The sequence below is a fragment of the Dromiciops gliroides genome, chromosome 6 (genome assembly GCF_019393635.1).
Source record: "Dromiciops gliroides isolate mDroGli1 chromosome 6, mDroGli1.pri, whole genome shotgun sequence".
In the NCBI taxonomy this organism is placed as follows: domain Eukaryota; kingdom Metazoa; phylum Chordata; class Mammalia; order Microbiotheria; family Microbiotheriidae; genus Dromiciops; species Dromiciops gliroides.
In genome coordinates, this window is record NC_057866.1 from 99,906,481 (window position 1) to 100,150,273 (window position 243,793).

The following is a 243,793-nucleotide window of genomic DNA, read 5'->3' on the forward strand; positions in this document are numbered from 1 at the left end:
TCCAGCCTCAGACACTTAACACTTAACTAGCTGTGTGACCCTGGGAAAGTCACTTAACCCCAATTGCCTCACTAAAAAAAAAAAAAAGTTTATCAGGGCAGCTAGGTGGGGCAGTGGATAAAACACCAGCCCTGGATTCAGAAGGACCTGAGTTCAAATCCAGCCTCAAACACTTGACACTTACTAGCTGTGTTACCCTGGGCAAGTCACTTAATCCTCATTGTCCTGCCCCCCCCCCCAAAAAAAGTTTATCAGTAAGTATATGTGGGTTATTGGGATTTTTCCCCCTTTCAAAAAGTTGGTTGTTAAATATTTACTAGTACCAACTCTGGGCAAGTCACTTACCTGCTCAAGCAACTCTCTAAAAACTATTAGTTGGCAAGAAGCTGCCCCAGGAGATGGAGCTCCCTATACCTATGACATGCTAGGTCTGTCTAATTAAATAAAAAGTAAAACAAAAAATAAACAACAACAACACAACTCTCTCTGTCAATATCCTCTCTGAGCAGCCAAGTTCTAGACCAGGGGTTCCTTTTTTCTTTCTTTCTTTCTTTTTTTTGCAGGGCAATTAGGGTTAAGTGACTTGCCCAGGGTCACACAGCTAGTAAGTGGCAAGTGTCTGAGGCTGCATTTGAACTCAGATCCTCCTGAATCCAGGGTCAGTGCTTTATCCACTGAGCCACCCCTACACCAGGGGTTCTTAACCTTTTGTGTGTGTGTCCTGGAGCTCTTTGGGAGTCTTGTGAAATCTATAGACCCTCTCTCAGAAAATATCTAAGATTACAAGGAAACCAATTATGCTGAAATAAAGACCCCCCTGAAATCTATCCACAGACTCCTAGGTTAAATCTCCTGGTATAGAGAATAGGAGGTTGAAGAGGAAGAGAAAAGTGAAGGGAGGGGGAAGGAAAGAGAAAATAGAAGAAAATATAGGAGAAGAAAAAGAGAGGAGAAGAAATGCTGAGTTCAACATTTCTCACTGGGTCATCTTTCTTATGTGCTCTTCATCTTCAGAGTGTGGCAGGATGAGCTGCCCCCTGGTGGTCAGACAGGGCACTTGGTCCCTCCGTCCCTGATCGAGAACGGAAACGTCAGAAGGTCCCCTTCAGCGTCTGCATTTTCTGGGGCACTTTACAGTTTGCAAAGCGCCCGTGACCATGGCAACCCTTTGGAACGTTAGCCCTGGGTTTGTTGTTGTTGTTGTTGTTAGAGGAGGAAAGGGGAAGGCATTTATTTGTCCCTGATCACTCAGCAAGCCAGTGGCAGGATGGAGGCTTGAAGGCAGGACTGCTCAACGAAAAACCAGGCTCTTTCCTGTGCACTCCCACTATCTCACGTCCAAATTCATTTGGTGAGACGCTGCTTGGGAAAGTGCTCAGGGAGGGGTGTCATGGTTTAGCGTCCACTGTTCCGTGTGACTCATATGCTACTTCCCCTTGAGTCAGCCCATTAGGTGAAGGGGCAGGGCGGGGGACTCGGAGTCAGGAACATCTGGGTTTAAATCCCATCTCAGATACCAATCAGCTTCGTGAACTTCGACAAATCTCTCGATTTCTCCTTGCCTTAGGTTTCTCATCTGTAAAATCAGGTCATTCCCTTTATCTCCAGGTTTAGGACTTCCTCTGAGATTCGTCCTCAATGCTCTGAGTATCTCCCCCTTCATTTTCTCTGTCAAATAATAGCAGTTCCCATTTCTATAGCACTTTTTCTAGCTATCATAATAATAATAACTAGCATTGGGGCAGCTAGGTGGAGCAGTGGATAAAGCACGGGCCCTGGATTCGGGAGGACCTGAGTTCAAATCTGGCCTCAGACACTTGACACTAGCTGTGTAACCCTGGGCAAGTCACTTAACCCCCATTGCCCTGCAAATAATAATAATAATAATAATAATATATTTTCTCTTTTCCACCCTCCCCATGAAGAGAAAAAAGAAAAAGAAAACCCTTATAGCAAATATAAAGACTCAAGGAAAACTAATTTCCACATTGGCCATGGTGTGTGTGTGTGTGTGTGTGTGTGTGTGTGTGTGTGTGTGTGTGTGTGTGTATACATATATATGGCCATATATATGTGTGTGTGTCATACAGACACATCCAAATCTACATTCTGAGTCTATCACCTTTCTGTCAGGAAATAGAAAGCATGTTTTATGATGGGTCCTCTGGAATCTTTGTGTTGATCTCTTTCAAAGTTATTTGGTTTTGCAATGTTATTATTGTATAAATTAATCTCTAAAATTCTACTCACTTCACTCTGTATCAGTTCATACACATCTTCCCAAATTTTTCTGAAACTACACCCTTTATAATTTATTACAGCACACTAATATATTACATTTATTTACTATAATTTATTTAGCCATTCCCCAATTGATGGCTACCCTTTTAATTTTTAGTTCTTTGATGTCACCAAAAAAAGCTGCTAAAAATGTTTGTAAATACAATACCTTTTCTTCTCTTTTTTCTCTCTTTGGGAATAGGCCTAGTAGCGACAGCAGTGGGTGAAAGGATGTACTGCTTAGTGTGTACAATTACATTTCGGGGCATAATTATAAATTGCTTTCTAGAATAGCTGGACTAATTCATCACTCTGGCAATAGTATATAAGTGTGCCTGTTTTCCCACAGCCCCTCCAACATATATTAGTTTCTTTTTTTTGGTGAATTTTGCCAAAAGGGGGAAACTCAAGAGTTGCTTTAATTTGCATTTCTTTAATTATTAGTGATTTGGAGCATTGCTTCATATGGCTGCTGATAACTTGAATTTCTTCCTTTGAAAACTATCTTTCATATCCTTTGACCAATTGGGGACGACTTGTATTCTTATAAATTTGACTCAGTTCTCTATTTATCTGAAAGATGGGGCCTTTATGAGAAACACTTGCCATAAAAAAAATTGTTTCCCAGCTTTCTGCTTTCCTTTTAATGTTGGTTACATTGGTTTTGTCTGTACAAAAATTTTTTAATTTAATATAATCAAAATGATACATTTTGCATCTCATAATGCTCTTTATCTCCTGTTTGGTCCTAAATTCTTCCCTTCTTCATAGGTCTGACAGGTAAACTATTTCTTGCTCTCCTAAATTGCTTATGGTATCAGCCTTTATGTTTAAATCATGTACTCATTTTAATTGGTTAACATTTAAAATTAATTTAACATCTAATACAATCTAATAAGCACTTATTAAGTATCTACTGTGCATAAGGCAAGGAATAGTTTGATTCAGGTTTAGAGAGCTGGACTCTGAAACATCAGGTCTCTGTTCTGATACATATTAGTTGTATGACCCTGAACAAATCATTTAACCTCTCAGGAGTCTGGACAACTTTCTGAAATTAGACATTGCAAAGTAAGCACTTATCTGGCAAGGTTAAAGGGAGTTCTCTTTAACCAATGAAATCATTGGGTCCAGTCTCTAATCCTATTTCAAGGCCCTGTGCAAGGTGCTGGGGCCACAAAGACTGAACAAAAAACAGTCCTTGCCTTCAAGAAATTTATATTGTACCGGTTAACAATAATCCTTCACATTTCTATCTTTTCATCTGATTTCATTCTCCCAACAAGCCTTGAGAGGTAGGGCAGGTCTTTTAGAAGCCAGATAGGGAATCTGAGGTCTCGAAACAGGAAAAGAACTTGGCCAGGGCCTCACAAAGAATTAGTGTCAGAGGGAGGGCTAGAATCCAGTTTTCTCTTCTCCAGACTGGACAGTCTCAGTTCCTTCACTGAAAATGAAAACTTCAATGACAGACTGGGGATTCTGGGAGTGGGAGGAGAAAGGGGAAGCTGAACACTGAGATCTTTGCCTCTCCAGATTATCCATGCAGCAGGTGGGTTGAGCTTTGTGAATTCTCCTCTTCTTCCTCACTTCTACTGGCCTGGGGTCCTTGGAGAGTCAGTGGTCCTCAGGCTGGTTTCTAGGATGCAATGATAAGCTCCCCCCACCCTGGACATTTGGCCTCCTACACTCCAGTCTCAGACCAAAACTCCCTCCCATCCCCCATCCCCAAATCCAGGCTGAGATTAACCCTGGTCAGTGCATCTATAATCTCATCAGATTAAGGCTGGTCGTGTCAGGTTTTGGCTCAGGCTGATGGGAAGACAGTCTGACAAGTCTGCCCTAGTCCAAGGCTCAGGGAGAGGATATTCAGTGCCTATAGGTCACATTCCTAACTGTGATTGCCAGCTCAGGAGGCCTTGTGAGAGTGCGTGTGTGTGTGTGTGTGTGTGTGTGTGTGTGTGTGGCGGGGGGGGGGGGGGGGGGGGGGGGGGTGTTACCACTCAGCATAATAGCCTGGTGAAGTGAGACATGCAGATATTCTTATCCCTGTTTTGCAGATGAGAGAACTGGGGTTCAAAGAGCCTCAATAAAATTCCTCAGGGTTGGGGACAGCTAGGAGTCACAGTGGATAAAGCACTGGCCCTGAATTCAAATCTGGCCTCAGACACTTGACACTTACTAGCTGTGTGACCCTGGGCAAGTCACTTAACCCTCACTTCCCCTCCAAAAAAATGTCCTCAGAGTTACATAAAGCCCTCTGCATAATGAATAATGCTAACAGCAGCAAGATGTGAGATAAGAGCTAAGTGGTCTGTAGATAGAACACTGGGCCTGGAATCTGGAGGACCAGAGTACAAATCCAGTCTCAAGACACTCATTACTTGTGTGAACCTGGACAGTTTCCCCAGTCCTATCCAACTCTTCATGACCCCACTTGGGTTTTGGATTATTTTAGAAAAGATACTGGAGTGGTTTGTCATTTCCTTCTTCAGCTCATTTTACAAATGAGGAAACTGAGGCAAGCAGGGTTAAGTGACTTGCCCAGGGTCCCACACCTCGTAAGTGTCTGAAGCCAGATTTGAACTCAGGAAGATGAGCACCAAGCCTGGTGTTCTGCCTATCCACTTCAGCACCTGGCTGCCTTCCCCAACTGCAAAAGGGGATTTAATAACTGTACCTACCTCACAGGGCGGTTATAAGGAGCAGCTGTCTAGCACAGTGCCTGGCCCTGAATAGGTGCTATAGGAAGGCCGGTTTATCCCTCTCCCTTATAGGGTCATAGATTTAGATCTGGAGAAGACCTCAGAGGCTATCTAGTTCAACAACCTCCTTTTCCATTCGAGGAAACTGAGGTGCAGAGCAGTTCAGCAACTCATCTAACATCACACAAGCAGTAATTGGCAGAGGTTTGAACCCAAGCTCTTTGAGCCCAAATCCGGCATTCTTTCTGCTTCACCTGATTCCATAGTGTAAAGTGCACTCGATTTCAGGACTGCTCGGGAGCTTGGGCACCCACTACCTGTACAATTTTGGCCAAGTTGTTTAACCTCCCTGGGTCTCAGCTGCTTCATTTGTAAAAATGAAGGCACTGGAGGAGAGGGCCTCTAAGGTCCCTCCCAGCTCTAGAGCCCTCTGATGATGCCCATTAGCACTTAGAGAACTTTCCTAATAAAGTCCCTATGGAGTAGATAGGAGAAGGATTATTGTGCCCACTTTGGAGAGGTGGAAATTGAGGCCCAGAGAGATGAAGTTTTGCTTGGGTGCACACAAAAGCTAGTGAAGCCAGAACTAGTTCCTTGACCCCAGGTGCAGCCTCTTTCCTACACCACCCTGCTTCTCAGTGGGGAGTAGGGAAAACAGTGAAAAAAATAGAAATCTCACAGCCACCTGCAAAGTGAGAATGAGTTTTGTCCTTGGTGCTTATAGAGCCAACAGATAATTCCTAATTTGCTTGGAAATTTCCCAATTTCCCCAAAAAGTCAAAATCTGGGGATTTTGAGTTTGTTCTTTTATTTATTTATTTACTTTTGTTTATCCTCCTGACCTTGTTAAAGAAGTGAAAGGGGTGAGAAAACTAATAAAGTGCCATTAATTGCTTTAACATTAGCAGATAACCATCTGTTTTCAGTTGTGAAGGGAGTGGCATTTATGTCATCTTATTTAACTGATGGCTTTAGGGTTCATTAGCACCTCAAAGCAACTGATGGCAAAGAGATAAATCCTGCTGGTAAGTACTTTGGATTCCCAAGGCTGTTTTTTAAATTAGCTTTTTTAATTAACAAAAATCTATTTTCTCTCCCTTTTACCTCTTCCAGGAAAGGAAAGGAAAGGAAAGGAAAGGAAAGGAAAGGAAAGGAAAGGAAAGGAAAGGAAAGGAAAGGAAAGGAAAGGAAAGGAAAGGAAAGGAAAGGAAAGGAAAGGAAAGGAAAGGAAAGGAAAGGAAAGGAAAGGAAAGGAAAGGAAAGGAAAGGAAAGGAAAGGAAAGGAAAGGAAAGGAAAGGAAAGGAAAGGAAAGGAAAGGAAAGGAAAGGAAAGGAAAGGAAAGGAAAGGAAAGGAAAGGAAAGGAAAGGAAAGGAAAGGAAAGGAAAGGAAAGGAAAGGAAAGGAAAGGAAAGGAAAGGAAAGGAAAGGAAAGGAAAGGAAAGGAAAAAAATTCCTTATTATCCATCCTCTGGAATTATGGTTGGTTTCAGTTCTTAAGTCTTTCCAAGTTGTTTGGCAAAACTGTTTTCACTTCCCCCCCCCCCCCACTTTCTTTAGTGAACATTTTAATTTAAAGTTGTGAGTTCCAAATTTTATCCCTCCTTCCCTCCCTCCCCTCCCCCTCCCTGAGGCAGTAAGCAATCAGATATAGGTTATACATGTATGATTATGTAAAACATGACCACATTAATCATTTTGTACAAGAAAACTCAAATAGAAGAAAAACTGAAGGAAAGAAAGTGAAAATAGCAGCTTCAGTCTGTGTTCAATCAATATCAGTTCTTGGGAGGTGGATAGTATGCTTCATCATTAGTTCTTTGGGATTATCTTGAATCATTGCATTGCTGAGAATAGTTAAGTCATTCAGAATTCTTCATTGAACAATACTGATGTCACTGTGTACAACATTCTCTTGGTTCTTCTCACTTCACTATACATCAATTCATATAAGTCTTTCCAGGCCTTTCTGAAATCATCCTACTCATTTCTTATAATACAACAATATTCCATTATAATCACATACCATGGCTTGTTTAGCCATTCCCCAATGGATAGATAGGCATCCTTTCGATTTTCAATTTTTAGCTACCACAAAAAGTGCTACTATAAATATTTTTGTACAAATAGGTCTTTTTCTCTTTACAAAACTGTTTTCTTAAACTGTGCCTCGACCTGTCCAACCTGTCAATGGTTGGAACAAATTAGCTAAATTTAATGGAATACTTTGTGCTGTAAGGAATAACAAAAGGTTGGTTTTGGAGAATGTTGGGAAGACTCATATGAACCAATGCAGAGTAAAGTAAACAGATCCAGAATAATGATTTATACAGAAACAATGTAGATATAAAAGATTTTGAAAGACTTAAGAACTCTGATCAACACAATCACCAACCATGATTCCAGAGGATCCATGATGAAACATGCACCCACCTCCTGAGAGCTAATGGACTCAGAGGGCAGATTGAGGCTTTTTTTTTTTTTGGTCTGATCAAGGTGGAGGATGATGGGACTGTCCCCTTCTTTGTTCTGGACTTTATGCATCTATTAATCCAACCTAAAATTAGATTACCTTGGATTATCTGACTCAGGCCCAAAGGGGAAAAGAAGGATTAGTGACCGGCTGCCTCATAGTATTTAATGGGGCTGAAAGGTGGGGGAGGGCGAGATGAGCCCAAGAGCTTGAAGCCAGGAGACATTGGCATCAGGTAAGGAGGGCCTTGGCCAGCTGATGACAGGACCACTGAACCTGAGATCTCCTCAAAGATTTGATGTATCTCAGAGCATAGAACCTGTGGTTGGACTAGAAGGGGTGAGAGTTGTAGAAAGGCTGGTTTGGGTTGGATGTAAAGCAAAATGTTTTAATAGTATGAGCTGCTCTGTCATGGATGCCTCTCACCCCTAGGAGATGGTAAACTCCCATCACCAGAAGTGTCGATGCGCTAGCTCGAAGGCTGCCTGTCAGGGAGGCTTTACAGGAGATTACTGCAATTTCAGGGAAGAGGGAGCCCAGATTTGGGTTGCCGGTATCAGAGATAAAAACCCTGCTCCTTCTGATTCCCCAGACATGGAATACCCAAAGGAGAGGGCAATTCTCCCAGGTTAAGGATGAGAAGCTGTGGGGAGTTAGAAGGAAGGAAAGTCACCTTTTGGGGAGGGGAGAATTACTGGTGGGAACTGGGGATTGTCACTTCACTTTTCCAGGGATTAGGAGTGGAGGGAGGTATCATCTGTCTGAATCTAGATGCAAGGAAGGATGTATCTTCCCAAACGAGAGAATACTTGTGAAACACTCAGTGTGTACTTGGCACACAGTAGGCACCTAATAAATGTTTGTTCCCTTTCCCCTGTCCCTTTGCTGATGGGGTGAGGAGGGAAGCGGGGAGAGGGAGGTTGGGGACAGGTGCTTCAGAGCTGACAGGAGATGCAGCCCAGCATCGTGAAAAGGACTGGCTTTGCAGTGAAGACATAGGATTGGGGGATTCGGAACTGGAAAGGAATTTAATGATGAGAAAACAGTCCCAGGAAAAGTGAGGATCCTGCCCCAGTTCCAGTAGACCAGGTCACTCCTGTACTCAATGAACTTTAATAGCTCTCTATTACCTCTAGGCCCAAACACTGATTCCTCTGTTTTGGTCTTTAAAGCTTCATAACCTGGCTCCAACCTACCAGTCCAGGCTTTTTTTTACAACCCTCCAGGCACTCTTTGGTCCAGCTAAATGCTAGACACTCAATTTAATTTTTTTCAATGAACAAAAATCCATTTTCTCTTGATTCTACCTCTCCCCACTGAGGAAAACAACAACAACAACAACAAAACAAGAAAACTCCAAACCCTTGCCAAGGAGCTGTGGAGTGGAAATCTATTTTAAGGCCAGGCACATACTCTGCCCCTGTCCCTCTGTTCCTCTGCTGTCTTAGGGAGATCATTTGCAGCACAGAACACAGTAGGTTTTCACATCCTGACACATTGCCGCACCATTGGCTGGCTGTCATGGCCCAAGCATCCTTCCACAGGCTGAAGTTGGGATCTGCACCACAATGGGAGAGAGAGAGAGGGAGGACTGGAATCCAGGCTTGGATTTGGTGGCAACACCTAGTATAGCCTCTGGGCTGGTAGGGGGGAGGTGGAGGAGGGGGTGCTGAGGGAGCTCAGGGTAGGTGTCCATTCATGGATTTGCTTTTTTTGTTTGTTTTTTATCATTTTGGGATTCTGGATGTCCTAGACCAGAAGTATCAAATCTGTGCTCAAAGCCAGCATTGCTATGGCAACTGGGCTGAATCAGATTAAAATATAATTGGGAAATATTTAACAAAATAAATAAAAATATAATAGAACATAGGTAAGGTTAATAATGTTAGCACCATTATATTAATACAAATGGTTTGTTATTATGGTTTATTTTAATAATTCTACTATTTATTAATAATAATTAATTGTGTTAATAATGTTCTAAGTCAATTTGCTGCCCAAAGAGATCCTTATGAATGATTTAGTGGCCCCCTTCTTACGAGTTTGACACCATTGTCCCAGATCAGGGAGGCAGCTGAAGATAAAGATCTTTGGTGCATAATTTTTGTTTTGGAGAGGTTTAAGAGGCGGGGATCAGAGCAAATGTCTAGCCCTCCATCTTGTTTGTCATGTGCCCCAGAACTCCCAGCCAATGGTATGATATTGACTTAGAGTCAATCGACTGCAGATTCAGATCCTGGCTCTCACATTTACTACTGTCAGGACAGTTGTAAGGAAGTCACTTTCCTTTTTGAGCCTGTGTTTAAAATGGGAGGAATAATACTGGAATAACACTTCACAGGATGAGGAGATACATTTATAAACTTTGAAGCGCTGTCAGTTACTGTTATTATATGATCAGCCGTCTCTGTTTCCCCCAGGCCCCTGTGTTCAGAATGAGGTCCACTTGGCACATCTGTCTGCTGTTAGCATTGCCCAGCTTTGGTCTGGCTCAGACCTGTGTTGTGGACTCCATCCCTGTGAAGGCCGACTTTGACCCCAAGAGGGTAAGTGACACTCCAGCTTCTGGGGTTCCGCAAGAGGTCCATCCCAGCTGCTCCCCTCACTCCTATGCCCAGTGACTGCCTCTGCTTAGCCCATAACAGAACCAGTTGACACTTAGGTGGTGCAAATGAGCCCTAGAACAAGAGTCAGGAAGACCCAGTTCAAATGTAGCTTCAGATACTTCTTAGCTTTGTGACCCTGTGCAAGTCACTTAAACTCCCTCTGCCTCTATTTCCTCATCTAAAAAAATGGGGATAATAATAATACCTACCTCTAAGGATTAAAAATGAAATAACATTTGTAAAGTGCTTAGCCAAGCTCAAAGTGCTCTATAAATGCTGGTTGTCGTCATCGTCACCATCACCATCACCATCTTCTTCTCTAGAAGAAACTGAGGCCTAGAGAGAAATGGGATTTTCTCACATGACACAGATAGTCAGTGATGGAGTTGAGTGAGACCGGACCCCTGCCTCTTAGCCCAGAACTCTTCCCCCCCTTGCCAGACTGCAAGCAATAACTAACAACTGTGCAGTCTGCCCCCAAGGAATGATAAGCCCCCCTCTGTTTTGTTGCATATTGGGTTTTTTTTCAACTTTTATTCTTCCCCCCTGCCCAGGGCAATGAAGGTTAAGTGACTTGCCCAGGGTCACACAGCTAGTAAGTGTGAAGTGTCTGAGGCTGGATTTGAACTCAGGTACTCCTGAATCCAGGACCAGCACTTTATCCACTGCGCCACCTAGCAGCCCTTTTTTTTTTTTCAACTTTTAAAAAGATATCCTGGAATTAACAAACACCAAATAAAATGAACATTTCCCCATACAAAGTCGAACAGAAAAAGAGGATCATACACAAGGCTGCCAATATCTATTGCAAGTAGCTCACTTTTCCTTTTAAGTGTATAATGAATTCAACATGTAACTTTCAAAGCTGTCCCACTTAGCTGGGTTTCCTTCTGGCATTCTGTTCTCTTTTGTTTATTTTTTTTTAAATGCTTCAGTGACCTTCTTGCTTTTCTTTTTCCTTTTTTTTAAACCTCCTCTACCACAACCTCCAAATATAAAAGGGAGAAAGAAAAACAAAGGTCTTGTAACACATACAAATAGCCAAGCAAAACAAAGTCTCCATTGTTTATGTCTGAAAATGTATGTCCCAGGGCAGCTAGGTGGAGTAGTGGATAAAGCACCCACCCTGGATTCAGGGGGACCTGAGTTCAAATCCAGCCTCAGACCCTTGACACTTACTAGCTGTGTGACCCTGGGCAAGTCACTTAACCCCAATTTCTTCACCAAAAAAAAGAAAGAAAGAAAGAAAAAGAAAATGTATATCCCATCACTGCTCTGTCAGGAGAAAGGTAGTGTGCTTTAGTGCCTGTCCTCTGGAGTCTTGGTTGTGTCTCCCCTCTGTTTTGTCCTGTAAGACAGTAAAGGGGCAGCTAGGTGGTGCAGTGAATAAAGCACCAGCCTTGGATTCAGGAGTACCTGAGTTCAAATCCAGCCTCAGACACTTGACACTTGACACTTACTAGCTGTGTGACCCTGGGCAAGTCACTTAACCGCAATTTCTTCACCAGAAAGAAAGAAAGAAAGAAAGAAAGAAAGAAAGAAAGAAAGAAAGAAAGAAAGAAAGAAAGAAAGAAAGAAAGAAAGAAAAAGAAAATATATGTCCCATCACTGCTCTGTCAGGAGAAAGGTAGTATGCTTTAGTGCCTGTCCTCTGGAGTCCTGGTTGTGTCTCCCCTCTGTTTTGTCCTGTAAGACAGTAAAGGGGCAGCTAGGTGGTGCAGTGGATAAAGCACCAGCCTTGGATTCAGGAGTACCTGAGTTCAAATCCAACCTCAGACACTCGACACTTACTAGCTGTGTGACCCTGGGCAAGTCACTTAACCCCCATTGCCCCACCAAAAAAAAAAAAAGAGAGAGAGAGAGAGACAGTAAAACCTCTTCCTCTCTTGAGATTCAGTTCCTTTTTCCTATAAAATGAAAGGGTTGAGCTGGACGATCTCCAAGTTCCCTTCCAGAAGGGAATCTAGGGTCCTGTGATTGCCAGTCACTTAACATTTCTGAGCAGTTTTATCATCTGCAAATTGGAGAGCACATATGAGCTACTTGCCTTATAGCACTGGTAATTATTATTGTTTATAATAATTAGTGAGAGCTGGCTTGGTTTTAGATCAGGGATTGGGGGACAAAAGTTTGGGTTCCAAGTGCCACAATGTAGTGAGTACTCCTGAATAGGAGGCAGGGTGGCCCAGAACCAAACAGGAATGGCTCTGGTCCTTGCTGATGCCTTGCCTCTCTTGCTTTCCAGTATGCGGGCAAGTGGTATGCACTGGCCAAGAAGGATCCAGAAGGCCTCTTCCTTCAGGACAACATCTCTGCAGAATACACCATTGGGATGGATGGCACCATGACAGCCTCCTCCCAGGGGCGTGTGAGGCTATTTGGGTAAGTGAGTGGTGGGGAAGAGAAGGAAAGAGTGGGGGCCAAGGGTTCTAGCTTTGGTACTCAGGCACTAAGATGGCCTAAGCACTTTCCCAACTCCACATGTCCCTAGGAGTTGAGAAGGACCAGAAGCAACTTTCCCAACTAAAACCCTAAAATGAGAGTTTGGAAATCTAGTTCCAGTTCTCTCATGAACTCAGTGTGTGACCCTGGGAAAGTCACTTACAGAATCTTAGGGATCTTGGAGGCCGTCCAGTGTAACCCAGCCCTGGAAAGAATCCCCTCTCCCATACCCAGGGAGGGCTCATCTAGCCTTTGCTTGAAAACTTACAATGAGGGAGGATCCACCTTCCCAGGAGGCAGCCTCTTTCACTTTTGGACAGCTCCAATTGTCAGGAAGTTTTCCCTTCCATCGAACCTAAATCTCCTACTTTCTAACACTCCCCCATTATTCTAGTGTTGACCTGTGAGCCTCAGTTTCCTTATGTGCATAAATTGAGGACACCGGATTAGATGATCTCCAAGGCCCAACAGTTTATGGGATGCTGGGTCAGGGAGAAGGGTCATCTTGTCATTATTTACTTAACTGGGACCCAGCATCTTTCTTATCACTCAGAGGGTCAAGCTGAGAAGGCTCTTAGACTACAGAGCATAGAATGTCAGAGCTAGCAGAGCCCCCAGGTCATAACTTATGGAACGTTAAGTCTAGAAAGGACCTTAGGGATTTGATCCAACCCCCTCATTTTACAGATGGAAAAACTGAGGCTTAGCAGGTAAATTATTGGTGTTGCCAGCACTGGAAATGGAGTTTTCATGACTCTGGGGCCAAGAGCCTTCCTGCTACATCACATTGCACACAGCTGTAACTCTATAAATATCACCGGGGTGGTTTTAATTGAATTAGAGTCAGAGCTGGGACCTGGGCTGTGAAGTTCAAGCACAGAGAGGGATCGTTTGTGGCACAGGAAACGAGATCCCTAGGCATAGAGGTGGGTGACCAGAGCTTTGTAAATCAAGTTGGAGTGGAAAGAATTTTCTACATTAGGTTCAATTGTCATGGAACAGATTCATGTAGAGCAGGCCCTCCCTGCATAAAGGGAAGGGGGCACCCCATGTTCCCTAGCAACAGCCAACAAACGAGCTCCAGCTTGAAGAAAAGAATAGCTAACTTTAAGATATGGCACTTTAAAGGCAGCTAGGCAGCGCAGTGGATAAAGCACCAGCCCTGGATTCAGTAGGACCTGAGTTCAAATCTGACCTCAGACACTTGACACTAACTAGCTGTGTGACCCTGGGCAAGTCACTTAACCCTCATTGCCCCGAAAAAACAAAAACAAACAAACAAAAGACATGGCACTATAAGATTTTCAAAATACTTAACCTTGAGTGGCTCTCAGACAACCTTATAAAGCAGATGTTATTATTATTCTCATTTTACAAACGAGGAAACTGAGGCAAACGGGGCTAAGTGATTTGCCCGGAATTACACAGCTAGTAAGTGTCTAAAGCCAGATTTGAACTCAGAAATAGGAGTCTTCCTGACTCCAGGCCTGGCTTTCTACCCATTGTGCCACCTAGTGGCCGAAAGCGGCTTTGAGGGGGTATATAATATATAATAGAGTTTAGGAAGAGAGAACACCTCTAACATAATAAAGGCTCTATGACCCAAGGCAAATCACTTTATCTCTAAGTGCCACAAGCAACATTCCAGGACCACAAGCTGAAGCTCTGGGTACCCCCTCCTTGGAAGCTCTACATGTCAATGAAATGACAGATCCCAGCCAAACCCTCCCCCACAGCATCTTAAATCCTGCCCCTCCTCCTCAGGAAGCCCCCTCCCCATTCTCCTCTTCCCTATAGTACACACATTAATCCTTAATTACTGGCAGTCCACCTGGTTATCTGCTCCATGGGTGAGTCTTGTCTCCATCCCTCCCGTCCTCCATCACCTCCCAAGACTAGCAGCTCCCTGAGGGTAAGTTCTCACCCAAGACCTCACCCAAGGTCTCCATTCCTTTTCCCAGGTTCTGGGTGATCTGCGCAGACATGGCGGCCCAATATACAGTCCCTGACCCAACCACCCCAGCGAAGATGTTCATGACTTACCAAGGCCTGGCCAGCTACCTATCCAGTGGAGGTAGGTGGAGTTTGAGGGCCTTCCATGGCTCTGCCTTCTCTTCCAGGGACCAGCAAGGCCGCCTCAGAAAAGGATCCATGCCAGTTATAGTGGTGATGAGTTAGGAGGGGATGTGTTTGGAGAGGGGAAAAGAGTGAGATCCTTTATCCCTGTCTATAGCAAGATTAAACAAACCCCAAGATCTCAATCATAGGGGGTCTGGACATTTTAAGGTGGCACCTAGTCTTCTCTGTGATGTTTAAAATCTATATTGGGTGATCGCCTTAAATTAGAAGCTTCAGCACCAGTCTTTGGGCATTAAACATTTATTAAAGCATACAGATATTAACATGGAGTTCAGAAAGTTAAGAAAAGGTCTATCTAGCCTAGAGTTCCAGCCTGGTTGGATTCTTCCTCAGGTCCTCCTCCACGAGCTTGCTTTAATCAGGAACCCTCCAGCAAGCTCATTGTGGAAGCTTTTTATAGGTCTGGAACAGAGGCGGTCCTTACACACTGCTTCAAGCTGATTGGTTGGCGTCATCCAAATCCATTGGTTTTGAAGGTGTTCTCACTAATCAGCAGTCAATCACTCTCACTTGATTCAATCAGTCTAGATTAATCTCCAGGTGGGTCTTTGAGTATCTGCGAAATCCCATTATTTCATCACATCTCCTTCCCAGTCCAATGTTACCAAAGATACAGAAAGGGCCCCTGCCTCTTGCATGGATGTGTTAGCAATGATCGCTGTGGGGAAGAGGAATATCATTTGCTACTTCATTCCATGAGCATTTATTAAGCACTGGTCCTGTGCCATGGCACTTGAGATACAAAGTGGAAAAAGGAAACCAGTGCCTGCCCTCAGGGAGTTTATATTCTCCTGGGATTGGGGAGGGGGGGTGGGGAATGACTTGTATGAGAGAGAAATCCACATACAAAGTAAATACAAAAGTAGTTGGGGAAACGGAGGATAATCCTAACTAGGGGATTGGGAAAAAATTGATGTAGGAAGTAGTCATTAAGTTTAACTTTAACTTTCCTTCAGAAGCCAAGGATTCTAAGAGGTGGAAGGGGTGGGGGGCAGGAGAGAGAGGAAGAGAGGGGAAGGGGATGGAGGGGAGAGTGGGGATAGGGGAAAGAGGAGAGGAGTGTTTCAGACATTCAAGACAGCCTGAGAAAGGGCACTGAATGCCATGTATAAGGACCAACATGTTGGTCAGCTGGGCTAGGATAAGAAGGGAAGCAATTCGACAAGACGGGGTGGAGCCAATTTGTGAAGTGCTTTCCATGCCAAAGAGAGAGGAGTTTTATTTTATTTTTGAGGCAATAAGGAGTCAGTAAAGCTTCTTGAGCAAGGAAGTGTCGTGGTCAGACCGGAGGTTCTGCTCCGCTTCAGGATTCACTCTAAGTGACCTGCCCAAGACAATGAGTCAGTGACACAGCCAGGACCAGGTTTATTTGGGCTACGCCTCACTACTCTGTACCCTTCTCTGTTTCAAATGTGGTTCTGGTTTCTTCCTGCCACCCCTCCTTCCCCCCTTCCATTCCCCCCCCCACCCCTTTCCCTGCTGCAAGCTCCTGGACAACCAGGCCCGCACCTTCTCTGTCTTCTAAGGCACAGGTCTTGGCACACTGGGAAAGAGGGTGGTCACTGGACGTTGTTGATCTGTCACCTGCCTCCCATAAGTAACTGTCCTTTGTTTTTGGATTCAGGGGATGACTACTGGGTGGTTGACACAGACTATAACCACTACGCACTGATCTATGCCTGCCGGGTTTTGAGAGAGGACGGGACTTGCGCTGATGGCTACTCCATTGTCTTCTCCCGAAGTCCTCGGGGCCTCCCCCCGGCTATTCAGCGGATTGTCCGCCAGAAGCAAGAAGAGATCTGCTTGTCTGGACAGTTCAAGCCAGTGCTTCAGACAGGTGTGTATGTCTCTGTCAGTATTGAGGACAGGAACTAATGGGGTGAAATGGAGCCCATAGATGACCAGGGTTAAAATCCATTGGACAGCAAAAATGGAGGAGGAAACCTAAACCCTATACACACTCCCTTTCCCTCATAACCTCGGTTCTAGTCCCAGCCCTGACAATGACTCACTGTATAATCTAGGCGGCTAGGTGGTGCAGTGGATAGAAAACTGCATGGGAGTCAGACCTGAATTCAAATCCTCTCTCAGACACTTACAAGTGTTGTTGTTCAGTCGTTTCAGTCGTGTCTGACTCTTCACAACCCCAGTTTTCTTGGCAGATACTGGAGTGGTTTGCCATTGCCTTCTCCTGCTCATTTTACAGTTAAGGAAACTGAGGCAAACAAGGTTAAGTGACTTGCCCAAGGTCACACAGCTAGTATCTGAGAATGGATTTGACTCTAGGCCTACCACTCTATCCATTGCACAAGAAACTGGACAAATTACTTAACCCTTCTCAGCCTGTCTCATAAGTAAAATGGGTATCATAATAATAGCATCAATTTCACAGGGTTATTCATTAGGATAACATAAGCAAAGTGCTATTATTACTTTGGACAAGAACTTTCCCCTCCCTGGGCCTCAGTTTCCCCATCTGTAGAATAATAATCTTTTACCTCAAAAAATGAGTTGAGACAGCATGTTATAGTAGAAATAAAATGTCCAATTTATGTGGCATTTTTGAATCTTAAAGCATTTTCCTCCTGATAACCCTATGATGTCAGTAATTTAATTCAACAAACATTTATTAAGCACCTACTATATGTAAGGCACTGTGCTGAGCCCTAGGGATAAAAAGACTTCCTTCAAGGAACTTATATCCTCCTGGAGATAAGACATGTAAACAGGTCACTAAATTCAAGATAATTAGAGGAGGAAGAGATCTTGAATGAGCTGGGATTTGGAGAAGGCTTCAAGGAAGAGGTGGTATAACATGGGGATTCTTAAACTTTTTCCACTTGTGACTCCTTTTCACCCAAGAAATTTTTACTCAACCCTGGGTATAGAGGTATATAAAATAAGTATACATAACCTTTTACTGTTGCCAAATTTTTTACAACCCCCACATTCAGTTACATGACCCCATATAGGGTTTTGACACACAGTTTAAGAAATTTTGATCTAGCAGATAGGTCTCAAAGGAAACTAGAGATTCTAAGAGGTAGAGGTAGAAGGGCTGGTTATTAATATTATCATCCCCATCTCACAGATGGGAAAAGTGAGGACAGAGAGAAAAAGTAACTTACCCAAAGTCACACAGGTAGCAGAGCCTGAATCTGAACCCAGGATCTGAATGGCTCTAAATCTAGGGCACTTTGCACTTCCCATGTTTTCTTTAGGACCTAGAGTTGAGGCCTGGGTTCAAAACTTTGCTCCAACAGCAGTGTAAACTTGAACTCTAAACCTGTTTCCTATGGGAACGTTTTGAACCTCTGCCTTCTCCTCATGGTGTGATAAAGAAAACAGTGTCAACCTTAAAGCTCTTAGCTGCAGTTAGGTGGTGCCACAGAGTGCGGGGCCTGGAGTCAGAAAAACCTGAGTTCCAATGTGATTTTAGATACTTGTTTAGCTGTATGATCTAGGCTCCAGTTGGGTGGTCAGGACTTGTTCCTCCCTTGTAGGGATCCCCTCCAGGCCTTCCATTGCTTCCTTTTGGGGTATGTGTGTGTGTGTGTGTTTGGTTTTTTGGGGTTTTTTTTGTGGGGCAATGAGGGTTAAGTGACTTGCCCAAGGTCACACAGCTAGTGTCAAATGTCTGAGGCCAGATTTGAACTCAGGTACTCCTGAATCCAGGGCCGGTGCTTGGTGCTTTATCCACTGCGCCACCCCATCGCCTCCTTTTGGATGCCCTTATCCAGTATCGATGGCTCCCAGCCCTCCCCAATGCTCCTGCTTGTGGTCCTCCCCTGCAGCTCCCCTGAGCTCTGAGCAGATGGCAACCGTCTCCCTAGACCTTGCTTCCTGTTGCTCAGCTCTCACTCTGCTGGTCCTCCTCTGCTCCTGATCCCGGTCACTACCCTCAGGTTTTGGGGACAGTGTTGGTGATGTTACCCTTAGCTCTTGCCTATCTATCCCTCACCGTCTCCAATCTCCTTGTGTGGGACCAGTTCCTTAACCTGACCCATACAGGAACAAGCCTCCAAGAGTGATTTAACACTTACTAGCTGTGTGACCCTGGGCAAGTCACTTAACCCCCATTGCCCACAAAAAAAAGGGGGATTAAAAGCCCCCACACTTAGGTTGAGCGTAAGTCTTATATATATATATATATATATATATATATATATATATATATATATGTATATTTATTTATTTATTTTTAGTGAGGCAATTGGGGTTAGGTGACTTGCCCAGGGTCACACAGCTAGTAAGTGTTAAGTGTCTGAGGCTGGATTTGAACTCAGGTCCTCCTGAATCCAGGCTGGTGCTTTATCCAATGTGCCACCTAGCCACCCCTTAAGTCTTTTATATATGATCCTCAACGAGAAGCTGGGATTTGGGGCAGCGGGAGTGGAAGGCCATAGGAATCCCTTTGTACCATGCAAATATACTGGTTTTGGGTGAGTCACTGCTGCCTCCTTCCTCTCCCCAACCTCCTCCTACCCCTAGCATCTGGGCAGCTGATACCCTGCTGGTGTCAGCAGCTCTCACTCACTGAGTCTTGGGTAGCACCCTTCCCTCCCATCTTCCCCTTGGGCAGCTCGACTGGGTTATTCAAGATACTTGGGACTGTTTGCTGAAAACAGTTGGGAGGGAGAGGATGGAAAGCCAGCTCCTCACAGCACAGGTGCCTGTAAAGGTCAGATCTCTTGCCCCATTACCTCTACTGTGGTATCACTGCAGACATTTTGGCTCAAAACTGATTAGAATAGGGTTCTGCTAGGTGGCGCAGTGGATAGAGCACCGGCCCTGGATTCAGGAGTACCTGAGTTCAAATCCAGCCTCAGACACTTAACACTAGCTGTGTGACCCTGAGCAAGTCATTTAACCCCAATTGCCTCACTTAAAAAAAAACAAAAAACTGATTAAAACAGCTCAGCCAGACCCACACTGTGCAGAGTGAGGAGTCTCAGCTACAAGACCCACGTCACTGTGGCCTGAGCAGTCATTTTTGCCATTTCTCAGCTTGCTCTCTCTCTCTCTCTCTCTCTCTCTCTCTCTCTCCCCCCCCTTCCACAGGAGCTTGCTGAGGACTGTACCGCAGCATGGTCGCCACCAGAGATACGTGGTGCTGGGGTCTCTGAGTACATTAAATTTCCATTTCCCTGTTTACCCTTGGCGTTATTAATGTGTGCAGAAGGAGCACGTTGATTTGTGAAAAGGCAGAAAGGGGGCTGAACACCCACATAAATGCAGGCTGGCACCTGGCTTCCTGGGAGATGAGCAGGGCAAAAGAGGTTTTGTGGAGAGAGTCGGCTTCTTCCTGGCCCCCAGGCCTTTGTCCTTCACTCCTCCCTCTCCAGTTTACCAAGCTGGGGAAGGACAGGCCAGGTCTTCCTGTGTCTATACACACACACACACACACACACACACACACACACACACACACACACACACACCTCTGCCCATGAAGACCTTCTCCCTTCATCTTGGTGTCATGGGCCCTCTCTCTTCCAAGGCTGGGCCTGTCATCCTCATCTCAGCAAGGACATTTCTCCCCTATATCCCACCATTATAGGCCCTCTACTCTCTGAAGTAGGTATTTCTTGTCTCTCTTCCACTCCCTCCATTAAGGTCTTTTGAGCTCTGGCCCAGGAACACCCAAGAGAACAGGAATGGGCCCCCAAGGGGCTGTTAAGGTTCAGCTGTCACTGACCCTGTGCCATAGCCATTGCTGCCCAGGCTTCAAGCATATAAGACCTTGGGCACCTCACAGCGTGTGTGTTATATCAGAGTAACAGACATAAAAAGAAAATCACCCAGGTGACCAGTCTCCAAAACCTTAATGCTCTGCCAAAGGAAGTCTCATCTGGTCCTACTGCTCTCTCTCCTATCAACAGTCAGCCACATAGGAAGGGTAGAAGGCCCAGTTTAGGGAACACTAGCCCAAAGGTTCAGGCCCTCTCTGCTTTTATCTGTCGTCTGCAGGAAGCCTCAGGGTAGGATAGAGGCAGCTGCTGCCTTTTCCCCCCCATAGCTTAGTCACCCTACTATGTTCAAATTCTAGTGTCTTGGTTTTCCCCTATGTACCTATCCTCTACACAGTGAGGGATTCTTCCTGCTGCCCTTCCATCAGACATCCTCCTTTATCCTGTCAGCATGGACACACTCAGGGTCGGAAGTGAGAGACTCTTAGAGTTCATTTAGTCTAACCCCCTTACCCCCATTTCAGAGTTAGTGAAACTGAGGATTAGAGAGAGCAAAGGATTTACCCCTAATTACACAGCAAGTTAGTGTTAGAGCTAGAACTTAACACAGGCCTTCTGAGCCCAGGGCTCTTGCCATTACCTCCTTACATCCCACTATCCCCCCCAATTTTTCCCTTCCAAACTAGTAACAAGGTACACTCCGCTCCATCTCAGTCAGTCTTCTGTACAGTATGAAAACACAGAGAGATTGGGGCATCATCAAATTGGTTCAGATGTTAAAGGAGGAGCTTCTCCAGGGATAGCAAATGACACACTTCCGAATAACAAGGCTCATTGCCCCAGTACCCAAATAATGCATTTGGGCTCCCCACTCGAATAAGATCAGGAAAAGACTAGGAAAGTACTCTGAAGCAGTAAGAGCTGGTGCAGTCAGAAGTGGTCATCTTTATCATCACTGCTTTATTAGCGGAATGGAGTAGAAAAAACCTTGCTTCAGAAGTCAGAAGACATGGCTGTGACCAAGTCACTTAACCTCTGGAGACCTTAGTTTTCTTATCTATAGAATAAGGGTACAATATTTTCCAGTTCTAAACAGGATGACCAACCTACCCACTCTGTGGCTGTGAGCAAGTCAATTTAACAAGAATATAACAATTTAGATGGGATCCAGTCCTTGACCTCATGGAGGTCACAATCTAGTACTGAGATAAGACATAAATACAACCATAATATGCAATCATAGCATCCTTTGCTATTGCCCAGGTTCAGCATGGCTATTTGAGGCAGTCAGTCACACCACTCACAACCTGAGCCCCCATCCAAGCCATTCTCTATTGCTAGACCATACAAGAGACAAATCCAATAGTAAAAGCATTTAATCAAGATGTGAAACAATATAAATAATGGTGATGGGAATCAGTTAGTAAAAGCATTCTCTATTGCTAGACCATACAAGAGACAAATCCAATAGTAAAAGCATTTAATCAAGATGTGAAACAATATAAATAATGGTGATGGGAATCAGTTAGTAAAAGCATTCTCTATACCCACACAAAATAAATGCCATCTCCCCCACCTCCAGAGGACTTATAATCTAATTCCTCTTTAATCCCCTTTGATTCTCAGCATAGTGGGAAAAGTACACGGTCATTTCAAGAACACCATCCTTATGGCAAATGCTTGGGTTATGGTGCTGCCTGCCATCTGCAAGTCTTCCTGGGAGTCTTCTTTGAAGAATACAGAAGTCTCTTTCATAGGCTCTGAAATCATTGAGATCTAGCCATGATTCCTCGGGTTGGGACATCATGGATGACCATATGTTCCGTCGTTTTTATGTCTGACTGCTGCTTCTGTGTCTGCTCAGACAACCCTGCTTTAAAAAAAAAGTTTTAATAATCATATTGTTCCCTTTGATATTTACATGTCATTTCCCCTTAAACTGTCCCCCTTATTGAATCTTCCCTTACAACAAAGAAAACCATTTGAACAAAGCAAACCAACATAGCCTGTGCACAAGATACCCCATGCAGTGTTCCGCCTCTTTACCAAGAAGAGGGAAGAGCATTTCATCATCAATTCTCCAAAACCAACATCAATCATTGCAATTAATCAGAGCTGAACTGCTCTTGAATGCCATTTCCCTTACATTTGTGTAGGCATTGAATATAGTGCTTCCCTGATCCGACTTACTTTGTTTTACATAAGTTCAAATAAGTTGTTTCCTATTTCTCTGAATTCTTCATATCCATCCATTTTGTAGAATATTAATCTTCCTTTACTTTCACGAGCCACAGTTTGTTCTGCCATTCCCCATTTAATGGGAAGTCACCTAATTGTTTTCAAGTTTTTTGCTACCACTAAAAGGGTGGTTATGGGGGCAACTAGGTGGCGCAGTGGATAAAGCACTGGCCCTGGATTCAGGAGGACCTAAGTTCAAATCTAACCTCAGACACTTGACACTTACTAGCTGTGTGACCCTGGGCAAGTCACTTAACCCTCATTGCCCCACAAAATAAATAAATTAATTAATTAATTAATTAAAGGGTGGTTATATGTTGGTATGTAGCAGCCTGGTCTCTCTTGGACCTTCTTGGGTATGTGTGCAAAATTGAGATCATTAAGTAAAAAGAGTGCAGCTTAGTGATTTTTCTCCCAGAATTCCTAATTCTTCTCTGTCAAGGTTAGACCAACTGAAAGATCCATTGATAGTGTATGAGTTTACTTACCCTACTTTTAAAACTTTCTGCCTTATAGGATACTCCCCCATCAGAGTCCTCACCTGGGAGAGGCAGCCCAAGCCTTGTGGCAAACAAAGGCCTTTAGTTCATGTTACATGATGTGTTTGTTGCAGAAATAATAATCAAGTGCCATGGGAGGGCCAAGGGGGATGGCCATTACTGACAAAGCAGAACAAGGAAGGCTTCATAGAGGAGGTGGGCTTTAAAGAATGGGTAGAGTGGATAGAGCACTGGCCCTGGATTCAGGAGGGCCTGAGTTCAAATCCGGCCTCAGACACTTAACAATTACTAGCTGTGTGACCCTGGGCAAGTCACTTAACCCCAGTTGCCTCACCAAAAAACAAGAAAAAGAATGGGTAGAAATTCCAGTAGGAGAAATGGGGAAGGAAAATCATCCTGGGCATGGGGAATGGTCTAAGTAATGTTCAGCACATTCAGAGAACAAACTATGGAGCAGTGTGGCTGGAACAAGAATTTAAAAAGCATGTGTGCTATGCACTATATTAAGTGCTAGGGATATAAATGCAATGAGAGGAGAGAACATATATGGGGGACTGGTGGCCAGGGAGGCATATTTTGGTTTGGAAGATTACAGGAATAATGAATGGAGCCATAAAGGAGACGGCCCCCCCACCCCTGCCAAAGCAATGACAGAATTGATTTAATTAGGGTTCTGGAACTGGAAATGAGGCAGGGAGATGGGGGAAGGGACGACTACGTGCTGATCGGCTAATGAGAAGCAGATGGCCGAGAAGCAAAGTGAATCAAGGTGAGTGACATCAGATGGAAGAGAAAGAGATGATGGCACCAGACTGTGGAGGGCCGAGTGAAAGATTCTGAACTCGACCTGGGAGCCAAGAGGGTTCAGATCCCAGCTCAGACCCTCACTGAGGCCCTTCACCTCGGACAAGTCCCTTCATCTCTTGGCTTCAGTGTGCAAATCAATATAATAATCCTTGTACAATGCACCTCTCATGACTGTTATGGGGAAAGCATTTTACCAGTGTTATAGGGCCACAGAAATAGGAGTTTGGGTGATGGGGACTATGATGATGATTGCTAAGAAGCAAGGTTCTGGAGGTCTTTTCACTGGACCCTCAAGGAAGAAAAATAAAAGGAAGGACAGGTCTGCTGGCCCTGCAGGGGCGGGAGGGAGCACCATCATAGGCCTGGTCCCAAGAGCATTTCTACTTGATGGTTGATAGAATATTAATTGTGAGACTGAAAAAGCCCTTTCCTCAAAATTACTTCATGGGGTCTTGTTAAATGTTATTGTCCCTACTTCACAGATGAGGAAATGGATGCCCAAGGAGATGTGGCCAAGCTCACACAGCTGTAAAGTATCAAAGCGAGGACTCTAGCCTGGGTCCTCTGACTTGAGGTCCACTTCAAGTCCTTAGCACCACAGGTGTCTCCCCTTGATGAGCATCAGTCCCAGGATTCCCAGCCTGTGCAGGTCTCCAGTGGAGAGTTGTCTCACTGGACCATTGCTCACCTCATGTCGCTGCCTCTTTGTAGTAAATGGGGATGGAGAATGGGCCTGGGCGGCCCCAGTAGTCCACAGCGCGGAGCCGGTAGAAGCCAGTGACATTGGCATTGTCTGTACAGGAGTGAAAGGAATTTGGATACTATTGCTGCAGAAATCTCAGGGGAAAAGAAGCGGGGTGGGGGTGGGAAGTTTTGGGAGGGAGGAGGGGAGGTCAAAGGGATAACAAGGTTGGGCTGGGGATGGTGTGAGGGGAATGAAAAGCAGGCACCCCAGGGTTTGGGGGCCTTACCTGGAGCAAAGACAAAAAGGTTGAAAGTTGACTCCTTCCTGTTGATCCCTCTGTAACTATGTCCATGTTGGGAGAATTCAACCTCATATGTCCTCAGACACCTGTGGAGGAACAGAAGGAGAATAGCTATGGGCCTCAAGACCCTCCAGTTTGAGTCAGGCTTAGAGATTCAAAGGTGTAAGACCTCTAAGACCATTTAGTACATCCCATTTGTTCAATCATTTTTCAGTCATGTCTGACTTTTCATGACCCTATTGGGGGTTTTCTTGGCAATGATACCAGAGTGGTTTGCCATTTCCTTCTCCAGCTCATTTTACAGATGAGGAAACTGAGGCAAACAGGCTTAAGTGAGGTGCCCCAGGGTCACACAGCTAATAAGAATCTGCAGCTGGATTTGAACTCAGGAAGATGACTCCAAACGTAGTATTCTATCCATTGCACCATCTAGCTGCCCGAAAAATATATCACGTATCTAACCATAAATCCCTTCTTGGAGCAAAGATATCCACCCTCTTCTTAAACACTTCGAGTGATGGGGACTTCTTACCTCTTCAATCCACTCTATTTTTTGGACAGCTCTAATTGTTAGAAAGTTTTCTCATTCATCAATCTAATTCAATAAACATTTTTAAGTACCTACTATGTGCAAGGCACTATGTTTAGCTCACAAGATACAAGCACAAACCCAAACCAGAATCTGCCCTCAAAGAGTTTACAATAATCTGGGGGGAGATAGCATTTAAAAAGATAAAGAAATACAATATAATTGGGTGAGGGGTGAACATTAACAACTAGGGACATGAAAAAAAGGCTTTCTGTAGCAGGTGGTGGCACCTAAGCTGAGCCTGGGAAAAAAGCTAAGGTTATTCTAAAAGTTAGCAAGGAGAACACGAATCCCAAGCATGGCCAAATACATGAAGGTGAGAGACAGAATTTCATATACAAGAGACAATAATATGTCAGCTAATTTGGTTGGAATGAGATGTGCACAAAAGGGAATAATGTGTAAATAAATCTAGAAAGACAGAACACTGTTGTGCTATACAAAATGATGAGCAAATGCAAATGATGAGCAAAATGCTCTCAGAAAAACCTGGAAAGACTTGCATGAACTGATGAAAAGTGAAATATACTATGTACAAGGTAGCAGCAATATTGTATGATCAGCTGTGAATGACTTAGCTATTCTCAGCAATACAACGCTCTAAGACAATTCTGAAGGACATATGATGAAAAATGTGATCCATCTCCAGAGAAAGGTGGTGTCTGAATACATATTGAAGCTTTTTTTTTAGTTTATTTTTCTTGAGGTTTCTTTTGTCTGTTTTTTTTTCACAACCTGACTAATACAGAAATGTTTTGCATGACCACACACATATAAACTTATACTGAATTGCTTGCGTTCTTAAGTGGGGCTGAGGAGGGAGGGAAGAAGATAATTTGAAGCACAAAGTTTTTAAATAGTTTTTTTAAATGGTTTTTACATGTAATTGGGGAAAAATAACATTCTAAAAAATATGTGAAAAGACAGGCTTGAGTCAGACCATAAAGAAATTTAAATGCCAAGATGAGGACTGTATATTTTCTTCTAGAGGCAACAGGGAATCACGGTAGTTTCTTGAGTGAGGAAGTATCATGGAGCCAAAATTCATCTCTCTACAATTGTTCATCAATCCTACAAGTTTTGCCCTTTGGGGTTTGGGTCAAGATTATTGTCAGGGTTGGATCAAGTGTATCAAGATTAGGACTGGGGTAGCTAGGTGGAGCAGTGGATAAAGCACCAGCCCTGGATTCAGGAGTACCTGAGTGCAAATCCGGCCTCAGACACTTACTAGCTGTGTGACCCTGAGCAAGTCACTTAACCCCCATTGCCCCGCAAAAAACAAAAAACAAAAAAAAAACCGATTAGGACTAAAAGCAGTGTCGGGATGAGGATTCAGTCCATGGTTGCATTGACTTAGGGCCAACTGCCAATTCTGAGTCCCAGCCCATGGTAAGGGGCAAATCAAGGAAAGAAGGAGAGAAAGAAGTATAATTTAATCCCCTAACTCTGAGAATCCAGACCCTAAGGTTGGGCATTTAAAGGCCTTCACAGTCTGGTTCCAACCTTCCCCTTCAGACTATTACTATGCACATTACCTTCCCTCACATACTCTCATTCCAGCCAGACTGGCCTGCCTAAATTCCCCTATACTTGAAGTCCCATTTCCCACCTGAAACACTGAAAAACTCCCCCTTCTCACATCTGATTCCCCTTTGGCAATTTCTAGCTTCCCTCAAGGCTCAGCTCAGTTGTCACCTCTAATATGAATGATCTCCCCAGGTCAGCTTCCCTCCCCTCTCGAAATTACTGGATATTGCTGGGTGACTGACCTTGCAATAGGACAGAAGGGGGCAGTGTCGTATAATGGAAGGAGTTCTAGTTCGGAAAGCCAGGGACTCTTAGTCCCTAAATCCGTATAAAAGGGAGAAAAAAAGCTTACTGGGGTGTACAGAGAAACAGTATATAAGTATGGCTGGAGTATAGCTGAATGATCTTCCACGAGACACTTTTCTTCCCTGGGGCTCTGATTCTCCCTCTTGAGGCTGAAAGGATGATCAGACCAAACCATCTCTAAATTCCCTTTCTGCTCTGCAATCCAAGAGCTTTGCAGCAGTAAGTCTAAAGTCTGAAATATAATTGAACAATCTATTGGACAATTTTATAACTTGGCCCTCTACTGAATGTCAGAACTGGCATTTGAACCCACATCTCTTTGGCTTCAAATCCAAAACTCCTTCCACTGAGGTGTCTAGAAGAAAGAGCCCTAGACCAGATAAGATTTTGGGTCAGGGATTTGATGGTAAATGTTTTAACAACTGGCTCTTGGGTGGGGGGTGGGGGTGGGGTAGAAAGCACCACATATTCTTCTTTTTTTTGTTTGTTTGGGTTTGTTTTTGTTTTTGTTTTTTTGCAGGGCAATGGGGGTTAAGTGACTTGCCCAGGGTCACACAGCTAGTAAGTGTCAAGTGTCTGAGGCCGGATTTGAACTCAGTAACTCCTGAATCCAGGGCCGGTGCTTTATCTACTGCGCCACCTAGCCGCCCCCTGCACCACATATTCTTAAATTTAATCTGCATTATTAATATTTTCTTCATCACTTTCTTAAGACTATATGATCAGCAAAACAGTAAGTCAAGGCCTGTTTGTAAGCATTTGCTGATTTCCAAAGTGTAAATGTTCACACTAAAAATTTAACAATCAGCTCTTAGTATTTGCTTGAGCTGGCTTCAGCACGCTGGTTGGGTCTATTCCAACACTTTTTGGCTATGTGACCCTGAGCTACTTCTTGCTTCTATGCCTCAATTTTCTTATCTATGAAATAGGGATAATGGTATTGGTTGAAACTCTTTGCTTTATAGGACTGTTATGAGGAAATTACTTTGTGAACCATAAATTTGCTACAGAAAGAACAGTGGGGGTAAAACTCTTGACTTTGCCACTAACCAGCTGTGTGACCTTAGCCAAGTCTCTTCCCTTCTCTGTATCTCAGTTTCTTCCTTTGTAAAAAGAGGATTGAAAGATATGATTTTTAAGGTTGTTCCTCACTCTGACATTCTATGAACCCATGATGAAAGATAAAAATAGAAGTCAGTGCATGCATCCTCCCAGAGAATATTCTCTCTGAGCTACTTCCCCATTTAAAGAGTGTGTCAAAAGCATCGTAGTAAGTCAGTGACATTGGGCTTCAATTTCCTCATCAGTAAAATTAAGATGTAGGGACAGCCAGGTGGCACAGTGGATAAAGCATCGGCCCTGGAGTCATGAGGACCTGAGTTCAAATCTGGCCTCAGACACTTGACACTTACTAGCTGTGTGACCCTGGGCATGTCACTTAACCCTCATTGCCCCACATCAAAAAAAAAAAAAAAGTAAAATTAAGATGTTTGTACTCAAAGATTGTAAAGGACCCTCCCAGCCCTGAGATCCCACATTCCTCAGGGGTTCCCACGAGCCATATACATACTTTGAGTTCACACAGCTATCATCCCAGAGCAGAGTGATCTGCCCTCTGGTGAGAGGCAAGATTCGGACGCCATTCACCTATCCAGGGGTAAGGCAAGAGAGAAACCTTGTCAGTGTGAATGGAGCCAGTTCACCACCAAAGAGCCCCAGTCCCCTGGCGAGACCACAGCATTTGAAATCTGGAGGGTCAGGAGACTTTAAATCTCTCTGCCTAGAGGATAGGGACCTTCCCTGTTGCTAACAGAAATGTCCAGATCTCCCCTTTTCTTAAAAACCTTACTTTAGGGGCAGCTAGGTGGCGCAGTGGATAGAGCACTGGCCCTGGAGTCAGGAGGACCTGAGTTCAAATCTGGGCCTCAGACACTTGACACTTACTAGCTGTGTGACCCTGGGCACGTCACTTAACCCTCATTGCCCCACATCAAAAAAATAAATAAATAAAATTAAGATGTTTGTACTCAAAGATTGTAAGGGACTTAACCCCAATTGCCTCACTAAAAAAGCAAACAAACAACAAAAAAAACCTTACTTGAACTTGGCTGCTCTGATCAATACAATGATCCAAGACAATTCCAAAGGACTAGATGGTGAAAACATGCTCCTCCTCCAGAGAGAACTGATGAGCTTTGAGTGCATATTGAAGTATCATTTTCTCACTTTCTTTATTCTTGCTTTGTTCTTTGAAATATGGTTAACATGAAAGTCTGTTTTTCATGATTTCACATGTGTAATTGATATTGTTTACCTTCTCAGGGTGGGGAGGGAGGCAGGGAGAAAATTTGGAACTCAAAATTAAAACAGAAAAGAATACTAAAAACAAATCAATAATAAATTGAAAAAGAGCAGACCTTACTTGATCCTGCCAACCTTTCAAGCCATTACCCTGTACATTTCCCCCTTTCACAGCCAAATTCTTAGTCATTGTGTCTCCTTCCTCATCACTACCCACTCTCCTCAACCCTTTGAGATCTACCTTCTGACCCCACCATTCAACTGTGGAGCTGCTCTTTGCAGGGACATCCATGACCCCAATTGCTGAGCCCATGGGTCTTTTCTCAGTCCTTGTGTTTCTTCACATTTCCTCTGCTTTCAACACTGTCCATCTCCCCCTTCTCTCTTTTTTTTTGGGGGGGGGGTTAAGTGACTTGCCCAGGGTCACACAGCTAGTAAGTGTCAAGTGTCTGAGTCCAGATTTGAACTCAGGTCCTCCTGAATCCAGGGCCGGTGCTCTATCCACTGCGCCACCTAGCTGCCCACCCCTTCTCTCTTAGATAGACTCTCTTTGGCCTCCATGACACTGCTCTCTTCTCATTCTCCTCCTCCCTATGTGATGATGGTTCCTTGCTAGCCCATCCCCCATTTTTTTGCTTTGATAAATGGGTTTCCCAAGGCTCCATCCTGGGTCCTCTTATTAATTCTTTTTTTTTAAACATTCCCTCCCTTCATCAATGATGATGATCAATAATTGTCTCTATTCAGATGATGCCCAAATTTACATACCCAGTTCCAATTTTTTGCTTGAACTCCAGGCCCTTTGCTTCAATTGCTGGACATCTCCATCTGGATGTCCTGTTAGGATCTCAATGTACAGACATCCACAGTGGAAGCTATCCCCTCTCCCCTTAAACCTACACCCTCTTCAAACTTCACTACTAAAAAGGTCCCTCAGCTCCAGAAGAGTCTGTTCCCTCCCATTTTCCTTCCCATATTCTTCCCCACTTGGTTCATTCTAACCTCTGGGCCTTTTTCCACCCTGTTCCCCAGGGAACCCCAAGTTCTTAGGAGCTTAATAGGCTCCCTTTCCTGAGGTGGCTGGCATTTTCAGAGCGTTGCTTCAATTTCTTATACCTGAAGTGGAATTTGAAAACAGGCCCTTGGCCTCTTGTATTTGCCTCATTGCTTCTTATGTTTGTTGTACAGAGTGGGCTGTGATAAGACCCTAGTGGTTCCTTATAAGAGGTCTCAAGTAGGGGTTTGTGCCTTTGTCTTTGGGTGGGGAACCCCAGTGTCGTACCTGGTTTGGGGGAAGGTGTGGCCTTGAACACACATGAAGGAGAAGGACTGAGGGTATCGGAAGCTCCCACTTTAGGGTCAGCTGGCCATCTTCAGGAAATGGGAATGGACCCGTGGTTACTGCATCCTACAGAAATACAACAGGACATCAGGAGCTGGTTATGGGAATTAAACAACCCCCTCACACTGAACTAGATGGCATTTCCAAGTACTTAGAAGCATGGAATAGAATTGTAGACTGTCCAGTGGGAAGGCCCTTAGGAAACATGTGACCCTTTCATTTTACAGAGGGGGAAACTGAGGCTCTGAGAGAAGAGACTGGAATCTACAGCGCCTGGCTCTAATTCTATGGCTCATTTCACTGAGCAAGGACAAATGTAAATCCTTCATCTCTCCAACCATATCCCTCAGACCAGGGATCATTCTGGTCCCACTTCTCTCTTGGGCCTTTAGGACCTTCACTTTATCCCTGAATCCCTCATGTCCCTCCTGCCACCCCTCATCCACGAACCTTCTCCCTGTCTTTCCCAATATTGCTGTGGCCCCCTCTTCTCCCTTTTATGATTCCTTATTTCCATGCTGTTGCCTCATCCCTTCTCAACATCAAGTTCTGTTTCCTCCATGGACCCCCACCCAATCTCTCTGGCTGTACCTCAGTCTCTCTCATTTGCTGAAATTGCTTTCTGGTGGGGAAGACAGGTGAGCCAAGTTTCTTCCACTCCAGGTAAGGACTGGTGAGATTATTGTCCATATAGTAGGTCATGTAGACAAGGTCTGGAGAGAGGCAGAGAAATGGATCCCATGAGATTCAACAAATAAGAAAGGGTGAGTCATGACTGGAGACGGGAAACATGATAGGGTGGCAAGGTAAAAGGATGGGCCAAGGGGGTTGTAAGAATTCTGGAGAAGATGTGGTCCCTGTCTTAGAGTATCTGATGGACTAAATGAGGAAGAGAGCTCAGACTAGCTCTGTTTGTTCCCAGGGGGCACAAACTAGGAACAGAAGATGCAAGGAGGCAGATTTCAGTTTGTGGTAAGAAAAAAACTTCCCAAAAATTAGAACTTCCCATATGTAGAATGAGCTTCCTCCAGAAGGAGCCTCCCATCGGTGTGGTGGTATCAGATGGCTATACGGATGTCTTCTCATTGGGAGTGGTGATGAAAGTCTTGCTTCAAGTTTGGATTGGAGCAGATACCTTCTCAGGGGGCAGTGAATAGAATTCTGGTCCTGGAGTCAGGAAGACTCATCTTTCTGAGTTCAAATCTAGTCTCAGACACTTACTAGCGATGTGACCCTGGGCAAGTCATTTAACTCTGTTTGCCTCAGTTTCCTCACATATAAAATGAGCTGGAGAAGGAAATGGCAAATGACTCTAGAGTCTTTGTCAAGAAAACCTTAAATGAGGTCATAGAGAGCAGATATGACTGAAACAACTGAACAACATGATCCTATACCTCAATTGCTGTAGGCAGTCGGTCCAAGGAGAGAAGGAAGAAAGGAGGACAGAGAGAGGGAGAGGGAGAAGGGGAGAGGAAGAGGGAGGAAAGGGGGAGGGGGAGGGGAAGGGGGAGGGGGAGGGGGAGGGGGAGAGAGAGAGAGAGCTCAATGGGAAGGCTTCCTGACACTGTGAGACTTTGAGAAGGCCCTAAAGGACGGACAGGATTTAGAGAGGAGGATAGGCTTATGTGAGAAGCAGTGATGAGACTAGCCAAGCTGGAGGACAAGGTCCATAGAGGGTAGTTGGGGTGAGGGGAAGTCATCCAGCTCATAAACTAGAACTAGAACTAGAAACTTTGATGAGGGTTCAGGAGTAAGGCTGGGAGGGTCTTAAATAATCTTAATAATTGCCCCCCTATCCACAGGACTTTACAAAGTGCTCTGGTCACCACAAACCTGTAAAGTAGACAGAGAAGGGATTATCCCCGTTTTGAAGAAACTGAGGCCCAAAGATGGCAAATGACTCGCCCAGTATCACATGACTAAGAAATGTCACAGCCAGGGATCTTTCTACTATCCCATGATGCTTCCTTGAGTGTCAGACAATAGTCCCCTAGCTTTATCCCATAGCTGATGGGGACTCACAGGAGTTTCTTGTACAGGAAGAGGGTGAAGGACAAAAGTGGGGTTTGGAGCTCCCCCAACTCCCCTCTGGCCCCAGGCTCTCACCAGAGGCTGGTGGGACATTGTTGAGCCGTATGGTGACTGTGCTGAGGTTGGCAGATGTTCGATTGTCGTCACTGGCATACACCAGCACGGTAGCCTGCCAGCTGTCTGATGAAGATGGCTCCTCGGGCCAGTGGGAGGCGGCTAGTACTCCCAGTGTGTGATTGCTGTCCACCAGAAGCCCATCACACTGAGCCTCTGCCCACAGCTGGTTTTCACCTGTAAGTACAGGAAAACTGCAACACCTGTGCTTAGCCACTGAACTGGATATGCTTTTCTGCCGGGGATGTGGGGTGTGAAGGGAGGGGCCCCAGGATATCCATTCCTCCCATTGTTCACTCCACCTTTAGAATTTCATTCCTTCAGGCTAAGCACGGTCCTTGCAGGATCCTCTTTCACCCCCTGCCGCTAATCCAGGGGGAGTGTGTTCGGTCCCCATCAGAGATGGAATGGGAAAGAAAGGGGCAAGGAAAAAAGAAAGAGATAGGGTGAGGAACAGAGTGTGGGGAAAGAGAAATAAAGAATGTATGTGGGAGACAGAAACAGAGGGAGAAAGAGAGATAAAAGTAGAGAGGAAAAAGGGAGAGAATTGAGAGAGGCAGAGAAGTGAGGAAGGCATACAGAGACAGAGAGGAAAAAGAAAAAAGAGGCAGAAAAAGAGATAAAAGAGGGAGACACAAACAGAAAGAAACAGAGAAAAGAGAGAGAAGGCAAGGAGGAGAGACAAAGGGGAAGAGAACCAGAGTTGAGGAAGAGACAGAAAGGAGAGGGAGGGGATGAGAGAAGGGAGAAAGACCAAGAGAAAGAAGAGCCTGAAGGGGAGACAGACGGATGATGGCAAGAGGGAGAAAGGAGTGAGACTGGCAGAGGGGCAGAGAGGCAATAAAGGGAAACTGGCAGAGGGACAGGAGAGAGGTCACCAGGGCTGGGGAGCCTCCTGCCCAGGATCTGCATGGTTCAGTGGCCCTTACCCAGCAGAGCCAGCAGCCCCATGGCAGTGAGCACCGGCTTTCGGACCAGGTGCACATGGGGTGGCTTGGTGTTGTTCATCTGGAAGCGGGCAGTCAGTGTCCTCTGGGTAAAGTGGTGTGGGTGGTAGCTCAGGAAGGCATTATCATTGCTCAGCAGGGTATAGTTCAGGGTGTTGCTGGCCTGTGACAGCAGCAGGTTCTGATGCTGGGCTATGACCTAGAAGGAGGGGTAGCCTGGAACAGATGGTGCTTCCCACCCACCACTGGGCGCTCCACCAGGTGTTTCTAGCCACCTTCTCAGGCCCCAGGGAGTCACAGGAGCTAGAAAGGACCTTGGGAATCACTTAAGGGGGCAGCCAGGTGGCACAGTGGATAAAGCACTGCCCCTGGATTCAGGAGGACCCGAGTTCAAATCTGACCTCAGACACTTGACACTAACTAGCTGTGTGACCCTGGGCAAGTCACTTAACCCTCATTGCCCCGAAAAAACAAAAACAAACAAACAAAAGACATGGCACTATAAGATTTTCAAAATACTTAACCTTGAGTGGCTCTCAGACAACCTTATAAAGCAGATGTTATTATTATTCTCATTTTACAAACGAGGAAACTGAGGCAAACGGGGCTAAGTGATTTGCCCGGAATTACACAGCTAGTAAGTGTCTAAAGCCAGATTTGAACTCAGAAATAGGAGTCTTCCTGACTCCAGGCCTGGCTTTCTACCCATTGTGCCACCTAGTGGCCGAAAGCGGCTTTGAGGGGGTATATAATATATAATAGAGTTTAGGAAGAGAGAACACCTCTAACATAATAAAGGCTCTATGACCCAAGGCAAATCACTTTATCTCTAAGTGCCACAAGCAACATTCCAGGACCACAAGCTGAAGCTCTGGGTACCCCCTCCTTGGAAGCTCTACATGTCAATGAAATGACAGATCCCAGCCAAACCCTCCCCCACAGCATCTTAAATCCTGCCCCTCCTCCTCAGGAAGCCCCCTCCCCATTCTCCTCTTCCCTATAGTACACACATTAATCCTTAATTACTGGCAGTCCACCTGGTTATCTGCTCCATGGGTGAGTCTTGTCTCCATCCCTCCCGTCCTCCATCACCTCCCAAGACTAGCAGCTCCCTGAGGGTAAGTTCTCACCCAAGACCTCACCCAAGGTCTCCATTCCTTTTCCCAGGTTCTGGGTGATCTGCGCAGACATGGCGGCCCAATATACAGTCCCTGACCCAACCACCCCAGCGAAGATGTTCATGACTTACCAAGGCCTGGCCAGCTACCTATCCAGTGGAGGTAGGTGGAGTTTGAGGGCCTTCCATGGCTCTGCCTTCTCTTCCAGGGACCAGCAAGGCCGCCTCAGAAAAGGATCCATGCCAGTTATAGTGGTGATGAGTTAGGAGGGGATGTGTTTGGAGAGGGGAAAAGAGTGAGATCCTTTATCCCTGTCTATAGCAAGATTAAACAAACCCCAAGATCTCAATCATAGGGGGTCTGGACATTTTAAGGTGGCACCTAGTCTTCTCTGTGATGTTTAAAATCTATATTGGGTGATCGCCTTAAATTAGAAGCTTCAGCACCAGTCTTTGGGCATTAAACATTTATTAAAGCATACAGATATTAACATGGAGTTCAGAAAGTTAAGAAAAGGTCTATCTAGCCTAGAGTTCCAGCCTGGTTGGATTCTTCCTCAGGTCCTCCTCCACGAGCTTGCTTTAATCAGGAACCCTCCAGCAAGCTCATTGTGGAAGCTTTTTATAGGTCTGGAACAGAGGCGGTCCTTACACACTGCTTCAAGCTGATTGGTTGGCGTCATCCAAATCCATTGGTTTTGAAGGTGTTCTCACTAATCAGCAGTCAATCACTCTCACTTGATTCAATCAGTCTAGATTAATCTCCAGGTGGGTCTTTGAGTATCTGCGAAATCCCATTATTTCATCACATCTCCTTCCCAGTCCAATGTTACCAAAGATACAGAAAGGGCCCCTGCCTCTTGCATGGATGTGTTAGCAATGATCGCTGTGGGGAAGAGGAATATCATTTGCTACTTCATTCCATGAGCATTTATTAAGCACTGGTCCTGTGCCATGGCACTTGAGATACAAAGTGGAAAAAGGAAACCAGTGCCTGCCCTCAGGGAGTTTATATTCTCCTGGGATTGGGGAGGGGGGTGGGGAATGACTTGTATGAGAGAGAAATCCACATACAAAGTAAATACAAAAGTAGTTGGGGAAACGGAGGATAATCCTAACTAGGGGATTGGGAAAAAATTGATGTAGGAAGTAGTCATTAAGTTTAACTTTAACTTTCCTTCAGAAGCCAAGGATTCTAAGAGGTGGAAGGGGTGGGGGGCAGGAGAGAGAGGAAGAGAGGGGAAGGGGATGGAGGGGAGAGTGGGGATAGGGGAAAGAGGAGAGGAGTGTTTCAGACATTCAAGACAGCCTGAGAAAGGGCACTGAATGCCATGTATAAGGACCAACATGTTGGTCAGCTGGGCTAGGATAAGAAGGGAAGCAATTCGACAAGACGGGGTGGAGCCAATTTGTGAAGTGCTTTCCATGCCAAAGAGAGAGGAGTTTTATTTTATTTTTGAGGCAATAAGGAGTCAGTAAAGCTTCTTGAGCAAGGAAGTGTCGTGGTCAGACCGGAGGTTCTGCTCCGCTTCAGGATTCACTCTAAGTGACCTGCCCAAGACAATGAGTCAGTGACACAGCCAGGACCAGGTTTATTTGGGCTACGCCTCACTACTCTGTACCCTTCTCTGTTTCAAATGTGGTTCTGGTTTCTTCCTGCCACCCCTCCTTCCCCCCTTCCATTCCCCCCCCCACCCCTTTCCCTGCTGCAAGCTCCTGGACAACCAGGCCCGCACCTTCTCTGTCTTCTAAGGCACAGGTCTTGGCACACTGGGAAAGAGGGTGGTCACTGGACGTTGTTGATCTGTCACCTGCCTCCCATAAGTAACTGTCCTTTGTTTTTGGATTCAGGGGATGACTACTGGGTGGTTGACACAGACTATAACCACTACGCACTGATCTATGCCTGCCGGGTTTTGAGAGAGGACGGGACTTGCGCTGATGGCTACTCCATTGTCTTCTCCCGAAGTCCTCGGGGCCTCCCCCCGGCTATTCAGCGGATTGTCCGCCAGAAGCAAGAAGAGATCTGCTTGTCTGGACAGTTCAAGCCAGTGCTTCAGACAGGTGTGTATGTCTCTGTCAGTATTGAGGACAGGAACTAATGGGGTGAAATGGAGCCCATAGATGACCAGGGTTAAAATCCATTGGACAGCAAAAATGGAGGAGGAAACCTAAACCCTATACACACTCCCTTTCCCTCATAACCTCGGTTCTAGTCCCAGCCCTGACAATGACTCACTGTATAATCTAGGCGGCTAGGTGGTGCAGTGGATAGAAAACTGCATGGGAGTCAGACCTGAATTCAAATCCTCTCTCAGACACTTACAAGTGTTGTTGTTCAGTCGTTTCAGTCGTGTCTGACTCTTCACAACCCCAGTTTTCTTGGCAGATACTGGAGTGGTTTGCCATTGCCTTCTCCTGCTCATTTTACAGTTAAGGAAACTGAGGCAAACAAGGTTAAGTGACTTGCCCAAGGTCACACAGCTAGTATCTGAGAATGGATTTGACTCTAGGCCTACCACTCTATCCATTGCACAAGAAACTGGACAAATTACTTAACCCTTCTCAGCCTGTCTCATAAGTAAAATGGGTATCATAATAATAGCATCAATTTCACAGGGTTATTCATTAGGATAACATAAGCAAAGTGCTATTATTACTTTGGACAAGAACTTTCCCCTCCCTGGGCCTCAGTTTCCCCATCTGTAGAATAATAATCTTTTACCTCAAAAAATGAGTTGAGACAGCATGTTATAGTAGAAATAAAATGTCCAATTTATGTGGCATTTTTGAATCTTAAAGCATTTTCCTCCTGATAACCCTATGATGTCAGTAATTTAATTCAACAAACATTTATTAAGCACCTACTATATGTAAGGCACTGTGCTGAGCCCTAGGGATAAAAAGACTTCCTTCAAGGAACTTATATCCTCCTGGAGATAAGACATGTAAACAGGTCACTAAATTCAAGATAATTAGAGGAGGAAGAGATCTTGAATGAGCTGGGATTTGGAGAAGGCTTCAAGGAAGAGGTGGTATAACATGGGGATTCTTAAACTTTTTCCACTTGTGACTCCTTTTCACCCAAGAAATTTTTACTCAACCCTGGGTATAGAGGTATATAAAATAAGTATACATAACCTTTTACTGTTGCCAAATTTTTTACAACCCCCACATTCAGTTACATGACCCCATATAGGGTTTTGACACACAGTTTAAGAAATTTTGATCTAGCAGATAGGTCTCAAAGGAAACTAGAGATTCTAAGAGGTAGAGGTAGAAGGGCTGGTTATTAATATTATCATCCCCATCTCACAGATGGGAAAAGTGAGGACAGAGAGAAAAAGTAACTTACCCAAAGTCACACAGGTAGCAGAGCCTGAATCTGAACCCAGGATCTGAATGGCTCTAAATCTAGGGCACTTTGCACTTCCCATGTTTTCTTTAGGACCTAGAGTTGAGGCCTGGGTTCAAAACTTTGCTCCAACAGCAGTGTAAACTTGAACTCTAAACCTGTTTCCTATGGGAACGTTTTGAACCTCTGCCTTCTCCTCATGGTGTGATAAAGAAAACAGTGTCAACCTTAAAGCTCTTAGCTGCAGTTAGGTGGTGCCACAGAGTGCGGGGCCTGGAGTCAGAAAAACCTGAGTTCCAATGTGATTTTAGATACTTGTTTAGCTGTATGATCTAGGCTCCAGTTGGGTGGTCAGGACTTGTTCCTCCCTTGTAGGGATCCCCTCCAGGCCTTCCATTGCTTCCTTTTGGGGTATGTGTGTGTGTGTGTGTTTGGTTTTTTGGGGTTTTTTTTGTGGGGCAATGAGGGTTAAGTGACTTGCCCAAGGTCACACAGCTAGTGTCAAATGTCTGAGGCCAGATTTGAACTCAGGTACTCCTGAATCCAGGGCCGGTGCTTGGTGCTTTATCCACTGCGCCACCCCATCGCCTCCTTTTGGATGCCCTTATCCAGTATCGATGGCTCCCAGCCCTCCCCAATGCTCCTGCTTGTGGTCCTCCCCTGCAGCTCCCCTGAGCTCTGAGCAGATGGCAACCGTCTCCCTAGACCTTGCTTCCTGTTGCTCAGCTCTCACTCTGCTGGTCCTCCTCTGCTCCTGATCCCGGTCACTACCCTCAGGTTTTGGGGACAGTGTTGGTGATGTTACCCTTAGCTCTTGCCTATCTATCCCTCACCGTCTCCAATCTCCTTGTGTGGGACCAGTTCCTTAACCTGACCCATACAGGAACAAGCCTCCAAGAGTGATTTAACACTTACTAGCTGTGTGACCCTGGGCAAGTCACTTAACCCCCATTGCCCACAAAAAAAAGGGGGATTAAAAGCCCCCACACTTAGGTTGAGCGTAAGTCTTATATATATATATATATATATATATATATATATATATATATATATATATATATATATATGTATATTTATTTATTTATTTTTAGTGAGGCAATTGGGGTTAGGTGACTTGCCCAGGGTCACACAGCTAGTAAGTGTTAAGTGTCTGAGGCTGGATTTGAACTCAGGTCCTCCTGAATCCAGGCTGGTGCTTTATCCAATGTGCCACCTAGCCACCCCTTAAGTCTTTTATATATGATCCTCAACGAGAAGCTGGGATTTGGGGCAGCGGGAGTGGAAGGCCATAGGAATCCCTTTGTACCATGCAAATATACTGGTTTTGGGTGAGTCACTGCTGCCTCCTTCCTCTCCCCAACCTCCTCCTACCCCTAGCATCTGGGCAGCTGATACCCTGCTGGTGTCAGCAGCTCTCACTCACTGAGTCTTGGGTAGCACCCTTCCCTCCCATCTTCCCCTTGGGCAGCTCGACTGGGTTATTCAAGATACTTGGGACTGTTTGCTGAAAACAGTTGGGAGGGAGAGGATGGAAAGCCAGCTCCTCACAGCACAGGTGCCTGTAAAGGTCAGATCTCTTGCCCCATTACCTCTACTGTGGTATCACTGCAGACATTTTGGCTCAAAACTGATTAGAATAGGGTTCTGCTAGGTGGCGCAGTGGATAGAGCACCGGCCCTGGATTCAGGAGTACCTGAGTTCAAATCCAGCCTCAGACACTTAACACTAGCTGTGTGACCCTGAGCAAGTCATTTAACCCCAATTGCCTCACTTAAAAAAAAACAAAAAACTGATTAAAACAGCTCAGCCAGACCCACACTGTGCAGAGTGAGGAGTCTCAGCTACAAGACCCACGTCACTGTGGCCTGAGCAGTCATTTTTGCCATTTCTCAGCTTGCTCTCTCTCTCTCTCTCTCTCTCTCTCTCTCCCCCCCCCCTTCCACAGGAGCTTGCTGAGGACTGTACCGCAGCATGGTCGCCACCAGAGATACGTGGTGCTGGGGTCTCTGAGTACATTAAATTTCCATTTCCCTGTTTACCCTTGGCGTTATTAATGTGTGCAGAAGGAGCACGTTGATTTGTGAAAAGGCAGAAAGGGGGCTGAACACCCACATAAATGCAGGCTGGCACCTGGCTTCCTGGGAGATGAGCAGGGCAAAAGAGGTTTTGTGGAGAGAGTCGGCTTCTTCCTGGCCCCCAGGCCTTTGTCCTTCACTCCTCCCTCTCCAGTTTACCAAGCTGGGGAAGGACAGGCCAGGTCTTCCTGTGTCTATACACACACACACACACACACACACACACACACACACACACACACACACACACCTCTGCCCATGAAGACCTTCTCCCTTCATCTTGGTGTCATGGGCCCTCTCTCTTCCAAGGCTGGGCCTGTCATCCTCATCTCAGCAAGGACATTTCTCCCCTATATCCCACCATTATAGGCCCTCTACTCTCTGAAGTAGGTATTTCTTGTCTCTCTTCCACTCCCTCCATTAAGGTCTTTTGAGCTCTGGCCCAGGAACACCCAAGAGAACAGGAATGGGCCCCCAAGGGGCTGTTAAGGTTCAGCTGTCACTGACCCTGTGCCATAGCCATTGCTGCCCAGGCTTCAAGCATATAAGACCTTGGGCACCTCACAGCGTGTGTGTTATATCAGAGTAACAGACATAAAAAGAAAATCACCCAGGTGACCAGTCTCCAAAACCTTAATGCTCTGCCAAAGGAAGTCTCATCTGGTCCTACTGCTCTCTCTCCTATCAACAGTCAGCCACATAGGAAGGGTAGAAGGCCCAGTTTAGGGAACACTAGCCCAAAGGTTCAGGCCCTCTCTGCTTTTATCTGTCGTCTGCAGGAAGCCTCAGGGTAGGATAGAGGCAGCTGCTGCCTTTTCCCCCCCATAGCTTAGTCACCCTACTATGTTCAAATTCTAGTGTCTTGGTTTTCCCCTATGTACCTATCCTCTACACAGTGAGGGATTCTTCCTGCTGCCCTTCCATCAGACATCCTCCTTTATCCTGTCAGCATGGACACACTCAGGGTCGGAAGTGAGAGACTCTTAGAGTTCATTTAGTCTAACCCCCTTACCCCATTTCAGAGTTAGTGAAACTGAGGATTAGAGAGAGCAAAGGATTTACCCCTAATTACACAGCAAGTTAGTGTTAGAGCTAGAACTTAACACAGGCCTTCTGAGCCCAGGGCTCTTGCCATTACCTCCTTACATCCCACTATCCCCCCCAATTTTTCCCTTCCAAACTAGTAACAAGGTACACTCCGCTCCATCTCAGTCAGTCTTCTGTACAGTATGAAAACACAGAGAGATTGGGGCATCATCAAATTGGTTCAGATGTTAAAGGAGGAGCTTCTCCAGGGATAGCAAATGACACACTTCCGAATAACAAGGCTCATTGCCCCAGTACCCAAATAATGCATTTGGGCTCCCCACTCGAATAAGATCAGGAAAAGACTAGGAAAGTACTCTGAAGCAGTAAGAGCTGGTGCAGTCAGAAGTGGTCATCTTTATCATCACTGCTTTATTAGCGGAATGGAGTAGAAAAAACCTTGCTTCAGAAGTCAGAAGACATGGCTGTGACCAAGTCACTTAACCTCTGGAGACCTTAGTTTTCTTATCTATAGAATAAGGGTACAATATTTTCCAGTTCTAAACAGGATGACCAACCTACCCACTCTGTGGCTGTGAGCAAGTCAATTTAACAAGAATATAACAATTTAGATGGGATCCAGTCCTTGACCTCATGGAGGTCACAATCTAGTACTGAGATAAGACATAAATACAACCATAATATGCAATCATAGCATCCTTTGCTATTGCCCAGGTTCAGCATGGCTATTTGAGGCAGTCAGTCACACCACTCACAACCTGAGCCCCCATCCAAGCCATTCTCTATTGCTAGACCATACAAGAGACAAATCCAATAGTAAAAGCATTTAATCAAGATGTGAAACAATATAAATAATGGTGATGGGAATCAGTTAGTAAAAGCATTCTCTATTGCTAGACCATACAAGAGACAAATCCAATAGTAAAAGCATTTAATCAAGATGTGAAACAATATAAATAATGGTGATGGGAATCAGTTAGTAAAAGCATTCTCTATTGCTAGACCATACAAGAGACAAATCCAATAGTAAAAGCATTTAATCAAGATGTGAAACAATATAAATAATGGTGATGGGAATCAGTTAGTAAAAGCATTCTCTATACCCACACAAAATAAATGCCATCTCCCCCACCTCCAGAGGACTTATAATCTAATTCCTCTTTAATCCCCTTTGATTCTCAGCATAGTGGGAAAAGTACACGGTCATTTCAAGAACACCATCCTTATGGCAAATGCTTGGGTTATGGTGCTGCCTGCCATCTGCAAGTCTTCCTGGGAGTCTTCTTTGAAGAATACAGAAGTCTCTTTCATAGGCTCTGAAATCATTGAGATCTAGCCATGATTCCTCGGGTTGGGACATCATGGATGACCATATGTTCCGTCGTTTTTATGTCTGACTGCTGCTTCTGTGTCTGCTCAGACAACCCTGCTTTAAAAAAAAGTTTTAATAATCATATTGTTCCCTTTGATATTTACATGTCATTTCCCCTTAAACTGTCCCCCTTATTGAATCTTCCCTTACAACAAAGAAAACCATTTGAACAAAGCAAACCAACATAGCCTGTGCACAAGATACCCCATGCAGTGTTCCGCCTCTTTACCAAGAAGAGGGAAGAGCATTTCATCATCAATTCTCCAAAACCAACATCAATCATTGCAATTAATCAGAGCTGAACTGCTCTTGAATGCCATTTCCCTTACATTTGTGTAGGCATTGAATATAGTGCTTCCCTGATCCGACTTACTTTGTTTTACATAAGTTCAAATAAGTTGTTTCCTATTTCTCTGAATTCTTCATATCCATCCATTTTGTAGAATATTAATCTTCCTTTACTTTCACGAGCCACAGTTTGTTCTGCCATTCCCCATTTAATGGGAAGTCACCTAATTGTTTTCAAGTTTTTTGCTACCACTAAAAGGGTGGTTATGGGGGCAACTAGGTGGCGCAGTGGATAAAGCACTGGCCCTGGATTCAGGAGGACCTAAGTTCAAATCTAACCTCAGACACTTGACACTTACTAGCTGTGTGACCCTGGGCAAGTCACTTAACCCTCATTGCCCCACAAAATAAATAAATTAATTAATTAATTAATTAAAGGGTGGTTATATGTTGGTATGTAGCAGCCTGGTCTCTCTTGGACCTTCTTGGGTATGTGTGCAAAATTGAGATCATTAAGTAAAAAGAGTGCAGCTTAGTGATTTTTCTCCCAGAATTCCTAATTCTTCTCTGTCAAGGTTAGACCAACTGAAAGATCCATTGATAGTGTATGAGTTTACTTACCCTACTTTTAAAACTTTCTGCCTTATAGGATACTCCCCCATCAGAGTCCTCACCTGGGAGAGGCAGCCCAAGCCTTGTGGCAAACAAAGGCCTTTAGTTCATGTTACATGATGTGTTTGTTGCAGAAATAATAATCAAGTGCCATGGGAGGGCCAAGGGGGATGGCCATTACTGACAAAGCAGAACAAGGAAGGCTTCATAGAGGAGGTGGGCTTTAAAGAATGGGTAGAGTGGATAGAGCACTGGCCCTGGATTCAGGAGGGCCTGAGTTCAAATCCGGCCTCAGACACTTAACAATTACTAGCTGTGTGACCCTGGGCAAGTCACTTAACCCCAGTTGCCTCACCAAAAAACAAGAAAAAGAATGGGTAGAAATTCCAGTAGGAGAAATGGGGAAGGAAAATCATCCTGGGCATGGGGAATGGTCTAAGTAATGTTCAGCACATTCAGAGAACAAACTATGGAGCAGTGTGGCTGGAACAAGAATTTAAAAAGCATGTGTGCTATGCACTATATTAAGTGCTAGGGATATAAATGCAATGAGAGGAGAGAACATATATGGGGGACTGGTGGCCAGGGAGGCATATTTTGGTTTGGAAGATTACAGGAATAATGAATGGAGCCATAAAGGAGACGGCCCCCCCCACCCCTGCCAAAGCAATGACAGAATTGATTTAATTAGGGTTCTGGAACTGGAAATGAGGCAGGGAGATGGGGGAAGGGACGACTACGTGCTGATCGGCTAATGAGAAGCAGATGGCCGAGAAGCAAAGTGAATCAAGGTGAGTGACATCAGATGGAAGAGAAAGAGATGATGGCACCAGACTGTGGAGGGCCGAGTGAAAGATTCTGAACTCGACCTGGGAGCCAAGAGGGTTCAGATCCCAGCTCAGACCCTCACTGAGGCCCTTCACCTCGGACAAGTCCCTTCATCTCTTGGCTTCAGTGTGCAAATCAATATAATACTTGTAATCCTTGTACAATGCACCTCTCATGACTGTTATGGGGAAAGCATTTTACCAGTGTTATAGGGCCACAGAAATAGGAGTTTGGGTGATGGGGACTATGATGATGATTGCTAAGAAGCAAGGTTCTGGAGGTCTTTTCACTGGACCCTCAAGGAAGAAAAATAAAAGGAAGGACAGGTCTGCTGGCCCTGCAGGGGCGGGAGGGAGCACCATCATAGGCCTGGTCCCAAGAGCATTTCTACTTGATGGTTGATAGAATATTAATTGTGAGACTGAAAAAGCCCTTTCCTCAAAATTACTTCATGGGGTCTTGTTAAATGTTATTGTCCCTACTTCACAGATGAGGAAATGGATGCCCAAGGAGATGTGGCCAAGCTCACACAGCTGTAAAGTATCAAAGCGAGGACTCTAGCCTGGGTCCTCTGACTTGAGGTCCACTTCAAGTCCTTAGCACCACAGGTGTCTCCCCTTGATGAGCATCAGTCCCAGGATTCCCAGCCTGTGCAGGTCTCCAGTGGAGAGTTGTCTCACTGGACCATTGCTCACCTCATGTCGCTGCCTCTTTGTAGTAAATGGGGATGGAGAATGGGCCTGGGCGGCCCCAGTAGTCCACAGCGCGGAGCCGGTAGAAGCCAGTGACATTGGCATTGTCTGTACAGGAGTGAAAGGAATTTGGATACTATTGCTGCAGAAATCTCAGGGGAAAAGAAGCGGGGTGGGGGTGGGAAGTTTTGGGAGGGAGGAGGGGAGGTCAAAGGGATAACAAGGTTGGGCTGGGGATGGTGTGAGGGGAATGAAAAGCAGGCACCCCAGGGTTTGGGGGCCTTACCTGGAGCAAAGACAAAAAGGTTGAAAGTTGACTCCTTCCTGTTGATCCCTCTGTAACTATGTCCATGTTGGGAGAATTCAACCTCATATGTCCTCAGACACCTGTGGAGGAACAGAAGGAGAATAGCTATGGGCCTCAAGACCCTCCAGTTTGAGTCAGGCTTAGAGATTCAAAGGTGTAAGACCTCTAAGACCATTTAGTACATCCCATTTGTTCAATCATTTTTCAGTCATGTCTGACTTTTCATGACCCTATTGGGGGTTTTCTTGGCAATGATACCAGAGTGGTTTGCCATTTCCTTCTCCAGCTCATTTTACAGATGAGGAAACTGAGGCAAACAGGCTTAAGTGAGGTGCCCCAGGGTCACACAGCTAATAAGAATCTGCAGCTGGATTTGAACTCAGGAAGATGACTCCAAACGTAGTATTCTATCCATTGCACCATCTAGCTGCCCGAAAAATATATCACGTATCTAACCATAAATCCCTTCTTGGAGCAAAGATATCCACCCTCTTCTTAAACACTTCGAGTGATGGGGACTTCTTACCTCTTCAATCCACTCTATTTTTTGGACAGCTCTAATTGTTAGAAAGTTTTCTCATTCATCAATCTAATTCAATAAACATTTTTAAGTACCTACTATGTGCAAGGCACTATGTTTAGCTCACAAGATACAAGCACAAACCCAAACCAGAATCTGCCCTCAAAGAGTTTACAATAATCTGGGGGGAGATAGCATTTAAAAAGATAAAGAAATACAATATAATTGGGTGAGGGGTGAACATTAACAACTAGGGACATGAAAAAAAGGCTTTCTGTAGCAGGTGGTGGCACCTAAGCTGAGCCTGGGAAAAAAGCTAAGGTTATTCTAAAAGTTAGCAAGGAGAACACGAATCCCAAGCATGGCCAAATACATGAAGGTGAGAGACAGAATTTCATATACAAGAGACAATAATATGTCAGCTAATTTGGTTGGAATGAGATGTGCACAAAAGGGAATAATGTGTAAATAAATCTAGAAAGACAGAACACTGTTGTGCTATACAAAATGATGAGCAAATGCAAATGATGAGCAAAATGCTCTCAGAAAAACCTGGAAAGACTTGCATGAACTGATGAAAAGTGAAATATACTATGTACAAGGTAGCAGCAATATTGTATGATCAGCTGTGAATGACTTAGCTATTCTCAGCAATACAACGCTCTAAGACAATTCTGAAGGACATATGATGAAAAATGTGATCCATCTCCAGAGAAAGGTGGTGTCTGAATACATATTGAAGCTTTTTTTTTAGTTTATTTTTCTTGAGGTTTCTTTTGTCTGTTTTTTTTTCACAACCTGACTAATACAGAAATGTTTTGCATGACCACACACATATAAACTTATACTGAATTGCTTGCGTTCTTAAGTGGGGCTGAGGAGGGAGGGAAGAAGATAATTTGAAGCACAAAGTTTTTAAATAGTTTTTTTAAATGGTTTTTACATGTAATTGGGGAAAAATAACATTCTAAAAAATATGTGAAAAGACAGGCTTGAGTCAGACCATAAAGAAATTTAAATGCCAAGATGAGGACTGTATATTTTCTTCTAGAGGCAACAGGGAATCACGGTAGTTTCTTGAGTGAGGAAGTATCATGGAGCCAAAATTCATCTCTCTACAATTGTTCATCAATCCTACAAGTTTTGCCCTTTGGGGTTTGGGTCAAGATTATTGTCAGGGTTGGATCAAGTGTATCAAGATTAGGACTGGGGTAGCTAGGTGGAGCAGTGGATAAAGCACCAGCCCTGGATTCAGGAGTACCTGAGTGCAAATCCGGCCTCAGACACTTACTAGCTGTGTGACCCTGAGCAAGTCACTTAACCCCCATTGCCCCGCAAAAAACAAAAAACAAAAAAAAAACCGATTAGGACTAAAAGCAGTGTCGGGATGAGGATTCAGTCCATGGTTGCATTGACTTAGGGCCAACTGCCAATTCTGAGTCCCAGCCCATGGTAAGGGGCAAATCAAGGAAAGAAGGAGAGAAAGAAGTATAATTTAATCCCCTAACTCTGAGAATCCAGACCCTAAGGTTGGGCATTTAAAGGCCTTCACAGTCTGGTTCCAACCTTCCCCTTCAGACTATTACTATGCACATTACCTTCCCTCACATACTCTCATTCCAGCCAGACTGGCCTGCCTAAATTCCCCTATACTTGAAGTCCCATTTCCCACCTGAAACACTGAAAAACTCCCCCTTCTCACATCTGATTCCCCTTTGGCAATTTCTAGCTTCCCTCAAGGCTCAGCTCAGTTGTCACCTCTAATATGAATGATCTCCCCAGGTCAGCTTCCCTCCCCTCTCGAAATTACTGGATATTGCTGGGTGACTGACCTTGCAATAGGACAGAAGGGGGCAGTGTCGTATAATGGAAGGAGTTCTAGTTCGGAAAGCCAGGGACTCTTAGTCCCTAAATCCGTATAAAAGGGAGAAAAAAAGCTTACTGGGGTGTACAGAGAAACAGTATATAAGTATGGCTGGAGTATAGCTGAATGATCTTCCACGAGACACTTTTCTTCCCTGGGGCTCTGATTCTCCCTCTTGAGGCTGAAAGGATGATCAGACCAAACCATCTCTAAATTCCCTTTCTGCTCTGCAATCCAAGAGCTTTGCAGCAGTAAGTCTAAAGTCTGAAATATAATTGAACAATCTATTGGACAATTTTATAACTTGGCCCTCTACTGAATGTCAGAACTGGCATTTGAACCCACATCTCTTTGGCTTCAAATCCAAAACTCCTTCCACTGAGGTGTCTAGAAGAAAGAGCCCTAGACCAGATAAGATTTTGGGTCAGGGATTTGATGGTAAATGTTTTAACAACTGGCTCTTGGGTGGGGGGTGGGGGTGGGGTAGAAAGCACCACATATTCTTCTTTTTTTTGTTTGTTTGGGTTTGTTTTTGTTTTTGTTTTTTTGCAGGGCAATGGGGGTTAAGTGACTTGCCCAGGGTCACACAGCTAGTAAGTGTCAAGTGTCTGAGGCCGGATTTGAACTCAGTAACTCCTGAATCCAGGGCCGGTGCTTTATCTACTGCGCCACCTAGCCGCCCCCTGCACCACATATTCTTAAATTTAATCTGCATTATTAATATTTTCTTCATCACTTTCTTAAGACTATATGATCAGCAAAACAGTAAGTCAAGGCCTGTTTGTAAGCATTTGCTGATTTCCAAAGTGTAAATGTTCACACTAAAAATTTAACAATCAGCTCTTAGTATTTGCTTGAGCTGGCTTCAGCACGCTGGTTGGGTCTATTCCAACACTTTTTGGCTATGTGACCCTGAGCTACTTCTTGCTTCTATGCCTCAATTTTCTTATCTATGAAATAGGGATAATGGTATTGGTTGAAACTCTTTGCTTTATAGGACTGTTATGAGGAAATTACTTTGTGAACCATAAATTTGCTACAGAAAGAACAGTGGGGGTAAAACTCTTGACTTTGCCACTAACCAGCTGTGTGACCTTAGCCAAGTCTCTTCCCTTCTCTGTATCTCAGTTTCTTCCTTTGTAAAAAGAGGATTGAAAGATATGATTTTTAAGGTTGTTCCTCACTCTGACATTCTATGAACCCATGATGAAAGATAAAAATAGAAGTCAGTGCATGCATCCTCCCAGAGAATATTCTCTCTGAGCTACTTCCCCATTTAAAGAGTGTGTCAAAAGCATCGTAGTAAGTCAGTGACATTGGGCTTCAATTTCCTCATCAGTAAAATTAAGATGTAGGGACAGCCAGGTGGCACAGTGGATAAAGCATCGGCCCTGGAGTCATGAGGACCTGAGTTCAAATCTGGCCTCAGACACTTGACACTTACTAGCTGTGTGACCCTGGGCATGTCACTTAACCCTCATTGCCCCACATCAAAAAAAAAAAAAAAGTAAAATTAAGATGTTTGTACTCAAAGATTGTAAAGGACCCTCCCAGCCCTGAGATCCCACATTCCTCAGGGGTTCCCACGAGCCATATACATACTTTGAGTTCACACAGCTATCATCCCAGAGCAGAGTGATCTGCCCTCTGGTGAGAGGCAAGATTCGGACGCCATTCACCTATCCAGGGGTAAGGCAAGAGAGAAACCTTGTCAGTGTGAATGGAGCCAGTTCACCACCAAAGAGCCCCAGTCCCCTGGCGAGACCACAGCATTTGAAATCTGGAGGGTCAGGAGACTTTAAATCTCTCTGCCTAGAGGATAGGGACCTTCCCTGTTGCTAACAGAAATGTCCAGATCTCCCCTTTTCTTAAAAACCTTACTTTAGGGGCAGCTAGGTGGCGCAGTGGATAGAGCACTGGCCCTGGAGTCAGGAGGACCTGAGTTCAAATCTGGGCCTCAGACACTTGACACTTACTAGCTGTGTGACCCTGGGCACGTCACTTAACCCTCATTGCCCCACATCAAAAAAATAAATAAATAAAATTAAGATGTTTGTACTCAAAGATTGTAAGGGACTTAACCCCAATTGCCTCACTAAAAAAGCAAACAAACAACAAAAAAAACCTTACTTGAACTTGGCTGCTCTGATCAATACAATGATCCAAGACAATTCCAAAGGACTAGATGGTGAAAACATGCTCCTCCTCCAGAGAGAACTGATGAGCTTTGAGTGCATATTGAAGTATCATTTTCTCACTTTCTTTATTCTTGCTTTGTTCTTTGAAATATGGTTAACATGAAAGTCTGTTTTTCATGATTTCACATGTGTAATTGATATTGTTTACCTTCTCAGGGTGGGGAGGGAGGCAGGGAGAAAATTTGGAACTCAAAATTAAAACAGAAAAGAATACTAAAAACAAATCAATAATAAATTGAAAAAGAGCAGACCTTACTTGATCCTGCCAACCTTTCAAGCCATTACCCTGTACATTTCCCCCTTTCACAGCCAAATTCTTAGTCATTGTGTCTCCTTCCTCATCACTACCCACTCTCCTCAACCCTTTGAGATCTACCTTCTGACCCCACCATTCAACTGTGGAGCTGCTCTTTGCAGGGACATCCATGACCCCCAATTGCTGAGCCCATGGGTCTTTTCTCAGTCCTTGTGTTTCTTCACATTTCCTCTGCTTTCAACACTGTCCATCTCCCCCTTCTCTCTTTTTTTTTGGGGGGGGGGTTAAGTGACTTGCCCAGGGTCACACAGCTAGTAAGTGTCAAGTGTCTGAGTCCAGATTTGAACTCAGGTCCTCCTGAATCCAGGGCCGGTGCTCTATCCACTGCGCCACCTAGCTGCCCACCCCTTCTCTCTTAGATAGACTCTCTTTGGCCTCCATGACACTGCTCTCTTCTCATTCTCCTCCTCCCTATGTGATGATGGTTCCTTGCTAGCCCATCCCCCATTTTTTTGCTTTGATAAATGGGTTTCCCAAGGCTCCATCCTGGGTCCTCTTATTAATTCTTTTTTTTTAAACATTCCCTCCCTTCATCAATGATGATGATCAATAATTGTCTCTATTCAGATGATGCCCAAATTTACATACCCAGTTCCAATTTTTTGCTTGAACTCCAGGCCCTTTGCTTCAATTGCTGGACATCTCCATCTGGATGTCCTGTTAGGATCTCAATGTACAGACATCCACAGTGGAAGCTATCCCCTCTCCCCTTAAACCTACACCCTCTTCAAACTTCACTACTAAAAAGGTCCCTCAGCTCCAGAAGAGTCTGTTCCCTCCCATTTTCCTTCCCATATTCTTCCCCACTTGGTTCATTCTAACCTCTGGGCCTTTTTCCACCCTGTTCCCCAGGGAACCCCAAGTTCTTAGGAGCTTAATAGGCTCCCTTTCCTGAGGTGGCTGGCATTTTCAGAGCGTTGCTTCAATTTCTTATACCTGAAGTGGAATTTGAAAACAGGCCCTTGGCCTCTTGTATTTGCCTCATTGCTTCTTATGTTTGTTGTACAGAGTGGGCTGTGATAAGACCCTAGTGGTTCCTTATAAGAGGTCTCAAGTAGGGGTTTGTGCCTTTGTCTTTGGGTGGGGAACCCCAGTGTCGTACCTGGTTTGGGGGAAGGTGTGGCCTTGAACACACATGAAGGAGAAGGACTGAGGGTATCGGAAGCTCCCACTTTAGGGTCAGCTGGCCATCTTCAGGAAATGGGAATGGACCCGTGGTTACTGCATCCTACAGAAATACAACAGGACATCAGGAGCTGGTTATGGGAATTAAACAACCCCCTCACACTGAACTAGATGGCATTTCCAAGTACTTAGAAGCATGGAATAGAATTGTAGACTGTCCAGTGGGAAGGCCCTTAGGAAACATGTGACCCTTTCATTTTACAGAGGGGGAAACTGAGGCTCTGAGAGAAGAGACTGGAATCTACAGCGCCTGGCTCTAATTCTATGGCTCATTTCACTGAGCAAGGACAAATGTAAATCCTTCATCTCTCCAACCATATCCCTCAGACCAGGGATCATTCTGGTCCCACTTCTCTCTTGGGCCTTTAGGACCTTCACTTTATCCCTGAATCCCTCATGTCCCTCCTGCCACCCCTCATCCACGAACCTTCTCCCTGTCTTTCCCAATATTGCTGTGGCCCCCTCTTCTCCCTTTTATGATTCCTTATTTCCATGCTGTTGCCTCATCCCTTCTCAACATCAAGTTCTGTTTCCTCCATGGACCCCCACCCAATCTCTCTGGCTGTACCTCAGTCTCTCTCATTTGCTGAAATTGCTTTCTGGTGGGGAAGACAGGTGAGCCAAGTTTCTTCCACTCCAGGTAAGGACTGGTGAGATTATTGTCCATATAGTAGGTCATGTAGACAAGGTCTGGAGAGAGGCAGAGAAATGGATCCCATGAGATTCAACAAATAAGAAAGGGTGAGTCATGACTGGAGACGGGAAACATGATAGGGTGGCAAGGTAAAAGGATGGGCCAAGGGGGTTGTAAGAATTCTGGAGAAGATGTGGTCCCTGTCTTAGAGTATCTGATGGACTAAATGAGGAAGAGAGCTCAGACTAGCTCTGTTTGTTCCCAGGGGGCACAAACTAGGAACAGAAGATGCAAGGAGGCAGATTTCAGTTTGTGGTAAGAAAAAAACTTCCCAAAAATTAGAACTTCCCATATGTAGAATGAGCTTCCTCCAGAAGGAGCCTCCCATCGGTGTGGTGGTATCAGATGGCTATACGGATGTCTTCTCATTGGGAGTGGTGATGAAAGTCTTGCTTCAAGTTTGGATTGGAGCAGATACCTTCTCAGGGGGCAGTGAATAGAATTCTGGTCCTGGAGTCAGGAAGACTCATCTTTCTGAGTTCAAATCTAGTCTCAGACACTTACTAGCGATGTGACCCTGGGCAAGTCATTTAACTCTGTTTGCCTCAGTTTCCTCACATATAAAATGAGCTGGAGAAGGAAATGGCAAATGACTCTAGAGTCTTTGTCAAGAAAACCTTAAATGAGGTCATAGAGAGCAGATATGACTGAAACAACTGAACAACATGATCCTATACCTCAATTGCTGTAGGCAGTCGGTCCAAGGAGAGAAGGAAGAAAGGAGGACAGAGAGAGGGAGAGGGAGAAGGGGAGAGGAAGAGGGAGGAAAGGGGGAGGGGGAGGGGAAGGGGGAGGGGGAGGGGGAGGGGGAGAGAGAGAGAGAGCTCAATGGGAAGGCTTCCTGACACTGTGAGACTTTGAGAAGGCCCTGAAGGACGGACAGGATTTAGAGAGGAGGATAGGCTTATGTGAGAAGCAGTGATGAGACTAGCCAAGCTGGAGGACAAGGTCCATAGAGGGTAGTTGGGGTGAGGGGAAGTCATCCAGCTCATAAACTAGAACTAGAACTAGAAACTTTGATGAGGGTTCAGGAGTAAGGCTGGGAGGGTCTTAAATAATCTTAATAATTGCCCCCCTATCCACAGGACTTTACAAAGTGCTCTGGTCACCACAAACCTGTAAAGTAGACAGAGAAGGGATTATCCCCGTTTTGAAGAAACTGAGGCCCAAAGATGGCAAATGACTCGCCCAGTATCACATGACTAAGAAATGTCACAGCCAGGGATCTTTCTACTATCCCATGATGCTTCCTTGAGTGTCAGACAATAGTCCCCTAGCTTTATCCCATAGCTGATGGGGACTCACAGGAGTTTCTTGTACAGGAAGAGGGTGAAGGACAAAAGTGGGGTTTGGAGCTCCCCCAACTCCCCTCTGGCCCCAGGCTCTCACCAGAGGCTGGTGGGACATTGTTGAGCCGTATGGTGACTGTGCTGAGGTTGGCAGATGTTCGATTGTCGTCACTGGCATACACCAGCACGGTAGCCTGCCAGCTGTCTGATGAAGATGGCTCCTCGGGCCAGTGGGAGGCGGCTAGTACTCCCAGTGTGTGATTGCTGTCCACCAGAAGCCCATCACACTGAGCCTCTGCCCACAGCTGGTTTTCACCTGTAAGTACAGGAAAACTGCAACACCTGTGCTTAGCCACTGAACTGGATATGCTTTTCTGCCGGGGATGTGGGGTGTGAAGGGAGGGGCCCCAGGATATCCATTCCTCCCATTGTTCACTCCACCTTTAGAATTTCATTCCTTCAGGCTAAGCACGGTCCTTGCAGGATCCTCTTTCACCCCCTGCCGCTAATCCAGGGGGAGTGTGTTCGGTCCCCATCAGAGATGGAATGGGAAAGAAAGGGGCAAGGAAAAAAGAAAGAGATAGGGTGAGGAACAGAGTGTGGGGAAAGAGAAATAAAGAATGTATGTGGGAGACAGAAACAGAGGGAGAAAGAGAGATAAAAGTAGAGAGGAAAAAGGGAGAGAATTGAGAGAGGCAGAGAAGTGAGGAAGGCATACAGAGACAGAGAGGAAAAAGAAAAAAGAGGCAGAAAAAGAGATAAAAGAGGGAGACACAAACAGAAAGAAACAGAGAAAAGAGAGAGAAGGCAAGGAGGAGAGACAAAGGGGAAGAGAACCAGAGTTGAGGAAGAGACAGAAAGGAGAGGGAGGGGATGAGAGAAGGGAGAAAGACCAAGAGAAAGAAGAGCCTGAAGGGGAGACAGACGGATGATGGCAAGAGGGAGAAAGGAGTGAGACTGGCAGAGGGGCAGAGAGGCAATAAAGGGAAACTGGCAGAGGGACAGGAGAGAGGTCACCAGGGCTGGGGAGCCTCCTGCCCAGGATCTGCATGGTTCAGTGGCCCTTACCCAGCAGAGCCAGCAGCCCCATGGCAGTGAGCACCGGCTTTCGGACCAGGTGCACATGGGGTGGCTTGGTGTTGTTCATCTGGAAGCGGGCAGTCAGTGTCCTCTGGGTAAAGTGGTGTGGGTGGTAGCTCAGGAAGGCATTATCATTGCTCAGCAGGGTATAGTTCAGGGTGTTGCTGGCCTGTGACAGCAGCAGGTTCTGATGCTGGGCTATGACCTAGAAGGAGGGGTAGCCTGGAACAGATGGTGCTTCCCACCCACCACTGGGCGCTCCACCAGGTGTTTCTAGCCACCTTCTCAGGCCCCAGGGAGTCACAGGAGCTAGAAAGGACCTTGGGAATCACTTAAGGGGGCAGCCAGGTGGCACAGTGGATAAAGCACTGCCCCTGGATTCAGGAGGACCCGAGTTCAAATCTGACCTCAGACACTCAACACTTATTAGCTGTGTGACCCTGGGCAAGTCACTTAACCCTCATTGCCTCGCAAAACAAAACAAAAAGAAATCACTTAATATAGTCCCCTCATCTTAAAGTGGGGGAAACAGGTTCAGAGAGAGGAAAAAACTTCCCCAAGGTCACATTATTTAGTGTAAGAACCAGGAAAAATCCCAGGTCTCCTGACTCTTAGCCCAGAGCCTTTTCCTGTTTCTTTCTCTATTCCCTTTGCCAGTCTCAATTCTCTGTCTCTTTTGCTATATCTTGCTCCACTCCCTCTCTCTCTTTCTCCCCTAGCTCCCTCTCTCTTTCCCTCTCTCCCTCTCCCTTTCTTCTCCTCTCTTGCTCTCTTCTTCTCTCCTCTGTCTCTGTCTCTTTCTCTATCTCTCTTTCTCCACCCTCTGTCCTTCCTTCTCCTCTCCCTCTTTCTCCCCTGCAACATAGGAGCAGCCAGTTGGCCTCTTGGTTAGAATGCTGGGCCTGGAGTCAAAAGACAGGCTCGAATCTGGCTTAGACACTTCCTAGTTGTGTGATCCACCTCTGCCTGCCTCAGTTTCTTCAACTGTGAAATAAGGATCATAATAGCACTTACCTCCCAAGGCTGTTGTGAGGATCAAATCAGAGATTTGTCAAACATTTAGCACAGTGCCTGGCACATAGTAGGTGCTTAATAAATTCTCAATTCCTTCCCTCCCTCCTCTTCCCTCTCCCCTTCCTCTCTGTGTTTTGTTTCCCCCACTTCTACTTCCCTTCCTGTCCTTTCCACCTTCTTTGTACTTTTCATCTGGATTTCTCAGCACCCAATGTTGACCATGTTGATATAATCATGGATGTACATCCATGAAATGCTTTAGAGAGGCATCTTGGTTGAACAAAGTCAGAAAGGCTGGAAAGCAGAGGGAGGCTTACCTTCACAACCATCGATGCATAGGTCACGTCTGCTCTCCAGATCTGAGGCTGGGACCAGCCCACCAGTGGGTCAGCCTCATCATTATAAATGGGGACATGGGTGAAATTGGGGAAAAGGCTCTGGATCTGCTGGACAACTTCTTTTTCCTGCTCTAGGATGTAGATAGAGCTGCCCCCTCCCTGCAAAAATTCCGGTTTAAGCTTTCAGACCATGGAGGCATTGACCATGGAGTCGGTCACTCCTTACCCCCTTCGTTCTCTTCACCAGACACTATTAAATGCCTCCTCTATTCAAGGGGTTGTACCCAGTGGCCATTTCTGCCCTCAAGTAACTTACAGTCTAAGAGAAGAGAAAGACTTGTGTAGTAGCATGCTTTTGGGTTGCCAAGGAAATATGGATACTGGAGATGGATGCCTGCTAAATCAGAGAGAAATCATCCGGTGATTCCATTCTGATCCCCCCCAGGGAACCTGTTGGCTGAGCTGGCTGATAAGTCAGTCCCTGCCATCCTAAGGGATGGTGGGAGCAGCTAAAGCTGCAGGGAAACATCACCCAGCTAGCACCTCAGCAGGTGTGATGGGGCAGTCAGCTCAACTAGCAGCTGTACTGGGAACCAAGGGAAGTACTCATGGGAACTTCAGAGGAGCATGCCAGTCAGGAAATTCTTAGTGCCAGATTCCAGAATGGGGCTTGGGTTTTGTTTTGGAAGCAATGAGAGTTAAGTGACTTTCCCAGGGTCACACAGCTAGTAAGTATCAAGTATCTGAAGCCAGACTTGAACTCAGGTCCTCCTGAATCCAGGGCTGGTGCTTTATCCACTGTGCCACCTAGATGTCCCTAGAATGGGGCTTGTGTGATCAAACCATGAACAGGAGACGTGGAACAGGCATGGCTGCCCCATTTTGGGGTTGCTGAGATGAGAGCTGGCGAGTCCTCACTTCTCTCCTTCTCTTAAAGGAGATCATACTCAGAAAAGCCTAAGAAAGGGGCATAAGAAAGGCATAGTCCAAGGGGGCAGCTGGGTGGCACAGTGGATAGAGCACTGATCCTGGATTCAGGAGGACCTGGGTTCAAATCCGACCTCAGACACCTGACACTTACTAGCTGTGTGACCCTGGGCAAGTGGCTTAACCCTCATTGCCCCCCCCAAAAAAAAAAGAAAAGAAAAAGAAAGGCTTAGCCCCTTCCCTTTCTTTCCCTGCCTTCCTGCGTGTGCCTGTTTCCTGAAAGTTTCTCTAGCTTTTCTGCTTTCTTTGTTTTTAAGTATGACAAATGTGACTGACCATGGATGGCATTATTAGCCTGTGTGGGTCACTGGCAGAGAGATGAGAGAGAAACCAATTGTACAACTCGGATATGATTACCAGGCCAGTTCTGAGGACTCAGAGTGAACAAATGAGAATGACTGGGTCATGCATGCATGTGTGTTTGTATATGTGTATCTGTATATATTGCATTGTGCATGTGTATATGTGTGTGTGTGTGTGTGTGTGTGTGTGTGTGTGTGTGTGTGTGTGTGTGTGTGTGTAAGCTATGATGAGCTAGGGAGCTAGCTTTGAGAGAGGGTGGGGCTTGGCCACTTTCCTTCCCATTGTTTTCTTCTGGCTAGATTGTAGGGAGTAGCTTGGGGCAGTGAGGTGGCACAGTGGATAGAGCACTGTCCCTGAAGCTGGGAGAACCTGAGTTTAAATCTCGCCTCAGACACTTACTAGCTGTGTGACCCTGGGCAAGTCACCCCAATTGCCTAAAAGAAACATCCGGGGCCATGTCCTGATGTCCTGATCTTACCAGTGGACCCAGATGACTCTAGAAAGTGAGGTTGGTGACCTTGCACAGCCCTCCCTCACTTAAATCCAGTGCAAGTCATGACATCACCCGATGTCATGATCCTTTTCAGAAAGGACAAACGACAAAGAAATTAGTTCAGAAGTAGCCATGAGACTGTAAGCTCCTTGAGGGCAGGAAATTTTTTTAGTCTTCCTTTGAACAACCAGCACTTAGCACAGTGCCTGGTACATGATGGAAGATTTATAAACCCTTCTTGACTTGTTGAAGTGGTAGCCCCACCCACACAAGACTTGGGGTAAGAAGGAGCTCTGCTCACCATCCCACCACCACCCCACCATTATTGCTAGATATGTACACACATAAGTAGGATACAAAAATTAACATAAGTCCAAAGGAGACATTTAGGCAAAGTGTTATGATTAATTTGATAGGAGGGGCAGCTAGGTGGCACAGTAAATAGAGCACCAGCCCTGGAGTCAGGAGGACCTGAGTTCAAATCCGGCCTCAAATACTAAACACTTACTAGCTGTGTGACCCTGGGCAAGTCACTTAACCCCAAGTGCCTCACCAAAAAAAAAAAGAAAGAAAGAAAAAAGAATTTGATAGGAAATCACCTTAAGCTGGGGAAATCTAGAAGGACTTCAATGAGGGGGTATCTTACCTGAGCTGGGCCTTGAAGGACAGGAGTAACTTTAAAACATGAAGATGGCTGGGGGTGGACAGTTTGTTCTGATCATGGAGGATAGTGTTAGCAAAGGCACAGTGGAGGGCAAGGATCTAATTCATAGTAAGGTGTAAAAGGCTGATCGAAATCTCCCAGTTTCTTTAGCTCCCCAGTTCAGTACCTTTAAAGAGCCACCTGAAACCTACTTACCTTCCTGTGTAAGGAGATATAATCCAAGCGCACACCTTTCTCCCCTGTGAAGAAGTTTGTTCCATTGTAGCAGTGACCGAGTAGATTCCAAGAAATGGGGGACTTAGGGAGTGGATGGAAGGAGTCACCAGGACCCCCAAACTTCAGCCGTAAGTTGGCTCTCCTCAAGCCTTCTGAGCAGGCATCATAATAGTTTAGGAAGCCTACATTAAAAAACTACAATCATTCACTCATCTATTCATCCATTTATTGTCGTTCAGTTGTTTTCAGTGGTGTCTGACTCTTCATGACCCCATTGGGGTATGTTTGTTTCTGGGTTTTTTAGTGAAGATACTGGAGTGGCTTGTTATTTCCTTCTCCAGCTCATTTTTCAGATAAGGAAACTGAGGCAAACAAGGTAAAGTGATTTGCCCAGGGTCACACAGTTAGTAAGTGTCTAAGACCAGATTTGAACTCTGGAAGATGAGTCTTCCTGACTTCAAGCCAGCACTCTTTCCATTGAGCCAACTACCTTCCCAGCTTATTGAGTTACTTACTGATCACTTATTCATTCACTCACTAACATTCACTCATTCACCCACCCATTTACTCCTTCATTAACTCATTCATTCATCCATTAATTTATTCACTTATTCATTAATCCATTTACTTACTCAATCATTTAAACACTGTGCTCAGTAAACACTGACTGATTAAATAGTTTGGTCTATACAAGCTGTCCACAAAGCCTTCCCAGGTTTCTCCATTCCACGCTGATCTTTTCCTTCCCTGACTTTCCATAGACCTTATGGTCTGCACCACCCTCTCTAGCTCCCAAAAATCCACTGTTTTGCACTTTTCTCTCATTGTTGTTTCCTGGGTGTGTGTCTTGTATTTTCCTCTACCCTCCAAATATACTGTAAAGTCCTCAAGAGCAGACATAGCACATGGATTGAGAGTCATGAGACTCCCCAGCTGAGCTACTTAAACTATGTGACTCTGAGCAAGTCACTTAACCTCTAAATTTCAACATCTTGTTGTTCAGTAGCGTCCAACTCTTTGTGACTCTGTTTGGGGTTTTCTGGCAAAGATACTGCAATGGTTTGCCATTTCCTTCTTTAGCTCATTTTACAGATGAGGAAACTGAAGCAAACAGAGTTAAGTGACTTGCCCAGGGTCACACAGCTAGCAAGTATCTGAGGCACTTTATTCACTGTGCCACCTAACTGCTTCAACTTGCTCACTTGCAAAACGGGAATAATACCCCTGTAGACTTCCATGGATGAAATAATACAATGCATGTAGAAGGGCTTTGTAAGTCATTGTGCTAGTTTCCTCACAAAGTCTAGCAAAAGACTGAGCATACCACAGAGCCAAAGAACCAGCATTAGAGACCATCCGACCTGTTCTAATATTCTCACTTTATAGAGGAGACTGAAGTTCAGAAGAAGCAAGGGACTCTCTCAAGGCCACATAGCAAATCAGAGACAGAGCTAGGAACAGAACCCCACACTTCTGAGCTGAGAACTTTATAATTAAACTCAAAGCATTTGCACAAGTGGTAGGAATGTCCCCATCTTACGCAGAGCGTGAGCATCCTGCTCCTCCTCTCTCTGTCGCTCCCCTGCCATCTGAGAAAATGCTTGCATACCTTGGATCGTCATGGACACGTTGTCAAAGTCGTGATGATCTGGCTCATTCCAAGTTTCAAAATTCCATCTGGAGACATGACTTAAGCCGTACTTCTCTGCAAATGAGACCACGAGGGATGTCAAGGCTACTGTCAGCTCAGGCTTCACGAAGAGGAACTGATGATGAACATTTCAGCCCACACGTTGCCACCCCCAGTGAGTCTAAGTGATTCTACAACAGCCCCAAATACTGCACTAACTTCACAACTGTTTTCCCTGGAGAGTGAGTGCCTGTGTGTCATTCCCCTGCTTCTGAGAGCAAGCAGATCTAAGTTAATCACCATCTGTTTGAATGTGAAAATTGAATAACTATAAAAATCATTTTTAAATATTTATTAAATATCCCTGGAGATCCTCTATCTTGAAACACTGAAAAACAAAGAACATAGGGTGTCAGAACTAGGAAACTTCTTGGAACATAGAAGATGGAACATCAGAGCTGGGAGGGGCCTTAGAACAGGGGATGTCAGAATGGAGAAGAGAAAGATCTTAAGAGACCATCTAGTCCAACCCCCTCAGTTTCCAGAGGAGGAAACTAAGGCACAGAAAAGAGAATGGAGCTGCCTGAAGTCACTCTGTTAGCAGGAGTTACAGGCGTCCCTGAAAGTACTTCTGTTAACTTCTTTCAAAGAGTCCTAAGTTTTTCTCCTGACCTCACGGGTTCAGATGGGTTTTCCTTGCTGACTTTTTACCTTTTCCTTGTCTGACTTGGAGATTTGGCCCTCTAGATTATTCCCAACCTTCCTTGTCCCCTGGCATTCCTAGGTTAAAATTGACAAGGGAACAAATGCCAGCCTTACTGTGATTACCTCAACCTTCCTATGTCAGGTGATAAAAGGTGGCTTGCTCCCCGCTGGTACAAGAACAGGCAGGCAGCACACGCGGAATGTTTTCAAAGCTGCTCTCAGGGCAGCAAGGGGAGGGGATGGCTGGTTTTGTTTAACTGTTTTTTCCTTGTTACAACAGATGGTTCCCCAGGGAGTTTGGAGTAGGAATAATTGAGTGGAAAGCAAGAAGCATCAATAAAATGTGAAAAATCCATCCTACCTTACTTCATCCTTTTCATAATGCTTTCCCCTCCAAAGCTCACTAAGTCTTTTCATATTATCCCTATCTTTAAGGGTCTGAATGCTTGTAGGAGAAGGGTTTGGTTTGCATCTTCTTAGTGAGAAAAGTACACTGTCTTTGGAGTCTAAGGACCTGAGTTCAAAATCATACCTTTGAAACCTAGTACCTGGGAGCTGGGCAAATCCCTTCAAACCTTGAGCCCCATTCTTTGAGCCCCAATCCAAGGAGGTTGGATTCGATGGTCTTTGGAGTCTGGAGCTAGGATCATATATGTACTTGTGTTGCTGCGGTCCTGAAGGACAGAACTAGGAGAACTGGAGGGGAAGTCACAGAGGCAAATTTAGATTCAATAGGAGAAAAATTGCTTAACAATTAGACCCATCCAAATCTTTTCCACCTCCTGGCTTTTCCGGCTTCCTTCAAGCATCAGATAAAGTTCTGCAAGAAGCCTTTCCTGATTCCCCTCAATGCTAATATCTTCCTTCTCAGATTATCTCCAATTTATCCTGCATGTATTTTGTTTGTATATACTTGTTTCCATGTTGTTTCCCCAAATAGATGGTAAGTTCCTTGAGGGCAGGGACTATCTTTTGCCTTTTTTTTTTTTTTTTTGCATCTCCAGGGTTTAGTGCCTGGAATATGATAGGCGGTTAGTAAATGCTAGTTGACTGAATGACTGACTGGCATGGGCTGCCTTTGGAGATACTGACTTTTTCATTACTCAAGGTCTCCAAGGAAACGCCAGATGACTATCGGGAAGGAAGTTGTTAAAGGGGATTCTGAATAAGTAAGGGATTGGACTAGGAAAGGAAATAATAGTATCGGTGATGGTAGAGAGAGAAAGAGGGAGGCTGATAGGGACAGGTAGAATGGTAAAGGAAAAAGAGAGAGAGAAAAAAGGAGAGGAGAGATATGTGTAGAGAAAAAGGGAAAGAGAGTGAAAGGGACAGAAAGCCAAGGAGAGATGGAAGAAACAAGGAGGGAAGGGAGGAAAGAGAAAAAGTGAAGAAAGGAGGAGAAAATGGCAGGAGAGAGAAAGGGGAAGCAAGAAGGAAGAGGCAGAAAACAGTAAAGATTGCAGGGTAGGGCTTTTTTTGTCTGTGTTTTCTTTCACAACATGACTAATAAGGAAATATGGTTTGCATGACTGCACATGTATAGCTATCAAATTGCTTGCCTTCTCAGCGATGGGGGAGGGTGGAGAGGGTAGGAGAGAATTTGGAACTCAAAATTGTAAAAAAAAAAAAAAAAAAGCTTAAAAACTGTTTTTACATGTAATTGGGAAAAGTGAAATTTTTTTTTTAATTTTAAAAGATTAGGGGGCAGCTAGGTGGCATAGTGGATAAAGCACTGGCCCTGGATTCAGGAGGACCTGAGTTCAAATCCAGCTTCAGACACTTGACACTTACTAGCTGTGTGACCCTGGGCAAGTCACTTAACCCTCATTGCCCCACCAAAAAAAAAATTTTTTTAAAAAGATTATATGGTACCCACACTGAGGCCTTTCAAGACTTACCAATATATCTCTTAGCCAATAGGGTGACCAGGTTCTTCCATTCATACACCTGTTTCTTGTCCTCAAAATCAGTAAAGTATCCAGATGGGCTCCCCATCAACTCAAACCCTTGAATACATGAAAATACCTTTTAGTCTCCTTAAGATAACTTTTCCTAATGGGAACAAGTGGTGTAGCCTACTAAGGGGGGGGGGCAGGACAGACAGACCATTAGGGCCAGTGAAGGCAGGCAGTGCCCAGGAGGGTCGAAGTCTGCACTGGCTGACTTCATTCATTCCTTCATTCATATGAGCATAGAAACTGGAAAGATCAGTAAGGAGAGGGAAGACTCCTAGACTTCCTAGAGTAAAAGATAAGCAAACAGGAGGAAATAGGGCATTACATTCAGGGAGACTGGTGTAAGTAAAAGTCCAGAGACATGAATGAGACTCAATGAGCTGGAACTGAGGGTCTGTGTAGGGGAAGCCAGAGAAAATAAGGCTAGAGAAGTACAAAGGAGCTAGATTGTACAGGGCCTTGAATACCAAAACAAAGAGATTGGATTTAATCTTAAAAGCAAGGAGAAGTCACTGAAAGCATCTGAGAGATGAGTGATACCAATCCACAGAGGAAGGGAGAGAACCAGAACAAGGCTTAGATCTTCCCTTTGGGTCCTAATTATCTATCATGGGACTAAAGAATTCACTGGGATTCTTTAAGTTTAGAATTCTTTTAGAATTTACTAAAATTCTAAAAACGACAATGTTTCCTGATCCATTTACCTGGAATGAGTTGGTTCTCCCAGAGAAGATCCAAAAATCTATCCAGATTGGTGAAGTTGTAGCGAAGGTCCCCATCGGTGACACTGTAGAGACAGTCTCAGGGTTAGAGTTTCTGAGGCTTAGAGAAGGAAAGATTATAGCATTTTCAAACAAATGGGATGGCATTAAATATAAAAAGATCTAGGCTAGGCCAAAGATGCTACCAGACTGGACTTATAGAGATAAGAAACAAATCGAAGTCTTTGACACGTATTTACTGGGATTTTGGATAAGGCACTTTACCTGAGCCCCTGTCTCCTCATCTACAAAAATGAGGGAAATGAACAAGAAAGCATTTATTGACTGATTACTATGTGAAGTATTACCTACCTCATGGTGTGATTACAGAAAAAGCATTTTGTGGGCCATAAAGCTCTACAGAAATGTAAGTAAGAGGCCAGCCTTAGCGCAGTGTCTGACGCACAGTAGAAACTCAGTAAATGCTTGCTTGCTTAACTTGGTTTATAGTCCTGTGCAGGGCTAGATGGAATACTGTATTTGGAGCTGAAGGACTTAGGTTTGAATCCCAGCCCAGTTATATAAGTCAGAGGGAGAAAGTGGTTCACAGTATTTAGAACTAAAAGGGACCCCAGAGAGCAGCTGCTTCAATCTAATTTTGTTTTTAAGTTTTATTGATTTTTTGCTTTCTATATAGTTATTTTCAGATATTATGACTTCCCCATCCATAAATTTTTCCCCTCAAACACTCCCTTCTTCCTAACCTCCCTATTACTATTTTTTGTTTGTTTTGTTTTGTTTGACCTCCCTATTACTTTTTTGGGGGGGGGCAATTGGGATTAAGTGACTTGCCCAGGGTCACACAGCTAGTAAGTGTTAAGTGTCTGAGGTCGGATTTGAACTCAGGTCCTCCTGAATCTAGGGCCAGTGCGCTATCTACTGCACCACCTAGCTTCCCTCCCTATTACTATTGAAGGCATCACCATCCCCCCTGGGCTCATGACCTGGGTGTCATCCTCGCCTCCTCTTCTTCACTCTCTCTCATTCAGTCTGTTGCCAAGAATCGTTCCTAGTCTTATAAATATTTATCAGGCCTTTATATATCTCGGATATGAAACCTTCTGTAGGGAAGTTTGCTGCAAAGACCTTTCCCCCAGTTAACTCTTTCTCTTGTAATTTTAACTTCACTCCTTTTGTTTATGCAGAAACTTAAGAGATGTATTTCCAAAGATCATTTCAGTGGAATTTGAGTTTAAGGTCCAGCTGTTCTCTCCATTTGGGCAGCTCCTGCTGGCCAGTTCACAGGAGAGAAGGGCTTAGTCACTCTTCATATAAAGGTTGATGTACATGCATATTACAGACCACTGGAAGAAAGTGTGGTACAGTGGAGAAAATGGTGGACTTGAGGTCAGGATACACATTTTTGCTGTGTGACCCTAGGCAAGTCACTTCCCCTTCTAGGACCTCATCTCTAAAATGAGGGGATTGGACTCTAAGGTCCCTTACTGCTTTAACATCTCTAGTCTAGGATTCTAAGTCCTCCATAGCTCACTAATTTTTTTATACTAGATAAGAGAGGCCTTTTTTTGCCTCCCTTCTTACCCAGCCTTAAACACTGACTAGGCATTGCCTCAGGCAAACTAAGACCTCTGAAAGGCCTTAGCTTAAAAGTCCAAGGTCTCAGGGGGCAGCTAGGTGGTGCAGTGGATAGAGCACCGGCCCTGGAGTCAGGAGTACCTGAGTTCAAATACAGTCTCAGATACTTAACACTTACTAGCTGTGTGACCTTGAGCAAGTCATTTATCCCCAACTGTCTCACTTAAAAAAAAAAAAAGGCCAAGGTCTCCCTCTGCATCCTGGTCATCTCAAGTTATTCTGAAAATAGATCTCACCACTGGACCCAGATGGCTCTGGAGGAGAGGATGAGGTTGGTGACTTTACACAGCTCTCTCCCTCACTTAAATCCAATTCACTGCAAGTCATGACATTACTCCAATAGCATGGTCCTCTTTGAGAACAAAGGACAAGCAATAACAACAACATTCATTGCTGGTTCCAAACCTTGACACCTACACTCTGTCCAACCTCCTCATCAGAATCAGACTGTGCCCTGGGACCCTGGGCTCTGATAGGTGGACTTTTACTTTGTCCGGCCTGAACCAGGCTACCGTGTCACCTCTCACTCATTTCCAAACCATGCCTTCCCTCCTTCCCAGTTCCTTTTTATGTGTTGTTTTCAGCCACTGGAATATAAGCTCCTGGGGCATCTAGGTGGTGCAGTGGATAGCACACTGGCCCTGGATTCAGGAGGACCTGAGTTCAAATATGGCCTCAGACACTTAACACTTACTAGCTGTGTGACCCTGGGCAAGTCACTTAACCCCAACTGCCTCACCAAAAAAAAAAAAAAAGCAAGTAGTATGAATATAAGCTCCTTAGGGGCAGGGATCATCTTGCTTGCTTGTGTTTGTATCCATAGTGCTTAGCACAGAGCCTGACATATAATAAATGCTTCATTCATTCTTTTTACCAAGGACTACTGGGAGATATGTGAGCAGCTAGGGGGCACAGTAGATAGAGCGCTGACCCTGGAGTCAGGAAGTCTCATTTTCCTAAGTTCAAATCCAGCCTCCAACACTAACTAGCTGTGTAACCCTAGGCAAGTTACTTCATCCTGTTTGCCTCAGTTTCCTCATCTGTAAAATGAGCTGGAAAAGGAAATGGAGAAAGTCAGACATGACTAAAAACAACTGAACAAATGGAGTCAGGAAGACCTGTGTTCAAATCTCTTATGCTTCTCCTAGCTGTGCAAACCTGGGCAAGTGACTTAATTACTCTGAGCCTAGTTTCCTGACCTGTAAAATAGAGATACATTCTAGCTCTGAGATAGTAGCATTGCAAATCTTAAAGAGCTGCAGAATGACAAACTTCATGATTAGTATTAGCAACAGTAACACACAGGAGGTTTTGAGAAAGAATTTAGACCTATGTATTAGGGAAGGATCAGAGCATGCAGGATAGATTGGAGGGGGAGAGATCTGTTGGGTAGGACACGCACAATAGCCCATGTGAGAAGTAGCAGCAGCTAGTGGTAGACAGGAGAATAAAGACAAGGGATCATGTCTGTGGGAGAAGCTCAATAAAAACTTGCTGAGTGATTACTTGAGCACTTTCTACCTATTCCCTGCGATTACCAAAGGTTCTTAAAGACTGCTGAAAATGCAATAAAACTTAACCTGCATTTGGGGTAAAAATTAAATTCTCATTGGTCAAACTCCAAAGGTCAACCCCCACACTGCTCTGTGCTGCCTTCCCATTCACATACCCCCATCCTATCATATGCATTCCGACTGGCCACCCCCCCCAACCTCCCAGAAACACTTATCTCCAGCCAGGATACAGACCCAGAAATGAGTAACTCTGTCCTGTAGAAGGGTCAGGGACCAGAACTGAGAAGAACCTTAACAGGGGGGTAGAACTAGGAATTCTGATACCTGGAGCAAGTTCAGTTTGACGAGGGTAGCTCATGGTTATGTTAGCTGAGGGAATGGCCTGTCCATTATATAGTCCAGCCCTAGACCCTGTGGCATGGCCAGTGACTACAATTCCCTGAGAGCAGAGGGGGGAAAGGTGGGGGGAAATTGGACCTTTCAGGAGTGGTGCCACATGACCTGGGGATCACAGAGGACAAAGAGAAGCTGGGGTGGCAGGACAGAAGACTGACTGTATGGGAGGGAAACATATCCCCTGTATGTTGCAAAGCCCTACTCACCCTACCTTAGTTACAATTCTCCTTAGAGGACATTTAGTCCAACCCTCTCATTTTATGAATAAGAAAAATAAGGTCCAGAAAGAGAAAGAGACTGTGTCCACGTCACACAGCAAATTACTGGAATAGGGAAAAAAAAAAACTCGCATTTCCTGCTTCTGAAATCTTTTTATCCCCTTGGCATTAAAGTGTAAAACTAAGAATAAGTAGCAGGGAAGCCAATTTAAGCTGAATTTAAGGAGGACATCTCTCACAATCAACTGTTCTGGAATGGAATGGATTATCTCATTGAGGTAGTGAGTTTCCCATCCAGCTCTGTGATAACGAGTTATAGTAGCTAACATTTAGATAGTGCTTTAAGATTTGCCAAGCCCCCTCATCTTAGAGAGGAAGAATATGTGTGTGTGCGTGGTATTTATATATACATGCTCACATATATAGTGTGTACATACATGTGTTACATGTGTGTATATGAGTGGGCACATGTGGGTATGTATGTCTCTATACATATGTGCAGATTTGTACGGCTATGTGTGCCTGTGTTTCATCTATGTGTTCCCATGTCTATATATGCATGTCTGTGATTATATGTATGCCTATGCATATGCATAGCTATGTATATGTGTGTATAGAAATATGTAAGTGTATATGTCTAGTGTGTATATGTCACATGTATGATTATTTGCACATGTGTGCTTATATCTGTGCATGTGAGTACATCCATGCACATCCATGTGGGCCTATGTAGATATGTGTATAATTACGTGTATAAGCATACACACATATATGCGTTTATGTGTACAGATGATGTGTGCATGCATATGTGTATAATGTGTATGTAAACCTGTCTGTGTGTATGATGAACAGCTGAGGCAGGATTGAAAATGCCGGGTCCTCTTACTCCAGATGCACACATGCCATGCAGCACCCCACCCCCACCCCTCAGCCGGCTTCACTGGAGAGGGGGAGGAGAGAGGCTTCCTTCATCTCCTCATCCAGAGTTCCAGGGAGCCTGCTGCTTGTGGGGGGCCCTCCTGCATAATAATGAAGAGCCTGTTCTCCCGTCTCATTCTGCGAGTGTCTCTTGGCCCGCCCGTCCCGGCAGCTTGCTAAAGACCGAACGTGGGAGGGTGAAGGAGCAAGCAAGCGTGTGCCTGTGTGCACAGGGCCTGCGCAGGAGGCGTGTGGGTGAGAAAGATGGAGAGGGCGAGCCAGCCCCAGGACCGTTGGCGCCCTGAGCAGAGGTGAGTTCTGTCATCCAGCTGCACAGTCCTTTGTTGGTGGCGGGATTTTAACCAAGGATAGAAGTGGGCTGGGCCATGAAGCTTCTGGGCCCAGCAGCAACCGCCTTCCACCACCAGCACGGGAGAGAGCAATCTCCCTTTTCCATGAGGTTGAGCGGAATGATTCATCTCCGGCTCCTCTCAGCCCCACCTGCTCCTCTTGCTTTCGGGGAGGCAGGTCAAATCCGGGTATTTTAGCACCGTGATGAGGACCTTGAGCAAGGAATGCACACACATGCTCTCTCATCCCTTGTAAACCCCCTCCTGGATCCTGAGCCAAAGATGTTTGGCCAGGATCAGGAACTATTCTTGCTGCACAGCCACCGAGGGGCCCAGAGGAAGGACAGAGCGCAAGGAGCTCTCCACCACCTGGACAGCCAGCCCCATTGTCTCTCCACCGGGCACAACTTTCCAGGCAACGAGCATGAACGTGACTACAGTTCCCAAGCTAGGGGCTGCCCCTGCCAGGCCCTGGGCAAAGGGCCCTGGTTTCCAGGAGATTCCCCCATCGCTGAGCTGCGGAGGATCCTGGGAACTGTTTTCACTTTGTTTTCTGGGCAGAATTCTTCCACTCCTCCATTCTCCTGAATGCTCCCCGGGTGCCCTAACCCCGCCCTCACTATGTTGACCTGGTTTAGTTTTTTTATGAAGAGGAAGAGTAACAGTCCCAATTTTTTATCCTCTTTACTCTGTCACTGAAAAGAAACTGCATCCATTTTCTAGCAAAGGGGGAAGCTGGTACAGAAACACAGGCTTTCAGACACAGGGGAAAAGCACATTTCTAAAGAGAATACAGCAAATCAATCCAAATGGAAGAGGTTTCCTGAGCCCAACTCTCTTGGGCCAGAGGACCATGGGTGGACAGTGGAGCTATCTCTGTCTTCCTGTCAAACAGGTGCTATAAAAGGGAGGGGAGGAGTGAGGTATTCCAGCTTCCAGACACCTTCTCCAAGGCTCCTGGGGCAAAAGGCTGTCAGCCATTGCTTTGACCTGGTAAAGTCTAACTTTCCTTTCATACTCTGATTACTGACTTGTTACACACACACACACACACACACACACACTACCATGACCACCATCTACAGAGAGGGACCGAGGGACTCTTCATACTGAAGAGGAAAGGGGCCTTTCTCTATATCAGCATCTCAGCATTTAGCCATGGAGATACTGGCTAGATTTAGATGAAATAAACATGGCTGCTCATGATGTGGCCTCTGTTGACCCACTACTCTCTACATATCTGAGCTTAGTCAACTACCACCAGTAATAACTGGATCCATCAGAATCATGAAGGTGGTGAGGGTCTTCTGAGCTGGTGAGGTGACTCGCAGCCCACGCAGACAGCCAACAAGCTCCAGCCTTCGGCAAAGTGGTCAATCTGGTGAAACTTGGGTTTTGGTATGTACACTCTACTTCTTCCCTCCTCCCCTCCAAGTTCCATTCTCAGGGGATCATGTTCACAATTGTCTGTCAATGAATCTCCCCCTCCCTCCCCTTAATAACTGATAACAGCTCTAAGTCTTACCCCGTCCAGGACAATCTGCATTTCAGTAAGAGACTAGAAGTCCAAAATATCTTCAAGTTCCAAAGGAATTAATAGGAAGTGGGGCAGGTCAATAGGGGGGAGATTTGGAGAACTGGAGGAACTTCTCAGTATCCCTCAAATCATATTTGGTAGCTGTTGAACCATGACCATCCTCAAGATTAGCAGAGCGTTGGATATACTGAGATAGACTCCAAACTCTCTCTAAGGAGAGGTACAGGAGAAAGCACAGCTGTGACACAACTATTTACAAAATAGTAAGATTATAGAACTTTTTTTTTGGTTTTTGTTTTGTGAGACAATCAGGGTTAAGTGGCTTGCCCAGGGTCACACAGCTGGTAAGTGTCAAGTGTCTGAGGCCCTCCTGACTCCAGGGCCAGTGGTCTAGCCATTGTGCCATTTAGCTGCCCCAAGATTAAAGAATTCAGAGCTAGGAGGAGCTTCTTAGACACCAACCAGTGTTCAGAGGGGAAAGGGCTCGCCAAGGTCACACAGTGAGGTTAGTGGCAGAGTGTTCACCTGGATCCAAGTGAAGGCAGAGGTCAGGTCACAATGCTCCTGCTTTGGGGCAAAGGCTTGTCTATGGAACACCAAGCAGATACATGTAATATGAGATTTAAAAAATGAGTTATCATAAATAAATTATTATCTATAAAGACAACTTCTAAAAACAAGTTTTAAAATAGAGTGATCAATAAGCGTAACCAATTAGATAACATTGTATGTCAAGATCACATTTATAAGAGAACAAAGCTAGAATTCCTGATTGATTGAAAACAGGTAACCTTTCAAAGTCAATATGTGCTCTGGATAAAAAGATGGCAGATGGCCTCCAGACACATCACTCTAATGAAACTGCTTTCTCAAAGCTAGGTCTCCTCCTGACCATTAAGTCCAGCGGCTTCCATTCTCAGCTGACTTCATCGTCCCTTCCTTCAAGATACCCCCTCTTTCCTTGGCTTCTGTAACATGGCTTCCTCCTCCTCCTGTTTTTTCTCCTCCTCCTTTTTTCTTCCTCCTCTACCTCCTCCCACTTCCTCAGACATGGATGTCTCCCAAGCTTGAGTCCTAAGCCTTCCCATCTCTTTATATTCTCTACTTTGGTGACAATATCCACTCCCACAACTAAGGTGGGATTTGAACTCAACTCCCTAACCTCAAATCCAGTGTCCTTTAGATTATTGCCTCAGTATTCATCCAAGAAACACTCAGAGCAGTCAGTCTGTCAATAAGCATTTCTTTTTTTTTTTTTCCCCAGGGCAATGAGGGTTAAGTGACTTGCCAGGGTCACACAGCTAGTTAAGTGTCAAGTGTCTGAGGCTGGATTTGAACTCAGGTCCTCCTGAATCCAGGGCCGGTGCTTTATCCACTGCGCCACCTAGCTGCCCCTCAATAAGCATTTCTTAAGCACCTACTCTGTGTTCTAAGTGCTAGAAAGTAAAAATGGTCCCTGCCCTCAATGACCTTATGGTCTAGGGAGACAACATGCAGACAACTACCTACATACAGAATACAGACAGGATGATGCCAGAAGGAAGGCACTGGCATTAAGGGGGGTTAGGAGAGGTTTCTTGCAGAAGGTAGGAAGGACTTTAGTTGAGGCTTGATGGAAACCAGGAGATGGAGATGAAGAGGCAGAGTATGGCAGGCATTAGGGGCAGCCAGAGAAAATGCCCAGGGTCTGGTGACGGAGTGTCTTGTTCAAGGAACAGGGAGGAGGCCAGTGTCACTGCACCACAGAGAATGTGGAGCTTGATGCAGGTTTGCTGAGTAAGGGGCTCGTCAGTCCCTAGCTCCTATTTAAGTCATGAGCCTGGTTAGGAAATGGATAACCAACAAGGAAAAGGAAGTCAAAGGGACTAGAGAGAAGTCAAAAGTGATTCCTGCGAGGTTGACCTTTGAACGACAAGGTTCCCTTATAGTACAAGGAGACGTCGGTTCATGCAGACTCAACTGATGAAACACAGAAGATAAATTAGAAATCAGATGTGTCCCTAAAATTGAACAGGCTGGCCTTGGGGTGGGAAAGGAGGGATTGGTGGGCTCCCTTGCACCAGAAGCTGGAGGACCGCTAGCCAGGAGACTGTCAAATGGATCCATGACTGGGAGAAGGGTTGGAAGAGGTGCCATTTGAAGTCACTTCCAGCCCTTATATTGCTTCTCTTTGGGTGTTTTCTTTCATCTATAAAACAAGGGACTTGGAATCAATGTCCTCTACCATGACCCCGTATGTCTATGCTATCCGACACATGGCTATAGAATGTAGGTAAGAAGAGACTTTAGGGATTATCCAGCCCAACCCCCTTCTTATTCTTTTTTTTTTTTTTTTGCAGGGTGATGAGGGTTAAGGGACTTGCCCAGGGTCACATAGCTAGTAAGTGTCAAGTGTTTGAGGCTAAATTTGAACTCAGGTCCTCCTGAATCCAGGGCCCGTGCTCTATCCACTGTGCCACCTAGATGCCCCCTCCAACCCCCTTATTATACAGAAGGGAAAACCAAGGTCTAGAGATAGGAAGGCACCTGCCCAAGGCCACAAAGGGAATTAGTGAAAAAGCTGGTCTTTGAATCCTGATTGTCAGGCCCCAAGTGCTCTTTCTCTTTCTCTGCAGATGTCACGGCTTTGCTAAGGACCAGCTGGTTTTATTGGCCTCACCACAGGCCATCCCAGTGGTTTAAGGCATTCTTACCACCAATTAAGCTTTTTTTGTTACTTATATGTTCCACCCTCTACATGGTTGAGAGAAGGAACTAGTGAATGTGCCCACTGGACTTTCCCTAAACTCCACTTCAATCTAGTAGGTGAATGAGATCAGATAAGAATGGTTTTATTGACTCATACAGTAGCTTTGGGCCCGGAGCCAGAGTGTGTTCTCCCAGGCATGTGAGGAAATGTCTATGGTCAATAAGGATGGCTCCACAGAGACAAAAGTGCATTATCTACTACAGCCCAGGGCTGTTGACTGGATGGTGGCTGATTTGGGCTTGACCAAGTCCCCATCTCCTCTTCCAGACAGAATTAGTTCCCCACAATAGAAAACACAACCCCGAAACAACAATTGAAAGCATCTGATTTAATTGACAATCAAGAAGGATTTACTCAGTCCCCTACTTCTCCCATTCTCCCCAGAACTTTGTGTGTCCAACCCTGTGATACAGGATGCTTGTGATAGGAAAAAAGGAAGAGCTGCTGGCTCTATCCTCAGGGAGTTCATAGTCTGGGAGGAGATAGCAGAACAGACCTGTGCCAGGCCTGCGGGGAAGGGGGGGGGGGAGCAATTTAAAAACCAAACGACAGTAAGACTGAGTGGTCTGAGAGAAGCTATAGAAGCAGGGAAGGTTTTCTAGAGGCGTTAGTGGGGCTAGACCACAATAAGTAAATTTTTGGTATGTGGAATTAATTAATTTGGAGTCAAGAAAACCAGGGTTCAGTTCCCAATTCTGCTACTTACTACCCATGGGACCTTGAGCCAGCTCTTCCCCAGCCACAGGCCTTAGCTTCCTTGTCAATAAAATGAGGAGTTTGGTCTAGATGTTTCTGGGGGTCTTTCTAAATATACAGCCTGTGATTTGGATGGGGGGCATTCTGATGATTGCAGCTTAAGCACAACGAGGAATAAGCCATAAGACAAAGTATGTGAGTGAGAGGTATGCCAAGTGAAAAAAGATGACAGGCAAGCTGAGTGAATGAGTGAAATCACATTTATGAAGCACTTACTATGACTAGAATAGGTGTTTAATAAGCATTTGCTGACTCATCCAAACACTGTGCTAAGGGGCTGGGGATACAGTTACAAAAAATGAAGATAAGGGGCAGCTAGGTGGCGCAGTGGATAGAGCACCGGCCCTGGAGTCAGGAGGACCTGAGTTCAAATCCGGCCTCAGACACTTAACACTTACTAGCTGTGTGACCCTGGGCCAGTCACTTAACCCCAATTGCCTCACTAAAAAAAAAAAAAAAAAAGAAGATAGTCCCTGACCTCAAAGAGGTTGTACTCTAAGACAATGCAAGTGGGAAAGGTGAAAGTTACAAGAATAGTAAGCTTGCTATAGGGGAGTAGGTTGCTGCCTGCCCCTGGCCCCCACCCCCAACCTAAGAAAAATGGCAGGGCTGGCTTGAGAATGAGATGAGTGTGAATGAATCAAAGCTGGGGCTCTACCTGAAATAATTGTCCAGGAGAGGCAGTCATCAAGGAGGGCACAGGAGAGAGGGACAAATGAAATGGATGGCACGCCAATGTAAACAAGGTCATGAAATGTAAGAAAGGAGGGTGTGTGGAAGGAGGGGCTGGGCAAAGGTGGATGGGATTATTTAGAGATGCTTCCTTGGAGGAAGCATTTTTTTAAAAATCTGGATCTTGAAAAAAGCGATGGCCAGCTGATTGGCAGAGAGGACAGAGGGCATTCCCAACAGAGGGAATGGCTCGAGCAAAGGTCATGGGTTGTGTTGTGGCTCTAATGGGACCAAAACAGGGTGAGAGTGGGTCTGACACCTGACAATGAACTGGGAGATCATTGGCTCACTATGTATGTAATCTTAAGTCCCTCCCACTTTTTTGGCCTCAGTTTCCCCACTTATAAAATAAGAGGATTGGACTAGCGAGACTCATAGGGCCCTTTCTGTTCTGACATCCAATGACTTTTTTTATAATTCTGAGTAATAAAAGGGAAAACTGGAAATGTGTTGATAGCAGTACCTATGATGGAGAGGGGGCCTTACACACCTGGCTAAGGAGTAGGGGAAGTGATTGGAAGTTCTGAATCACATCTTGAAAAAGGAAGATTAAAAAAATAAATAAATAAAAAATTAACAAAAGGAAAAGGAAGATAACTCTGGTAGTGTGTGAAGGATAGATTGGAGGGTAAAATGCCTGGAAGGATGGAAGACCACTGAAGTTGGGTTGGAAAGGGTTTAACTGTGGGAAGACCAGCTCAATCCTCCTTCCTAGGAGTGGGATGGATCCTGCTCGTATTGCTCTTCGTACTCTTGCTCCCTGGCTGTCCCCCCCTCCTCCCCACAACTATCCAGGCTGAGGTAGATAAAACCTTTTGTCCAACTCTGACTCGGTGGGGACTTTTCCAGAAGGAACTTACTCCAGCTAACTAAAGGGGAACAGATCCCAAATCATTTAAAAATAATGAATAGAGGGGCAGCTAGATGGCGCAGTGGATAGAGCACCGGCCCTGGAGTCAGGAGGACCTGAGTTCAAATCCGGCCTCAGACACTTAACACTTACTAGCTGTGTGACCCTGGGCAAGTCACTTAACCCCAATTGCCTTACTAAAAAAAATAAATAAATAATGAATAGAAGGCACGGAAGTCTAAGTCTGCCTTTGGTATTTATTAGCTGTGTGATCCTGTTTCAATGAATGAGAAGGCAGTAGAGCACAGTGAGTGGAATGACTGCTGGGTTTGGAGTCAGGACAACCTGAGTTCGAATCTTGACTCTGCTATTTGCTATCTGTGTGAGTCTCAGTTTCCTCATCTGTAAAATGAGTGTTTGGACCAGACCTCAGAGGTCCCTTCCAACTTCAAGATCTAAGAGGTCCCAACCTCTCTCAGCCTTCTTTCCTCATCTATAGAATAGGAATAATAAAACCCATATTATCTACTTCATAACAGTTGCTAGGAGAATCCAGGGAGATAACAGGCTTGAAGTGCTTAGCAAACTAATAAAGAAATGTCATTAATTTTAACAGTGCTCTCCTAGGAGGAACATTGAAAAGCTAGAGCTTACCCAGGGGAGAAAGAGCCACAAGACTGGAGGAAAAGCTATAACTTTGGAATCATAAAACCTAAGTTCAAATCCCAACTTTGCCACTTACTAGTGGTGGGACCTTGAGTAATGCCACCACCACCATCGTGATCATCATAGCTATCCCCATTTCTCTAGTGCTACAAGGTTTACAAAACATTTTCTTCCCAACAACCCTGAGGTAGTGAGTATGAGGATCATCATACCCATTTTAACAGATGAGGAAATTGAGGTTAAGTGACTTGCCCAGGATCACAAAGATAGCAAGCCTCAGAATTCATAGGATCATAGATTTAGGGCTAGAAGAGACCTTGGAGATCATCAAACTCAACTAATCCTCCCTTTACAGATGAAGAAAATGTGGCCCAGAGAGAATAAGAGACTCGCCCTTATTAGAGTCAGACTGGCTAAGCAAATGTCTTTCGTGGGACTTGGACCCAGGTCTTCCTGGTTCCAACTCCAGCACTCTATCTACTACACCAAGGCCCAGCTGCATTGCCAGGATATAAACAACAAGATAAAAGAAAAGTGTAGAACCTTTTGCTAATGTATCTCTAGAGGAGGTTTCTGTTTCCGTGATTAGTAGGCAGAGAAACTAGTTTTTTGAAATTCAAGTTTTCAAGGTTGACCTGAGGAAGTTAAGACTCCTGCCCATCTGCCTGAGCTGTGGTCTCTCTCTGTGCTAAGCTGGCCAAGCAGCAGACGAGCAGAGAGCCCAGTATACCTGTAATTCCTCATGAAGGGCTGAAGGCAAAGAGCTGTGGGTTCAGAGACCTTAGCCTTTGTTGAACAAAACTGAACTATAAGGGGCAACTAGGTAGCACAGTGGATAAAGCACCGGCCCTGGATTCAGGAAGACCTGAGTTCAAATCCGGCCTCAGACACTTGACACTTACTAGCTGTGTGACCCTGGGCAAGTCACTTAACCCTCATTGCCCCCCCCACACACACAAAAAAAACCCCACAAACAAACAAACAAAACAAAACCTGAACCATGGGCCTTGAGAGGCCCTGAAAGTTCAGAGATTAGAGGCAGCACTTGGGGGCAGGGGGTGCCCGCAATTTTATAATTTTATAATATGATCCTTCCAAGATGTTTTTCTACCATTTTTCATAGAATTAGAATGATAGGATCACTGATTTTGAGTCATTGAGTCAACAAGCATTTATTAGGTGCTTACTACTGTGCCAAGCACAGGTTGGTCCCCTGGTTAGTTGCTTCTTCTTCTTTTTTGGGGGGGGGGGAGGGGCAGGTAATGAGGGTTAAAAGTGACTTGCCCAGGGTCACACAGCTAGTAAGTGTCAAGCCTCTGAGGCCAGATTTGAACTCAGGTCCTCCTGAATCCAGAGCCAGTGCTTTATCCACTGCTCCACCTAGCTGCCCCCAGGTAGTTGCTTCTGACTGAGGTTACATGTGTCACTGGCATGACTGGAAAGAAACCAGATGTCCTAGCTCCCAGCACTGTTCCTGCATTACCCTCTTGTCTAACTGTGACACTGAGTTTTGGCTTGTGTATCTGGGCAAACTAATGCCAGGACTCCCTAAGTGCCATCTGCTCCTCTTCTGTCTGCAATAGACTGTAAGCTCCACTGGTGGTGGCTGCCGGAGTCGGGCGAGGGGTGGCTGCGGATCTCTCAAGGCATCTCTCTGCTCCTCAGGCCACAAAGGCAGCAGCTACACCTAATCTTATCTCCCCAGGGTTGAAGGAGACTGGAATGAAGGGTGGTGGTCCCGGAGCTAGCTCCATTGTGATCCTGTTCCACTTATCTCTTTAGGTGTGTCTGTCCTTTGGTTTAGTTTCTCAAGGAGAAGGTTCTTTGATGTACCCCAGAGAAGTTCTAGGGTGCTGGCCCTATAACAGCCCTTTAATAAAAAAACGGCACAATTGGCAAACTCTCCTCCAAGTTTCTTATCACGCGAAGTAAGTTCGTTATTCTCCCCAGATGCCAAAGAACCCTAGCTATTTGTGAGGCTCTGATTACAGGACAACCCACCAGATTATCTTTTGAGGTAACACTTGCCTTTGCAAAACATATGACTCAGCAATCTTTGGAGTAAATAATTGAACAGCAAGCCCAGTGCCCATTGGGTGCTGTTAGGAGCAGGGAGGGACTAGGTAGGCCCCCACGTGCTGGCACAGGCTGAAGGGCCGGGACCTCTTTGTGGCCAGTGGAGGACAATGCCCTAATCCTCCTACCCAGAGACTTACTACTCCTGGTGCTGCCATCAATCCTTCCTTCTCTCCATCTCTGAGGTACTAACTCAGGCTAGATCTTTAGCCCTTCATTTCCCAAGGCTCCACAGAGGTAAGAAAAACTCAGTCACTGTTTTTTCTTCTTCATTTTTTAAAGGTGCATAAGTAAAAAGGGCAGAGTAGCAAAAGGGGGAAAGAAACAACTGGATTATGAGTCAGAAGGTCTAGTTCAAATTCCGATTCTATTTACTGTTGGGGGGGGGGGGGCAAGCAACTTAACTTATCCGAGACTGAGTTTTCATCTGTAAAATGGAGGTGGGCAGTTGACTTGAAGGCTTCCTAACATCTCATCCAGATCTAAGTTCCGAGATCCAAGGGGAATGTGTCTGAGCTCTCCATGTCCCACCATCTCCTCTCTTGCCTACAAGAGACAGACATTCCTCCTCCTCTTTCCTTCTTTAGTCTTTGATTCTATCCCACCTTCCTGATCTTGGTATTTTCTATTTACACAAAAATGTGTGTGTGTGTGTGTGTGTGTGTGTGTGTGAAAGTTTGGAATTAATCTTACTAAAGGTTAGATGTTAAAAAATCAGAGTTGGGGAGTATTGATCAGAAAAATGTCTTCCTCTCCCCCAATCCCTTCCTTCTCCTCCTCCAATATAACTATTCTAAATTATAACTGATTAAGAAACTGTGCTAGGGGGGGCAGCTAGGTAGCACAGTGGATAAAGCACCGGCCCTGGATTCAGAAGGACCTGAGTTCAAATCCGGCCTCAGACCCTTGACACTTACTAGCTGTGTGACCTTGGGCAAGTCACTTAACCCTCATCGCCCCGCAAAAAAGAAAAGGAAAAAAACTGTGCTAGATGGTCTCCATGAGGCTTCGGTGTCTCTGGCTTGTCCCATGCCCACAGGCTCACAATGGCTGAGTTGTTACGAACAAACTGGACAAGGTACCTGTGGCATGGGGTGAACCGAAAACACATCCTTAACAATGAAGAATGATGTATTCCTAGAACATGGAATTCAGTATTTTATGTTACTAATGAAGAAAAAATCTGGATCCATTTTTCTCTTGCCTGCATGTAGGACAAGGTTGATTCTGCTTATCTGAGGGAGAGAGGGGCTACTAGGATTTATTATTTTTTTTTACATTCATTTTTTTATTTTGGGTGCTGATTCTCTCCCTCCCTCCACCCCTCCCCCATCCAACTGTAAAGACAAGCAATATGATACACATTATAGTGAAATCATACAAAACATTTCTATCTAAGCCATGTTGCCTGTCGCCTCCCTCCCAAAAAAAAGCAAGAAAAAGAAAGCAAGCTACTATGATTTTTAATTGAACTGAGGTCTGAGCACTAGACATGGAGGCAAGATGACCTAAGTTCAAATCTGGCTTCAGACACTTGCATGTGACCCTGGGCAAGTTACTTAACCTCTGCCTTGGTTTCCCCAACTGTAAACTGGGAACCTACCTCCCAAGGTTGTTGTGAGGATCAAATGAGATATTTATCAAATGCTTGGCACATAATGAGTCCTTAATAAGTGCTTGTTCCCTTCCTAGAATCTTTATGGAAATATCATTTACCATTCTCAGAATCATAAGGAATCCCAGTGATGAGGCGGGAAGAAAAGATGTGGTGCAGACCAATTTGAATTTTTAAAGCATGGAATTTTTTGAAGTGTTGCTTCCATCTCGGATGAGCTTTGCAGAATGCCCTTCCTTCTACGAGCCATATGCTGCAGAGAGAACTTTAACCTGAGAATGCCGTGTTCACCCTAGACAAGTCCCATTTGGGGTGTGCACTGCTTATCACAGGCAAACACACAAAGGAACACAGGCTTGTGTTGTAGCCAGGATACAGTTTTCTCCCACTTGCATGAAGAATAAAAAGATGACTTCCTTCCCATTTGGGGAGGGGTTTTGGAGCATTTCAAAACTGCTTAAAAGGGAATCTAGCCTAAAAATCTGATTTAATCTAAAATCTAGGCAAAAATCATCTAATTAGGTGACACGACAAGTTGGGGCTCTGAGCATCAGACACAATATTCCATGCATCTGCACAATGTATAATGTTGACTTTTGCTCACTGAATCACAGCAGTTCAGAGGTGGAAGAGACCTCGGAAGGCATCGAGGTTGTCAGACCTGTAAACAAGCAGAAATGCTGTCAACCTTTGCTTGAACACTGCCACTGATGGAGAACTCACTATCTTTAAGAAACAGCTAGGTGGCGCAGCAGATAGAGCACCAGCCCTGGAGTCAGTAACACCTGAGTTCAAGTGCGGCCTCAGACACTTAACACTTACTAGCTGTGTGACCCTGGGCAAGTCACTTAACCCCAATTGCCTCACTAAAAAACAAAAACAAACAAACAAAAAAGAAACAGCCCCTCCTTTTTAGAGAGAGTGGCATTTGTTAAGTCAAGCTAAAAGAGAAAAGGTGGAAAAGGGAAGGGAACAAGCCACTTATTAAGCACCTACTATGTGCCAGGCACTATGCTTAGTGCTTTACAAATATCTCATTTGATTCTCACTACAACACTGAGAGGCAGATGCTATTATTATCCCCATTTTACAATTGAGGAAACTGAGGCAAACATTAAGTGGCTTGCCCAGGGTCACATAGCTAGAAAGTATCTCAGACCAGATTTGAATTCAGGTCTTCTTGACTGCCAGTCTAGTGTTCTATTCACTGTGCCACCAAATAGCTACCCATTGCTCCAGCTTCTTCCCTTTGGGGCCAAGCAGAACAAATTTAAACCTTTTCCCAGATGACTTGAAGGCTGTTATTATGTTCCCCTTAAGTTTTCTATGTAAGCAAGGAGGTTCTAACACTTAGAGATGTATGATGTTGGGTAAATCATTTAGAACTACTTTGAGCTTCAGTTTTCTCAATCCATAAAATAAGAAGAATACTCCTACCTTAGACAGCTATAAAAAGGAAAGCAGTTGGATGCCCTTGAGATGACTTTGTTGAGTTTAATATCTTGTCAAGGTTTCTTTAAACTGGTTTTAGCTTCCATTATTTCAGTTTGCTATATGATAGAAACTGATCAGAATTGTCCATCACCATTAGATTTGAGAAACAAATTTCTATTCTAACTCAGTGTTGCTTTTGAGAACCTTCTCTTTCTGTTTGCCATAAGTCCAATATTTGCTGATTAAATTGCTTCCTGGGTTCTTTTGGTCCTTTTGTTATGACAACTAATTTCCATTAGTTTAATTTAACAAGGTAGTAAGTTTGCTTCCCTTTCTATATTTCTTTTTGTTTTTGGCTGTTCGGAAAAACTTCTTATGTGCAGACTTTAATCAAATGTTTTCCATATTCATAATAAAAATCCCTGCCTCAGAAGAAAAAAAAGAAAGAAAGGAAAGCAGCTATTTAAAGAATTATAGAAACATGAACTATTCTCATTATGAGTTTTTCCCCATAATAAATCTTGTCACTGTGGTCCACACAAGGGAAGACACTCTCCCTGACCATCTTTTGAAAAGCTCTGAGAAACCAATTCCCCTTAAGATGTTAATACCCAATTCCGTTAACAGGTTTGGTTTCAAGTCATTTATCTTTGTTCTAATATTTAACAAATGCTTGTTAAAGTGTTTAGAAATACTGTTCTCCCCAGAAAATATCTATTTTAAAATAGGATAAGGCAATGGAATGGCAATGACTTACAAGGATAGGCTCTCAAGAGTCAAAAGGGAGCTAGGAGATCATCCAGTCCAACATTTCATCCAATGTGTCCCCAACAAGCATTCATGTGGCCTCTGCCTAAATAACTCCAATGTTGGGAAGCTGACTGACTACTTTTTTAATTTTAAATTTTTATTTTTTTCCAATTACATGTAAAAACAATTTTAACATTTTTTTTTTGGCAGGGCAATGACTTGCCCAGGATCACACAAGCTAGTAAGTGTCAAGTGTTTGAGGCCAGATTTGAACTCAGGTCCTCCTGAATCCAGGGCCAGTGCCTTATCCACTGTGCCACCTAGCTGCCCCAATTTTAACATTTAAAAAATTTTTTTGAGTTCCAAATTTTCTCCATCCCTCCCTTCCCCCTATATGATATAGATTATACATATTCAGTCAAATAAAACATTTTCATATAAGCCATGTTGTGAAAGAAATCACAGACCAAAAAAAGAAAGTCTAGAAAAATGAAGAAAGCCCAAAAAAATATGCTTTCAGTCTGCATTCAGATTCTGGAGAGCATTTTTCAACATTAGTCCTTTGGAATTGTCTTGAAACATTGTATCAATGAGAAGAGCAAAGTCATTCACAATTGATCATGTACAATGTCACTGTTACTGTGTACTGGTTCTGCTCACTTCACTTTGCATCAGAAACTTAGTACTTCTTGAGGTGGCCCTTTCCATTTTTAGATGGCTTTAATTCTTTTCTCTAATCAGCTGAAATTTATCTCCCTGTAGCCAGAGACATAACTAGGATGCAGCAACTTAAGCTTTACTTGAGAGGAGTATCCTTATGTCTCTTCCCATTCCCACCTTTTTTTTTCCTCCACTCACTTTGAGAGCACATTTTATACTTGCTGTGGCACAAAAATCCTAGCTATGGATCTTTTTTTTTTTTTTTTTGGTGAGGCAATTGGGGTTAAGTGACTTGCCTAGGGTCACACAGCTAGTAAGTGTCTGAGGCTGAATTTTAACTCAGGTACTCCTGAATCCAGGGCTGGTGCTCTATCCACTGTACCACCTAGCTGCCCTGGATCTTTTTTTTTTTTTTAAATCATACCCCTACTTCTATCCACAGTTCTTAATTCTGTCCTCTACTCAGCCCCATCCCTCCCTGTGATAACCCTTTAAGTACTTAAAGAAAGCAAGGTTACCCTGATAACCTCTTTCCCATTCCCTGCTCCTATTCTTGTGTCCTTTCTTCTCCAATCTAAGCACCCCCAGTTTCAGCAATCAGTTACAGGCCATTGGGGTCTCTAGTCCTCTCCCCATAAACCACAGAGCCATAGATTTAGAGCCAAAATCACCCTGGAGGTCATCTCCTCCAAACCCTAAATTTTACAGATGAGGAAACTGACAACCAAAGAGCTTAACTGACTTGACCAAATTCACAGAGATAATACAGGGATTTGAACCTTTAACTCAAAATCCAGCATTTTCCTCATTGTGATTAGTGGAAATTGCAAAGAGGAAAATTTAGGTTCGACATAAGGACAATTGCCCAACAGCTAGAGCTTTATATAAGTCCTCTGGTAAGTACCTGGCCCCAACCTTTTGCCCTTAGTTTCCCTGGATTTCTCTAAGACTCAGCTCAAATCCCACCTTCTGCAAGAGGCCTCTTCTGGTCCCCTACCTCCTAATGTCTTCTTCCCCTTTTAAGATTTTTTTTTGGGGGTGAGGCAGTTGGGGTTAAGTGACTTGCCCAGGGTCACACAGCTAGTAAATGTTAAGTGTCTGAGGTTGGATTTGAACTCAGGTTCTCCTGAATCCAGGGCTGGTGCTCTATCCACTGTGCCACCTAGCTGGCCCCCTTCTTCCCCTTTTAAATGAACCTCTCCCACTCTACATAGATCACAGATGTGTGTATGTTTATTTTATATGTAAGTGTGTATATCTCCCTAGTTATCTGTATATCTAGATGTAGATGTAGAGAACTAGATATTTACATGTTTCCTCCCTCATTAGAGTGTAAGCTCCTTGAGAAAAGGGGGCTGTGTCATGTTTTGCCTTTCTTTGTATCCCCAGCACTTAGCATTATACCTGGCACCTAATTAGAGTGTGGGCCTGGAGTCAGGAAGACTCATCTTCCTGAATTCAAATCCAGCCTCAGACACTTATTAGCTGTGTAACCCTGGACAAGTCACTTAACCCTGTCTACCTCCATTTCTTCATCAGTAAAACCAGCTGGAGAAGGAAATGGCAAACCACTCCAGAATCTTTGCCAAGAAAGCTCTAAATAGGGTCACAAAGAGTCAGACACAGCTGAAAACAACTGAACAATAATAACGAATTTTGGTTAACTGAAAAAAAAAAGGTAATGGGCTGTCTTGGGAGATAGTGGGTTTTTTGTGTTTGTTTGTTTGTTTTTTTGGTGAGGCAATTGGGGTTAAGTGACTTGCCGAGGGTCACACAGCTAGTAAGTGTTAAGTGTCTGAGGCCAGATTTTAACTCAGGTCCTCCTGAATCAAGGGCCGGAGTTCTATCCACTGTGCCACCTAGGGGCCCCTTTGTCATGGTTTTATAAAACATATGCTGATAACTGTATTACAATATAATTGATTTCCTTTGTAATCTGATAAATTTCATTTTATGCATTTAAAAACATGATTCTGAGAAGGCACTGCCAAATGGGTCCAGGACACACAAAAACGATTAAGAAGCCCTGACCCAAGTGGCTTCTAATATCCATTATAACTCCAAGATTCTGGGAAGTCACAGACACCCTGAGCTTCTCTTTGTCAAATGGGGATGATGACGATGATGACTGATGATATTTGCAAAGACTACCTCACAGTGCCACAGTGAAGAAATCACTTTGGTAATCTTAAAGCACTCAAGAAATGGGAATTATTATCACTACATTCTGTCTGTCTTGGTATGTGGGGGCTACCCTGAATTTAAGAAGTGGAGTGTTTATGAGTGTGTGTGTGTGTGTGTGTGTGAGAGAGAGAGAGAGAGAGAGAGAGAGAGAGAGAGAGAGAGAGAGAGAGAGAGAGAGAGAGAGAGAGAAAGAGAGAGAGAGAGAGAGAGAGAGAGAGAGAGAGAGTGAGAGAGAGAGAGAGAGAGAATGAATGAGAATGTACAAGCTGTTTGAAGCCAGAGAAAGGCAATCAATAAAGGCAGTGGAGGTCTGTTCATGGAACAGTAGGAAGAACTCTGGACTATGTCAGGAAACCATGAAAGGACAGCCCAGATCAGACCCATGGACAAGGTGACTCCTCTCCTTTTATCTCCAAAGACCACAACATGCTCTTATGTCCTACACTTAGTCTGGTGTCTGGCTGACAGCATACAAATCCCAACTGACTGGAATGTGGGTGGGTTATGTTTTTTTTGATGGGTCATTATTGAAAGCAGGTTAGGGTGTACTAGAAGAAACAGTAGAAGGTGTGGGCCACTTAATTTCCATTAATTATATTTCACTCTCAGACAGAATTACAAAGTGTGGCAAGCTTTACCTTCCATGCGGTCATACTGCACATGGCAGACATGACCTCACAGATGTCCAAGTTTGTTTCTGTCTGTACTCTATATCATTCATTTAGCACAGCTCACCCCAGGACCTCTACAATCCTGAATCCAGAGGATCAGGGTTTCCAGGAAACAGTGACAGCAGAGATGGGGAAGTAGAACCTGCCCAAACCTCAGCATCTCACAGCTGGAAGGACCTCAGAGGCCATAGAGCCAAACCTGTATCTGAGCAGGAATCCCCATGACAATATCTCTTACAAGGGGTCATTTGGGCTTCCATTGAAGACCCTCAGAAAAGTGGGGGTGGGGAGAAAGAGGAACTGCCTCTTAAGACAGTACCTCATTCCACTTTTGTTGTTTTTGTTTGGTAGTTACAGTCATGTTCAACTCTTTGTGACCCTATTTGGCATTTTCTCAGTAAAGATATTGGAGTGGTTTGCCATTTCCTTCTCCAGCTCATTTTATAGATGAGGACACTGAGGTAAATGGGGTGAAGTGACTTGCCCAGGGTCACACAGCTAATAAGGCCAAATCTGAACTCCAGGAAGAAGATTCTCTCTATCCACTGTGCCATCTCGCTACCCCTATTCCACTTTGTGATAGCTCCAATTTTTCTTTTTCTTTTTTCTTTCATTTACTTATTCATTCATTCATTCATTTAGATAGCTCCAATTTTTGTAAGTTTTTGATCTCCCTAAGTCTTCTCTTCTCCTCATTAAACATCCCTTGTTCCTTTAACCAGTCCTCATGTGCCATGATCTTGAGGATGCTTTACCATCATGAACAGCTTACTTTTTTGGTGAGTTCATTGTTTCAGGGAACTGGGAGCAGTGAGGAATTCCCTTCCCCCATACAGATTGCACATAGTATGGAACCTGTCATCTTAGTGAGCTGCCTGGGCTATGGAGAGGTTATAGGTCAGAGGACTTGTACTCAGGGCTTCCTAACTTCAAAGCCAGCTCACTATCAGTTATACCCAGGTTGTCATAGTCCTTCCTAAACTGTGACACTGAGGACTGAATACAATACCCCACATGAGGGTTGATCAGTGAAGATTCCAGTCACTATGACTCTTGATGAAATCTAACATCTTATTAGCCTTTGGGGTTGAAATATCACCATACCCTTGCCTTACATTGAGCCTAGAACCTTCTCAGACAGCTGGGTAACACTCCTCTATATTATATTTATGAAGATGATTTTTAAAATTCAAATGTAAACCTTTACATTTATCCATATCAGATTTCATCTTCTTATATTCAGCGCAAAGGTCTAGCCTGCCAAGAGATTCTTGGATCCTGACTCTGTCATCCAACCCAATGGTTAATATTCTTGGCTTTGTGTTATCTACAGATCTGATAAGATACTATCTGTCTTTACTGAGGTTGTTAATCAAATGTTAAACATCATAAAGCCATTGAAAGATTCCTGGAGCACTCCATGGAGAGACTTTCCTCCAAAATGACATCAGCCCATTAATGATAAGCTCAAGTCAGGACATTGACCAATTCTGAATCTCTTCAGGTGTACCATCATCTAACTCGGGGACGATTAATATGGGATCCACAGAGAAATTTCAGGAGCTCTGTGAACTTGGATGGGAAAACCATTACATCTTTATTTTGACCAACTTGTAATTGGAATTTAGCATCTCCTTTAATTATTTAAAACACAATTTGGGGGGGGGCAAGGCAATGAGGGTTAAGTGACTTGCCCAGGGTCACAGCTAGTAAGTGTCAAGTGTCTGAGGCCAAATTTGAACTAAGGTCCTCCTGAATCCAGGGCCAGTGCTTTATCCATTGCGCCACCTAGCTGTCCCCCTAAAACACAATTCTAAGAAAGGGTCCATAGACTTCTCCAGACTGCCAGAGGAACCCAGGACACAAAAAGATTAAGAACCCTTACTCTTTCTCTACATCATCTACAAAAACAGAATGAAAGAGCCTTTTTCAAATGCTGAAGCTCCAAGAAGCTGTAGCACATGCAGTGGCCATACCCCAGTAAAACTGTCTTAGCAGACAGGCTAAACCAGGGTAACCAATGGGCCTCAGACCCATTGGCGAATTAAGGGGATGTCTACCCCAAACATGTAAAGATTCCCCCTTGGAAATGGATGGATGAGAACAATTTGTTCCATTGACCATGAAGGTGACTGATGAAGGCAATGGAGTCATTAGAGTTTGGTCAGACATGGAAGATGCTACGGTCGGTCGTCCACTGCATCCTGAGCTACTTGATGACTCTGGAAGAGGGAGGGAAGCTGATGACTGTGTGGGTTGGCCTCACTGAAATCTAATTCACGCAGGAGTCAAAACATCCCCCAGTGATGTCATCGATCCTCTTCGAAAACAAAAGACAAACAACAACAATAAGTACTGAAATCTGTCAAATGTACCTTCAGCATTCTCATGATCTGCCAGTCTAGTATTCCTGTAACCCTCTCCTTACCATACTTGTGCAATTGTTGTATAAACACCCCTATAAGAGTTAGCTTCCTTACGCACAAATCTGGCCATGTCAGCCCTCTGAATTTTGAACCTTGGTTTCCACATCTGTCCTATGGAGATAACAATAATATAACACCTTATTCAATCAGTTAATCACTCAACCAACAAGCATTTCTTTGTTTACTATTTGCTATGCTCGGGGGCGTTGGGCTCAGTGACGGAGATAAAAGGACAAAAGTGAAAATTTTGCATGGTTGTAGTGAACAAAGTATTTGGGGAACCTTGAAGCACTACAGAAACGTGTGTTTTAATGCTGTTTATTCAGGCTTCGTAGTCTCTCCAAATTCAAGGCTCTTGAGGCAGCTAGGTGGCTCAGTGGGTAGAGCAATGGGCCTGGAGTCAGGAGCACCTGAGTTCAAATCCGGCCTCAACCCTGGCCAAGTCATTTACCCTCTGTTTGCTCCAGTTTCCTCATCTGTAAAATGAGCTGGAGAAGGAAATGACAAACCACTCCAGTATCTTTGCCAAGAAAACACATGGAGAGTATGGTCCGCAGGTCACAAAGAGTCAGACATGACTGAATGACAGACCATTTGGTCACTCTCTGTCTTTGCATCCTAATCTCACACTACTCCCCCTCCTCAAATTCTAAGCTCTAGCCAAACTGAACAATTCTTTCTGGCCCTTCAAAGATCTGTCACTTCTGCCTCTGCAGCTTTTTTTTGTACATTCCCCATGTAGGGAATTCTCTCTGTCCCCATCTTTGCCTGCTAAATTCTCTTTTTTTTTTGGGGGGGGGCAGTGAGGGTTAAGTGACTTGCCCAGGGTCACACAGCTAGTAAGTGTCAAGTGTCTGATGTCGGATTTGAACTCAGGTCCTCCAGAAACCAGGGCCAGTGCTCTATCCACTGCACCACCTAGCTGCTCCTGCCTGCTAAATTCTTACCAAGCACTTTAAAGCCCATCTCAATTGTCTGCTGCCTCTGTGAAGCCTTCCCTGATTTGCCCCTTCCTTTGAGGCTGCACACAGCACAGCACTCCGCCTTCACCTCTCCCAATGCCCTTAACATGTAATGTTTTGTACAATCAATGTTTATCTTCTTTCCCTACCAAACCAAGAGCCATTGTGTCTTATGGAAACACCTTCTCTCTCAGCTGGGAGCATAGTCTCTCCTATATGCATCAGATGTTGGATGCTTATATGTTGAACTGAATTCTTCTTTTTTAAACTTAACACAGTTCATGTTGGAGCTAGAAGAAACATTGGAGATGAACAAATCCCAGGTTTTCTAGGGTTCCCAAAGAACCCTGATGTTCTTTCAGAGTGTGAATATGGCTTCCAGGAGAAAAATTCTTTCTAAGACATTAACTCTGAAATCACAATTGAATGAAATATTTAATATAGTAACTTCTGGCTAAGATGACTGCCTGAACAGAGGCAGATGACCCAGCTCCCTCATGAGTACTTCAGGAAAAACATAATAATGGCATCAGACTGAATAATGATTTAGAAATGCCATGAGAAACTGCAATAAGTGGCTTCTTCTACCCCCTGAAACACAGAAAAAAAGTTAGGCAGAAGCACATTGGCAGTAAGAAAGGAAGTCAGTAACTAAGCCAAAACCAGCACAGGCAAACAAGCCTAGTGGTCAGGAGACCCTGTGGCAAGGAGCCTTGTAGCCCTGGGAATCGGTAGCTACCAGAGCAAAGCAGCAATCAGATGGAGACAAACCAGACCAAGGGGTTCTATGGTCTCTTTCACTTGGTCCTAAGATCCCAGAAAGTGACCTGAAGATACAGTACTTTATATACCAAAGATCAGGGAGCAAGGCCTAAGCCCAGGAGCTGGGGGGGTTGGCCCAGAAATGCAGGGCACCTAAGGCAAGACCACATAAGACCAACCACCCTACTCCAAAGTACAGGAGGAGGCAGAGGGTGGCCTTGGCACCCTCAGTTCAGGATCTAAAGCCAGAGGTTAAGTACATCAAAGACAGTATCACCTGTTATCAAAAATGATTATAGTCTGAAAGATCTCCCCAAACCTTTGCTCCTAAAAGGAACAAATAACTCAATAACAACTACCAACAGTGACTCAGTGGAAAACAATGGATTTTCTACAAGGACTACATGAATACTTAGAAGAAATGATGGAAGAGATTTCTTAAAACTGCATATAAACTGCATGAAACTGGAGAAAGGGAATAAATAACTTAGAAAAGAAAATGGTAAACCTTATCCAAGTTATAGACTCCCTAAAAACTAGAATAGACCAAATGGAAATCAATGAAGAAAATGTAATATATTTTGCATCAAAAATAACTTTAAATTGTTTTAACATATAATTGGGGGGCAGCTAGGTGGCGCAATGGATAAAGCATTGGCCCTGGATTCAAGAGGACCTGAGTTCAAATATGACCTCAAACACTTGACACTTACTAGCTATGTGACCCTGGGCAATCAACCCTACCCTCATTGCCTTGCAAAAACAAACAAACAAACATGTAATTGGGGGAAATATTAAATGTTTGGATTTTTTTGTTTTGTTTTGTTTTTAGTGAGGCAATTGGGGTTAAGTGACTTGGCCAGGGTCACACAGCTAGTAAGTGTTTAAATGTCTGAGGCCGGATTTGAACTCAGGTACTCCAGGGCTGGTGCTCTATCCACTGCGCCACCTAGCTGCCCCTATATGTTATTTAAAAAAAGAAAATCTAGATATTCTACTTTAAGAAATCATATATGAAAACTGCTCAGATCTATTCAAAACAATGAGAGGTAGATGCTATTATTATTCCCATCTTATCTAGGAGGAAACTGAGGCAGATGGTGGTTAAGTGACTTGCCCAGGGTCACACAGCTAGGAAATATCTGAAGTTGGTTATAAACCTGTTCACTGCACCACCTGGTTGCCCTATGTTTGACTGTACCAATGTAGCAGAAGACAGTTGGGAGAGTGGGTATCAAATGAACTTCATTTTTATCTGAAACAAAGGAGGGTTGCAGATATACACACAGAAGCACACATACACAAACGGTTTGGTATAGAAACACAACTCAACAGGGAAATAATCTGAAATTGGAGTGCTAAGAAAAAGAATGAAAATAATACCAGAGGGAGGGGGGGATTTTTGTACATAAAACAAGGGTCTTGATACTGAAGATTCAAAGGGAAAAAATAAAAGCAAAGAACTGGAATCTAAGAAGATTTCCATCAGATGGGGAATGGATACACAAATTATGATATATCAATATAATGGAATATTATTAGCCCATAAGATGATTTCAGAGTATGAACTGTGAACTCTGACCAACCAGGTCTCCAGAGGACCTATGTATGATGAAGAATGCTGAGGGGCAGCTAGATGGCGCAGTAGATAAAGCACCGGCCCTGGATTCAAGAGGACCTGAGTTCAAATCCAGCCTCGGCCACTTGACACTTACTAGCTGTGTGACCCTGGGCAAGTCGCTTAACCCTCATTCCCCCCCCCCCGAAAAAAAAAAGAATGCTACCTAACTCCTGGCATAATAATTATGGACACACACAAAGTGCATGAAGAGACGCATTTTGGGGCAGGGCCCCAGTTCAGAATCATTTTTGCTTGATTATGCTTATTTTTTCTCAATTTTTTACTGGTGAGGAAGAGGTTAGGAAGAGGTTTGTTCAATCACATCCAATTCTTTGTGACCCCGTTTGGGGTTTTCTTGGCAAAGATACTGGATGGTTCACCATTTCTTTCTCCAGCTCATTTGACAGATGAGGAGGAAATGGGCAGAGTGAAGTGACTTGCCCAAGGTCACACAACTAGTAACTATCTGAGGCCAGATTTGAACTCAGGAAGACGAGTCTTCCTGACTCCAGGCCTGGCACTCTATCCATTGTATCACCTAGGAAGAAGAAGGATTGGAAATTAATAAATCCCCAAAAAGGAGGGCCACTGAAACTCTTTTTTAATGTTCAGAAGGAAACAGAAGGAAGTTTAAAGGAAGCGTAGACAGAAGGGACAGTTTTGAAAGTGATATATGGAATTATTGTGCACTTTTTTAAAAAGTCAGTGGTATGAAATGGAGTTTCATGGTTTCACAGGTAATCTTATTTTTTTGTTCTGCTGTGTATGGAATTCCTCTTTCATTTAAAAAAATGAAAGCATTTATTACTTGCAGAATATTTTTTGGCATGAACATGTCTTGCTTCCTTCATTTTTCTTTGAAAGCTTTATGCCAGCCCAGCCCTGAGAAGGGAAGAGACTTCCCCAAAGTCCCACAGCTATTCCTTCCTCCCTACCTCTCTTTGTCCTCATCAAGATGGGGAGATGTCCCTGAGCCATAAGAGGCTACTCCAGTGGCATCCACACTCCTAGTAGGGAGGTCTTACCCACATGCACAGGCTTTGAGGACAAGTATAGCATTACGTGCATGGGGAGAGAAAACTGGCTTTGAAGTCAGAAGAAACCTGGTTTAAATCATGCCTCAGTGACAGGCTACACTGTGGGTCTTTGGCCACATCATTTCATCCCTCTTGGCCCATTCTCTCATCTGTATAATAAAGATCATAAGGCTATCACCTTACCTTCTAGCTCTAAACCTATGGTTTTATGAGCTTACAATCAGCCTTAGTTTGAAACGATTCACCACAGACTTGGCCAGCAGGGGAGGGAATTATTATTCCCTATAAAAGTAACTCATGAATTATGGTATAAGTAGCTATGATTTCTATAAGTGGAGAGACCCATGCCCCCAAACAAATGAAATCAGGGACCTAGGAGTATTCCTGTGAATACTGCACCTCCTCTTTGGAAGGGACCCTATGGGCCACCTAGTACAACTTGTCCCTGAAAAACAATAACCTCCCCAAAGTATCCAGCAAGTGACCATCCAGCCTACAGTGGAGGATCTTAGGGTCACAGACCACCTGGCCCAACCCCTTCATTTTATAGATCAGGAAGCTGCAGCTCAGACAGGGAAGTGATTCGCCTGAAGTCACATAGGCAGTGGGCACCAAAGGCAGGATTGGAACCCAAGTCCTCTGATTCTAGGAACTGCCTTCACCCCACAGTACCACGACACCTCCTGTCATTGAACCCACAATTAAACTGTCATCCAACACTTTACTATCTCTTCTGGCCTTGTGACATCTGAAAATTTTATAGGCATCCAATCCAAGTCATTGATCAAATGTCCAATGATAACAGATAAAGCACAGACATCTGGGACACTTCACTGGTAGACATCAAATCATCAGTGACTATTCTTTGTTCCATGTACTGAGGTTTCCTGGACCAGCTCTGACCAGGTTCATAAATATGATCTCAGCTCCTAAGGATCTCCTAGCTAAATTGGTTTATGGAACACTGATCTGGACCAGGGGTTCTTAACCTTTTTTGTGCCCCATACCCCTTTGGTAGTCTTGTTGATGCTTATGGATCCATTCTAAGAAAAAAAACCTTTTATTTTTTAAATAATATTTTATTTTATTATTGTAAAAACAATTTAAACATGTTTATTTTTCAATCTTGAGTTCCAAATTCTCTCCCTCCATCCCTTCCCCTCTCCTTGAGATGGTAGACAATTTAATATAGCCACTTAGGCCATAATTCATGAGTTACTTTTATACCTATGCAATAGATTAATGTTTTAAAGTGCATATGATGAGGGGCAGCTAGGTGGCGCAGTGGATAGAGCACCAGCCCTGGAGTCAGGAGTACCTGAGTTCAAATCCGGCCTCAGACAATTAGCACACACTTAATAGCTGAGTGACCCTGGGCAAGTCACTTAACCCCAATTGCCTCACTAAAAAAAAAAATAAATAAAAAAAATAAAGTGCATATGATGAAATACACAAGAGTACAAAGAAAATTGATTATATTGAAAAATATCAATATCAAGATATTTTAAAACATAAACTTATAGACCCAAAGTTAAGAATCTTAATCCACACCAATATCTTCATTTTATAGAGGAGGAAAGAATCTGAGAGAGGAAAGAAGAGCTTGCCCAGTGTCACATGGCTAGTAAATGACAGGGCCAGGACTAGGACCCTGATCTCTTGACCTCCTGACCCTGCTTTGTTCTGAAAGTATGAATCAGGAAAAAAAAAACCCTAAGCTTGATGAAAACATTTGCTGCAATGGTAACGCATGACAGGCAAGCTGGCTGTCAGGGGAGTCCTCTCTAATTAAGTCTGCGCGCAGTCTACACGGAATTCATGTTCTTGGAAGCTGGAAGCTTTGTGGCAAGGACGCTGCAGATTAGCGGTGCATACGTCACTGCAAGGCATCAATTTGGTGCTGATAGCAAGGACAAGGTCAGGAAGGAGTTGGTTAAGAAATTCTTTCTCTCCCACAAAACAAAACAAAAACACCATATACCAACAAGTAGAAGAGAAGACACACTCAGGGTATCAGGGAGAGGCTGAGAAGTACTTGTGAATGGAGAATGGGTCTAGTTCAGGGGAAGACTGTGAGATCAACATCCCCCTGGAAGCTACCTCCTAGGAGAAGTTTTCAACAATAGGCTTATGGGATAGCTAGGTGGTACAATGAATGGATAGAGCACATGCCCTGGAGTCAGAATTCAAATCTGGCCTCAGACACTTACTCAGCTATGCGACTCTGGGTAAGTCACTTTACCCTGTTTGCCTCAGTTTCCTCATCTGTAAAATGAGCTGGAGATGGAAATGGCATACCCTCTAGTACTTTTGCCAAGAAACCCCCAAATGAGTGGGGCACAAAGAGTCAGACACAACTAAACAACAACAAATGTTACTTTGGCAGCGGTGTGAAGGATAGGTTGCAAAGGGGAGAGAGTGGAGGCAAGTTTGAAATGAGCAAAACATGACAACTGAAAAGGCAAATTTAAATCTTGAGGTGATGAGGGGCTGAACTAGGGTGATGATGACATGAGAAGGGGATAGATTCAGAGGTGGATGGAGGCCAAAGAGAAGCAGAGCACTTGCAGTCTCATCATCCTGACGGACCCTCACCAGCCTCCTCTCCCCTCTGACTCTCCCTTTATACAGGCTAGGATCTGAACTCCCTGCAAATTCTCTACTTCCCATCGGTAGCTGTACTAGCTTTCTATTCCAAGGAATACCATCCTCCCTGGTGCCTCACCCTACCTTAAAGCTTCCTTTTGTGGGTTGTCTTTCCCCATTAGATTGTAAGCTCCTTGAGGGCAGGGGCTGTCCTCCTTATTTGAATCCTCAGTGCTTAGCCCACTGCCTGGCATGTAGTAGCTTTATTGTTTAATGTTTATTGAATTGGATTCCAGTAGAATTTCAAACAAACAAACAAACAAAAAAAAAACCCCAAGCAATTAGCTGGGTACTGGAGTGAGGGAGGAGGTACTAAGAACAACTTAAAGATTAAGAAGCTGGGAGATGGAAAGAATGGCAGCACCTTGGATAGAAATAGGAAGGTGTGGGGGAGATGATGGGTTTGGGGTAGATATAATGAGTTCTGCTTTGGACAAAATGAATTTTAGAATACCCAGTTCTAAATAACCAGTACAGGGGGCAGCTAGGTGGCACAGTAGATAAAGCACCGGCCCTGGATTCAGGAGTTGACTCTTGGTGAGGAGCACAGAAAGGAGGAAGGCTCAAAGGAAGATCTAGATTCTCAGGACATCAGAGCTGGAAGGGCTTTAGAAATAATCAAATCTAATTCTCTCATCTTATAGCTGAGGAAACAGAGGCCCAGAGAGAGAAGTGACTTATCCTAGGCCATGAAGCCAGGTAACAACAGGGCTAGAACTAGAACTTGGTCATCCTGAGTCCTAATCAAGGGGCCCCAAGGTCCCTGTGCTTTCTGTCCCAATGGTAGCCCATTTCTCAGAATTCTATTCATAAAAAGTGAAGTCCAATTCAGTTCAATTCATTCAGGGCCTACTGGGTCTGAGGTCCCATGCAAAACTTCTGTTTTACGTTTCCCTCTATATGTCCTTATTTCTTATGTAACAAACAATAACAACTAACATTAATATAGTGCTTTACATCATTTGATCCTCATAACAACCCTGGGAGGTAGGTGCTATTATTATCCCCCTTTTATAGATGAAGAAACTGAGGCTGAGAAGAGTTAAGTGACTTGCCCAGGGTCAAACAGCTAGTAAGTATCTGGGGCCAGATTTGAATTCAGAAAGATGAATCTTCTTGACTTCAGGCCCAGCACTCTATCCACTGTGCTCCCTAATTGCCCACAAATGGTGGATAAATTCAAAAATGACTTGTGATCTGGAAATGTAAGTGATGGAAAAACCTATTAAAAAAATAAACAGGGGGCAGCTAGGTGGCGCAGTGGATAAGGCACTGGCCCTGGATTCAGGAGGACCTGAGTTCAAATCCGGCCTCAGACACTTGGCACTTACTAGCTGTGTGACCCTGGGCAAGTCAATTAACCCCCAATGCCCCACAAAAACAAACAAAAACAAAAATAAATAAACAAATAAATAAATGAATGAAAGAAAAACCTATTAGCTGTTTTACATGATTGCACTTGTATAACATATCAGATTGCTTATTTTCTCGGGGATGGACAGAATGTAGAACTCAAAACTTTTTTTAAAAACTGTTAAAAATTGTTTTTAGATGTAATTGGGAGGAAAATATTTTTTTTTTAAAAACCTATTAGTGGCAAGTGTCTAACTCTATAAGTGATATGCAAATACTACATTACCCAAGAGGCAGAGGACAAGCAGGACAGTTGTCAGGGTTACCATGTTGACTTTGATTCATACTTTTTAGAAAGCTAGATGCATGGTTTCACAACAATGTTCTTTTCTTATCCCTTATCCATGGGCATGACCATGCTTAATCATGATTATCAAGTTCACAATAAAAAATGTCTAAGGAATATGTAAACTATGTAAGTAGGCACAAGCATTTAATTCAATTTAACAGATACTTATAAAGTGCCTACTAAATGAAGGTATGCATTTAAAAGTAGAGATAAGCCCTACTCTCAAGAAACTTACATCTAGGGGCAGCTAGATGGTGTAGTGCATAGAGCACCAGCCCTGGAGTCAGGAGTACCTGAGTTCAAATCTAGCCTCAGACACTTAACACTTACTAGCTGTGTGACCCTGGCCAAGTCACTTAACCCCATTGCCTCACTAAAAAACCAAAAAAAACCAAACAAACAAAAAAAAAGAAGCTTACATCTATAAGGAAACAGGTGTAAATTTAAGAGGGAGGAAACTAGCACCCTGCAAGAGGCAGAGGGAGGGTATCAGGAGAAACCTCATCTAAGTGTTCTCTGAAGGATGCTGGGGATATATGTGGTATGTAAAAGATGTGAGATTGGGAATTGTGTCTAAAATAAAACACTACCTTCTCCCTCAAGGATGGGACCCATGACTGGCACATCTGGGAAGAGCTAGAGGTCTCCCAGTGTTGGCAGCATCAGGGTCTCTGGCTGACACTCGTTTCTTTCCCATGCAGGCACGCCTATCGACAGCATGAATGCTCCCAGAATGGATGGGCAAGCTGAGCTGGAGAGAGCAGACCCCGGGCTGCAGATTCCCATCCTCATCCACAGGCAAGCTCCACCTCAGAAAAGCCTTCGAGAGACGGCCAAAGCCAAACTGAGGAGGAGCTGCTCCCTGACCCCTGCCAGGTTGAAGGATGCTGTTTGGGGCTTCTTCCCTGTGATAGGCTGGCTTCCTAAGTACCGCTTCAAAGACTACATCGTGGGTGACATCATGTCTGGCCTTGTCATTGGGGTCATCTTGGTCCCTCAGGCCATTGCCTATTCCCTGCTTGCAGGCCTAAAGCCCATCTATAGCCTCTACACATCCTTCTTTGCCAACATCATCTACTTTCTAATGGGCACCTCCCGGCACGTGTCCGTGGGCATCTTCAGCCTGCTCTGCCTCATGGTGGGACAAGTGGTAGACAGAGAATTACAGCTGGCTGGATTTGACCTGAATGAAGACATCTCCCCAGCCAGTGGAAATGGCAGCAACAAGACCTTCCCAGGTTCTGACCTGCCTCTGGGGGGCTTGGGTCCAGAATGTGGGAAGGAATGTTATGCGATCAGCATTGCCACAGCCTTGACTTTCCTGGCAGGGGTCTATCAGGTAAGAGTCCCAGCCCAACAGAAAGGCTCCCCCTGACTCAAACCCCTTCTAGCTTGGCAACATTTTACTGACCTAACCTTCAAGAACCCAGAATCACTTTCACACAATAAGGTATTAGAAAAAACGATGAAAGAAAAATTAATGATCATACTTCACATTTACCTTCTCTTACAAAGCCTTCTTTTTTCTTCATATTTGTTATGTTCTTTGATGCTCCTAAAAGCTTCATTTTACTGAAGTGGAAACTGAGACTCAGAGGGAAGCAATCACATGCCCCATAACTAGTAAGTGACAGAGCCCAAGATTATTATTTTTTTTCTGTGGGGCAATAAAGGTTAAGTGACTTGCCCAGGGGAGGACCCAAGTTCAAATTCAGTCTCAGACACTTGACGCTTACTAGCTGTGTGACCCTGGGCAAGTCACTTAACCCTCATTCCCCCCCCCCCAATCAACTTTTAAAAAGTGACTTGCCCAGGGTCACACAGCTAGTAAGCGTCAAGTGTTTGAGGCCAGGTTTGAATTCAGGTCCTCCTGAATCCAGGGCCGTTGTTTTATCCACTGAGCCACCTAGCTGCCCCCAGAGTCCAAGATTATTACATGAATGAATGATTACAACAGTTCACTCCCTTTACTACCTGTCTGGTTCTAGGGAAGTCTCTTAACCTCTTTGGGCCTCAGTTTCTTCATCAGTAAAAGGAGAGAATTGGTCTAAATGATGTGAAAGGTCCCTTCCAGTTCTAAATCTATAATCTTTATCTTGGTCTCGGTTTCCCTTTCTGTAAAATGTGGGAGAGAGTTAGATTAGATGAGGAGTTCTTAAGCTTTTTTTTATATGTCAGGTGCCCTCTCTGGCAATCTAGTAAAACCTATGCACCCCTTCTCAGAATCAGAATCAGGTTTTAAAAAATATTTTCTATATATTTTATTGTGGTTTTATTTATTTTGTTAAATATTTCCCAATTACATTTTTGTGTGTTTTAAATTTTTTTTGGTCTTTTTTTCTCAGAATCATTTAAAAAAATCATACTGAAGGAAATGCTAAATGTCATTTGGAGGTAGATATAATATTTTTCCCACTCAAGTTCATGAACTCTCCAAAATCTATCCACACATCCCTTGGTGGACCCCAAGTTAAGAACCCCTGTACTAGACGGACTCTGAGGTCTCTCCCTGCTCTGACACTTGGCAAGTCTGTGGTTTTATTACATGCTCAGTATCAGAAGGAAAGGATAAGGATAGGACAGTGCCTGGCCCTTTCTTTGGTTATCTCTGAGATAAGGGAGACATAAAAAGATACCCACAAATATCGGGCAGCACACGGCATTCTGACATCTGCCAGGTACACACAGTAAACACAGAGGAAGCTCAGCTGTCAGGGAGGCTTCACAGAGGAAGGAGTCTTAAAGGAGGGGTGACGTTTGTTTGCAGTTGGTGTCAGAAGAGACAACTCCTAGCAATGATAGCATCAAGGGTAATGCTAACAGCAACCACATAAGACTTCCCTCACAAAGGGGATGGTAAGCTTTGTAGTAACTGGACAAAGATGACAATATCCGTTTTACAAAGGGAGAGACTGAGGCCCAGAGAAATGAGGAGACCTGTCCAGAGTCATAGAGCTGGTTAATGATGGAGCCGAGATTCAGAAACAACTCGTCAATTTCTATTATCCCAGACAGAGAAACAGCAGGAAGGAGCAAAGGTATGGAATCAGGAAATAACAAAGCTCTGTCTGTTCCATGGACAGCAAGCAGACCAGCCCAACTGCACCACACGGACAATCTTTTTTTCTAAATAGATTTTAAAATTGATTTATCTTGCTTTGACATTACCTAGATTTCCTTGTATTCCATTCCTTTCCTCCTCCTACAGAAAGCCATTCTTTTTGACAAAAAAAAAGTTTTCAAAGAAAGAGAAGGGGAAAAAATCATCAAAACTTCTCAATGCAGCAATAAATAAATTTTTAAAAAGCAAAAAACTGGGGCAGCTAGGTGGCTCCATGGATAAAGCTCTGGCCCTGGATTCAGGAGGACCTGAGTTCAAATCTGACCTCAGACACTTGACACTTACTAGCTGTGTAACCCTGGGCAAGTCACTTAACCCTCATTGCCCCACAAAAAAAAAGCAAAAAACAAAAAACAAACCCCAAACCCTAAATAAATGAACGAATGAATGAGTGAATGAATGAATGATAAATAAATCAACAGATGGATGAATGAGCAAATAAATAAACAAACAAACAAATCTGACATTGTGTGCAATGTTCCACCCCACTCCACCCCCCGCCATGGATACAATATTAATAGGGAAAATTATTCCCTTCTTCATAACGGCAGTGCTCAGAAGGTAGCACTGGGCCCCAGGAGTGTGTTCATTAGGAGGAAAGAAAGCCACCTTGGTGTAATGAAGAAATTGTCTGGCCAGGGAGTCAGGAGACAAGGCATCCAATCATGACTGTCACTAACTCACTGTGTGACCCTGGACAAAGTAACTTCACAATGCTCAGCTTCAGTTTCCCCCATACAAAAACTGAGAGAAGACAGCATTTCAGAAGAAGGATTAGAATTCAGGTCCCTCTTACTTCAAAGTCCCTCAACCTTTCTACTACAATATAGGAAGTTTGTCATATTTGTGAGGTTTTTCAATTGCATCAGCCCAAAACAGACTATCTTGGATAAATAGAATCCATGGAAAGCCTGTGATGTGTGTCAGTGCAGGAAAGAGCCTCATGGATAAAACCATTCTAAGGACTGGAGTGACGCCTTGTCCTCATGGCGGAGCTTTCCTACAGTAACTCTCCAGCAGGTGGCATCACTCCAGTCGTTACACCATGCATCACTGAAAGTGGGAAGGTATGGCTTAAAACCAATGTCTGGGTTACCTTACTGATTAAAGTGCCTATAAGCCCTTGGTGGGGACCTTTTAGGCATAAATCCTTTTCTCCCTCTGGTGTTTTCCACCCCTACATCTGTAATTAATCCACTGTGGATCCATGCCTTCATTGAAGGAAATGCCTCTCCAATGATGAAATTTCAGGAATACTAAAATGTTGCTAGGGGTAGACATTTTTTTTGGACACTCACTCACTAAGTAAGCTTGAGCAAGCCCATTCCTTCTTTGGACCTCAGTCTTCTCAGTCTAACAAGAGGGTTGGACTGTATGGTCTCTGAGGTCCCTTTAAGTTACACATTCTATGATTAAAAGCAGAGGTGTTGGGGCAGCTAGGTGGTACAGTGGATAGAGTACCGGCCCTGGATTCAGAAGGACCTGAGTTCAAATTTGACCTCAGACACTTAACACACTAGCTGTGTGACCCTGGGCAAGTCACTTAACCCAATTGCCTCACCAAAAAAAAAAAAAAAGCAGAGGTGCCGAAAGCCAGCCAGCAACATCCCGTGTAGCCCAAACCAGATTAAAACACAACAGGAAATATTTAACAAAATAAATAAAAATTTAATAAAACATCAATAACATTACATTTTAAAACTAGGTCAACAGGTGGCCTTCAGGGAAGCTTAGTTTGGTGGCCCCTGTTTCTATCTGAGTGTGAAGCCACTGTTCTAACACTTTGTTAATAGCTCTAGTGTTGTGTATTTCTAGATTTATTGTATAAATTTGGCTAAATTTTTGACCTGCCCCTTTCCCCACTAAGCTGATGCTCCATATTCTGTTTCTAGGTCCTCATGGGACTTTTTCGGCTTGGTTTTGTCTCCACGTATCTCTCACAACCTCTTCTGGATGGGTTTGCAACAGGGGCTTCCTTAACAATCTTAACCTCTCAAGTCAAACACCTCTTTGGAATAAAGATCCCCCGTCACCAGGGATATGGGATGTTTCTTGCCACGTGGGTGAACATGATTCAAAACATCACCCAGGCAAACATCTGTGATGTCATCACCAGTGCCATCTGCCTGACAGTGCTGGTGGCCACCAAGGAGCTAGCAGACAAGTACAAGAAAAAGATTAAGATTCCTCTACCAACAGAGCTGGTTGTCATTGTCGCTGCCACTCTGGTGTCTCACTTTGGGAATCTCCATGAGCGCTTTGGGTCCAGCATCTCTGGGGACATTCCAACTGGGTTCATCCCCCCAAAGGCGCCTGACTTTGGTCTGATGCACCGGGTAGCCCTGGATGCTGTGCCCATAGCTGTTATTGGCTTTGCCTTCACGGTCTCGCTCTCAGAGATGTTTGCCAAGAACTATGGCTATACCATCAAGGCCAACCAAGAAATGTTTGCAGTTGGCTTCTGCAACATCATCCCATCTTTCTTCCACTCCTTCACCACCAGTGCAGCCTTGGCTAAAAGCCTAGTCAAGACCTCCACGGGATGCCACACCCAAGTGTCCAGTGTGGTCAGTGCCGCTGTGGTATTGTTGGTGCTACTGTTCCTGGCTCCACTGTTCTACTCCTTACAGAAATCTGTCCTGGCCTGCATCATCATCGTCAGCTTGAAGGGGGCTCTGTGGAAGTTCAGAGATGTGCCCAGACAGTACCGTGTGAACAAAATGGATGCTTTAATATGGTGTGTCACCATGGCCTCTTGTGCCCTCATCAGCACTGAAATTGGACTCCTCGTCGGTGTCCTCTTCTCCGTGCTCTGTGTCGTGGGCCGCACACAGCATCCGCATGTGGCCTTGCTCGGCCAGATTGAGAACACTGTTTACTACGAGGACACCAGACAATATGAAAACCTTCTCCCTGTCCCCAAGATCAAGATATTTCGGTTTGAGGCCCCTCTCTACTATGCAAACAAAGACTTCTTCCTGAAATCCCTCTGCAAGATGACAGGCCTCAACCCCACATTAGAAGCAGCCAAGAGAAAAAAGCCTATTGTGGATGGGAGGCATGTGGAAAAGGGAGTTAGTAGAGAACTGGGCCAAGCTGAGACGAGCTGTCACCTGGTCCCAAAACAGAGCGAATTTCACACCATCATCATTGACTGCTCCTCAGTGCTATTCCTAGACACTGCAGGCATCAACACACTTAAAAACATACGGAAAGATTACAGGGCTGTGAACATCACCATCCTCCTTGCAGGCTGCAACCCATCTGTGGCAGACTCCCTGAAGAGAGGGGGCTACTTTGGCAATGATGACCCAAGCGGGAAGGAATTACTGTTCTACAGCGTGCATGGGGCAGTACGGTTTGTCCGGGCCAGGGAGCAAGTGATGGACTCCACCCTCTAGGGCTCAGACCCTGGACAGCCAGCCCTCTGAGACAACAGGGGAACACTCCCATACAAAGCCTCAAGCTGGGGAGGGCCAGAGGCAGCCTGGGGATCCCTGCTTTGGAAGCAAACATTGCCAAGGGTTCAAATCCCAGCTCTGCTACTCACAAAGCTGGGCAGCCTTGTATTGGCCCCCTCCTATGTAAAATGAAGGATTAGACTAGATCATTCCCATGGTCCTTTTTAGCTCTCAATGCTCTATGGCTAGAAAGGTTAGGGTTTTTTGTTTTGTTTTTATTTGTGGGGCTATGAGGGTTGAGTGACTTACCCAGGGTCACACAGCTAGTGTCAAGTGTATGAGGCCAAATTTTAACTCAGGTCCTTCTGAATCCAGGGCCAGTGCTTTACCACTGTGCCACCTAGCTGCCCCTAAGGTTAGTGGGTTTTTTGGGAAAAAAATATTCTAACCATTATTGGACATCTGCTTTCTATTATCTAAAAAGAGAACAATAGGCTGAGGTCTGTCAGCCTGGGGCTTTCCCTCCTGGGTCAGAGACACCAAGGAAGAGGAGGTGAACAATCATCACTGTTTCTGCAGAAAGACACCACACCCAAGTGCGTCTTACAGCTATACTGTGTATCTATCTGCACACGGCACTGTCTGTCCTTGGCCAGCCCAGGCCTCTGTACACAGTAGGTGCTTAATAAAGGCTTGTTGAATGAATGAATGTATTTTCAGCTTGGGTGGGACGAAAAAGAATCTCTTGCAACTCAGCAATTTTGTGATTCTCTGAAGGCCACAATGTAGTTATCGGTATGTTTCTCTAACAGGACTGTGTTGGGGAGGGCAAAGAGACAATGGCCAATGTGCAAATATTCAAAAATGCAAATACTTCCCCTCCCCCCCCATGCCCATGCTCTCATAAACTTCTAAAACCTCTTGTCGTTCACACAGACAGCCCACTGCACTTCCCTCCCTCTCCTTCGCATCCCCACACACACAATACCCCCATCCTTGAAGCCCCACCCTTCCCACCTCTTCCTGTCACAGCACACCCACCCCTCTCCACACATTTTTGTGCTTGTCCTTGGCAGTGGGTATAGAAGAGAGAGTGCTGGACTTTAAGTCAAAAGAACTGGATTCAAATTCCGGTTCTGACACTTACTAACTGGTAACTGGGGCAGGCTGCTTTAACTCTTTGGGTATGGGTTTGTTAATCTGGATAATGGGGAGAGTGATGCTCACACAGCCTACCTCACAGGGCTGTTGTGGGGAAAGTGAGTTGTAAACCTTAAAAAGCTGATGTGATCGTTGTTTTTGTCACTGTGGTTATTAGAGACTATGGGCTAAGTACTGAGCTGCACAGGGAGAATCAAACAGACTGTGCCTGTTGGCTTCTCAAGAAGGAACCATGAAGAAAGAATAAAATTTGAAGGAAAGCTGCAGGTTTCCCCTTCTCATGGCTTCTTGAAACTGGAGAATCTCTGAAAGGATCCCTCCACTTTTTTTTTTTTAAACGGGGCAATGGGGTTAAGTGACTTGCCCAGGGTCACACAGCCAGTAAGTGTCAAGTGTCTGAGGTCGGATTTGAACTCAGGAACTCCTGAATCCAGGGACGGTGCTTTATCCACTGCGCCACCTAGCTGCCCCTGGATCCCTCCACTTTTCTCTATCTGTAGTAAACCCCAGAGGGCTATGGGCAGTATTTGAGCCCCATGGCTCAACTGCCTTGCCTCTCCGATAGTGTTCACAGTCCTCTCTCACCTCCCATCTGGATTATGAAGGAGGCAAGAACTGCAGACCCAAGGGAAGGCAGCTCTTGGGAAAATGCAGCTTCAGTATCTCCCTTTGCTTCTCATGCTTTGTTCCATTCTCTGCTAAATTATGCCACACACACACACACACACACACACACACACACACACAGAGTATGTGTTATAATTGATAAAATGTATGGTAGTAAGCCTCTCTGAAGCATCCATATTTACTATCACTTTGAATAGGGCCCATAACCTCTATGGGCCTCAGTTTCCAAGATGAAGAAGTTGGGCTAAATGATTCCTTCCAAATAAATGACTCTAGAAAACCAAAAAACCTTCAAGGCTCAAAAGAATGAATCTTAGAACAGCTAGGTGGTACAGTGTATATAGCACAGGCCCTGGAGTTAGGAGGACCTGAGTTCAAATCTTGCCTCAAACCCTTACTTTCTGTGTGACCCTGGGCAAGTCACTTAATCCGGGTTGCCTCAAAAAAAAAAAAGAAAGAAAGAAAGAAAAAAAAAGAAAAGACTGACTCTCTATCAAAAGAATCTTGGGAAGCCATGATAAGAATGAATAGAGGTATTCCAGGGAAAAAGCCTTCTTTGGGGATCCCTCAGATTCTGTCCACTATAGGTCATCAGGTCCTTTTTGTTTTTGCAGGGCAATGAGGGTTAAGTGACTTGCCCAGGGTCACACAGCTAGTAAGTGTCAAGTGTCTGAGGCCGAATTTGAACTCAGGTCCTCCTGAATCTAGGGCTGATGCTCTATCCACTGCGCCACCTAGCTGCCCCTCATCAGGTCCTTTCTTAATCTATTTGATTTCTTATGCTTCTTTTCTTTCTTCCCTTCTTCCTGAGTCACACTGACCTCAATCAATTTTCCCTGTTTTCTAGATTCCTCTTGGAACTAATCCAGGGAAGCTTTGCTCCTGGTACCAGAGCTTTTCCCTTTTCACTACTTTCTAAACCTTCCTACATCCCCCAGTCTTCTGAATCAACCTGCTGAGTCCCTGACATTGTTGGTGCCTGCATTCCTGGATTCCTGGGTTCAAAGGGCCAAATACAGGAGACCTGAGTTAATATCCAGCTCTGCCTTTCACTAACTGTATCATCTTGGACAAGTCCTTTTCCCTCACAAGGAAAGAAATAAGGAAGGAAACAGATATTTATAAAATGTCTACTATATGCCAGGCATTGTGTTAAGTGATTTTCAAATCCTTACAACAACTCTAGTAGGCAGGTCCTATTATCCTATTTCATTATTACAGATGAGGAAACTGAGGCAGACTGAGGTTAAATGACTTGCCCAGGGTTACACAGCTTTGGGGGGGGGCGGGGTTTGGTTTGGTTTGGTTTTTTGTTTTGGTTTTTTGGTGAGGCAACTGGGGTTAAGTGACTTGACCAGGATCACATAGCTAATAAGTATTAAGTGTCTGAGGGCGAATTTGAACTCAGGTCTTCTTGACTCTAGGGCCAGTGCTCTATCCACTGTGTCACCTAGCTACCCCAATTACACAGCTAGAAAGGGTATGCGATCAGATTTGAACTCAGGTCGTCTTAACTCCAGACCCAGTGTCCTAGCCACTGCACCACCTAGCATCAGCTACTTTTGTTGTTGTTCAGTCATGTCTGACTCTTTGTGACCCTGTCTGGGATTTTCTTGGTGAAGATACTGAAATGGCTTGCCATTTTCTTCTCCAGCTCATTTTATAGATGAAGAAACTGAGGCAAACAGGGTGAAGTGACTTGCCCAGGGTCACACAGCTAGTGTCTGAGGCTAGATTTTAACTCAGGAAGATGAGTCTTCATGATGAAGATGAGTACCTCTGAGCTGCCTAGCTGATTACTTGGTTTATAACAACTAGATGGCATAGTGGATAAAGCACCAGCCTTGAATTCAGGAGGACCTGAGTTCAAACTCAGACACTTGACACTTACTAGCCGTGTGACCCTGGGCAAGTCACTTCACCTTCATTGCTCCGCAAAAACAAAACAAAACAATAATAATAACAACAACATTTATATAGCATTTACTATGTGCCAAGCACTGTGCTAAGCATTTTATAATTATATAATTATTATCTCACTTGATCCTCACAACAACCCTTGGGAGGGAGGTGGTGTTGTCGTCATCATTGTTGTTGTTGTTATTATTATTATTCCCATTTTACAGATGTAAAGGGAAGAACTAGATTATATGACCAGTAAGGTTCAGCCCAGCTGGAAGAATCCATCAGTCTGTTGCCCATGATCCCAAATGATCCATTCCCTTCTTCTGACACCGCCAACATCACCTTAACTGCATGGCCGAGTCTGGTACCATCTGTTCCCTCTTCTCCCTCCCTGGCCCCACAGACTACAGGCTGCATGTGTGCATTTTCTAGGAGGAAAAGACTATGCAGCCTGAGAAATAACACAGTAGAGTAAGGTCACTAGGAGTACAGATGAAAGAAAGCAGTCAAATCCCAGAGAGGACGTGACTTAGACTTTCTGAGCTATTCTGTCAAATTGGAGTTTCCTCTATCTAACTTGTGCCAGGGTCTTCTTCTCTAGGCCTGGAAGGGAGGGAGAAGAGGAAGAGAGAGACAGACAGACATAGATAATGGCAACCCTTATGCCAAATGTGGCCAATTTTTTCTAGATTCTTTTTGGCCCTTTGGCCAGTAAGGAAAACTATGGATCACAGAGTAGGTTTGGTGGTGTTCTGTCCACTGACTAATTTTTCCCTTCCTCCTCAACCAAATGGGATTTAAGGAAAGAGGCCAGTGAAGCCAGGGTTCTCATCCCCCAGCATCCCACTGACAGCGGCTGAGGAGAAACCTGTCCATCCTATCCCTGCATCACCTTCCACCCTTTCATCTTTTCCTTCCAGGATCAGGCTGTAGCCCGTGCTGACCATCACCATTCACACAGCCCAGACTCAATCCTGAGCACAGCTCTCCCAGGAGTTCTGATGGCTGTTTGGGGGGACAGAAGGAAGATTTGAAAAATCTCAGCTCCTCCCTATCTAGGAGGCTGAGTGACCAGCCTAGCATCAGCTCTTCTCTACCATTTTCCCATATTTGTTTCTTTAAAATATATATTTACATTTTCATGTTTTATTAGAAACTTAACACTGACCAACAATACCAACAGCTACATTTGCTTAGCAATTCTTTACATTTAAATGAATTAATATCAAGATATCATGAGCCCTTCCTCTAAGTCTCGATCTGTCAGTCAATAAACATTTATTAAGTGCTCACTGTGCAAAGCACTGGGCTAAGAGTTGGGGCTACAAATAAGAACAAAAACAAAGATAGTCCCTGCCCTCAAGAAGCTTACAATTTACCGTCCAAAGGATCCTAATGGATTCTGCTTTTCCTTCTGCATCTCTTCCCCTTTCCATTCTCCTCCCTAGACACTGTCATCAAAAGTAAGCACAGGAAACTAGGAATCGGGAGACCTGGATTCTGGTCCAGACTTTGTCACTAACTTGAATTTGAAGTCATTTTAACTCCCTGGGCCTCAGTTTCTCCATCAGTCAAATGGGTACAGAAATAATCCCTGTTCAACCTACATAGGGAAGACATGAAGACCAGAAGAGAAAACTGATTCAAAAGTATTTTGGAAAGAGTTTCAAGTGCTCTCTCTACTCATGTGAGGTAGTAATAGAGAAGTCAATATCTCTGCAGGAGGTGACACAGGGAGAGATTTGTCACCTCTTCTCTTATTCCTGAGCTCCCTGGGGCTTTGCAGGGGAAAACACATTTGTGTAATCATAATTATTTAGTATTATAATTGTATTAGACCATACTAATTGTTTATACTACTAATTAGTACTAATAATTTAGTTTTATAATTATACTAGTATATTTATTAATAATTGTTCATCATTACCTCAATCGTTATAGCGTTTATTTTAACATTCACTTTCTTAAAATTCTCAGTTCGAAATTCTCTCCTTCCCTTCATGCCTCACATCCCTTTTCCCTAAGATAACCGATTACATGTAAAAACAAATTTTAACATTCACTTAAAAAAAATTTGAGTTTCAAAATTTTCCCTTCCCTCACTTAACAAGATCATTTCTTGAACGACTAATTGGTGACTTTATTCTCTAACAGACTTGTGAGGAAACTCCTGCTACCAGGATGTATCAAAAATTGTTTTACAACTTATAGTCTTTAAAAATTTCTTGTGAAACTGTGAAGTTAAATGACTCATTAATTAGTGTGAGAAATGGGACTTGGTGGAAGCTCTTTTTATCCCCAAGGGTAGCTCTCTCCTATCCAGCAGACTGCTCTGATGCTCTCTATAGCACCCAATATTCACAGGCAGTCTCCCATTCAATGACTGACCAGTCCTGAACCTGCTTAGCTGAACAGATAAGGAAGATTGGTTCCATTCAGAATACTGTGTGTACAGAACATGTTTGGTGATTTAATAATGATGGACAAGATAAATGATTATTAAAGCTTAATAACATTACACTATATCGGGTTCAGACCTGTGATTTCATCAGGGCGCTGGGCTTGGAGTCAGGAAGGCTGCCTCAAATACTCATCAGCCGGGTGGCCCCGGGAAAGATGTTTACACTACCCAGGCGAAGCTTCCTCATTTATAAAATGAGAGAGTTGGACTCAATGGCTTTGAAGGTCCCTTGCAGCTCTACGTCTCTGATCCCATCATCCTATGAGCATGGCTGAGGACGTGTGGCATAGCAGATTTCTCCACCAATGCCAATTCTCAATTGGCTTTCTAGTTATTAAGCCACACTGCCTTTCTTCTACATCACTGTATCGCTAGGATACATAATATTAGGCCTAGCAATAAATGAGAATAATAATGACTAGCGTTTAAATAGTGCTTTAGGGTTTCTAAAACGCTATACAAATATTATCACATGTGATCCTCACAACAATTCTGGAAGGCATGTGCTATTATCCCCATTTTACAGATGAAGAAACTGAGGGCAGACTGAGGTGAAGTCACATCACAAGTGACAAAGGCTAGATCTGAACTCAGGTTTTCCTGATTCCAAGTCCAGAACTCTAGCCAGCCCTTACACCTAACTGTCCCAACTGCTACGTAAGTGATGTGCTAGTAAATGATGCTGCTGGATTAGAACTCTGGTTTTCATGGCTTCAAGACAAATACTCTATCCACTCTTCCACCTATTAAATACTAGAATATAACAGCATAATACTCTTATTACTGTCAGTCAATCAATAAACATTTTAAAAGACCTACTATGTGCCAGGGTCTAGGCTAAGCATAAAAATCTTCCCCAAGCTAAACTATAGCATGAAAGTGACCCTTGGTTCCTTAAGGCAAAGCCAGAATAGGGTAAGTTCTGACAGGTCTAGACAAACTGGGGTATAGGTTCAGAGATGGGCTGTGTGGTTTCCTCTGGTAGAGGACCAGTCTAGCTCAGGGCAGAGAACTCGTTATTCCAGCCAGATCTCAACCACAGCAACTCAGGACAAACTGTCTACTCCAACATAGAAGGGCTGTGATCTGTGTCTGTGGAGAAAGAATCTATGTTGGGGGAATCAAAGATTCCTACAATATTCAGTGATGATGATGATGTGATAATAAAGGGGCTATGTGGTACAATAGATAGAGTGCTAGAGTTAGGAAGATCTGAATTCATATCTAGCCTAAGACACTTACTATCCATGTGACCCTGGGCAAGTCATTTAACCTTGGTTTGCCTCAGTTCCCTCATCTGTAAAGTGAGCTAGAAAAGAAAGTGGCAAACCACTCCTGTATCCTTGCCAAGAAAACCCCAAATGGGGTCAAGAAGAATCAGACAGGACTGAAACTGAACAACACAAAATGGGGATAACAACACCTACCTCAAAACAGGATTGTTTTAAGAATCAAATGAGATAATATTTGTAAAGCTCTTAGCACTTCTTGACACATGGTACATGCTCTATAAATGTTTTTCTCTTACCTTCCCACTATCATTATTATTAATAATAATAATTGGTATAATAACATTTATATGGTTAAGGTTAGCAAAGCACTTCTGTCACATGGACCTGCAAAGCAGAAAGTAAAAGTGTGATTGTTTCCATTTAATAGATAAAGGAGACAATTCCTTAATCTGAAGTTTTGTTTTTATCTGTTTTCTCTCACAACCTAGCTAATGTGGAAATGTTTTCCATGACTACTCATGTGTAACTTACGTTAGATGGCTTGAGTTCTTGGGGTGGGGGGTGGGAAGGGAGAGGGGGAAGAGGTTGGAACACAAAGTTTTAAAAAATTGATGTCACAATTTGCTTCTACATGTAATTTGAAAAATAAAATTCTAAACAGAAAAAAATATATATAGGAAATGAATCTGAGAGAGGAAAATTATGTGGCTGAGGTCATGCAGCTAGGAAATGGCAGAGGTAGAACTAGAACCCAAATCTCTTGGTTCCTAGTCTTGGCTTCCTTCCACCACCTTAGGTAGAAGACACAACCCTATGTTTCTCTCATGTAAATTTCATGGCTGCCTGTATAGTTCCCCAGGAAATCAACAGGGCTCACCTGGCTGTGATGAGGTCCAGTAACCAGTGAGTCCTGACCTGTTCAATGCCCTGGTGAGGGATAGATGCAATATAGGCAAGATTGAGCTGCTGGTCTTTGCCGAGATCATACAGGTCTGACTTTTCATGGGGCAGAGGAGGGCTGGAAAAAACAAAAAGGTCAAGAAAAAAAGTGTCACTCCCAAGCAATCTTCACAAATACCCCATACTTATTGTACCTCTGGGCAAAGCACACTTATCATGTAACAGGTATGTACTTAATACCTAAAAACATGAAATAATAAATTCAGCTACAATAGAGGCCATATAGTTTACAACCTCCTAGTCAATGCAGGAATACTTTCCAAGGTAGCCTTAACAAATGGGTCATCGTGCCTCTGCTTGAACTTTTCTAGAGACAGGGAGATCGCTACCTTTTAAGGCAACTGCTAACTCTGTTTTTTTTTTTTTTAATTAACAAACATTTATTGTTGGGGCAGCTAGGTGGCGCAGTGAATAAAGCACTGGCCCTGAATTCAGAAGGACCTGAGTTCAAATGTGACCTCAGACACCTGACACTTACTAGCTGTGTGACACTGGGCAAGTCACTTAACCCTCATTGCCCCACAAAAAAACCCTCAAAAACAAACATTTATTGTCTCTCCTTCTTATTTCTCCCTCATCCCATAAACTGAAAAATAAAGAAGAAAAAACCTTTAGAGCAAATATGTATAGTCAAGCTAAAAAAATTTTAAATCCACTTTATCCCAGGACCCTGCTCTTCTGGGTCCATTTCCCACACATTTGGTGGAGAGCTTGACCGAGAATTGGTTGATTTTTGCCCACCATCACCCCTTTTACGTCCCCACCCCCAACCTTATGATTGCTTGCCAGTATCTACAATAAAGCTGTTTGGAGAAATTGTAAAAAAAAAAAAATCCCCAAATTGGTCAGGTTCCAAAATGTAAATGTCTCATTCAGGGTATGTTGGTTGATTTTAATGAAATGCTTTCTCCCTCTTCTTTTGTCTTCTTTGTTATAAGGGAAGGCTTTCTGATTAGGGGAGGTAGACATTGCGAAATGAAATTATATGAAAACAAACAATCTCAATACAAATTTAGAAATTTCCATCCTGGAGGAAAACCCTTGACTCTTCCAACTTAGTTATATCTCTGGTATTGGAAGCTTTCAGATTGTAGCTTTTTTGTTTGGTTGGTTGGTTTTGGTGAGGCAGTTGGGGTTAAGTGACTTGCCCAGGGTCACACAGTTAGTAAGTGTTAAGTGTCTAAGGCTGGATTTGAACTCAGGTCCTCCTGAATCCAGGGCCAGTGCTCTATCTACTGCGCCACCTAGCTGCCCCCAGATTGTAGCTTTTAACCAACTCAAGGCACCTGGATCTTTTGAACTCCACATCTTTGGTGATTCTCTTAGCTACCTTGCCACCTCTGCCATCTGTGGAATTCACTGCCATTCATCTTAACTCAGGTCAACAAATGAGTAGAATTAATAAAGATCCTAGCCCTTTGCTAAGGAAAAGATGTTTTCTCTCCAGCTTTTGGGAGAATTGTGATGACATGGAAGGAAAGCACCTTGGCGAGGCAAATGGAATATTTGTAGACATTCTGGAAGTGGTTCCAATCATCTAGGATGAAGAGGTGATTCAAAGGGCTGCGGCAGAATCCCAAAAGGCCTGCCTGCTTCAGCTATGGTCTCTCTGCCTCCTTCTCTTCCAGAGGGATCTCAGTGAGTCCTTCAGCAGTGGTATCTAATGAGGGGAATGCGCTCTTTGACTTTAGGAGTTTAAAAGGTCCAAAGGAGCACTGGCCCTGGAGTCAGGAGTACCTGAGTTCAAATCCGGCCTCAGACACTTAACACTTACTAGCTGTGTGACCCTGGGCAAGTCACTTAACCCCAATTGCCTCACAAAAAAAAAAAAAAAAGGTCCAAAAGGCTCCTTGACATCCCCTCATTTCTAAGTCTGTTTTAAAACCAGGTCAACATCATGCCCTGAGAAGCAAGGAGTGACCTTTGGGACCCTGATTCCAATCTAGCAGTAGCAGGGAGAAGCAAGCTTATCTAGCAGTCATTTTGCATTTGAACATGAAGTTGGTGAGACTAATGCTATGGAGGAACTGAGCTAAGTTCAGCCTATTCTTCCCAGAGACAGAAGTGTTATGGGACTGAGTATTCCCCTAAGGGGTTGGGAGAAATGACTGTGTCTCAGTTGTGGTCAAGTCCTCAAAGTAAATATCCTTTTGTAAAAGCTAATCAATGTTAAGTGGTTAAATGGAGTTGTAGTGCTTGTTACTACTGGCTCCCCAAGGATGTAGGGAATAAAGCTAGTGAGGGCTTAAGCCAATGAGAGTAGAGACACCAAAGAAAGACATCTACTAAGTTATGGAGGGTTTTTGGTCCAGACTGGTGTAGTACCCATATTAATGAACTCATAGATACTTGAAATTTGGACAAAGGGTGCCATCATTTTACTCATAGTCAAATAATCCCTGAGCACCTATTGTTTTACAGAGATCTGTGTTGGGTTATATAGACAACCCTGCCCCACCCCAACCCCCCAAGAGCTGAAGTTTCTCATATTAAGACCAGGTGACTACAAGATGCTTTATCTCTAGGAAGTCCAGCTATTCCCAGAGACTCTCACCTATCAGTTCAGGGACTTGGTCCCAAATACATTATGTATGTGTGTATGTATAATTTATTTTTTCCTCAAGCACTATGAGGAACTGGCATATCTGAGGATCTGTGATTCTTCCATAATGCTGATGACCATGCACTCTCTGCAGGTCACAAGAGGCTTAGCTGTGGGAACTAGAAATGTTTAACGTATCCAAGTTAATTCAGCAAGCATTAAGCACCTACTGTGTACAAGTAAGAAAACTTCTGGAGAACATGATCTCTGCTTTGAAGGGCTGTCATGTAAGGGAAAGGCCCAAGAGAACAGAACTAGGTCCAAAGCAGAAAGTTTCAGGAGGCAGATTTTGGTTGAGTACAAGGGAAAACTTGCCAATAAATAGTGTGTCCTAGACACAATCAACTCCTTCAAAGGATAGAAGGTAGGCACTGGTCGTGGCTATGAAAGGAATGAATTGGGGGCAGCTAGGTGGCACAGTGGATAAAGCACCAGCCCTGGATTCAGTAGGACCTGAGTTCAAATCCAGCCTCAGACACTTGACACTTACTAGCTGTGTGACCCTGGGCAAGTCATTTAACCCTCATTGCCCCGCAAAAAAAAAAATTGTTTCTTTAATTAAAATTTTTAAAAAAGAAAGAAAGAAAGGGATTCCTTTCAGGTGTATGTGAGACCAGTTTCTTTCTAGGGCTAAGAATCTGTGTAGCGCTCCAGAGAGTGGCAGGGGATAGCTAAATCCCAAACTCTTGCCTTCCTTAAACTTGGGCTGCCCGTCTTCGTGGTGCCCTCCATCCACTCATAGATTCCTGGTCCCAGAATTCTCTCTCGCTGGGATCCCTTGGATGATGCCCCAAAGCACTACTGGGGCTCCCGTCCCTCAGACAGCCCTCCGCCTTTGAACTAAGAGAAAACAATCCAGGGGCCGGGGTGAGGGGAGGGAAGGGGGGCAGACCTGCGGGGTTTTATTTTTGGGGGGGGGGGCCTTCTTTCTTCTCTCCCTGACAAGCCTCAATGTTTGCTGAATTAACGGTGCTCAAGCTCCAACCCTACAGGATCCAGGACACGGCCCGTGTCCCCGTGCCTAGCCTCCAAGTGTGTGCAGCCTATGCCGGCTGCAATACTGCGTCCTAGTCCGGGGATCGGCGGCGGCAAGGCGGACTCAGCCTACCAGAAGCCGGTGCTCTTCCAGAAAGGCTTCAGCTGCCCCGTGGCTGTGGAGGCGTCCACCGAGAAGAGGCAGGAGGCGAAGGTCCGCGGCAGCAGGGCCAGGAGCGGCAGGAGCGCCGCGGCCCACGCGCCCCGAGCGCCCATCCAGCCACCGGCCCAGAGCCGCTACGACGTCGCTAGCCTCCGCAGTCGGCAGCTGGCAGCCGGCTTCCGGCTCCTCGGGGAAGGCGACAGGCCCGCCCCTCCTCGCCCAGCCCTGCTCCGCTCGACTTGACCCAGGCCTCCCCAGGAGAGCGCGCGCAGCCCCGGAATCGCGGCACGCCTCCTTTGCGATCCCGGCAGAGAGCCCCACTCCCTCTCCCGGGAGAACGGATCCTCCCTAGCGGTTTCCTGCGTCTGCAGCAGCTGCTTCCTGATCCAGCTCTTCCGGGCAGCCTTGAGTCGGATTGGAGGCGGGGCGGGGGTGTTCCTGAACTCTGCCCACAAGGAAAGAGCTGGACCCCAGCCTGAGGAAAGGGTTAGATCCCAGTGATGTGGGGCTGTCAGAATCCTAGCATTTGGAGCTGTCAGGGATGGTAGCGGCCTGGGTATCCAACCTCTCATTGCTCCTTGAGGTCATTCAAGGTCACACAGCTAATAAGTGGTAGACCAGGTACTTGGAATCTAGATCTCCTGGCATAATTCAACCATAATAATCACAGGACCATAGATTTAAACCTGGAAGAGACCCTAGAAGCCAATGAATCGAAATCCCTCCTTTTGCAGATAAGGAAACTGAGACTCGCCAAGAAGTGGCTTGCCCTAGGTCTTCGGACTCGAAATCCGGCATTCTTTTACACTTAAAAGTTTACTAGGCAACCTCAACAAATAGAGATTAAATTCTTCCTCCTCAGAGAGATAGGACAAGTACAGAGATAAGCTTGACGCTTGGGGGAGGGTGTGGAGCAAAGCGTAGACTCATTCTCTGGGCCGCAGGAAGACGTGGAGGGAGGGATCGTTCCCAGATAGAGAGCAGGGAAGGCTTCTAGGGAGAGTACGGGGTCTGTGACCTCGAAGGAGGGCTTTGTCACACCGGGAGGGTGGGAGTTTGCTGCAGGCATTGGGCCTGATTGTACAAAGGCAAGGAAGAAAGAGACAACAGGCAGGGGAGGCGGGGCATGGGGGGGGGTGGGGGGCGGAGATAGCTAAAATCCAGAGCTGGGCTCTTGAATGTGGTCACTTATTAAAGGTTTTGGTTTTTAACAGGAAATCTTTGCCCTTTGGGTTATATTTCTGTAAGTTAAATTAGAAGTTGAAGTTCTCCATAGCTGGATACACAACCAAACTTTATGCCTATCCCACCATTAGCTGAGCCGGGCACCACAAACCTAGGTGCTCTGACATTGACTGGCTCTTGCTCTTTTCCGAACCTCACTTTTAGTTTCTGCAACAGGGAGACAGTAATGCTCCCTCTGCCTTTGTCATAGGGATTATGTGAAGATCACAGAGGATGGTGAGAAGTAGAATATCAAGGTCAAAGTCACAAGGCAAATTTCAGTCCCAGCTCCCACAAGTATTAGCTTAGTGACTGGGGGTTAAATCAGCCAATCAGTCAAAAAGCATTATTAAGTGCCAGGCCCAGGGGAAACGTATGCTAGCAAAAAGAAAGGCATACTTCTTGGGGCCTCAGTTTTCTTATTTATATGATAGTGATAATATTTATGCAAATTACCTCATAAGTATGTTATGCAGAAAGCTCTTTGTACACCATGAAGGGCTATCTATAGAAATGGGAATGGTTGTATTTATTTTTATTATTGTTGTGGTTATTATCACTGACTCGTAAAGGCAGCTGGTGGTGCAGTCACTTAACCCCCACTGCCCTGCCAAAAAAAAAAATAGATCACTGGGCCTGAAGTCAGGAAGATCTGAGTTCAACACATACTAGCTAGCTATGCAAACCTGGGCAAGTCATTTAACCTCTGCTTGTCTCTTTTTTCTTCAACTGTTGAATGGGGGAAATAATAGCACCTACCTTGCTGGATTGTTGTGAGAGTCAAAAGAGATAATATCGTTTTTTTGTTTTTTTTTTTTTCGTGAGGCAATTGGGGTTAAGTGACTTGCCTAGGGTCACACAGCTAGTAAGTGTTAAGTGTCTGAGGCCGGATTTGAACTCAGGTACTCCTGATTCCAGGGCCGGTGCTCTATCCACTGCGCCACCTAGCTGCCCCTGATAATATCGTTAAAAAAAATCTGTTCCTGGCACAGAGTAGGTGGTATATTGATACTTATGTTGACTGCGTGACCCTGGAAAGTTACATACACTCAGTGCTCAAGGCATCCCTCTAAGATTCTAAGGAACAGAGAAGGTACAGACCTGCACTGGTAGAGGGAGTTTCCTATCCCAGTGAAATCACTGATCAGTCCCTATCCCTATGGATGAAGCACCTCTATTAAAGTGCTTCCCTCAAAGCTTCCAGATGAGGTGGAAAGGAGGCTGGGCTCTTGGAGGCTGTCAGTGCGTTGGCACTTCTATCTCTGTCTCTCTAATGTCATGAGTACAAGCTCAGGATCGTGGGTCTTCCTGGTTAAAGGCAGAGATCCTCAGAGGCGTGGCCACCAAGGGATTGAAATTACCCAAGTTGCATCACTACAACTTTAAACCTTGGCTACCGAGGCTCAGAGGGAGAGTGTGCCATAGTGAAATCCCACATCCTCAAAGCGTCAAAGTAATGGATGCTAAAGTGTTTTGAAGCTGTTAAGTGCCATATAGATGTGAGAGAATATTAGGAGGAGGAGGATTACACGTAAGGGGATGCTCGATAAGTTTCTTTTGGTGCTGAGCCCTTGATAGAGGAGATGATGGATGAGGTTTGAGACAATATAAAGCCCTGCACCCACAATTATGACGTCTGGTAATTATTCTCCAGAGAAGAAAGAGAGAACTCACCCAGACAGAGTTAGGAAAAGGTCAGTCATTGCCTATTGTTTAGCAGGACAAGCATAAACTATTTATCTTGGCATTCAAGTCCCTCTACCACCTGGTTGCAGCCTGCTGCTCCAAATCTTGTATCCTCTACTTCTTAACTCAAGTCCTCCCTTCTGACCAACCCTCTGGCACACATCAGGTTCATTGACACCTCTGAGATTTTGCTGAAGACTTTCCCGTGTCCGGAAATGTACTTCCTGTCTCCATTCAATTCATTTAAATTCAAATCATAATTATTAAGTGCTTACAGTGTGAAGTTTCCTCATCTGTAAAATGAGCTGGAGAAGGAAATGGCAAACCACTCCAGTATCTTTGCCAAGAAAACCCCAAATGGGGTCACAAAGAGTTGGAAATGACTGAGAACTACTTAACAACAACAATGGGGAAGACCCAAAGATTAAACAACACCTAGGGCCTGCCCTAGTGGAGCTTATAATTTAGCAGGGGGATGAGACACACACAGTTATGCTACATACTATTATATAGTAAATATATGTAAGGAAGTCCTCTTTGAGATCAGAAGAGGAAGGTTGTTACTAATTGGAAGGACTGGAGAAAGCCTTCTTCCTTGCAGAAGTTCCATTTGAGCTGGGGTTTGAAGAATGATTAGGATTTTCACAAGTAGAGATCAAAGGGATGGGAAATAGATAACATCCCAGGGGAAGGGAAGAGCATCAGGAAAGGTGTGAAGGTATGATGGGGGTCAATTTGGTTAGAACTCAGGCCACTTGGAGGAGAGGATCAGGAGAATGGAGCAGAAAGTCAGAGTGGCACCAGCCTATTGAGGGCATTGGACCTTGGGAACATTCAAGTCTGCCCATCCTTCAGGGCTCACCTCACCCTTTCCTCCCTCTCTATTACAAGATAAGATACCTTCCCTCACTAAGTCCTATCTCACTGATCTCTTCCTTTTATGTAGCCCTTACTATCTGTGGTGTACCATCTATTCTACCTCCTCTGAATGGGTAATTAGATGGGTAAATCAGGAAGCCACGCATACGGTATGTATAATATGACTGAATTTCATTGCGGTCCAGATGGAGATCGAGAGGCTAAGATGATGGTACAATGGTGTACACGTCTTGAAAGCAGTTTGTATCATACCTTTCCTTGTAACCCCCTGTGTAGAAGAGGACCTTGCCCATGGAAAATGCTTAATAGATGTCTGCAGAAATACTTGATGAAGTCAGATATATTCAGAACCTATTGACTACATGTACCCAAGGAGGAGTGATGAAAGTGGGATCACCCTAGAACAGGGATATCAGAGGCTGAAAGCCAGCTTTGTGGTACATGAGGTAGGCAACACTCCCAAGTGGCCAGAACCAGGTTAAAATGTAATTGGGGGCAGCTAGGTGGCGAAGTGGATAGAGCACCGGCCCTGGAGTCAGGAGTACCTGAGTTCAAATCTGGCCTCAGACACTTGACACTTACTAGCTGTGTGACCCTGAGCAAGTCACTTAACCTCAATTGCCTCACTAAAAAAAAAAAAAGTAATTGGGAAATATTTAACAATAGCAGCAACAACAAAATGCAACTGAACACAGATCATGTGAATATGCAGTTTTTAAATTAGTATGCTGCTTGCTGGGATTCTTAAGTAAAAGTTTGGTGGCCCCTGTTTTGATGTGAGTTTGATACTACTGCCCTAGAGGCAGGTTTCAGGTGTCATAGGCCAGGGATCTGTCTAGATTCTGTTTGCCATTTGTTTCAATAGTTTGGATACTTATCAGGTTTGCAGATGACAGGAAATTGAAATGACAAAGCTGGATAACAGAATCAGGAGAGAGAGAGAGAGAGAGAGAGAGAGAGAGAGAGAGAGAGAGAGAGAGAGAGATCTCAATTGACTGGAATAGTAGATTATCTCAAGGTTCTAGGAATGGTTAACTTGGAGAAAAGAGGGAGAGAGAAGAAGAGATTTCAGATATCAGAAGTGTTACCGGAAGCCAGGTTTAGCCAGGGAGAAGGAAAGAGTTCCTTATCAGAACTTCCTGGCAGTGGAAATGGGTGCTGTAGGAGGTGGTGAGACCCCCAACATTAGAAGTATTTCAGTAGAGGTTGGCTGACCAGCTGTCAGGAAAGTGGTAAAGAAGATTTCTGATACCTTGGGAATGTGGTTTAGAGGTTAACTAAAGCACAGCATCCCACTACAGTGCAGGGGCTTAGCACAGAAAGTCTTGGGCATAATAAGCACTCAGTAATAATTTGTTGAATGAGTTCTATTCTCCCCATCTTGTTTCATTCTATATTCTGTGCTATGGGCTCTTCCCCACAGTTAGCTCCCCAAGAACTGCTCATTCTCTGTATCCACCAGACTGGAGCTGAGCATTGGAGGTTCCTTAATAATGTTCTAGTTGAGTTAAATCAGAAGGCCACCAATTAACCATATGCCAACACTTTAATGGATCTGTAATTTCATTCAAAGAGATGTCATTTCTTTAGTGTCGGTTCTTCCCCCATACAGATTACAACAGATCACAAGGTAGTAGGTGGATAGAGAGATAGACCTGGATTTGATCAGTCCTGAGATCAAACCTCCCTTCAGACACTTGCTCTGTGGTGCTGCACAAGTCACTTAACCACTTTCTGCCTCAGTTTTCCCATGTGAGAATGATAATAACAGTACCTATTATTGTGAAGGGGGGAAAACCTAAGCATGTTACAAACCTTAAAGTGCTATATGAATGCTTATTATTTTTAGCAAATTGGCTAGTTTGGAATTGGCACCAACAAAAGGAAAAGGATCTAAGACCTTGTTCTTGTAAAGTGTTGAGCTGCAGAGCTGTAATTTCTATATAATGCAGCAGTAAATCCAGTTCAATAAACATTTTAGAAGCATTTGTTCTGGGCTGCACACTGAGGGGGCGTAAGAGATGAATAGGACCTGATTTCTGCTCTCAGCAAGCTCCCAATCTAGCAGAAGAGAAGAAACAAGGGCTCTAAGAACTATAATAAAAATGAAATCATGGCAGATACAAAAGAAAGGGGCCCAGTACAGCCTGAAGCTCAGGAAGGAAAACTCATTTCTAGGATCTCAGAGCTCTTATTTTACAGAGTGGAAAACTGAGTCTCAGAGAGGAGGGACTGGGAATCCCTGATGCCCTAGAAAATGTAGAGGGAATCCAGGTTGTGACCTGAATAAAACTCCTCCTTTAGCTCCAGGTGAGCAGCACCTGGAGTGTCCTGAGACAGTGGGAGGAGGAACACAGCACAGAGTTAGGGGAAAGTCCCTGACTTGGGGGCCAGCATTCAACAAGTTCCTATTCTGTTTGACATGATGCTACTGGCTGAAACGGTAATGGCAGGAATGAAATAGTCCTCAATGTAAGAGACTGCAGAGGCCGTCTAGTTCACCCCCATCCATCATTTTACAGATCTGGAAACTGAGGCCCAAAGAAGTTAAAGTGGCTTGGCCGTCATAACAGGTAGTCAGCCTCAGAAGCAAAATTTGAACCCAGGTCCTCTGATTTCAGGCTCACTGTATCACACTGAGAGTCATAATGTTGAATTTAGGAATCAGGAAGGTTTTGATTTCAGATTCTATTTCTGAGGCTCACTTGCTGAATGCCAATAGAGAAATCTTTGTGCCTCAGTCTCCTCATCTAGAAATACCTTATCATAATGCCTATAGTATTGGTTGTGTGGAAATTTATTTTGATTTGGGGACCTTACCTGTGGGCTGAGATTAGAAAGCCTTAGGCCCTCAGGGTCTCTTCTGTGTGGGAGGGGCTGGTGCCCCTCCCCCTCAGCTTCAGCTGAGAAAAAAAAAAAAAGCCCGGTGGGCTATACAAGATGCCAGGTCAGACAGTTGGGGGGAAAAAGGCCCCAGCTCCCTCCACCCTGAGCAGATCTATCCCAGAGATCCCTGGCTCATCCAGGCCGGCCTCTGGCATAGCCAGTGCAGAGGTCCCTGGGTGCACAGCAGGGAGCACGGGCCCCTGGAGCCCTGGGTGTGGTATGCATGGGAGGCTTGAGTGGGGGGAGGGGCCCCCACCAGCTGCAGCCCTGGCTGGCAAATTAGCTTGGTCTGTGGGGGTGCAAAAAGCCCCAGATTGGAGTGGAGAGAAGAAAGATATTTATATATAAACCTGGGAGTTAGAATAGGGGGACTGACAAGACCCGCAGACAAGATTAAGTGTGTGTGTGTGTGGGGGGGGGTTGACGAGATTAATAGAGCAGAAAGGCTGGAACACTAAGAGATGGGGGAAGGAGAAAAAGCTAAGAGCAAGAAGGTTAGGAGGCTGAAGGACAAGAACAGAGAGGAGACTGACAAGATTAGGAGAATAGAGAGGCCAGCTGACAAGATTAGAGGGGCGGCAAAGGCAGCAGAGGGCAGACTGATGGAGCAGACAGACAGACAGACAGAGAGAACAGGAGGCAGCAGAGAGCTCAGAAACGGTCAGCACAGGGTACAGGTAGAGTTAGAAGATAGTAGCTGAGCAGTGAAAGTGGAACATACCCTAAGGCAAGAGGCCACTATGGCCCTTATTGTATTAAAAAAACTTCCAGGCCCAGCAGGTGTAAAGAGAGGCCCAGAACACAGTCAGGTTGTACATTTTATTTCCCTGTATTCTTAATTTAAAATTGTATCTCATAAATAAACTCTGCTTTGATTATTTAGTTAAGAGGCTTCTTAATCTTTTGCTTATCAATTTTGGGAGTGGAGCAGTGTGGTGGAACTTTATAAACGGCCCATATTAAGTTAAACGCAGTCAGATAGCCAGTTACCCCAAAGTCCCCAGATTAGTCATCCACAGATTAGTGCCCCCAAATTAGCCCCAGTCATTTAAAATATTTCTGCAGTTGTGAGGCTCAAATGAGATAATTTATGTAAAGCGCTTTGAAAATGTTAAACTTCTATACAAATGTCAATTATTGTTTATTATTCTTACGCCCTACTGGCGGATAAAAGGTAGTAAACAGATAAGTAAATGCAAGATAATAGGAGGAAAGGCTTCTCAGTAGGAGAGGACCCCTGAGTTGAGCCAGGAATGCTGTTAAAGAATCTGAGCGACAGAGGTCAGGCAGGATCTCTAGTCCTGGCTCTGCTGCTCACTAGTAGTGAGACTTTTGAGCGTGTCCCTTCTCCCCTCTGAGCTTCAGTTTCCTCCTTTGTAAAATGACAGTAGCCCCTTCCCCTCCGCGTTTAGAGCTGCTGGCGAGGAGGGAGGAGGAGGTGGCAAAGCTGGTTCCACCGCGCGTTCTGTTCCTCCCCTCACCGGCACCCAAGTCCACCAGCCAGTCGCATATTTGTACCTCCTCGCACCTGCGGGTCCCCCCAAGCCTGGAGGCGACCCCGCCCCGCTCCGCCCCTCCCCTCAACGGCCCCTCCCCCTGCGCCCGTGTGCCCTGAGCCGGCGCCTCTGGGCATGCTCAGTAGCTTTGTGGCCACGGTCTAGCCGCCAGTCGGAAGCTGTGTGCGTCTCCGGCTCCAGCCTCCCGCCCGGGCCCATGCGGACTGCGGAGTTCGGAGCCCCCAGTGCGCCCTGGGCGCCCCGCGCCTAAGCCCCCAGCGGGCTGCGGGCCAATGGCGGCGGCGGCGGCCACGGGCGCTCGCTCCTGGTTCGGCGGCGGCGGCGGCGGCGGCTCGGGCTCGGGCTCGGGCTCCGGCTCCCGTCTGGGGAGCCCGGCCTCCAGCCCCCAGCTCGGCGGCGGCGGCGGCGGCAAGGGCCGCCCGCAGCCCAGCCACACGGGCCAGGGGCAGGGCGCCGGGCCGGGCCAGGGACAGGAGCCGGGCCCCAAGCCCTCGGCGCCCCCCGCCGCTCCTCCGGGCCACAGCTTCAGGAAGGTGACGCTCACCAAGCCCACCTTCTGCCACTACTGCACCGACTTCATCTGGGGGCTGGCCGGCTTTCAGTGTGAAGGTGAGTGCGGGCGTTCCCAGAGCCCCTTCCCAAGGACAGATCCCTGGCTGGGACCCCTTATCCCCTACTCAGCAGCACCGTACGTCCGGGGACCCTTGAGCGCCTCCTGGGGCAAAGCAGGCAACCTTGAACTCACTCCTGGGGCTTAAAGCCCCTCCGCGGGGGCGGGGGGGGGGAAAGAGGATACATCAGTCTAAGACCCCTGACTCTTCACGAGGGATGGCCACTAGTCTAGGACCTCATTCCCACACCCCTGCCCCCCCCAACCCCCCAATCTAAGGCAGATCTTAGCTAGGGACGCCTGACCCACCTCCACCCTGAGGACAGCTCTCAGGCCAGTCTCTGCTGCCATTCACTACCTTCTTTGCTATGAGACCTAAGCCTTCGGCCCCTGGCACTTGATGCTGGGACCCTTACATCTCTTCTCCTGCCAGCTCTCCTCTGCATCATCCTGTCCAGGCTCTCTAGGTTCTAGGTTTGCCAGCTTCTTCCTCTTAGAGGTATAGCTTGGAAGCCCGACCTGGGGTGAGGACCACAGAATTGGAGAGTAGGCCAGGCTAGGTTTGGGGGTCCCTATGGAGACTGGAGGGGTGGGTAACTTAATTCAAGGTCCTATGTTTAGCCTGGAGAAAAAGGGGTTTATAGAGCATATTTATCTGCTAGCCATCACCTTTCCACCAAATCTCTGTTCTCATTCCCACCTCAAGTCTGGAAGGACCTATTCCTCCCTCTCATAGTATTTTGCATTTCTCCGAAACATGTGTCAGTATGGTGAAATATGGAAAGTCAGCTTTGGGAGAGCAGGGTCTACATCATTTCTATGCTCTGTATCTTCCCAACCGAATACTTTATACACACAGGTGGAGTGTGTTGAATTGACATTGCTCCTATTCACTGGGGGAGCTGAGGGACAGAAAGGACCATTCTGGGAGTCTTGGTCGTGTGTCACCTCCGCTTCCCCCACCCTGTAGTGCTTTTCACCGGCAGTCAAGCCCCTTCTCTATGCAGAGCCCAGTACTGGGTGTTGGGGGGGGAGAGGGGCAGAAAAACAGACTAGGGTCCTGCCTTTAGGGACTAGGGGCTCATAGTCTGGTTGGGGAGACAGTCTCCACACATGTAGTCAGGACTGAGTGAGGGATAGAGACAGTGATGTGGATGGGTCAAGGAAGGAGAGGTCACTTCAGGATGGTGTGGTTGGGGAGGACTTCCTGGTGAAGCTGGTTCACAAACCAAGCCATGGTTTGGACTTAGATGGGGCCATGGAAGATATGGTGTGAGCAAAGGTAGGAATGCCCTGGGTCTGTGGGGGGGTGAAGCTAGGAGTCCAGGAGCCATTCCTTTGGAGTTCTCTGTGCACATCTCAGGTCAGCGTGGGGCCCCAGGGGTACTCCCTGGAGACCAGAGTACAGCTCTTCAAACAGCTGTCCTGATAGCCACAGGCCGGCTGGAGGATCAAATCCACCCCTTTATTAATTTTGTAAAATGTAGAACTTGAGAGCTGGGATAGGAATAGAGATAGGGACTGGACCTCTTGCTCTAATATTGGTATAGAGGGTCTCCCAGCTGAGAAAACTCTGTCACTGCATGTTGGCATCTTCTCAAGTCAGCAAGCATTTATTAATGCCTACTGTATTCCAGGCACTGAGTTAAGTGCTAAGGATATAAAGAAAGACAAAAGATAGTCCCTTATGTCCAGAAAGTCACAGTCTAATGGAGGCGACAAGACACAAACAACCATGTACAAACAAGCTATATACAGGCTAAACTGGAACTAATTAACAGAGGGAAGGCACTAGAATTAAGGAGAATTGGGAAAGGCTTCTTGTAAAAGGTGGAATTTTATCTGGGAATCGAGGAGACCGAGAATTCCAGGTATGGAGGACAATGAAAATGCCCAAAGTAGGGAGATGGAGGGTCTTGGGAGGGGCAGTGCCATAGGATCGAAAAGTCTGCTGCATCCAGAGTCTTAGAGAAAGGAAGGATGTCTGAATGTGGAAGGACCTTAGAGCCCAGCTAGACCAGAGCCTTCATTTTACATTTGGGGAAACAGAGTCTTCGTAACATGCCTTGTACTGATTCCTTGCTTTTTTGGCCACATTGCCCGTTTCCTTCTCAGTTTTTACGGTGCTTGTTGACCGTCATGCAGAAAAGGAGCCAACTCTGGGCAGATAGCAGGCATTAACTATGTTTATATGTTCAAGGATTCAGAACTGAAAGGGACCTCATAGGTCATTTAGTCCACCGCTTCCCTATTTTGCAGTTGAGGAAACTGAGACTCAGAAAGGTTAAGTGATTTGCCCTGGCTCGTGAAGGTAGCTAGTGATGGAACCAAGCCCACGTCAGTCATCTGACTCGAAATCCAGCATCCTTTCCATAGTGCCAGGTGGCCTCTCGTTAGATACTCCATTGTTCTCTGTAGATTGTAACCCACTGATTAATGATACTTTATGAGATGGAGCTTAGGGCTTGGGGGAAGAAGATTTAACTTGGAGCCCTAGGTGCTGAGTTTGAATGTCAGTTATGTGTGACCTTGAGCATATCATTTCACTTCCAGAAGTATCTTTATCATCTGTAAAATGGGATTATTAATGCTTACCTCACTGGACTGTTGTCAGGAAAGTGCTTTGTAAACTATAAAATTCAATCCAAGTGAATCATGTTAATTACTGCTAATGATAACAATAATTTAGTTTTGTGACCATGGGGTCATTAGGGAGCCATGGTAAGGGACAAAGGAGCCACTGTAGTAATAATACTGGGTGTGTAGTATGTGTCCAGCTAGTTTGCCCTTGAACTTCTAACCTCCAGTCTGGGAGAGGATAATGTCTGCTGAGCCCTTACCTGGAGGAGAGTCATAATGAAGGATGGATAATAACTGTGGCCATTCTCACTTCTGTAGCCTGTTAAATGTGTCCCTTTCAAGGCCCCTGAGAAGCAGGGAGTTCATTTTTTAAAATTTATATTTATATGCATTCTGGTGGAGTTGTGAACTGATAGGGGCGTTCTTTTTATCCTCATCTTACAGATGAAGCCCAGAGAGGGGAAACCACTTGCTTTTATATTACACAGCAACTAAGAGGCAGAGAAAGTCCTTAAGCCCAGGCCTCCAAACTCTTAACTTTCAGCCCTCTTTCTACTATTCCTCACTGGTTTTCTTCTTCATGCTATGGACCAAAACGTCTCCCCTTCCCCCCCTCCCCCCCTCCCCCCCTCCCCACCTGAATTTCCTGCCCACCCCTTTCTGCCCCCATTAGTAGTGGCTTCTGAAAATGACCACAATTAGCCACTTAAGCAGGCCAACAAAAGGCACCAGGCTTTAACGGAAAGAACACTGGGGGCAGGGGGCCTGGGTTTGTATGCTAGCTCTGACTTTTGTCTCCATGACATTGGTCACATCCCTTCTTTCTGAACTCATTTTCCTCATCCCTTATTGGATGAAAGCCAAGATAGATCATCTTTGAGGGCCCTTGCAGCCCTAGGAGATGATTAGAATATGGGAAGGGTAGAAAAGCATTTTTTTTTAAAGGAACATATAAGGTCCAGTTAGTAGTCCAACACGGGGTGGTGTTGTGGAGATGTCCCTGGACTTGGAGTTAGGACACTTGGGTCTGGATCTCATCTCGCTTACTTCTGAGTTATATAGTCATGGGGAATGTACTCTCTTAGAACTCCCAGTTCCTCAGTAGCCAGTCAGATAAGATGTAGTTCCCAACCTGTTTGAGAATGAGGACTTCATTTTTCACCTCCAGCCTTTCAGACTCCCCCCCCCCCATGATAATAATTGTGCTATAAGCTATAATGTCTTGATTAAGAAAAAAAAGTGACCAAAAGCTACTATAAATTCAGGAGTGCTTTTAAGTGAATTGTATTTTAGCAATCACAATAACCTCAGTGCGCATAAGAAAAATAGGAACATCTGGGAGTGAGATGTATTGTTTGTTCTTTACAGAAGGTATAATTTTTTATTTGTGGATTTGCAGACCTCTGGGGAAGAAGAAAAACAAAAAAACAAAACTCCAGCCTGGAAGGAGTCCATAGCCCTCAAGCTGGGACCCACTGGACTAGAGATTTATTTGCTAATTCAATTGAGTATTTATTAAGAGCCTACTGTGGACAAGGCACTGTAGATACATCCATCCCTGGTTCGAGATTTTTTTGTATAAAGGCTGTGTACAAAGCAAGTATCTGGGAACTTTTTGAACCCGTGGCCCCTGATCCCCAGTGACTGTCGTGAAATCGCCACATTCCTGCTGAAATTCTCTTATTTCCGCCATCAGGGCTGGTAGGAGCCCATAAGTTCTGGCAGGTCCTGTGTGTTTAATAGGCTTCCAAAGATGGGATTGTTGTCTCCAAATAATATAGTTCTGCCATCACTAGCAAGCCCTGACAGGACTCCTAGGGAGCAGGAGTAAGCCCTCACACTGGGAAAATACCTTCTGGACTTAAGCCTTTTGGCTTCTCTCAGGCCGATTTTGAGCTTAAGCCCCATTCTCTCCTGAGACCAGCAGAGACGATTAGCAGCTATGTGAGCTGAGAGGCTGTAAGGAGGATCTCAGCTCTCAAGGGCCTTCCAGACGGGCAGGTGTCCGATGTTTGGGTCTATGCCGTGAGCCAGGCAGCCCGGGGATGGAACTCCTGGAGGGAGAAGCCGGCTAGATACAGCTTCGAGTTGGGCCCTTCAGGCTGCCCCAGTGGGGATGAGGCCAAGTGCAGGCAGGAGGTGGGCTTTGGGCCTAAAAGACAGCTGCCTGGGAGTCCTTGAGTACACACTCTGCTCCACTCCAATAAAGGAATCCCGACCTTGTTGGTTTCAGCCATTGTCGGTGAAGAGCGTGCCAGTCTTCAGCTCTTTGGCGGCCAGAGGGAAATCAAAGGGTCTGTCTAGTAGGTCATTGTAATGGAGGGAATGCTCTTGGGGAGGGCCTTGTGCTTGATTTGGTGCAGGGATACTCAGAGGAGTGAAACCTGGACCCTCCCGGATAGGTGAGGGGATTTGCCATCCTGCAGAGGAAACAGGATATACACACAAAAGAGAGGCTTTGAGGCACAGGACTGAATCCCAGCTCTGACTCTTCTTAGCTATTCGAATGTGAGCAAGACACTGAACCTCTCAGCCTCAGTTTCCTGTTCTATAAAATACTAGCAAGGTAGGGGCTGCTGTTATCTTGGGGAAGTATTCGTGACTCCCATAATGTTGTCAAATATACAGTGGTCCAGTGGTTTGAGGCAGAGATCTGGATGTCAGAAAAGCTTCCTTATTCCTTCTTTAGTTGCTAAGTAGGCACATTTTCAGCCTGCCTTCCCTGTTACAAATGTAAAGGTTTCCTGAGTGAACTGATTTAAATCAGGATTGGGGAGCATTGAGAAAATGCAAAAGGCAGGATCAATTTTCTCCTCGTTTTACTGATAAAGAAACCAAGCCTAGATGGGGAAGTTACTTGTTCACAGTCTACTGAGTTAGCTAGCCCTATAGTCAAGAGTAGATCCCAGGCCCCCTGCCTATTTAAGCTCATCATGTCAATGGCTGTTTTCCCCACTCTGAGTCACAGGAATTCCCTTCTTTAAACAACTAAATTCTGTTACTTAATGGCAACCTGAGGAGGGTTTATTGTGAATTTCCTCCTCTTTTTACCCCTACCAAAGATCAGTTATACAGGTAACACTGCACATCTGGGTGCCCAGCCCAGAGCCAGCAACTTCGAGGGCTACAAAGGATGAGAAAACACAGCCCCTGACCATGGGGAACTGATTGCCTTGTTGGCAAAATGCTTTTGGATACCTGAGAAATTGACTGGTCCCAATCATGGTGACATAGAGTCCACTGCAGGCAAAAACTTGTAAGCATCAGGTAGCATTCAGAAAGCAAGCAAAGTGATTGTTCCACTGTCATGCCCTGGTCAGACCGCATCTGGAGTACTCTGTCCAGTGCCAGGAACCACGTTTGGGGCAGGCTACTGCCACGACAAAGGAGGGCAGTTAGAAAGGTGAGGGAAATGTGGGAGGTCAGTTGGAGGTCCTGGAGAAGTGAAGACTTGGGGTAAAACAAGGGGTTGTCACATGGAAGGAGGGATTTCACCTTTACTTGGCTCCAGAAAGCAGAACTAGGAATAAGACATAAAAGAAGGCAGGGGAAAACAGTATTCTGGTTCCTTTCCTAACAGTGAGTGATCACTGTCCAACAGGGGAATGTCTGGGCTGGAAAGAGTCTTAGAGAACACAGGGTCAGGGGCTCTTCACCTTTCCTGTGTCCTGCCAATGGTATGGGGAAGCCTCTGTTCAGAATCCTATTTTTAAGTGCATAAAATAGACTGCATAGGGTTACCAAGGAAACCAATTATACTGAAATTCACTTAACAAACTTAAAAAAAAAAGGTGAAGAGCCCCTGATCTAGTCCAGCCTCATCATGTTACAGATGGGGAAACTGAGATTCCAAGTAGGGGAAGTGACTTGATACAGTGTGGAGCCAGGATGTTTTATGGCTCCTTGAGGCTGGGATTTCGATTGGCTGGGTATTCCCCCACCTCCTCCTAGTCCAGGCAATTTAGGAAATATTGAGAATTGTAACACTTGTAACATTGTGCTTTGGCTTTTGTAATCTGTAGCTCTTCAGACAAAGGGTTTACAGCCATCCTTTGCCCCAGGCCAGATGTTTCCCAGTCCTTCCCATGTGTACCCAGAGCTTTACCATTTATAAAGCTCTTTTCTCTGTATTATTTCATTTGATCCTCACAATAACCCCATGAAGGAGGCAGAGTTAAGACTTGTTCTCCCCATTTCATTGAAAACTGAGGCTGGAGATCACAGTGATTTAGTGATAGAGTTAGGAACTTCAAATCAGTTTTCCTGCCCAGAGCTCCTTTCTCTTATAGCTGAATCACATTTTTCCTGGTCTGTTTGTTCTTGTTGCTTTTGTTGATGGTCTGTATAGATGAAGACACCTTTGTAACCTCCTGAAGAGCAGCCACAGGTAAAGCCTACCTGGCAGACTGACTGTTCAGGAAGTGAGTCCTGGCTCTGAGAAGAGAAGTGGGAAGAAATGCTCCCAACCCCTGCCCTTCTCCTCTTTCTTACTTCCCAGGGAAGCAGGAAAGTCATACTGAGAGGTTTAAGAGTTAAAAAGGCCCCCCAGGGGAGTCTCTGCTGGGGGGGGGGGGGGAAGCTGCATCGGGAGGGACCGAACCAGGAGGCAGCTCCCAGTGAGAAGCCCACAAGGCCCTGGGGTCCCCTCACCTCCTATTGTTTGCAGGGTGCCAGGGACAAAAAGACAAGAAACAGCAATCATCACCTTCAGCCAGATGAGGATCTACCAGGCTATGGCTTCTTAACTTGGGGACCAGAAACTTATTTTGAAAAAAGCTGTTGATAACTGTACTTCACTATAATTGGTTTGTTTCAGTAAATGTGTATTTTATGCTTCTGAAAACATGATTCTGAGAAGGGCTCCATTATCATCAGCAGACTGCCAGAGGGGTCCATCGGACAAAAAAAAAGATTGAGAAGCCCTGGACTATGGGAAGAAATATGACACATATACACATAAGTATAATGCAAGGGAGAATGTGATGGTCGCAAAGGAGAGGTCCACAGAAGTCTTTGGGGAGATTTCAGGAGGAAGAGATCACTTTTATGGGGGGGGGGGGTAGGAAGGCTTAAAAATGTATTGATTTGGGTGAACTTCCCTCAGCATGCTGACTGTGGGTCACTTCCCTGGCCCCAGCTCCATGCCATCCTTGGTGTCTTATCCTTTTGTCCACAAAGATCAGTAAAATTTGGGGAGCTAGCAGCCTAAACCAGGACTTCGGCTCCCAATCTTGTGTGTTTTCCACTGCTTCTCCCCCCCCCCCAATACATCCATGCCACTGGAACCCTCTGAAAACACAACACAAAACAGGCACAAGCTTGGAGACATTTGAGGCATTTCCTTGACTGACTGGTGGCCTTAACATGTATACTGTATTTAAAAAGAATTCCCAAATGGCATCTGTTGGGAATGAAATGCCCTAGAAGTGTCTGACCAGTTTCTTTTCCAAAGGCTTCCCCATTCTGGGAGTGGAGTGTGTGTGTGTGTGTGTGTGTGTGTGTGTGTGTGTGTGTGTGTGTGTGAGTGAGAGAGAGAGACAGACATGGTTGGGGCGGGAGGAAGGAAGAGGTCACAAGGGAGCACCTTGGAGAGAGGTAGAGAGGTAGAGAAGAAGCCTGTAACCCGAGTCTGGTCCTGCAGAAGCTACCGCTCTGAGGACAACCCCAGCCTATCCTCATTCACATCCGCATCCTCAGGTTTGGAGGTGGGTGAGGTTCTGGGACTGCCTCTGGGAAACCTGTTCTGCTAGTCCAGGATTTGACACCATAGAAAGATTGCTTAGTAACTATGGGTGAAGGAGGGATTGTGAACTAGCCGTGTGGGAGGATTAATTGCTAGCTTGTCTTTGTGGAAGTACAAGGAACAAAAATTCAAAGGGGAAAGAAGGTGGTTCATTTGTAAAATTCCAGGCTGGTGGCAAAACCAGTCTGGGGAATGTTGATACTTTTAGAAAGTCAGGCAGCTGATTTGGGGTTAGCCCTGAAGGTGGATGTCCCCTAACTATAAGTGTGGATGAGTCAGACCCAGCCTAGTTGGGGAAGGCTGTGCCTGGTGACTAATACCACTCCTCCCACCCCTCACTACCATTCATCCAGTGCTTTTTGAAGGTCTCCCAGCCCTTTGCTGTCATTCATTTCTCGGTCTTGAACCTCCTACCATTTCCCCAGTGAGGCAGAGGAGGGCAGGGGCCATTCTTCCCATTTGGCAGATGGGAAAATGGAGGCCCCAGAGAGGGTTGGCTTTAGGAAAGGCCTAAATGTTTGCCCAGAAGGTTGCACATAACAGTTAAGAGCCCAGCTAGAATTTAGATCTAGACTCCTAGAGCTGAACTTCTGGGTGGGTTTAGAGAAGAGGGTATGGCTGTTCTGGGGAGAATCTGGGGCCACTCCCTCCTGTTTAACTGTCTGAAGAAAGTGGGGGTTTTTCCCCCCCAGCAGCAAGTTGGATAAAGCTTCCTTGCTCTTCTCCAAGGGTCATACAGAGCCAGAAGGGACCCCTTGGAGGTCATCTAGTCCAAGTCTTTCCTTTTACACATAAAGAAACTGAGGCCCAGTGTAGTCCAGAGATTTCCCCAAGAGTAAGATCACAGGAGCAAATCACAAAGCCCAGGATTTGAATCCAGGTCCTCTGACCCCAAACCCAGCATACCTTCCACTGTATCTCTCTCTCTCTTTTTTTCAACCTTTGTATCCCTGGAGGTTAGTACAGGGACTGGCTCATGGTAACTGCTGAATAAAATGTTTGTGGAATTGAGCTGTGGCATGGCTGTGACCCAAGACTCGAAAAGGTCAAGCCAACACAGCAAAAGCCCTGGCATGACCAGGCAAGTTGGAAGGCTTTGAGTGTGGGCCCGGGACACACATGTCATGTGTCCGTCCCTCAAGGAGAGGCTCACCACCACTGGCTTGGCCAACCAGGCTGGAGTGAGTTGTTGTTTTTGCCACAGCAACTCATTAAACTACTAAGCTATGTCCTAAAGGGAATGGGGAGAGAAAGGGGGAGACCCACATTGTTGAAACCAGGGATCCTTGAAGAGTAATACTAAATGAAAGTTTATTTCAAATTTACTCTTAAGACAAGACTAAAACATCTAAGCCTACATTTATAATTTCTTTTTTTTTTTTAAAGACAGACAGCTATATCAGTTTATCAGTGCCTCCTGTGTCAACATCCAACAAACATTATAAAGCTCCTTTCTGTGCCAGGTACTGGCTCCTCCCATTATATTTCTTTGTCCAATCACTCTGTATGCGTGTTCCTTTAAACTATTTTTTATATCTTTTTTTTAAAATAATTTTTCTTTCCCAACATTTTACTTCCCCCACATCCCCATGAGCCTTTCTTTGTATTGAAGGATTAAAAAAAAAAGACAAAAGAGTTAAAAAAAAAATTGCTCAGCACAACTAACCAGTGGATCAAATGCTGCAGCAGTATGTGCCACGCTCCACACCCATAGTCCCCCCACCTCTGCCAGCAAGGGAGGGAGGTACTAGCTCGTGACCTGTTCCTTAGTTTTGAATGATTCCCTACAAATCTTTCCATCCTTTAATTCAGCCAACATTCTTTAGTGCCTGCTTTGTGCAAGACCTGTGCCAGGCTCTGGAAATGCAAAGACAAAAAAGGAGGCAGGCCCCCGCTCTCAGGAAGAGTACGTTCTCCTGGGGAGGCAGGGTGGGGAAGCCATCAGCACCAGGTACTTTGAGGAGGGAGGGAAGGGACTGGGAGGGTTTCCTGGAGGAGGTGGCATCAGAGTTGACCCTGAAAGCATGATAAGGATGAGATAAGGAGTGCATTGGAGGCATGAGGGATGACTTGGGTAAAAACCCCAAGTCAGGAGAAGGCATGTTCAGGGAACAGTTAGCAGGCTACTTTGGCTGGAATGTAGAGTTCATGAATAGGAATAATGTGAAATCAATCTGGCATGGTAGGTGGGAGCCAGATTGTGGAAGGCTTTAAATGTCAGGCCGTGGAGCTTGTTTTTTAATCCTAGAAGCAATATATTTATTTATGTTTCTCATAGTTTTCTCCTCCTTTTTTTTTTTTGAACAGCAATAGCAAGAGGCAGTGTAGCACAGCAAATAGAGAGAGGCAATCTCAAAATCAGGAAGAACTGGGTATAAGTTCTACCTTTGATAAAGACACTGGCTGGGGGGCAGCTAGGTGGCGCAGTGGATAAAGCACTGGCCCTGGATTTAGGAGGACCTGAGTTCAAATTCGACCTCTTGACACTTACTAGCTGCGTGACCCTGGGCAAGTCACTTAACCCTCATTGCCCCAGAAAAAAAAAATAAATAAACACACTGGCTATGTGACCCTGGTCAAAGCACTTAACTACTGCCTGCTTCAGTGTCCTCATCTGTAAAATGGAGACAATTATAGGCCCTACAATTCATGGTTGTTGTGAGGATCAAATGAGATACTTGTAAAGTGCTTTGCAAACCTTAATGCACTAGGTAAATACCACCACCACAACACCCCTCATCCTCTGTTTCTTCATTAGGAGAAAGATCATCTCAGTCACTTTGGAGGCTTGATGCAAGATAATATTTGTTAAAGGGTCTTTGCACATGTTAGTTGTTGTTACTGTAGTACATAAAATTGCTTTATCACCATTGGTTCAGCCATTCCCTGGTTGTTTCTCACTATAACAGATACACTGAGAGGAACTCTTCTTTATGGTTGGTGTCACATAGTATCATAAGCTTACTGATTTAGAAATCAGAGAAAGTCCTGTCAAATCCCCTTATTTTAGAGATGGGGAAACTAGGGAAATTAAGGGTGGCAAAGATGTCAGAGGCAGGATTGGAACCTACATTCTCCCAACTTGAGTCAGTGTTCTATCTAATGAAGTTTGGTTACAGTCTAGGTCATAGCCTTTCTGTAATTTAGCCAGTAAATATCAAGGAGGTGTTTCTGATGCTCCCATAACTAGTAAAGGTCCAAGTCACCATTTGAACCTAATACTTTCGGACTTCTAGTTTAACTAAGTCACTGTCATTACAAATACAGGCTTCCTTATTAAAAATAACAATAACAACAACAATAATAATAACGTTCTAAATATATTTGAAAAGGTAGGGGTTTTTTTGGCTTTTGGTTTTTGGTTTTTTGTGGGGCAGTGAGGGTTAAGTGATTTGCCCAGGGTCACACAACTAGTGAGTGTCAAGTGTCTGAGGCTGGATTTTAACTCAGGTCCTCCTGACTCCAAGGCCGATGCTTTATCCACTACATCACTTAGCTGCCCGAAAAGGTAGTTTTTTTCTCATTTTGGTTATGACATGCTTAGGATACACATAATAATGGGATTATTGGGTCAAAAGGCACAGTTGGGGGGGGGCAGCTAGATGGCACAGTGGATAATACACTGGCCCTGGATTCATGAGGATCTGAGTTCAAATCTGGCCACAGACACTTGATACTTGCTAGCTGTGTGACCCTGGGCAAGTCACTTAACCCTCATTGCCCCACCCAAAAAAAGAAAAAGGCACAGTTGGGTTGGGTTTTAGGTTTTATTTTTTTTTTTTAATGTGCTGTCAGATTGTTGTCCAAAAAGGTTCCATTGACTTGAAATTCCAGCAGCAATGTTCAAGGGGACTGGTTGCCATACATTAGGGTTTTGGTTTATTTTTTCCATTGTGATGGATTTAAGGAGCTAGGATAATGGGATTGAGAGTCAGAAGTCAGACTCGGGATTCAAACCCATCTTTAGAATTCGTATCCAGAGCTCTTTCCATATTACCCCATGCTATATGTCCAGAGTGTCCTCAGAGTTGTTTCAGTGTGCATTTATTTCATTATGAAGGGGGCTGGCTATTATCCTAAGTGATTATTTGTCATTTGTGTTTCCTCTTTTGTAAATTGAGGGTTCTTATCCTTTGACCACTTATCCATTGGGGACTGGGTGTTTCCCTTGAATAACGTATTGAATTGTATCAGTTCCTTATACATAGTTCCATCTCAACATTTCTATGTCTTATTTTCCACAAAGATTTTCCCCCCTAATCTGATATTAATTTGATTTTTTTCTTTTTTCAATTGGGTCACACTAGGTTGGGGTTTGGGGTTTGTTTGTTTGTTTGGTTGGGTTTTTTTTTTTGGTTGTTTTTGTTATACAGATTTTTAAAGTATTATGTAACCAAAGCCATCTACCTCATTCCCTATAATTTCTTCTGTTTGTTCATTGTCCTTGGTTTTTGCATATTTCCCAAATGCTCAAGTTTAGCTCAGCCATCCCCAGTAGAATAATGAATTGCTCAAAGGGATTCAGAATTTTCTGTTTGAAGGTTTTGATTAAATTTTAGACTCAGACAGTTCTTGAAGGATGGGGGCTGGGCAGGGCATGTGCATATGGGGGTGGGGGGGGGAAGAGATTAAAACAGTGAGTCTTGGCTCTAGCTGGAATCTCTGAGCTCCTTTATTTTAATTGGTATAATCTAGGGATTCTTTTGGGGGGTGGGGCAGGGCAATGGGGATTAAGTGATTTGCCCAGGGTCACACAGCTAGTAAGTGGCAAGTGTCTGAGGCAGGATTTGAATTTAGGTCCTCCTGAATCCAGGGTTGGTGCTTTATCTACTGTGCCACCTAGCTGCCCCCCAATCTAGGGATTCTTAATCTTTTTTGTATCATGGACCCCTTGGACAGTCTGGTGAAAGTCAGGTTTTTAAGTAATTGAAAGAAATTCCATATTTCTGTTAGAGGTCAGTGAAAGTAAAGCTGTAATTTTTTCCCATCTAAGTTTATGGATCCCCTGAAATCTATCCATGACCCACATTGGGGTTAAGAATGTGGCAAAGAACCCCTAGTGTAATGGGAAAAGCCTTGGATTTGGAGTCAGGAGACCTGGATTGGAATACTTGGTCTGACACTTATCAGCTTGTATATCCTTGGCCAAAGTACTTTCCCCTCTCTGGTCCTCTGTTTGTCCATCTATAAAATGGGGTTTGTAATTCCTCACTCTCTACCTCATGAGTTATTTTTGCTGTCATCAGTTCGGTGATCTACCTAATGCCAGGAGTCCTTCAGCATCCCTGACCAGCTTCTCTTTGAAAATCCATCATGATCAGGAGCTCCTAAAGGCAGCTCCTTCCACTGTTAGCTTCACTTATTAGAAGGAAACCATCCTCTTTGTAAATTCCACCTGCTGGTTTTTTGCTTTGTTTTGTTTTTTGGACTCTCTCCTAAGGTCTTACTCTGCCTCTTCATTGTGGTCCTGAGGCGACCCAGGGTTCTTCGAGGCTATGCCAATAGGATGCCAGTTACTGCAGGTCCTCCTGAACTGGAAAGGCTTCCTGTATGTGACTAGCAAAAGGCTTTGTTCTCCAAGGACTGGCCTCATGGAGCTCACCCCTGGGGTTAACTGCAGGGTGGTGCATTTTTTAGCCCTAGCATCTCTCAAAGGCCATTTGCTGAATGGTTGAGAGAGAGGAGGGAGTAAAAATGAATCCACTTCTTTACTTCCAGCCCTAGTGACATTGAATTCTGTTGTCTTTCTTTCTTTCTTTCTTTCTTTCTTTCTTTCTTTCTTTCTTTCTTTCTTTCTTTCTTTCTTTCTTTCTTTCTTTCTTTCTTTCTTTCTTTCTTTCTTTCTTTCTTTCTTTCTTTCTTTCTTTCTTTCTTTCTTTCTTTCTTTCTTTCTTTCTTTCTTTCTTTCTTTCTTTTTAACCAATCTTGTGGGACTCAAGTGGTACCTCAGGATTGTTTTAATCTGGAATTCTTTGTTGATTAGAACTTATAGAAGCAAATAGTCACAAGGTTAGGGACTCTCAAGGGTCCTTCTCTGCCAGCTCCCCAGTGATCACTCCCTCCTCCTTGCTCCTTGTCCTCAGTGGCATTGGAAACGCTGATGATGCTGGTGGCAAGGAGCCAAACTTCCTTGCCACAGAAGACTGGCCACTGTGGCTTCTCCCTACTTGGGAAGGGACTCATGTTCCTATTGTGGCTCCGACAACTTTATCTGATTCCTGGGAACTTGGATTTAGTTCGTAGGGCCCCCATCCACTGTACTATAGAATTTTTGTTCCTAAAAGGCTGAGAATAGTCATGAAGATTTGACTAGAGCAGCATAAATCTGAGTCCCCTGCTGTATGCTACAGTCGAAAGAAATGCTCTTGGGGTGAAGTTCCAGGTTCAAGTCCTGGCTCCAACATTTATTAGCTCTGTGATTCTGGTCGAATCGCTGGGCCTCATTTTCCTCCTTTGTCATGGGGCATTTTTTTTTTTTTTTAGTGAGACAATTGGGGTTAAGTGACTTTGCCCAAGGTGACACAGCTAGTAAGTGTTAAGTGTCTGAGGCTGGATTTGAACTCAGGTACTCCTGACTCCAGGGCTGGTGCTCTATCCATTGCGCCACCTAGCTGCCCCGTCATGGGGCATTTTTAATATTTGAACTACCTACCTCATAGGGTTGTCCTGAGGAAGACATACCCTTTGTAAACATTAAAGCAGAATAGAAATCGGCAATATTATTTTTTGGTATCTCTGCCTCTGGCCTCCCCATATTCTTTGGTTCCCATTATTACATCTTTCTCAAGATATTGTTGAGTCTGAAAAGGTTTCTTGTTTCCACAGTCTGCAACTTTATGTCTCATGAGAAATGCTTGAAACACGTGAAGATCCCATGTGCCTGTATTGCTCCAAGCCTGGTCCGGGTGAGTAGACAGACCCACTTTCCCAGGTTTACTACCTATAGATGGGTGGGGCTAATTTTTTCTTTTTGTGGTGATAATGAGATCATTGGTCATTCTGATAACTTTCACTTTGCTAAATAAACACTTTGTATGTGTATCTATGTCAATATATTTTTTATTATACTACAGGCTTAAATACAAGTCTCATTGAGCCAGGATGCCTTTGGGGGAGTCTGGGTGCTACATCATCACGATACCTAAAGATTTCATCATGATACTGTGTATTCATTTATTGTTGAATTATTATTATTGAATAATTGTTTTTGATTATTATTGAAGTTAAATAATACTTGAATTGCAGGCTTACATTTTGTTAATAGGATTCAAATTGGGTATTGATGGGTCCATGTTGCCTCTTGCTTCTCCTGGGTTTGGGGGTGGGGGAATGTAAGGAGAAGAGTCCCAGGCAGAAGAACTGTGTGGGGCTGTATATCTTTCTTTCCATTTCTCAGTCTAGTCATATCATAGAAGAGCCAGAAGGGAGTTAAGACCCTATTGTTCAAGTGGTTCTTCACTTTTTTTGAGGTATGGACCCCTTTGGCAATCTGGTAAAAATCCATGCCCCCTTTTCAGAATTATGTTTTTAAATACATAAAATGAAATACATGGGATTACAAAGGAAAATAGTTATATAGAAATATATGGATAATAGGGAAAAATATTGAAATAAATATATTATTTTAAAAAGTTCACAGATTCTTAGCTTAAGAACTCCTGATGAGTTTCACAGTAAGGAGCTGAAGAAGGGAAGTGGCTCATCCAAGGTCTATTTAGCTACTTAATAACAAGAGTAGAACTAGAGCTAATGTGGCCAGAAGGTTCATCCAGAGTACACAGAATCTCAGAAGTAAAGGCGCCCTAAAGGGTATCTAGTTCAATCCATTCTTTAACATTCTGCATTCTTGACCAGCAGTTTTCTGGTCTCCTCTTAAAGATCTCCCATTGATGTGGCTTTCTTAAACCACAGTCTCTGTAGGCAGCCATTGTATTTCTGGACAGCTCCTTTTATTTTTTTCCCCAATGAGTTGTTTTCCCCCAAATTACAATAGAGCCTAAATCTGCTTCTTAGCAACTTGCATCCGTGGTTGCTAGTTCTATCTCTTCTCTTTCATAATCTTGCTGACTCAGGGGCAGAGAGGGCACCCTCTATTTGCTGTTGTTGGAAGCATTTAAGCCCGGGACCAGAGGACCACTTGCAGGGAATGTTGGTTCCTGCAGGGAGTAGGGGAACAGACTGGATGACCTCAGAAGTCCTTTCCAAAGCCCGTATTGTCACCCCCATCCAGGCTCCCTCCAGCCTATTAGCTCCTTCCTGGGATCTTGGACCAATGCTTGCGCATATAGTAGATGTTTAATAAATTATTGGTGGAATAGTGCCCAAGTAGGGAAAATGGAGCAAGGCCCATTAATGGTGGTTTATCCTGCTCCCTGATAACCCTTCCTACAGCGCAGAACTCCCAGTACAGCTTGGATTTTGTTTTTTAATGGGGTTTTATTGCTAATCACTTTATGAAAATATCTCCATGACCAAAGAATTCACTTAGTTTTTAATTTCTTGATTCTTGAACTCCCTATTCTTAATTAGGCTGGCTTCATGCAGAAAACACAGCCTGTCAGAGGGAATGTCCTGGAATCTTCTTTTTCTCACTCAATTCCTTCTTTCTTTCCCTTCCTCCCTTCTCCAAGGACGTAGTCAACACTTAGTAAATGCTTTTTCATCCATCTATTCATCCATCTATCCATTATTCGTTTATTCCTTTCTCTCTTTTCCTTGTACTCTTCTGCTCTCTGTCACTCTGCTTTGTCTCTTTCTCCATTTCTTTTCAGTAGAATAAATTTTATTCATGTCTCTTGTATATATCTCTGCTACTCCCCAGTGTCCCCGCTCCCCCGACAGACCCCTCACTTGTAATGAAGAATGATAGTTAAGCCAAACACACATTGGCTCTGTCTGAGAATGGGAACCTCATTTCTGCTTCATGGTTGATTCACCAGCCTCTCTCAGAGGAAGAAGACATGCTTCATTGTCAGTTTTCTGTAGTGCTAATTGGTCACCACATTGGTCAGGAATTCTGAAGGTTTTTGGTTTTATTTTCCTTTTCTTTATCATGGTCATGCTGTAAATAGTTCTTCCGGTTCTGATTACTTTGTTCTGTATTCAAGTATTCCCAGGTTTCTTTGGTGTAATGATTGGAATGATGCCACCTGCTGGAGACTTACTGTAGGAAATGAGAAGGCACCTGAGGGCAAGACATGTGACTTTTTTTGGTGTCAGGAAGTGACACCAAAGAGGGGGCGAGGCTGGTGCTCTCACTCTCTTTCACCAGGACCAGGACTCTCATGGAGCTTGGAGCAGGAGAACTGTAGCTCCCCAAGAAAGATAGATGAATCTAGGCCTTTCTCTCTCTTCACCAAATTCTTATTCTCCTTAATAAATACTTAAAAGTCTAAACTATTGCTAAAGCTTATAATTTATTGGCAACCACTCATTAGATATTTTAGACAGACTAGCTAGAATTTTAGCCCCTTACATTGGGTTCTTCATATTTGTTGTTTTTTCCTGTACTCATTGGAATATACTATAATGGAATGCATATTATTATATTACTGCACATAGTGGAATGTGATATTCCATTACATTCATGTGCCATTGTTTGTTCAGCTGTTCCTCAAGTGATTGGGCTGCCAGGTTTTGGGGTTTGTTTTTTTCTACCACAAAAAGTGCTACTGTAGAAATTTGCAATATACATAGGACCTCTATCTTTGTGTTTTTGACTCCCTTGAACTCTAAATGCTATTATTTTCCTCACCTTTCCCATTGTGTTCTTAATTTTTAAAACTTTTTTTTTTCGTGGGGCAATGGGGGTTAAGTGACTTGCCCAGGGTCACACAGCTAGTAAGTGTTAAGTGTCTGAGGCCGGATTTGAACTCAGGTACTCCTGAATCCAGGGCCTGTGCTTTATCCACTGTGCCACCTAGCTGCCCCACCCATTATGTTCTTTTTTTTTTTTTTTGGTGGGACAGTGGGGGTTAAGTGACTTGCCCAAGGTCACAGAGCTAGTAAGTGTCAAGTGTCTGAGGCCGGATTTGAACTCAGGTACTCCTGATTGCAGGGCCGGTGCTCTATCCACTGCGCCACCTAGCCGCCCCCCAATTTTTTTTTTTTTTGGTGAGGCAATTGGGGTTAAGTGACTTGCCCAGGGTCACACAGCTAGTAAGTGTCAAGTGTCTGAGGCCGGATTTGAGCTCAGGTACTCCTGATTGCAGGGCTGGTGCTCTATCCACTGAGCCACCCAGCTGCCCCTCACCCATTGTGTTCTTAATCACCTATCTATTTGGATAACAGAAGACATGGGTGCTCCCCTCTGGGACTGGCTCCTCTTGCCCCAAGACCTATCCAGGCCTCTGGGACAGCTCCTTATGGGAGGGGGTGGAGTAGCTAGGTGGTGCAGTGGCTAGAACAACAGGCTGAGTCAGGAAAGACCTGTCCTGCCTCAAATACTTGTTATATGACCCTAGGCCAATCATTTAACCCCTTGTTTGCCTCAGTTTCCTATCTGTATAAAATGGAGATAATAATAGTACCTCCCTCCTAGGGTCATTGTGAGGATCAGATGAGATAATAATTGTAAAGCACTTAGAGTGTCTGGCACATCGTAGGTGCTGTATTAATATTAGCTGCCACTGCCGCCGCCGAGGATGAGGAGGATGATGATGGCCATTAGGTCCTTGGTGGACCTGGTTGTCTTCAGGAGAATCCAGAAGCCTCTTGATGTTGTCTGCAGGGCCTTTCTTGGCTGTATTCGTGAGAACTGATCAGTTGGACCCTTTTGAAAACATTTTTCCAGTTGACTTATTAACCAGTTTTCTTCTACTTCAAATCTTTTGGTCCTATTTGTAGATTTCAAGTAAAATTTTCCAAGACCTCCCAGGACTAACATAGTTTCCTGGACTCAGATCTAGAAGTGGCCTTAGGAATCATCTAGCTCAGTACCATTATTTTACAGAGGAGGACACTGAGGCCCTTGCCCAGGGCACACCAGTACCTGGTAGCATTGGCTGGATTGGAGTCTTCAGATTCCTAAACCCAGGTTTTTTCTGTTATACAAGGCTGCCTTCTATGGTTTGCCACAGGTGGGTGAAAGTTATGTAATGACTTCCTGTTGCCCTCAATAAGCGTAGATGGACGGGAACTCAGATTGGGCCCTGTCAGGCATTTGAATGGCCAGAGTGTGCTGGCATTAAACACCCATCAGCAAAACCGTGAGCTGCTGACCAGGATCAAAGGGAAAACATTCTTTCTGACTTAACGTGGGCAAACCTTAAGATTCATTAATAGAAGTCTGGGATCTAGAACAGGGCAGGTCACTGCCTTCAGTCCTAGTTGAGACACAGCTTGTAGTGTTGTGTACCATTTTTAGGGATAACATTGACATATTAGAGCAAATTCATTGGAAGGTAACCAGCATGGAGAAGAGTTACCGTTTGAGGTAGGTAGGACAGATATCTCCATCTGACAGATTAAGAAATTGAAGCCTGAGAGGTTATGTTAATTGCCCATATTCACATAGCTTATAAATAGCAGAATGAGGTCATTCTATTTATTGGGTTTTGGGAACAGGGGAACCATAAAGGCAGGATCTGGAGAGACTAGAACCCCAAACAAGGTCTAGTGTCACCCTAATCAGGGCCTTTGATACTAAGCCTAGGGCTAGAAGAACCAGAATTATGGATATCCAAGGTGATACAAAGCTGAGTTCTTGGGCCACATGTGGGATATCTTCTGACTGTGCCTACTTCCTGGCCATTTTGGAAGGTAATTTACATGTGTAAATTCAGTCTTCTGTCTGGGAAGACTTGTAAGTCCTTCCCATCCCCACTTCCAAGTACCACTGGGCATGGTGGCACACAACTGTGTAATCTCAGCTACCAGGTAGTCTGAGGCTGGTAGAACTCTTGAGCTTAGGAATTCTGAGCTTCAGTGGGTTATGCTGATCTGGTGCAAGAAATATACTCATGACTCTCTTCCTAGAGCCGATATCTGAGTCATTCTGAGTCTTTTTAAAGGAATTTTAGTCCCTTGGCTTACAGTCTTTCTACCTCAAACCAAGCTCAAGTCCCACCTCCCCATCCTAAAAAACAAAACATTTCACTTAGCCTTATCATATCCTCAATATATTGCCCTGTTTTTCTTCATCGTTTCGTAAGTCTTAGAGAATCAATAAATTAAACACCTAGTCTATGTCAGGCACTGTTCTCGACTCAGGGTACAAAGACAAAAGTGAAACAGTACCTACACTCAAAAGAGCTTATAGTTGGGAACAATACCATTCACACATATTTATATGTTCTATATAAAATACATACAAAGTAGATACAAGATAATCTTCTGGGAGGAAGATACTAGCTACTACTGGGGAGGGATGGGGAGAAGGGAGGAAAAGCTTCTTGTAGAAAGTGGATTTTGAGCTGAGTCCTTCAGGGAACTGGAAATTCCAAGAGGCAGAGGTGAGAAAAGAGACCATTTCAGATGTTAAGGACAACCAGTGCAAGTTGACGTTAAAAATTCGAATTTGGCTGGATGGTAGAGTGTGGGAGGTATAATTAGCCTGGAAATGAAGAAAAGATCTTCTATATTCCTTATTTTCATTTCGTTATTTCCTACTTACTTGTCAACCCTTTGTAATTTGGCTCCAGCCTCACCATTCACCTGAAAGTGCTGTCTCCAAGATCACCACTGATCTGTTTGTGGCTAAATCCAATGGTCTTCTCTTAGCCTGTATCCTCTTTTCAACTCTGCAGCTTTTGATACTCTCGGCCATCCTTGATTATTCTCTTCTCCCTTGAGTTCATGATACAGCTTCTTTCCTTGTTTTCCTCCTACCTCTATTTACAGGAAGAAAACAGTTTCTCTATTACCTTTGCTGGATCACCTTCCATTCCCTGTCTCCTAATTGTATGTGTCCCACAAGACTCTGGCTTGTGTAGTCTTCTTTCTCTATATTCTCTCTTGCTTAGTTTGAGTCTGCTCTTACAGATTGTATTATAATCTCAATATAGATACCAATCTGTTGAGCCCTAGTGGTTTGTTTGTTTGTTTTGGGTGAGGCAATGGGGGTTAAGTGACTTGCCCAGGGTCACAGCTAGTAAGTGTCAAGTGTCTGGTACTGGATTTGACCTCAGGTCTTCCTGACTCTGGAGCTAGTACTCTATCCACTGCACCACCTTGCTTTAGTGACCCTCCCATTGCCCAGAGGGGTTCAGGGAAAAGCTGGCTGGCCACTTTTCATTTTCACTTTTATTGAGGGGATTCTGATTTGAGTGGGGATTATAATAGATACTCTTAGAGGTCGTGTCCAACTCTAAATCTATGATCCCATAATCTTTTTTCCTAAATTCCAATCCCATAGTTCCACCTGCTTGTTGGACCTGTCCACCTGGGTATTCTAACAGCACCTCAAAATCAACATGTCTAAAACAACTCACTCTTTTCCTCTCTTACTCCTGTCCCTCTATTGAAATTTCCCATTTCCTTTGAGTGTGCATGATCAGCCTCTCAGTCACTCTGGAGGGAGTACTCTTTGAAAAGGGACTCTTAGATGGTACAGTGGATAGAGCACTGAGCCTTAGAGTCAGGAATGCCTCAGTTCAGATCCTGTCTCACCTCAAACATTTTCTAGCTTGTGACCCTGGGCAAGACATTTAGTCGCACTGAGTCTCAATTTTCCCATCTGTAAAAAGGAGGAATTGGATTTAGTTTCTTCCCAGCTCTAAATCTATGATCTTGTCTTAACGCTCAACCCTTGCACCTGCAGTCATTTGCTAAGTCTTGGCTTCTACCTCCACAACAGCTACTGATCCTTCCTCCATCTCTCCACTTTTACAACCAGCATCCTATTTTCAGACCCTTAGAGGTTCTTGCTTGGGTTGCTACAAATAGCTGCCTAATTTGTCTTCCAGCTTTCAGTTTTTTCCCCTTTTTCTGGTCCATCTTCCACACAACTGCCGAAATAATATTCTTGATGCATAGGCCTGACCATATCACTTCCCTGCTACTTCTAAGACAGAAGATAAACTATGATTTAAGGTCTAGAGTTTAAAGCCTTCCAAAATTTGGCTCAAACCAAACTTTCCAGACTCTCTGTATTACTCATCTTTACACATTTTATGTTCCAGCCAAACTGGATGACTAGGTGTTCCCTGAATTGGCTTTCCATCTCCTTCCTCCACGTATTTGTTTATGCAGCTCTCCATGTTTGTAATGTACACCTTCCTCATCTCCATTTATCTTCCTTCAAGGCTCTGGTTAGGTCTTTCTTTGTTCTTCCAGTTATTCGTTCTTTCTCCTCAAATTACCTTGTGTTTAGGTCGGATCTGTCCAGTAGAACAATGGCTCCCATTTAGTTCGTGAACTAATTGGGGATTGAGACCGTGGTCCAAGGGACTCATGCTAAGAATTCCTCAGTGGCCCCCTTTATACAGAAAATAATTGCCCGATTATGTTACAAATATATTTTTGCTTTGTGACAACAAGCATGTGTGTGTGTGTGTCTTATAGTTATAATTGTAATCATAATGTAATTTTTAATTTGGATCTTTTGGCACAGAAATTATTGTGTACTTTTAATGAAAAAATCTGAAAGAATACTTAGAATAGTATGCTAAATTCATTTGAAGATTTGCCACACAATTTTTTGTTCTTGTTGTTGAAAGGGGTTCAAGGAACAAAAAATGTTGGAAACCACTACTGTAGAACTTAAGGTCTTTAAAGGCAGGGGCTGTTTGGTTTGTACCTTTTCATCTGAGCACGGAGCACGGACAAAGCAGGTGTGTCCGAAATCTTTGCTGAATTGGATTGGTGATTCATTTAGCTTCTTTTTCCCTATCTTTAAAATATGGCTAACAAGAGGGACCCTGTGTCCCTTAACCTTCATGTGCCAAGGGTACCAGGACCAGGCGGGTATGAAGGTACTTTTCAGTGCCTCTGGTGCCACATGGGCAAAAAGGGGCTCTTTGTTTTAATCAGCTCTTTTGGCTACACCTTTGGGATGGTTACAGTTGTGACATACACTTCCCAGGGTTGTTGCTGGGGAGGCCTTTTATAAACCTTAGAACTCTGGGTTGTTATGATGAGTCAGATATTTTCTACCCTGATGAGAGGCAGTGTAGACCAGCAGACTTTCCACTGGATGTGCAGCCAGAAGAGCCCTGGAATTGAATGACAGGGCTGATGCCTGTAGCACCTCCTTTATGGGGCTTATGGAAGGACCAAATTTTAAAAAGCACACAGGAATGCATTTCACAAACTTTTAAACAACATGTAGACACTGATGACTATTGTTGCTGTAATTTGGGGGCGATTTTGGATAAGGAGTCTTGCTAAAACTTGGTCCTGTGAGCCCTGCCCAAAGCAGAAAGATATCACTCACTGATGGATGCTTGTGTCCCTCCCTTGGCAGGTTCCGGTTGCGCACTGTTTTGGGCCCCCAGGACACTACAAGAAGAAGTTCTGCATTGTCTGCAGAAAGCCACTAGATTCCCTTGCATTTCGCTGTGAAGGTAACTTTTAAATGATCCTACGTCTTTAATGGAGCCGCTTTTATGATCTGTCATATTTTTAGGTTATTCACTTATTCTCATTTCTCTCTCCCTAAAAATAAAAAATCATTGATGCTTTCCCCCCCTGTGTTGCTGTCACTCCTTAGTCACCTTTTCCCTCAGCAGAATGGAGGAATGGTTTAAAATTTGTGTTTTTTTTTTATTTTGGTAGCAACATCCAGGCAGGCAAAACAAATCAGCACATTGGTCATGTCTGAAAATGTATGCCTCTTTCTGCACCTGTGGTCCACCACCTCCCTACTGACAATGCTTGCCCTTTAGTCCTCTGAAGTAATTGTCTGTTACTATAATGATCAGAACTCTAATTTTTTCAGGATTGTTTTCCATTATATCACTATGGCCATTGACTTATTTTCATTCCTCAGAATGCAGTGGAAAATGTACTAATTTGGGAATCAGAAGACCCTAGTTCAGGCCCAGTTTCAGCAGTACATGTTAGACTGCAAGGGTCCTTTGACCTCTGACCCAGACCCCTGTAAGAGAAGAGAAAAGGACTTAGGAATTTTCAGAGATTCAGCTCTTACTGATCCTGTGACTCCAATAGTCCTGCCCTGCCCCGTGTTCTCTCAGCCAAAGACCTCAGGCAGTTCAAAGCATAGCCCAGTATGTCCAGCTTTCCCAGGGACCCACACTACATTGACAAACATGGAAAAACCACCCAGGAAAGCCAAAGTTATAACATTGTTATGCCACAATTCAGCTTTACCTTGAACTCTGGACTTTGCCACTGTAGTTTAGCTGCTTTCCCCTTTTGTCCCTGTGGTTCCTTTCTCCCATGGTTGAGTTCCTCCTGGAACCTTCATTTTGACAAAGAGCTGTCCATGTTCTAGGGTGGGGCACCCTGGCCAGTGCAGTGTGGGCTGGCCTTTGGAATCCTCTCTGATTCTTTGTGGGTCATTAGAAGCTTTAGGATTCATTGTTGTTGGCGTCATCCTGTATGTGTGGAAGTATGCCACCTTACAGTTACAAAGTCCTTTTCTACCCATTATCTCATGCTGGTTCACACAACAAAATGGGAGTGCCAGGCAGGGCAGTTATTATTGCCTCATCTAGCTAGGGAGCCAGATCTTGGGGAAGCAAAATCAGGGGGTAGATCTAGATTTTCAAAATCCTTTTGAACTCTCAGTCCACAGTCTCTTGATCTGAAGTGATTTACCCAAAGTCACACTGAGATAAAAGGGGAGTCAGGACACCAACACAAGTCTGTCACTCTTCTGAGTTGGAAGCTCTTTCTAGGACTGAATCTCTTTCTTACTGACTGATCATTTTAATCACTGTGTTTCTTTGGTGATTTGCCTCTATCTTTTCTCTCCTGGTACCCTGACCCTTCAGGTGCACCCTAGCCAGAGGTCTGAGTCCTAGGCTTACTAGACCTCTGGGATCATCGTTTTTGCTTTCTGCTACTCCTCCTGAAGCCTTTTCCTAACTGATGGGTGGGGCGAGGAAGCTCTTAAACCCCCTCACCCCACCCCCTGCTTCAAGCCTCTGAGATAAGCTTGGCCTGTCCATCCCCATAACTGGGAGATCCCATAACACCAAACCCTACCAGGCTACCCTGAGGATGCCTCTTACCAGTGATTGGAAATCCTGGGAAAGGACAGGAAGCTTATAGGAAGAACCATGACCTTTTGACTGTCTTTAAGGTTTAAAATGATCTGTTTGTACTCAGTATTATTAGGATTTGAGTTTGGTTTTTTCCCCTTGGAGATATCAGCCAGGCTGTGAGCTCCTCTGGAGTGCGACAAAATATTTCTTCACCACCATCAATGCTACAAGCGTGTAATTAGAAGACCGGGGTGCCATCTAATAGCTTTTTAACAGTGGGCACCTCTATGGGCCTCTGCTTTATTATCTGTAAAATGGAGACAGTAATAGCAGCAATGCCTGCTTTACAGGCCTTTTGTGAAGATTCGACAGTCCAGTAAATTTAATTTATTTAGGTGCCTGCCGCGGATGGGGTTTGGCATTCAGGGCCCGGGAAGATACAAAATATGGATAGTCTTCAATGTCTGCTTTCCTGAAACTTATAGTCATGTTGCCTATGCTCAGCTCTGGCTTTAGACCTGAGGTGGGTTGGGGAGAGGGGGTCCGCTCTGCCTACTTGGGGGGCTAAGAGTCCATTGGATCCATCGAGCCTCCCACAACGACCCTGACTCAGCATTCAGGTTGCCGATCCCATTTCCCACAGGACGGTGATATTCCAAAGCCTGATTTAACACTTCCGGCCAAAGTACTTTACCCAGTGTCCTGTCCCGTGTCACCCGAGTTCACTGCTGTGCGTTTGAATTCATGGACCATTTGATACAGTATGTACACAGGAAACTTGTGTCCAAATGTGATGTAACAAAAGTCAGATTTCCATGTGAACAGCACTGCAAACAGGGAGCTAATGGCTCTTTCAAGTGTATCAGAGAGAAGTTGAGGTCAATTTGGTACAGTAGGTAGAGTGCTGGGCCTGGAGTCAGGAAGACCTGAGTTCAAGTCAAGCCACAGACACTTACTAGCTGTGTGAGCCTGGGAAAGTCATTTAACCTCTCTCTTTCCTCAACTATAAAATGGGGATAATAATAGTACCTACCCCCCAGGGTTGTTGTGAGGATGAGATGAGATCATATTAGTAAAGCATTAAGGCATTCTGCTATTTAATTACTGATTTCCATCTACCTTCTCCCCTCCCCTTTGTCCTGTGCTTTAAGCTGTTCTACACAGAAAATCGTAGAACTGGAAAGACTTCAAGGATCTTTTAGTCCATTGTAGGAGGTGGTGTGGGTTTTTTTGGCAGGGCAATGAGGGTTCATTGTAGGAGCTCTTCGCCATTTTTGTGTCATGGACTCCTCTGGCAATTTGGTGACGTCTGGGGAGACCCTTTCTCAGAATGATGTTTTTAAATGTAAAAAATAAAAACACAGGATTACAAAGGAAGCCAGTAATAGTGAAAAACTTCTTGTTGTTATTGTTTAGTCATTTTTCAGTTGTGTCTGACTCTTGGTGACCCCATTTGGGGTTTTCTTGGCAAAGATACTGGAGCGGTTTGCCATGTCCTTCTTCAACTCATTTTTACAGATAAGGAAACTGAGGCAAAGAGGGTTAAGTGACCTGTACAGGGTCACACAGTTGGTAAGTGTTCAAGGGTGGATTTCTAACTCCAGGCCTGGCGCTCTATCCACTGCACCACTTAACTACCCTTACAGTTAGAAATATAGGGGGTGGCTAGGTGGCGCAGTGGATAGAACACCGGCCCTGGATTCAGGAGTACCTGAGTTCGAATCTGGCCTCAGACACTTGACACTTACCAGCTGTGTGACCCTGGGCAAGTCACTTAACCCCCATTGCCGTGGTGGGGGCGGCGGGGGAAACAGAAATATAGAAATACACTTATCAACATAGTAAATGGTCAAGTTCACAGACCCCCGTGTTAAGAACCCTTTATCTCGTCCAACCAGTAGCTACACAAGAAGCTTTTCTATGCAACCAGTCTCTATTTGAACACCTCCAGTGAGGGGAAGCTCAAGCTCTCCAGACTGGCCACTTCACTTGGATTGTCGTCACATTGTGCCAGATTCTGCCTCTCTGCAGTCCATTCCCATTGTTCCCTGTTAGTTCTGCCCTCTGGGACCAACTTCAGATGCTTGAAGGCTGCTATCATGTTTCCCTCCAGTCCTCCCTTCTTTACTTCACCAGGGATTTTCACTTGGTTTCTTTTACTCTTTTGTGTTATTGATGGATTCATTCCCTTAAAATGTTGCCTTTTTCTTTTACAGAAAAAAACCTGAGAGGGTTCTTTATCTTAACAAACCAGGCGTTCCCCCCTCCACACACACAGAGAATATAGTCATTTGAACTATCCTTTCAGAGATCCTGGTAGGTAGGGTAGTGTAATGAGTAGAGCGATAAACTTGGAGCCAGGAAGGCACAAATTAAAATCCTGCCCCTGATACTTATTAGCTCTGTGATCATGGGCAAGTTACTTAACTGCTCTGAGCCCATCTCCTTGCCTAAAAATGGGAGATAGTAATACTTGTCGTATCTCCCTTGTAGGGTTGTTGTGAAGCTCAGGTGAGATTTTGTTCGATATCCTATAAATGTCCTTTCTAGTTCTCAATCCATGTTCTGATGACTCTTCCTTTTTTCCGCATTCAGCTTCTTCCACTAACTCACTGTGTGTCCCTTCCTTTCTCACTCTGAGCTTCACTGCTCTTTTGTAAAGTGAAGGATGATCTCCATGGCCCTGGTCCCTTCTAGCTTGGACACTCTCAAGTCTAAGATTAAAGTTATTCATGGGGACTTTCAAAAGCTGCATTTATTCATTTCGTTAGCCATCCATCATTTATGAAACTTTAATAATGTGCCCAGTCCTGGGCAGCATGCTAGATGAGATAAGATGGCCCCTCCCCATCTGGAGCAATCAGCATATCAATAAGGTACAAACACAGATAATTGTAATACATAAAGTTACAATGTATACATCAGTGAGGGCCCATTGGAGCTGTCCACTTTTTGAGAGTACCAGTGTCCATTGGACAGTAGGATTTGATGTCTTCTTAGGGGCCAGTAGGCCAAGCTTATCCTGTGGCAGAAGGGATCTTATTAGCTGAGGAACTTTGAGGATATTTTCCCTTATTTAGTATGTGGCGAATGTGGTTTTTCTAGAGACAGACAATGAGCATACAGACCCCAATGCCAAGCAGAGCCAGGGCCTTGAATTGTTGTTGTTGTTGTTTTTTGTTTTTGTTTTTGTTTTTGGTGAGGCAATTGGGGTTAAGTGACTTGCCCAGGGTCACACAGCTAGTAAGTGTTAAGTGTCTGAGGCCGGATTTGAACTCAGGTACTCCTGACTCCAGGGCCAGTGCTCTATCCACTGCACCATCTAGCTGCCCCTGAATTGTTGTTGTAAAGAAAGTGATTCTCAAAGGAGGCTCTACAAATGCCAACTCATTGCCCCAATCAGAAATTTACCTCCAAGTATTGGGGTGATGAATAAGCGTGGGTCTAAAAGCTTCCTATGGTCTCAGATTTGAAGAATCAGTGCATCTTAGGAAGGCAATAAGCACCTCTTAACAGGGTCTTCTGTGTTCCCAAGGGCCTTGTCATGAGCCATGTATTCTGTACCACTTAAGAAAGGGAATTCATGGAGCTTTTAGAATAATGGTGCCCAAATTGCTGGGTTGATTCAACCATGGGGATTTATTTTTTGGCATCATGGGTCCATTTTCTGCAAGGTAGTTCTTAAACTTCTCTCTGTGGGTTTCTTCCACTCATCTGTAAATCACCTCTCCATCTGCCCCAGTTTTCCTGTTGAACAAAACTCTTTCCTCCTTGTCAGTATTTAAAGGGCATCGCTAATGGGATGTAGCAGCATCCCCCCCTTCATTAGCATAGGAGTTCATAATACTTGGATACTCAAATGGATCTCTTACTTCCGTGCTAAAGTTGCCCTATTTGTTATAGTAATGTATACTGCAAATCTTCATGTTTCCATTAATTATGCCCATTAAGAACCACTGGCTTTTGGGAGCAGTCTGATTAGTGCAGGAGACTCTGGCATACATTTAGTCTTTAACTGGCTCACTCTTTTCTCTGAAATCAGGGAAGACTCTGGTGCCAGACCAATTCTCCTCCAGCTTACCTCCTACCCTCTTAGCGTGCCAGCCCCCCCCCCCCAACTGGTGATGGTTCTCTTAAGACCCTCTTTATCATCTCCTTTTCAGTTTCCTACTCTGATTATTATTGGTGGTGGTGGTGGTCCTTCATTTTTGAAGAGCACAGGGTGTTGACTTGCTTGTGAATTGGATTTAAGTAAGGCAGAGCTGCACAAAGTTGTTAGCCTGACTCTGTCTTTCTGAGTCATTGAAGTCCAGTGGCAAGACAGATGTCAGGATGACTGGAGATGGCTCGAGATGCAGTGAATATTCTTGGCATCTTCAATGTCTGACCAAGCTCTAAGCATGTATAGTACCTGCTTCAGCCAACTTCATGGCCACTGGAACAACTTATTCTCATCTGCCCATTCCACCAAGGAAAAGCCTTCACATGCTTAGGATAGTCATCCCCTTAACTCATTGATGAGTTGGAGGTCTGTCGGTTACCCTCAACCTGGTTTAGTCCATCTGCTGAGATGGGTTTACCAGGGTGTGGCTGCTGCACATGCTACAGCTTCTTAGAGTCCTAGTTGAGAGTTGGGTGACCAATTGGACACCAAAGGTGCAGCCCTGAAAAGGGCTCAGCAAACCCTCCCACCACAGATGCTATTTGTCCCTTAACATCCCATACACCGCACTCTAATTATTCATTTATTAATCAAATGCTTAAATGAGTCTCTGATCTTGTCAATGATGGGTATTTCTTCTAGTAATTCAGATGGTGGCTCATCCATGGTTGTCCATCTCGTGTGACTCTTGTATATGCCCTCTCATAAGTTTGCCATGAGGCTGCTGCCCATTGACCTAGCCATAGATCAACAGGATAGTAACTGAGTATACCAGCTATACTTTGGTTAATCTTAGTGCAAGATAGCTGACCTTTCTTCTTTTTTTGGTCTTTATTTCTTTGCTGACATCCTTTACACAGTTTTACCTTTGTAAGTCTTTGTAGTGAGATTCAGTAGAAGAAAGTAAAATGCAGCCTCAGAGAAGCCTAGTCAAGGGGTGCTTGGGAGCAATTGTTCCTCTGTGAGGAGAAATAATACTCTCATTAACAAGTTAGCTGTGTGACCCTGGGCAAGTCACTTAACCCTCATTGCCCCGACAAAAAAACAACAACCCAACAACAACAATCAAGAAGTTGGACAGCATGCTCAGCAAATTTACAGATAACCTCAAAACTGGGAGGGAATAGGAACATAGGCTCATAGATTTGGAACTGAAAGGGACCTTAGAGACCATTCAGTCCAACTCCCCTATTTTATAGATGAGGTCCAGAGAGATTAAGGGATTTGTTGAGGGTCACACAACTAGTAATCAGCTGAAGCAGGATTTCAACCCAGGTCTTTTTCATTCCAAGTCCAGTACTCCATACTGTCTCAATATGCTAGCATAGAATCATAGAATCAGAATGGTACAGTGGAAAGATGGTTCCTTTGGATAAATTTTAAGGAGTCTGTGAACTTGGATCAGAAAAAAACAATGCAACTTTCTTTTCTTTTAAAAAAAATTTAATTAATTGATTAAATTTTTGAGTTGCAAGTTGTCTCCCTCCCTCCATCCCAGTCCCACATTAGAGAAGATGACCAACATTTGATATAGATATATATGTGTGGCATCATCACATGATACACATTTCCATATATCAGTTCTTTCTCTGGAGGTGGGTAGCATTTTCCTTCATAAATTCCTTTGTAGTTGATTTGAATGGGCATATTACTCAGAATAGCCTAGTCATTCACAGTTACTCTTCAAGAGTATACAGCATTCTCTTGGTTCTGCTAATTTCACTTTTTCATGCAAGTCTTTCCATACTTTTCTAAAACCAACCTGCTTGTCATTTCTTATAGCACAGTAGCATCCATCACAGTCATTTTATTTTCAGTAAACTCCAAATGAAATTAAGCATTTCCTTCAATTTTTTAGAAACATGATTCTGATAAGGGGCCCAGAGGCCTCACCAGACTGTTCAAAGGGAGTCCATATCTCTCTCTCTCTCTCTCTCTCTCTCTCTCTCTCTCTCTCACACACACACACACACACACACACACGCGCGCGCGCGCGCACGCGCACGCAGAGCGGTTAAGAAACCCCTGGATTAGATTAACCTCTACAACCCCTTCCAACTCAAAATTTGTCATATATGATGCTTCAGATGATGGACCAAAGCAGTAATTTGGTGGTGCTGGTGATCGTGAGACTGGCCTTCAGGGTTCTCTGATGACCAAACTATTCCAGATGGACAGAAGAAATTCACAGGGCTGTTCTGTCCATGGGAATAGATCCTCAAACATTGACTTCTGTTTTTCTGGACTTTGGACAAATGTGTGTGGGGGTAGAGGGGTGGGGTTTCTGAGGCTCTCTACTAATCTCATTTGTTTATAGATCATAAGAATGGACTGAACAAAATGGTGACGTTAGTGACGATCTCTCAGGATCTTCTTGGGCTTGACTCTGTCAACTGTGTAAGGTGGGCCTGTGCTAATTTTGGCCAAGTCCCCCTTAATAGGATATAATAGTGCAGAGTTTTGGTGTCTAGCAATGCAGATGGTCTCATCCTCCCTCACTAAACTCCATGGCTTTTTCTGAACTGCCTTGTGCAGCTGGGATGCTTTTCTGCCCACCAAGCTTTTCCCTTTCCTTCTGTTCCAGAGGTTCTTGACATTTTTTGAGTCATGGACCTATTTGGTCTGGTGAAGCCTAAGTAAGGAAACCCCACCCCTTCTCAAATAATGTTTTTAGGGGTATAAAATAAAGTCCATAGGATTACAATGGAAACCAATTCTAGTGAAATAGTTATCAAAATATCCCAAACCAAGTTCATGAGCCCAGGTGGAGAAGCCCTGCTCTCTAAGCCCTTCTCCAAGATGTGGACTTCTCGGGCTTGCTAGGGTCAAACAGGGATCCTCACTCTTTCTACCTTTGGCCAGGAAATGTGAAAACAGACATTAAAACTAAAAACACACAACGTGTGGGTGTGTGGCCAGGCTGCCCTGGAACAGAAGCTTCCCAAGAGACAAGGACCAGGAGGCATGTGTGCTTTCTGAGAACATTTAGCACATGGTGGAGATTTAGAAATCGGGATGAAATAGCTGAGGGCTCTGACTGACTTCAGAGTTAGAACAGGCTTCTGGAACAAAACATGTCAGGCTTTGTACAGCATCTTGATCCTCTTTCCCTTTGAGCTTAGTCACAGAGTCATTGAAATCTGAGGAGTGGAAGGGACCTTGGAGACCGTGTTGCTCATTTTGTAGCTGGGGAAACCGAGTCCCAGAGAGGGAGACATGACGTTCCAGCACAGGCCTTCTGACTTTCAGTTCAAAAATTTTTTTTTACTCTGCATCAGTTATTTCCAACCGTTTTGAGGCTAGGGACCTCTTTTTAACATCAGAATTTTGTGGACCCCTCACCACCGTCTTAATAGCATTTGCTATCTTATTTTTTCCTATTCCTATTTTTCATCAATCCTATTTGATCAAATCTTATTCTGTCAGTCCTATTGATTGAGGAGATACTGTGGCAAAATGACAAATAACTCCACAGTTTCTGGGGGAGGAGGTGGTGATCTACACATCTGAGTTGTATGTGTCTTGTATGTGCTTCCATGTGTGAATGTTATCTCTCTTCTTAGAAAGTGAGGTCCTGGGGGGCAGTTAGATGGCGCAGTGGATAGAGCACTAGCCCTGGAGTCGGGAGGACCTGAGTTCAAACCCGGCCTCAGACACTCGATACTTACTAGCTGTGTGACCCTGGGCAAGTCACTTAACCCCCATTGCCTCACCAAAAAAGAAAAAAAAGAAAGTAAGGTCCTGGAGGGTAGGGATTATTTCACCATGGTCCTTATATCTCCGACATTTAGGAAAGCACTTGGAATGTAGGTGCTTAATAAATTGTTGTCGGTTGATTGATATAGTCTTCACCCAACAAACATCACATTCTATTGCCCGGCCCAAGGATCCAGCATTTTGGGAGATAAGAGGTGGCTATGCGCTGGATCGCTCAGGCTAGAGGGGCCAGTAAGATGTAGTTGTGATTCGGGGTCAATGAAGAGGAATGTGAATCATTAGGGGGTCTTTTAGGAGGCGGCATTTGGGCTGGGTCCTGAAGAAGGACTAAGATTTGAGCAGGGACGGATATTCCAGTTGATAGGGCGAGTGTGTGTATAGAGGTAAGAATAAGGCAGGCGCTTGGGGAGTGAAGAGGGACGGAAGGCTGTGGTTCTCTGAATGAAATGCTCTTTTTCCCCCCTTAGTTTGTGAGCTCTATGTGCATGCCGACTGTGTCCCCTTTGCCTGCAGTGACTGCCGCCAGTGTCATCAGGATGGCCACCAGGACCATGTAAGTGTCTTCAGGCACTTGCCCTGATAAACCTCAAAGAATGTCTGTGTGTGAGAGTATGTGAGGGAATGTTCCTCCCACATGGAAAAAGGACAGCTTCATGGGTTCCTTTGCATCTTCTCTGTGCTTGGCTTTGCTGTTGGGGAGGCAGGAGGAAGAAGCAGCCTGGGCCCTGTCCTCAGGGGGCTCCCAGTCATTGGTTTAATTATTATCTCTATGCAGAAATCTTACTAATTCTTTATCTCGCTCCAATCTCTCCCCTGAGCTTTAGTTCTTCACTACCTGTTGACTATTAGGCATTTCAAACCGGATGTCTTAGAGACCTCTCAAACTCAGCTTGTTCAAAACTGGATTCATTCTCTCTCCCCTTAAACCTTTCCCTATTCCAGACTAACCTATTTCTGTCAAAAGTACCAATCTCCCATGTTCCTAATGTTGGCATCATCCATTAGGGCTTAGCACAGTGCCTGTCACATAGTAGGAAGATATCAAATGTTTATTTAGTTGAGTTGAGAATTTAAAGTCCTCTATGATTTGGCTTCTTAGTTTTTCTGAATCATTCTGTTGATTAATACTGTCTCTGATCCTTGTTTTCAGGACACTTACCATCACCACTGGAGGGAGGGGAATCTCTCGTCAAATGCCCGCTGTGAGGTGTGTAAGAAGACCTGTGGGTCCTCAGAGGTGTTGTCAGGCATGCGGTGTGAATGGTGTGGTATTCTGGTAGGTAGAGTCACAATCAAAATAACAATTATCTGTGTGGTGCTTTAAGATGGATAAAATGCTCTGCTTACAACAAACTTGAGGTAGCTAATGTCATTTTAGGCAGTTGGTCAGTAAACATGAAGTGCTTACTTTATTCCAGGCACTGTGCTAAGTGCTGGGAATACAAGCAAAGGCAAATGACAGTCCCTGCCTTCAAGGAGCTTACAATCTAATGGGGGAGACAACAGAAAAAAGGCAGCAAGCAGCATGTTGTGGAAAGGATGCTGAATTTGGAAGGCCTGAGGGACTCTAGGTGATTTATTTAAACTCTTTGGGCCTGGGCAGCTAAGTGGCACAGTGGATAAAGCAGTGGCCCTAGATTCAGGAGGACCTGAGTTCAAATTTGGCCTCAGACACTTGACACTTACTAGCTGTGTGGCCGTGGGCAAGTCACTTAACCCTCATTGCCTCACTCAAAAAAAAAAAAAGGTAAATAAAGAAATTTGGACCTCAGTTTCCTGGGGAAAAATAAATGGAATTGGATTAGACCATGGGTTCTTAACCTGGGATATGTGAACTTTTTTTTTAACATATTGGTAGCTATATTTCAATATATTTGATTTCCTTTGTAATCTTTGTTTTGTTTTATGCATTTAAAAACATGATTCAGAGAAGGGGCCCACAGGCTTTGCCACATTGCCAGAGGTCTAGGCCAACTCCAGAATCTTATGGCATTTGTGAATTAATCCAGTGGAACCTCGGAAGAAGCTAATCAAAACAGAACTTTCTTCAGTGTAGTTCTTCATCTTGTCTCTGCTAGTGAACAGCAGGGCTCTTTGTTCCTTATCTCACAGAGCTAATATATTCAGCTTAATTCTAAGTAGCTCTGGGCACATCAGGAGTATTGGGACCTTAGTTTCTATATCTTTATTTTGTTTTTTGGGGGGGTTTTGTTTGTTTTGGTTTCTATACCTTTGTAAAATAAAATCTCACTGCCTTTGCTTGTCAGAGAAGGCCCTCCACAATCTATTATTGTTCTACCTTTCCAGACAATTTCATAGGACTCCCCTCTGTTCACTCCAGTCTCCAGCCAAGCAGGATGACCTTCTGTCCCCTGGTGCTGCCTTCCCTTTCCTTTGTTCATCAGAGTCCCAATGGCCTGGAATTCCCTCCTTGGCCAACTATGGCTATTGAATGTCTACACATTCTAGAAAGCTTCCTCCTCATTAAAGCCTTCCTGCATCCCCACCAACCAGAACACTTGGTTTGCCCCTTTCTAATGTCCTTATCATGGAATAATGTATGTTATAGTGAATCAGGGTTTGCATTTCACCTCCTATTAGACTGGACTCCAGGAGAACAATGACCTCATCTTACCCCAGTGCCCCACTGAACTCTGCACATAGTAAGCACTTAATAAGTCTTTAATGAATTGAATCTTGGCTACTCTTCATCCCAGTGTTGCCATTACAGAGAGAACCAACCAGGGTGGGATGGCTTGGGAAGGAGTTTCTTATCAAATTCACAGAATTCACTTGAGAGAGAAGTGATTGATTGATTGATTGCTGAATTCTTCTTTGGTGTAATAACTTCAGATACTGTCATGTTAGACTAAGGTCTGAGTTCTTTGGTGTGTGACCCTGGGCAAGTCCTGGATTAAGGGAAACTCAGGCTTCAAATGAGATAATTTGTTTTTGTTTTGTTTTGTGGGGCAATGAGGGTTAAGTGACTTGCCCAGGGTCACACAGCTAGTGTCAAGTATCTGAGGCTGGATTTGAACTCAGGTCCTCCTGAATCCAAGGCCAGTGCTTTATCCATTGCGCCACCTAGCTGCCCCCAAATGAGATATTTGTAAAAGGCATAAGAAGAGGGCAGAACTTAGAGGTGTTATTAGGATTGTGATTGTCCTCTGACTTATGACATGGTCATCCCTGTCCTACCTTATCAGTGTTCTCTGCACCCAAACCTTTGGGCAGCCAGCAGTTCAAAGCACCTGGTCTTATATGAGTGTGAGACTTGCCCAAATACACACACATGGTTCCAGATGAAGGGAAAGAGTGATCCAGGAACTTTATGATGCCCAGAACTATGCCATCCCACCACAAAAATTCTCATCTACCTGATTATCTTATTTTTTTAATTAATTTTTTTTTAAATATCAAGAATATTCTTTTCTCCTTATTCCTTCCCTACACTGAACAACAACAACAAAAAGAAAACCATTAAAAACCCCCCACAAATATAGTTAAGCAAAACAAATTCTTATATTGGCTATGTCTAGAATTATTTCTCATTCTGCATATTTAGTTCATCTCCTGAGTAGGATCCTTTATCACTGATCCTCTGGGATTATGGTTGATCATCATATTGATCAGAGTTCATAAGTCTTTTAAAATCGTTCACTTTTATAAGGTTGATAATTTGGTCTAATTTGTTGTCCTGGTTCTACTTCATTCTGCATCAGTTCACATAAATCTTCCTAGGTTTCTTTGAAACACTTTATTTCGCACAATAGTATTGCATTACCTTCATATACCATAAATTATTCAGTTATTCACTTGAAGGGCACCCACTTAGTTTCAAATTCTTTGCCACCACAAAAAGAGCTGCAATATATAATTGTGCACATATGGATCTTTTTCTTTTTTCTTTAATTTCTTTAGGGTATAGGTCTAGTAAGGGTATCACTGTGTTAAAAAATGTATGCCCAGTTTATTAACTTTGGAGGTATAGGTCCAAATTGCATTCTGGGATGGCTAGAGCAATTAATTCACAGCCCCACCAACAGGGCATAAATGTGCCTCTTTTCCCACGGCCCCTCCTACATTTGTCTTTTGGTATAAGATGGAACTTCTTCCTCTTCCTCCTCTTTCACTTCCTATTCTTCTTCTTCTCCTTCTCCTCCTTCCTTCTTCCTTCTTCTCAATGAGGGTTAAGTGACTTGCCCAGGGTCAGTCACACAGCTAGTGTCAAATGTCTGAGATAAAAATTGAACTCTGGTCCTCCTGATTCCAGGGCCAGTGCTTTATCGGCTGTGCCACCTAGCTGCCCCCAGGTGGGACTTCTAATTTGCATTTCTCTAATTATTAGGGATTTGGGGGCTTTTTCAATTTGAGAACTATCTATTTATATGCTTTGATCATTTATCAGTTGGTTAATGACCATTTCTTATGTGTCTTGGAAACAAAACTTTTATCTAGCTGATTATCTCATCATTTTTCCATGACAAAAGGGCTTTGAGGGGGACCGGACTAACCTGTGGTTTCCGACTTTCCCAGCTTTTCTCTGTTCTCCCTTTCTCTACTGCCTTAGGGAAGGAGAGAGAGATTGGCATTCCCTTCTGATAGGTTGTCTACCTTTTCTCCCCACCTGCCCCCCTGTCTCAGCCAAAGCCTTGCTGGCTTCCATTGTTAGATAAGGGCTTGTGATATGCAGATCAGCTTGACCTGAATCTTCCTTGGAAGATCTCAAGGCTAAGTAGATCCAGTAGAGAAGGCAGCTAGATGTCTTCATTCATGGAGCATCATGTGGGGAGTCAGGAAGACCCGAGTCTAACTCTGGCACCATACACACTTACTGACTCTGTGTCCCTGGGCAAGGAACTTGACCTCTGCTTGCCTTGGTTTCCTCAACTGTAAAATGGGAATAATAACAGCCCTTACCTCTCAGGGTTGTTGTGGGGATCAAATGAGAAAATATTTGTGAAGCTCTTAGGACAGTGCTTGTCGCATAGTAGGTGCTATGTCAAAGCTTATTTCTTTCTCCCCTGCCCTATTTTGTGACTGTAGCTCTCCTTCCAAAAGGGAATTTCGGGTGGGAAGCAGTAGGAAGCTGGAATGGCCTTCACTCCTGGAGCAGATTGTTGTTCTATCATTTAGTGTCTTACTCTCTGTGACCCTATGGGCTTTGGCCATGGGGTTATCTTGGCAAAGATACTGGAGTGGTCTGTCATTTCCTTTTCCCTTGTGTCTCCATTTTATAGATAAGGGACTGAGGCAAATAGGGGTCACGTGACTTGCCCAGGATCACAGAGCTAGTAAGTAAGTGTTGGTTGGATTTGAACTCAAAACTCAGATGTTCCTGACTCTAGGCCTAGTGCCCTATTCACTATACTACCCAGCTGCAGTAGGAAGCAAGAAAAAGAGATTCAGGGGGTGGGGCTGAGGCCTCCAGACACTTATGTCTTTTTTTTTTTTTTTTGTGGGGCAAGGAAGGTTAAGTGACTTGCCCAGGGTCACACAGCTAGTAAGTGTCAAGTGTCTGAGGCCAGATTTGAACTCAGGTCCTCCTGAATCCAGGGCCAGTGCTTTATCCACTGTGCCACCTAGCTGCCACTGGACAAATTTTAAATATGGTCCCTTCCAAATGGAGCTTACAGTTTGATAAGGATATAAGACAGATCCACACACACCCATATAGCAGAGGAGAAGTAGCATATGCTTCTGTGAAAAGAAGACCTCTCCTGGAATCAGGAGTCTTGGGTTGTAAGCTACAAAGTGCTATACAGATGGGAGCAATGATTATTTTCCCCTTTCTGGGTCTCCTCTTTCTGACCTGTAAAATAAGGATGTTGGACTCAAAGTTCATTTAAATCTCTTCTCACTTTGACCCTATGATTCTGGGAAACCGAGGCACAGAGAAATGGGCCACATAACTACTGAGTATATAGAGCCCCAACTGAAATCCAGGCCATCTGGCTCAAGCCAAGGGCACATTCCCTATACCCTGCACTATCTCTTTTTTTTTTTTTTTTGAGACAATCAAGGTTAAATGACTTGCCCAGGGTCACACAGCTAGTAAGTGTCTTAGGCTGGATTTTAACTCAGGTCCTCCTGACTTCAGGGCTGATGCTCTAACCACTGTGCAACTTAGCTGCCTCCTACACCATCTCTTAAGGGCAAGGCAGATAAGGAATCTTGATGTTGATCTGGAATGTTTATTATTATTGCTAATAAAAACAACAATGATCATAGACATTTCTATAGTCTTTTAAGGCTTGTCAAGCCCTTGATATAGATGATCTCTTTTGATTCCCACAATAACCCTCTGAAGAAGGTACAATTGCTATCCCCATTTTAGAGATCACAAAACTGAAGCTTGGAGAGATTAAACCATTTGTCTGGTGGTCTTGTGTTTTTTTGGTTTGTTGTTGTTGTTGTTTTGTTTTGTTCTTGGTGGGGCAATGAGGGTTAAGTGACTTGCCCAGGGTCACACAGCCAGTAAGTGTCAAGTGTCTGAAGCCAGATATGAGCTCAGGTCCTCCTGAATCCAGGGCCAGTGCTTTATCCACTGCACCACCTGGCTGCCCCCTAACCTTAGGATGTTCTGACCAGAAGTCCAATAGTGAGGTATCCACCACGCCATCCTGCCAGAAGGGGGATTAGAAATCATCTAGCCTGAGCTACCCATTTTACAGAGGAGGAGGAGGCTGAAGCCTAGTGAGATTGTAACCTTACCAATATCACCCAGATAGGAAATGTGGGAGGTGGGATTTGAATCCAGGTCCCACACCTACAAATCCTGGACTCTTTTTCACTTGTTCTCCTTACCCCTCCATTTCCCGGCTCCTTCCTCTTTCCTGTTTCTTCTTGATACAAGACAATCCCTTTCAACCTTTCTCTGTGTTCAGGGTTAAGTCTTTGTTGTAACTTGTTTTGTTGCTGTGGTCTGGTTTGGTACTAGGCTCATACCTCCTGCTATGCTGTTGTGACCCCCGAGTGCACATTTGGCCGGCTGAAGAACATGATTCTTCCTCCTAACTGTGTGCGTTTGTCCTCTCGGAATTTCAGCAAGATGCACTGCTTCCGGATATCAGAGAGCATCCATGCAGAGCCAGGTATGGGGCAAGAAGTACAATCCTTTTTTTTCCCCCCAATAAATAGTCACTCATAGAATCATAGAATTGGTGAGTTAGAAGAAACCCAGAGGCCATCTAATCCTTAGTTTCTTTTTTTGTTTTTTTTGTTTTGTGGGGCAAGGAGGGTTAAGGGTCACACAGCCAGTAAGTGTCAAGTGTCTGAGGCCAGATTTGAACTCAGGTCCTCCTGAATCCAGGGCCGGTGCTTTATCCATTGCTCCACCTAGCTGCCCCCTAATCCTTAGTTTCTTTAATTGAATGTGGGGGTTGTGAAAAATTTGACAACAGTCAAAGTTATCTATACCTATTTTAGATACCTATATACCCAGGGTTGTGTAAAAATTTCCTGGGCAAAAAGAGGTCGGTAGTGGAAAAAGTTTCAGAAGCCCTGGTCTAGTCTAGCCCCAAAGCAAACAATGAGTCATACCCGATTTACCAATCTAGGTGTCCACAATCTTTGTTCTCTAGTTCATAAGTAAATCTCCACATAGGAGGTAAGAGCATTGTCCTGATCCAACAAACTACTGCTCTCCAGTTTTGGGTAATAAAACATGGACCCACATTTCATTGCTCATTTACTAATTTACTAAATCATTTGTAAATGATTTAGAATGGAAAAGGATTCTTAATCTGTATGGTTTTGTTTTGTTTTTTTGGTTTGTCTTTTTTGGGGTTTTTTTTGCTTTTTGGTGAGGCAGTTGGGGTTAAGTGACTTGCACAGGGTCATATAGCTAGTAAGTGTCAAGTGTCTGGGGCTGGATTTGAACTCAAATCCTCCTGAATTCAGGGCTGGTGCTCTATCCACTGCACCACCTAGCTGCCCCAGTCTGTGTATGTTTTAATATTTTGATATTTGTTCAGTAGTTTTTCATTTTTGTCTAGTTCTTCACGACTCCATTTGGAGTTTTCTTGGCAGAGATACTGGAGTGGTTTGCTATTTCTTTCTCCAGGTCATTTAACAGATGAAGAAACTGAGGCAAATAGGCTTAAGTGACTTGCCCAGGGTCACACAGCTACTAAGTATCTGAGGCCAGATTTGAACTGAGAAAGAGAAGTTGTCCTGAGTCCAGGCCAGTACTCTATTCACTGTGCCACTAGTACCCTTAATATTTTGATGACTATATTTCAAGACAGTTCTTTCCTATGTAACCCCATGTTTTATTTTATGCATTTAAAGACATGATTCTGAGAGTAGTCATCATCAGTAGGCTTCATCAGACCTGCCAAAAGGGTCTGGGACACACAAAATATTCAGAACCTCAGATTTCATCCAATTGCTCAAAGCAATTTAAGTGTCATATCTGTGGTTACCCAGGAAATAAATAGAAGAACTAAAATTTGAACCCAGGTCCCCTGACTTCAAATTTAGTGCTATTTGCACTTTGCCAAATTGCATATCTTAGGTAAATTTTCAATTTAATTTTCAAATCACCATCTCATATTAGTTGAGCACTTCCTGTTTACTGAGCACTAGGGATAGATAGAGGCACAAACACTATCCCTGTCCCCAAGACAGGGATGCACCTAAAAGGCCTCTCTGTTACCCTCTGTTACCAAGAGGTCATATTCAGTGATCTCTCCTTGGAAGCCAAGCCAAGTAAGCCCAATCCCTCTTCCACAGGGAAGCCTTTAGATAGTTGAAGATTGTTGTTGTTGTTTGTCCTTTGTGCTCAAAGAGGACCAGTGACATCAGGAAGGTGATGTCTTGACTTGCGAGTTAATTGGATTTAAGTGAGGCAGGGCTGTGCAAAATCTCCTCCAGAGTCATGAGCAGTCCAGTGGCAAGGCGTAGGACAGGACAACTGGCAGCGTGATCATCGAAGACAGTGATTATGCCCCTCCTTGTCGGTACTTGAACTTCTAGGAAGGGAGAGCCTTGCCTTGGAGCTAAACATTTTGTCATCTACGGACTCTGGAGAGATAAAGAGGACAAAATAACCATCTCAGTCTTTCAAGGAATTTGTTATGTGTACACGAATCAGTATTTTTTTTTGTTTTGTTTTGTTTTAGGCAATGGGGGTTAAGTGACTTGCCCACGGTCACACAGCTAGTAAGTGTCAAGTGTCTGAGGCTGGCTTTGAACTCAGGTCCTCCTGAATCCAGGGCCGGTGCTTTAACCACTGTGCCATCTAGCTGCCCCTCATAAATCAGTATTAAATAAGGTAGAGGGTAATGGGAGCAAAGGAGAGATTGTGAAAAGAAGTTCCTTGTAAACCATAAAGGGCTTTGGAAATGTGAGTTGTAGCAATAGTCGTTGCTGTCTTCCAGACCAAGTGCTCTGGGAACGTTTGAATGTGCCAAGTAGTGTTTTAGGAAGAATGACCTGGCAGCACTATGTTAGAGGGACCAGAGAGGGACGAGACCAGATCGGTGACAATCACAGTAGTGCAGACATGACACAAGTTGGGGAAATAAAGCCAGTCCTGCAGGTGCTAAAGAGGTAGCTGGGGGTGACTTGATAAAGAAGGAATGGCCGGGACTTGGTTAATGATCTAGAGGGGAGAGAGAAGAGTCTAGGATGACCCTAAGGCTTCCGTGTTGTGACTCCCCCTTGAAGAATGTAAATTCCTTGAGCAGGGGTTCTTTTTTTTTTTTTTGTACCCCAAGGGCTTAACCCAATGCTTCATGAGTAGTAAGAGCCTAGTAAATGTTTGTTGTATTGGATTAGATAAATGAGGCAAGGATGACGAGCTTCCAGGTCTGAGAGAATAGAAGTGTCATCCATTCCAAGGGAGATGCTCCAAGAAGTCAGAGACAAGGAGCTTGTCTGAGAAATGGACCGCCATCATGCTTGGGAATACATAGAGAATATAGTTCAGTGGAGAGAACATCAGTGGCAGTCAGGATGCCTGGGCTTTACTCATGAGTAGCTATATGGCATAGTAGGGAGGGTACTGGATTTAGAGTTGGGAAAGTCAGATTTCAAAACCTGCCTCTGCTATTACCAGCTTTGAGATTATAGGGTGTTGTTTAATCTCTCTGTGCCTCAGTTTTCCCATCTGTAAAGTAGAGAGGATTGTGCCCATAGAACTTGCCTCACAATGTTGTAAGGCTCATCACATACATAAAAGTTTTTTGCAAACTTATGTGAAATTTAAAATTGGATATTAGATCATAAATCTCCCCTACTTAACTTTTCCCTTAATTTATCTCCCAGACTAGTAAATGGAAGCTTCTGGTTTTCTAGATAGAGCCTTTATTGTATATAAGGTGTTGTTGATTAGAAGGATAGGAAAGTAGAAATACAGTAGAAATCGTCTTAAATCTAGGCTTAGTCTATATTTCTTATAAAAACTCACCAAACCAAAAAAGGCCACCTTTGGAGTGAGGGAGACCGTCTGTGCTGCGCCGCCAGGAGTCCCGCCAAGCAGGCAAAAAGGCCTCTTCCGTTCTCTCCACCCCGGAAGTCAAAAAAAAACCCCGGCAGGCAGTCTGACATGCGCAGCAGGCGGACTGCACCCGGCAGGCAGTCTGACATGCGCAGCAGGCGGACTGTTCATCTCCTCCCCAAAAGGGTGGTCCTTGAAAAACTGGCGTCCTTCAGTTATCCTAACCGACTGTTAAAAACTTTCATATTTTACTACATTTCCCCCCTTTGCTTCCTCAAGAAATGGAATGTTTCCTTGATGGAACAGTAAAAAGAATATAATAACCTTTGCTGACTAATAATATGCGAACAACAATACAGAAAAGGAAGAGAGGAAAGTTTTGTCCAGAGGGGCGATTTTTTTTTTTTCTTTCCTCATGAACCGACGCTTTGACATTTGTCTTGCAAAGGGAGAGCCTCTGCAGAGAGTACATGTTACAGATAGTATATAACAGAAAGGAGATAGTAAAAGCTAATAAAGCAAAACAGTTCATATAAAGTCTCTGAGTTCTCTTGTCTTCTTGAAGTGGTAAGATGTCATCAGGAGGAAACTGGATTCTGGTCTGGAAAACTGGATTCTGGACTCTGGTCTGGATTCTGGACTCTGGACTCTGGTCTGGAAAGCTGGATTTCTTCTTTAACTGTTTGAATTGCTGTATTTTTTTTTTTTTAACTAAACCTTAGCATAGCATTTTGCAATCAGTAACACTTTTTACCACCATGTGTCTGGATCAAAGCAAATTTAGTATGTGTTCATGACACCTGAAAATGTTATGGAAAGGTTATCATACCATATCTCATGGTTCCGAGACAGCCAGTGATTGTGCTAGGCCACAGGTGAGTTCAACTGAGTGAGATAAAAAGATAAATAAGTTCAGTTAAATTAGGTTAAATTAGGAGGGAGAGAGGATGAATACTGGACTGTGCCTAGTAATTGTGCTCTACATAGTCACCATCATAAGCAAACCATGGACTTATGTATACCTGTCTCTCCTTATATTCTCTCCAGGGCCTGCATCAGAGTTCACAGCAAGTTAGTCTCTGAAATGATAAGTTTCCATATTTCTGAAATCTCATTAATTTCACCAAAGACAATATGATGGTAAAAATGTGTGCTATGCTGCATAACTGAGAATATATTAGTGATATATACAATAATTCCAAACCATACCCAGAGTATAATGACATATAAATAATAAATGAATGTAAATAGCTGATTATATTAGACATTGTTACATAATCTTCTTTTAGACATTATTACATAATCTTCTTTTAGCAAGTAGACCACATCATCTTATACATGAATTCTCTAGTATAACAGTAGCAGATACTTAAAGTGGTGATTAATTCATCAAAAAGAAATAAGACTTTAATTAGCAAGATTCGATATTCAATAGCATATACTTAAAATGTCTTTGAAAAGTCACTTAGTTTACAAAATCGGGTTTTTAAAGAAAAGCAAAAGAAACAAAAGTAAAAAAAAAAAAAAAAAGCAAAACCAAAAACCAAAAATAAAAGGCAAAAGATTCGCTAAGCACCCTTTTGTGCTCTTAAAGAATTTAAAGGTGTGGTGAATTCCAGGTCTTTTCAGTGCCTTTCAAAAGTCAAAACAAAACAAAAAGCAAAAAGGATTAAAAAAAAAAATAGGTATAGGGTAGGGAAAAGGGTGGGAGAAATTGAGGTGGGCCAGAAAACTAGGCCATGTGCTTCAGTGCTTTTGCCTGTGGAAGGAAATGCTTGTTAAATTTTAAGGTATTTAAGCTGCTAGAGTTTGGGGTATGCCACATTGTTTTAACTGGTTCCCCAATTCTCTGCATGCCAAAGTGGCAGGGGTTTCTGATCTTAAATGGGAACTGCCTGTTTCCTCTCAACTTTCTTTGCTCTTTAACAGTTGCTATCGTTAGGGTTTTTACCTCTTTAGCGTCTACCTCAGGTCTATCTGAAATGTCTTCACCTATGAATGGTGCAGGCTTTATATGAGAGCAATGAATCCATGAGTCTTTTTCACCAATTTTAATGGCAGTAGGAGTTGTCAATAATACCTGAAAAGGTCCTTCCCAGGCAGGTTGAGTTCCACTGGTTCTCTGAAAATTCTTTACATATATTTTATCTCCTGGGTTGAAGTTATGCAATGAAAAGTCTAATGGTCCTGCCTGGACCACAGCTCCTGCCTCATGGAGTTCACGTAGCCTGGTTTGTAATTCCTGTATATAGGAAGCAACAGAAGTATCACCTCCCACCAGTGATGTATAAACTGGGGAAAAAGTTTTAGCTTGGATAGGAGGGTGACCAAAAAGCATTTCATAAGGAGATATATGAAGTTCTCCTCTTGGTCTACTTCGTAGATAGAATAATGCCAATGGTAGAACATCAGGCCATTTCAAATGGGTTTCAGTACATAATTTGCCAATCATACTCTTAAGCTCTTTATTCATACGTTCAACTTGGCCTGAACTTTGTGGATGGTAGGGCGTGTGGAATTTTGGAGTCACTCCCAAGAAAGAGTAGATTTGGGATAAAATCGAATCAGTGAAATGTGTGCCTTTGTCAGAATCGATGCGGGCTGGTGGGCCAAAACGAGGTACTATCTCTTTAAGGAGAATTTTGGCAACAAAGGCAGCTGTGGCTCGGGGGCTGGGAAAGGCCTCCACCCACCGAGTGAGCTGATCAACTATAACAAGGCAAAATTTATAATGTCCTGCTTTTGGCATAGTAATATAATCAATTTGTAAGTGCTCAAAAGGTGTATATGCTAGAGGACGCCCTCCATAAGCTTTGGCCTTAAAAGCATACTGATTATAAGACTGACATGTGGAGCAGCCCGAGCAGATTCGAGATGCTGTATTAGTCACACCTGGTGCTATCCAGGTTCTCTTAATAGAGTCTACAATGCCTTGTGTACCAAAATGGCCTTTTCTGTGAACAGAGAGGCATACCTGGTGGTAGAATTTCCGGGGAAGAAATGGCTTACCTTCCGGAGACACCCAGATGCCATTGATCTGCTTCGCCTTAAATTTCTTTTTCCACTTTTCTACTTCAGAATCGTCATAGGTTAGGTTGGAAGGAATATCCTCAGAAGGTGAAAGGTTAAATACATGTTCAGGAGCTTCTAATGCAGCAAGCTTGGCTGCAGAATCGGCTCGTGCATTTCCCTTTGAAACAGGATCACTATTCCCTGTGTGGGCAGGGCAATGTACAACAGCTAGGGAAGAAGGCAGTTTCAGGGCATCTAAGAGGTCCTTGATAAGGTCCCCATTGGCAATAGCCTTGCCCGAGGATGTTAGAAAGCCTCGTTGACGCCAAATCATACCAATAAAGTGGCATATGCCAAAGCCATATTTCGAGTCAGTAAAAATAGTGGCACTCTTACCTTTGGCTATATTACAGGCCTGTGTAAGAGCCACAAGTTCAGCAGCCTGTGCACTAAAATGGCAAGGCAGAGAAGCTGCCCAGAGGGTGTCATAATCAGAAACTACAGCAGCTCCAGTAAAACGGGTTCCCTCTCTCATAAATGAGGAACCATCTGTATAGAGGACAAGATCAGGATTTTCTAAAGGTGTATCAAAAAGATCATCACGGGGTTTTTCAGCCATATCAACTAAAGAAGCACAGTCATGCAACGGTTCCCCCGAGAATGGTAAATTAGGGAGTAGTGTTGCTGGATTAAGAACTGTGCAGCGTTTTAAAGTGATATTCTCATTACCTAACAGGGTTATTTCATACTTAGCCAGCCTTTGATCTGAAAAGGCTTGTGTCCTGTGACGTAGTAAGAGAGCCTCCACTTCATGAGGGCATTGCACAGTTAGAGGGTTACCTAGGACCAAATCAGAGGCTTTTTCTACCAAAAGCGCTGTGGCCGCCACTGCTCTAAGGCAAGGTGGCACTCCAGCCGCTACAGGGTCCAGCTGAATTGAATAGTAGGCTATAGGACGCTGGTTAGGCCCCAGTGACTGAGTCAGGACTCCAGAAGCCACCCCCCTTTGTTCATGCACAAAGAGAGTGAAAGGCTTACTATAATCTGGCAGTCCTAGGGCAGGTGCTGATAACAAGGCCCGTTTTAATTCTTTTATGGCTGAGAGATGCTGGGGATCCAACTGTAAACTGTCTGGAACAGAACTTTTTGTAAGAGCTATGAGGGGTTTAGTAATTTCACCAAAAGAGGGTATCCATTGTCTACAGTACCCGGCTGCTCCTAGAATGGCTCTCAACTGCCTCTTAGTAGTGGGGGCAGAGAGTTGTTGAATGGCCTGGACTCGCTTAGAAGAGACAGAGCGAGTTCCAGCAGCCAAAATAAATCCTAAATATTCTACCTGGGGCAAACACCATTGTACCTTTGTCTTGGAAACCTTGTGTCCTCTCTTGTGCAGCTCCAGCAGTAAGTGACGGCTATCTTCCTGACAAATTTCAGCATTAGGAGAGGCCAAAAGTAAGTCATCAACATATTGTACTAGTGTGGAGGCTTTAAAGGTAATAGAGGCCAGATCCTGCTGTAAAATTTGGGAAAATAATGTGGGACTGTCTACAAATCCCTGTGGGAGTCTAGTCCAGGTCCACTGTCTATTTTTCCAGGTAAAAGCAAATAAATATTGGAAGTCCTCATGTACTGGTATGGAGAAAAAGGCAGAGCAAAGGTCTACCACTGTGAAACATGTAGATTCATAGGGAATTGAGGAAATTATCATAGCCGGATTTGCGACTATAGAATGTCTAGGAATAACATAATTATTAATCGCTCTAAGATCTTGCACAAAGCGATAAACAGGTTTACCATCTGGCCCAGGCTTGGGTTTTTTAACTGGCAAAATGGGAGTATTGCATGGAGAGTGATGACATGGAATAATAATACCCTGGCTTTTCAAAGCCTCAATTATAGGGGTGATCCCTTCTATTGCTTCCCTAGACAATGGATACTGTGGAATGGAGGGGGGTGGTCCCCCCTTAACTTTAAAGGTAACAGGCATGGCAGACTTAAGGAGCCCCACCTCATTAGGGGATGAGGCCCATAAAGACTCAGGAATGTCAGAGGGGATTTTGGATACCTCCCCTGCTGTTCCTTGAGCTTCTGTAAGTAAAATTGGTAATAAATGAACAGTATCCTCTGGCAATTGTAAGGAGACAGCCCCATCTGGAGCACAAGATATGGTTGCTCTAAGCTTGCAAAGGAGATCACGACCTAATAAATTTACAGGGGCATCAGGCATGAGTAAAAATGAATGTTCTACTGTTAAGGGCCCCATAGATACCATGCGAGGATTCAATTTTGCCACTCTCTGGCTCTTTCCTGAGACTCCCACTACATTTAAATATCCTACAGGTCTACACCCAGCATCTGGTTTGCTTACTAATACTGATTTAGAGGCTCCTGTGTCTAGCAGACAATCATAATAAGTCTCCCCCACTTTTAAGGTGACATGTGGTTCATTACTCTGGGGAGGTGAATGGACTGGCACAAGTGCATTCAAAAAATCCGGATCTGGGAATATATGGCTTTCATTATCTATGTTCCATTCCTCCCCAAGACACCGTCATTCCTGTGTCCTCTTCTGAGGGGGACCTTGGTTACCATTATTCTGGTACTGCCTTTCTGTATTCCTCCGAAAAGATCTATTTCTATTTTGATTTCGCCTGTAATTAGAATTAGAATTTCTTCTCCAAGTCCTACATTCTCTCAATTCATGCCCCTCCTTACGACAGTAACAACACACCTTAGTGTCCTTGCTCCGGTGTTCACATGGCTGACTAGGAATCGCTGGTGCCAGAATGCTCTGTTTAGGGTGATCTGGATCTTCCTCACGTGAGTCAAAGACATAATTTGCAAGTTCCTTAATTCTATCTACTGTGAGATTTCTCCAGTCTGGACATTGTTTCAGAAAGTATCTGCGTATTTCTGGCAGTGAATTATAAACAAATGTGTTGAGAACGATATAGGAATCTCTTAAATCTACTGGATCCAATCTGGTGTACTGTCTAGCGGCCTCACAAAGTCTATCATAAAATCTGTTTGGTCTTTCATTAGCCTCCTGAGGTAGGCTTAAAAATTTCTGCCAGTTTTCCGGTTTTCTAGAGCAAGATTCCATTCCCTTCAGAAGTGTTTCTCTAGCATCTTTTAATCTTTGGAAATCCCTATCATCATTATAATTCCACTCTGGATCCTTTAGAGGCCATTCCACATTGGCCTTACCTTTCGCAACAAGGGCATTTCCTGCTGAGATAATATCTGTAATCTCAGTTGGGGACAGTAAAGTTTCCAAAAGGCAAGTAACATCAGCCCAACTGGGTTGATATGCATTAAATATAGTCCTTAACTGTGAAATTACAGTGTTTGGATTTTTCTCAAAACTAGGGATGAAAGATTTCCATGCGCTCAAGTCACTTGGTCTAAAGGGGCTATATTTTCTGACTTGAATTGGCACTCCCTTTTTACTATGTTCTATAGCTTCCTGCAGAGGGAGTAGTTTCTGTTGATCTGATTCTAAACTTGGATCATCTCTAGTAGAAACAGCCATTTTGAGGTCTCTCTCCATATGTGAGAATTTCATTTCGAGGTCTCTCTCCATATGTGAGAATTTCATTTTGAGGTCTCTCTCCATATGTGAGTATTTCATTTTGAGGACTCTCTCCATATGTGAGAATTTCCCCCATATCATAACAATGATAATAACAAAAACAAAACAAGACAAAAAAAACCCCAAAAAAATAAAATCCTTAGTCGTATGAACTATGGATGTGGTATTAAAAGGTATTTCAATTGCAGGCATAAAATTTCTACTTATATTAAACGTATTTTCCCAAAGATTCTCACTTATACTATTATACAAAAAACTTTTTGCTGCCTGAATGAGGAAAAAACCAATAATGTTTTGAAGGACCATTGAGTAAACTATTCCTCTAAGTCGGGACGTTATGCTGTCCCAATACATTCCGATGAGAAAAATCAAAGGGATAGTAGAATATTTGAGCATCTTGCCCTTTAAACTGGGCTGGCTTTTCTGTTTAAAGCAAGACTTTTAGAGGCTTAAAGTCTTTAAGGGAGATTAGACAAAGGGAAAGTCCGTGGCGGGGGGGGGGGGGGGGGGGGGGGGGGGGTATTCGGAAAATCCACCGAATTAGCCGGCTTATGGCCAAACTAGGGAGGGTGGGAGGGTCCTTAAGGTCCCTTCGGGGTCGCCAAACTGTGAAATTTAAAATTGGATATTAGATCATAAATCTCCCCTACTTAACTTTTCCCTTAATTTATCTCCCAGACTAGTAAATGGAAGCTTCTGGTTTTCTAGATAGAGCCTTTATTGTATATAAGGTGTTGTTGATTAGAAGGATAGGAAAGTAGAAATACAGTAGAAATCGTCTTAAATCTAGGCTTAGTCTATATTTCTTATAAAAACTCACCAAACCAAAAAAGGCCACCTTTGGAGTGAGGGAGACCGTCTGTGCTGCGCCGCCAGGAGTCCCGCCAAGCAGGCAAAAAGGCCTCTTCCGTTCTCTCCACCCCGGAAGTCAAACAAAACCCCGGCAGGCAGTCTGACATGCGCAGCAGGCGGACTGCACCCGGCAGGCAGTCTGACATGCGCAGCAGGCGGACTGTTCATCTCCTCCCCAAAAGGGTGGTCCTTGAAAAACTGGCGTCCTTCAGTTATCCTAACCGACTGTTAAAAACTTTCATATTTTACTACACTTAAGGTCTCTTATTATGATTACTCTGGGTTCTGCCACATAGTATAATAGAATTTAGGGTTGGAAGGAACTTTAGAGGTCTCAAGTAATTCAACCTTTCGTGATATAGATTGGGAAACTGAGGGTACATACCCTGCCCAAGGTCACACAGGTTTCACGTAGCAGAGCTGGGATTAGAACCCTAGGTTCTGAGCCTCCAGATTAGAGGCTTTCTTTTTTGGGGGGGGGGGCAGGACTATGGGGGTTAAGTGACTTGCCCAGGGTCACACAGCTAGTACATGTCTGAGGCCAGATTTGAACTCAGGTCCTCCAGAATCCAGGGCCGGTGCTTTATCCACTGCGCCACCTAGCTGCCCCATGAGGCTTTCTTTATTGGAGACCATGCTTGCTGATTTGCTAGCCATGTGACTGGGAATAATTACTTCTTTCTGAACCTTAATTTACTTATTTGTTAAATGAGTATAATAATTGCCCCTGCTCTATCCTGATCAAAGGGCATCTTAGGGATCAAATGGGAGTGTAGACACGTGTTAGTGGTTTGGAAAGGAGACATCCCCAGTCCAGTGCAGGGATCTGAGGTTTGACTGCTAAGGTAGAGCCCATCTGGCAGGAGGGCTGTGGAGAGAGTGAGTGGGATCGGGAGGAGAGAGGGGGAAGGAATGCAGGCATCCTGGAGAGGGCTAGTAGGATATTCATTGGTCATGATGGGGGTGGGGACTTGGTTGGTGAGTGGAGAGGATGCTGTCATCAACATTGGGGAAGTCCAGATTGTACTTTGAGTATCTGAGATGCCACACTGGCCCCTGGGTACTCTTTGAGATCCCCCTGGGAAGTTGTCAGAGGACACTGCAAAGTGCCATCCCTTCTTATAAGAACCCATGGGCTGACCTTTTATGAGTTTCTATGAGCCTTGATGAGGAGGACCCAGGATGCTGACTTTTGCTTTCATGGAAGGTGCATCTTCTTGTATCTGAATATCAAATAGTTTGGGTTTTAGAGTAATTCCCCATGTTATGAATAAACACTATTACCAAGGGGGCCATTTTCCCTAAGGAAGTTGGGTTTTTTAAATGGAGATTTTATATTTTAAAATTACATAAAATTTGTGAAATGGACAGCTAGATGGCTCAGTGGAGTTCAAATTTTGGCTTCAGACACTAGCTGTATGACTACAAGTCACTTAACTCTGTTTACCTCAGTTTCCTCATCTGTAAAATGAACTTGAGAAGGAAATGGCAAAGCACTCTAATATCTTTGCCAAGAAAACCCCAAAAGGGGTCATGAAGAGTTGGACACAACTGAACAACAACAACAAAAGTTTGAAGCAAACACAAGCTGTAATTCGGAATAGAAGATGACAGAAATTTAAATGAGTTAATCATTTATTGTCATTTGAGTGACCTAGAACCTGCTTCTTTACAGATGATGGCGATGATGCTGTGGACACTGGCCCAGCTCCAGGGTCACTGAAAGATGCCCAGGTTTCTACAGACTCCAGTGAGTAGTTTTATTAGAGGGAGAAAATTTTTGAATAAAGTAAATGTCACCGATTCTGTAGCTTTCTAAAATGAGTATGGTCTGTGTCCTTCCCTGGAGTTAATGTCTTAGTGAACTTCCCTGTGGACTATATGCATTATATAGGTACCTTCTCAGTTAGAGGACAGGATAGGAGAAAGGTCTGTGAGTGTATCTATATACTAACCTGTGAAAATCTATTCCTTCCATTTTCACTCGAGCAAAACCACAATTGACCAGAGACCTCAAACATCTGGAGTGTTTCTTGCTCTTGAGAGAGAAGGTGAAGGGTTTTTCTTGAATGCCCACAAAGGACAAGAAATAAGCTCGAGTCATGCAGTTTTCTTAAACACATTCTGCTTCTGTGATATTTTCCAGGCTCGGGGTCTACCCAGCCCACATCTCTCTTCAAATTGAAATCTGGGGTTTAGCATTTTTATCAGTGATGTTTAAAATCTATATTGTGGTTGCCTTAAATTAGAAGCTTTAGCACCAGTCTTTGGGCATTAAACATTTATTAAAGCATACAGGTATTCCCATGGAGTTCAGAAAGTTAAGAAAAGGCCTATCTAGCCTGGAGTTCCAGCTTGGTCGGGTTCTTCCTCAAGTCCTCTGCCATGAGCCTGCTTCAATCATGAACTCTCTCCAGCAAGCTGATTGTGGAAGCTTTTTATAGGTCTGGAACAGAGGCAGTCCTTACACACTGCTTCAAGCTGATTGGTTGGCGTCATCCAAATCCATTGGTTTTGAAGGTGTTCTCAAGTTGAGTTCACAGTCTAGCTTCTGAGAATAATACCTTCTTAAGGGATAGCCAGGTGTGATTACAATCCAGTTTACTTGAAGTAGGCTAATCAGCAGTCAATCACTCTCACTTGATTCAATCAGCCTAGATTAATCTCCAGGTGGGTCTTTGAGTATCTGCTAAATCCCATTATTTTATCACACAGTAAAGCCACTGATGGCCTCTATCTCTCATTTCTAGATGTTGCAAAACTGGGAAGGTTGACTAATCTATCCAACAATATAGTCCAGAACCAAGAAGATCTCAGTGGTTGAGAGAGAAAGAGAGAGAGAGAGAGAGAGAGAGAGAGAGAGAGACCAAACTTAACAAAAATGAAATTTAACCAGGATAAATTTAAAATCTTGCATTTGGGTTCTAAAAATCATCCCCCCACTTTTTTTTTTCAGTTCTACTATATATACTAGTCATGTGAGTAACTTACTTCCTGCCTCTGAGCCAGAGTTTGCATTTGGTTTTTTAAAAAAAAACGAACCGTAGAAAGGATGTGGCAGGTATAGATGGATCATTCATGGGTTTTAACGGACCACAAATTCAATATGAGTCAGTAGTGTAGCCAAAATAGATCATTTGAATGTAGGAGATAGAGAGTGGATCTGTGATTTTGCTGGTATGATGAACTCCCAGGTAGAGAAACTCTCTCTACCAATGTAGGTTGATACCTTCCCTGCAATTTAAAAATCTTAAGGGGTTGCCTAGAGTACTGAGATTAATTTATTTACCTTGGATCACCCAGCCAATGTGTGTCCCAGCAGGGCCTTGGACCTCCATCTTCTTGGTTTTAAGGCCAGCTCTCTGTCAGCTTTACTCTACTTCCTCCAATGTGAATTTCTCTTGGTTGCCTTACTAGAGGTTTACTGTTCAGAGTGAGAGCTGCGATATTTTTGATCAGAGCATCTCTGCAAATATGGTTCTCAAACCTGAGCTCTACATTTGTGTCAAAGACTTTGACAAGCTTGAGTTCCTGTAGAGAATGGTGGCCAGGAGGGTGAGGGAGGTGAGCTCTGGAGACCCTGAAGAATTGGCTGAAGAACTGGGGAAAGTTTAGCCTGGCAAAGAGAAGGTCTGATAGGGGCATGGCTGCTCTCTCAACATTTGAAGGGTTGTCATGTGAAAGAAGGATTCAATGTGTCATTTGGTTCCAGAGAGCAGAACTAGGAATATGAGTGGCAGATGCAGATTTCTATTTGATAGAAGTTGAAAAACATGGACAATTCATCCTGCTCAAAAGTGGAAGAGGCCAACTTTGGAGGTGACCTTGTGTGGGGAATTCCTGTTAGATATAATTGGGATGAGGGGCAGCTAGGTGGCGCAGTGGATAGAGCACTAGCCCTGGATTCAGGAGGACCTGAGTTCAAATCTGGCCTCAGAAACTTAAGACTTAACTATAGCTGTGTGACCCTTGGCAAGTCACTTAACCCCAATTGCCCCGCAAAAAAAAAAAAAAAGATATAATTGGGATGCCCTCTGAAGTCCCTGTCACATAGGAAATGCTATGGTCCCATGACCTTATGCTCCTGCAGTGAGTGGAATTGCAGTGAAACTTGATGGACTCTGCCAAATAGGAAGACGTGAACAGAGAGATCTTTAGAGTTTGAAGAAGTAATAATAAGCTGAGAACAAACTCTCAAACTTTATCTACATAGAAAAAAATTTTGGGGGGGTGGGGCAATGAGGGTTAAGTGACTTGCCTAGGGTCACACAGCTAGTATGTGTCAAGTATCTGAGGTCGGATTTGAACTCAGGTCCTCCTGAATCCAAGACTGGTGCTTTATCCACTGCGTCACCTAACTGCCCCCTAGATAGAAACTTTATAGATTAATTCTGCTTCCCAGACCTACCCATTACCTAGCATCCTCAGGATGGTAGGCTATGTGTTATCTTTTCCTGTGACAATGTAAGTTCTTCTAGGACGGGGGCTATCATTCTTATTTTGCTTGTATTCATCTCCCCAGGCACAGTGCCTGGCATATATGAAGCACTTACTAAATGATTAATGACTTGACTGTATGGAGCTCTCTAGCCTGTATTGATTTGTCCCATCTCCTTGCCCCTTTCCTTCAGGGGTGCTGAGAGCAGAAAGAATAGGTTTCCTTTGTGGGGGGTGGGGAGAACCACATACTGCTCCTGCCAGAGAAACAGTGTCTGAACAGAGAAAATCCCAGAACTTTCGAGCTGAAAGGCTCTGCAATTGTTCTTTAGTCCAACCCTTAACTCCCTTCCCAGCTTCCTCCAACAGAAATACATGAAAAGTGATCCCATAGTCTTGGTTCTGAGACTTCTAGTGATGGGGAAAGTCACTTTCTCTCTGAGGCAACTTGTCCTATTCCTACATAGAAGGCATCTGTTAGAAAGTTTCTTAACATAGAGCTTAAATAAGCCTCTCTGAAACTTCTTCTCTCTGTTCCAAATAGAAGAGATCCAATCCCTCTTCCATTTAACTACTCGTTAGCCTTGGAAGATCAATATCATAATACTTTTAAGTCTTCTCTTCTCCGCAGTAAACACCCTCCGTTCTCTCCATAGATTCCTGTGGTCTTTGATCCTTCTTCATTTGGTATCTACTTCTCTCACTATCCTCATCAGCCTCTTCATATGTCAGTCAGCCAGTCAACCAGCATGTTTCTTAGAATATCGTTTTAGGGGCAGCTAGGTGGTGTAGTGGATAGAGCACTGGCCCTGGAGTCAGGAGGACCTGAGTTCTAAATCTGCCCTCAGACGCTTGACACTTACTAGCTGTGTGACCCTGGACAAGTCACTTAACCCCAATTGCCTCACCAAAAAAAAAAAAAAAGAATATCGTTTTATTTTCTCTCAATTACATGTAAAGACAATTTTTAACATTCATTAAAAAACCCTGAAAACTTTGAGTTCCAAAATTTTCTCCCTCCCTCACCTTCCTCCTCCCTAAGACAGTAAGCCATTTGATATAGGTTATATGTGTGCAGTCATGTAAAACATATTTCTGTATTAGTCATGCTGTGAAAGAAGAAACAAACCACAAGAAAAAAAAAACATGAAAAAAGTGTGCTTCAATCTGCATTCTTTCTCTGGAGGCCGATAGCATGCTTCATCCTAAGTCCTTTAGAATTGTCTTGGATCATTGTATTACTGAGAATAGCTAAGTAATTCACTGTTGATCATTGTACAGTATTGCTGTTACTGTGTATAATGTTCTGATTCTGCTCACTTCACTTTGCATCAGTTCATATAAGTCTTTTGGGGTTTTTAAAAAATCATAATGCTCATTATTTCTTATAGCAGAATAGTATTCCATTAGAATCATGTACCACAACTTATTCAGCCATTCCTCAATTGATGGGCATTCCCTCAATTTCCAATTCTTTGTCACCACAAAAAGAGCCACTATAAATATTTTTTGTATAAATAGGTCCTTTTTGAAAATAAGAAATGTTGGAGAAGATGTGGAAAAATTGGAACATGAATGCATTGTTGGTAGAATTGTGAACTGATCCATCCATTCTGGAGAGCAATTTGGTACTATGCCCAAAAGGCTCTGGGGCTGTGCATACCCTTTGACCCAGCAATACCACTACTAGGTCTGTATCCCAAAGAAATCATAAAAAAGGGAAAAGGACTTACACGTACATGCAGCTCTCATTCTGGTGGCAAAGAATTAGAAATTGAGGGGATGATTAAATTAGTTGGAGAATGGCTAAACAAGTTATGGTATATGAATGTAATGGAATACTATTGTGCTGTAAGAAATGATGAACAAGCAAATTTCAGAAAAACCTGGAAACACTTACATGAACTGATGCAAAATGAAGTTGGAAGAACCAGGAGAACATCATACACAGTACCAGCAACACTGTGCAATGACTGGCTATGATAGACTTCCCTCTTCTCAGCAATATAATGATCCATGACAATTCTAAAGGAATCTTGATGGAAAATGCTTTCCACATGCAGAAAAGAACTGTGGAATATGAATGCAGATTGAACCATACTATTTTTACTTTTTTTCGTTTTTTGGAGGTTTTTCCCTTTTGTTCTGATTCTTCTTTTACAACATAACTAATGTGGAAATATGCTTAACATGATTGTAATGTATAACCTATATCAGATTGCTTGCTGTCTTGGGGGGGAGGAGGGGAAGGAGGGGGAAGGAAAAAAATTTGGACCTTAAAATCTTCGAAAAACAAATGTTGAAAACTATCTTTACATGTGAATGGAAAAAAATAAAATACTATTAAGATTGAAAAAAATGAAATTCAAAAATTAAAAATAAATAAATAGATTAGCATAAAAAGATCCTTTTCCCTTTTTAAAAAATCTCTTTAGGATACTGACCTAGTAGTGGTATTACTGGATCAAAGGGTATGCACAGTTTGATGGGCCTTTGGGCACAGTTCCAAATTGCTCTCCAGAATGGAGACTGACGTTTATTAAGTGTCTGCCATGTGCCAGGTTCTCTGCTAAGTGCTGGGGATAAAAAGAATGGCAGGAGACAAACAGCCTGGTTTGTTGTTGTCTTTGCTAAGATGCCATGCCCAGGACCGGGGCCAGCGCTCCGGATGACACAGCAGGGGTGGGTCTCTGTATCCCGTGGCTCTTGCTCTGGCCAATATGCCTTGGTCAGTGCAGCTGAAGATCCCCTCAGTTGTTCTGGCCGCCGGCCGAGGGGCAGAGAGGCTGGTGCGGGTGTGGGTGCGGGTGCTGCTGTGGCCCTTGGAGCTCCCAGGAGCAGCACCTCGGATGCCCTGCTTTTAGCTAAGTGCCAAGAGGATTTGGAAGACTGAGATAATTACTTTTCGCAGGCATTTAATAGACTTATCACGGCCCAATTAATGCAGCAGGGAGTCTCCAGATGGAACCAACAGAGAAGAAAAATGTTTTCATCAGATTCCCCAGGTAGCTAAATGCCGCTCACTAGGGAAGGCCAGAGAAGGGAACACACTATTTAATCCCTTGGAGACTTGGTGGTGACTTCACAGGTCCGTCGGTTCTGAAAGGGACTTTACGACCCAGGAATAATGGGAACGTCACCATCTAGGACTGGAAAGGACCTTGAAAGGTCATCTAGTCTGGCTGACTTCCTTATTTTACAAATGAGGAAACTGAGGCCCAGAGAGAAGAAAGCACTCACTTATCAAGGTCACACAGACACTCAAGGCCTGGACCTCAGACCCTCCAGATCCTCAGAGCTCAGAGAATTGTTCCGTAAATATCAGCTTATTTGCAGAAGAGATGACTGCTCCCCTTCTAGGGTAGGGTAAGAAGTTCCCAGCACCTATCAAACATTATCTGCAGCCACAGAGCCTCCATGAGGGTCATTTCCCTGCATCTCTGGAGCCGTTGGAGGCAGATGGGTCAGCAGCAGATGTGCTAGAAATAATGGCTTCCCCACCCACCCTGCAACGTGATAAAGCCAAATGATGATGCTGGCTTCCTGCTCAGATCAAGGAGTATTCTTGCTTGTCCCTGTAGAAGGGACAGGAAATGGTCTCTGGGTTTACTATCTCTTTCTCCCAGTCCTCCTGCTCTATACAAATAGCCAGAGAGTCTGGCCTCTGTGTGATTACCTTCTTGTCTGTTCTCTTCTGACCATCAGAACTCGGAATCTCAAGCACATTGGGAATTTTTTCCTGGCCTCACGTCCTCTCACTGCGGGTATCATTTTAGCCAGAAGGAAAAGCCCTCTCCAGAGAGATGGAGAAGAGCAGTTGTTAGAGCTAGCTACTGGTTTAAATGAGCAGCTTGAATTAATAGGTATTGTCTGCGTTGAAGGTAAAGGCCACTGTGATCTTCCTTAGGCCCGGATCTAAGCACATCATTGCCCTGCTCAGACACTCACTATTTCCTCTTATCTACAGGTTAAAATACAAATTCAGTCAGGTAGCATGCTACTATTATATTTCATGTTACCCGGCACCCAGCACAATACCTTGTATGGAGTTGACACTTAATCAATGCTTATTAGATCTGGCTTCATTCTGGCTACCTTATTTCTCACAATGGGTAATCTCTTCCCTCAAAAGAACCAGGAACAGCTCAGAAAGGCAGAGTTTACATATGCTCCATGAAATAGAATCTGATCTTGTACTTTTCATCACAGGTCATACCTGGCTGGTCTGTCAGCGTGTAGGAAGATGCTTGGACCCAGGTCACTGTCATCCACAGTCACCATCCACTCCCCCACCCCCACCCTTTTATTATCTGATCTGTACACCATCCATGTACTTATTCTAGACTGCATTGACACAACATATTGCTGTCTTTTACACAATCCTTGAATCACTCCTATGACAAAATCTTTCTCCGGTTGAGCTATTGATGTCTCTACATACTCAGTGCTCTCTTACTACAATCACTAGTCCTCTCTGCATGTGATTCTGTAACTACTGCTCTCGGGCTATTCCCCTTTAAAAAAAATTATTATTATTATTATTAAATTTTTTTTTGGTGAGGTAATGAGGGTTAAATGACTTGCCCAGGGTCACACAGCTAGTAAGTGTCAAGTATCTGAGGTCAGATTTGAACTCAGGTCCTCCTGAATCCAGGGTTGGTGGTTTATCCACTGCGCCACCTAGCTGCCCCCTTAAATTATTTTGAAATAAGTTTTTATTGATGTCTTCTGTTTTCACACCGTGTTATCCCCATCATCCCTCTTGTCTTCCTCCCAGAGAGCTCCTCCATTTACCAAATAGTATTTTTTTTAAAGATTAAAAAGAAGAGGGAAGCACAGCTTGATCTATATAATACAAAGTCTGAAAACATGGAATATGCCACACCGTGGACCTCCAACCTCCATAAGAGAGTGGGTTGGGGATGTCCTCTCATCTTTCTTCATTTGAGTCCTGCTTGATCTTTATCATTTTGATAGTTCACTTGATTTTTTGGTGTGTGTTTTTTTTTTTCCATTTTCATTGTTGTGGTTACTGTGTAGATTGGCTCTGCTTTACTTATCTCTTTTTGGTTCATGTAGATATTTCCCTGCTTCTCTGTATTTGTCACATACATTATTTCTTCAGCGCAGTAATATTACATTACATTCATGCACTTCAGTTTGTTTATCTGTTCCCCATTCGACAGGCGTCTATTTTGTTTGCCGTTCTTTGCCATCACAAAAAAAAGTGCTTCCGTAAATATTTTGGTATATATGGAGACTTTCTTCTTCTTGATGGCTTCCTTGGAATGTACAGTTCAAAGGGTATGGCTATTTTGGTCACTTTAATTGCATAATTCCAAATTGCTTTCCAAAGTGGTTGTAACACATTGTAGGTCTACCAACAATGTATAGCATGCTTATCATTCTATAACCCCTGCAAACATTGACTATTCCCATCTTTTGACTTCTTTGCCAATTTGAAAGGTGTGAGGTGAAAACTCAGGGTTGTTTTGATTTGTATTTCTCTGATTAGTGACGTAGAGCATTCTTTTTTTTTTTTTAAATTACTTGGGGCAGTTAGGTGGCTCAGTGGATAAAGCACCAGCCCTGGATTCAGGAGGACCTGAGTTCAAATCTGACCTCAGACACTTGACACTTACTAGCCGCATGACCCTGGGCAAGTCACTTAACCCTCATTGTCCTGCAAAAAAAAAAGAAAAAAAATATTAGATTACATGATGAACATGGAAGTGCCTATGTACTACAGAGCACTACACATATGTAGGGGACTGTAGTGGGAAAAGCATTGGATTTGGAGTCAGGAAAACCTGGGTTTAATCTCACCTTTTATGTCATACATATGCGTGAATATGAACAAGTCACTTGATCTCCCTGACCCTCAGTTTCTTCATCTGTAAGATGGGGATAATAGCAGGCACAAAGGAAATAAGCATCTAAGCACCTTTTATGTGCCAGGCACTGGAGTAAACACTTCAGAAAAATCATTTCATTGAATAGTTACAACAACTCTGGGAGAGATTAATTATCCCCATTTTATAGTTGAGGCAGACAGGTTAAGAGACTTGCCTCAGCTAGTAAATGTCTAAGGCCAGATTTGAACTCAGGTATTCCTGTCCATCCCTAGCTCTACCTCTCAGACAAGCAGTAATAATGATTACACAGTACTTACTTAGCATGCTGGAGAGATCTTCTTTGGGGGATTTATGGGAAGCTGTGGATACCAGTTAAATATGGAGCAATCTGAAACCTAAGGAAGGGGAAGTGAATGGCCCAGGGACAAGGTGAAAGTATCTCCTGCACTTTCTCCTTGTCATCCTTTTCTTCATAATCCCTGTGCTGCTGAGTGTGTTAGGTTTTACCTTGTGTTTTTTTTTGTGGGTGTCTGGGAATCAGTCTAGGCTCAGATCAGGGCATAGTCTGGTGGTGAGGTCAGAGGTCAGTTGGAACCACATCAGGGCTTGGTCAGATCCATGCCAAGGATTGTTTTGGAGCTAGGAGTCAGAGTTCTGCCTTTTAATTCTGATTTCTCATTGTCTTGCCTAAAAAGTAAAATGTTACATTTAAGAAACTCTCTGCCTTTTTCCTCTTAGGCAAACAGACACTGAAGATCTTTGATGGTAACGATGCCGTGAAGCGCAACCAGTTCCGGCTGATCACCATTCCCAGAATAGCAAAGACAGGGGAGGTTGTGGTAAGAGATAGCATAGTCCCAGATGGCAGGGGCTGGGATGGACCCCCAACTCATAGCCCGCTATGGGACTGTGGGCAGGTGGTTCTAGGCTAATCTACTTTTTCTTCATTGGACTAGCTGTGCTATTCAACTCAATTCAGCAGACATTTATGTGTGTATATGTATATTTGGGGGGGGGGGGCAGGACAATGAGGGTTAAGTGACTTGCCCAGGGTCACACAGCTAGTAACTGTCAAGTGTCTGAGGACAGATTTGAACTCAGGTCCTCCTGACTCCAGGGCCAGTGCTTTGTCCCCTGCACCAGCTAGCTGCCCCCAACATTTATATTTTTTAATATATTTTTTTCTGTAAATAGTATTTTATTTTTTCCAATTTCATGTAAAGATAGTTTTCAACATTCATTTTTTATAAGATTTTGAGTTGCAAATTTTTTATCCCTCCCCAAGACAGCAAGCAATCTAATATAAGTTATACATGGATAATCATGCAAACATATTTCTACATTAGTCATGTTGTAAAAACAGAAACACAACAAAAGGGAAAAGCCACAAAAAAAAGTGAAAATACTATGCTTTGATCTGCATTCAGACCCCATAGTTCTTTCTCTGGATGTGGAGAACATTTTCTGTCATGAATCTTTTGGAATTGTCTTGGATCATTGTATTGCTGAAAAGAGCTAAGTCTATCATAGTTGATCATTGTACAGTGTCATTACTGTGTACATTGTTCTCCTGGTTCTATTCACTTCACTCAGCATCAGTTCATGTAAGTCTTTCCAGGTTTTTCTGGAAGCTTGCTCATCATTTCTTATAACACAATAGTATTCCATTCACATTAGTCATATGCCACAACTTGTTTAGCCATTCCCCAATTGATGGGCATCCCCTCAATTTCCAATTCTTTGCCACACCAAAAAGAGCTGCTATAAATATTTTTGTACACGTAGGTCCTTTTCCCTTTTTTTATGATCTTTTTGAAGGATACAGACCTAGTAGTAGTATTGCTGGATCAAAGGGTCTGCACAGTTTGATTGCCCTTTGGGCATAGTTTTAAATTGCTCTCCAGAATGTTTGGATCAGTTCACAACTCTACCAGCAAAGCATTAGTGTTCCAATTTTCCCACATTTTCTCCCAACAGTTATCATTTTCATTTTCTGACATATTAGCCAATCTGATAGGTGTGAGGTGGTACCTCAGAGTTGTTTCTATTTGCATTTCTCTAATCAATAGTGATTTAGATGAGCAGACATTTATTTATTACTGGGTATAAGACACTAGGGTCAGATACAAAGAAAAACCCAAAGTAATCTCTGATCTTGAGAATCTTATTTTACTGAGGGGAGGGGAGGATACATTATTCCTCTAATTCACAGTTAAATTTGGGAAGGAGGGAGCTAACGCTTGGGGAAATGTTGGGAATGCCATATACAGGAGCTCTGACAGTTGAATTGAGCCTTGAAAGAAGCAAAGATCATGAGAAGCGGACACAAGGGACAAGGTGTTTGTTACAGTTCTGGAGGACAGGTTGGGCACTGAGCGTCTGGGGATGGTCATTGTGTGAATAGTTGGTTAGTAAGTCCACTTTGGCTGGAAGATAGAGTTTGCAAAGGAGAGTAGTATGAAATATGGCTGGAAAGGTAGGTGGGAGGCAGGTGGTAGAGTCTAGAAGGATTTCTATTTTTCCCTAGTGGCAATCTGGAACCACTGAAGGGTTTGAGCAGGGCAATAACATGGTTAGATTTCTGTTTCAAGAACATTATGTCAGTCATAGAGAGAATGGATTAGAGCAGCAGAGAGACTAACTGGGAGATTCTAGCTGAGCTTTTAAGGAAGATATGGATTGTATGAGATGGAGGTGAGGTAGAGTGTATTCCAGGCAAAGGGGACAGCCTGTGCAAAGGCACCTTGCTGGGAGATGAGATAGCAGGTAATAAAGTTTGGCTGGAATATAGTACAAATAATAATAATAATAATAATAATAGTTTGCATGTATAGTTAGCAAAGTGCTTTTTTTTGGGGGGGGTGAGGCAATTGGGGTTAAGTGATTTGCCCAGGGTCACAAGCGTCTGAGGCTGGATTTGAACTCAGGTCCTCCTGAATCCAGGGCTGGTGCTTTATCCACTGTGCTGCCTAGCTGCCCCACTTTATTCATATATTTTTTGCAACAAACATTTATTTTATTTTTTCCAGTTACATGTAAAGGTAGTTTTCAACATTCATTTTCATAAGATTTAGAGTTCCAAATTTTTCTCCCTCCCTCCTTCCTCCCCACTCCACAAGACATCAGCCAATCTGATAAAGGTTATATATGTACAATCCACAAGTACTCTTTTTATCAGTTCTCTCTATGGGGATGGATAATATACTTTATCATTAGTCCCTTGGGATTGTCTTGGATTATTGCACTGCTGAGAGTAGTTAAGTCATTCACAATTGCTCATAGAACAATACTGCTGTCACTATGCACAATGTCCTCCCAGTTCTGCTCACTTTGCTATACATCAGTTCATATGAGTCTTTCCAGGTTTTTCTGGGATCATCCTGCTTGTCATTTCCTGTAGCACAAGACCATTCCACTACAATCATTATACATATATTTTTAAAGAAATAACTGCCTGCCTCCTCTTCTGGTCTTGCAGGAGGCAGCCTTGAGGGCTTATTACATTAACGAGGACCAACGAGACTTTGAGCTCCAGACGTTGGCTCAGCAGTCCATGGCTGATTGTGCAACTCACAAAAACGGAGGCCCAGAGGATGCCAGCAGCACCAGCATTCCTTCTGTGTTCAGAGAGTCCATTCCCGAAGCTTGGATCATTCGTGCTAAGCCCAAGGATCATGAAGTTATCAAAATTTACCCAGCTTGGCTGAAGTGAGTGGGGAGACACTTACCGAATGGGACTGAATTCAGGGTGGGAGTTGAAACCAGGACTTTCTGAATACAAAGAAGGAAGACTATTCACTAGATCATGTGTTTCCTCTCCACTGATTACTTTAGTGAGGTGTCAAAGTGGGGAAGGTCATTCCTGACCAGGGAATCCAAAGGTTGTAGTAGTCTATTCACAATTAGAATTTGAGTTATCATGGATCCAAATGGTTTCTCCACTTAAAACAGGGGTAAGTCCAGTGGTGTTCTAGTTAATATTTAACAACCAGCTCTCTGAAAAACAATGTACATGTAACACACTTCTGAGCTTAGTTGGCATTCCTAACATTTTCTCCATCATTTTCTTAAGTCTAGACAGTCAGTAAAAAAAATAAGTCAAGCTTTGATCCGTAGTATTTGCTAATGTCTGACATACAAATACTAGGGCTGAAAATTTACCAGCTGCCTCTTGCGAGCTGGTTTGAGCTGGCTGCAGCCCACCGTGGCTTGGATGAGACCCTTTGTATTGGGAAATGGGTAGGAATTTGTGGACTTGCTGTCGACCTCCTCTTCTGACTTCCCATCCATCCCCTATTTTATGTAGCCTTTAAATGAATCTAGCACTTTCCCTTTCCCAAGAGATCTCAGGCACCAGCTCAGAAATGTCAGTGACTTAAAATCCTCATTCCCTCCAGGGTTGGAATGGCTTACGTCTCCATCCGGATCGACAAAGAGAGCACTGCTCAGACCGTGATGAAAGAAGTCCTCCCGCTGCTGGGGCGACAGGTGAGCATTTAAGCTCTGGCTACTCTGGAATTTAGGGGCTGATTCTCATGCCCCCTTTCTCCTGCAGGTTCTCCTGAAGTAATGCTGTTGTATTTGGTGCAACAGCCACTTAGTCAATTAGCAAACTTGTCTTAAGTGCTTACCACCATCAGGGCCATGTGCTCTCAGCATAATGCAGGAGAAAGAATACACTGGATTGGGGTCCAGGGAACCAGTTCAGTCCTAACTCTGCCACTTACTAGCTCTGGGTCTTAGTTTCCACCTCTCTAAAATAAAGGGCTAGAATAACAACCACCATGACTGACACAGACATAAATAACACTTTGAAGTTAGTGACATGCTTTTTTTCTTCTTTTGAGCCTCACCACAAAGGCAAATGTGGAAGATATTTCCATTTTGCAGGTGAGGAGAGTGAAGAGTTAACTTCATAGAGGTTGGGTGACTTAGCTAGGAAGTGTCATAGGCAGGATTTGAACCCATGACTTACCCCTCCAATGCCAGCCCTCTTATCTTATTTGTTTCATGGCTTCCAAGCTCTAAATTCTATGAACCTGTGGTATAGATTTAAGAAAGACGTGATACTTCCCTTTCAGAGCTTACAGCCTAGTAGGATCATACTTTGACCTAATAGTGTTACGTTATTACTGGGCAGAGAAAACTGGAAGACAAAAACCCAGGAGGGCTGTACTGAGTCATATTCTAATTGGGTCTCTTTGGGCAGCTCTCAAGGACACACAGCATGGTAGAGAGAACACTTGTGTTAGAGTCAGAATGCTTAGGTTCTACATTTAGCTGTGCCCTTTACTATCTGTGTGGCCTTGAGGAAATCCTTTCCCTTCTCTAGGCCTGAGGTTTGTCATCTATAAAATTGGGGTGTTAGACTTACTACAGAACCTTTAAGGTCCTTTTGGGGGGGGGGGTCAATGAGGGTTAAGTGACTTGCCCAGGGTCACACAGCTAGTAAGTGTCAAGTGTCTGAGGCTGGATTTGAACTCAGGTCTTCCTGAATCCAGGGTCAGTGCTTTATCCATTGTGCCACACAGCTGCTCCCAAGGTCCCTTCTTGCTTTGATAATCTGAGATACTATTAGTCTTTAAGTCCTTTTCCTGGGTTTGAGTCTTTCCATTGGGCCTCTTGCTTTCTATTTGAGAAGATGAGATATTGGGGTGAACAGTGCAGTAACTGTTGTAAACCACCTCATGGACAAGGTATGTTGGCTTTGGTAAAAGCTTAATGAAATGTCTTTGTCTGATCCTCGGCAGGCAGAAAGTCTCAAGAATTTCCGATTTGTGGAGGTGCTCATGGGCAGTAAGCAAGGTGAGATGGGGACTGGTGCTTTTGATCAGCCCTGATGTGGCAGGATAGACAACAGTCTTAGTTGGGAACATTGATTTTATTATGCCAGGCCCCACAAGCCAAGGTCTAGCCCTGGTGGATTCTTTTTGCTCAGATTTCGTGTTATATGTTACCATGATTCTTTGGGAAGGTGGAGGAAGAAAGCAGCCTCTATTGCTGCTAGGCCTGAGGAGAGTACCAAACTGTTTCTTTCCCTGGGCATGTAGGTAAGCAACAGATTTAAAAACAACAGGAGCCTAGGGCCAAGGGCTTATGTTCTCCAAACCAGCACTTCTACTTGGAGCTGAGTGTGTCGACCCAAAGGAGAGCCAACTGAATCCTCATTGTGGCCCTGCGGACCCTGGCTTGCCTTGGGTGTCTGTGTCTCTGGGGAGACCTTGTTTACCCGGCCATGCTTGAAAGTCTTGAAGGTTTGGAGTTTTAGATAAAAACTCTTGGTCATAAGGTCAGCAACAACTACATCCTTGACAATCCTTTCTGAGCCCTAGGTGGGCCTAGGTCAGAAGTAGGAGAAAGCATAGCTTTCCTTGAATACCCTCCTGCGTCATGAAAATAACTTTTGTGAAGATCCCACCCCAACAGCACTACTGAGACCTCCCTTATTGCAGGAAAGGCAGCTGTGGCATTGAAAGAGCCCTAGGCATGGTTTCAGATCCCAGCTCTACCATGTATTGACTCTGTGAACTGAATCTTGTCCCTTCCTCTCTGTGGACCTCAATTTCCTCCCATTCAGGCATTTGGACTAAATGACTCATCCCTAAAACCTCTTTCATCTATCAGTACCATGATCCCTGGATTTGATACCTGGTGTTGCTGCTTATTCACTTGCCTAACACCGGGCAACAAGTTCCTTTTTCCTCTTTGAGTCTTGGTTTTATCATTTCTCAGGTGGAGCCAATAACATTTCCACTGCCCCCATTCAGGGCTGTTGTGAGAAAAGCAGCTTGTATACCCTAAAACAAAGGTATCAGACTCAAAGAGAAACGGGCTGCTCTACTAAGGATCCCTCCAGGCCACACATTGACTTAAAAAATCCAAATCCACATTATCTAATAATGTTGCATTATGTCCAACATTTCTCAGTTATATTTTCATCTGGTTCAGGCCCGACTCAGGAGTTTTGAGACCACAGATTTGATATCTCTGCTGTAAACCACCATATTGCCTTTCTTAACATCACCATTTTTATTAGGCTGTCTCGCCCCAGGGACTCCCAATTCCTTTTGTTCAACAAAACCTTTATCAAGCTGAATGCTGAGGGAAATAGAGAGCTGGGATTCACAGCAGTCCAAGATGGGTGTTCCAACTGGGCCACTAGATCTGTCTGTCACCCAACATGCCATCTCCTTCTCGAAATGACTGGCGTCTTGTTCTGTATCTACTTTGTACTTGTATGCATGTTGAGGAGTATCACTTTGGCAGTCGTGTGGAGAATGGGTTGGGGATGAATGTTGTGGATAGAAATGCATTTGGGTTGTATGCAGACAGATGTAATACACATGCATGTTGTAGGTATGTGTGATAGAATTTAAGTTCTTCAAAGGCAGGAAATGCTTTGTTTTCCAGCTTTGTATCCCTAGCATGTAGGTCAGCCCCTTGTTCTTATAGACAGTTAAAATAGGGAGATTTTTATTGAATTGAAATGGAAATGGTTTAGTTATGAGTAGGGGTGAGGACACCTCTGCCTTCCCTCCCCAGTCTTTGTCCATCTTCTAAATCTACTTGGACCACTGGGTTCTGTACATGTCAAATGGATCTCTCCTTTTTTTTTTTTTTTTTTTTTTGCATAGACCCCAGTGACCCTTGTCTATCGGGGGATTTCCAAAGCCATGAAAAACCGGACAGTTGATTGTTTTAAGCAGAAGTCTAACTATGTCCTCTTCAAACTCCATGCTTCAACTTCTCTTACTGTCTTTTGAATCCTTTTAGTTCAGCGGATGACACTGACTGATGAGGAATTAATTCTCAGCAGACTTAGAGATATCCGAAAGGTAAATGAATTATGATTCATGAATTTCCTGTTGTATTTCTTGGGGACTGGACAGTTGTACTGATTGGAATTTGAACATAGATAAAAAGAAAGGTTGGGGTGTGGTGTGGTAGATTTTTTAGTGGTTCTCTCACTGAAAACAATCTTCTGGGCTCAGAGAGATCTTTTTTTTTTTTTTTTGTGAGGCAATTGGGGTTAAGTGACTTGCCCAGGGTCACACAGCTAGTAAGTATTAAGTGTCTGAGGCCAGATTTGAACTCAGGTACTCCTGACTCCAGGGCCGGTGCTCTATCCACTGCGCCACCTAGCTGCCCCTGCCCAGAGAGATCTTAACCATTGGAATTTCTAGAGGGAAATCTTGCTATTCGTGGTCCTTGGGAAAGACTCCACTTTTAGTTTAATTCAGCAAACATCTGCTGAGCACCCATTAAATGCAAGCCACTCCTACCCCTTTTTCATGCTGTGGGATTTTATTTATAATAGCATTTTTTTTCCAATTGCACATAAAGACAATTTTTAACATTCCTTTTTTATAAAATTTTGAGTTCTATATCTTCTCCCTCTCTCCTTTCTTTGCCCGCCCAATACAGTAAGCAACTTATGCAATTATGTAAAATGCATTTCCATATTAGTCGTGTTGTGAAAGAAGAAATACTTTGCAAACAAATTACAATTTACAAAAGGAAAAAATGGGGGATTTTAAAGGGAAAGGAAAGAAGTCATGGAAGGTAGTTCTTTTCCTTGTTCACCCATAAAGTTCTGTAAGTGATGTTTTCATTTCCACACATACATCTTATATATATATGTATATATGTATATATATATATGCATGTGCACACCCATAGATATACATATGTACATATACATATCTATATATAAATCTATACTCATACATATATATGTATGTGAATATATGCATTACATGTGTCTTTGTATACCTATGTATGGGTATGGGTGGTATAATATTGTGTACACAGTGTAAGGGTGTATGTGTAAGGGTGGTATAATAGAGAAATCCGAGGTCTAGTCATCAGGAGCCCGGTTTGGGTCTTGGTTGTTGACCTCAACTTACTGTGTGACCTTGGGTTTCTCTAAGCTTCCTTTCCTTAGCAGGAAAGACTAGCTGTGCTGCAGGATGCCTTCTAGCTCCAATATCCCAGGAGTCCGTGGCTCTCTGATCTCTTGCGGGCTGTCCAGAATGCCTCTGATACACCAGACAGTGGGAAGGGTTATGTTTGGTTCATGGAACACAAGATCTCAGAGATGGAGGAGACTTCAAAGGGCATCTGGTCTAGCTGCTAACCAAATCATTAATCCTTTCTATAAGTGCTAATCTAGGCAGTGCTTGGAGGCTTCCTGTGATGAGAAGCTCACTACCTACTAGGATAATCCGTTCCACTTTTAGGGAGGTCCCAGTGTTGGGAAATTATTTCTCCTGTAGAGCTTCAATCTCTATCTCCATGATTCTACTCGTGGCTCCTATTTTTACCTTCTGGGGCCAGAGAGAACAATTCTAATCTCTTTTTCCTTTCTATGTGACAGATGTTGGAAGACAGCTGTTATATTGTCCCTGAGTCTTCTCTGTTCCCAGACTAAACATCCGTAATTTTTCCACCAGATGCTTGAATGGCCTTTTCTGTAGTCCTCACATTATTCTGACTGTCCTCCTCTGGCTGGGCCTCAGTTTGTCAAAAACCTTCCTAAAATGCACCCAGAAAGCACTGTAAATGTGCAAGGGAAACAACTGGGACTCTCACCTCTTTCATTCTAGCGAGTCTTCCTCTATTAATGAAGTCTAAGATTGAGGGGGTCTTGGCTGCCACGGCACACTTCTGTTAAGTTTAGGGGTCCACTAACCCCCCCCCCCCATCTCATTCTGCACAAACTGTTTTCTAGACAGGCTGCTCCCATGCCGTACTTAGGCAGCTGATTTTTTGAGTCCAGGTATAAGTTTCTGGTGGAATGAAAAGAGCCTTAGATTTGGGGAACAAGAGGATCATGGCCTAGAGCAAGTCCTGTGATGTCCTTGGGCCTCATTTTCCTCTTTTGTAAAATAGAGAGGGATTTAGTGATCCCTCCGAAGCTCTTGCTCCTCAGCTACGACCCAAGAGTTCACATTTGTGCCTGTAAAATGTCTTAGATTTTGTTCATCGTTCTGGCCTATCCAGGTATCATTGGATCCAAGTTATTTGGGGACATTCTCTGTTCCCTCTAAGCATAGCAAGCCTTTTGTTCTCCTGGTTCATCTTTTTTCCTCTTCCTCCTCATTTTCCTCTCTCTTCTCAATGCAAGTGCTTCTTCTGCCTCCATTCTTGGTTCTCACCTAGAATCATAGACTGTCAGAGCCAAGAAGGACCCCACTGGTTATTTCGTTCAGGCCTCTCCTTATAGGGATGAGAAGACTGAAGCCCAAAGCCAGGAAGTATTTTTCCCAAAGTCACATAGCAAATTAGTGGGGGAGTTATATTAGAACCCAAATCTCATGAGTCCTAGGCCAGTTACTGAGTAACTTCCTGGGCTACTGTCAGATTGACCATCAACCCAAACTGGTGATTTTCTGTGTTCTTGATAATCGTCACTATCCCCGAGTACCTCTGGGTTCACTGCCACTTTTCCTTATTTCCAGACTTCCATACGTCAAATGAACCAAACAAGATTTTATGTGGTAGAAAACGGTGATGCCACCACACAAGTGAACCTATTTGTTGGAGGCCTGCCCCCCCAGCTCTCTGCTGAAGAATACACTCATATCCTAAAGGAGGATTTGGCTATCAAAAGTGAGTAAAAAAAAAAAATTTCTCCAAACCACCTTTCTCCTAAAGAAGTTGTTCCCTTCTAATTTTGATCTCCTTTCTGTTTATTGACCATTTCAGAATTTTCTAAGTAGCTTCTTTTCCCCTGTTCCCACTTCCCCCTCTCTCTGAATTTTATTTCTGCCATTTTCAGTCTTTCCCTTGAGAAGTAACCAACCCTAAGAAGGCAGGGAGACAGAAGAGGAGCATCCCCAGGCCTTGCCCTCAGGGGACTCACTGGATCAGGGAGACTGAAGGAACATACTCCTCAGGCCCTGCCCTCAGGGAGTGTCCCAGTCTTGGGGAGACAGAGGAGAAGCCCATCACAATCTAGTTCTAGCCTACATTTCCAACTTTGTCTGACTTTACTCTCCTATATTTTTAAGTCTTACCAGACCAGCTTTCTTGCTCATCCTAACCCCTTGACGCTCCATCTCCCATCTCTATTTCCCATCTTTGCCTTTGCGCTGTTAGTCCCCCTCCCCCCCTGCCCCTCATTGCTGGAAGGCCCCCATCCTCAGTTCCACCTGGTAGGATCTCTCAGTTCCTTCAAGACTTAGCACGACCTTCTTTTTTTTTTTTCCTGGATAATTAGTCATTTTATTAATAATGCCAACATTTTTCATAAAACTTCCATGGTACTTTTTTTTTAATTAATAAAGTATTTTATTTTTTTCCATTACATGTAAAGATAGTTCTCAACTTTTGTTTATACAAGCTTTACAATTTCAGATTTTTCTCCCTCCCTCCCCCTCCCTCCCCCCTCCCCTAGACAGCAGATAATCTGATATAGGTTTTATATATATATATATATATATATATATATATATATATATATATATATATATACACATAATAACATTAATCCCATTTCTGCATTAGTCATGTTATAAGAGAAAAATTAGAGCAATGATGAAAAACCTCAAAATAGAAAAAAACAACAGCATCAAAACCAAAAGAAATAGTATGGTTCATTCAGCATCTATACTCCACAGTTCTTTTTTTTTTTTTTTCCTTCTTGGATTTGGAGATCCTCTTCCATCACAAGTTCCCTGGAACTCTTCTGTGCCATTGCATTGGTGAGAAGAATATAGTCCATCACAGTAGATCAACACTCAATGTTGATGTTACTGTGTACAATGTTCTTCTGGTTTTGCTCATCTCACTCATCATCAGCTCACGCAAGACCCTCCAGGTTTCTCTGAATTCCTCCTGCTCATCATTTCTTACAGCACAAATAGTATTCCATTGTATTCATATACCACAACTTGTCCAGCCATTCCCCAATTGATGGGCACCCCCTCAACTTCCAATTCCTTGCCACCACGTAAAGAGCAGCTATAAATATTTTTGTACATGTGGGTCCCTTTCCCCTTTTCATGATTTCTTTGGGAAAAAGACCTAAAAGTGGTATTGCTGGGTCAAAGGGTATGCACAGCTTTATAGCCCTTTGGGCATAATTCCAAATTGCTCTCCAGAATGGTTGGATCAGTTCACAGCTCCACCAACAATGCATTAGTGTTCCAATTTTCCCACAGCTTCTCCAACATTTATTATTTTCCTTTTTTGTCATTTTAGCCAATCTGATAGGTGTCAGGTCATACCTCAGAGTTGTTTTAATTTGCATCTCTCTAATCATTAGAGATTTAGAGCATTTTTTCATATGGGAATAGATATTAGCACGACCTTCTTTATGAAGCCCTCCTGAATGCCTCAACTGCTGGGGCCCTCACTCCTTCAACCTTGCATTACTTTGTATTTGTTCATTATATGCCTATATGTATAAATGTTGGCTCCTCTGGTTGGAGGTAAACTCTTTGAGAACAGTAACTATTTCACTTTTCATCTCTGTATCCCCCAGGCCCCAATGTAGTGCCTGGTACCTAGTGCTTAATAACATGCTTAGTAAGTGCTTAATAAATGCTTGTTGATTAATGGGTTGCCCTCAGGGGAGCTCAGTCTTGGGGAGGCAGAAAAGGAGTAGATTGAAGCCCTGCCTTTAGGGAGTCCACGAGACTGAGAGTCATGGAAGAGAGGCTGTTCTGTGGTGGCATGGGCCAACTTTGGAAAGCTCAGTATAATTTGGGTTCAAAATGCATGTACAGATCGTTGGTGGTCAGGATGGGAAGCCTTTGTTGTCTGTCATCATCAGGGAAGGCTTCTCGCATGAGGTAATTCTTGAGGTAGACCTTGAAGAATTGGAATAACCTCTGGTTATTCTCACTTTTTTTTTTTTGTCTAGAAAAGAGTTTGTGCAGAATAGGACTGGAGAGTTTAATAAACAACAAAACTCAACAGAGTAAACAGTGGGCAACCAAAAAACCTTCATCTTAGACTGCATTACTAGAAGAAGAGTGGGTAGAATGAAGGAGGAGAGAGTGAGTCCCACTGTTCACCCCCTACCTGGGCAGACCACATCTCCAGTACTGCAGATAGTCTGGGCACATTTCAGGAAGGTTTTGGGTATTCACACCTAAGTTTTGCAGTTGGCATTTCATGAACTCTGCCCTGGCACTCTTGTTGGCTTGCTGTGTCAGATGTTTGTTAAGACCTTACTTACTATATTCTGGGTGTTTGGGATACAAAGCTTAACTGACAATTGCTAGCCTCAAGGAGTTTACAGTCTAGTTGGGGAGCCAAGACACCAGCATAGGTCATTGTCATACCTATTATCCCTTAGTTTCCTTGATGCCTGATGATCAATCCAGGCTTCTCTCTCAAAATTTCTACAATGAGGAATTTGAATAAAATGGTCTCAAAGAGCCCTTCTAACTCTGGGGTTCCCCAAATTGAGCCCCTCTCACCTCTGTGACAGCTCCCATTAGTCACCTTGCAGATGGAGCCATTTTAACTGTAGGGGGAGAAAATGAAGGGAAAGATTCACTAAAGACAGGGTTTGAATTTGTAAGGATTCAGTCTTGGGAGTTCAAGAAGGTGACATGTGTGCTGAAGATGGAAAGGTTGACTTGTGTTTTCTGTTTTTACAGCAAATCTAGTGAAAGTAACTCAAGTTTATGCAAATCAAGGTAAGCAGGATATATTGTATATATCTGTCATATAGTTTATATCTATTATGTCTATCATATTGTTGTTCTTCGTCCTTTGTTCTCAAAAAGGACCAATGACGTCAGGAGGATGATGTCTTGACTTACCAGTGAATTAGGTTGAAGTGAGTCATGGGATTGTGGATAGGAGACATGGACACTTAAAAGACAGAAAAATTGGGGGAGACTGGCAACAACATCCTTTGGGACCACGTATCTCCATCTCCATCTCCATTTTTTATTCCTGTTTTGTAAGAAACATTTCAGATAAGAATCTGAAAGTGAATGTATTAAACATCCCTGATAATTTTTACCAGCTGTTTTGAATCCATGCTGTTTCCCTAGGAGACAGATCCAGCCAGAAAAGATTTATAAATTATTCAAGGTGGAGCTGAGAAAAATAATAACTCATTACTTCTCACCTTAATTAGCAAAGTCATCATCTCACCTGGGGAGCACATTAGAGAATATTAGCTGACATTTCTAGAGCGCTTTCTGGTTAGCAAAGTTACATATTATCTCATTTGACTCTCACAACAAAACTGTGAATTAGAGTAAAAATACTATCCTCAGTGGAAAATATTGAGGCTTAGAGAGGTAGAGGGGCTTTCTAATGTTACCAGCTGGCACGCAAGAGAGATTAAATTTTAACTTGGGCCTTCTGGCCCCCAAATCCAAGGCTCTTTATGATATACCTTCCTGACTTCAGGCCCGGTGCTCTGTCCACTTTCATGGACTGCTTTAGCAGACTAGTGAAGCCTGTGGAGCCCTTTGCAGAAAAATGTTTTTGAATTAATAAAACAAAATACATGGGACTAAAAAGAAAACCAATTACAAAATATTTACAACAAAATATTTTTTTAAAAACAAGTTCAGAGACCCCAGGTGAAGAACTCCTAGGTCGGATGCTCCATAAGAGGTCCCTTCTGGCCCCAGCATTTTGTGATATGGATCTTCTTTGAATCTCAGAAATGGAAGGGAGCCCCAGAGGTCTCTAATCCATCCCCATGCAGGCATCCCCTCTGCAGCATTTCTGATAAGGGATCATCCAGCTGCTTCTTAAATTTCTAATAGTAGGGAACTTGCTACCCTCCTGGGGAAGCCTATTCATTCCATTTTGATTATTAGAACATTCTTCCTTATAATAGAATGTTTTCAAAGCCAGTGAAGTTTTAGCTTTAATAGCCTAAGTATTAAAACTTTAAACTTCTCTAAGACTTTGGGGATATGAAATATTTAATAGTTTAAGAGCTACTAAATATTAAAATAATATATGATCAATATTAAAATATAACAATAAACTGTTAAAGCTTGAATTCTACAAATATTTATATGATAGGAATAAATTACATAATAATACTTAGGCTATTAAAGCTTAAAATATATAATTACTATTTCTATGATGTATATTTCATTTGTTTAGATCATATACTTTAAGCTAGCTCTTATTTAGCTGAGAAGATTGTCTAAATGACCATAGCAATAGAGATCAGGGCTGATAGTAACCAAGTTAAGCTGTTGGCCAGCCAGCTAGAATCACTAAGTTTTGCTTGAGAACAACCTTTAAATAAAAGAAAATGAGATGAAGGTTTGGGGGGGTGGGGCTAGAGGAAGCAGACAAAAAAGACAGCTGTCATTCTTGCTTCCCACTCCTCTCTTCACAAGTCTTTTTTCTTCAGGGTTAAACGTCCCCATTTCCTTCCACTGATTGTCATGTGGCATGATCAGATCCAGTCCTGTTACCACTCCAGTCAATTTCTAGATTGTCAGAGCCCCACCAGCCATCCTCTTCATGTGCTCCTTTTAGGGAGATGCTTCTCTTATGGAAAATAGGACATATTTGTGGGGCTGGTGTAAAGAGCTGATATTCAGCGAGAATTCATAGGATTGTGGTAGGGACCTTAGGTCAGGATTGTTGAGGGCTTTCATCTGGGTCCCTCAAGGGTAGGCTCACATTGTTGAAATCATGGACCCTTTGAGATATCAATATCACAGGAAACCCAGAGCTCATTTAACTCATTCCCAGTATTTTACAGAGGGAGAAACTGAGGCCAATAGAGAGGAAGGGACTTATCCAAGGTCTCATAGCTAGTAGGTAGTAGGTCAGGGTTTTAAATCCAGGTTCAAATTGATTCCAGATTTGCTTAAGTAGTTGAGTCTCTGTGTGGTATTTCCCTCCAGTGGCTGGTGCTGGTTGTTGCCATTGTGTATAGTAAGTCTCCAGTATATCATTTCTTCCTTTTCCCTAGCTGATGTAGGGCTTCTTGCTGATTTTACATGAGTAACTAGTTTGGCATAAAAGCAAGCTGGTTTTATTTCAGGGGCCGTTGTACTTGACATCTCCTGTTTTTCGGAGGCAGAGAGAATATATATGCTCATTAAGGATACAGTGGTCCAAGACAAGCAGCTGACTGGAATTGTGATGCCCGAAGTGATGGTAAGGTTCCTGCTCCCTCTAAGCCCAGAGAACTTGTGACTTCCTCCAGGTGACACAAGGACCAAGCAGCAGAACTGGAATTTGAACCAAGATCCTCAGACTCCTAGGCCCACCACTTCCCTCTTCCCTATGAAATGGTTAGTCATAAGAAAGGAAAGCAGGAGGTCAGAAAGAGGATGGGAGGGGCTGCAGTCTCACCAGGGAAATTATGAACAGGGACCAGAATTTAGAAAGCCAAACCATTTTAAATTGTAGTCCAAGTTAATTTAATCATAATTTGAATGAAAACAAAATGGATGTAAAAAGAACCTTGAGGTGGGGTTATGGATGGCAAAATTCTGCAGTAATTAGCCATGTGGTGGAAGACGCTGGGACCGTAGAGCCAGGTTTATCTGGGCTAGTTAACGTATAGCTTCTCTTTCCTAGTGCGCACTGTCAGGGATGGGAGAGACACCATTGCTTGCTTCTATCAAGCATGCAATGCCATGGTTGGGGAAGGGAATTTAGAGACCATCCCGTCCTAATGCATAGTTTGTTCAAAAACTAACATTGACTCTTGATTGCCTAGAAAATAAAATATAAATTCGTTTGTCTGGCATGTAAGGCCCTTGACATTCTGGGATCAACCTTCTTTTCTAGGTTTATTGATGTTTTTCTCCTACTCGGACTCTACATTCCAAACCAGAGCCCACGTGCCGTCTTCCAGCTTTGTTGCCTTCATCCCCCCTCCCTGGAATGCTGACCTCTTCTGGGCTATCTTTCCGAAATCCTCTCTCTCCCTCCATGGCTCGGCCTAGGGGCTTTTCCTCTAAGGAGTCTTTCCCAATTTCCCTTCTTCATTCCGGTCTGAAGGTGTTCTCTCCCCGCTCAGATTCTCTGGATTTCTCTTTTGTCCCCAATCATTACAAGTCACCAAGGATTGGGTACGTTTTGTCTCCTCCCACTTCCCAGTCAGATGGAAACTCCTTGAGGGTAGAACCCGAGTCATATCTTTAATCTTTGTAGCTCCTGCACCTCGCCCAGTTTTGCACACAGCAAGTGCTTAATCCGTATTTATTTTAAAACCTCTCTCATGTTATGGAAGAGCGGACTGAGTCTACCGAGGGAAAGGGGTGCCCTGAAAGCTATATAGCAATAGTTGGGACTAGGATCGAAGTCTCCTGACTCTAAGTCTGGGGCTTTTTCATTTTGCATCCCTAGATATCCTATCTTTTTATCTGAGACAAGATTGTAATACATAGGAAAAGTTAACTCCTCACACACACATATATGTATATATACATGCATATACATATATGTGTGTATTCATATGCTAAAAAAACTGGTGCAAAACAGTAGTGGCTGTGGGATTAAGATACTGTGGGCTGGAGTGGGTAGGGAAGACTTTTCTGCTAGGTCTGGAAGGAGAGGAAAAAGAAAGACTGTTCTAAGAGGGAAGAAGAGTATGAGGAAGGGCTCCAGAATATGAAGGAACCTCCCACGTTGGTAGAAGAGGAGGCTACAGAGATGTTTGATTTGTAATGAATCCTCTTTGCTCCATCCACAGGCTCTGTCCCCAAAGCCTTGAAGGGCAGCAGCCTACTGCATCTGGGCACCTTTGTAACTAGCCAACAGGTGGCGCTTCTTTGTCTGCATAGATTTACCAAGCTAAGTAGCATTGAGGACAACTACTTAACTGTCAGTAGTTAAGAGATGTTCAGTAAATACACAGTAGACAAAGTCCAAGAAAGAATCCATTGAGAAAAGTGATGGCATCAGATGTCTATAGATTTATGTACAAAACAAACAAGATGAACTAGAGATCTTACTGCAAGGAAGCAAATTCGATATTATGACTATCAGAGGGATTGGTCTTTCGGGTTGGAAGCACATACCTCATTCAAAAGAAATAATATCAGCAAAAGAGGGTTTGGGTGTCGGTGACTAGTACTACATATCAAAAAGACGTCCGTGTGTGTGTGTGTGTGTGTGTGTGTGTGTGTGTGTGTGTGTGTGTGTGTGTAAATCCAGGAACTAGAACAGGAAGCATGGTGGAGGGCGTTTGGGGGAAAGTCACTGGTGCTAGAAATAGAAGTGGCATTGTCATTGGAGTAAACCACAGAGTGCCTGCACAGAATGAGGAAATAGCTGAATTCAGGAAAGAGATGATAAGTTTAGCACAAAAGTGTATTAGTCCTGATGGAGGACTTCATTTATCCAGTCTTTTGCTTGTAGCTTTCTCAGCAAAGCAGAGATTGTCATAATAATTGTCATAATATAATTTTAACCTTCAACGGGGAAGGAACCATCAAGGAGGCCTACTATTCTGGACCTGAATTTCACCAAAAAGGAGAAACTGGTTGCTGGAGTAGAATTGATGGAAATCTTGGGGAAAGTGACAATTCCTTCTTAGTATTTGTGATAGAATAAGAGAGAGGAAATGGGCATGGTCTGACACATACACTTAGTTTTTGGAGAGCAGATTTTAAAAGGGTCCAGAGAAAAAATAGATTGGATTCCATGGCTTAAAATTCTTTAGGGGAAGTCAGCGCAGGAGAGAGTAAGTAAAATACTGAAGGCACAAAATTCTATTAAGGAAGAAAAGAGGCAATTGTCTTAGGAGATCAGTGTGGATGCACAGGAAACTCGTTGACCCACTTAGGTTATAAAAGACTTGTACAGAAAGTAGAATCAAAGGCAGGTAATGCTACGTGAATACAAATACATGGCAGTCCTCCAGATAAAATGTCTGAAGTACTCACACACAATATTAGCGGTTGAGACTGACAAGGAAAGCTAAGAACAGCAAAAAGGGTTGTTTTTTATTTTTTTAAGTTTTATTATGGAAAAAAAGATCAAGGTAAGGAAAGAATTGCTGCTCAGAATGGGTGTGATAGTACTGGATAATGGAGAGAAATTAGAACTGCTGAACTCTTGTTTTCTCTGCTAAGATGATCTTTGAACTGGAGAGGATAGAACAAAGGCTAATAGGAAATTAACGCCTTAGATAAGGCAGGAGATAAGAGAACCCTATCTCTTCTTGATCAACCAATCAGCAAGTATTTATTAAGTACCTTATTATGAGTCACATGCTGTGCTAAGTAAGGGAAATACAAAAGCAGAAGGGAAACAGTCCCTGCCCATGATTAATTCAACTATCAGGCTCAGAAAAACTACCTCCCTAGGCATTGAAAGAACCTGCAGGTGTGATTGCTGAGACTCTTTGAAAGATCAGAGAGAAGGGGATTTTCAAAAAGGGAAGAGAGTAGAACCAGCAAATGAGAGACAAGAGAGCTTGATTTTAATTCCTGACAAAATTCTAGAATTAAAGAGATTGTTAGTGAACACAGAAAAAGAAGTAATGATCCAGGAGCTAGCATGACTTCATCAAGAATGGGTAATTCTTTTCCTGTTTTTGACAGGGTTACTAGATTCATTGATCAGGGCGGGGAATTCCATAAATTAGTTTAACTAGATTTTAGCTAAGCATCTGATGAAGTCTCTTCTCTCCTTTTGGGGAAAAAAAAATGGAGACATATAAGCTAGACAGTGCTTTTAGATGAATTTGGGGCTGGTTGAATGTCTGGACCTTAAGAGTTGTCAGCTAGGAAGTGTCTTGTAGAGTGATCCATGGATCTGTTTAATGGCCCTTGGCTGCTAAACATGTCTATTAATAATTTGGCTAAAGGCACAGGGTGGCACACATCAATTCTGCAGGTGACGCAAAGCTGGGAGGAAGAGCTAACATTGAGTGACAGTCAGGATCTAAAACAATGTCAACAGGTTAGCACGCTGGCTTGAATCCAGTGAAATGAAATTTATAGGGATCATTTTAAAGTCACGCAGGTTCAAAACACCAACTTCACAAGTGTAAGATGAAGGAGGTGTGGCCTGATAGCAGCAGTTCACAGAAAAAGATCAGAGATTTTTAGTGGACCTGTGAACTGAATCTGAGTCTGCAGAGTGATATACCAGACTAAAAAGTGAATTCCATGTTGAGTTGCATTAAGAGAAGCAAAGTCTCAATCTCTCTCTCTCTCTCTCTCTCTCTCTCTCTCTCTTTTGGGGAGGCAATTGGGGTTAAGTGACTTGCCCAAGGTCACACAGCTAGTAAGTGTCAAGTGTCTGAGGCTGGATTTAAACTTAGGTCTTCCTGACTCCAGGGCCAGTGCTCTATCCACTGTGCCACCTAGCTGCCCCCGAGAAGCAAAGTTTCTTGAGAAGACCACTGTACCCTTGTATTCTGTGCTGCTCAGTCATTATCTGGAGTGTTATGTTCAATGCTAGGCATCACATTTGAAGAAGTACACTGACAAACCAAAGACCCTCAAAAGGAGGGCGACTTTCTCTGTTGAAACCATGCCACACCTTGCTTAGTTGAAGCATAGACAGCACGGGGGAAGAGAAGACTTGGTGGGAGGAAGGGGATAAAGGGATAGAAGATATGAACGGTCTTCAAGACTATCTTTGAATAGCTGTCACATGGAAGAGGGATTAGATTTGTGTGGAAACAGGGCAGAACTAAAGACAATGGGTATAGGGGGCACAGAGGCAGATTTGATGTAAGGAGGAGCTTCTTTTTTTTTTTTTTAGTGAGGCAATTGGGGTTAAGTGACTTGCCCAGGGTCACACAGCTAGTAAGTGTGTGTTAAATGTCTGAGGCCGCATTTGAATTCAGGTACTCCTGACTCCAGGGCCGGTACTCTATCCACTGCGCCACCTAGCTGCCCCAAGGAGGAGCTTCTTAATGATGAGAGATGTTCAGAAGTGGAATAGGCTTCACTGAGAGATAGTTGGTTCCCTCTCCTTAGAGGTCTTCAAGCAAAGGCTGGGAAGCCAGCTCTTGGGTAGATTTTGGAGGGAGTTCTTAGGCTAGATAACTGCTGAGATTCTAAGATTTCCTTGTTGCACCTCTGAGATTCAGCAGTGAGTCCAAGAGCAGTCAAAGAAGAGATGGAAGTTGAGCTGGACCATGAAGGCAAGAGAGGAAGAATACAAATAGAGTTATCATTATTAACAATAATAGCTCCTATTTGTGCAGGGTTCACGTATATGGAGCACTTTCCTCCCAACAGTACTGTGAGGTGGGCAAGGTGATGGACTTGGAGTCAGAAAAACCAGAGTTCAAATCCTACCTCAGACATTTACTAGTTTTGTGATCCTGGGTGAATCACTTAACCTGTCTGCCTCAGTTTCCTCCATGGAGATAATAATAGCACCTACCTCATAGGGTTGTTGTGAGGATGAAGTTGGATAATATTTGTAAAGTGCTTTGCAAATCTTGAAGTGTTACTTAAATGCCACCTCTGGTTATCATCATCATCACCTTCTTCTTCATGCACAAATGAAGAAATTTAGACTCAAAAGAGATGAAGTGAGAAGTTTGTGAGCCAGTATTTGCACGCGAGTCATCCAACTGAATCCAATTTATGTTCTTGAATGCCATTGTCCCCCCCCCTTTTTTTTTTAGTGAGGCAATTGGGGTTAAGTGACTTGCCCAGGGTCACACAGCTAGTAAGTGTTAAGTGTCTGAGGCCGGATTTGAACTCAGGTCCTCCTGACTCCAGGGCCAGTGCTCTATCCACTGCGCCATCTAGCTGCCCCGAAACTTCACTAATATAAAATCTGCTTTGCAGGGGAGAGACATTGTTTTAAGAAGTTCAAGAACCCTCTGGTCTTACCAGTTTCTTCAAGGACTCTGCTCCTCAGGGAAGGTTTTTCCAGGAGCCATTACAGAGATTTCCATTTGTCTCTTATCAAAATTAAGGACTGCCCTTGGAAATCCCCATTTCCTGTCCTTTCCCCCCATTTAAGCCACACAATAACCCATGTTTCCATAACATTTTTACTTTGTACAAGTCTCTTTATTTTGTGAAGTAGCTACTGAAGGTAGCCATTTTACAGATGATGAAACTGAATCTCAATGAGGGAATGTGACTTGCCCAAGGTCACACAGTAAGAAGTAGAACTGGGACTGGAAGCCAGGGTTCTTTACTTCCCATTCTAGGACAACACATTGCTTTTCACAATGAGCTTTAGTCCTTTACATTTATGCCACTTTAATCAGCAACAAGAAATCAAATGTGCCAATGTTTTGTTCTTTTTTGTGTGTGTGTTTGTTTTCCTGTCAGCTGCTTTTCCAAGATTAAAAAGGTAAGTTGTAACTACTTGGCCATTCCCTGACCATGTAGTTATAAGCTTGTTTGTTCCACTGTGTGTTTAGTTTAGAGGAGCTGAGTGTCTGAGAACCACCCTCCCCTCCTACCTTATGCAGCGTGTCGTGTGAGATAGAAGCTGCCAAAATTCTCTGCTGCCGTTCTCTTTGTGACTCTGGCCAAGCCCACTTCATCCAGCTCCAGGTAGCCTCTAGTCTAGTTTTGTGTCCCAGTGAGAACCAGAGGTTCCACCCATTGCATTAAGGGAAGGCAGAGGAGGTGAAAGTTGGTAACCCTGAAGGTTCTGTGACTTAAAAAGGCTAGACTGTCCAAATGAATAACATCCTCATCATATGTAGTCAGGAAATCATTTCCCAATTCACTTCCATCCTGTGGTCTTAATATTTTAGAACTCTGTTATAATGGGACCTTGACAGTCATCTAATTTGACTTCCTTTTACAGAGGAGGAAACTGAGGCCCAGAGTTTGGAAGTGATGACCAGTGTTACATAGGTTGACTGAGGTTCTTCAGATTTTACCTTCAGTGGCCTTTTCACTGAATCACAAATATTCTAGGTCAGGAAAATAAATATTTTAAAATAATGGGCCATGTGACTAGAAAGATTGTGTGTGTGTGTGTGTGTGTGTGTGTGTATGTGTGTGAGACTCCAAGAACTCTCCTCCCAATCTCCATGTTGTGAGTCCATTCTCTACAGCCTTTGTATTTTCAGCACAATGGGAGAGGGATCCAGGCAGTTTCACTACTTCCTAACTCATCTTTCAATCTCCCCAAAGGAGCATGAAGGGAATATCTTAGCCACCCATGAGAGATGCCAGGGAGTCTTGCTTCTGCTCTTGGGACAGTGCTAGGTTTCTCAGCATTTACTACAGATGATCCTGGGATCTTGGCTGCCCCCCGCCATGATTGTCTTTACACGGCTATGCTGCTCACTCCTTCACCCTCAGTAGTCTGGCCTTTCCACAGCTTCTGCTGAGAGTGGGCTAACACTGCATTGAGCTTGCTGTACTGCTGCTGCAGTAGCAGCAGCAGCAGGTAAATGCCTCAGTCTCTGTAAAGTCCTATTAAGGGGAGATAAAGCCTCAGGCAAAAACTCCAGGTTCCTTGGAAATTTTTTCTTTTCCTACCTTCCTCTTCCAGTTTCTTCTTCCTTCTCTGCTTTCCTGGTTGTTCTTCCCTACAACTTTGAAGCTTTTCATCTACTTTCTTCCTGCATGACTTCCTAGATGAAAAGAAAAGAGAATATTGGGAGTTGTAGTTTCCAAAGAGAACATGTGAAACCAGTGAGGGATGTGCTTACAACCCTTAAGTGTAAATTAACTGTTGGTATTCTAAATTTCAGGTGACCACATATTGGGTTTACTTCTAGTGAAACTGAATCACGGCAATTTTGACATTCTTGCTATAAACAAAACAAAATAAAACAAGAAACCCCAAATGGAAGATGGCTTACAGGATGACCTTGAAAAGGCAAATAAAAGAATTGACTCAGTTGCTTTCATTGTGTGTCCAAAGGCAACAAGAGACATCATTTTATGGAATCTTTAGTAGTACCCATTATATGCATTTGCCAAAAGACCATTGAAGATAGCAGCAGTTTATATACCACATCTGTTGCAAAGCATGAAGAGGTAGAGAAATTCTATGAAGAACTTCATAAGATCCTCCAAATTTAATTCTACTTTTTATATTTAGGTACTGCAATACAAAGTTGAGCATAGGAAAAGATGGCAAAAAGTGTGTTGGACTGACAGGATTTTCATTCTTTCATAAGTACCAGCAAACTCTAACTTTCGATCTTTAGATAGCTGATTGCTCCAGCTCTCCTGCTAGGACATGAAAAAAAAAATATGGCAGACAGGCATAAATACAAACAATTAAAATGTGCATTGGTTAGGGAAGAATTGGTGTTACAGTAGAATCTTTGTCATAACTTTTTTTTTTTTTGGTGAGGCAGTTGGGGTTAAGTGACCTGCCCAGGGTCATACAGCTAGTAAGTGTTAAGTGTCTGAGGCCGGATTTGAACTCAGGTCCTCCTGACTCCAGGGCCAGTGCTCTATCCACTGTGCCACCTACCTGCCCCTTTTGTCATAACTTTAATGACATATCCCTATTATTTTTTCAATAAACACTACCTACTGCAAAAAAAAGGGGTATTGGAAAACATGATTTGAGAATAGCAAATAAGAGAGGCCAAATTCTTATACAGGTGCCTCTGTGGGTATGTGTTTATATGCACATATATGTGTATATATAATTATGTAGATGTATAAATAGATGTTTTGCATGTGTATGTATTGTGTAAATATAGATACATTTTTATATTGATAAAAATGTTTTATATTGATACATGCATACACACATACACACACAAACATTTATGTATGGATGGGGCAGCTAGGGGTTGCAGTGGATAAGAGCACTGGCCCTGAAGTTGGGAGGACCTGAGTTCAAATCTCACCTCAGACACTTAATAGCTCTGTGACTCTGAACAAGTCACTTAACCCCAATTGTCTTAAATATCCAGGGCCATCTTTAGTCATCCTGATAATATATCTTGCCACTGGACCCAGATGGTTCTGGAGGAGAGAGTGAGGCTGGTGACCTTGCACAGCCCTACCTCAATTAAATCCATTTCATTGCAAGTCATGACATCTGTCATGGTCCTCTTGGAGAACAAAGGACAAACAACAACAATATGTTTAATGTATGTATATAGGAATGAGGTACCTGTATAAGCATTTGGCCTCTTTTATTTGTTACTCAAACCATGTTTTCTAATATACTTTTTGCCATCTCCTTCTATGCCCACTTTTGTATTACAATACCTAAATATTAAATTAAATGTTAATTAAATTTGGAAGAATATGTATACACAAACACATGCACTTTATTGTTGTTCAGTTATTTTTAGTCATGTCCAACTCTTCATGATCCCATTTCGGAGTTTTCTTAGCAAAGATATTGGAGTGGTTTTCCATTTCCTTCTCCAGCTCATTTTACATATGAAGAACTAAGGCAAATAGAGTTAAGTGACTTGCCCAGGGTCACACAGCTAATAAGTATCTGAGGTCAAATTTGAACTCAGAAAGATGAATCTTCCTGATTCCAAACCCAGTGTTCTATCCACTGTGTGTGTTCATTCTCTCTCTCTCTCTCTCTCTCTCTCTCTCTCTCTCCCTCCCTCCCTCCCTCCCTCCCTCCCTCCCCCCCTCCTCTCTCTCATATGTGTATACATATATACACACACACATTTTGTGTGAATACAATCTTCAAGAATATAAAACATGAAATAATATTGAAAAAATAATAGATTAAATCCTAAGAGATAGGAAAAACTGGTTACTGATTTCATAGTCATTTCCATTTACAGAAAGCTTGGTAAAAAAACCCCACGTAAGTCAGATAATGCCAAAGGCATTTATGACTCAAACTGGAAGAAAGTCCATAAATAGGCAGAAATGAACTACCCATTGAGCTGGTCCCTCAGTATGTAGAAGTCTTCCACTGAGGACTTGAGGGAGGAAGGGGGAATACAATTGGTACACAATTAAGTCAATAAAATAATTTTGAGGAAAGAGATCGAAATTAACTGATGTGGGAAGGGGAACCAGAGAAAGGTTCCTGAAGAAGGTGGTACCTGATATGAGCCTTGAAGTAAGGCTATTCCTTAATAGTGACTCTGAATGATGAGGTAGAGGTTGAATTCCCATGAATTTTAATAAAGGCTGCATTCTGCCCCCCCCCCAAATTGGCTTATAAAAATCTGAATGCAACCTAAAATTCAGTATTATTTTTCAACGTGTGCCAATATAGGTTTTATTCAGTTCAAAGATAACTCACTATAGTATAGTTTTGAGGGGTTTTTTTTGGCCCAATATGACATGCTCCGCACCCAAGAAAAAAGTTTAAAATCAAAACTTTGTGTCATTTTGAGGCATAATAAAAAATTGAGTCATGCAGAACTCATTGTTCCCTGGAGATACCATATAAATGAGGTATAGTGATGCATGGATCGGTGCTACCCTGGAAGAGAGACTTGTAGAAGAGTGAGTGCCCTAAGGACCTATCTTTCTGCTGTTCACTGCTTTAATCATCAGCTCGGATGATGCCATAGATGGATGGCATGCTTGCCATACAAACCATATTAATAGATGACATAAATCTATGATGGTTGACAATCAGTATCCAAAAATATCTGGACAGGCTAGAATGATGGGCTGAAATAAATAAGATTAAATTTAAACAGATAAATGCCAAATCTTATACTTGAGGTTGTGTGTGTGTGTGTGTGTGTGTGTGTGTGTGTGTGTGTGTGTGTGTGTGTGTATCATGGGGAGATGTGCCTATATCAATTTATATGAAGAAGATCTGGGAATCTCAGTGGACTGCAAACTCAGTATGAGTCAATAGTCAAGAAAACCAGTGCATTTGAGGTTGCATTAATAGAAATAGAGACCAAATCATCATACTGTACTGTCCTTGCCCAATCACATCTGAAATACTGTGCCTAGTTCCCAGCATCCCAGGACTTTGATCACTTAGAGCACATCCATAGGAAGATGGCAAGGATTGGAAGGGGACTAGAGCCATATCAGGATTGGTTGAACTAACTAGAGATGCTTAGTCTGGAGAAAAGGAGATTTGGGGCTTGATAGACATGATAGGTTTCTTTATATCCATGAAGACAGAATAGGTTAGTTTTACTTGGACCTGTATTCTTTATCTCCTCTTTTTCTGTTTCTATAACATCTCATTCTCCTGCTGGGTTTGCAAGCTCTTTTGACGACAGAGGCTGCGTGTCATGTCTTTGTCCCCAGGATCCAGCATGTCACTTGGCGCATAACAGATGTTTTAATAAATGTTCACTGAATTGAATTGGGCTGAATGAAAGTATTTGCTTGAGTAAGTAGTGAGTTCCACATGACTGGAAGTATTCAAACAGAGACTAGATGACATTTGTTGGGGATAGCCTTAAGGGGAATTTGTTCATCATCCATTTGAGGGCTATTCTAGACTGAGATACCATATTCTGCTGAGATTCTGTTAAAAAATTTTTTTCTAGACTATCTAAATTTGTTTTTTGTTTTGTTTTTTTTTTTGTTTTGTTTTAGTAAGGCAATTGGGGTTAAATGACTTGCCTAGGGTCACACAGCTAGTAAGTGTTAAGTATCTGAGGCCGGATTTGAACTCAGGTACTCCTGAATCCAGGGCTGGTGCTCCATCCACTGCGCCATCTAGACTATCTAAATTTAATGAAGGTGGTATACTTTTTCCTTGCTGACTCCAGGGTTCAGGGGCTGTCTTTTTTTTTTTTTTTTGGCGAGGGACAATGAGGGTTAAGTGACTTGCCCAGGGCCACACAGCTAGGAAGCGTCAAGTGTCTGAGGCCGGATTTGAACTCAGGTCCTCCTGAATCCTGGGCCGGTGTTTTATCCACTGCCCCACACTGCTACTTCTGTGATTGACCCTTGGTATTTCTCCCACTGGTCAGTCAATCTTTACTGGGTGCTTACTATGTACAGGCACTGTGCTCTGGGGATACAAAGAAAGGCAAAAGACAATGGTTCAGTCTTAGGTCAAAGTGTCCTGGATGAAGAAAGGAACCCTGACTGACAGGGCAAGAGCCAGCTTTGGGAATTTCCTAAGGAGGGGCAGTTTGACATTGGCTAAAGCCTCAGGCAAAACTCATCCATCACCACTGAGATGACTGGGCAGTTTCACCTTCTGGGGCGGCGCTGGCACTTAAGACCCGGGCAGCCCATGCACAAACCTTCCTTTCTGTTTCACCTCCCTTCCCAGAGGCTAGTGCCATCCCTTCCCTTTACATAGGGGAAAATGGAAGTCTGGAGAGGGTAGCAAACCTTCATTTCCTGTGGGAGGAAATAGAAGCTTGGAGATGGAAGTGATTTACCTTGGGTCACATAACAGCTTAGTTCCAAATTGACCAGAACCCAGGTCTCCTCACTCCCAGTCAGGGGGCCTTTCCACTTCTATTTCTAGTGTTGCTCATAAAAAGCATCTAGATTTTTATAATCTAGCAATTTAATTAAATAACTTAATCTATTAAATTTAAATACTTTAATAATCTAATTTTTATAATCATAATAGATTATATCTTGTAGAGCTTAAAGAAACTTTAGTGATCTTGTACTCCAATATCCCCTTTTCGAAGAGGAGAAATCCATAGCCCAGAGCGTGGTATGATTTGTCCAAGGTCACGTCAGAGTCTGCCCTTAGACTTTCTGGTCATCAAAGAAGGCTATTTGGGATTGAAGGGGCATAAGCACAGAGCTGGAAGAAACCTCTGGGGTCATTTAGTACAGCCCCCTTATTTTTTTAGCTGGGGGTGGGAGGGATGGAATGAGCATTAATGTAATATCTACTATATGCCAGGCATTGTGCTTAGCACTTTTTTTTTTTTTTTGTGGGGCAATTGGGGTTAAGTGACTTGCCCAGGGTCACACAGCTAGTAAGTGTTAAGTGTCTGAGGCCGGATTTGAACTCAGGTACTCCTGAATCTAGGGCCGGTGCTCTATCCACTGCGCCATCTAGCTGCCCCACTTAGCACTTTTAACAGATATTTCTCATTTAATCCCCACAACAACCCTGCAAGGTAGGTGCTATTATTATTTTTGGGGGTGGGCAATGGGGGTTAAGTGACTTGCCCAGGGTCACACCCCACCAACTGTCTGAGACTGTATTTGAACCTAGGTATTCCTAAATCCAGGGCCAGTGCTTTATCCACTGCATCACCTAGCCACCCCCAGGTGCTATTATTATTGCTATTGTAGAGTTGAAGAAACTGAGGCAAACAGGTTGAGTGAATTACTCAGAGTCACACAGCTAGGAAGTGTCTGAGTCTGCAGTGTCCTGTTTGCTGTACCACCAGCTGCCTCAGTGGGAACTGAGAGGGGAGCAGTAACCCAGTCTAGTAGGGATGGTATTTAGGGCTGGGCTAGGGAGATATTGTTTGAGTTGAGGTAAATATTATTTAGGTAGAAGGGGATGAGTGTTTGGAGTAAGCAAGTCAAGTCACCAACCATTTATTTATTAAACCTTACTATATGCCAGGCACCTAAGCAAAAAGAGATTCTCCCTCCCTTCAGGGAGCTTACAGTCTAATGGGAGAAGATAACACATAAAAGGGAGTTTTAAAGAGGCGTGGATGAGGGGCAGCTAGGTGGCGCAGTGGATAAAGCACTGGCCTTGGATTCAGGAGGACCTGAGTTCAAATCCAGCCTCAGACACTTGACACTTCTAGCCGTGTGACCTTGGGCAAGTCACTTAACCTCCATTGCCCCAAAAAGGAAAAAAACAAATAAAATTAAAGAGGCATGGATGATAAGCAGTTCTGTGATCAGGGTTGGTGCTTTGGGCTGATCTGACGCCCAGGCTCAGATTCTTGCTACTTGGGGGAATAGCACTGGGCCTCCTGGGGTCCCATTCACCAAGGGCTTCAGGGACATAGTGGAAGGAGCATTGAGGTTAGAAGACCTGGGTGGACATCCTTTTTCTGCCACTAACAGGCCTTCATTTTCCCATCTGGAAAGGATCTGTCCAGATGGGTTGGTTCAGGAAACACAAACCGAGTTGAGTTGAATGGAATGGATGGGACTCCCCCTGAAATCAGCCCACTTGCCTGTGGCTCACGTCGTTGCTGTTTTCCTAACCTGGCCTTTCTGTATTTGTCAGCCCACGAAGCTGCCCCCAGACTGCTGCCCACTCCTTGTGTTTGTGAACCCGAAAAGTGGAGGGCTGAAAGGCCGGGACCTGCTCTGTAGCTTCAGGAAGCTGCTGAATCCTCACCAGGTCTTTGAGCTCACCAATGGAGGCCCTTTCCCCGGGTAGGTTGCCACTGAGCTGTAAGTAGCATCCTGGAGAGAATTCCTTGGCTTTTACACCCCAACTCTCCCTGCTCCCACATCCTGTGCAACCAGCAAGTTGTGCAAACAAGCTAAGTGTTCGGGGAACAGACTTGGCCTTGGTGTGGGGGTGGGAGGGCAGTAACCATTAGTGACCGTTAGTAAACAGGACAGTTTGGATTCTTCTGACCTTGAATTTCCCTCCAGGAAACACACACAGCACAACTGGCCAACCTTTTGATAGCCGCCTTTGGGATTAGGGAAATAAGCAGGATTGAAGGGGTTAGTACAAAAGACCAAACAGATCAATGAAGATCTATAAATTGTTAGGTCAGAGAGTGATTGCCGGGATCATCCAATTCAATTCCCTCTTTTATGGCTTAGAAAATGGGGGTCCTGAGAAGGGATAATGACTTGCTAGTGCTAGGTGGGATTTGAACCCAGGTCTCCCGATTCCTAGTCCCAGGCTTGCTTCCCTAACATTTAAACCATTTGCCAGCTAGTTATTCTTCGCTGGTAGAAAGGTATTGAAACTCTAATGTCAGGATCCATATTTAGAACATATTCCCTTAGATCATCTCCAAGGATTCAGTCCTGATTCTCCAGATGCTCAGACTTACTCAGAGGCAGCACAGAGTGCTGGGTCTGATGAGTTAAAATCCAACCTCAGACATTTACTAGCTGTGTGACCCTGGGTAAGTCACTTAACCTCTGCTTGACTCAGTTTCCAAATATGTAAAATGAGATAATAATAGCACCTATTTCCCAGGGTGGTTGTAATGGTCAAATGAGGTAATATTTATGAAGCACTCTAAAGGGATATATAAATGCTAGTTTTAATGGCATAGTAGAAGGGCCACTGGATTTAGGGTCAGGAGAGAGCTGGTCTACTACATACAAAGGCTCTGTGGGTTAGACACCAGGGATCAAAAAAGTTTTCAAACTGATAGTCCCTGCCCTCAAAGCACAGAGTAAGCAACTAGAAATGCTTTTCCTTTAATTAATTAAGGCAGCTAGGTGGTGCAGGATGGGCCTGGAGTCAGACACTTATTAGCTATGACCCTGGGCAGGTCATTTAACTTCTGTTTGCCTCAGTTTCCTTATCTGCAAAATGGGAATAATAATAACACCTAACTCCCAGAGCTGTTATGAGGATTAAATGAAATATTAATTGTAAAGTGCATAGCACAAAGTGCCTGGAACATTGTAAGTGCTATATAAATGTTAGGTATAGGGGGCAGATAGGTGGCGCAGTAGATAAAGTACTGGCTCTGGATTCAGGAGGACCTGAGTTCAAATCCAGCCTCAGACACTTGACACTTACTAGCTGTGTGACCCTGGGCAAGTCACTTAACCCTCATTGCCCCACCAAAAAAAAAATGTTAGGTATAATTATCATATATTATTTATTCATTCATTCATTCATTCATTCATGGAGCTTATTCTCAATCCTTGCTCTTGAGGTATTTCAGGCTTTATACGTGCTGACTGTGTTGTTCTCCAAATAGTCATTTTTGAACCTACGCACACTCTTTCTTTACCCAATGCTTTCTAGCCTGTATTTATTGAGCCCCAGTTATGGGCCCAGTCTTAGACCAAGAACTGGATTCTTTCCATAGGACTCCTGGGCTGGAAACAACACTGAATGTATTTCCAGTTACATGTAGAGATAGTTTTCAACATTTGTTTTTGGTTTTTTTTGTTTGTTTGTTTTGGTGAGGCAATTGGGGTTAAGTGACTTGCCCAGGGTCACACAGCTAATAAGTGTTAAGTGTCTGAGGGCAGATTTGAACTCAGGTCCTCCTGACTCCAGGGCCGGTGCACTATCCACTGCTCCACCTAGCTGCCCCACTGAATGTATTTCAAACACATGAAATATGTGTCTCCTCTGTCTAGCTTTGATGCCATAGCTGGGTCTGGTCATGCCATCTGTGAGATTCCTGCAGAGCCCCTGCCTTTTCCATCAATAGTCCAGCATAGTATCTCTTAGCTTCTTAGGACACTGAGTGTCCATTAATAAGGAACTGGATTGGAGGCAGCTAGGTGGCACAGTGGATGGATAAAGCACTGGTCTTGGACCAGACACTTGACACTAGCTGTGTGACCCTGGGCAACTCACTTAACCCTCATTGCCCCACCAAAAAAAAAAAATACAAAAAGGAATTAGATTGTTGGTGAAAAAGTATAACTATACTAATGATTGGAGGGTCAGATCTATTTCAAGATTTATTTAAAAGTGGATAACACAGAACAGTGTTGAGCTGTATACATATGCATGCATATTAGAATGCATATGTAGGGATTTTATTTTTTAAGGTGAATATTTATTGAATACAGAATCATAAGGAACCTTCTTTTTTAAAAATAAAATTAAACTAAAATTTATTTTTTAAAACACCAACAACTAAACTCTACTTAAAAACAAGCCTGACAAAGAACAAAATACCAAACTCTGTGCCTGGAGATATGTAAGTAAGGATGCCCACCTCCCTAAATGCTGGGGAAGAACGTATGTACATTCTCCTTTTCCTCCCCCAGCATGGGGTGACATCTCAAAGGCAATGCACAAAATCTGACCGAGCTTACAAGTAAAGCTAAAAAAACCTCACTTTTAATATGAACCCAGTGAGGGACTATGTGTCTATTATCTCAGCACTGTCTTAGCTAAGGACAGAGAGTCTTAACACCAGAGCTCTGGCCATTAAGAGATGAAGTTTTTTTGGTTTTATTTTTTACAATAAGGAACAATAAGGACATAAACATCAATGAAGCAAACACTCACCATATGAATTTTTTAAAATGGAAAAAGGTTTTGCTATCTTTTATCACCTTCTTTTGTTTATTACAATCTTTTGATGTTATCACTTTGATTTCCAAGTAGAGCTTTCTTTCTTCCTTACTTCCCCTCTGTAGAGATCTAGCCCTTAAAATAAAAAGAGAAAAAGAAAAGGTTCAACCAAACTGACCAACACATCACATGAACCCAGTCTGACAGTGTACGTCACGTTCCACATCCATAGTCCCCCACCTCTGCAAAGAAGGGAGAGAGGTACATTTTCTTCTCTCTGCTCAGTGGTCAGGTGGAATCCTTATAATCACACAGCATTTCAGCCTTCATTGTTGTGCATCCATTTGCATTGTCTGTAGCTTCTGTTTCTATAAGCCTTCTCCTAATTCTCTGTATTCTTCATGGTCATTGTTTCTTTTTTTTTTAATGGTTTTTTTTTTTTTTTGGTTTGGGGGCAATAAGGATTAAATGACTTGCCCAAGGTCACACAGCTAGTAAGTGTCAAGCGTCTGAGGACAAATTTGAACTCAGGTCCTCCTGAATCCAGGGCCGGTGCTTTATCCACTATGCCACCTAGCTGCCCATGGTCATTGTTTCTTATTCCAGTATATTCACACCCCACATTTTATTTTGCCATATCCTGATTTTTTGAGTTGGTATTTTGTTGCCAGGTGGTTTGTTTTTTTGGACCACATTTCTGAATTCATCTGTGTAGGGAGTTCCTAGTGAGGACACTCCCTCCACTGACACAGATAGGGGCTGGCTCTGCATTTTATAGCTTTGGAGTTCCTGTTGTTTGCTACAACCAGAGCGTTGCCCTAAATGTTTTGGTATTTATGTGACCTTTCCTTTGAACTACATAGAGTGGGACTCTGCCATTAAATGGTATGAAAATGGTAGCCACCTTCCTGGCATTCATCCACACCGTTGCTCAGAATCAGCTTTGACTCGCCCATGGCATGGCCTGTTGCCATGTTTTGCCATCTTTGCCAGTGTTCTGAGTATGGTGTCAAACGTTAGGATTGTTTGGGTATACATTTCACTTATTAATGACTACTCATTCATAAGATTCTTCATAACTACATGTTACAAAAAATCCCGGGAGAGAACAGGGATTGGTCTTTTTTGAGAGGGTAGAGTCAGGAGAATTCTATTTATAGTTTCTTTGACCATTATTTCCATAATTTTATAAGTGGCAAGTTCATCTTCCCTCCCAATTACTAGGTGTGGCATAAATTCAGGCCTAATGCTTTTTTCTCTACGTTCAGTGGGCCATTCCTTCTTCCCCCTCTCCAAGAGTCTGTCTGGTTCCCTTTATTAGGTTTAAGATAGTAAGTATCAAGTAGGTAAAAATTAGGCCTCCGGGATAGACTAGCGTTCTCATTGCTAGCCCCAGGATCTGTCCCTATGTTGGGGACAGAGAAGAAGAGGGGAGATGGAGGACGGTAGCCATCATGATGCCCCATATTCCATTCCTAAGGGTTTAGGTACCATTAGATTATCAAGGCAAAGTATTGAGGTGGAGAGCAGAGGGAGACACAGGTAAGGAGGAGCATAGTAATCATACATGCTGAGACATTAGCCTCCTTTTATTAGGGAGGCTAATGAAAAGTGCTTTTTTCTCTGTGGGATGTGATGCATGACTCACTGATATTGGATACATCTAGATCCAAGTCTTGTCAGGGAAACAGACTTGGAAGCTTCAGGGTGGCAGGAGGTACCCTCCCCCCCCCGACCCCCACTTCCCAGTAATTTCCCTTTGACTGGGGTTGGTGGGTACTGGGAAGGACCAGGAATGAGTGGTTCCTTTTTCCTCAAGGGTCTGATGTTACTGTCCTTGACTGATGGGGAGTGGGAACGGGGATGGGGGGAGATGCTTTATGCGTGATGGGGATCGTTGTTTCCAGGAATGAGAATTGGTTTGGGCTAAGCTAGACCCCTACTAGAGAGTCACCCAAGCTTCTTAGGGTCCTAGCCATGGACCTAGAGCTGGAAGGGACTTTGCAGATCATCCAGTGCATGTCCTAGCCAAGACCCAGAGAGGAAAAACATTCACCCCACTTCACTCAGAAGGGAAGTGGCTGAGCCAGAGGCTCACACCCTGGGTCAGGGGACCTCTAATCCTCACAGCCGACATAAGCAGGACTCAGACTTGAGCCCTTGGCCCCCGCACGTACCCAGCTCTGTTCATGGGCACCCTTGCCGCAGTCTCTGGCCAGCCCAGGAGCTTCACAGGGTCAAGGTGTTGTCTCAGAGGCCCTAATGGATGGCAGAGGGAACAGGCCAGAAAAGAGAAGGAGAAAGCTGTAAACACACTTAAGGGTTTTTTTGGGTCAGTAGTTCTTCTGACACATTCTTCCTGCCAACTTAAGAGAATAGAAAGTTCTTGTTTATCATTCAACAACTGAACTTTTAAGGACAGCATAAAATATTCGGATTTCTGGCCAGAGAGGCCAGGGTCACATGATCTCATCTCCTGGGCACCGAAGAACTGAACAAAACAAAATAAAAACCTCTTGAACAAAACAGATGACATCCTGGTCTCTCTTTCCGGGTTTTTTCCTACTGAGGCTGTGGATCAAGGTGTATGAGCTGGAATTGGAACAATTCCTTCCATTATTACTGCACTCTTAGTCTTCCAGGGTGCTTTCTCATCTGATATTTCACCAGATCTCAGGCAGGGGCAGGGCTTATCATCATCCATTCCTATTTTACAAAAGGGCCTGACTTGGAGTCAGTAAAACCCGAGTTCACATCCTCTGACACTTAAGAGCCATGTGACCCTGGGTGGGGCACCTAACTTCTTTTTTTTTTTTGCCTCAGTTTCATCATCTGTAGAATGGGCATGATCATAATAGCAGCTACTTCCCAGGGTCATTGTGAAGGATCAAATGAGATCACACATGTAGAACACTTTGCAAACTTTAAAGTGTTGTATAAAATGCTACTTATTGTCATTATTAGGTATTATTAGTTATGGTGAAGAAAAGAAGCCTCAGAAGGGAAGTGACCAGATGAACTTCCAAGGTCCCTTCTGGCACTAAGATACTCTGATGCCATGACTTGGTGGCATCCAGGTCCTGAATCCAGGCTCTCTGATTCCTAGCAACTTATTCTCCTCTAGACCATTCGCTAGCCTAGAAAGCAGAAATTTCCTCCAGGAATCATACTTGGCCATTTCCTTGGTTTCTTATGTCAATCTGTGTAATTCAGAAGGCATCGTTGGATCTGTGTTTGAATGAAGAAGCCGCTGCTCATGTTGGTGACTTAGGAGTGAGAATTTGTTAGGAATGAGTCTGGTGCTACCTAGAGTGAGTGAGATACTTTTTTTTTTCTTTCTCTAATAAGGTTTCACATGTTCTCCCAAATCCCCTGTTTCCGGGTCCTGGTTTGTGGTGGGGACGGCACTGTGGGCTGGGTGCTGGGAGCCCTGGAAGAGATCCGACACAAATTGGCATGCCCGGAGCCTTCTGTGGCCATCCTACCTCTGGGCACAGGTGAGCACGTTCACACCCCAGCTAGGAGGAGTAGTTAAGGGGTAAAGGGTAACATCCTGGTGCACGGGGAGACAAAATCTTTCATGACAAGCAGCTGTAGGCAGGGCCACCGTGAAGACAGCAGACATGAATAGAGGTTTCTCTATTCACATCACCTTTGGTTTCTCCTGTACCTCAGAGTTTATAAAATGCCTTGTATACAACAGCCCTGTGAGGCAGGGAATAGAAGTCATATTTTCCTCATTTTGTAGATGAGAAATCTGAGGCCCAGAGAAGGAGAAATAACCTAGTTTACAGTTACTGTCATAGCTTAGATTCAAACTCAATTCTCCTGAATTTTGGAAAGTGTAGAATTCTTTCTTCTGCCTCATTGATGGCTCACAGACAGTGAAAATGAAAACTAGCATTTTTAAAAAATGATAATTCATATGTATTTAGAACTTTAAGGTTTACAAAGTACTTTCCATCTACCCCTAATAAGAATAGGACCTTAAGTCTTATTATTCAAGAGATAGCGCTGAAATACTTAGAAGAAATGCTGGTAATTGAGAGAGGCCTCCTGTAGGGATCGCACCTGAGTAGCAATTGAAAGGACCCTAGGGATTCTGCTCTCCCTTCAAGGGAAGCCCTTTCTAATTCACCAGGAGTAATTATCTTCTCTGATCTCTTCCTATAAAAACCTGTTCTCTTGGAAACTCATTCACACTCAGGTGTGGAGGTGTCAGTAACTGAGAAGAGCTTAAATGCCTTTCCTCCATAGAAGTATTTATGTTTTTTTTTTAATTTTTTAACAATTTTATTTATACTTATGAGTTCCAAATTTTATCCCTCCCTTGCTGAGATAGTAAGCAATCAGATATAGGTTATACGTGTACAATTATGTAAAATATTTCCATAGTAGTCATTTTATAGAAGAAGACTTGAATAAAAGAAAAAATAAAAGTGAGAAATACAAGTATTTCTTTTTTTTTTTTTTTAGTGAGGCAATTGGGGTTAAGTGACTTGCCCAGGGTCACACAGCTAGTAAGTGTCAAGTGTCTGAGACCAAATTTGAACTCAGGTACTCCTGACTCCAGGGCCAGTGCTCTATCCACTGCGCCACCTAGCTGCCCCCAAGTATTTCTATTTTAAGAGGCATCAGGGCCTTAGAAAGGCAGCTTGGCCTACTGGATAAAGATAGGAAAATCACTTAACCTCTTAGGCAGAAGGAATGTCTTCATCTGGGAGTACCCGATGCCAGTGAAATCACAGGTCTAGTACTTACCTGTCCCTATCAAGGCCTAGGGCCAGTGGGATGAAACTGCTGTTGTAAGGGAGTTCTAGGTATTAACAGGGCAGCCAAATGGCACAGATGGTAAAGCACTGGCCCTGAAGTTAGAAAGACTCCTCTTTCTGAGTTCAAATCTGGCCTCAGACACTTATTACCTATGTAAGGGGCTAAAATTCTAGCTAGTCTGTCTAAAATATATAATGAGTGGTTGCCAATAGCTTTAACAAGAGTTTAGACTTTTAAGCATTTATTAAGGAGAATAAGAATTTAGTGAAGAGAGCAAAAGAGGCCTAGATGCCTACATCTATCTATCTCAGGGAACGTGCATTTTAGCTCCCCGAGAGTCCTCACAAAAGAGAGTGAGCCATACCTCCTTCATCCCACAAGCCTCCTGTGAAACTGGGAACATCCCATCCACTTGCACACACAACTCCAAGCTAATTGGCTGGTAGCCTTGATTGACAGTACCCACAAGCAAACACAACTTCCTGATGCCAAAGAAAGCCACATGGCTTGCCCTCAGATGCCTTCTCATGGCGGAGCTTTCCTACAGTAACTCTCTAGCAGGTGGCGTCACTCCAATCATTACACCTCTGTGATCTAGGGCAAGTTACTTAACCTTGTTTGCCTCTGTTTCCTCATCTATAAAATGAACTGGAGAAGGAAATGGCCAAGAAAACTCCACATGAAGTCACAAAGGGCCTGGCATGACTGAAACAACTGAACAACAACAACAAAAGCATTAAAAACTGGATTAAGGGGAGGTACATTTCCCAGTGCTGTGGAGGTCACACCTTTAATGGCTGCTTGTTCATTTGTTCAGCAAACATTGGTTGGGTGCCTATTCTTTGCAAGCAGAATCTTAGGCTATGCTGATGGAGGTAGAAGGATAAGTAAGTCTCAGTCATCAAGGAGGCTTCACAGTCTAGTAGGGAAAGGAGGAGTAAGACATATGCTAGGTACACAAGAGAAGCATAAAGTGGAAGAAGATTTCTGATGGTGAAGAGAATGCACATAGCTGGGAGGATCGGGGAAAGCTTCTCTGATGAAATAACAAGCTCTTAGAACTGAAGGAACCTTAGTTAGGGTCCATGTAGTCCAACCTTTTCAGTTTACAAAGGAGACTGGGGGTCAGGGGGAGTTAGATTTGTCTGAGGTCACACAGCAGTGTAGTAATAGAGTAGGGACTCAAACTCAGGTTTCCAAATGCCAGTCCCTCACCTCTATACCGAGGTATCCCCTCTCAGAAGTATACCTCAGGCTGGTTTCAGAAAAACCTGAGAATTGTTCAAACTGATGCAAAGTAGGGGCAGCTAGTTGGTACAGTGGATAAAGCACCGGCCCTGGATTCAAGAGGACCTGAGTTCAAATCCACTCTCAGACACTTGACACTTACTAGCTGTGTGACCCTGGGCAAGTCACTTAACCCTCATTGCCCTGCGGATAACAACAACAACAACAACAACAAAAACTGATGCAAAGTAAAATGAGAAGAGCCAGAACTGTTTGTACAGTAATAGCACTATTGTGAAGATAATCAATTTTGAAAGACTTGGGAGTCTGATCAACACAATAACCAGGACTCCTGATGATTTGTACTACCCACACCCCCAGAGAGAGAGCTAATGGACCCAGAGTGCAGATATTATTTACTCTTTCTTTTTCTTTTTTTGGACATGGCTAATGAGAGAATTTCTGTTGCATGACTATATATGTTTGTAACAGGTTTTGGTTTTCTTGCCTTCTCAATAGGATGAGAGAAGGGGAGAAGGGAAGGAGAGAATTCAGAAGTGAAAATAAAATAAAATTGAATTTTTTAAAATGGAGTATAACGTGGATATAAAGAAATTACATGGTCAGAAATGGGGAATGGGGAGTGATTCCAAGTATAGGGGAGGGCTTGAGTAAAGATAAGGAAAAATACCTTGAACATATTGAAAGGCCTGATGACTCCTCTGGTTTAATTAGAGAATAGATTTTGGAGGCAGGGACAGTGCTTCAGATTATCTCATTTTAGTCCCTAGCTTTGAGATCCATTTAGGACGTGAAGGTAATACTTATTTTCTTTGGGTGTTTTAAGGCTGTCTGAGTGACTGTGCCTCCTTATTTCCTCAGGTAATGATTTGGGCAGAGTGCTGCGATGGGGAGCGGGCTACAGTGGGGAGGACCCATTCTCCATTCTGGTGTCTGTGGATGAAGCTGACGACGTCCTCATGGACCGATGGACGATCCTTCTGGATGCTCAGGATGTTGTCGAGAACACTGAGAATGGGGTGGTTGAGTCAGAGCCCCCAAAGGTGATCTCTTTTGTCACCTGAAATAGTGGAATAATTGTTCACCTGTCAAGATTCTGGACTTGGGGCTGGGGGGGACCCTAAATCATAGAATGACAGAGTAGGGAGAGCCGCCAGGATGTAAGATGTCAGGAGTGGGAAGAAACCTTAGAGATGACCTAGTCCAACCCCTTTACTTTATAGATGAAGAATTTGAGGCCCTTCTCCCCCAGAACTGGGTGATTTGTCCAGAATCTACACCCAGTAAATATCATAGTAAGGACTCAGATCCATAACTTTTTTCTCACATCTTTCTGCCTATTCAAACATGATGACATGTTAGCCAAAAATCGTTCTTTACTGAAGATATGCTATGGACTGATTTCTGAGCTTAGAAAACCATTTGTAGGGCAGCTAGGTGGGGCAGTGGATAGTGCACTGGCCCTGGAGTTAGGAGGACCTGAGTTCAAATCCGGGCTCAGACACTTAACACTTACTAGCTGTGCGACCCTGGGCAAGTCACTTAACCCCAATTGCCTCACAAAAAAAAAAAAAAAAGCATGCTTAGGGGGCAGCTAGGTGGTGCAGTGGATAAAGCACTAGCCCTAGAGTCAAAAGGACCTGAGTTCTGGCCTCAGACACTTGACACTTACTAGCTATGTGACCTTGGGCAAGTCACTTAACCCTCATTGCCCTGCAAAAAAAAAAAAAAGGAAAAAAAGAAAAACCATTTGTTTTGACTGTTTGGGCACCACTGAAAGATCATAGGGCCACAAATCTGGCAACCTTAAAGTTCACTTAGTCCAACCCCTTTACTTTACAGACTAAGAAAAGAAACCCAGAAACATGAAGTTATGACTGTCTGTGGTTACACACCTAATAAACGCTGGAGCCCAGATTCAAACCCAGGTCTTTCGAGGCCATGTATAATATTTTTTTCTGGGTATATGGTGTAACATGTAGGTCTATACCTACTTCCTGCCATACTCTCCCAGTTTTCCCAGTGGTTTTTGTCAGATAGTGAGTTCGGGTCCCAGAAGTGGGTGTTTTTGGATTTCTCCAAATTACTATGGTCATTATGTGTGTTTTTTCAAAAATGGATATTAAGTGCTTACCACCATGCCTGGCACATAGTAGGCCTTATATTAATGCCTTCTCCCCCTTTCAACTATAATATTCTTCTCTGCTGTCCCACCAAAAAAAGCAATATCTTTATAATTTGAAAAGTGCATCCCTCACAACCCCATGAAGTAGGTAGTGTTTCTCATTATACAGGTGGAGGACATTTTATCGGGGAGAACATCTCCTCTTGAGTGCCCTGCTGAAATCTCAAACTCACTATGTTCTAAATAGAACTAATTTTATTTCCCCCTCCCTCCTAAACTCATCCGTCCTCCAGACTTCCTTGTTTCTCCCTAGGGGACCACCATTCTTCTGGTCATCCAGGTTTGTGTCTTGTCTCCCTCAGCACCCATAGCCAAGCAGTTACCATGCTTCGTCAACCCTACCATCACCCCATTCCTCATGTCCTTCCCCTTCTCCTTGCAAATATGGCCTCTAGCCTAGTCATCTGTTGCCTGGACTTTTTTTTTTTTTTAAGTGAGGCAATTGGGGTTAAGTGACTTGCCCAGGGTCACACAGCTAGTAAATGTTAAGTGTCTCAGGCTGGATTTGAACTCAGGTACTCCTGACTCCAGGGCTGGTGCTCTATCCACTGTGCCAACTAGCTGCCCCTTGTTGCTTGGACTTTTGCAAGAACCTCTAATTGATCTTTAATCCATCATCCTTGTAGCTTTTTTGGGGGGGGGGGAATGGATATTCCTAAAGCACAGCCCTGACCCCTAATTCCTCTACTCAAAAATCTCCAGTGGTTTCCTGTTGTTCACTAGGATAAAGTACAAAGTCTTTGGCCTGGATATTTAAAGACCTTCCCAGTCTGGCTCCCACCAACCATATCGGTCTTATTTCACATTAGTACTCTTCATGTATTCTTTGATTTAGATACACTAGCCTGCTAGCTGTTCCCTGTACACAAAAATCCATTTTCTGCATTGATGTCTTTGGTGCCAAGTTGTCACCCTGGCTTGGCATGTTAAGGAGACCCTTACTTGTGCCTCTCTAACTTCCTTCAGAATCCAGCCAGGGTAGCACTTCCTATATGAGGCCCTTCCTGATTTCATTCCTTCTTCCTTTTAATTTTTTTGGATCTAGTGTCTTATTTCTTTGTGTACAAATTACATTTCTTGCTACTCCCCCATCTCCCCAATAGTTTATTTTTTTAATCTCTAGCACTAGCACAGGTCCTGACACAGAGTAAAAACTTAATAAATATTTTAAAATTGAATTGGGCAAGCTGAAGTTCAGAGAAGTAAATTAACTTAGGGTCACACAGATAACAAGTGTGCACCCAGGTTCCAGCTCTCTCTTCACTCTTCTAGGTTCCCTATGCAATGGGAAGTGCTAGATGGGACAGAGTAGGAGGATTGGAGGCTGGCCTGGGAGAGGTTGAGGCAGGGAGGCCAGGTTTCAGGATCCTGCAGCAGCCTGATGGACTAGGCATAGGGAGGTTAGAGAAGGTGGTTTTGCAAACCACCAAAGGGACTGAAATCAGTTATATCCTTTTTGTAGCAGCTCTTTTACCTCCTGAGATGATGAGGAAGGAATAGCATGAGAGCAGCAGAAATGGCCCAGAGACTTGAGGCTCCTTGTGGTGACTTTTCCATTTTGACTTTGCTTCCCCTCCTCTCCCCCTTCAGATTGTACAGATGAATAATTACTGTGGACTTGGAATCGATGCAGAATTGAGTTTGGACTTCCACCATGCAAGAGAAGAGGAGCCGGGAAAATTTACTAGCAGGTAGTCATACACTGTGTTGTTTTTTGTTCTTGTTCTTGTTTTGGTTTTGTTTTGGTTTTTTTGGTGGGGCAATGAGGATTAAGTGACTTGCCCAGGGTCGCACAGCTAGTAAGTGTCAAGTGTCTGAGGCCAGATTTGAACTCAGGTCCTCCTGAATCCAGGGCTGGTGCTTTATCCACTGCGCCACCTAGCTGCCCCCTATAGTCATAGACTTTTAAAGCCAGTGACCAAAGATGAAGCGAAATTTATACTGGACTTGGCCATCCTAGGATCCTGGGATCATAGATTTAGATATCATTGAGTCCAGCTACCTAATTTTCTTATTTAATATTTTATTTTTTCCCCAATTACATTTTAAACCAATTAAAATTGGGGGGGGGGCGGGGCAGTGAGGGTTAAGTGACTTGTCCAGGGTCACACAGCTAGTAAGCGTTAAGTGTCTGAGGTCAGATTTGAACTAAGGTTCTTCTGAATCCAGGGCCGATGCTCTATCCACTGAGCCACTTAGATGCCTTCAATTAACATTCATTTTTGAGAATTTTTGAGTTCCAAGTTCTTTCTCTTCCTCCCTGTCCTCCTCCTCTCATTGAGAAGGCAAGCAATTTGATATCAGTTATACATGTGCAGTCATTCAAAATGTATTTCCATGGTACTCATATTATGAAAGAAAACATAAACAAAAAGAAAAAGAAAGTAAAGGAAAAGTATGCTTCAATCTGCATTGAGACTCCAAGTGTTTTTTCTCTGGATGGAGGTGGAGAGCATTTTTTCATCATAAGCCTTCAGAATTATCTTGGATCATTGTGTTGCTGAGAATAGCTAAGTCATTCACAGTTGATCATCATACCATATTGCTGTCACTGTGTGCAATGTTCTATTGGTTCTGCTCATTTCACTTTGAATCAATTTGTGTAAATTGTTCCAGGTTTTTCTGAGCACATCCTGCTTGTTATTTCTTATAGCAAAATAGTATTCCATCACAATCATATACAACTTGTTCAGCCATTCCCCAACTGATGAACATCCCCTCAAATTTCCAATTCTTTGCCACCACAGACCTAATAGTGGTATTGATTGGTCAAAAGGTATGCATGGGGGCAGCTAGGTGGCGCAGTGGATAGAGCACTGGCCCTGGAGCCAGGAGGATCTGAGTTCAAATCCAACCTCAGACACTTAACACTTACTTGCTGTGTGACCCTGGGCAAGTCACTTAACCCCAATTGCCTCACTTAAAAAAAAAAAAAAAAAGGTATGCATGGCCCTTTTGCCAGCCCCCTAATTTTACATATGAGAATTCTCTGGCATGGGAAGGGACTTGCCTCGGACACTTACTAGCTGTGTGACCCTGGACAAGTCCCATAGCCTCTTGTCCATCTCAGTTTCCTCATCTGTAAAATTTTGATAATCATAGTGTAATGATTGGAGTGATGCCACCTGCTGGAGAGTTACTGTAGGAAAGCTCTGCCACGAGGAGAAGGTGTCTGAGGGCAAGCCACGTGGTCAGGTCCTTGGTGTCAGGAAGTGACGTTTGCTCATGGGTACTGTCTATCAAAGCTACCAGTCAATTATCTTGGAGCTGTGTGTGCATGTGGACGGAATGTTCCCAGTTTCACAGGAGGCTGGTGGGAGGAAGAAGGGACAAGGCTGGCTCTCTCGCTCTTTTTCGTCAGGACTCTCGTGGAGAGTGAAGCAGAAATGTGGGCTTCCCGAGATAGACAGCTGAATCTAGGCCTCTTTCTCTCTCTCTTCACCAAATTCTTATTCTCCTTAATAAATGTTTAAAAGTCTAACTCTTGCTAAAGCTTATAATTTATTGGCGACCACTCACAGACTAACTAGAATTTTAGCCCCTTACAATAGTACTCATCCCCCAGGATTGTTGCGAGGATGGTGAGATAATATTTGTAAAGCACTTTGCACTGTGTCTAGCACATAATAGGTATTTAATACTTATTGCCTCCTTCTTCACCTTTCCCCTTAAAAAAGGCTCCTACAGGGGCAGCTAGATGGCGCAGTGTATAGAGCTCCGGTCTTGGAGTCAGGAGGACCTGAGTTCAAATCCGGCCTCAGACATTTAACACTTACTGGCTGTGTGACTCTGGGCAAGTCACTTAACCCCAACTGCCTCACCAAAAAAAAAAAAAAAGGCTCCTACGGGGGCAGCTAGGTGGCACAGTGGATAAAGCACTGACCCTGGATTCAGGAGGACCTGAGTTCAAATCCGACCTCAGATACTTACATTTCCTAGCTGTGTGACCCTGGGCAAGTCACTTAACCCTCATTGCCCTACCAAAAAAAAAAAAAGGCTCCTATATAACCAGATAGCTCTATTCCCCTCACTTTTGACTCAAGGGTATGAGTAAAGAGGGAAGGACTAGAAACATCTCTGAAGGAGGGGTGTTTTCTTTCTGCAGATTCCACAACAAAGGAGTATATGTCAAAGTTGGGTTACAGAAGATCAGTCACACCAGGAATCTCCACAAGGATATCCGACTTCAAGTGGACCAGCATGATGTGGAATTGCCAAATATCGAGGGGCTGATATTCATCAACATCCCCAGGTAACAAGCGGCCAAACTGCTGGTGCTCAGCAGGCCCCACACGAGGGGCTGTTCAGTGGAATTTAGCCAGCATTTACTGGGGACCTGCCACATGCAGAGCACGATATCAAACTGAAAAGCAGGCACATGCTTTCTGCCCTCTTTTAGAGAGGGGGCTGAGACACATACACAAATAAGTTTCATACAAGTTAGAATATGATAAAGTGCCCAGAAACTGCCAAGCAGCCTGGGAAATTCTGTGGTGGTGGAGATAGAGAGGGATGGTCACGTTTCCAACAGGGAAGGCTTTATGGGAGAGGAACACCCGAACTGGTCCTCAGGGGAGGCTGGTTCATCCCCTTCAGGGGAAGTTCAGTGTGAATGAGTAGTCTGGAGTGTGGAATATTTGAAAAGAAGCCTTATTTTCCCCAAATAGCCATACTCTTCTTCCTTACCTTAGAACACGGCCTGAGGTCTTCCTCAACCCCATTGCCCTTAATTGTTTTGATGCAGCTGGGGCTCCGGAGCTGATCTCTGGGGGTCTGACAACGATGCTCGGTTTGAGAAGCCACGGATTGATGATGGCCTGTTGGAGGTGGTTGGAGTGACAGGCGTCGTTCACATGGTGAGTCCTCTGAGAAGCATTTATTTCTTCACTCCTATTGAGAGTTTCATGTTTCTGTGACAGCATTCTCAGCAGGGTAGTTGGGCTTCTCTGGGGTTCAGAAATGGGGGGCGGGGAGAGACGGGAGAGGGTCATCTTGAAAAACAAGATTAGATCCAAAGACATGGCATCTGGTGAGTTCAGGAAAGTTCTCTAGTCTCTAAGCCACCCTTGACTCTTCATTGGCTATGGGATAAAATCCTAGATTGCCACTCTTCAATTCTAGGACCTTAACAATCTGATGATCTCTCCCACCTTATGCTCCTTTATCCCCCTCCTTCCCATCTGGACCAGGCTCCTCTCCATTCTCTCAGTACATGACAAGAGCAATCTCACCTCTGTTTTCTCCCTCTGTAGAATGCCCTCCTCCTCCTCTTCACATCCAGCTCAGGGCATTTGGACATGAGCTTGGTGTTGAAGGATGGGTAGGGTGTAGAGGGACAGTGAGGGGTGACAAGGTCATTTCAAGTCCTTCCAGTGTATTCTTTGTGGATCTCTGTGGCTGTTTGCTATTCAGACTTGATGTAAAGCTGTTTAGAATTTTGTCTTTGCCTTCTAAGGGCTGGAAGCACTGACTGGGTCCCTTTATCCTCACAGGGCCAGGTGCAAGGGGGATTGCGCTCAGGAATCCGAATTGCCCAAGGTTCCTATTTCCGGGTCACCCTCCTCAAGCCAATCCCAGTACAAGTGGATGGAGAGCCATGGATTCAGTCCCCAGGCCACATGATCATTTCTGCTGCTGGACCAAAGGTGCACATTACTTTCGGGTCATGGCAGTGTATTTAATGTGAATGTGTTTTCCTAGTACAGTAGCTTACAAAGTGCTCTCACATTTTTCAGCTCATTTCATCTTCACAGCAAACCTCTGAGGGAAGCAGAGCCATTGTGTTTTTTGTTTTTTTGTTTTGTTTTGTTTTGTTTTTGCGGGGCAATGGGGGTTAAGTGACTTGCCCAGGGTCACACAGCTAGTAAGTGTCAAGTTTCTGAGGCAGGATTTGAACTCAGGTACTCCTGAATCCAGGGCCGGTGCTTTATCCACTGTGCCACCTAGCTGCCCCGAGCAGAGCCATTGTTAACTCTCTAAGCAATGAAACTGACATACAGAGAGACCAAGTAATTTGCATGACTTCATCCTACTAATCAATGGCAAAGCCAATATTAGAATGGGGGAATCTGGGAATCCCCGAGCTTCTTGGAAGGAGGTGTGTCTTGAAAGGAGCAATTAGCCATCATTAAAAGCAGAAAGAGAATGAAAGGGAGGGGCAGAAGCCCAGCCCCACAGGGTAAAGATCTATATTAGGTACAACAAGAAAATAGATTTGCTTTGGAGTGGAGCAAGTTGTGTTAATTAATAAGTAAGATATGAAGTAATAAATGACACATGGGAGTGCCTATGCCGGGCATAAGAGTTTAGGTCTCAGGCAGAAATGATGCATTGGAAAAGGTCACAGGACATTGGTTTCATTTCCAAATCTGAATTTTACTAGCCATGTAACTGGGCAAGTCAAGTCATTTCATATCTTAGCTTATTTCTTTTGCGATAAAAATGAGAATTATAAATTATTCCCTTGCATTACTGACCCCACAAAGTCAGGAGGAAAAATGCTTTGTAAACAAAGTGCTTTAGAGATCATTATCTATCTATTTATTTATTTATTTGTGGTTTTTTTTCCTATTTTTTTATTTTAATTTTTCTCAATTACATGTAAAGATATTTTTTGAGTTCCAAATTTTTCTCCCATCCTTTCTTCCCTCCCTGCTTCTGAAGCCAGTAATTTGATGTAGGTTATACATTACAATCATGTTAAACATAAATCCATATTAATCAGAACAAAAGGAAAGAAAAATACACAAGAAGAAATAAACAAGAACAATAATCAAAAAAGCAGCAACAAAAGTGAAAATAGTATTCTTCAGTCTGCATTCAGACTCCATAGTTCTTTTTCTGAATGTGGAGAGCATTTTCCACCATAAGTCTTTTGGCATTATCTTGGGTCATTGTATTGCTGAGAAGAGCCAAGTCCATCACAGTTGGAGATCATTATCTAAAAGATGATAGGGAGTCTTAACATGTCCCTTAGTCAGAAGACATGATAGGAGCCAACTTTCAAAATGATTAAGACAACAGGGTGTGGGATGAGTTAGGGAAGCAGTGTTTCTCTTCCTCCCCACCTTCACTGCAAAGGCTGGAGACAGAGAGAGTGGAGCACGTGCTATACCGTTGGGTAGGGTTGATGTATTGGTTAATATTGCTGAATTGCTTTTAGTTTTCTCTTTCTTTTTTATTCTTTGTTACAAGGAATGGCTCTCTGCCAGAGGGATATATTGAGAAATGAAGGTGATGTAAAAACAAAGGACATCAATACAAATTTTTAAATTTCCAAAGGGGGAAAGGAAAAAAAACCCAGCATTTTTATTTCCAGAGCTAAAGAAAAAGTTCTTTCTTTCCACTAAGAGGGCTTTGCAGTGAGAGTCAAGGCTTCTTGTGAATGTGCTGTTTGGTTATGGTTATATGGTTAAGGTTATTTTCTAATAATTATAGAAAAATTAAGCCTGCTGTACTTTTGGTTCTTTTGCTGGAAAGACAAAAAGTGTGACCTTTGCTGAAGTGGCTTCCATTCCTAGGATCGATTTTCTAAATCAGGCTTCATGTGATCTCATCTAGCCAGTTACATTAGATAAATATTTCAGTGCATGAGAGCCCTGCCATATCTGGAACAGTCACATGATGGGCCTCAAGGTAGTTATCACAAGAACCTGGAGACCAGTGTACATAATAACCATGAAATGGAAATGAAACCATCAGCTCTAATTAACCCTAATGTCTAATCTCAGTCCCAGGGAACAAAGGGTGAAGAATATCTTAGAGATAACCAAGTGGAGCAGCCAACAGAGTGCTAGGCTGGAGTCTGAGAGAACTAAGTTCACATCATGTCTTAATCAATAGTGATGGACTCTGAGCAAGTCATTCAGTCTGCCTGAGTTTCCTCAACTCTTGTTGTTCATCCTATGTTTTCAAAGAGGACACCATGGGATGATGATTTAAGTAAGGCAAGAGGTGCATAGTCTTCAGCCTCACTCCTCCTGAGTCATTGAAGTAAAGTGGAGATAAAGATAGCACCAACTTCCCAGGGTTGTTGTGAAGATCAAGTGAAATATTTGTAAAGCTCCTTCCCTCCTTCCTGCCTGCCTTCCTTCCTTCCCTCTTTCCTTCTTCCCCCCTCCTTCCTCCCTCCTTTCCTTCCTTCCCTCCCTTCCTTCTTCCCTTCCTTCCTTTCTCCTTCCCTCCCTCCTCCCTTCCTTCCTTCCTTGCTCCTCTTTCTTCCTTCCCTCCTCCCTTCCTTTCTCCTTCCCTCCCTCCTTCCTTCCTTCTTTCCTGACATGGGATTCCACAGGCAGGGTGTATGTATACACTGTCAGATGTAATCATTTACATTTGGTATTGATTAACTACTTTTCTATAGATTTTGGGGTGGGGAGTGTTTCTAGAAATGCTATTGTGTAAAAACAAAGTATCAATAAAAAATGCAGGAGACTGGGAGTTGTTATATGGCCTTGAACAAATCCCTTCCCTTTCTGGCTGTGGTTGTCCCATCAGTAAAGGGAGAAGATTTGTGGAATCTTAGATTTAGGGGTCATCTTTTCCAACCTCCTCATTCTACAGTTCAGGAAACTGAGGCCTAGTGAAGTGAGGCACGTGGCTTGAGGTCACATAGGTTTTAAGTGGCAGAGCCCAAGATTCAAACCCAGTTCCAAGTCCAATGATTCTGTGACCTCTGACTCAACTGTGTAACAATCCAGTGACAAGCCTTCATTTCTTTTTCTGCTACCTCAACAGGTTCACATGTTGAAAAAGTCCAAGCAGAAGCTGAAAAAAGCAACGGGAAGCATGAAGGATGCCAAAATGGAGAGCTCCGGAGGCTCAGAAGGAGAGCTGAAATAAAAGAGGGTGGGGAGGCCAAAGCTGGTGCTTTGGCTGCTGGTGCACAGTGTGCCTGCACCCCAGGGCTGGGGCAGGAAATTGAGGAAGGAAGGCTCTGCCGATATGCCATGTTCATCACTGCCCTTTCATGGTGTTTCCTGTGTGTTAAGTCCCATCTGCCCCTTGTGCTCTTTGGCTTGAAAATGTGTGCATTCCATGGCTTTTCAGGAACCTATTCCTCCATCTTGAGATCTGCCAAATAGAGGTTAGAAGAGGACACAGATTATCCCCAGCATAGGCCTGGGCAGAAAGTCACTCACTGACTTGCACCAGAATCAAACCATTAGCGTCTACTTATCCGTTGAATGCAATTTGTAGCCCTTTTTGTTAGGCCCTTAGGATGCTCTTCCCAGACAAAAAAGGGTTCTCATGTGTACAGCTGCTCCCCAGGAAACAAGAATCAGAAGGTGTGGGCGTTTGTTTACCTCCATCTCTGAGGTCAGACTCCTCTGGCATCAAAACTGGCTTTTCCTTAAACTCTTAGTGGCTGTGACTGTTTGCAGTAAACTCTAGCGATGCCTTCCAAACAGTTTTCACTTTGGTTACATCCTGTCCAAACCATGGTTTGGCAGTCCAAGTTAGATTAAGGTTCCAACCATAGCCAGTCGATTCCCTCTGCCTTTGGAGTGTTTGACAGAGACATTTGTGGGATCAGTTACATTGATTATATCCTCCACTCCCAAGTGCCAGACTTTGTTGTGGTGAGAAACTGTGGTCACTGTGTACATTTATTCCTAATTGGATGGCAGAGGATGCCATCTCCAATGGACACTGTATGCCAGTCTTTAGATAATAGACTTAAGGGTGCCAAGGACCTCCGGGGTGTGTATAGTAGTACCATTGAATTCAAATGAATATCAGAGACAGCAAATACTCTCTGGAAAAGATTGAGGGAAAGTGAAAAGGGACAGATGCCATTTTGAGACATTAAAGAGTAAGGGGAGGGATTGGATGCTGCTGCGCAATTTTTGGTCCTCTTCTTTGAATGATATTGTGCAGACGAATGGGCTTTGCACTGAGAGCCAGAACAGGTGATGTTACTCTGTCTTATCCTCCCCCATCACAGGCTTCCATCTGCATCCCTCAAAAGGGTGTTTTCTTGCTTGTACTTTCCTCCTCTTTTTACTAGCCCACCCTTCTTTAGCACCTTGGCCAGTGCCATAGCTCATTTGATCATGTAGACCTAGGAATGATACTTTGCTAATGTGAGCACAGGCTATGAGTGATAGGGCTTCATTTATCCCTCAAGAACGCTACACTCTTTCAGAATGAAAATTAGCACATAGAATTAGGCATTTCCTTTTAGGGGAAAAAATACCCATTCTGTAGATTTCCTTATTTCTTGCCAAATGTGTAGGGTTCCAGAGGCTGGGTGACGCACTGAAATTAGAATTTCTTTCTGAAGATTTCAGAGGCATTCCAATTAGGAAGACTGAGTTACCAATGAAAAGTCATTATTTCTTTGTTTTGCTAGTTTTGTGCCAAATTCTTGGTCTGTGTCTACATAGAGCAAGTGGTCCCCAAGTGTCTTCTCTGTGAACATTTGGTCCCTTCCATGCCTGAGACCATGGGAGCCACGGTGAGCCGAACCAAAAGAGAGAACAGGCTACATGAGTGCTTAGGTCTTTCCTTCCCTGATGGTATTGACAGATGTGCCTGGTGCTCTTGGGCATTCAGCTTCAGATCCCACCCTTCAGACCCAACCCACCTCCCTCCATCTCAAACCCTGCATCTCTGGATTGTTGTCAGGACCAGTAGTCACAAGGTGACAGGGATCATGTTGGTGGAACATCCCACTGGGGTCTCTTCCATTCAGCTGCTGGTGGCTCTATGATGGATGCCCACTCGGGCTTCTTTAAAATGGTGCTTTGGCCACAAGACATTGGAGACCTGGGGGACCCAGCCTCATTCATTAGAGGAGTGTCCCTGATGTGTTGTTCCCCTGGCAGTTTGTTAACTCAACTGAGCTGACTAACTAAAGAGGGAGGAAAGTTTACATTTTGTAAGAATGTAGGATGGATGCATTTTTTCAAGGGCTATGAATGTTTTCAGGAAATAGATGAGGCTGCCTGACTGCTGATTTAAAGTCCCAAGGTTGCAATTGCAAATGCCTGTTTTACTTCAAAATGGGGCTTAGAAAATTTTCTATATGCTAAATCCAACCCAAAACTTAAGTAGAGATTACAAAGTCTTCCTGATCATTAGGCCAAGTCGCCTACTCCTTTGTTAATCCTGTGTTGGTATGGAAAGGATTTCACCTCTTCCACCCATTAGTGCTCACCTCTTGTGTGGCCCCCTTGCTGAACCTCAGTTTCCTCATCTGATGGTTTTTGAGGGTCATTCTTGCCCCAGATCTTTGATCCTAACACAGTGTATAAGAAATATGAAGCTATTTTCATGAGAAGAAATGATCTACAAATGCTTTCAAAGACATGAGGCACTTTTAATCATCTCATATTCTATATTTTATGGTCAGTATTTTTATATTAAATAAGCATCATGATACCGCAGGGTACTTGGATTTCTTAGCAGGAAGGTCCATGTTGGGCAATGTCAGAGCCCACCTAGTGCCACTCTCATATTGGGGTGTGGACATGGAGGAAATATAGGGTATTTGGGCTTATAGACCTTATTTGCCTGAGGAGAGCAGATGAAGCACTTGGAATTTTCCTGCCTGACCCAGACAAACCCTATATTTAAGAATTTCAGTTTTTGTATGAAAGTAGGTGGTTGTCTGCTCTGAAAGTTAAAGCAAATGAAGCACACAGCAAAAAATATTCCTTTTTTTTTTTGGTTTGTTTCATTTTAAGATGTTTTAAAATCAGGGTGATAAGAGTATTGGCCCTGGGGTCAGGAGGACCTGAGTTAAAATCTGGCCTCAGACATTTGACCCGACTGTGTGACCTTGAGCAAGTCACTTAACCCCAATTGCCTCACACACAAGAATTTTTTTTGAAAGATATTTTAAAATCTTATCCAATGATGCCTCTTAACTTTCTCTTGGCAAGTGGGATGCAGGCACTTTTTAATATTTGAAAACACTGACCATTACAAAACTGGAGAGAAGCTTAGAGACCTTTGAGTCCAGTCCTGTGGTTTGACTGATGAAGAAAATGAGGCCCAGAGAGAGGATGTAATTTACCCATGCTCTTACATGGGAGGGCAGGGATTGCAGCTCTCCTGGCTCTCAGTCTTGTGTTCTTTCCATTCATTAGAAGAGGCTGTCGCCAATAACTGAAACTGAAAAGGGTATTTCCTACTTCCCAGAGGTAGGAGAGATGGGAAGATTGCAGTGGTCACTGTCATGATGGAGGGGATCAAAGATGTTCATTTAAATTTTAGTACTTTAAGTGGGCATTTTCTAAGGGAACAGTTTGTAGCAGGATATGAGCTCAGGGAGCCAGCCAGGGATGGCAAGCTCTACGTGGCCCAAAGTTTTACCACCACAAAGTTTCTTTGGTAGGAAGAAAACATCCTGAAGCCATGGAGGAAAGAGGCAGGATTCTCTATCCTGAGGAAGAGAGGAATAAACCTTTTTCCCCCTCTTGTGCCGTCAGTCGTGTTGACTGATGATAGACTGAGGATTAGAGAAGTGGGCTTTTCATATAGTATATGAACATCCATACATAGTTAAGCTATAGGACTCTCTTCCAACCTTGGGCTAATTGAGACCTTTCCTGTATCAATCCTTTCTAAGATCCCAATGGGTTGAGTGCCTAGCTGAGAACAATCAGGGAGATACCTATTTAGGACCAAGAAGCGTAAGACAGTTGGAAATGGTTGCCTGAAATTAAGATCTTTTAGTTTGGAAAATCATGTATAACATTATTTCATTGTTCAAAAATTCAAAGATTAATTCCCTTCTTTATATATTCCTGGAAGATGTGACGTAACAGTTCTCTTCTTTAAGGCATTTGTGCTTTCAGACATGAGATTTGTATTTTCATGAACTTTGTGTTACCAATGTCTGTATCTGGGCTGGGCCCTGAAAGGGATGGCAGCTCCTCTTTCAATTCTTATGTTCCCTGAAGTTGACAAAGAATGAGTTCCAGCGGCTGGAACATAGTCAACCCCATTTATTTGGAACTCTAGATCAGAATTTGTAAGTCAGCACCAGACTTGGGCCAACGTTTACTTACGATTATAGCTCTACTGAACAAGTTAGCAGTGTAAATAAATATGTTTGAGTAGGGGCAAAGTAACTTTTCACCTACTTAAGAGAACAAACTGTTCTCAAGCACTTTAGAAGCACACATTTACCAGTAGTTAACATGCAAATTACAAATAATTTTTATCAAGTCTCCGAAGCAGGCTCCTGATTTTGAGCCTTGTTGAGTTTCTGAATGTCCTTGAAAGTAGTAAGACTGAAATTTTTTTCTAATTCAAATTGTTCACTGATTCAGACTGGCCTCCCCCAAAGTTAATCTGAATGTACTATGCTTGGATTCCAGCATAAAAAGTCATTTATGCTTTGCCTTGTTACCCCTGAAAAAGAAGGATAATTTTAAAAATGTGTAAAGATAAATAAGATGATACATGAAATGTCCTTTGAGGACCCCTGAAGGAAAGAATGATGTGAACTCCAGGCTTTTGTTGTTGCTATTTCGGTCTCAAATTTTAATCTCGATTTTAAAGGAACAGAAAATCCCTTCATTGTGAAGAATCTAAGTGGGCCAGCGGTATGTATACAGCAGGTGCTTAGGAAGCATTGACGAATGACTGACAGATGATGTAATATTCCTCCTTACATTTTGACTCAAACTGGTTTCTGGAGATAACAGGCCATTAGATTCCCAGGTGTGAAAGACAATGGCTTTCAGTGTTACTCAGATGGCCCCTGCTTCCTTCCGTGACCTTTCTGAAAGCATGGTGTGGGACAGAGAGTTTGAACTGGAGGCAGTCTTTGATTGTGAAGGGAGCTGGGATTAGATACCTCTCTGTCGTTTGGTGTCTTTATTTCATCAGCTGTTGGCAATAAATAGTGCACCCATGATCTTATTCTCAAAAGAATTTTGGGTCCGTGAAGTTGTGGGCTTTGGGGAATGCTTCTGATGCTTTCTTATCATGGTAAGAAAAGAAAGGCTGGAGAAAAAAATTTAAAAGAAAAGAATAGGCTGGACCAACCCTCTTCAAGATGAACCAAGTTTGAGAATCTGAGTGCCTCAGTATATGCTAACATTTACTTTTTTTAAGTGTTAAGGTGGAACCATGCAGCCGATGCTAAGGAATCGGTCCAAGTAGGTCAGTCAGCACCTTCCAATTCTGATTTCTTGCTTATCCTCCTTCAAGCTTCTGCCAAACTCTGTGAACAGATGAATTGTCCCTGTAAACCATTCCATGATGGAATATCATTTCCTCATCATGTGCCTCCAGTATGAGAATTCTCATTGCATATGTTTACTTACAGGTTTTCATCTTTAAAAAAATTAATGTTGTTAATAGTTTCTGTTTGTTGCTTGGCAAGCCACTGTGTTGGTTCCTGATCCATAAGAATTATTGTTTCTTAAATTGTAGTCAGTGTACAAAGAAAATTAAGGTGAACTTTTTCTTTTGCTATTTAAGTATGAGTTTTGTCTTTGTGTCCCTAGACTGTTTTCTGTATATATTTTGCATTGTAGCCATGTGGCGGTTTTCTTCTGACTGCACTTTGCACTGACCTGAATTCTGAACTCTGTGTATAATTTATGGGTATCAGAGATAGAGAATAATTTATATCTGTGACAAATACAGTACTGGTCATTTCCATTGTAATTTGGCGTCTGATTTGTGTGTCTTTGAGACTTGTGGTTATGATGATAACATAGTTGCAGTTAGGCAGCACTTAAGAGGCAGCCTGGCATGGTGTAGTGAGTGCTGGGTTCCAGTTCTACCAATGACTCTTACTAGCTGTGTTGTCACAGGCAAGTTATGGAACCTCTCTGAGGCTCAGGCAATCACCTGAGTCCATATAAGGGAGAGACAGATTATGATCTGACTCAGTATTGCTCATTCCATTACATGCATGCACACATGAACACACACATGTCCACACACTTCATACATATATGTGTGTGTGGACACATACATGTATATATACATATACTTACATATACATCTATAGCTATATCTAAATGTATATCTATATATTTCTATACTATAGATATTTATAGATTTGCATGTTTTCTATCTATATTTATCATGACTTAATATATCTTGACTTATACATAGATGCTTGTTACACATGAAGGTAACATTTGGTTAAAGCAGTTGTTCCTACAACTGTCATGAGGTGGAGCCCTGACACCATAAAGAGGCAGGAGAGTTCTGGAAGAGGAAGTCAAAGATGCTACCAAAGCAGGGGCTCTGTCGTTGGGCTTTGTTTCCAATTGCTCAGTCACATGGAGGCAACAGTAGGTGAGGGCAGTACTTGTGCATAAAAACAACTTGTAGCCAACCAAAAGGTAGAGACACACACTAGCCATTACTGGTGATGAGAGCCTCCATTCTGAACCCCATGTAATGCCCTTGTTCTTGATATTTCAACAAGGCACCTACTTTTCAGATCTGAGATCTCCCTGATAGGACATGCCAGTCTAGCTCTGATTCCTTCAATCATCTTTTCCACTTTTGGTTCCTGACTCATGATCTTCAGGTTCTTACTTGTCAGACTCAAGCCTAGCACCTCTGCCTATCCCTGAGTAGAATTCTTCAAGGTAGCCTTTCCAATAGGATATACTTTTTGGAGAACCCTGGCATCTAAATTGCCCTAAGGTGGGTGGATCGGCCACGGCGCCTCCTTCACAAGACCATTTGCTCATTCGACATCACAAGCTCTGTGCTATAGAAGAACATAGATGAACAGATCCCAAAGAGTAGAGATGGCCTGCCCTGGGCCATAGGCCGAGCTAAACTACATTAACTTTTAAGAACTGTTTCCTCTTGTCAGTGGTTTCATGAGATCCTTGCTTAATCTCAGCAGCTATTTCCTTCCATCCATTGCCCAACCATTACACATTCTAGACTACCAGAGTGCACTTTAAAGATATATTTATAATAAATTATGATAAGAAGAAGGACAAGTGATCTTTATAGTCTCTGTTATGGCAGAAGAATGACCACTATAGCAGCAAAGTATGATATATGCTAGACTTAAAAGCATTTCCACAATGGGTGAACTTACATCATAAGAGAGTTGATGCTCTGTCTTCTTTGAGTGACTGGGAGATTTCCTCACTGTCTTCTTTAAGTCTCACCCTGCAGAAGGTGAAATTGAGTTTTCAGGCACAAGGGCTTTTGCCCCTGCATCCTTACCTCACAGGATGTTTCTTATGCTGGCCCCCTAATATGTTCATGAGCTTCTCAATTAGGTGAAACCCAATGTTTTTTTGTTTTGTTTTTTGTTTTTCAGTGAGGCAATTGGGGTTAAGTGACTTGCCCAGCGTCACACAGCTAGTAAGTGTTAAGTGTCTGAGGCCGGATTTGAACTCAGGTCCTCCTGACTCCAGGGCCGGTGCTCTATCCACTGCGCCACCTAGCTGCCCTGAAACCCAATGTTAAGAATGCTCCCTATGTCTGGGGAATCCTCCTGGGGTCACAATCCCAGGGGTGGTGTGTGGAACTGCATTCAGAGTCTTGAAAACAGCTTCCAAGAATGTCCCTACCTGACGGCAAGTGGAGAATGGAACCAGCAGAAGATAAAATAGAATTCATCCAACTGGAGAAAAGGCCATGTCTTTAGTGTGAGTAGAGTTTCTAGATGTGAACCTTTTTCAATAGGAAAATGGGAAATGAAGAAAATTCCTGGGACTTTTCCCTAAATGGTCAGAGGTGTAAAAAAATATTAACTATAACTGCTAATCTGAAAAATTAAAACTGTTAGCATCTGAAAAATTATAACTATAATAAAAATTATAACTGGGCCGTAAGTCCCATCTGGGTCACCATTCAAATGTTTTTGTTTTTGTTTTTTGCGGGGCAATGGGGGTTAAATGACTTGCCCAGGGTCACACAGCTAGTAAGTGTTAAGTGTCTGAGGCCGGATTTGAACTCAGGTACTCCTGACTCCAGGGCCGGTGCTCTATCCACTGCGCCATCTAGCTGCCCCGCCATTCAAATGTAAAAAATATTTTAACTGGGGGCTTAATTTGTGAACTCC

General features: G+C 43.7%; 6 protein-coding genes across 13 annotated transcripts; 4 read left to right on the plus strand and 2 right to left on the minus strand.

Moving 5' to 3' along the window:
- The first annotated feature begins 3,786 nt into the window (after positions 1-3,786).
- Positions 3,787-18,526, plus strand: LOC122732041 (purpurin-like). The gene is made up of 6 exons (XM_043972235.1): positions 3,787-3,829; positions 9,874-9,999; positions 12,305-12,441; positions 14,463-14,575; positions 16,265-16,477; positions 18,435-18,526. The coding sequence occupies exons 1-6, from the start codon at positions 3,821-3,823 to the stop codon at positions 18,524-18,526; spliced, it is 690 nt and encodes a 229-aa protein (XP_043828170.1). The 5' UTR covers positions 3,787-3,820.
- A 3,051-nt stretch (positions 18,527-21,577) lies between these two features.
- Positions 21,578-34,357, minus strand: LOC122731489 (alpha-L-iduronidase-like). 2 transcript variants are annotated; one of them, XM_043971616.1, is made up of 8 exons: positions 34,001-34,357; positions 33,033-33,248; positions 31,518-31,639; positions 30,867-30,992; positions 28,854-28,930; positions 24,847-24,947; positions 24,564-24,668; positions 21,578-22,203 (listed from the first exon to the last, which is right to left on the minus strand). In XM_043971616.1, exons 1-7 carry the CDS (start codon positions 34,077-34,079, stop codon positions 24,565-24,567), a joined length of 825 nt encoding a protein of 274 aa, XP_043827551.1. In that variant the 5' UTR covers positions 34,080-34,357; the 3' UTR covers positions 21,578-22,203; position 24,564. The 2 variants fall into 2 exon arrangements, with proteins under 2 accessions (XP_043827551.1, XP_043827552.1); XM_043971617.1 differs by having other exon boundaries at positions 21,579-22,200.
- Positions 34,203-39,248, plus strand: LOC122732043 (purpurin-like). Its single transcript, XM_043972236.1, has 4 exons — positions 34,203-34,279; positions 35,186-35,298; positions 36,987-37,199; positions 39,157-39,248. Exons 1-4 carry the CDS (start codon positions 34,203-34,205, stop codon positions 39,246-39,248), a joined length of 495 nt encoding a protein of 164 aa, XP_043828171.1.
- A 3,060-nt stretch (positions 39,249-42,308) lies between these two features.
- IDUA (alpha-L-iduronidase) lies at positions 42,309-115,719 on the minus strand. Of its 5 annotated transcripts, none has more exons than XM_043972913.1 (15): positions 115,330-115,719; positions 111,537-111,677; positions 63,867-63,949; positions 63,106-63,213; positions 60,482-60,577; positions 58,852-59,054; positions 56,189-56,368; positions 54,846-55,062; positions 53,878-54,093; positions 52,363-52,484; positions 51,712-51,837; positions 49,698-49,774; positions 45,691-45,791; positions 45,408-45,512; positions 42,309-43,038 (listed from the first exon to the last, which is right to left on the minus strand). In XM_043972913.1, the coding sequence occupies exons 1-14, from the start codon at positions 115,470-115,472 to the stop codon at positions 45,409-45,411; spliced, it is 1,917 nt and encodes a 638-aa protein (XP_043828848.1). In that variant the 5' UTR covers positions 115,473-115,719; the 3' UTR covers positions 42,309-43,038; position 45,408. The 5 variants fall into 5 exon arrangements, with proteins under 5 accessions (XP_043828848.1, XP_043828847.1, XP_043828850.1 ...); XM_043972912.1 differs by having other exon boundaries at positions 42,309-43,041; XM_043972915.1 differs by lacking the exon at positions 115,330-115,719 and adding an exon at positions 80,501-80,557 and having other exon boundaries at positions 42,309-43,041; positions 111,537-111,660.
- On the plus strand, positions 68,663-105,002 carry SLC26A1 (solute carrier family 26 member 1). Of its 3 annotated transcripts, none has more exons than XM_043972909.1 (3): positions 68,663-68,876; positions 97,453-98,090; positions 101,765-105,002. In XM_043972909.1, the coding sequence occupies exons 2-3, from the start codon at positions 97,470-97,472 to the stop codon at positions 103,271-103,273; spliced, it is 2,130 nt and encodes a 709-aa protein (XP_043828844.1). In that variant the 5' UTR covers positions 68,663-68,876; positions 97,453-97,469; the 3' UTR covers positions 103,274-105,002. The 3 variants fall into 3 exon arrangements, with proteins under 3 accessions (XP_043828844.1, XP_043828845.1, XP_043828843.1); XM_043972910.1 differs by lacking the exon at positions 68,663-68,876 and adding an exon at positions 70,001-70,313; XM_043972908.1 differs by lacking the exon at positions 68,663-68,876 and adding an exon at positions 78,317-78,518.
- Positions 115,720-123,701: 7,982 nt separating the features above from the next.
- DGKQ (diacylglycerol kinase theta) lies at positions 123,702-243,582 on the plus strand. The gene is made up of 23 exons (XM_043969759.1): positions 123,702-124,160; positions 139,310-139,389; positions 147,888-147,987; positions 157,939-158,024; positions 158,622-158,747; positions 164,412-164,565; positions 177,047-177,121; positions 186,402-186,502; positions 189,142-189,371; positions 190,061-190,151; positions 191,414-191,468; positions 193,437-193,498; positions 196,124-196,274; positions 199,277-199,315; positions 201,655-201,770; positions 215,619-215,770; positions 221,925-222,073; positions 225,459-225,640; positions 228,373-228,473; positions 230,888-231,034; positions 231,527-231,638; positions 232,275-232,427; positions 235,516-243,582. The coding sequence occupies exons 1-23, from the start codon at positions 123,824-123,826 to the stop codon at positions 235,618-235,620; spliced, it is 2,904 nt and encodes a 967-aa protein (XP_043825694.1). The 5' UTR covers positions 123,702-123,823; the 3' UTR covers positions 235,621-243,582.
- The last annotated feature ends 211 nt before the right edge of the window (positions 243,583-243,793 follow it).

What these genes read in the sequence shown, in the direction of transcription:
- LOC122731489 (XM_043971616.1), bottom strand. Translation starts at nt 34,079, where the DNA reads ATGAACAACACCAAGCCACCCCATGTGCACCTGGTCCGAAAGCCGGTG. An exon ending in AGCAAATGAGAGAGACTGAG is followed by an intron (nt 30,993 to 31,517) that starts GTACAGCCAGAG and finishes GTATTTCTGTAG; the next exon opens with GATGCAGTAACCACGGGTCC. An exon ending in GATAGCTGTGTGAACTCAAA is followed by an intron (nt 24,948 to 28,853) that starts GTATGTATATGG and finishes GTTCCTCCACAG; the next exon opens with GTGTCTGAGGACATATGAGG.
- SLC26A1 (XM_043972909.1), top strand. Translation starts at nt 97,470, where the DNA reads ATGAATGCTCCCAGAATGGATGGGCAAGCTGAGCTGGAGAGAGCAGAC. An exon ending in TCCTGGCAGGGGTCTATCAG is followed by an intron (nt 98,091 to 101,764) that starts GTAAGAGTCCCA and finishes TTCTGTTTCTAG; the next exon opens with GTCCTCATGGGACTTTTTCG.
- DGKQ (XM_043969759.1), top strand. Translation starts at nt 123,824, where the DNA reads ATGGCGGCGGCGGCGGCCACGGGCGCTCGCTCCTGGTTCGGCGGCGGC. An exon ending in GAGCATCCATGCAGAGCCAG is followed by an intron (nt 164,566 to 177,046) that starts GTATGGGGCAAG and finishes GCTTCTTTACAG; the next exon opens with ATGATGGCGATGATGCTGTG. An exon ending in TGACAGGCGTCGTTCACATG is followed by an intron (nt 231,639 to 232,274) that starts GTGAGTCCTCTG and finishes TTATCCTCACAG; the next exon opens with GGCCAGGTGCAAGGGGGATT.
- LOC122732041 (XM_043972235.1), top strand. An exon ending in CAGCTACCTATCCAGTGGAG is followed by an intron (nt 14,576 to 16,264) that starts GTAGGTGGAGTT and finishes TTTTGGATTCAG; the next exon opens with GGGATGACTACTGGGTGGTT. An exon ending in CAAGCCAGTGCTTCAGACAG is followed by an intron (nt 16,478 to 18,434) that starts GTGTGTATGTCT and finishes CCTCCCCTGCAG; the next exon opens with CTCCCCTGAGCTCTGAGCAG.
- IDUA (XM_043972913.1), bottom strand. Translation starts at nt 115,472, where the DNA reads ATGGGCGCTCGGGGCGCGTGGGCCGCGGCGCTCCTGCCGCTCCTGGCC. An exon ending in CTGGACCTCATCACAGCCAG is followed by an intron (nt 63,950 to 111,536) that starts GTGAGCCCTGTT and finishes CTGTCTCTACAG; the next exon opens with TGTCACCGATGGGGACCTTC. An exon ending in GGGGCTGCTGGCTCTGCTGG is followed by an intron (nt 54,094 to 54,845) that starts GTAAGGGCCACT and finishes CTGTACTTACAG; the next exon opens with GTGAAAACCAGCTGTGGGCA.
- LOC122732043 (XM_043972236.1), top strand. Translation starts at nt 34,203, where the DNA reads ATGCTGGGCTATGACCTAGAAGGAGGGGTAGCCTGGAACAGATGGTGC. An exon ending in CAGCTACCTATCCAGTGGAG is followed by an intron (nt 35,299 to 36,986) that starts GTAGGTGGAGTT and finishes TTTTGGATTCAG; the next exon opens with GGGATGACTACTGGGTGGTT. An exon ending in CAAGCCAGTGCTTCAGACAG is followed by an intron (nt 37,200 to 39,156) that starts GTGTGTATGTCT and finishes CCTCCCCTGCAG; the next exon opens with CTCCCCTGAGCTCTGAGCAG.